General features: G+C 53.5%; 2 protein-coding genes, 1 long non-coding RNA gene and 1 other non-coding gene across 13 annotated transcripts; 1 reads left to right on the top strand and 3 right to left on the bottom strand.

Annotated features, from left to right (window-relative positions):
* The first annotated feature begins 48,808 nt into the window (after positions 1-48,808).
* Positions 48,809-212,113, top strand: TSPAN18 (tetraspanin 18). Of its 8 annotated transcripts, none has more exons than XM_045194127.2 (12): positions 48,809-49,078; positions 80,749-80,825; positions 158,953-159,084; positions 189,763-189,846; positions 190,100-190,228; positions 194,002-194,074; positions 196,452-196,646; positions 203,559-203,633; positions 204,770-204,868; positions 205,415-205,597; positions 209,400-209,483; positions 211,217-212,113. In XM_045194127.2, the coding sequence occupies exons 6-12, from the start codon at positions 194,012-194,014 to the stop codon at positions 211,262-211,264; spliced, it is 747 nt and encodes a 248-aa protein (XP_045050062.1). In that variant the 5' UTR covers positions 48,809-49,078; positions 80,749-80,825; positions 158,953-159,084; positions 189,763-189,846; positions 190,100-190,228; positions 194,002-194,011; the 3' UTR covers positions 211,265-212,113. The 8 variants fall into 8 exon arrangements, with proteins under 8 accessions (XP_045050062.1, XP_071077511.1, XP_045050058.1 ...); XM_071221410.1 differs by lacking the exon at positions 190,100-190,228 and adding an exon at positions 80,050-80,103; XM_045194123.2 differs by lacking the exon at positions 190,100-190,228 and adding an exon at positions 51,075-51,140.
* A 1,972-nt stretch (positions 212,114-214,085) lies between these two features.
* TP53I11 (tumor protein p53 inducible protein 11) lies at positions 214,086-231,212 on the bottom strand. Of its 3 annotated transcripts, none has more exons than XM_053924591.2 (9): positions 230,960-231,212; positions 230,238-230,386; positions 220,714-220,797; positions 219,787-219,949; positions 219,097-219,155; positions 218,813-218,861; positions 218,333-218,429; positions 216,816-216,917; positions 214,086-216,379 (listed from the first exon to the last, which is right to left on the bottom strand). In XM_053924591.2, the coding sequence occupies exons 4-9, from the start codon at positions 219,913-219,915 to the stop codon at positions 216,246-216,248; spliced, it is 570 nt and encodes a 189-aa protein (XP_053780566.1). In that variant the 5' UTR covers positions 219,916-219,949; positions 220,714-220,797; positions 230,238-230,386; positions 230,960-231,212; the 3' UTR covers positions 214,086-216,245. The 3 variants fall into 3 exon arrangements, with proteins under 3 accessions (XP_053780566.1, XP_053780565.1, XP_053780567.1); XM_053924590.2 differs by having other exon boundaries at positions 220,718-220,797; positions 230,960-231,205; XM_053924592.2 differs by lacking the exon at positions 230,238-230,386 and having other exon boundaries at positions 220,718-220,797; positions 230,960-231,205.
* A 21,074-nt stretch (positions 231,213-252,286) lies between these two features.
* LOC112303497 (U6 spliceosomal RNA) lies at positions 252,287-252,393 on the bottom strand. The gene has a single exon (XR_002974648.2). It is a non-coding gene; the product is annotated as a U6 spliceosomal RNA (small nuclear RNA).
* A 9,448-nt stretch (positions 252,394-261,841) lies between these two features.
* LOC123479561 (uncharacterized) lies at positions 261,842-267,700 on the bottom strand. The gene is made up of 3 exons (XR_006655209.2): positions 267,572-267,700; positions 264,179-264,297; positions 261,842-262,543 (listed from the first exon to the last, which is right to left on the bottom strand). It is a non-coding gene; the product is annotated as an uncharacterized lncRNA (long non-coding RNA).
* Between the last annotated feature and the right edge of the window lie 14,777 nt (positions 267,701-282,477).

Genomic DNA, 282,477 nt, shown 5'->3' with positions numbered 1-282,477 from the left:
CTTCAAAATAATTATACTGAGTGTAAGATGCCAGAGAAAACAGTGTACGTATTGTACAGTTCCATTTTATAAAATCCTAGAAAATGCAAGCAAACGCATGGAGACACAAAGCCGATCGGGAAGTAGTCGCCTGGAGGGAAGGTGAGGGAAGGGGCCCGAGGAAACGTCTGAAGGATGGTAGGTCTGCTCTATCACTGAAGCAGCCAGGGCTTCACAAGTGTGGAAGAAACTCGAAAGGCCCGTGTTCGTGCTGCCCGTCACCGCCAGACCCAATAAGCAGAGACAGGGGTTGAATCTTTATGGCCACCTCATTCGGCTGGCCGGCAATCTGAGAAGACAGTGGGTTATGTAGGTAACATACCGTCTTACATTCCATTTCAAACTGACCTTTTTTACAAGGAGGAGAAAAGTGTAGGTAAGGGGTTTGGAATTCGGGGAAAAGGTTAATCAGATAAAGAGCGGCAGCATTCTTTCATCTGTTGACCGGTGATTATCTGGTCCAGGGTGGCAGGCGGCTCACCCTGGAGCACAATGGCTCAGATACCGTCCCCACTGCTTGCTTTCCTCCCAAAGCTCAAAGGTGGAACTGCTCGTGGTCTCCTGCAGTCAGGGTGGGTCATACTTCCGTTCCTGCAGCCATAGCTTTTTACGTGCATTAATTACAAAGCTTATGGACTATTACCCAACACTAAAATGTTCCAGCTCTTGAGTCCCCCATCATATACATATGTCAAAGTCATTAAATTGTATGCTTTGTATACATAAAGTTAATTTGTCAATTATACATAGATTAAGCTGCTAAGATAATCAGAAGGCTTTATGAGCTTTCTCCAAATGCATATTAAAAATTATGGGGCACAAATAAACTCTTAGAGAAAAACTTAAAAACCGGCACAAGAAGACAATGCTGCGAAATGGCGCCCTCTACAGTTGGGCACGCGGGCCCCCCAAGAGACACCGAATCCAAAGTTTCAGACCCTCCGCAGTTGAAACATCAGGCTCAGGCAGCTGGCCGGACCAAGTGCTACCCAACGGTCAGGTCTCAGATCGTTCCAGTCTCGCACAAAACACTCCAGAGACCAGAACCGAGAAGATAATCCCCAGCTCGTTTTTATGAGTGAAACCCTGATTGCCAAGCCCGACACAGCACGGTGGAGAAGGGATGGATCCCACTCGTGGACATAGGGACAAAGCTCTGGGCGACATGGCAGCAAACAGGATCTCCCAGTGAATAAAAATGACGACGCATCAGGACATGTTCAGTGTGTCCCAGGAAGGCCAAGTCGCTCTGACTTTGCACAGTGGCCGGTGTAATTCCCCACATCAGACACGGCAAAGGGCACAAGGTGTGTAACAATCTCGACAGATGCAGAAAAAGAGCGCAGTGCATTCCAACACCCACTCATGAAAAGGTCTTAGAAACCTGGGGAGAGAAGACATTTTATTTTTAGCCTAATAAGTAGTATTTTTTTGGAGCTCACGTTATAAAGCCTGAGAAATGGTTGAAAACTTTAAAATTGGGCATATGGTAAAGATGCCTCTTCTAGTCAATATTGTATTGGAAGATCCAGCCAACACAGTAAGAAGAAAATAAGAATAAATAAAAAATGTTAAAGCTTAAAGGATATAAATATTGGAAAGAAATAAAAAAAACCCTTTGTAAATGGGGATGGACCACCCAAAGGAATTCACAGTTGCAGTATTCGGATTAACAAAGAATTTAGCAAGGTTGCTGGGTACAAAGTTGACAGAGAAAAATCCATTATGTTTCTATGCCCCAGTACAAACAATTAGCAAACATAAAGAATAAAAATGACAGTGTTTAAGTAGTTGCCTCATCTGTGAAGTGTGCGGGGCAGCGCCTGCCTCCCCATGTCTGTGTGAGGGTTAATGAGGTGGGTGAGTGCCAGCAAGGACAAAGCTCCTAAGTTAGTACAGGTCAGTTCCTCTTGCTCCTCCCGCAAGGCACTGGCTGAGGCACCTTCTGGGGACCACACCGCAGGACTCAGTCACATCTTGGTCTCCAGAGCTGCAGGATGGCAGCCGCGACCCTCACCCAAATATCTATCATATAAGGCAGAAAATGACCAGTGCCGCAGGATACAAGGTACCACAGTGTCAGAGGATGGAGGGAGACATGCTCCATCTGGAAACACTTTACTGGGGGCCTCGGAAGCAGGCAGAATTTAGATCCTCAGAGAGGAGCGATAGCAGCAGAGACCAATGAGGTGGGAATGCAGGGAAGGGAGAGGGCTTGTGTTGGCTGCGGCCAACACCTGTGGTGTCTCCCCTCCCACGTTCTCTCCTGTGCTTGCCTCTGAGCTCCACCCAGCCCTGGTGGCGCCCCCAGGGCTGGTGGCCCTCTGGCCTCTGAGGTTTAGGGAGAGGTCTCCTGTCTGTGGAAGGAGATCTCTGCAAGGGTTTTACCGCAGGGACCCAGGTGGCCTTGCGCCAGGCCTGAGTGCTGACGGGGGACTTTGGAAGGAAGAGGAAAGAGGGCCTGGATGTTTGAACAGCTGGGCTGGATTGCTGGCTGCCATCCCCGCCCCTGCTTCCGGGCTTGGAAGCCCCTTCCTACCTGGGGTCGGCCTGTGGAGCGGGCAGGTCCCGGAGCTCTCTGGCGGGAGGGCATTTTCTGCCCTCAGACAGGCAGATTGTTGAGGGGAAGTGTGTGTGTGCTTTCCTGAGTGGGTTTCTGGGTAGAACGTGTGGGCGCACCAGTAGAATTCTGCAGGTAGGTTCCACCGATGCCTGGGCTGGAGACCCAGCCCCCACCAAACACAGAGACACAGAAACCCTCACAAGTCACAGATAACTTGGATTCGTACAAAGGATAGCTTCTGGACAGAGGACACAGGAGATACTGTGTTTCCTCTAGGAGACCGGCCAGGGAGGTGGCGCTGAGGCCTGGAAGTTGTGGGGAGCCCCCAGCCCCAAATCCAGTCGTCTCACCCAGAGACGCCAGCCTGAGTCCTTCGCATGGCTGAACGGCCTATTACCAGCCACGTCTCCTGGGCCCAGTCCTGGCACATTTCTTTGAACAGTGCCACTGTCACCTTGCCTGTCCTTCAAGGAGTGTGTCCTGAGGACCAGGCATCTTCATGGACGGCCACTCTGCAGCCACCTGTCAGTGAAATGCGCCCTGAGCTCTCTCCCGTGTGACGTGCTGACCCCGAGAAGTTTTGTTCAGGACATCCGACTTGCCCACACAAACCAAACCCCCACTCCGAGCATCTCCTGCTCTGAGTCAGGAGACAGGAGAGGCTTTTGGTGAGAGACCTCAGATGAGATGATGTGAGGCTCTCCGGGAAATCTCAGAGATGGTTCACTCAAACCCTCTTGGGCCCGGAGCAAGCATCAGGGTCTTAAGAAGTTCCTGACAGAGAGTGACATACACCCACCCCCACTGAGGGGCAGGCTCTGAAGGGATGCACATTAAAGCTCAGATCCTGACCACCCCACTCCCGTGCTGTGTCACCTCGCTGAGCCTCAGTTTTTCCATCTGTAAAAGGGACATAGTGACTCCTACCCTCAGGGTTATTGTGAAGATCAGTGAGACATAAAAGGCTTATTACATAAGAGGTTTGCTGAACATTCTTTCCCTTCTGTGCCCCCACCTTGCCCCCAGCTCAGTGGGGGGTGAGGGGCAGTTTTTGAAATCCCTGTGGTAGGCCCTGGCCTGAGAGCTGGGTTTCCCAGCCTCTGGGCAGATGGTGTTCCTGACACTAGTTTTCCAGGGCTTTCTAGCTCTGTAGCTGCATGCAGCCTGCGGGGTGGGGGAGGGGTGGCCGCAGGGCTGGGGGAGAGTCTGCTCACCTTGCCTTTCTCCACCCTGGACCAAAGTGGGAGGAGGCTCCACAGAGAGGAAGCCAGCCTGGCTCTGGCTGGGCACCTGCCAGAGGGGCAAGAGCCTCTGGGTAGAAAACTGCTTGGAGGCTGTGAAAGAGGAGAGGCAGATTGGCATTTCCTGTTCCGGTCAAGTTTCTGGTTCCCCCTGAAAGACACTTAAACACCAGGCTCTTCTCCTTCTTTTCCTCCTCCTCACCTTTCCTCCTGCATCCAGACGTAGCGGCAACACTCTCCTCTGCCCACTCTGGGCAGGCCCTGGGCACAGGACTTGGTTAAGCTGGGGGTTCCTGACTCCTTCCTGCCCTCTCTGGGAAGGAGGCCACAGAGCGTGTCATCTCATCAAGGCACTTGGAGCCAGAGCCTGTGAGGCAAAGTCTCCTGGGGTGCTGAGTGAGCAGTGACGGGCAGGGGCTCCTGGTGAAGGTGGGGCCTCTCCCTTTAAGGAGTGGGAGTTGGTAGTCCTCTCTCCCCTGGAAGCTCTCATTTCTCCTCATTCCCGCTGACCCAGGAGGGCCCTCCCAGCCAGAGCCTGGTGCTCACACTGTGCCGTCACTGCCAGAGCGTGCTTGCGTGGCGCCAGGCACAGTCATTCATGCATCAACATCGGACAGCACGGGGTAAAGGCAAGAGCCACACTGCTGGAGTGGGGCTCAGCTTGGCCTGTGTCCCAAGCTGTGAAACTCGGGACAAGTTAGTAAGCCTCTGAGACTCTGTTGTCTCATCTGCCAAACAGCCATGAAAGTATTCGGCTTGTGAACCGAGAGCTAAGGTGTGGGGGGGCCTGGCCCAGAAGAGCACTGAGGAAAGCGGCCCCATTGTCACGGTCATTTTCTCAGCTGCCTTCCTAGGTGTAGTGATCCCTGGGACCTGAGGAGCACTGCATTGCGGTTGCCAACGGTGCGTGTCCTGGGCCGGCCGTGAGTGTCCTGGGCCGGCCGTGCTGTGGTCCAGGGGACATCGGACGGACTGCTGTTAACTTGGCTCACCTACTGGCCGACAAGGGGCCTTGCAGATTCCCTCTCACTTGTCTGAGGTTCCTGTCCTGTCGGCCCAGCTGGTGGGAGAGGGGGCCTCAAAGCCCACCCACTCTCCCCCCCCCCATGCCCAGCCTAGCTGCCCAGGTGTAGTGCAGGGGACAGAGGGACAAAGGGACTAATGTCACTGCAAGCCTTCCATGGACCAGACAAGTGCTTTATGACATGTCCCCCATGAAGCCTGTGATGGGACTATTATCACACCTATCTCACAGATGAAAACTGAGCCCCAGCTCCAGCCTCTCTCCTGTCCCCAAAGGCCCCACTACCACTTCCCTCTCGGTCCCTCCAAAGCCAGGGCAGGGGCGGGGGCTGTCTTGATAGCTCTGGGACTATCTGTCTTGATAGTCCCAGGGGTCCCACTGCTTGTGCAGCCCTGACCATAGGCTTACTGGTTGTGAAGTTTTGGGAAATTGTCTCATCTTCCTGAGCTTCATTTCCCACTGCAAACAGGGACAGCAATGGCACTCGCCCCTGGGGGGTGTGGATTCGGTGAGATGGTGCCCGTCAAGTCTCAGCCCCTAGGGCAGGGGTAGCACCTGCCGCACACTTGCTCTTATTACTTGATTCCCAGATTCTCTTCCTCCCTTCCCAGACTCCTCTGTGGCCTGGACGGGGCTAGTCTAAGACAGGGAAGGCAAGGGAGGGGGGCGTTGGGTGCAGTCTGATCAAACCTGGGCTCCCCAAGTTCAGTGACTACCCACCCCACAAAGACACTAGACCCCTTCCAGCCTCTTTCCCATGTGGAGGGAGAGGTAATGCCAGGCGGGGCTGGGCGAAAGCGGGAGCTGTTTGGCCATTACAGAGGCAATGGCTTGTTGGTTCTCAGCTTGCCAACAACAGGTGTCCGTGTTCAGCTGATGAGAAATCATTTTCATAGCACCCTGGTTATAAAGCTGGTTTAACTGCATTTATTGCTCACCCATTGTGCAGGTGTTGGGCTTTGGAGGGGAGGGGGCTGGGAGAGGGGCCAAGGGGACTCAGACTGTAGGTCCCTGCTTAAGGAGCTCAGAGGGAGGAGACACGCACCTCTTTCACTCAACCTATCTTCAAGCAAGGCAGAGAATGTGGTATGTGTAAAGGGGGTGTAAATACAGTTTTGTGGGAAGTGATTAACTCACTGAAGTCAGTAGAGGTGGAGGCAATCTTGGAAGACCTCCTGGGAGGCATTTTTGGAAATGCACATTGGCAAGTAGATAGGATTTCTTCTGGTGGAGAAGATTAGGGGACTCTGGGCTGGGGGCAGAAGTGACAGTAAACAAATCAGCCTTGAAGTGTGGGCTGTATATGGTGGAATACAGGACTGACTGGAGGAGAGACATACAGTGAAACCAGAAAAGACACAACACAGTTGATTCCCAAAGTGGAGCAGATGGTAGGCCAAGATGCATTCAGATCTCCTTCCTGTGCCAGGACCTCTGAGCCCAGTTCCTCGGTCACCACTCGGGGATAAGTCACTTCTTCCTGAGAGCACTGCCAGGAGGAAAATAGAGAGAGGCCCCCAGCTCCCCGTAAGTACTCACGAGAGTGGGGTCCTTCTAATGTTTCCTTTCTGTCCACCTGCTTCCCAAGCACAAGAGCAGTTTCCACTGCAGACCTGGCAGAATTGGAGTTTGTGGTCGACTTAACCCTCACTGTAGTGAAAGCTCTGGAAGGCAGGGTGCCATTATGTCCAGTCAGCAAACATTAATCGAGATATGGTGCAGCACATGGGCCCCCTGAGGAGACATACTGGTAGTGCCTGAGTCATTGAGAGTTCTCAATAAGTGGATGGAAACATGGAGAGATGTAAGGACGGAAGGAGGGATGAAGGGGGATGGAGACAGGTGGAGGGGCGATGTAGGGACAGCTGGTTGACTAGATGAAGGATAAAGGGGTGGCGGAATGTAGAGGGAGAAAGGAGGGAGGGAGGGATTAGAGATGGGCAGAGGAATGGAGAGGTAAATGGATGGATGAAGAGATGAAAGGATAGGCAGTGGATGGAGGAATGGAAGGGTGAAGAGATTGAAAGAATAGAGATGGGTGGGTGGATGGATGGATGGATGGATGGGGAGATGGATGTGTGATGGGATGGAGGGAGAAAGGGAAAGATGAATTATTGGCTGGATGAAGGGATAAAGGGGTGGAGGGTAGGGTGGAGGGAAGAAGGGAAGGATGGAGGGATAAAGAAATGGATGGTTGGAAAGATGGAAATGTCAGGAGGGAACGGAGGAATGAGGGGATCAAAAGACAGAGGAAGGAATGGAGAGAGAGAAAGAGAGAGAGATGAAGGGAGGGAAGGATAGAAGAAGAGAGGGGGGAGAGAGGAATAAATGGAAAGATGTATGTATGTATTATGTATGTATGGATGGATGGATGAATGGACAGATGGACACTGGGGTGGAGAGATGGGTGAAAAGACAGAGGTCTGGTCATCCTCTAAGGAGCTCACTTTTACCTGTCCCCGCAGCTCCCGGCAGGGTGTGTGTCTGATTTCTGGTTGATTTCAGGGTATGTGTGTTTATTTCACTGAAAGCAATGCACGTGGACATTCCTTGGAAAGTTTGGGGGCCCTGCAAATGCTAAACCATCCCATGTTAATCCCTCCTGGGCCAGGAGGGGAGGTCCTTTGATGAAGACCAAGAGAAGAGAGGCAGGGGACTCTGCAGGGGGAAGAGGAGGAGGAGAGGCCAGTTCCACTGTTCAGTGTAAACTTCCCACCCTGGTGGCATATGGGGAACATGTGGCACCCCCTCCTGGCAGCAGAGAATCATGATGCCAAGAATGCTGGCAGCCATGGGCACAGAGCGTTCCCAAAGTGAACTGCTGGCAGTGGGCAGGAGGCTGGAGCCGGGCTCTGGGGTGGGCCCCAAAGGGCCGATGCAAACCTGAGAGTAGGTGGGTTCTATGCTCTGGTCCCCCAGGCTCAAGGAGCAGTCCTGCCACCAAGTGTCCAGCAAGATCCCAAGGGACCAGGCCCCCACCTGTCCAGGCCCTCCAAGGCCACCTAGTTCTGAGAAATCCCTGTTGTGGAAAGAGCCCCTGGGCTTGGAGATCACTCTGCCACTCACTTATCATGGGACCTCGAACCCGTGACTCCTTTCTGGGCCTCAGTTTCTGCATTGTTCCAAAAACCATCCTGCCCACTACAGCTAGTTGGTGTTGAGGAGCTGTTACCACCAAGTAAGAAAAACAAGCACCCGCACCTGGTGCCAGTTCCCCCAGTCTTGAAACCTGCAAAAGAGACATCAGGACGAGCCAGACCTGCCAGCCAGCTCAGCAGTTTCTCCCTGCCCCATTCCCCAGCTCTGCGAGGTCTCTCCCTCCCCGCGTCTTGGGAGACAGGGGGAGCTGCAGACAGGCAGGGCCCAGCCGGGCTCTCTGGTTTCCTGGATCTGAGAGTTTGAACTCATTTATTATTTAGCAAATATGTCTTACTCACGGACTAAGGGATGTGTAAAGCACCCCAGAGGGTACAGTGTGTGTGCGTGTCTGTGTGGGTGGGGGGGAGGCCCTGAGAAGAATCAAGCAGGGCCCCTGTGCTCTAAGGGGCCTGGCTCCAGCAGGTGTGTATGAGGGGGAGGCCAGTGCATTCACGGTCACAGTCACAGGACCGAATGTTGAGGGTGTTGGTAGAAGCTCCTGCTATGCACCAGGCTGAGATGCTGCCACCCTGGCCTTGATTTTCTCCATAGCACTTGCAAATATCTGACATTCTATATATTTTTCTTATTTCTTTATTATCTTTACCCATTAGATGCTCCACAAGGACAGAGATTTTTCATTGTTTTTGTTCCCTACAAATCCCCAGCACCCGGGATGGTGCCTGGCACCGAGGAGGTGCTCCATGAAGATTTGTTGAATGACTGAATGAGCAAATAAATGTAACGTTTCAGCTTTGAACTTGGATACCCCATAGTGTCTCTGTAAAGAGCTGTGTCCTGAATGGGGGAGTGAGGGGAAGGGTTGGAAGTGAGACTTGCCCTGAAGAGTGTTGGGGTCTGGCGGGCCATCAGGAAGGCCTCCAGCCCCATCAAGGATGACAGGGGCCCACCTGGGCAGAGCAGCTGGGGCAGGGCTCCAGGCTTCAGCCGGGGTTCCAGACACTCGGGATGTGGTTGCCCTCTAGCCCATTGCCTGGGGGTGAGGACAGGCCTCAGAGTACCCTTTGCCCAGGAGTGTGGGTCCCCAAAGGTGGGACAACCTGGGGAGGCTATCTGCCCTGTGCCCTTGGGCCTCCATGTGCTTCTATAGCCCCCGTGCTTAGGACTGTCCAGCACTTGCCCCACCCCCATTTCCACAGACTGCCTAGCTGTGGGTCTCCCCATTTCGTGAGGGCAGGGACCGGGGCTGATTGGTCATCGCTTGCCCAAGCCCTAGCGTGGAGTCCTGTCATAGGGACCCAGGGATATGTTGGAGGTGTAAGTGCAGGAAGAAAAGTCTTCCCCTGCTCCCCGCCCCCCACTAGAATGGCAGCCTCGCACCAGCCACCTCGTCTGGTCTAGCTGTCTGCCTCCTGCGTCCTGGCCACTTACTCACTTGATGGGCAGCCTCCAGGAAGCTCACAAAGGCCCATCTGTGAGCACAGACCCTGCATCTTCTCCCCTCCCTTTCGCCTCCCCATCCCCAGGGTTGCTCTCAGGCCCTCGACCTTTACCTCCCATTAAAATAAACATTCATTTACCGGGATTTCCTCCTCGTGCCTCCCCCTCCCAGGGCAGCCTCAACCCTGGTTTCCTGCCTCTGGGTTTCCTCTTAATTGTCCTTTTCCTTTTACTTACTGAGGAGGGGGTTGTGGCAAGGGGGGGGCGAAATACAGCTGGGCTAGTCCAGCTGTTTCCCCAGCAGCCTGGAGCTGCTTTGGAAACTAGGTGACAGCTAGCCCCCACCCACGCCCCCAGCTTCCCCTGGTGAGGATTAAGTTAATGGGCTGCCAAATGTTCCTGGGCCCTGGGCCACCTTCCTCCCTGCAGCCGGTGGAGTGGCGAGAACAGGAGAACGGGGGCGTCTGGCCAGGTCCAGCAAGGGCCTGACACATCGCAGAGCAGGGATCCTTGGGATTCCTTCCAGCTGTGCCCACACCGCCATGCCCGCCCTCGATCTTGTTTCTGCTGCAGCTTCCGTCTCCAGCGCTGCTCTGCTATGTGACCTGAGCAGACCTCCTAACCTCTCTGGTCTCCCATTATACCTTCTGGAAGTGGGGGCAATAACGAGGCTGAGAGTGTGTTGGACTTCCACCACAGGAAAGTCCCTTTGGACCCTGGGGTCCATCCATCAGCCTCTGTGTTCCGCATTGGTTCATTTAGCAAGTGTTTTCTGGCCTCAGAATGGGCCAGAGCAGGTGTTGGGGACACAGGGACACAGAAAGCACAGAAATACACACAGGGGTAAAGAGACAAAGAGATCTCAGTGTGATCGGGGCTCCGGACAGAAGGGACACCGTGGGCTGCGGACACAGAGGGGGCGTCTGCTCCTGGTGTCTGGAGATCAGGGGAGAGAGACCGAAGCCTGAGAGACAGTCAGCAGTGGCCAGTAGGAGAAAGTCCTCACCAGACCTAAAACCGCCCTGCCCGGTGGGCAGAGTTGCTCACCTTGCTTGGTCACACAGCTTGTCCCTGGCGGCCCGGGCTTTCTGGTCTTCATCTTGCCTGACGAGCTGCCCCTGTCACACCATCCATCAACTTCACGGGGGTCCTGATCCCTTGTAATAGGGTTCCCCTGAGAAATAGAACCAATAGGAGGTAACTTTGTAAAAATAATATGCATGCTTATTGTAAATATTAATTATAGAACATGGACCTGTAAATATGTAAAAAAAAAAAAAGAACCTCAAATCCTATTACCCAGAAGCACTGTTATTACCATTTGATCAATACAATTCCAGATGCCACTTCACGTATACATATGGATGGAAGGATGGATAGAGAGGTAATAGAAAAAATAGAGCTGTAATCATGTGGGATAGCAAATATCCTATTTTAAAATAAAAAGCACTGCATTTAATTTTACCTGACTTTAACAATAAAAGATAACAAATCAGTGGGGGAAAAGGAGCCAACCTAAGTAACTTTAAAAAGCCGTTTTGACTGGATTTCTAAAGCTGAGGTGGGAACACAGCATGCAGACCCCGTAGACTCAGGGGGTCGGCTCAGACACCCTAAAAGCACTGTACATGTACCCCAGGGCGGAGCAAATGAGTATATCTATTCCAGATTCTTAGAGTCAGGCTTTTCCCTGACTGAGAAAGAAGTTACAGAGAAGTAAAGGGAGAGGCTGGAACGAATGCTGTAACGATGGATCACAGCCGGAATGAAACTGTTTATTAGAATTTGTACACAGGTAGGTGCAGAAATAGAGTTATGTGTGTATGCATGTATTTCCTAGTTCTGCCTGCTGGGGAGACCTAGAAACGGTGACACCCCAGGAACAGCAAGCACACCCAGCACCTAGATTTTGGTCTCTACATACCATTCTCCTGTAATAAACAAACAAACAGAACCAGGACTCCCTGGAGAAACGGCTGATTCAAGGGCTGGGGGCTGACACAGAAAATGTGAGTCTGGAGCCTCTCGTGTGTGAAAGTAAGGAGGTGCTGAGCAAAGAAAAGGGTGTCAAAGGAAACAGAAGTTCTACAGCATCATAAGTTATTAGGGCATCGCAAACGGAAACAACAATGTGATATCACTACACGCCAACTGGAGAGGCCAAAGTCTAAAACACTTGGAACACCACACTGAGAGGAGGTGGAGCAGGGGAACTCTCATCCGTTGCTGCTGGAAATACGACGCATTGCCGCCACTTGGGAAGGCAGTTTGGCAGTTTCTCACCACGCCAAGCATCGCCTTACCAGCAGTTGTACTCTTCGGCATTCACCCGATCTATTTGAAAACTACATCCACCCTAAAACCTGCCCACAAATGTTTATGGCAGCTTTCTTCATAATTGCCAAAATGTGGAAACAACCAAGATGTTCCAATAGGTATATAGATAAGTGAATGGGCAAACGAACAGTGGAATGTTATTCAGCAACAAAAGGAAATGAGCCATCAAGCCAGAAGGAGAGATTCCGAAACTTTAAATGCATGCTGCTTCGTCAAAGAAGCCAATCTGAAAAGGCTCCATACCATGTGATTCCAATTACATGACATCCAGGGAGCGGCAAACGAAGGAGACAGTAAAAATACCCGTGGATGCCAGGGCTTGGTGCGAGAAAGGGATGAAGAGCTCGAGCCCAGGCGACTTTTAGGGCAGGGAAACTATTCTGTATGAAACAGTAATGACGGACACATGCCGTCATACATTTGTCAAAGCCCAGAGAATATACAACACAAGAGTGACCTCTGATGGGAACTATTGTCTTTAGTTAATAATAAATAATGTGTCGATATTGTCTCATCAGCTGTGATGAATGTACCACACTAATGCAAGATGTTAATAATAAAAGAAACTCTGTGTGTGTAGGGGGAGGTGACAGAGTATATGGGAACTCTGTGCTTTCTGTTCAGTTCTTCTGTGAACCTAAAACTGCTCTAAAATATGAAGTTGATTAAGTTAAAGAGAGACACTGGACCCAACCTGATACAGCTCCCAATGGCCAAGGCTAGAATAATTTGAGCAATAAAATATATGATAGAGTTGGTTATAACCCAAAGAATAAATATTCATGAGTTCATATTGAAATAAACAAGTAACCGACAAAGCAAATACATGGAGGAGAAGGGAAGAATCTTCCTTATGGAAAATTCCAATAAAAATGTAGAAGGAACGAGGCCAGTAGAAAATCACCATGAGAACATGAGAGTAATAATCACGGCAGGCAAGATCTTCTGATGAATGTCCCCAGAGTGTCACTCCTAAAATATTTATTAATTAATTACTGTGGTGGTTTTAATATATGTCCAAAAATTCTTTCATTCTCCTCCCACTGGGGGCGGGGGGGTGAATGCCTCTCCTGTTGAGTAAGGGCTGGGCTTAGTGACTCAGTTTTGTCAAACAGAGGATGGAAGGGGAAAAGCAGTTTCTCCTCACAGAGAAACCTGGCAGACCCCCCCTCAACCAAGTGGTCAAGGTCAATACCACCAGGAATATGTCATGTTGATATCATATATGCCCTGACATGACCTGAGAAGGACATTTTTACTTTTTTGTCATTCTTCCCCAAAATCAATGTGTAGTCTCAGTCTAGTCATGAGAAAACACCGGAGAAACTCAAATCGAAGGGCATTCTGCAAACCACCTGACCACCTGACCAGCACTCCTCAGGACTGTCAAGGCCATGAAAGACAAGGAAGGACTGGGAAACTGTCACAGATTGCAGGAGACCCAGGAGAACTGGCCCCTGACTGTAGCGTGCTATCCTGGGTCAGATCGTGAAACAGAAACGGAGAGGAGTGGGGAGCTGGTGCAATCCCAGTGCAGTTAGTAGTGTTGTACCCACGTTGGCGTTTTAGTTTAGACAAATGTGGCGTGGTTACGTAAGATGTTAACCTCAGGAGACATTAGGGAAAGAGTCTATGGGGAACGTTTTGCAACTTTTTTGTAAATCTAAAATTATTTCAAAATAAAAAGCTTAAAAATAAATTGGCAAATTGATGCCCTGGCCGGTGTGGCCCAGTTGGTTGGGCGCCATCCTGCCAGACATACGGTCACTGGTTTGGTTCCCAGCTGGGGCACGTGCCTGGGTGGCAGGTTCAGTCCCCACTCAGCTCGCATTCCAGAGGCAACATATCAGTGTTTCTGTCTTGCATTGACATTTCTCCCTCTTTCTCCCTCCCTTCCTCTCTCTCTAAAAATAAATAAGTAAAATCTTAAAATAAATAAATAGGTAAATTTAAGCAGAAGAAATGTCTAAATTTTAGATAAAATGCTTTTTTTTGCCACAACTGATATTAGTTCCCATCATCCCTTTAAAGTTAAGAAACATAATTGTGTAAAATATTAATTAGGAGATTGGGGCAATTGTTATTTTTAAAATGATGTATTCCAACTATATCCCAAATATCTAATATTTGCTGTGAAAAATGAAAAAATTAACATACTTACATTTCTTGCCATCTTTTTGCCTCCATCTTCCAATTCTTGTTAGACAATAATAATCAATACTATTGCATTAATAGTATTGTTTATTAATTATATTATATGTGTTAATGTATATTATTAATATATAATTGATAATATAGAAATATATTAATAATCAGTCGATTATACCTAATATTATTATTTTATTGTTGATGTTTACAACATTTACACTGCGTTCTACACTTTAAAGAGATTTTTACTTCTTTATTTAAATGGATTTGTTGTTTATCACCAATATGCTTACCCTGGCTCCTCCATTCTGAGCTATGTATTTTGATAAATCCCTTTATTGACTAGAGTTCATTGCCCGATAGTTTACGTGCTTCAAAGAAAAACTAAGAGGTCCTCACTCTCTAAATTCTTGGATTCCTGAGAATGTCTGTCTGTGGCCCTCTATTTGAAGGGAACATACCCGGCTTTAAATTCCCGGGGTCACAACTCCCACCCTTCAGGGCCTTGTGGAGCTGCCCACTGACCCTGGCACAGCACCGTCTGGAGAGAAGCCGGCCCAGTTTCCCCTGTTCATGTGACTCTAGATTTTTGCCCCGACGCACACAAGCTTCTGTCTTTAACCTTGGAGCTCAGTCGCTTCATTAGCATATCACACATGATGCTGATGGCCCTGGATCAATTTCGTATCTCCACATTCAAATCTTTATTTTGGGAAAGTTTTTTCCCATCATGTCTAAATATTTTTCATCATTGTTCCATTTGTTTTATTTTTCTCCTCAGGAACATTAATTGCAAAGCTGTTGTAGCTCTTTGGTCTGTCTTCCACATCATTTAGTATTCCCTATAACTATTTGTGATGGGCTGAGTTGTGACCCCCCAAAAGCTATATGGAAGTCCATACCTCAGAATGAGACTTTACTGGGAAATAGGGTTGTTGCAGATGTAATTAGTTAAGATGAGGTCATACTGGATTAAAATGAGCCCTTTATCCTATGAGAAGAGAGACACAGAGAGAAGAATGGGATGCTACAATGAAGACAGACGTGGGAGGGTTACAGCTGCGAGCGGAGAACCGCCAGCCCTCACCAGGAGCCAGGAGTGAGCCTGGGACAGGTTCTCCCTCGGAGCCCTCAGGGGAGCTCGCACTGCTAACACCTGGATTTCAGATTCCTAGTCTCCAGAACTGTAGGAGAATAAAACTCTGTTGTGTTCAACTGCCTGGTTCATGGTACTTTGTGACAGCAGCCCTAGGAAACTAATACACTGTTTTTATATGTTTGTTTTATGAAAATTAATAGGGAAGTCTCAACTAAAATTGGAGATGGGAAGGCCTGTAGAGGAAGCTCCCACGCCCTACTTCTCCATGTCAATGACACTAAAGGTAGACATTAATACTGACCCCAAAAGGAAGAGGCTCAATAAAAGACCCCAGCAGGAAGAGATGTACTTCGTACTCCCAAAACGGAAGGTGCAGCTACTTACTACTCCAGCAGGAGGAAGATTTTTCCCTTGCCCAGCAACAAGCCCAGCCAATCAAAACTCCACAGCTCAGCCAATGAGGAGCTACTGTCACCTGACCTCTTACTTTCCTCCAGTGAACTTTCATTTCCTCTGGCTAATCACTTGCTTGTCTCTACTTCTTTCTATGAAAGCCTTCCTTTGTGTATAACCCCTCAGAGTACCTCTCTGAGTGCTAGGTGAGATGCAGACCAATTATTAATTGTCTGGTTTCATAAAGCTGATTAGATTTTCAAATTCACTCAGTTAAATTTTATTAACAGCTTGTCCCTTTCCATCTACCTTTGTGTGTCTTTCTCCAGGTGTTTGCAATGTACCCTTCTCTGTTTTATATCTCATGTTTATTGAGGTTTTCCTCTTTTCAATGTGTCTTTTAATTTCTAAACGTCTTTATCTGTTGCTTTCATTTCTTTCCTGAGTGCTGCCAATTCTCTTCTGTCTGTTACTTTACAGCCTCTTTAAGGAACCCTTGACATCTCTTAGCTCATCCAGACAGGTCAGACTGCCTGCAATAGCTGAGTCCACAGAGAACTGTGTGCTTGAACTCGCCTTCTGTTTTTGTTTTTTAATAATTCCTCTTGTGATGGAAGCTCTTTTGCCTTTTACTTACGTTTCTCACCTTCATTTCCTCTTTATTTCCGTTGTGTTTTTTCAGTTCTGTGATGTTCTTTTGTGATTATCAATCATCTTGGAAAAGGCCAAGCATTTCTTGAAAGCTGGTGTTGAAAGGAGCAGAGTAGGTAACCTGGGGGAGTGCTCAGGGTGTGTGCGTTTGTGCTCTCTGATGCAGTCTTACTGCGTCCTTCCTTTTCTTTCCCTGGAGCTCATCTCCCCTCCCCATACTCCCCTCCCCATCCACCCCCTGCACCTCCCCCCACTCTGCTCCCAGTTTCAGCCCTAAGGCCTGAGGCTTCTGAGACTCTCTCCAAAGACCTCTAGGCTGCAGGACTCCAGTGTTGCAGCTTGCAACTTCTCCACCTCATCCAACAGGCTCCCCAGTGCTGGCAGGTGTTGGGTGCTGGTCAGGGAGAGAGCAAGTCAGCCAGCTCCCTCCCCACCCCCATACTGCCCTGTGGCACTGAACTGGGTGGTGGCCTAAACTCAGTCCAGACTCGCTGTTCCCTGGGCAGGCCTCTTCAATGTGCCCTGAGGAGGGACACCCACTTCCTCCGCAGGGCTCTGTCTTGTCTCTTATTTGAGATCATATTTTATAGCATTTAGTAGGTATATTTTCTGGTTTAATAGAAGATGGAAATTTTGCTCTTTTTTTTTTTCTCTCTCCTCCTAATCCATTGTTGTTTTCAGTGGGCTTTGGCTTCAAGGAGCAGAGTAAATAGGACTTTAATCTGCCATTTTAAACTCCTGCTTTCTTGGAAAACCCTTGGCTTCTAGGACCTGAAATATATACCTAATTTTCCTCTTTTCTTGCAGGTGACCCCCTGGCCTCCCTTACTCTGTCTCTCTCTATCAGGCCATGCAATGCAGACAGAGTGGAGGTGACTTGCAGAAGGCCACGCAGATGATAAGAGGTGGAGCCAGTGTTCCAACCCCAGGTGCTGTGGCTCCACCGCTAAGAGTGGAAGTGTTTGGGGCACAAGCTAAGATGTGCGCTGCCTCACCTATAGCTCCCAGGGAACCTATGCCATCCTTGCTCACCTCTCAGGACAGAGCCCAAGGGGTAGTAACCAGGGGCTTGCATGGGAGAGAGGGACTCATCCCACTTGCTTCTATTAGCTTCAGGGCCTGGGGGAGGTGGTGTATCAGCCTCCAGGAATCCTAGATATTGACTCACCTAGAGTATTACAGGGTTTGCTGTGAAAGGAATAGCTCTTTCCCAATATGTATAGGACAGTTTTCCCAAACTATACCTAGCCAGGATCCCTGTAAGAGGTGTCAGAGTGTCCTGACCTTCCTATCTGGTGCTGGTACTCAGCCAAGGAATCGAAAATGGGACCCAGGGGCAGGGAGGATGGGGACAAACCCCAGAGCCTGGCCCTGCATCTAAAACCCAACTCTGCCACCGATGGTCATGGGGCACCTTGGAAACCAATGCCTTCTCTTGCCTCTCTGTTCCTCCATCTGTCCAGTGGGTGGGGTGGCCTGAAGGATCCCTGAGTTTCTGCCAAGGTGGATGCTCCAGGATTCTGGGCCCTTCTCCAAGGGCTCTCCTGGGGGCTCACCCTGCTCCCCATTCCTCTTGTAATGTAGCTTAAGCAGCTGGGTGGGGATTATTCCTAGACTTCTCGAGGGTGTTTCTGAGAAGGCCTTTCAGGTTGTGAGGCTAGAGCCAGCTGGGCATTTGTTTCTGACACCCCCCGGGTCACCATGACTAGTCACTCTTCCTTGCCAGTGGAGGCGACACTCAGGGCTTCTCTTCCCAAGGAGTAACTTTAGGGTCAGTAAACTGGGAGGTCCGAAGGCTCTGACCATCGGAGGTCAAATCTGGCTGGCGTGCTAGATTTATGGAAGTCTATTCATTAGTACCCTGTTTTATGCTATTAAGTGCATATCTATTTATAGAGAAAAACTGGAGCGATATTCTAGAATCTTAGCAATGGAGGCTGCTGGGTGGTGGAATCGGGGATGGTTTTTGTTTTTCCCTCTGTACTTTCTTTACAATGAGCATGGTGGAAGGAACCTGGGCTGTGGGTCAGGACACCTGGGTTCTGGTCTCCTTTTGGCCCCTGACATGCTAGGCGACCTTGGGCAAGTCCCTTCCCCCTTTGGCCGTCTGCTTCCTCACATGTGGAATGAAAACTGCCCCCGGGCACTTCAAGGTCCCACCTGGATTGACTGCTCTCAGACTGGGGACAGGAAATGTGTTCTTGGGGATCCTTGCATCCTTTGAAATTTTTCAAAAAATATTTGCCTGCTTTCATTTTAATGAGAAACTCTCTTAAGAAATGAGTTTATACACATAAAATACTAGGAACTGTGTCTGGTACTCAGGGACCCCTCTGTACACGGGAGCTGTTCTTACGAAGGGAAATGCTGTTGCCGTTTACCAAGACGAAGCCTCTCTTCTGCCAGGACAGTTTACAATGAAGAGACACGTTCCTAGACTAACACCTCGGGTCTCGGGCCATTGTTTCCAAACCAGGGCCTGTGGACCTTAGAATTCCCCGCGACACATTTTCTCTCAGAAAAGGGGGTTACACATGAGTCAGGTTTGAATAAGAAACACAGGTTCGGAGGCCCCTGAGGAACAGCGAATGTGAGCTCTGGATACCCCTCACCTCTGCTTTCACAGCTTCCCCTCAGCTGGGGTGACTTGCTTTTTCCTGAGGCTGGCAGAGCCCATGGAAACACATGTACCTTTCCTGGGAAAATGAGGCCCTGGGGAGGTCTCCCGGCCCACTGGCTCACTCCAGCACCTGTGTTCCGAAACGTAGCCCTAATTGAAATCACATTAACATTATGATTCCATTACGGGGAACAAGAGGCTGGCTGCAGGAACGCGCCCCATGGGGCCTAATCAGCTGGACTGGATCATTTATAAAGGACTGTGCATCTGCTTGGAGCTCAGTGTTAAGTAAGGCAGACAGGGGCCTATTCATTATTAACAAGGCTGTATGCGTTTGGCCAGGCGAGAGCACAAAGCTGGCCGCAAGGGGCGTCTGACAAAGAAGCACTAAGGTGGAACCGCAACCCACCCTCAACCCCGTTGGCCTTGCCCATTGGTGGGGCCCGAAATGCCTCCACCCAGGTGGCGGTGTCTCCAATCCCTAAACTCTTGCCTGTGGCAACCCCTCCTACTGATGCGAGAGGCTAAGTAACTTGCCTGGGGTCCCATAACTAATGGTGGAGTCAGAATTTGAACCCAGGCAAGTCACACAGTCCAACCTTTGGCAGTTTGCTCCTCTCCTGGGCTATGCCCTTGACCACTCACGGTTCCAGCAAACTCCGATGCTTGAGGCTGTGACATCAAGGAAATAGCTCTGGGAATCAGGCGGGGACTGGGGATCAGAAAATGTGGTGGTGGGGTCAGCTTTACACCAGGCACTGTGCAGGTGCCACAACCGACAAGTAAATGGGAGCCCGTCCCTGCTCCAGAGGAGCTCAGAGCTATGCGGATGCTTCCTGCTCTCTGTGGGAACCCGTGCATGCGGCGCTGTGTATACTGATCTTACTGAATCCTTAACTACAACAAGCGGATCCTTAATTACAGTGTGATGCGTAAGAAGCACCAATGGGAGGTTAATAAACTGTATGTATCCCATTACAATATATACACATATAAGACTAAGTACTAAATTAATTAAATATTATATGTTATTTAGGATCACAGACTCTGGAATCCAACAGACCTCATTCTAATCCCGGATTTGTTACTTAAGCGTTGTGTTGACCCTGCTTATGGAATCCCCCCTCTCTGCATCACCCCCTGCCTGTCCCTTCTGCCTTGACTTGTCCTGGGTATGGGGAGTGGGGGTGAGGTGAAAGGACAAGCGATACTGACATCTCATAGTCTGTATGGTCAGCAAGCATGGCTTTGGAGCTGGGAAAGAAGGTGCGGTCAGTAGAGGGTGGTGGTTGAGAGTATGAGTTCTGAAGGTTCTGGAAGGTGCTGAAGAATGGACCTGGTCCCAGGTCATGGCTCTGTTCTAATGACTATGTAACCCTGGGCAAGTAACTGTATTAGGAACCTCAGTCTCCACACCTGTAAAATGGGACAATAGGAACACTTACCTTACAAAGACATTATGAGGATTAAATGAGACGATGGAGGTAAAGCACACAGCACATGATCTGAGACATAGTAAAAGTTAAAGAAACAAAACCCACATCAGCTGTCATTCATTTTAGCGAATATCCAAGGGTGGCAGGAGCGCACTGGGATCTCTGCCAGCTGTACGACCTTAGACAAGTCTTCCGGTCCGTCAGAGCTGGTAGAACGGGAGAGGTAAGGCCAGTCCTCTAGAACTGAGAGGCAGCAGCGGAGGTGGACACATTTTGTAAATGGCACCACCACACACAAATGTGCAATTCTCCTTCTTGAGCACTGAGCGTATACCAGGCCACGACTCATATGGGTAATGGGGTGAGACCTGGTCTCCCGTTCTCCAGGGGCACCCAGTCGGCTGGGGACGGCATTGTAGCAACTCAGACTGCCCTGTGTGTGCGTATGAGACCTCGGAAGTGCAGGCCCTCTGCGGGGGGGAGAGTGAGCCTACCCCTCCTGCCCACAGCATGCGGGGGCAGTCTATTCACAGGGCATGAGCACAACCTGTCGTGTGTCTTTATATTCAGCCTACGTTTTACCGTGTGTGTCTGTGTGTGTGTGAGAGAGAACATTTAAGTCCTAGTCTCTTAGCAAATGTCAATTATACCACATGGTATTATCCCCTACAGTCTCCACGTTTTACATTAGATCCCCTGACCTGGCTCACGTGTAACTGAGAGTTAGTACCCTTTACCAACCTCTCTCTATACCCCGCCCCCAGCCCCTGGCAACGACCTTCCTGCTCTGTTTCCATGAGTTTTCAATTCCAAATGTAAGTGCTACCGCGCAGCGTGCATCTCTGCCTGGCTTACTTCACTTAGCAAAATGCCCTCCAGGTTTATCCATGTTGTCACCAGTGACCGTATTTCCTCCTCTGTTAAGGCTGAATAATATTCCATTGTGACAGGACGTTTTTTGATCCGTTCACCCATCAGTGAACACTTGGGTTATTTCTGTGCCTTGGCCGTTGTGAATAGCGCTGCGGTGAATGCGAATGCACAGGTAACCCTTTGAGATAATGGTCTCGTTTCCTTTGGTTGTATGCCCAGGTGGGAAATGGCTAGATCTACTCTTAATTTTCTGAGAAACCTCCTTACCGTCTCCCATAGTGGCTGCACCAATTTATAGTCCCACCAGCAGTGTTTAATGGTTCTCTTTTCTTCACATTCTCCCCAGTATTTGCTATGTCTTGTCTTTTTGATAAAGGGCGTCCAAACAGCTGTGCGGTGATACCTCATAATGGTTTTGATTTGCATTTCCCTGATGAGTAGTGATGTTGATCACGTGCCTTCTCTCCACATTCAAGAAGGACAATTTGTTTCCTTTCCCTCCAAGGCGCTGAGGACCCCGATCTTGTCCAAGGAATAATTTTCCTTTTTAAGCGAAACCATCCTTTATTATGAGCCCTTTCTACTGTAAGGCCCTAAATCCCTTTAAAAAAAAAAAACTATTTATCTATTTTTAGAGAGAGGGGAAGGGAGGGAAAAATAGAGGAAGAGAAACATCAATGTGTGGTTGCCTTTTGTGCGCTTCCTTCCAGGGGCCTGGCCCGCAACCCAGGCATGTGCCCTAGCCTGAGAATTGAACTGGCGACTCTTCGGTTCACAGGCCCACGCTCAATCCACTGAGCCACACCAGCCAGGGCAGGCCCTAAATCCTTTACACACAACCATAACTGCTACACTGGGAGGAACTTGCAGATGGAGAAACTGGGGCTCAGAGAGGTGGAATGACTCGTCCCACTGCGGGTGGGTGGAGGCTGTCTGATGCCCAGGCTCCAGCTCACATTCACCAAGCTGAACCGACCAGGCCCCTCCCAACTCCGAGGAAACATTTCATGGCCATGAGAGGCATCTTCCCACGGCATTTCTCACTCTGATAATAAGACACCAAGGACTGGTGTCGTCGGTAGGGGTCCAGCTCACAACACTCCCCTCCCTGGTGCAGACCCCACCTTGTAGTAGTGACTTTGCGTTAGCTAATCTTTCGTCCCAATCTTCTCATGAAATAACAACAACAGCTATGTCCATCTGGTGCTCCCTGCAGGTCTGACACCATGCTTGTATCACTTGTATCCTCTCTCCCTTCCTCACAGAAGTTACACCTGCGTAGGAGGTGCCCGGTCGATGCGCATATCTTACAGGTGAGAATCAAGCTCGGAGGGGCTGAGTGGAGCTAGGCTGTGAGTCCAGGCACGCCGCCTTCCCCTGGAAGTTCAGCTCAGTTTCCCTAAACGTTCACTGGGCACTTCCTCTGCAGGTACTGTGTGTGCCACACTGCACACACTAGGTCCCACTGAATCCTCAAGATACCGCTGCAAGGTAGGCGCTACCAGTGAGGCTCTGCAAGATTAAATGATTTGCCCAGAAATACATAATTTAAGTGGCAGAGCTGGAGCTTGAACACACCTCTTTCTGAGGCCCAAACCGTGCCCTCCACCTCTCTTGCCTGAATAGGATGGGTTCCTGGTGACCTTTCTCATGCTGGGCTAGAGAGGAGGGGCTCCTGGAGGGGGGGGGAAGTGGCAAGGCAAAAGCAGCTCCCCAGGGAGGACAGAGGCAGGACTTCCTTTCAAAGCAGCCCATAGAGACCAGTGGTCTCCACCAAACTACCCCTGATTAAAAGTAGAGCCCATGAGTCTGCCTGGCTGCCCAGCAGCGGATCTGAGATCAGAAACCGTTTCCAGCAAGCCTGGGTCTTTTAAGTTATTTATCCATCTGCATTTTTCATCATTTGCCATTGATTTGCAAGGGCCCTTCCTGAGAGCCCTTCTGGTGCCCGCCTGGCAGGGAGCTGGCTCTTTGCCTCCCTCACCCCTGGGGTTCTCCCCTTTTCCTGTAAAGCAGCCTGGCACCAGTTGCCCGCTCAGTGGCCTCCCAGCCTGCAGCCTCCATTACCAGAAGTGCTCGGGCAGAGGGGCTTTTGTCCCCCTCCCCCACCCCACCCCTCCTATCACATGAGGGTTGCAGAAGTTCTAGGACAAGGGGATCTGAATGCAAATGCAATTCCTGCCCTCTCTCACACACATCTCCTGCCCTGGGCGGCCCACCTCTAGGGGCTGCTTCCCCCAGGCTGCCTCACTCTCGGCATGGTTGGCCTTAGGCAATGAGAGACCTGGCAGGAGACCAGATGTCCACAGAGGTTTTGGCTGCATCTCTCTCCAGTGGCAGCCAAGGTGGGTGGCCCCTGTCCCATCCCCTAGTCCTCGCTGGGCCTTCTCCTCCGATGCCTTTGAGCCCAGGGGAGCAGTGGCCTCCTGCTGTTGCTATTGCTGGACCATGGGCGCCTCAGCATCCAATGCTAGTTCCCTTAGCCCTGTCCACACCTTTATGAAGCCCCTTCATTAAGACATCCTCAAAATCTTAGCCGATACAACTCTTTCATTCCAAGACCCTGAGTGAGCCACAGGAACTCCTGGTTCCCAGAAACGGAAATCATGGACAGAAGTGAAAGCTCTCACCGTAACGCTGCCAAAAACCCAGGAGACAGACTCACGTTTATTCCTGGTTAGAGGACTATACACCTTAGGTGGAATGCCTTTTTCCTTCTCTTTCTCTATCTGATGGGTAAACAGTTGTTTTATCAAAACTCTTTCAACAGCTGCTTTGTCTTAAGAGGTCTGAGGCTGGATTTGCACCTCCTGGATCTGAGGGGCAGAACCCCTGATGGGAGAGTGGGTTGCGATCACAGAGCTCCTCACTGGGGTTGTAGGCTTTCCCTGTCCCCGGCCAGAGTATGACTTCAGGCAACTCCACCACAGACATCACAGAGTACCTGATTTGGCATGCTTTGTCTGCAAGTGATGAAAGACCAATGAAAACAGGTCGGATAGTGAGAAATGTATCTCACCTAGCAAGATGTCTAGAATGAGTACTGCTGACTTGGCAAATTCAGCAGCTCAAAGGAAGTAGGATTCTCAGTTGGCTTTTCAATTATCTTCTTGGCTTCTTCATGGTCACAGGATGGCTGCCACAGCTCTAGACATCACAGTAAGATGTAAAGCAGGAAGACAAGAGACCCTGTATTAGATAGGGCAGCTACTGTAACAAGACCCAAAATAGCAATGGATTAAACAAGGTAGAAATCTGTATTCCTGTCCCTTTATAGTCCAAGGCCAGTTCAGGGTTTACATGGCAATCCAGAGGTATTGCGAACTAAGCTTCTCTATCGTGTTGCTCTTATCTGCAAGGATGGAGATGGTTCATCATTTTGTAACTAGCCTAGTTATCAGAAAGGAAGAATGGAGGGAGGAGAGGACATGCCCCTCCTCTTACATACACAGCCATAGAAGTTTCTCATGTCATTTATAACATTGGTTATAACAGCTACATGGCCATACCTAGCTGCAAGGGAGGCTGGCAAATGAAGTCTTTGGCAGAATAGCCATCTGCACAGATAAAAACTTCCCCTACCTGGAAAAAAGGAAAACAAATACCTCGGACCCCAAGATATCTCTTCACAGACCCTATGTCTCCTTTCAATAATAAGGAAAACCTTCCTCAGCACCACCTGTTACCACCGTCAGACTCTTCCTTACATCTCTCTGGCCAAGGTTCATGCCAGGCCAGTTCCCTTCCTGTCTGCAAGGAAGCCTGGCTGGTATGCAGGAAGAGCCAGAATGTCTGCTGAGTCATCAACTCAAATTGTCTACCAAATGACCCAGCTGAAACCTGGAAAGCAGGTTTATTCTTGCATTATTTTTCCTCCTCCTCCTCCTCTCTCAACTCTTGTTCTTCTTGTGGCCAACAGCAGAAACTGGCTCTGCTTAGCCAGACCAACCCAGAGAAGGCCTGACACATAGGATGTGCTCAAACCTTGTCGTTATTTTACATGTCATTTGCAGTAAGGGTTCTATGACTAAAGGAATTTGAAATGATTGGGCTATTAGAACAGAGAGAGTCCAGGAGTCTGAAGCCTGTGTCCTTGTGCCAACTGGAAAACAGGCCCCTTTCACCTCACACCTGGGGACAGAGCCCCATGCCAGGGCGTGTGACAGGGTGGTCAGTCAGCCTGGTTTCCAGCCCCTTCCTGCCCCTGAGTTGGATGCCCTGTGCAATGCATTCGCTGCTCATCTTTCTGGGCCTCGGTTTCCTGTGTGGTTGGGTGGAAGTCACACAGTATCCTACTGGTCTGTCAGGGTGGTTGTGACCGTTGACGCATCAACAGTCACGTCAGGGTTTTGAACTCGCTGTGTCCTTGTGAAGAGGAGGTGGAATTGTGGCTATGGTGAGGTGACCAGCGGGGCGTAACGCATGATGACAGAGCAGGGGCTGGGGAGGGGACAAGCAGGATCCCTGGGAAGATCAGCTGGGAAGAGCACTTCCTGGTCCCAAGGAGAAGGTGGGTGCGGAGTTCATCTGCCACCTTACACCAGTCCTCACCCCAGGGCTGGCAGACCCCCATCAATTGACTGGGCCCCATGAGCCCCTCCTGCAGGGGGCTTCTAGATGCAGCCTTTGACCTCTCATCCTGTCCAGGCTCCCAGATGAAAGGGGCACAGGGAAGGGAACTGGGGATGTAACGGCTCCCCACTTCCACCAGCTCCAGGGCAGCCTCCACCTACCCTCTCTGAGATATTACGGAGAGCCCTTCTTCCTTCCTTTACCAACTGCAGCTTCAGCAACCGGATGGTGCCATCTGGGCACTTTCTAACTCTCTGGGTAGGTGCCTTCGACAGCCTAGTGAAGGATTTTTCAAACGTGCCTGCCCCCAAGAATCACCTGAGACACTTGCCAAAAATGCAGCTTCCAGAACCTTACTTCCCTTGCATTCTGATTTAGTGAATCAAAGTGGGAATCTGCATTTATCAGCCCCTCAAATTATTTGATGGACACTGAAGTCGGGGAGTCCCATAGCCATTGAGATGAAGGGGGTGGGTCATGGATCCCTTCTGACCGAGGTAGATGCTGTTGGACCTTGGGCAAATGACTTCACCTCTCTGTTCCATCTGAGACACAGTGGGGATGACATAGTATCTACCTAAGAGGGTCATTGTGAAACATGAGACCAAGCAGGAAAGCGGATGAGCCTGGTGAGCTGTAGCAGATTTATGTATTTATTATTTTTATTATTATTGGTATCATACCTAACCCCTGCCCACACTAGGACACTGTGTTACTTAAGTGAAGGGGGCAGGGGGACATAGGGCACCTGTACCAGCTCCTAGTCCCGCATTTTGTCCCCTCCTAGGGCCTCAGATGAGAGCTCAGCCCTGTCAGCCCTTAGAGTCTGTTAATGTCATTAGCTCTCCGGCCACAACCCCCTCCTGCCACACTCAACACCTCCCCTCCCCAGAGCTCCATTAGGCAGCCTGTCTGTTTCTCCCATCAGTGCTGCCCCACACGCTGCCCCCTGTGGGGTGGGGAGTAGTCAGTCCCACGTCAGGTGATGATGAGTGGGGAGCTGCACGGGGCTGGCTCCAGGCAGGGGAGGGGACAATGCGTAGGGGCAGAGAGTAGATGGGCGGGCAGGAACTCCTGCTCTTGGTGCAGGGCCGGCCACTGAGTACTGAACTCTCACCTGGGCTGTGTCGGGGTTGGGAGGAGGTTGCCTGAATGGAGAACAAGGTAGGGGGATATGATAAGTCCCCCATAAACCTCCTCCTCTTTTACCTCCGCCTGAGGGTGTGGGGTCCCCAACCCAGAAAGCAGATGCCTTTGAGGCTCCACAGCACACGTGGGGCCTGTGGAGGGGCCACCGGGCGCCTTTCACCTCTGATGGGGTTTCGACGGGAAGAGGGATGGCTAAGGGAGTCCTGACCCTGCTGCTGGGGCCCGTTCAGCCTCCCTGGACCTCGGCTTCCTCGTCTGTAAAATGCGGTCGCAGAGCCCCCCAGCCAGACTCCTGAGAGGATGAACTGCAACTTACGCGCTCCACTTTTGTGGTGCCTCCTCTTCACGCCTGCACCCTGCAAACCCTGTGAGCGGAAAACAAACACAAAATGGATTCACAACCCCCCACGAACGTCCTCGTTTTCCCTGAGCCTCTGGTCCTTGTCCGCACTCAGACATGAGGCTCACGGAGCGCCGTTACATCTGAGCCGGCGCTGCAGTCTGGACTCTTTTTTCCTACTTAACCTCATCAAATGATACAATGTTTTCTATTCAACCGCAGTATTTCATGTATTTCATTCAATCCAATAAAACTGAACACCCCCGTGCATGAGGCCCTGGATTGCCATCTTTAAGAACTTTAACTCGTTAAACTTGATAACTTCTTAGAAGGTGGGTACCTTTATTGTTCCCATTTTATGATGAGAATTGCTGTATGGGAGCAAAGGAATGAAAGAGATTGCCCAAGGCTCCCGTAGTGGGTGGTGGAGGTAGAATTTGAACCCGGAACCTGGGGCTGGCTGAGGCCAAAGCCTTGCTCTTGGCCTCCCATTTTGCCCTCATCAGAGCAGATGTGGTCCCCTCCCCCATCTCGGTGCTTTAAAGCGCTCGGAGACTGGGGTTTTTGAAAGCTACATGCAATGCCTTCGGACCTCACTATGGCTCTAAGGTAGGTCATAGCTGGCTGACTTTTGTTATTGCTATTACCGTTATGATTTTAGTGATTCTGAACTGTCCCCAAGGTCTGTATCTTTTCCCTATACTGGGACAGGCCCTTGGGTTCAGAATTTCCATGGCAGGTGAAAGATCAGTGTGAGGTGTCCTCTTTGCTCCCACCCTGTCCCGGGCCCGTGGAGGTTACAAGCCCTCTCCTGGGACAGCGGGAGAGAGGGGAGTCAGAACTCTCACCAGCACACAAACCACTGTTCCTTCTGTGCTGTTGGATGAAGACAAGGCGGAGGGCACGTGCCCGTCCGGGTCCTCAGCCTTCCGGCCTTCCACGGGACAGGGGCTAACAGCATGGGCAGAGCCAGACGGCCTGGGTTCAGATCCCAGCTTTTCCACTTGCTAGCTGTGCGACCTCGGGCGAGTCATTTGGCCTTGCCAGGCTTAGTCTCCCCACTTGTAAAATAAAGGTAACAGCAGGACTTCTCCCATAAAATAATTGCGCGGACTGAGTTCATGGCCAGTCAGGCCTAGGTACTTTTTAAGTGTTTGCCGTGGTCCATGGCCTGGTTCAAGGACATCACCCACTAAAGCCAAACAGCCCTTGGGGTGGGTGTCTCTGTTCCAGGAACAGAGGCCCCGCAGGTCTAACCCAGAAGAGCTGGTGCATGTCCGCTGTTTTGCAGAAGTCCCCAAGCCATCCGGAGGGTGCTCTGGCTTCGACCACATCTCACCGTCCAGCACTGTTTCTGATTCTGAACCAGACCTTCACCAAAGCCCATGGAGCCCAGTCACCCACTTTCCTAAGGCAGGGCTCCAGTCTCTTTCCTGCTTCTTGTCATCACCAGCACATGGTAGAAAGACGCCTGATTTGGACACAAGTTGTGGCCTCAGAGCAGACTTCCTGACACCCCTGTTGGTTCTCTTTCCTCTCCACATGCTGAGTCTAAGCATCCACAACAGAAAGCTTCTCCCAGTTCTGACCCCATGGGCTTCACTCTCACCCCTGCTCACAGCCTTCACTCTTACCCCACTCACTGCGCTCGCTGGAAAGACCAGACTTCCACGTCTTGCTTTTCTTGCCTCTATACCTGTCCTCATTCTTGGAGCTCCCTTCCACTTTTGTGTGTTTGACCCAATGCCTGCTTATCCTTCCAGACTTGCTCAGCTCAGGTATCACCTCCTTCTGCAAACCTTTCTTCAACTGCACTGAGAAGAGCTAGGCTCCAGATAGGCTCAGGATTCTGTTGATTGCCAGTGACAGAAATGCAGACCAAACTGGGTGAAGCAATAAAGAGAATCTTTGCTCATGGGAATGTCGGTATGGCACGGCACATAGGAAGTGTCAATATGTAGGGCTTCAGGCATAGTTGGATCCAGGTGTCATAATTATGTTCTCTCTATGTCTCACTTCTGTTTTCCTCTGGGTCAGGGAGTCTTGCCCTGAGGCCAGAGAGCCCCTGGCAGTTCTAGGCTGATCCCTTTTGCAGCTTCCCTTTTCTGAGTTAAGTTACAGAATTTTTGGTTTGTTTGCTTGTTTCCCTGTGTTAGACCTTGGGTCACAGAATTAGATTAATTATAATCCTTCCTGCATGACACCCTCTTGTTCATAATTGGTTTTCCTTAAATAAGCACTCAGGACCTGATCATCCAACAGAAGAATCAGAACATTTACCAAAACTTGCATCTACCTACTGCCTTCTACCCTATTTTCACTGTTAGCCTCCTCATCTGAGGAAGCCACATTCCTGCAACCTTGCTCAGGTCACATGACCATCCCTAAACCAATCACCATGGCCTGGGGGACAGAATGTGCCGATAGGCCAGGTCTGGATAATGTGACCACACCTGGGCTTTGGGAACTGAGGGCGAAGCTAGCCCCACTCAATGCATGGACAGACCGGGGGGTGATGGGTGGTTTCCCAAAGGTGAACCAAGGGGACCGATACCACTGGATGCCACAGACTCTGACACCATTGGGGTTCCAGTCCGCACTCTGCCAGGCATTAGTTGAGTCTTCTTGGGCAGAGTCCGCAGCTCTTCTTTGCCTCAGTTTCCTCATCTGGAAAAAGGGGGTAATATTACTTGCTGCTTGCTAGAGCTGTTGTGAAGACCGAACAGGTTCTCCATGAAGTACTTAGAATAACATCAGGGTGTGATTAGGGCTTCGTGGGTGTAGCTGGGACTACAACTGCTTGGCTATTAGCTGTCACCTTTTACAGTCACTTCTAGTTACAGTACCAAAACAGGCTGCAAGTGCCATTAAACCTTGCCGAGGTGCAGATAAAATCACTCGGACAGCACACGTTAGGGAATGGTCACTAATTTCCTCCCTTTTCGTGCAGGGTCATCAATAGATACTGCCTAAAACAGGTGAATGAAGAAAGCCAAAAGGCAAACTTGGAATGTTTGGGAAAACAGAGAATTCTCTTTTTTTTAAATCATTTTAACCATTGCAAATATTCCTTCCATGAGAGATAAAAAAGTTCTACAACAAAATTCAAAGGCAAATAAATAAAGGCATACTCACCAAACGAAAGCGGTTGCTCTGCATGTGCCATCTTGGAAAGTGTTCTCAAATTTATACTAAATTTGTTATTTAGTATAAAACAAATCACAGAATAATAGATTCAATATGATCTGGATTTGTAAAGGAAAACAATGAGTGGGTTGGGCATTCACACGTGGAGAAGGGCACGTACCAAATTATTGACAGTGCCAGCCTGCCTCTGCTTAGTAGGAAAGGGTGGATGGGACGGAGAGTCCACACTCCTGTTTCATTTGGAGTCCTTTCGACAGCGAGTATTACCTGTAAAGAGAGAATGGGTAAACGAAATACATCTGAAGCCCGTGTGGAGGTTTTCATTCCCAGCAGGACGCGGGGTGGTGCCCAGAACAACAGCCCACACCACTCCCTTGCTCCTGACCAGGCCTGGGCAGGAATCCCCGCCCACAGCCTGGGACTGCTGCAAAGGCCCCAGAAGGTGGGACAGTGGCCCTGATCCAACTCCAGCTGGGCCTTCCAATCCAGGTGGCCTCTGCTCAGGGGCTCCAAAGGAAGGGCTAACGTTAGTTATCTTGAGCAATTTCCTGACCCAGCAAGGAGCTGGCTGCCAGGATCAAGGAAGCCTTATGCTTCGCTGGGCCCACAGAAGGTTCTGGAACTGGAAGCAGACAGGCCCAGGCCGGCCCAAACAAGAGGTCACCTGTCAGCGGTTATAAGAGGGGCATATGTGGATGGTAGTGTGAGGGTAACGGGAGAGCCCCCTTTAACAGCATGTCTCCAGGTGTTCATTCATTCATTCGCCCATCGGGTGCATATTAAGCCCCTAAAAATAATGTCCGAATTCTTCCACGTTCATCAGGGCTCTGCACACCGGTTCTCAACCCTCTCACACCTTCTTTTTTTTATTAAACATACGTAATGTCCTCTTTAATACTCTGGAATGAACCCCATGGACACTGTAACTTGCCCACGCACATAATTTTTAAAAATATCCATACGTAATGCCCCAACTGTGGTATAAGGGAGCAGTAAAAAGAACCTCATGTAAAATAAAATCTGTCTGAGCATGTAGGTGCTCAGGCCCAGCTGCTCCCGGAGACAGAATGAAGTTGTCGGGAGTGCGTGGCCCCTGCACAGCCACCGTGAAGGTGACAGCTACAGATGTACCAGAACACGGGGCGCCGAGCGGAGACCAACAGCCTCACCACTCGGAATGGTGCACAGCTCTTGGCAGGTCCTGAATAAAACTAAATATAGACTTCTCTGGCTTTTGTCTTCAGTTCCACTCCTGGAAAATTCTGTGTATATTCAAACTGTGCAAAAATGCTTTATATTTATACGGAGAGCTGAGTTACAGCCTAGTCTCATAAACATCCCTTCTTCCTACATGATGTCCAGCAGCACATAGGACAGAGTGGATTATGGGACAATTCTCACTGGTCCGGACGGTCCCACTCTTTGCTCATCACCTGCTTCCCTCAGTCCACTGCCTCCTGAATACAGTGGTGCTCCCCACCTGCCCCTGACTTTGTGATAATCCAAAATGTCCCTGTCTATTTCCAAAACATCCCTGGGTGCAGTGCCACCCAATTAAACACATCCTTTAATCATCTCATCAAGCTGATGGAATAGGTACTAATATTATGCCCATTTTACACATGAGGAAACTGAGAGCACCTGGGTAGGAGTGGCTGAGCCGGGACCCTCCCCTGAGGTTATTTCAAGTCCACCCAGGTAGCTACACTGCCTTGTCTCTTGTCTGGTAGTCCTGGGCTGGGATCGGGGACCCAAATATGAAAAAGGCCTTCCTCCTGGGGACAGCAAGGACCTCTAGACCCCTCCCTACACAGCTTGGTGAGAACATGGACAGAGAAATGTGTGATGTGCAGCTGAGGGGCGATCACAGGTGATAAAGGTGGAGGAGCACTGGGGGAGCAGCATTCTGGGAGGGGGAGTGGCACGAGTAAAGGCATAGAGGACAGGGGAGCATAATATGCTCTTTGCAAGAAGCAAAGCATGGTGACAGGGACACAGCCCAGGGCAAGCAGGCTGTGATGTCACTGGGAAGCATCCAGGAGGGCTGAGGAGGCATGTGGTTTTAGTTGAGTAGGTAGTGGGGAGCCATGGGAGGTCTTAGAGCAGGGCAGCTACGGGAGAGTGCTGGTTGCAGAACAATCCCTGGGAGCAGGGAAGGGGGTGAACTACAGAGTGGGACCAGTGAGGAGGTTCTCAATAGTCCAGCCCGGTGGTGGGGGGGAACTCGATGACAGAACCATTTCAGAGGCTGGATTCTCAGCCCAGCAGCAGAGGGGCTGTGGGCCCGGGGAGCAGGAGCCGCAGGTGACCTGGGAAGCAGGCGAAAGCTGGAGGAGAAACAAGATCGAGTGGAAACTGAAGTCTGAACCGGGACACTTCGATTTCGGACTCTACCCCCATAGCGCCTCCCCACCTGCCGCTCCCTCCGCCTGGAGCAGTCTCCCCAGTTTTCACGTGGCCAGGCCTGTGAAATGTCTCCTTTGGCGTGCGGCTGTCTGACAACCCTGTCTGGAGTAGCCATCCCTGCTACCATTTCCTATTCTCGCGCTCTGCTAGTTCCCTGGTAACACGTGTCCCAGTTGGTAATTGGTCAATTGTTGTTGACTTGCTTGTTTTCTGTTCCCCAGAAGGCAGTGAGGATCTTCCTTATTCTGGGTCACTTCTGTATCTCCGGAGGCTAGCAATGCGCCTGGCACATAGTATGTGCTTGAAAATGTTTGTTGAATGAATAAATGACATACCAGAGCACCATCATGGGAGAAATGCCCAGGAACACTCAGACATGCCCCTGCTGCCAGAGAGCCACCATTTGGACCCTTTTCTTTGATGTCATCCCTGCTCTCTTGTCACCTCAAGATCCTCTGCTAGGAAGGGGTGTATCAGGCTCTTAGTGGAAGTCTGGGGTGGGAGTTGGGGTGGGGGGTCTCTGTGAGCCTTTCCCTCACTTGCTGCGAAAGGACAGTGGGAGGAGCTCCCTCCATCCCTGCTGTGTGTGGGGGGTGGGGAGGGGAGCCTGGCATCAGGAGCCTGGGTGTTTCCTGGAAGCCAGAGGCAGGATGCCAGAGGCCCGCTTTCCCAAGCAATTCCCAGGCCCGGGGGAGTGAGCATTAGACCTGAGCTCGGCAGGCCCGAGATGCACCTGCTACCCAGCCCCTGCCCAGCTCAAGACCCTTCTGGCCCAGTCGGCTTCCCTTTTCCTCCCCACAGAGCTCATGAAGGGACCATCTGCCTTAATGACAAAAGGGAACCATCTTCAGTAATGCTGTGACTTCCATTGTCCCCTTTAATTCTCTCACCGACCCTGGGAGATGGACACCGTCCCCAGCTCTCTTTCACAGAGGGGGAAACTGAGGCCAAGGGAGGCTGTGACTCACCCAAGCATGCAGACAAGGCAGAGGTAAAGCACATGCTCTCAGTCAGGCAGCAACACGCATCGTCATCACCATCCCAGCCCCAGGTTCGGGCATCCCACGCCTGGGTGCCCCGGACATCTGGACTCTTCACTGTGGGAGAGAGAGCTGGCCTGGTGGGGGCCCTCGGCCCTGAGCAGCGCTCTCTACCCTGGAGCCTCCGAGAGTCTCGCCCCAACTCTCACAAGGGAGGGTCTGCCTTTTTCTCCATATCTCCTTGGGCAGGAAACTCAGCCAGGAGGGAGATAAGGAGAAAAGAAAGGAGGGGGTGGCTTCTGTGGAGCCAGGGCACTACCTCCCACACATAAGGCAGAAGAATAGAAGGAAGTGGCCAGAGAGAGGCAAGTGTCTGTGTGGGTGGTGGAGGGGGGCAGGGGGGTATTAGCTATAAATAACCCTATCTCCAGGACTCCCAGGAGAGAGACAGAAAGCTGGGAGTGGGGGCAGTTGTCATTAGTGTGGCCTGGGTTTCAGATCAAAGGGCCAACAGGGGATAATGGCCTGACCCAGGACCCTCCCCCCGCCTCCTGCTCGAGGTAGCTGCTCTGACCTCACAGTCGGGGGAGCAGGTTGTACATTCTTACATCTTTCATGCATGCATCCGGGATCCACCCATCTACCTACCCATTCATTCAGTCACTTCTCCAACATTCGCTCACCCCTCCCATCCACCCATCCACTCATCCACCCAGCCTGCTTCCCTTCCTGCCTCTGAGCCTCCCATTGCTGTTCCTTCTCCCCACAGCACTCTCCCTTCCTACTTCACCTTGCTAACTTGTCCTTTAGGAGCTGATGGCCTCTTTGATTCTCTTGACCTTTCCCTATGGTGGCAATATGGCTGTCGTACTTGCAGCCCTAGGAGGTTGAAGACGGCCAAGGAGGTGGGGGTTGGGCACGATGTGGGGAGCCAACCAACAGCGTCTGCCACAAGACATTGACTAGCCAGAAGGTGATTAGAAAACTCTGGAACGCCTTCTATTTTTATTCTATCTCCCACCCCTTTTAAAAATCATGGAAGAGCCACCAAGTCCTGACTATTTTAACTCCATAATGTCCTGCCTGTCTATCCCTTGCTTGTCATCCCTTTTGTGTGCCCTTTGTCAGGACTAGGCCACACAATAGCCTCCTGAATGGTCTGTCAGGTTGCTGTCAGTCCCCCTCCCTTCATCCCGCACAGGTCACTGAGGCACCGTGCTGCGGCCGGGCCTGATCTGGGCCCAGGATATTCCGATGGACAAAGCAAACAAGGCCTGCTCTCACGGAACTCACAATCTCACCGGAGGAGAGGCACAGTAACCAGTAAGCATGGCAAAGAAGGACGTTGTCCAGATGTGGGGAGGTGCTTATACTACCGAAACACAGAGATCAGGGTTAGGGAGAGCAGAGGTAGTGGTACGATTTCAAATGGGGTGGCTGTTATGGGTTGAGTTGGGCCCCCTTAAACATGTTCGTTTGTTGAAGTCAGTGTCTCCCCATCCCCGAGGACATGGCCTCGTTGTAATCTGTCTGGTCAAAGGGAACATTTGGGCACAGACATATGCACAGGGACAACACCATGTGAAGAAGAAGCCAGAAATCTCCAAGCCAAGGATCACCAAAGGTTGCCAGCCAACCACCAGAAGCTAGAGGGGAGCATGGAAGAGATTCACCCCACAGCCCTCAGAAGGAACCACCCCTGGACTTCTGGCCTCTAGAACTGAGAGAGTGAAGTTTTGTTGTGTAAGACACGCTGTTTGCACCACCGTGTTACAGCAGCCTGGAAAACTAGTACAGGAATGAGGTAGGCCTCACGGAGGAGATGGCTTTGAAGGAAGACGAGACAGCAGTGAGGGTACCTGGGGGAAGAGCACACCAGGCAGAGGGAACAGCCAGGGCAAAGGCCTCGAGGCAAGCACTCGCCTGCAGCCTTTGAATTAGAGCAAGGAGGCCAGCGTGCAGGAGGTGTAGGGTGCAGAGTTGGAGGAGAGGAAATGCAAGAGGTGACGGGCCAGCGGGTAGTCGTGTAGGCACTCGGGCCATTGAATGTAGGCCTCGGCTTCTCCTCAGCATGCCACGGAGCCATCACGGGGTTTTGAGCTAGAAAATGGCATGACCTGACTTACATTTTAAGGGAATCACTCTGGCTGCTGCACAGGAAGGGCCTTGGGGTGGGGGAGGCAACGGGAGAGGAAAACGGAAAGTTAGGGACTTTACAATAGCCTGGGCTGGTGGTGGTGGAGGTGAAGAGAAGGGGTTGTATTCCAGGCACAGTCTGAAAGTTCAGCTAAGGGGGCTTCCTGACAGATCAGATGCAGGAGGTGAAGGAGATGAGTCAGGGATGACGTCAGGGTTTTTGGCCTGACCCCTGGGAGAATGAAGTTGCCATCGACTGGAGAGAGAAGGTCGTGGTTCTTCCTGCTTCTTACAGGTCTTAGGAGAAGGTGGGGAAGATCAAGAGTTCAGTTCTTGACATGTTAATTTTACAAGTTCAAACTCCTGTTCATCTTCAAAGCAGTTGCCAAAGTGATATTTCTTTTAAAAGGAAACAAATGAATGAAAAACAAGCAAAATCCCCAGCTGGCTAAAGCATGCGAAGTCCCAGCTCTTGGGCAGGGGTGGGAGGCCTTTAATAAAACCTGCCCGGGAGGGGGGGTAGGCTGGGCAAAGGAGGGCAAAGGGGAAAAAACTGGGACAACTGTAATATAATAACAATAAAAAAATTTTGAAAACCCTGCCCGAACGCATCTTCCCACTTCTTTTTCCTCAGCCCCTCTATGCTCCTTTATCCCTCCAGCCTCCAATGAGCCTCTTGCAACCTGTTCGTTCCTCAATTCCTTCCTTCACTCAGCGCTGGTGTAGCATGAGCTCTGCTCGACGCTGAACAAGGCTTCAGGGCCACAGCCCTCCTGGAGCTCGCTGTAGCTGCCTGAGCTATCCCATCCTCCCACGCCCCAGGACCTTTGCCTCACATCACAGTCACTCTCTTCCTCCTCCCCCACTACTCACCTTCTAAGGCCCAGTCATCAGCCTCTCCTCTGGAGCTCCTTTCTGATGCCCTAGACTCAAGGAGGTTGGCGGTTCACCCTCTGCCCTTACCATCTGTGGGGGCTTCTCAAAGGCAGGGGCCTGTCTTTACTCAGCCGTCTTCCTCCAAATGTTTGAGCGAGTAAGTCCTTGAATGATTGGACGGACGTTGAGAAGGATTCAGCAGCTTTGGTCTTGGTCTGACCCATCATTTGCTAATGGTGTCCTGGTCGGGAACCCAGCTGAGATGAGTTGGCCGTGGCTTTAACTTCTCTTTTCAAAGGAACTACCACAATGTCCTTTTGGTAACTAAAGGGCCTCTGAGAGAGCGGTGGTGGGCTCTCCAGGCTGAAGTCCCTTGGGGAGGAGAGAGAACTGTGGAGGGGGAACACAGGAGCCAGACAGGTATTTCTGGTCCCAGTTAGTTCAGGCCACTAGTGCCAGCCATCCCCTGTGGCCTCCGAAGAGAGCCGAGGTAACCATGGCAACCAGGCCCTGGAGCCAGGAGTGGAAGGGAGCCAGGCCCACGTAGAGGCCTGCAGGTCAGGCTGGGCTCCAGGGCCTCACTCTGTGCATTGGGGTGGAGGGGCAGGGGGAGATGAGGGGCCACCCCAGGGACCGGAGGGTGAACTGGCTGTGGGAAAGGGGGCACACGTTCAGGGTCGTGGGCCGACTAAGTGTCCTTGCGCTTCATACAGCACAGGACTCTCTGGACCCCAGCCTCATCTCTGAGAACCAGGAGCGGAAGGCAGAGCGAGAGTAAGGAGAAAGGCTCTGGTGAAAGGGAGGCAGAGATGCAGCGCGGGCGGGGCAGAGAGGGTCAGGTATCTATATAAAGTGCTGGCAGAGGCCAGAGAGAAAAACGATGACGCCGTGTCTGAGAGACCTACGGAGAGATGGATGCAGAGACAAAGGGAGAGCACTAATTCGAGATGTAGAATGAAAAAAAAAGGTAAGAGAGATAACAGGAGAAATAGATACAATGAGCAAGGAGGGAGAAGACAAATGGGCAGAGTCAGAACCAGCAAGGGGGGAACATGGAGAGAACGGAGGTGAAAGAGAGACCAGAAAGGGAAAAAAGAGAGAGAGGCAGGAAAAACAAGGAGGGCCAAAAGCAAGATAAAGAAAGAGGAGGGTCAGAAATAGAGAGATCAGCAGGAGAGGGGGAGGGAGGAAATGGAGGCGGAGAGAGGAAACAGGATCAGCTCAGCAGAGGGGCCAACTAAGGCCCAGTGGCGGCCCCCAGCCCTGCCCCACGCAGGACTTGAGACCCCTGCCAGGTGATGGACCCAGAGACAACCTCGTCTGCTCCAGGAAAGGTCACCAGGACTCTGTCCCCTCGCCTTCCCAGGAAAGCAGCCAGGCAGGGTGTCCACAGGCCCAGGTGTCCCTGGGTTGTTCGAAGGGACCACAAGGAGCAGCTGCAGTGGCTGCAGGCGCAGCGGCAGGCGCAGCGGCAGGCTGGCTGCCGGAAGGTTTCCTGGTGGCGGCTGCACCCCCAGGGTCCCCCATATGTCCTGTGCATATGTTTAGCAACCTGCCTCCAAACTAGGAGCTGTGTTTACACCCAGGGCGGATGACAGTCTATTGTTGCTGAAAGGAAGCTGGCAATGTTTTACATTTCAAGGTGGTGTGGTGCCACTTTTGCAGGTTGGGATTTCCAGGCAACCTGCAGTCCCTGCTTAATGGAAAAATAAAAGCTACTGTTTGCCTCCAAGAAATAAATTCTTCACAGATGTTGGTGGGACTCAATATACTTATATTTCCCCTGAAGACAAATGAGAACTATAGAACCCAGTATCTACTTTTGCTTTCACTGCCAGAAAGCTCAGGGCTGAATTGCAATGATTAAAGCATTTATAACCAGCGTCTAAACAGAGGATTCTGAACTTGAAGTGCATGGATGCCAAAGGCTTTCGAGAGCTCCTGAAATTGTATGCAAAACTATTGTCTTGGTCAGCTTGGGCTGCTATAGCAAAATGCCATAGACCTGGTGGCTTAAACGACAGACATTTATTTCTCACAGTCCTGAAGGCTGGAAAGTACAAGGTCAAGGTGCCAGCAGATTCAGGGCCTGGTGAGGGTCCTCTTTCCAGTTTGCGAAAGGCTGCTTTCTTGCTGTAGCCTCACATGATGAAGAGAGAAAGATCTGGTGTCTCTCTCCCTTCGTATAAGGGCACTGATCTCATCATGGGGGTTTCGCCCTTGTGACCTCACCTAACCCTCCCACCTCCCCACAGGCCCACCTCCTAATACCGTCACATCGGGGTTGGGTGTACTCAGAGCTGCATGCAGCCCTCTTAGAGCTCACCTGTTGTTCCCTTGAGTTCTCGTTACTTTATTTTGGGAGCAGTGGTTCTAGGGAACAGGCTATGGAAATTGGGGTACGTATTGTTCAGTGGGTTTTCATCTCTAATAAAGTGCTATTGCTCTCCTCGGCTGGGCCCCTTGGGAGGGGTGAAACGTCACCCATGATCCCTATAGGTTGGCCGTGGGGGTCTTTCTTTGTCTTGGAAAGTGTGGGCGGACTGGGGCCACTTCAGCGCTCACAGGGTCGCCTTGTGTTCCGTAAGTCCCAAAGGAGACAGCCTTCCCTGTGACCTGTGAAATGCCACGAGTGCAGGGGCCGCATGTGTCGGGTTCACTGTGCTGTGCCCAGTTGCTGGCACACAGGCGCTGCTCTAAATGTTGGCTAGATGAACAAAACCTCTAATATGAGGGATTGTGTCCCAGAATGCACACTGTCTCTGACAACAGGTGCTCCACAACACAGACGATCGGCCGGGTAAGATACGCTATGCTCTTTGATATTTTTTCCCTTTAGAGGATTTAATCTCCTAACTCTGTTTTGCTGAAGCTGATGTTTATTATTTGATTAGTTTCTTTAGTCACTAGACATGTACGGAGCCCCTGCCAGTCGCTGGGTGCTGTGAATTCAATACTGGACGAGGCCGTCCCAAAGAGCCTGGGCCGCGCACACTCAGCCATAGGCTACTGAGGTTTTTTTGTGTTGCGGTCCTCTGGGTGGGCCCAAGGTCTCATAGCAAAGGTCAGCTTCTTAAAAAATGGAGCCACTAAGCAGACATTCTCGGGGAGCTTTATGGAGTTAAGCCGTTTATGCTGGGGAAGCATTTCTAAAAATGGCACATGGGGCCTTTTATCCACCTTCTAATTGGCTCCTGCTCTTGGGTAACTGGGGGAATAAATAAGGCACAAGCCTACCTCTAGGTTTATTAGAGGTTTACATATTTGGAATAAAAAGGAAGGAACCAGGCAGGCAGTAGCAGAGAAGAAAAACCTGGGAAGAAGAGACACCGGAAGGAGAGAAGTGAGCAGCTGGACCAAGGGGCCTAGGCCCCGGCTCTGTGCCGGTCGGTGGGTGAACTTGGCTGCCCCTTACCCGCTGTGATCTGTAAGGCTCCTCATCTGTGAGGAAATTCGCTTGGGAAAATTGCTTTTGATGAGTGAACTACTCCCCTCCCTCTCTGCTGGGAGGCCTTATTTCCTGTCTACCTTCGAGAGCGTCCGCACATCCTCTGGTCAGAATGCTAGACGGGGGTCAGCAGGCATCGCTGTGGAAAACGAGAAGTCACGGGAAAGCTGATCACTGGCCACTGCTTGTTAACGAAGACTGAGATACACTCCGCGTTTTTTCGGTGGAAGGGTCCTGAGGGTCAGTTCACAGATTGGCACACAAACTAGCTGTTCCCATTAAATGAGTCAATCAAAGTGTGAACATTAATTTGAGTAAGTGCATCAGCCGCACTCTGAAAAATAAGAAGATGCCATTAGGCAGTGTGGATGTGTACCAGCTACACACACACACAGCACAGACATGCACACACGAAGTGTAGACACACATAGACACACATAAGCATGAACATGCACCATGCACACACACATACACGCACTGACACGCACCCTTACTCACAGACGCACACACGCACACTCAGGCAGAGGGTCAGCCATCACAGTTCCCTCCGTCTCCGAGGCCCGTGAGCTCCATGATGGGAGCTAGAATCCCAGAGCACGCGACAGGGTGCGCAGTGGTAAGTCATTCCCACTTAGCGGGAGGGGAGGCCGACACAACGGGTTAGCGCTCCCGGAGGCAGCGAGGTAAAGTGGTCGAGAGCTCCGGTCCAGGGGCCGGATCCCCGAGTCTGAATCCCAGCTCTGCCACTTAGCTCTGCAACATCTGTCAGCGTCCTCAGCCCTTCTGTGCCTCGACATCCCCGTCTGTGAGATGGGGATGATGATAGCAGTCACTACGCAGAGCGTTCTTAGAAGGGCACCGGGAACATGGCGAGTGCTCTGCAATAGGACTTAAGCGGGGAACCCGAGGAGCAGCAGAAGCCTCTGGAGTCCTCCGGGGTTGGCGCAGAGCACCTTCGTCAGTGAGAACCTGAGGGAGGTCCTCTCGTTTGAGCCTGGCCGCTGGGGCGTGTGTGTTTGGAATCGGGAGGCTAAGCGAGGGAGTGAAGAGAGAAAAGGTGTCTTAGATTCCCGGGGCTGCCACAACCAAGTACTTCAGACCAGATGGCTTAAACAGACAGAAACTTCTGGTCCCACGGTTCTGAAGGCTGGCAGTCTGTGATCAAGGTGTCGGTGGGGTCCCGTGCCTTCTGAGATTCTGGATAGAATCTCTCCTTGCCTCTTGCCAGCTTCTGATGGTGGCCAGAACCCTCTGCCTCCTTGTCCTTGCTGCTGCATGAGTCCAACCTCTGCCTCCGTCATCACATGGCTTTCTCTCCAAGTGTCTTCACAGTCTTCCCTCAGGTCTGTGTCTGCACTTCTTTTTTCTTTTCTTTAATGAAGATACCAGCCATATTGGATTAGGGCCCACCCTAATGATCTCATCTTAACTTGATCATCTACAGAGACACCATTTCCAAGTAAGGTCCTATTCCCATTTACTGGGGGTTAGGACCGCAACATCTTTTGGGGGAACACAATTCAACCCATAGCAGAGGTGGAGGGAAGGGAGGAAGAAAAGGTTGAAGAGAGCCAGGAAGCGGAAGCCAGCCCGTGCTGCCTAGGTAACAGGAGCAGGGCCTGTGACTGTGACAGCAGGTGCAGATGTCCTGGAGCCTGGAGATGGCCCAGGATGGATCCGGGATTCTTGGCCCCACTCTCTGCAGCCGACGGGCACTGCAGACCAACAGACTGACATCAAGTTCAATGCTCAGGAGGAAGACTAGCATTCTGGTCATCACGCCCCACACACCCCAGTGGCCTGCGAGCCCCGCACGACTCCTTGACGGTCACTGAGCTTCAAAGCAGGCGCCCCTTCCTGGCTGGAGGGAACCCATAGGCCAGGCACTTTTTCATCGTCTCAGAAGTCATGGCATTGCAGTCACAGTGTCTGGAGTTCTTCCTAGCTCTGCCCCCTGTCCTGCCCAGGGAGCCTTTCCACCTCCGACCCTCACTTTACTCACCTGTAAACTGGGGACAGTGCCAACAGCCACGGGGCTGTTGGGAAGAACTTACCGAGCAGTGTGAGTCCAGGCGGAGAATCTGCACTCTGGAGCTCACCTACCTGGGTTTCGGTTCCAGCTCCGCCACTCACCAGCCGAGTGGTCGGGGAGAGGTTACTTACACTCTCTGAGCCTCTGTTTTCCCTCTGGATGATGGGACAATAACAGACCCTTGCTTACAGGATTGTTGGGAGGAATAAAGAGAGGCACAGTGTTTAGTGAAGTGCTGGGATTTAGTAAAAAACCCAGTAAAGTTCTTGGCCGTGGCCGTTGTAGCTTCACCTCCCTCTAAGCACACGGTAGGCTGCCAACGCTTCGTGTGTCAGTGAGACTTTGTCTGCAGGAAAAGTGGGCACCACTGTCTCAAATACGTACGGTGTGCTTTCCGTAGGCACTTTGCGTGGTTATTGCAGTTCAGCATCCCAAACCCCAAGAGATGCTTACTATCTCCATTCTGCCAAGGAGGAAACTGGGCTTCAGGGAGGTCAAGTGACTCGCTCAGCGGCACAGTGGGCTGAGGTTGCAGCCCAAGGCTCATCTGCTCCGGACAAAATCCTCGACATTCTGATGTTGCCCAGAAGTTGATCTCAATCACCATTACTCCCACAGCTTGATTGTTAGTGACTCAGAGGACAAGTGTCTTCTGCTCAGGGTCAGAAGAGCCGTTGGCCACGAACCCACCTCTTGGATTTTCTGGGGCAACTCCTGGGTGTTGCCTGAGGCCCCTGCCTGACCAATACTGTGTTTTCGCCTTTCCAGTTCTTTCTCTTTGCGAGCTGTTTGCGTCAGAACGCAGAACACCAGGGACGTAGGCTCTGGGGTTGAGAGCAGAGGTGTGGGGAATAATAGTTAACACAGGAGAGACGTCCCCAGGAACAACTGAGGATCCCAGAGCAGAAACTGAGGCAGGAGGCTTGGTCAAAAGAACACTGATGTGGGAAGCAGGACCCAAACTCCCAGAACTCTGACGTCAATGTGCTAGCAGATCTTGGATAGGGTGTCCCTGCCCACTCCCAGCTTAACCTCGGTGTTTTCCTCTGTAAAATGGGAGAGCTGTTGTACAAGATGAGTCTTAAATTTAAAATCAACTGATGGCATTAGTCATTCCCCAGCAATCATTCGACTGAGTGAGGGCCAGGACCATGCCCATTCTTCTCTTACCCAGGTACGGAGCCAGCTCCTGGCCCACGGTGGTGCCCTCATAAGTATTTGTTGCGTGACTCAGCTGGACTGGGGGACCCTTAGGTTTCAAACTGGTAATCTCAGCAGCCCTCCATGGATGATCAAGGTGATTTAAACAAAGATTTACATTTGTTATGCCTGTTCTAATAAGACAAAAGCCCCTTTCTCAGGCCCCCTTTCCCAGAGCTGGCTCGGCCCCCAAGCATGACTGACCCTAATTGTTTTATGAGCCTTTATCCTCAGGACCAGAAAATTACTGGAGGCTCCTGAAGGCACAGAGGCTCTGGGAACCCACAAAACAGGACACACCAGGTTGGCCAGACGACGGGACCCTGCACCCAAAGATGACATCGAAACAAGCTGGAGCCCCACTGAAACATCTCACTGTACATCCACCCCATCACTGATAAAAACTCACAGCCCCGATCGCTCAGGGTTGGTGCTGGTGCATTTCTCCGCACCGAGCCCTTCTCTCCCTTGGGAAAGTAAAATAAAACCTTTACTCTCTGCACTTTCTTCTCTTTGTGATTCTTTCACAGCCCGCATCACTGACCACCCTAACACATTCTGGTTCTTAAAGCCCCTCTGCAGACATCAGCTCCTTCAATGCTTACAGCTGCCCTGTAGGGTCAAGTTTACCATCTCCTTCTACAGATGAGGAGGGGGGGCTCAGGGAAGTTAGGTCACTTGACCAAGGTCACAGAGCCAGAGAGTTCAATGCCAGGGTGGTCCCAGGACTCCCAACCCCTTCCCTGCCTGCCCCTCTCTCCCTCTCTCCTGGGCTCATGCTCCTGATGAGAGTGAAACCAGAAATGTTTGGACCTCAGTTCTTTATCTGCTGAGTGACTTCAGGCAGGTCTCTCTGAGTCTCTCTCTCTGTGAAACAAGCTTCCTAGCCATCCCTACCTAATGGAGTTGTTCGGAGGTTTAAGGGAGTTGCTGCTCTAAAGCCCTTATCACAGTGCCTGGCACATACAAACCCATTTCTCTCGTCAAAGATTAGGAGCCTAAAGCACAGAGAGGCGAAGTAACTCGCCCAAAGCAACACAGCAGGTGGACAGAGGAGCCAGGCTTAGGCCTAGGACGGGGTTTATGTAACCTCACAACCTGAGTTGCTCCTACCCCAGTAAGCACTTCATGAATGGTAGTTTTTAGTATTGTATTATTTACTGTCAGTTAATACAGAAAATAAAGGTGGACGATGAAAGTTCAGCAGTCACTCTACCCGGCAGCATCTATTCCCCGGGGCTCTGCTTGCTGGAAAGCCAGGCTACAAACACCCAGCGGAAGCAGGGCCCTGGGTGTCTCCTAGCACAGCCACCCAGAACCTACCTCTCTTCCTGCAGAGGGTTGGGAAGTATGTGAGCACCATCCCTTTCTTCCAGCTGCCAGCCAGCAGCATTCCTGGGGGTGGAGGAGGACCTTAGCAGGCAGGCCCTTGGGCCTTTCCCTGACAGCATGCAGAGAGGCTGGCCAGGCCTGTCAGTATCTCCTTGGGGGGCGGGGGGTGGGGAGAGAGATAGGCGTGGGGGATGCTTGCAACTGGCCCAGACCTTGGAGGGTCAAGACCATATCCTTCAAATCCCGCCAAGGACAGTCTTAGGATTTGCAAATCTATTTCTATGGAAATCATTGCAAAGATAAACAAATTCAATCACATTCAGCAGTACTTTTAATGAACTGTCATTTGGGGGGTGGGGTGGGAAATGATTGCAAATTACATATAAAAAGAGGTAATTCAGAAAAAAATCAGGGAGGCAGTGATTACATATTTAAAATGCAGACTGCCTTCGGAAAGCTAGGCTATGAGGTCGAGATGCCTCTTGGGGAAAAGGTCTGGCCGGTCTAGTGTCACCCAGCCAACAGTTCATGCACCAGGCTCGTCTTTATTGAGCATTTATTATGTGCCAGGACTGGCTGAAAGCTTTCTGCGAGACTCCCCCAGCCACCCAGTGCCAGAGGTGCAGTTAGGATCCCCATTTTAGAAATGGGTCACCCGAGGCTCAGAGGGTTTGAGTGGCTGGATCAAGGTAGGACATTTAGGAAGTGGCCCTCAACATCGCCCTTCTGAGCCAGGTTCTGGAGACTCAGAGATGAACGAGGCAGGGCCCTCATCCTTGAGAAGCTCACAGTCTTCTTAACGTAATCAGCTGTGCATTTATAAATGTTAGGAGCAAGAGGTCATCCCTTCCAGGGACTTTAAATTCTGTTTAGGCGAAGGGCACTTTCTCCCTGAAATCACCGGTGAGGCACCCTCATACAAAACAGATGTAGAGGTAACCTGAGTCTGGCTAAGCTGGGAGGGAGCTTTCCTCCCTCTCCTCCATCCTTGGGGGCCTGAGAGCAGGAACTGCCAGCCCAACTTGAAACCAAATGTCTCATTCTACAGATGGGGCCACTGAGGCCCAGAGAGGGGAGGGCATCGTCAAGATCTCCAGGATTGGAATGCTGGCCTGTGGACCCCTGGTGTGCGGCTCTTCACTCTGCATCAGTACCCCCAGGGTGCCAGTGTGTGGGTGCTCACCCCAGGCATCCTGTGCCCGGTGATGGGGGCACGGCCCAGGCTGCTCAGCACTGGCCACACCCTGGCGAGTTTGGGGCTTCCGGGACAATGCAAGGTTTCTCCCAGGTGCCTGAGAAAACAGAGCCTAAGAGCCCCTTGGAGGAAAGGTGAGAATTTCTAAAGAACCATTTCTACTAGACCCCCATACACCAGGGGAGTTGACTGGCCCAGCCCATGGCCTGGGAGCCACAGGCCCTCAGGTCAATGTCCAGTTCTCTGACCGTTTCTAGGATCCAGTCTGAGTTCCTTCCTCAGTTTCCCCACCTGGAAAATGAGGTGGCTGGATTCCACTGTATTGTCCACAAGGTTCATTCCAGAATGGGCAAATGGGGGGTCTGGAGCCTCGCAGGCCAGGCCACTTCTGGAGTTGTGACAACCTGGACTCCAGTCAGTCAACAGTGTGGCCTTGACACCAGCGTCACTCCCTCCTGAGGCCTGCTGACCCTGTTCCTGTCCCATCCGTCTTTTCCCTTTCCCGGTCCCTCCCTTCCTCATCCCCTCTCCTCGGTCTCCCAACAAGTCACCACCTTGCTTCCTTCCTTGCTTTCATCAGTGAATAGCAAAAGGGGTCCTGGAGGCCGTTTGTCCATACTCCTCACTGTACAGCTAGAGACACAGGCCAGAGAAGGGAGTGTGACTTCCCCAAGGTCACCCTGCAGGAGGGAGGCCTGCTCCCTGCAATAAGGGTCACCTTCTCTTGTCCAGGACTAAACTCTTGCGGTTTCTAACTTTTAACAAATATGACTTTTGGCCGAATACACTTAGAATCATGTTTCCCAGTTGCAGGCTATCAGAGGTCTTCAGGGAGATTTCAGGTCACGTGTCCCTGGTCCTTCAGAACCCTGATGGACCTCCCCAGGATTTGGGGGGCGGGGAGCCCCTTTCCAGCTCTTTCAGTGTGGGAGTCTTGGTTCATTGCTGTCTCTTTAACACCCTTCTAGCCCTTACTAATCTTCCTTTTCAGCAGAGAGTGGGCCCCAGCTCAGCACCTTCCTTAGGCAGTGGTCTCTTGTTGGAATTTTTAAAAAATTGTGGTTAAATATATGTTGTTAGAATTTAATAACACTTTTACTTTCATTGTATTTATTTTTATGGCTACCTTCTATTTATAGTAATGTGATGCTGGTTTTCCATTTATGGTAATGATATAACATTTCTTTGTAAAAACAAGCACATTTAAGTAAAACGATAACAATACAAGAGGTGATTTAAGGAAAGCTGTGAAGCAAATGTTTCTATCTGGTGTGCAGGCATGGCCAGAATCTCGAGGGTGGCAGGGGGATGGCTGAGGCCTGGGGGACTGGTACTTGGAACTGGAGCTGTGTTCCCGGCTGGATGTCTGAGCTGTCCAAATGGCCTGCTGGGTCCTCCCCCCCCCACTTCCTCCTGCATGCTTCCACCAATCCCCCAGACCCTCAAAACTCCTCCCTCCCTCCTGCTGCCTCTGGCCTCCACCTCCCAGGCCCCAGCACCCTCCTGCAGACTCACGCTTTTTTCCTCTTTAAATTTATGTGGCGCCTTGCGTCCAAGGAGGCCCACACAGATAGCCTCTTCCAGCAGCGTTCTATCCATGCAGGGCCTGTGGGGTTTCTCAGCTCAGAGGGTCAGCCTCTCCCCCAACCCTGTTTTGGCAGCTGAAGGGGTGAGTGTGGAGCCTGAGGCCCCATTAGCGTTTTCCTGGTCCTTGTGTTAGAGAACTTGCTCTATGAGAGATTTCTCTCCCTTAGGTGAAGCACTGCCCTCTCCGGGTCCCTTTAAAAACTGTGGGTCCCATTTTTCCCCCTCCCAGCCACATCTCTCTTAGCCCCTCCTCAATTTACTCAGTGACTCAGTGAGACAGCTGAAAGGACCAGACATCCTCGGAGTCCTCAGAGGGATGCATCCTTTTCCTGGAATGTGGGCAAGGGAAGGCAGCAACTTCCTGCCCCACGAAACTCTGCCCTGTGGCTAGACATCACTGATATTCACACCCAAGACTGGCAAAGGTTCAATCCTATCAGTCACTCACTTCTTAGTGTGAAACAGTTGACCGAGGGCCCTCCTGCAGAGCTTGTGTATGCTGGAATGTCTAGGGCCACCAAACACTGGGTAAGAAAGCTTCAGAAACAGGACTCGAATAAAAAAAGCAGCTGCCCAGGGAAGAGGAGTGGACACAGGAGCTGTTCTCATCCGGGGTTAGTAAACACTTTCACTTGGGCTGTTGGCTTTGATCTGCTCCCTTGCCCGTTTTGTCTGAGGCAAGCGGAGTGAGTAGCTGCCTTATGGAGGAGGTTCAGAGGTTAAATGTCTCAGTGAAGTCATGTGTCAGGGGCTGGGAGTGGGGGTGTGTGAGGCTGTGGCAGAAGTACAAAGATGAAAAGACAGTCCTGAGATTAGAGACTCAGATCTGGCCTCTAGCAATCAGGTCTTTTGCATCTAGTCTGGGGTCAGGCCCCTCCCTACCGCACCCCCTCCAGCGGCCTCTATTATCTGCCACAGTCTAACAGCAGCGCAGAGAGGGTGAGCCCCTCTGGCTTTCGGCAGGTACTCCAGGGTATCCGGGAGCCAAGGAGCAAGGTCCGGATGGAGGGGTCAACCCCCCCCCCCCAACCCTGCAGTCGGGTCTCGGAGACAGCGTAAAGTTTCCCTGGAATAAATCTCCAGAGGGCCAGCGTGCCACTCTGCCCACTTCCCCAACGGAAGTGGGCCCATAAGCAGAAGGGGGAGGCAGGCAGGGGGCGAAGGAAGAGCAGAAGGACAGAAGTTGGCCCCAATTCGCCCCAGAGCAAGGGCTGGATGCTGGACTGAAGGCGGAGACCAAGGCAGGGAGGAGGCGAGGGGCAGCCAGCGGGAGCAGACGTGCCTTGCAGGCGGCCGCCAAGGCAGGAGCGGCGGCGGCGACTGGAGACTGAAGGGGAGGAGGTTTGGGGAGGGGAGGGAGCAAGGGAGAGAGGGAGGGACGGAGCGGTGCTTGGGAGGTGGGGCCGGCGGGCGGGCTGGCGGACCGCTGCAGCTGCCGCCGGCATCTCCGGGGCTCCAGGCTACGGGGCGGACGCAACGTGGAGCGATCCACAGCGGAGCCGCGCGAGGCCGCCCGAGCCCCGGCCTCGAGCCCCGAGCTCCTAGCCCCGAGCCCCGAGCGAGCGCAGCCGCCGTCTCGCGCCAGCGGGTCCCCGAACACGCCGCCGCCAGGAAGGCAGCAGGCGCCCAGCAAGTTGCGAGGACGCCGATCTGCCCGGGGAAAGTTTCCCCCGCGGCTGGGAGTTGGCTTGAGGTCCGGCCGCTGCAGCTGAAAGGTAGGGGGTTCCGCACCTTCTTTTCACTCAGTGCGTCCCGCTGCTGCGCCAGGGGACTTGGAGACTCCACGCGCGCTCCCCCCGGGAAACTGTTGGGCTCGGTGGGTGGGGTGGGGGTGGAATTAAGGGGATCCCAAGACGGTCCCCGGGGAAGCTCTGGAACCAAGTTTTACTTAAACTGGCATGGGGAGGGGGCAGGGAAGACGTGCTCGCCTCTAATCCTGCTCCGAATCCGCCGACGGCTGGGGCTTCCCCGCCGACAGGTGCAGAGCCGATCGGCTCTGAGAGCTCTGGGTGGGTGAGTGAGGGGCGCCAGGAGAATGGCGGAGGGTGGCAGATGTGGTTACAAGGTTTGGGGTCTCGACGAGGGCTGCGCATAGAGGGAGGGTGTGCGCGCCCCGCCACTTTGTAAGAGAGCAGGTGGGGACTAGGGATTAGGAGCGAAAATCGGGGCTGGGCAGATTTCTGGGCCCAGCAGGGGCACTGAGTGCTTGCTGTCTTCGGGGTTCCTGGCAGCGGGGCGGGGCGGGGCTCCACCCTTTTCTTCGGGGACCCCTTGATCCCCCACACGGTGTGTGCGGTTTGGGAAAGCAGAGATTCCATGGAGTGCTCGGTGGATCCGAACGAAGCTCGGTTATGAGCAGATTAGGGGGTGTAGTGGGAGTCCGCTTGGAGGGCTGGCGGGCTCGGGTGGGTTCACGCCGGCTTTGGGACCCGGCTGGATGGAGGCGAGTTAGCTCCCGCCAGGGGGCGCCCTTCCCTGGCCCTTTCACCCAAAGGAAGGCCAGTCCTGGTTCCTTCTAGACAAATGTACCGGCAACCAGGACAGACAACCACAGACCCTCTCAGCACACGCGGGGCCCCGCCCTGAGGAGCACCCCGCCGCACAGGCGGGCTCGGGGAGAGGGTCGAGTGTGAGGCTGGGGTGCCTCAGTTGTAACTGCCCCGTGTGCTGGGGAGCTTGGCTGTGAGGGGGTGGTTTTTCCTGGGGAAGGGGGTGGTTGGCAGGGTGTCTTGGTGAAGAAAAAGTCACCGCCATAAAAATAAAAACGAGAGAAACTGTACACTAAGAGCAAACTCGTTTGGAGAAAATGAATGGGAGAATTAACTTTTTGAGGTTTCTTTGGAGCGAGAAACCCAAACCTCTGAATGCACCCTCTCTGCAGAAGTTGTACCTTTGTTCCCTGGGTCTGGCCAGCTGCCCACCTGCTTGCAGGTGGGCGAGGGTCCTCTGGCATACCACATTCCCTCCTATCCACATTCCCCTGGGGAAAATCAAGGGGGAGGCACAGGGTGGGGGGTGATGGGGGGCCCTTAACAACTTGAGCATCCGAGGCTCAAGTGATAATTTTCTCAGCAGTCAGCAAGAGCGCCCCTGACCCCCATCTGTGGTCTACAGGCCACGTTCACCCAGTCATTTCGCAGTCATTGGTGCAAACCTGTTCCGAGTGCCCTTGTCTGATCTCGGGGCCCCTGTGTGTCGTCTGTGTGTGCTGCTGAGGCCTTGGGAGGCAAGGCGACTGCTGGCATCTGGGAAGTGTCTATTTTGTCATGTGTGGTGCTGTTCGACATTGAAGGGACACCCAAGGGATTGTTGCCTCATCTTTCCAATTCCCCCCGTCTTCCCTCACCCCAAGTTAGTACAAGTGAGCCAGTTAAAGATGGTGGGAGTTTTCATCTTTCTCTTGGCTAGGAACTGTTGGGCAGTGCCCCTCCCGCGTTCCCTGAGTCCCCCGCAAAGGTGGTGGGAGTGGGGCAGGACCTGACAGAGAGGTGAGGTTCTTGCTTTCCGAGTAACCCGCCCCATGCTTTTGTTGGATGCTAGCAACATGCTGTAGGGCAGGCTGGCCATCAAGACAGATCAGCACGATTTTTATTTTGAGTAGAAGACGGGGAGAAGCGGAGAGACAGAGGAAAGGGTGGAGGAGCCGCTGTCTCTGGATGCATCCGTGGGGCTGGAAAACAAAAGGGTTTTCCTGTTTTGTTTTGTTTTTAGTGACTCTTATTTCTCTGAGGAGGGAAGCCTGCCTGGAACAGCCAGCCCTGCCCTTGGAACCTAGATGTTAGTACAGGGCCCAAAGGGCTGGCAGCTCCTGTGTCCCACCCACTCTCTCTGCACTGCCCCCCTACCCCCGTGCCCTGAAGAGGAAAGGGACTGAGCCCCTGGGACTGCTGACACCCCTGTTTGGACTTAGCATTATCACGTGTAGACGGTCTCACACTGCTCCTGGGCAAACTCCGAGAACTCGGGTTCAGCAAAATTTCAAGACTTGGTCCCTCTGTGTCCTTGTTGCCCTATCCCCAAATACATTCAAATGCTTGACCCTTGGCAGTATCGTTACGCAACCTGTGGTTGAAATGGAAGTGCCTCATTGGACGTTCCAAGGCACTTTCTAGGGGCAGAAGTTCATCAAGAGTTGGAGTTAGGACACCTTGGATTGATCCAAAAAGTGCCCCTCCCCCAATAAAAAAATTCCATATGAGCCTTGGAATAGCTCCGTGAGTGACTGAATGAGGTTTTAGTGGTCTGAGGGGTGGGTTGGAGGACAGGGTGCTGGGCAGGGACAGGCGTGCCAGGGGTATCAGAGCAGGGGCTTGTGGCAGGGATTTGTGGGAGGGGTCAGGAGGGGAGGAAGCCGGCATATTCGGAAGCCACCTCTTCTGGATCATCAGTGTGGCCTTGGATAAGTCACTTCCCCACTCATTCTTACACCTGCTTTCCCAGCCTGTGAAATGAGGGTGCTGGCCCAGGAGATCTGAGAGGCTTTGCAACTTAAAAGTCAGACAAGTCCAACCTTTTAGAGTGCTGGGCAGCCCGGCTCTGCCTTTGGTCCGGTGGAGGGCACCTCTCTGGTCTGCCCCACCACACACAGCGAAGTGAATGAGGCTCCTGGCCTCCATCAGGTTTCGGTAGAGGGGGTGCGGGTGGCTGCTGGGAGCCCCATATCTGAGGGCTCATACGCTGCTTTCCTCCTGATGGCTGTCAGGCACTCACTCTCTCCCCTCCCCTGGGAGGAGCAACTATTGGTGGCTGGCCTGTCCCTTTTAGGGAACCCTCTTTCCAGAGAGTTGTTCTTCTGGTCCATTTCATCAGCCGTTGGGAAGAAAATCAGGAACATTTGTTCACGCTCAGCTGGGACACAGCAAAGGGAGGGGCCTTGGAAACCAGCACTTTGGCAACCCCCTCATCCCCCCCAGGAGCAGATGATGGATTGAACGGGCATTTCTGCAACCTGATGCCATTGAGCAAACCTGCCAGCTTGGGCTCCTCCTGCCACACAGCCTGGCACCTTGGACCCGCCTCAGCGCTCCAATCAAGGGAGGGGGAGCTGATCATGAAAACTCTTATTAAAATGAGAGAGAGTGTGAGATGATGAGCCCTGAGTTTTGGCAACTGGCAAAGCAGCTCTTTCATCTTCTCACTTCTCTTAAGGTCCAACCCTGACCCCTTGTCCGCACCCCAGACGGCTGCTCTAATTAGTGACTTGAACAACTTGGAGATGAGTAGAAGCATGTTCGCTGGTGCTTGTGTGTGTGAGCGCTAAGAGGCAACAGGATGGGGTGGAAAGGCCTCGGCTCCAGGAGTCAGGAGGACCTGGGCTCTGGCCCCAATTCTGTTACAGATGGAGCTGTGTGACCTCGCGTGAGTCACTGCCCCTCCCTGAGCTTCAGTTTCCCTACTTCCGTAGAGGCAGCCTCGCGTGGGGGTCAGGCTGCCTGAGTTTGAATGTGGGCTTTCTCCTAGTTATTAGCACGGCAGCCCCAGGCTCTTCCATCTCTGGTGCCTCAGTTTCCTGGTAAAATGGGATCAATAATACCCCAACAGGTGGTAGTGAGTCGTCAGTGAGATGAACCATATAGAGCACTTAGCGCAGGGTCTGGCACGTGGTAAGTGCTCAGTTGATACCCATTGTCACTGTCATTGTCATCATTATTATTGTTACCGTGAAATGAGGGATCAACTTTGATCCTTCCCAGCTCTGAGCTCCTGGGGCATGGTGTGCGTGTGTATCTGCCATGGGGATGGAAGGCAGGGCTACATAAAATAAATTGCTTTTTTGTTTGTTTCCTTTCTTTCTGCTCCCGCTTCACCGAGGACTTCTGAGTTAAAATCTTGTGAGTATTCTCACGATAGCCTTATCCTCATGGCAGGAAGCCCAGTTTGACGTCACTGAAAATATCCCGGTTTCTGGCACTTGGGGGATGATATTTCATCAGCTCGTATTTGCCCATCCTTTCTCCTCCACCCTTTGTTTCCCGTCCTGAACCAGAGTACGAAGACCATATGTGCAGATAATGAGTTTAAGCTGATACACAGCCCCCAGATTCACCCAAAATAAAAGGCCGTCCTCCTGGAAGACACTTTGGACTTTGAAACATCCTGGCTCCTCTGCTATGTTGCATTATGTCTGGTCGGCCCTGCTTCTCTCTGTGTTCTGCCCCGGGTCTGTCGCAGGGACGTGGGCCGGGCCAGGTCTGCAGTCTGAGATTCCGGCCCCTGTGTCCTGGCTGGGACAGCCTCCCCTGGCTGCCCCTTGGCCTGGTTCCCCTCCAGCGGGGCTGGTTGAGCCACCTCAGTGATGGTCTTCATGGTGACAGACACTTTGAGGGTGCACGCTGTCGGCCGGCAGCTAGATAGTGCTGTCTCTCACCTGCACACTCCAGGCTGGCACAGAGACGGTCCCCACTCTACAGATCAGAAAGTGCAGCTCAGAAAACGCAAGAGAGTAAGTAGTGAGGCTGGGACGTGCTCCTAGGCTGATCTGATTCCCCATCCCGTGCTCTGAACTTCCACGTAATCTTTCCTCTTGTATCAAAACCTCCTGTGAGCCCCAAAGCCCCAGGGAAGATATCCCTAAGATTCAGTCAGGCCCCCTTCTTCCTGCCTTTGATCATCTTCCAGGCTCAGAATGCTTACAAAATTCCCTTTTTTCATCCTGCATTGATTGTTGAGCCATCCTGGGGACAGTGAGGGGTGGGAGGATTTTGTTTTGTGTGTGTGTGTGTGTGTGTGTGTGTGTGTGTGTTTTGGGGGCAAGACTGCTTCTAGGACGGGAATGATCTTATTAAGCAACAAGAGGTGGTAATTTAACGAGGGCGTGTGTTGGAGCCACAGATCTGCACTTGAATCTTATTTCTGCCACTTTCTGGCCACATGGCTTTGGTTTCCTCATCTGTGAAAATCAGAACATCACCAACGATGGTACTGTGAGGCTAAGTAACACTAGCTGCCACGGCACATGACCCCAGACTCTCTGCGGCTTGGCACTGCGGGTTTACTTCTCGCTCCCATGATTCCTGTGACGTGGATCTCTGCTCCACGTGGTCACTCAGGGATCCAGGCTGGTGGCCACTCCACCGTCTTTGGAGCTGCACCTCTGGATTACGCGGCATCCACAGTTACTGCAGAAGGGGAAGAGACACACGGCAAAGGCACACTTAGCATGCAGCTGCTTCAGCCAGGAGGTGACACACCCCACTCCAGCTCCAGCACATCGGTCGGAACTGTCACTGGGCCCCCAACCAGCTGCCGGCGAGGCTGAGAATGCAGTGGATGCTGGCCGAGCACTCGGTCCCTGCACCTACATTTCCTGAATAGAGGATTAATCGAGATGACACGTTTAAGTCTTCTGGCGTAGACCTGGTACACAGTCTTTAAAACATGGGAGCTTCCGCCCTGACCAGTGTGGCACAGGTGGTTGGGTGTTGTCCTGCAAAGTGAAAGGTCCCTGGTTTGATTCGGGTCAGGGCACATCATGCCTGGGTTGCAGGTACGAGAAGCAGCTGATGAATGTTTTTCTCACATCTATGTTTCTCTCCCTCTCCTCCCGCCCTTCCCCCTCTCTCTAAAAATAAATAAATAAATAAAAACATGGAAGCCTCCTTTCCCTAATAATCCCTGAGGTACCTTGCTCTTTATAGACACAGACTGCTCCATGGCAATGATCTTCGTGTACGTGGGCAGATGGTATAGGACCCATAGTACGCGGGAGGGAGGGTGTGCTCAGAGAGGTCAAGGGACCGGCAAGTGAATGAATACACAGCAGAGGCACTAAGCTGTGCCCTTGACCTTCAGCTCATGGCTCCTGTGGCTTTCTTTGGCTTAGTGAAATTTACTGCTCAGAGAACTTCTTCCAGAACTCTCTATAACCTTCTTTTGTCTTCTCCTGTCTCCTGTCTTCGCCTCCCCTGCCAGAATGGTGTAGAGCTTCTGTATTGATCTCATGCGTGAGCATGGGGCAGGGGAGACAGGGCTGGGGAGGCGAGGCTGCAGGGGCTATCTGGAAGCTGGGGAGAGGCGCGTGTCCTGAGGTGAGAGGAACCGTAGTTTTAGACACTCGTAGTGACAGCCACAGGAATTTGGGCCCCACACGCACTGCTTCGGGAACTGCTGTGCATTCAAGCTTTGGGGTCTCCCCCAAATGACACACAGGGTTACCTGTGTACCTGTCCCACCTGTGCAGCCCCGTGCTGGCCCTTGTGGGGTTGGGCTGGGAGGGAGAGGGGGCCTGATGAGGCTCTCCAGCCTTGTTTTTCTGCAGGCAGTAAGATGGCCAGACCTAGGTTCGAATCCTGACTCTTCTACTTAGCTCTTATTTGTCTCTCTGAGCCTCAGTGTTCTCCTCTGCAAAATGGGAAGAATATGGGAAAGCTGTAAAGCTAATCAAGTGCCTGGCACATAGTAGGTGTCAGCATGTTTGCATATCTTTCCTCTCCCTCTTGAGTAAGAAAGAAGACATGCTTTTGGCAAGGGCCCAGTGCTGAGGGGGAGGCCAGGAGCAGCCCAGCACAGCCACCATATAATGTTGGACGGAGAGGCACTGGGCTCCCATCCCCCGTGGCTCCAGGCTGAGCTCTCATGTTGAACTAATAAGCCTTCTATTTGAAATGGGAGAAGAATTTGGAGTTCTGGCCCTTGGACTTAGGCCCATCTTTTCATGTCTAATTACCGCTGTGGGCTCCGGGCCTGGGGGTACTGCGGAGAGAGGGCCCCTCCCGAGCTGCTGCCTCTCTGGCTGGCCAAGTGCTCCTCAGCCTCCCTGGGGGAGCGGCCCCACCGCCACGTGGTGCCTGACGCTGAGGGCTCCCTCCAGCAGGGCAGGCCCAGGGCGTTCATTGGTTGTGGGTTCTTGACGCCCAGAGGAATGAGGTGCTTCTCTAGCCAAAACATAAACACCCCTGGAATAAGGGAGATTAGCTGTCCCCCTGAAAGGACCCCACAGGAATAGCTGGTGGGCTGGAAACCAGAGCAGAGAGGTCTCCGGGGGAGGATGATTCCAAGGTGACCCACTGGCCCCCTGGGTATGGCAGACACTTGTTCCTGGGGACACTGCAGAGAGTGACCTTCCATTGCAGCTGCCACCAACATGCCAGGGAGGTGCTATTCACACCTGGCTTCTTTGAGAATCTCCGGAAGACATACAAGTCGATTGAGCCTGTACGGTGGCCACCGCAGGACCCCTTAAACACACCTCATTCACTCCTGCCCCCAGACCTTAGCTTCTTCAGCCCTCCCACCTCACACATGGGGGGCCAAGCTTTGGGCCAGCCCAGTAGCCCCAGGAGATGCGGTATTGTTTCCTCAGAGGGGCTGCAACAAAGCATCACAAACTGGGGGCTTCACACTGCACACACTTACTCTCTCACGGTTCTGGTGGCTAGAAGTCCAAAATAAGGCATCGGCCAGGCTCGAAGGGAGGATCCTTCCTCGCTTCTGGTGGCTCTTGGCAGTTCTTGGTGCTCCTTCATCTGCGGACGCACCAGTCGCTCCCCCTGCCGTCGCATGGTACCCCCGTGCTTGTCCTTCCTCTGCGGAGGACGTCAGTCCTACTGGATGAGGGCCCAGTGATCTCGTCCTTAGTTGGTCACATCTGCAAAGACCCCATGTCAAGGAGGTCATGTTCCCAGGTGCCAGGGGTTAGAACTTCAGCATACCTTTCTGGGGTTCACAATTCAACTCCTAACAGGTGGGTACTATTACTGCTCCATTTTATAGCCAAGAAAACCAACCCAAAGAGGTTGAGTAATTTGCCCAAGTTCATAGAACTACACAACTAGTAAATGATTGGTAAATTCGTCTCTGTTCATTTCAGTTTTCTTATCCATAAAGTAGGGATTTATACCCACCGCGTGGCCTAGCTATAAGCAGGAAAGGAGGGGACGTCTGCATTGAACACACTTTGCCCACAGCCGAACATTTGCCGGTTGCTGTGGCCTGTGGCCTGGAAAGGTGCTGGGTGTTCAGTCCGGGCTCGGGAAACAGCAGCGTATATGATGGTGACCAGTGCAAGGTAAAATGTTTTCTGGAAATAATGATCTGTAACGACTGCATGAAAAGCACCATTTACATTCTTTCAACGTGTCTTTCTGGAGTTGCCTGCTATTTCCATCTCCTCTCAAGTTGAGAATGTCTGGTTGAAATGCCTTGTTCTCGTTTGCCATTTATCCTGGGTTCACCTTTAGCCCTGGAAATCACTGGGACTTCTGCAAGTTAGGCTTCCCTCTCCAGGGGCAGCATCTGGGCATCTCTGCATAAGGAGGGGGCCCAGGAGGGCTTGTGGGGAGGGGGGCGGGGGAGGCTGAGGGTTCAGGCACGCAGCCTCATCTCCCTGCAGCGAAATCGGAAGAGGCACCTTGCCGCTGAGGATTAGGAGTGCAAATTCTGAACGCAACAGCCTGGGTTCAAATCCTGGTTCAGCCACATTTCTTGACCTTTGACGAATTTCTTCTCTGTGTCACCACTTCACCTCATAGGGTTTTATGAAGATAAAACAAGTTTAAAATGCATGAATCTTTCTCTTAGGATTGAATGTGGCACTTCAAAACTATGCGATGAATGTTAGAATTCTTCTTACTTTATTTATTATCTGTTTCCCTCAACAGGATGAGGGCAGAGACAGGTCTGTTTTGCTCTCCTTGGGAGCTGCCGGGTGGGGCTCAGTGCCTGGGTGGGTAGATGCTCAGTGAGTGAGTGAGTGATTGGATTCTTATTAATAGCTTCTGTGAAATCACATCCTTCCTTGCTATACAACAAAGTCTCTTCCTCCTGTCTGGGGATACCACTGGGAACCAACCGAGTGAGGAGCCCCGGGGCACCGTATAAACTCAGGGAAAGCAGTTACTTGTTGGGGTGGGGCAGCGCAGGGCTCCCCGTGAAGCGAAGTACAGGTAGAAGCTTAGAGGATGAGGAGGAGCTGGGGCAGGGGAGCTTGGAAGGTTGTGGTCACCGCAGGAGATGGGCTGTGTGGAGGCCTGGTGGGGGAGCCCCATTCGCAGCGTGGGGTTTTCCCACGACTTATGTGGGAACGGACGGACACAGCCCGCAGAGACTCTGCCCCACGCTCTGATACATAGAAGGGAGGCCGGCCCTTCTCCAGGGTTATTACCTAACAGGCGTACCTCACGCGAGCAGCCCAGGTCTATAAAATGCCAGCTGGATCCGAGGGTCCTCTTTCAGTCTACAGACAAGTGAATTCTCAGATTCCCATCGATCCCTACCGCCTTAAAAATAAAATTCAATTTACCAAAGTTCGACTCACACACTGAGGGAAAACATCTGTTGTGTGACGTGATCATGTTAGCTGCCTGGCAGGAAACCCTTCAGCGGGTCCTCTCTTTTTTGTTCAGAAGACTTTCCTGAAGCCTCTGCCCCCTCCCCATACAAGCCTGTTCCAGCCCACCTGCCTCTTTGCTTCTTTCTCTTGCCCCCCCCCCCCACAGAGGGATACTCTATATATTCTCCCCAACATTTCCTGCAATGCTTTTCCTCCCTCTTTAGCTACCCGACTCTTCATCCTTTAGATCTCAGTCCCTGCATCACCTCCTTCGGGAAGTCCTCCTTGACTCCCGAGTGGGCCAAATGCACACCTGTTGACTCCGATTGCTCTATCATCCCCTCCTTAATGGGTGGTTGTTGACTGCCTGTTTGATTATTTAATGTCCTTCTCCTCCCCTCTAGTGTAAGTCCCAGAGGGCAGGGACCCTGTCATTGCTCATCCCTGTACCCCAGGCACCGTGCTTAGTTGGTGTCTCCCTTCATTTTCTCCTCTGCAGCCCAGTCTCTTCCTTTCCAGGTTGTTGTGGGTGATGAGCACGGCTAACATGTATTGCTCACTTGCAGTGTGCCAGGCGCTTACAAGTCCGTCTTAACCAACAGGATGGCTCACAGTCCCAGCTCTACTGCTCCTCAGCTCCACAGCCTTGGGCCAAGCCCTCAGCCTCCCTGTGCCTCCTCTTCTCATCCATAGAAGGGGACTAGAAGTAATACCTAATTTATTGAGTTGTGAGGATGACATAAATAAATCCACGTCAAATGTATTTTCTCACAGTTTCGGAGGTTAGAAGTTCATGATCACGGTGCTAGCAGGTTTGGTTTCTTCTGAGGCCTCTCTCCTTGGCCTGCAGGTGGCTGCCTTCTGTCTGTGCCCTCACATGTTCGTCCTCCTGTGTTGCTCATCCCTGGTGTCTCCTGGGGGTCCAGGTCATCTCTTCTTGTGACACCATGGGCTAGATTAGATTTGGGCCCTCTCTAAAGCCTTATTTTAATTGAATTACGCCTTTAAAGGCCCTGTCTCCAAATACAGTTACATTTCAGAGGTTAGGGCTTTATCATATGAATTTTGGGGGAAACACAGTTCAGCCTATAGTGCCTTCTAATTTGGTACTACGGTTACTCTCATTTTATGGTTGAGGAAATGGGCACAGAGAGGTTAAGTCACTTGCCTAAGGTCACACAGCTGGTAGCAGATACAAATGCAAGTGGTCTGAACTCCGGAGCTACTCTTAAGCATTAGATGCTCTGTTTCCCGGCTTGCTCCTCTGTGGGACACCAGGGTCTTCCTCACTGGAGCCCGTTTGTGTCTTAACAGCCAGCATTGGGAGGAAATCAAGATCCAGGGGTCTCAGAGGCCTCTCACCTGGCCCCTTTCTCCCTTCCAGCCCTTAAACCGTTTCCCGCTTGTTCCGAGACAGCAAAGCAGCGCTCCTGGCTGCAGCGTTTACCCTGAGATCACGGATGAGAGTCCTGACCTTACCCACGAAATAGCTCACTTTTATTATTATTTTCACATCGCTCTAGTGCATCGACAGTCTTCGGAAACAAATGACATCCTTCTGTTTGTAGCATTCTGGTTTTAGTAATGGTGGCAAGCTGCACGTTTTTTTTCCTAAAAGGGAAATGGGTTAATCCCTTGTTCAGTGGCAGCTACCAAACCTCGGAGGGAACTGGGACCTACCTTCCTGCACCCGGCTGAGAGGAGGCCATGATGGGGTGGGAAGGAAGTTAGTGAGAGGGTCCCAGGAAGTGAGGGAGACTGCCCACCCCAGAGTTTTCTCCCTCTACAATGGGCATTTATTTATTTTCCAGTTCTCAGAAACTCTTTGGAAAGAATCATGTTTTTCTGGTGAAAGGTTTAGGAAGAAAATCATGAGAAAATATGGAAGGAGAACACAAGCATATGCAATGGACACTGTCAGTCCTCACCCAGTCTCCTCGCCCAGGACGGCCAGTGGCACGAGCTTCCCGTCTCTCTGGAGTTGTCCTCTCAGCAGACAAGCACCTGTGTAGAAAGCGCCCTTCATTTCGTGCACCCGGTGATGTTCCGTCCCTTCTCCTCTGCATCTTGCACGTTTTCACTTGTTCTGCGTTAGCACATACATTTCTGTCTTGTTTTGGTTGGTTGTCTCCAAGAGCAGACTGTGAGCAAAGATGTGGGTGCAAATAGTTTATATATGAGGTTGGTCCCAGAGAGGTGAGTGGGCTGGGAGGAAAGCCAAGCAAAGGTGCACTTTGAGCTGCCCCCCTCTGTGGGCAACTGGGGTTCCTCCCCTCCCATTAGGGACCCTCCCAGTGATGTGTGGAGTTCACCTCAGAGTCATCCCAGTGAGTGGTCACCAACTTCCACCTCTCATGAGCCGAGGGTTGCTCCTGGAGACATGGCATCTGAGTACTTCCAGCCTGCCTTCAGGCCACGAGGCAGAAGGGGGACTCGAATAGGGACTACCAGAACAGAACTCTTTCCTGAGGCTGCGGGGGGCCTCCAGGGTGGACCATGGGGTATGGGAAAGGCACAGCTCATGCATCTCTTACTTAGCACATCCTTTCACGATGGATGCCTCATATTCCTGCATGGGTAGCTTTGATGCTTTGTCTGATCCCTAGTGGTGGACTGGAACGCCTTTCTCATACACACCTCTTTCCTGATGCTCCACAACCTGTGGCGACCCCCTGTGTGCAGTGGCTAGCTGGATCAATGGCCATCTCCTCTCTCCCACAATTGCTTGGCCCTCTCCGGCCTCTTTCTGCCCCTGCCCACCTCTGCTTGGTCCTCACAGATGTCACTTTGACCCTTTCATATCATGGGGTCCAGGTGCCTGGACCAGGTGGGGTCTGTGAAAGAATCTTGGGGCCCTTTGCAGAGAATTTAGGAATGGGAGGCCAGCAGGTCACAACAGAGGGTGATTTCCACTTTCCCCCTACGTTGCCTGTGGGCAGATCAAAGGGCTTTCTGTTGTTGTTTTATTTTCCTTTCCAGTGGCTTCTTGCTGAGGAGGCAGGCAGCGGAGCCAAGGCAAACAGAGCGACCTCTGAGGCCGTTGCCTTCAAGTTGGGCAAGCCGTCTGACTGTGCTGCTGCGCTGGGGCCACAGCTGTGACCACAGGGGGGAGTTTCCCTGCCCTTCCCTCCTCTGAGCCCAGAGGCCAGATGGGAGCCCTGGGTGCCGACCTCAGAGCCTGCTGGGCCCCAGGAGGCCTGGGAATGTGGTAAAACCACGGAATTGGAGGAGTGACGGTGGAGGTGCCAAGAGAGCTGGATTGCAGCCTAGACCCATCCTGTAATTACTGTCCCCATTGTCCTCAACTGGAGAGATGGGCAGTGCACTGGACCAGGAGTCCAGAAAGTCAGAGTTTAGAGCCTGGTTGTGCTTCGGTTCAGACGAGTTCTCGTTTCTAAAGTAGACTCCTAACGTCTCATCTGCACACTGGGGTGCGAGGCTGCTCGTTCTCTGGGCGCCCTGACTCTAGCATTGTGCCTTCGAGTCTTCACCGGGGACTCTGACCAAACAGCTTTGAATTCCCTGGAGCAGAGTGCTTAGGAACGCTCAGGAAGCCCAGGCGTGGTTGTTGATGGAAATGGGGGATGCTGTTTAAATAAATTAAGAGCAAAGGAGGAAAATCCATCAGCATTATTTTCAATAGCTAGATGATATGCATAATATTTCCTCCCTTTCATTTGGTAATTTTTCTTTCTTGAAGTAGTTTTGAAGAAAGAAAGTGTTTGATGACTTGCTGCACAATGAGCTCAAATAAAAATATTCTTTTTCAAAGGCAGTTGGTTGCTATGTAATTGAATTTAAATAATGGGCAACTTTTGTTTCTAAGTAGCCCAACCAGTATTCAAACACTATTCTAACTAGTTGAGAGGTACGCATATGTTTGTGTGAGAGTGTAAAGAAGAAAAGATCTCACTGATGGAGTCTTTTTGGCAAAACAATAATAATTATAATATATTAAAGTTGAGTGCATACATTCGTGTGCATCTGCTAGTGAGAAATGTATGGGATTAAAATTAAATGCTCTTCCAGAAGGAAGAGATCCAAAGGCATCTGGAGAGTCCAAATGGGGTTAAGTGAGAATTTTGGTTTCTGAGTCTCTCAGATCTGGGTTCGAATTCTGGGTATGCCCCTCCCCAGCTGCATGGCATTTGGCAAATTTTTTATCCTGAGCCTCAGGTTCCCCATTTGGAAAAAAGGGACAGCAAAGGCTGGATCAAGTGTCGAGCCTTAGGCTGGGCGCGGAGTGACCGACCGTGGTGGCTCTCCTCCTTTCCCTTTCTCTCCAGCAGCGCAGCAGAACCGACACACATGTGTGCTAGGCCCATAGACACTAGTTCATCCGATGCCCAGTAATCCGATTGTGGTAAGATTTTTCAGTCCTCGTTTTATGGAAGGGGAACCTGCTCTCCTGAGATTATCAAATTCCATACATCACCCAGTTGGTGGAGGGCCACATGTGAAACTGGAAGTGTTTGTCTGAACCACAGAAAGGCCTGGCTTTTTCCATCCTAAGGGGCTTTTTGCTTCTGAGCTCTGTTGGATGCAGAAAGGGGCTCCTGGCGTTGCTTGGTGTAGGCAATCATTCATTCTTTTCTTCCATGTGTACTAGACTTTCCCTGAAGATTTCAGGCTGAGGGTGGTGCACCCAGAGGTGGTGTAACACTCCAGCCCAACACTGCATAATGGAGGCTTTCTGGGTCTTCAAGCCCCTGCGCGCATTCAGGCTGGGCCCTCTTGCCCACTCCTCTCACCTCCCAAGCTCCTCCCCAGCCTCAGACCCCCTCTGGGGACATGGAGAGTTTCTTTCTGTTGGTCTTCCCTACAGGTCCCCCTTGTGTGGTACCCTGGGCGCAGGCAAGCCAGGCAGCAGGGGCACCCTGGGCCACCCAGCCTGGCCTCCCGGGTCCCCTCCTGGGGACACGAGGCGGGGAGGGCAGGAGCCCAACTGCACAGAGGTCCCATTGACGCTGCCTCAAGCTGCCCCCTCATGCCTGCGACCTCCAAGGCCAGCAGGCCCTTCCTTAAAGCTCTTGAATTTGGACTTTTTAGTGTATGTCGTTGCATGGGACCCTCACCTCTGGGGGGGGGTGCGCTTCCCTGGCTGTGTGGGTGACTCAGGTGGTCCTCCTACTCTGCAGAGTGCTATGGAGGACAGGGCCTGCCTTGCGCTTAGTTAACCCTCTTTTCCTGCCATACAAGGTCTCCCTCTGCCAGAGGCCCTTTCTTACTGTTCCTGGTAAGAGTAGTAAGACTCCTGCTGTGGCCTAATGCCCCAAGACTAAAGTACGCCTTGGGACGTGGTGATTCCTTAGAAGCCATTGTTCTTGAGAGCGCTCCTGTGGGGCGTGGCAGGTGATCTCAGCTCACTTGTCTCTTCTATCAGTTAACAAGAGGCTGTGAACAGAGTTAGCACTTTTTCCCCCCAAAAGAACTCAGGAGCTGATGATGTACAAGTGTGTACACAGGTGCTCTTGTATGGGTTCTGCCTGCCTTCAGGTGTCACCGAGGGCTGTGTCTGAAATCAGTGCCATGTTGAAGGCCAGGGATGACTGTATCTATGGGGCGAGGAGCAACAGCGTGAGGTCAAGTTCAGTGTGAACGGATGGGCCAGTTCAGTGGGTAATGCGAAGAGAGCCAGGTGATGCAGTAGCTGGAGCTGGGGCCCGGGGTCTGGCGTTGTGGGTGAGTGCTGGCCCTGCCGCTTTCTGCTCTGTGTAATCTCGGACTGGTTAAGTATTCATGCCTCTTTTTCCCTCTGTGTGGAACCAGATAGCAGCCGTGCATGTGGGTGGGAGCCCGAGGTAACCAAGTGCACATGGGGTGCTGAGTGTAGCACCGGAGAGGCCCCTCTGGGGGGCAGCGCATGTGCCTCGCCGTGAACAAATGGCGTGTCCCCGACGTTGGGGGAGAAGGGTGAATAGACCTCGTGGGAATACCTGCGCTGGAGCTAGGAAGACCCCACGTTGAGTTGCACTTGGGTCCTTTTTCTGTTACATCAGTTCTGCCACCTCTGGGAGTAGCCAGAAGTCCCCCAAAGATGGGGGCCATTTCTGGAGTCCTGCCTTCCCTTCTGGAAGTGGAGGGGCATGCTGGGTGCCTTCCTCTGTCACCGTGGAAGCCCTGAAGCTCCACAGGATAAGGAGACTTTGGAAGTGAAGATAAAGTGGTCCAGAGGGAGGATATGCCCTCTAACAGTCTGAGGACCCAGTTTTGGGCACATTTCACTCCAAATTGCTTCAAAAGGCAGATTTGCAGATGTTAGGGACCCAAGTATCAGTGAGGGTGGAAGAAGAAGGAGTCATCTGGCCTGGCTGAAGAGAGGATGTCAGATGGCTTGGTTTTCACTTGCAGCAAAATGTATTGAGTTTTTCTGCAAATGGTAATAAAGACGGGAAGCGGTAAGACACCAGAGGCCTCCCTGCTGCTGCTGGAAACACCTGTAGGGCGGCGCCCCTCCCTGGGTCTGTGTGTATCGTCACTTCGGAAAAGGGTGATTTGCAGCCGTGTCAGACCACCGATCTCAGCTGCCTGAGGGGTACGTCTCTGACTTACAGCGGGGGGGTCAGCGAGAACGCCGTCTTATCTGCTCTTGGCTGTGGCCGAGAGCCCCAGCCTGCAGCCAGCCCAGGCACTGTCTCCACACTTTACTCTTAGTGGGGAGGAAGTGAAACGAATGTGATAGATTTGAGATGAGGTAGGTTACCATCATATTTCCGGCTTTTCCCATGGCTCCTGATTGGCTGTGAGAGTTCCCATAGAGTGGAGAGAAAGAGATCTGGATTAGAAATGGGGAGGTAGATTCATGTTCCAGTTTTGCTGTAGCCTTGCTGTGTGACCTTAGGCAAGGCACTGTCCCTCTCTAGGCTTGTTCACTGTCTATAAAACCAACCCCTGTGTGGCGAGAATGGCCCAGGGATGAGCAGCAGCTGCCCCCTCTAAGTGGGCTGTGCCTCTCTCCCGTTCTGCTTCCGGATCTCTGTTGGGGTTTGCATTTGGAACTCACGACAAAATGCTGCCCTCTGGGACTCCCACCCTGCATCAGAGGGAAGGGCCTTGAAGGTGAGTTAGGAGGAGCAAATGCCTCCTGGTCTTCCCAGCCAATCCTGATTCTGCCTAAACTTACTTTCTTGGTAACTTCAGATGAGTTATTTAGTCTCCCTGAGCCTCGGTTTACCCATTTGGAAAGTAAGAAGAGTAGCACCTACCTCAAAGGATTGTTTGGGGTTAGGACAAGACTATGATTAGAAAGTGCACAGCATGCCTGATGGCTGTGGGCGCTTGACAGAGCACAGCTAGCTGGCCAGGTGGTGTCCCCTCACGCCCATTGGGAGGGGAGTGGTTACTGAGGTGCAGCCACCTGGACCCAGTGGGCCTGCTGATGTTGGGGCGGGAGATGCTGATGTTGGGTTCTGCTGCTATTGGGATGGGGGATGGAAGTTCTCTGGGGCTCTGGCAGTGCCCTCCTCCCTGGCCCACCCCGTGCACCAGAGCGTGGCTTGCATGGAAAGGCATGGTTCCTCTGGCCTCTCAGGGCCAGGCGCCAGGTGGGGTGGTGACTACAGCTCCCAGCAGCTAATCCTGCTGGTCAGGACACCAGGCACTCCCACACAGGGGGGTTTCTGCTTTGCCTTGTGGGGCAGCTGGAGCTTGGGGACATGCTGTATTCCCTCCCAGCTCCTTGGTACCACTCTTCTCCAGTCTGTTCACAGCCAGGAGCAGCCCTGTCTCAAGGCAATGGTTTTCAGGTGCATGGTGTTCCCACTAGAAGCTTGTTGGTTGGATCTTTGCTGCCTTCCAGGTGTCCTCATCCCAGAAACCACTTAGGTGGGGAGGTGTAGGGACCAAGTGACTTCCTCTCTCCACACCTCAGTAGCCCTATCTGGAAAATGGGCACTAGTCATACCTGACTCATCGCTGCTGCTCAAGAATCCTAAATAAGATTGTGAATATTATTGTTGCTGCTGGTACTGGTTTGCAAAAGCAACTAGTGGGCTATTTGGGGTTGACTTTGGTGTAAAGGATGTGGTTTGAAATGCCTCTTTGTCTTAAAACAATCTGTTTTGATTTATTGAACTGTGGGAACTTGAAAATGGACCAAATGTTTTTCCTCCCCTTGTTCTCTCTCTCCAGCCCTCGGATTTCCTCTCACTCGGTCATTTACTTGCCCCACTCACACACATCTTGCTCACTCGTCCACCCTCTTGTTTGTTCACACTCATCTTCTCACTCAGTTTAAGTGCAGGTAGAACTTCAAATGGCCCAAATGTTTTTCCTTCTACCTCAGAGGCCCCCAGTCTCTCTTAACTACACACACTCAGATATATGTGCAAATTCACACTCACACTCCCCCTCCTCTTCCCATCTCCTCCACCCTGCCCCCACCCCAGCAGAGCCTGAGGTCCCGAGCCCTTTATCTCCTTTATCTCTTTTACTGACCTGTTCCATGGCTGTGCAGCGACACGGGCCAAATCACTTGACCTCCCTGGGCCTCAGTTTCCTCCTTGCCCCACAGAGGCCAAGCTATCGGTTTACATTCAGGGAGACGATCACTTTCCTATGCAGGCCCTCAGATGCTCAAGACAGGGTCCTTTCTGCATCTCAAATCTCCTGACTCTGCAAATGAGCGGATCGGATCTCATTAGGCAGACCGCATGCCAACCTGAAATTACTTTTTAGCCTTTTCCTGGTACTGAAGAGACATCATTTTATTTTGAGCTAGAAATTAACATGAGGTCAGGATAAAACAGAAAGTTCAAGAGGATGATTCACTCTTGACTTTAGAGAGACACAACACCAGTCTCAGCCGGTCTCATTCCTCTTCCTCCCGATGTCCCCGGCAGAGGTGACTAGGGACACTCTGGGCAGTGGTCGATTTGCCCCTGCCAGTGAGGGAGGGGTGGTGGGACTCAGGACAGAGACCCTACGTTTCCTGTCCCAGATCCACCAAAAGGATTCGTTTCGTGTTGTGTCCACCCTCAGCCTGCCCCAGGATGGAGAGGCTGGATTTACTCAGAACACACCCCCTGGGAACACACTGTCCTTGCAACGGCCCTGCAGGTGAAGTGCTGCTGTCACTCCCGTTTAGGGGTGGTGCACCTGGGACACGATGAGGCTGAGTGTGTCACAGTGTGTCAGTGGCAGGTCTGGGTCTGCAGCTGAGCAGTGGCCTCACTGGAGCTAAGCGTCCGACCGCCAAGTCCGGCTGTCCTCCTGAGTGGCCCAGGGATGCCAAGGTGGAGTGCAGAGACACAGGATCTCAAGGTGCGAGCCCGAGTTTTAACCCCGCTCTTTAACCCCCCTCTGCTACAAACTCATCGTGGACCTTGGGTGAGTGCCTTCCCCTTGCTGGGCCTTGGTCACCCATTGTAAAACGGAGGAGAGGGACCAGTGATCCCCGAGTCCCCTTCCAGCACGGTATTCTGTGGCTTCCTGGGGGGTTAGATTTTAGGCAGTCATTAAGAATCAGGCTGCTGGGCTTAAATCCTGACTTAGGAGCTGTGTGGCCTTGGGCAGGTTACCCAAGCCCTCAGATCCTGAGGTTCTCCATCTGCAAAACGGAGAGAAGATTAACCGCTATTAGGTCAGGTTGCCGTGAGGACTGAGAGGTACAGTATGTTACCCGTTACCCAGGACAATGTCAGAGCTCCGTGCGTGCTCGCTCTTACTGTGGCTTTATGATCTGTCATGGAAGACCCTTTCACTAGGGAGGGGAGCTTGCCACCTGGCATGGAAAGCCTCGTCCCGGAATTAGAGTGACATCGTACATGAGTTACCATGATGCCTTTGGATAAAAACCACTTGGCCACTGGAATGCCTGGGGCTTCTTAACCAACGTACCGTCTTGGGCATTCCAAATACAGAAGTGAAAAGGACTGGGATGACTTAGTCCAGTGGCATTCAACTTACCTATGGCCATAGAAGTCAAAGAAAGTTCAATGTGGAATAGCCAATATGGAATATAATGGAGCTTCCACATTGAAGCAGGATAGGGGGCTGCCCTGCCCACCTTGCCTCCACTTTGGTGTTTCCTGAGGAACCCATTTTCAGCATCACAGGCCAAGAGGTGATAGATAATGAAACTGAGGTCCCCCACGGGGCAGAAACTCCCCTAGGAATCAGAAGCAGAATCGTTTTCATTAGCAGCTGCATTGCCCATTTTTATAAGAGGGTCCTCTGTGTTTCTTTTGCCCATTGATCTCAATTACCTAGAGACGTGTCTTTCAATATTGACACTTACTTAGGGGCTGGCATTTCTGAATTATTCTCTCTCCTGCCTCCTCCCAGCCATAGGTAAAAGCTGGATGGATATTTATTGTTCAATCAAGGAAAATGGAGCTTTCTATTTGGAAGCTTTAGAAACACAGTATTTACCCAAGTAATTCTGCCTGAATCTGCAGGTGTTTGACCAAAATAAATAAATAAATTGGGGCCAGAATGAGCCCACAGATGGGGCGGTTTGCAGGGACTCTCAAGAGCCTGATTAAATGAGGCATCTCTCCCCACGTCCCACATTCCCCATCTTGCAGCTCCCCCGTTCGGATTTTGAGATCACGTGGTTTTCCTCCCTCAAAACCTAATTTCTACACAGACTTAGCCCATGGTAACCTGCCACTGGAAGTGCTTTAGTGATAATCAATCGGTGTGGCTCGCTGGTGAAGGCCCCACGCCTGCTGCATGTAAAATACCCCGGCGGCCAAAGCGAGATTGAGCCGGCAAAACATCCAGGCGTCATAGCACTGTGGGTCCCCCTGCCCATTTTAAAGGCCAGGTGCTGTGCCCCCCAACAGCTTGCTGACTTGCCCAAGGTCACGCAGTGATTTAGAGGCAGCGCTCTTGGCCTCTCGTGTTCCTAGGCCGGGGACCTTTCAAACACACCAAACCCTGTCTTTGCTGAAGCCAGTCTCCCCTTTGCTTTATGATCTAGGTAGTAAGCCAGTTCTGTAGTGCCTGTGTGGGCACAGAGAGAGATCAAGCGAACTACTGATTCAGTTCGAGGCTGGCTTCTAGAGTGCATAAGCAGATTTAGCCAGCAGCAGGTAGGGAGGTGTTCTGACCCGTTTGCCCAGCGCCCTTGCGCCTGTGTCCCAGTGCGATGAGAGGGTCAAGAATGGAGAAGACCCGGTCCCCGTCTGCAAGGGTGGAAGAGACACATGTGAATTCAATTCAAGGCTGGCGAGGCCTGCCCTTGGCTTCCCAGCACATTGTGTGCTTTGGGAGTGGGTGTGAACATGGCCTTCTGCAGGCCTGACCCTGGCAGCCCAGCAGATGTGTTTATTTCTTCCTGTTCTTCGTGGGAGGCCAGCCTCTGGCCGGGTGGTTGAGAAGGCGGCCTTGGGGCAGGGCTGCCTGGGGTACGCACCCCTGTCCTACTGCTCACACCTGTGATGTGAGGCTAACTCTCCGTGCTTCCGTTTCCTCAACGGTCCAGTGGGGCTGGGAATAGTGCCTTCCCATGGTGGGGGGAGGAGACCCCAGAGAGACAACCCACAGAAAGTGCTCAGCGCCCCGCCCCCCCAGAGAAGATTAGCAAGCACTTTGCATTAGCTATTACTTTGAGGAATTTTAGATGGAGGGGTTGAGATTGGAGGGGATGTTTCTCTATGTAAAAAGTACTATTTATCACCTTTTTTCCTGATTATAAAAGTCCCATGCATACATACGCCCGCTACCGAAAGACGCCCATTGGTAACGTTTTGCCGTATTCCTTCCCAGTTCCGCCTGTGCGTTGTGTGTGTGGTGTAATTGGGCATGTACTGTCAGAGTATCACTTTCAAAAAATTGTAAATCCCGTGACGTCTCGTAAATGTGAAATGAACGTGGGTCAAAGATCGATTCGGCTCATTAATGTGGGAGCCAGCAGGATGGCAGAGCTGTTCTCAGGAGAATCGGAGGAACGGTGGCCATTCGGGCAGTGGAGGGAGAACGCTGGGGTGGTGGCTGGATTGGATGCAAGGCAGGCCACCTTTGGATAAATTCTTACCCCTTGCGGTCATCTTTTCTACAAGACCTACAGATGCACATGTACCTGGACAAGAGTTAACACTTACATTCTTCTGGAATCCCCTGGACAGTTCAGGGGGGGGCTGCTAAACAACGGTCCACTGTGGTGTAGAAAAGACAGGCCTCCCCTTGCCTGATTTCCAGGTTTGGGGTCATTTTTCTCGACACTGTCTACATACACTTCCCGCTTATACACTAGAAAACGTGGCGCCCCTCCCCTTCCACGCTTAATAGTCCATCACAGTCATCTTCAAAGGGAAGTTTTAAAGGAGGACCCAGAATTCCCCAAAGGGTGTGACCTGCTCATAAACCCACCTTGACAGAGGTGCCCCCACCCCTCCTTGGGGTCCCAGGGCAGCTGCACTGGCTTCTGTCACCACCACGTTTTCTTATGACCACCGGTTTCCCTGTCTCTGTCTAGACTGAGTTTCTTGAAATCAGGGATTTGCTGAGCTGCACCCTCTCCCAGATTCTTCTCTCCCAAGCACCTAATAGGTGAGTCACTGCGGAGATGCTCACTCGGTGAGTGACCGCGGGTGTTAAGGGGAATGGCTTTTGTTGGTTACAGAGGGTGACCCTTGCTGGAAGGAACTGGCAGGACCCTCTCCTGGGTCCTTGTTGGAGTCAGAGACACTCCCAACCCCCACGCACTGTCACAGCCTTTGCATCACCCCACCCCGATCCTGCCATTTAACTGTGTCTGGAGGGCTCTCTACGCACACTCAGTCTAGAAAACCCACCTTGTCTCTTCTCTGTAGGTCTCATAAGACTGAGCTTTCTGAGCTCCTGACTTTTTTTCCTAATCAAGGTCTTAAAGGGGTAAAACTCCTTGGCCACCTCCAGCTGGGGAGGGAGAAGTGTGGCTGGAAGGATTAATGGCTTCACTATGAATTTTAAAGCTCTCTTGTTCCACGTGTTGGGAAAACCCATCAAAATGCTAATGCCTCTGCTGTCCTACCCCCTGCAGAACCTTTTCTGCATTAGAATATATTTACATGGACTTGAGCAGGGGAGAATCACCAAGAATTGGGGTGCAGCTCTCCCCATTCCACCACATCCCTGTGGATTGTAAAGTCTGAATTAATAGCCCCAGGTTGAGGAGGAAACTGTGGTTGGCCCTGGGCGTGGCTGCTTCACTCCGCTCTGGTTAGGAGTTCTCAGCTTTCAGCTTCCTTGCTAGCTGCAGGGTGGCCAGTTTGGAAACATCTCTATTACTATCACGTGGCTTTTTAATACAGTCATGTGTCACTTAATGACAGGGATACGTTCTGAGAAACGTGTTATTAGCTGATTTTGTCATCGTGTGAACAGCATAAAGTGCACTTACACACACTTACGTGGTACAGCCTACGACATGGCCAGGCTGTGAGGTGCAGCCTACTGCTCCTGGGCTATAAGCCTGTTCAGCATGTTACTGTGCTGAATATTGTAGCCAGCTACCACACAGTGTTAGGTATTTGTGTATCCAAGTAGAGAAAAGATACAGTCAAGTGTGATCTAAAAGATAGCAAATGGTATTACCTGGACACTTAGGACACTTACTAGGAAGGAGGCTTGTAGGACTTGAAGCTGCTGTGGGCAAGTCGGTGAGCGGCTGCGAAGGCTGAGGGCATTACTGCCCGCTCCTGTAGACTTCAGAAACACAGGACACTTAGGCTACAATGAATTTATACAACAACACGAAATTCTATCAAGCACAAGAGGAAATGATGCAATCAAGAGACGCGGTAAACACGAGATGTGTGAGGCTGCTGGTGTACACAGCACAGTGTTACGGTGAACTTCTTGTTTTTCGTAAAGAGAAAGGCACACTCTAAAATAATGATAAATATGAGGGAGGACCCCTCACCCCACCCAAAATACCAGAATTATCTTCTGGAGGGCGGGCCCCTTGTAATACAGACTTTCCCCACTAGGTGAGTGTTCTAGAAACCCATCTGTATCAGTGTACCAGCTGGCGTTGTTGTGAGAGGCTGTGTTCGGCTTCAGTGAATATTTTTTGAAGACTCTTTCAACACGTTTGCCCATTTATGATGGGTGATTTACGAGCACACCTGCCCACAACATGCTGAATAGCCAGTAGTTTTTGACCAAAAATGCCATGAGCCCCGTACCCCACCCTCCCTATGAAATCAGAAAAGCAGCTTGTGACTGCTGCCTGTGACTAGCAGAGACAGGGATTGAACCTTTATGGGCACTTTACTCAGATGGCCCACGATCTGAGAAGACAGTGGGTTGTGTACCCTCATGAACTGTCTTACCTTTCCTTTCAAGCCAGCCTTTTCATAAGGGGGCCAAGTGTACGGAGGGGATCTGGAATTCAAGGGAAGAAAGTATAGGTAAGGAATCTGGAATTCAGGAAAGAGGTTAATCAGATAACAGCTGCAGTCCGGCAGTTTCCCTGACGTCCTTTCCTCTGCTGACCGGTGATTTTCTATCTGGGCCCTGTGTCCTGTGTCCTGGGTGACTTTCTACATCTGTGTCCTGGGTGGTGGCGGGATTCTCTCCCTGGAACACAGTGGCTCAGGTCCCACCTCGATGGCTTATGGTCTCCTCTGGAGCACAAAGGTTGAATTGCTTGTGGCCTCTTAGAGTCAGGGTGGGCGGTACCTTCAGTTCCTAAAACGATAGCTTTTTACATGCATTAACTACTAAGCTTATTGACTATTACCTAAGACTAAAATATTCCAACACTTGAGTTGCCCCACATCTGGTCACACATCTTGCCCCAAGCAACTGACTTTGGTTTCCCTGACGAAAAAAGTCCCCAAAGGGAACCGCCTGGCTGCCGTGGAAGAGGTGCAACAGAATACAGAAGCACTAAAAGGCATCAAGACGGACGAGTTCAATAACTGTTTTGAGTGGGGGAAAAAGAAAGTCTCGATAGGTGTATTGCATCGAATGGAGAGTCCTTTGAAGGTGACTGACGTTTAAACATGCAAGAATAAATAGACAATTTTTTTTAAACTCCATTTTTGGGCGGGTCCCCCTTGTAGTACAGTAAATACATACACCGGCAGCCTAGCCGTCTGTTATCGTCATCCACATCACACGCTCTGCGTCCTGTACGTGCCGAGCTTTTCCACGACCGGCAGTGCAGCAGGTTTCTTAGAGCAGCAGCAACCCGGACACGAGGGGGACGCGATCCGCTGCGACCTGACGACAGGTCCGGCAGCTGCGACCTAAACAGCGATGTTGTGAAGGCTACGACCTCACTAGGCGACAGGAGTTTCGTGGCTCCGTTAGGACCTTATGGGACCGACATCCGTGCTTTGTCCCTGAGCACAAAACATCGTTAGGCAGCGCGTGACTGTCCTGCCTCTTTCAGAGGTGGAGGATCCTCGGAAGCGCGTCCTGTGTATGTGAGACCACACGGTGGGTCCATGCTGAGCTCAAGATCTGGGACGTGTGGAGGCAGAATTAGTATCAAAGCCAACCTCAGCGCTAGGACAGGCTCCACCTTTCCTGAACCAGGTGCCGGAAGCACTGGTTCTTCTCGTAGCCTATGAACCCCAGGCATCTTTGCATGTCAGCCCAGTGGCCTGGGAACCTCTTGGATTCATCCTTGGGAGGGTGAACTTGTGGGTTGGCCCAGTGCAGGCTGGACGCAGGTGAAGTGGCTCTGAGGGCTTTGGCTGAGCGCAAAACCATGGGCTCTGGTCCTCAGCCTGATTCAGCTCTGTGCCTGGGGCTGAGCCGCTCGCCCTCTGTGGGCCTCAGGCCCCTCCTTCGCTAGAGAGAAGAGGGCGCTGGCCAGGTGCTAGAAGAGTCTGTAGAAGAGGCATTTCTTCATGTCTTTTGTTTGTTTGTTCATTCAGATGACACTGTGGAGCAGGGGCGGGCAGGTTGGGCTCTACCTTCAGGGACGGGTCCCTTAAACCATCAGGTTCTAGGTCTGCTGGGCAGCCCCCCCCTTGTGGGAGGGAGCGAGCCTTACTTGGCAGATGTGGATGGCATCACTTGTGTTTTCTGTTTCCCTTTCTCCACCAACGATGCACCAGTGTTTAGTTACAGAAAAATGCTGCTGCTCTCTGTCCTCTTCTGCAAAATGGGAAGAGTGGTAATACTCCCCTCGCAGGGTGGGAGGGAAGAAAAGTGACGTGAGCTCCAGAGGATGCATAGGATGGACAGCCCATGTCTTTACCTCCTTCAGGCAACAAGAAAGCTCTTCCAGACAGGACAGAACAGGAGCAAATGCAGGGCAGAGCCCACTGGTGACAGGCTCCCAGAGGCTGCCCGCTGTCCTTCCTGCTCAGCTGAGCACCTTGGCAGTGTCTGTCTCACACAGGTACTATTGAGGAGGGCACGAGAGACCCTGGCTAGCATGTGCTGCCTGCAGAAAAGCCCCAGACCTAATGGGAGGTGGGGAGGTGATTACTAATGACCGTTGCATTGAGAATAAACAGCTTCACGTGTTAACTTACGGGGTTGGTACATCCCCTCCACTCTAGCCCTTTCACCCTCCCCAGGCCACCAAGAGCTAATGGGCCCTGCTTGGGAGTTCCTTGTTCACTGGGACCCTTACTAGCTGTGCCAACACCCACAGGGTTCTGCTCAATTAAATGTGGGGAGCGGCTCTCCCTTTAGGCAGGAAAAATAAATCCTGATCTTTCCCAGGATGTCATGGCTCCCATCTCAGCCCCACAGTGACCTTGAGGCACAATTAGCAGGCCCGTTGAGGGACTCATTATGGGAACTGGATGATGGGGGCTGAGTGACAGGGTGGGGTGGCGCTGGGAAGACCCTCCCTCCCAGCGAGATAAGTGCAGGTGGAGAGAAGAGGCAGAGAAGGGACGTGGCTTCATTAGGAGCTGCTCCAGGGATAGTTGAGATGCAGGACACAGCAGGAACTCCTCCTGAACGCGCCTTGGCGTCTTTCCCTCTCCCCCACCCACATACCAACCCCCTGCGCTGCTAATTTAAAACAAAGCAAAACAAAGCCCTTGCTTTGCTTTGGAGCCATAAACTGCAGAGCTCTTATCTGTCAACAAGCCCGGAATCAGCTGGCAGTGCCTCAGCCTGGATCCTGTGGCCTGGCATTGGTATGGGGGAGGGGGGCCCACGGCTGTGCTGCCCCCAGGGTCTCACTGAGGATGCTGCCCCTTCTGGGGCACAAGATCAAGAGCCCTTGTGGTCACAGGGCTCGGAAGGATGGCATTTCCACCTGGGAACCAGGGAGAGGTGTAGAGTGGCTGGAGTTGAGGTGGGGGGTTGTAGAGGAGCTAGCCAGGAAAAGGCTCATCATTGGGCTGATCACCTCCCTTCATCCCTTCCTTGATGCGTCTTCCCGGAAGCCTTCCCAGCTCTCCTCCTCTGAAATCCTACTGACCTGGGATCTAGGATATCAAGAGACTCTAAACTAGTGGTCTTCAGTTTTATGTGGAAACTTAATATATAAAATAATCAGAAAGTCCAGCTGTTGTGAATTAAGTGTTAGCATATGTCTGGGGTGTAGATCCCATCTGTTCTTCGTGTAGATCCCTGAGGGAGGGAGGGAGGGATCTGAGAACTATAACTTGGAACCACTAATCATGGCCACCACCTTTGTTACAAAAAGTAGCAAGCAGATTCTATTTTATATAATTGCTCCTTCCTCTGTTTATCGTCTGCTTATTTTTTGCCCGGTACCGTGGGAACCACTTACAATCTGTTAGCTCATCTAATCCCCAGCTCAGGCCAGGAGGTCAGGACTCTAATTGTCCACACTGTGCAGATGAGTTCAGTTGGACCGCGGGGTCTGTGTATATTGCGAGGACCTGAAGGAGGGCCTAGAAAAATGGGCAACGAGGGATAAGATAATAAAAGTCCACACGTGTAGGCAAAGGGAGACCGGGAACCCGCTGAGGCAGGAGAGAGAGACATGGTACCCCACACTTATGGGCTCAGTCGTACAGCAAAGGAGAGAGCAGATGGAGGGGAATAGAGGCGACTGGCTGGCTGAGCATCCGGGAGCCTGTTACAACAAGCAGACGGGCAATGGTGAGGCTGATCGCAGGCAGGACGGGCAGGGGTGGGGGGGTTGGACAGTCAGGGCTGATCTGAGAGACATGGGATGGCAGAGAACCTTGGCGGGGAGAACTGGGAAGAGTCTTTGGTGTGGGTGTCAGTTACGCAGCGGTGCTCAGTTTGTGAAAATTCAGTGGGCTGCGCACTCACGGTGCTGTGTGTGTATGTTCTATTTTGACTTAAAAATGGAGTGGGAACCAGGAGGGTAGACATTTCAATCTCTCACCTGGGCCTCATCCAGGACCCTGAAGTGGCTCTCAGAATTTTTCTTACGACTTGAGAGCTGGTTTTCCTTACACGGTGCAGATTCGCTTTGTTTGGAAGACGAGGAGGAAAAAGATCTGAGTTTTGAGCCGGACTTTACAAAATGGGAGGACTTGGCCATTCACCACCACTGGTTAAGTTCTTACTATATTTCTGAGTGTAAGAAGTCCCACTTTACTTTTTAATATCTTAATGTCTCTGAAACCAGGATGTGTCATACAAACAGTGACCTGTCATAATTATTTCACTGGCAGTGTTTTCTTTCCTAGAAGTTCATAAAACATAGTCCAGAGACTTAGAGTCAAGAAATAGGGTATCGTAGGGCAGGCTCCCTGCTAGGCCCTGTGCATACATCCCTCGTGTGACCCTCACAACAGCTTAGAAGTTACCAGCCGCTGTCAGCCCTGCTTCCCAGACAAGAAGTGGAGGGACGGAGTAGGAAGGTCACCTGCTTGGGGTCACAGAACTAGTTAGGGGTGGCCTGGGGACTTCCACCTGTGCCACTTCAAACCTGGGGGATCTTACTCCAAAGCAGGAGCAAGTCTGGGACCTAGAGGGTGGTGGCCTTTCCTTTCCAGAGCCCGGGACGAGGCCAACAATGAACACCATCACTGGGCTCACTGTCTTTCATTGCTGCCTCTTGTTCCCCAGCACCAGTCCCTCCTCCTGGCCCTAAACCCTGGGATTCCGTCCTCCCTCCCCGGAGGGCTCTGGGTCCAACATCTGCCGTGACCTCCCTCCTCCGCAAAGAGGAGGGGGCTGGAATGAGATCGCAGGGAAAGGAGGGAAGAAATTCCAAGCCCAGCTGGTTTCTCTCACACAAAGCAGATTTGCTTAAATGGGAATTAGGATTAGTGCTGGATTTTGCCCCTCCTGGCAGACTGGTAATAAACTAATCTCTTCTCAAGCTGCGAGAAGGCAGAATTCCTCTGAAGACAGCAGACAGCTCCAGGCCCGGAGTGCAGAGCCTGGAAAGTAATTTTGTTATTGACGGGCCTACCTGTGCCGCCTGACGTGCAGCCCCCAGCTCCTTCCCCGTGTGGCTGCAGCCTTTCATTTCGTTAATGTGTGACATTCACCCAGGCTGCGTGGCTGACAGGCATGCTTGACATTAATACATGTTCCTCAAGGTCCCCAGAGCTCATAAAAGCTCATTATCAGTTCTGAGCCTATAAATGTAGTTGCGGGCCCAGGTGGGCCCGAGTTCCTCAGAGATGCCCCCGGGCAGTGAAGCCGGGCCATCTGCAGGAGCCAAGAAATCAACTCCTTTTGTCCAGGAGACTCGGTCCTCCCAGGCCACTGGGAGGTGACCAGAAAAGCCCTTCTGTAGACAGAACCCTGGATATTCTAATTTGCATCCAAGAAAAGGGGCTCCTTCTTCCCCTGCTGTGTGAGGGGAGGCGACTCGGCATTTGGGGAAGGCAGCCTGTCTGCGTCTATTCCGAGGTGGGGGATGCAGAGCCTCGGCCTAGCCGTCCCCTTTCAGGCTTTGGAAATGCATGGACTTTCCCACACGGAGCTGTGGGGACCATTGCAAGGGTGGAGTGGCTGGAGGCAGAAACAGCCCTCGTACCCACGGTGAAGAGGAAAATATATCGTGGTCCGCACCTACGGTGGGGCACTGTGCCGCTGTGAAAGAGACCCAGGAGGTCTGTGTCGTCTCTCAGTCGCGGGCAGCCATGATGTCTCTGGTCAGCGGTGTTGTAGGACATCTGGGGTAAGATCCCACTTGTGTAAAGTCGCACAGTCTACATGTGGGCTCATGCAGGCACATGTTCACACGTATGTGGTTACACTGAGATCTAGAAGGTCATGGTACACGGGTAAAGAAGCACTTTCAATTTGCAGTTAATGAAAATTATATGATATATATATGTATATGTAAAGTATCCAGCCATGTAATATGAAGAATAGAGACATTTATTAAGAGGATACAAGATATGAGAAATATTGTACATAGGATAATGATGCCTCTCTCCCCTTCAAAGTAGGCGCCTTGGGACCTCACACAGTTCTCCCAATCTCCACCAGCTGCCCCGTCGTTATTTTCCTGAATCTCACCGATGGTCTGAGATCTCTTCCCTTCCAAAGGTGACTTTAGTTTTTAGAAAAGCCAGAAGCTGCAGGGCACCAGATCTGGGCTGTAGGGGCCAAGTTGAGCATTCTCGGGTGTTCTGCTTGTTGCAGAACGTGGATCACTTGCAACAGATTCTCGACCGTCTTTGAAGGATTTGTGCCACACGTTCATTAGTGCTGCACTCATTGCGTCGTCCCCGAAAGACTTCTGAGTCGTCCATGGAAGAATGTGCAAGCTTAATGCAAAATCTGACGCAGATTCATTGCCCTACTTGCTCAGTCATTTTGAATACAATGGCCACACAGTACACATGCTCACTCAACGGCGTCTACTGCCCCCACTGACTAGTGCAGTGAAGTCATCACTGTTCACATATGCACATTCCAGTCCACGCTCCTTGGCTGCCAGGTCACATCAATGTCATGCGAACCATTCTCGTTATATTGACAGTGGCTGGACTTTTTCTGGACAGACCTCATATATATCCATATACACACACACAGGATACACACACACACACACACGTGTGTATATGTATCATGAATCCCCCTGATTGCAGCCTTAGTCGTGAGGTTCCCCTGCTGACACTGCCTGGGTAACTGAGCTGGAGAGAGAGGCGCAATCCTTTAGCCCAGCCCTGTTCCCCATCCGTTAGCAGGGTGGTCTGAGAACGTCCATGAGTGTGGTGCACCGACGCTGGGGTCCGCGCAGCACACCTTGGACTCATCGCTCCCCTGCTTGCCCTCTCTCGCTGTGGAGACGGCACGGGCACCAGCGAAACTTCCCAGGGACCTGAGTTCTGGTCCTGGCTCTGTCCCGTTTCAGCGGTAGGACCCTGGGCAAGTTATTTAATTCCTCCTGAGTTCACGGCCCTCACCCCTGAAGTGGTGATACTTTCTTACAGCAGTGGAGAGGGCGGCAGGCTTACCGTCGGACTCGTTTGAGGTGACCCGAAACGTGATTGGGACCTCCCCAGTGCGGCCTGCTCACCCAAGGGCAGAAGGAGTCGGGAGGGGGGTCGGCGAGCTTGGCTCTCCCTGTCTGCTCTAAGTTTTGCTTTTGTTTCTCAGCTGTGCCTGTGAGGACCCTGGTCCCCTGGGACTGGCCTAAACCCTGGCAGGCAGGTATGTGGCCTGGACATGGTGAATTCGATCCCTTGGTGACCTGCGGGCTCAGACTGACAGAGAGGAAGCGGGGGAGAGGTCGGACTTTGGCCTTTGCACTCTGGGGCTGAGTTGTGTTTTTCACCACCAAAGACCCCTCCTCTTATTTCTTATCTCTTCATGGATACCGGATCTTGAAAGTTTAGTTCTGCCCAAAGAGCCTGCATTCATTAGGCAATGATTAATTCTCTTCCACATTTTCAAAATTACTCAGAAAGCCTTTTCACCACCCAAGGAAAATGGAGCTCCCACACCGAGTTGGTAACATTCTAGCTAGAAGCAAAGAAGCCGGTGCAGTGCTGTGACTAGCATGCTCCACGTCATCACACAGATATGGCCCAGGCCCCAGGGCTGATTTTAGAATGAAAATATGTCCCAGTCCGCAGGCCCTGGGGACGCCATCCCGGGGGCCTGCGTGGGGCCGCGTGCTTAGCTCTGTCTTTCTGGCTGTGGAGGCCCTGCCCGGCTGCTGCACCTGCAGAGGTGGAAGGAGGGAGCGGACCCCTCCGGGAGTAGGTGCCCGTCCAGACTGGGCTGGCCCCTAGAAGCCCCACGCCCCACTAACCCATGCCTTCTTAAAATTGCTTCTCTCTCTCCTCCCTCTAGAGTTTCTCCTGAGGCCACCATCAGAAAGAGAAGAGAAGCTTGACATCCCCGAAAGGAAAAGATACCCGTTGCAAGAGGTATGATTTTGGCAACATGGTGGAGTGGCATCTCAACGGATTCCCATAAGAGGGTGTGATCTCCTCTCCACTCCCCGCCCTTCAAAGCCTCCCTTTCTGAGTGAGAGAGCTCTCAGCTCAAGTTGGGAAATGCAGAGCAGGTGAAGGGCGGCTTTACTCTTGTCCCTGCCCCCAGATGTTTGTTCAGGGGTGGGGAGCAAACGTTCAGGAGAGGCTGATGCTCAAGCAGGGTCTTACAAGGCCGGTCGCTGCCCCATGGAGGGGCTGCAGGTCGTGGCTGCTCCTGAGCCCATCCAGGAAGTGAGGGTCGAGGGCTTGGAGGGCTCAGAGGGATTGAGCCCTCCGAGGGAAAGCAGAGATCCTGCGGGCTCATGGAGGGCCTGGCCTCTGTGAGGACCCCTTCCAGGCCTCCCCTCCCCCATACCGACCACGGTCTTGGGATTGGGAGACGGAAGTACCTTCCTAAAGTGATTCATCCACCTCCTCATCCCAAGGCTCTTCTGGATAGAGTTCACATCCCGTGATGGAACTGAGAATGGAAAGGCGCTGGTAAACTTCTGGAGCTTCTTGGGCCGCCCTGATCCCAGGATGCGTGAAGGTCTGGAGGCCCCATGGAAGGCTGTGGAGAGGAGCCAGGACATTGCGCTTTGGCCTGGCCTGTGCCACCCATGTGCCTCCCGTGTCCTCATAAGCCATTTTATTCGTTGGTTCTCGTTTTCTTCTCTGTAAAGCGGGGCCGCTGTGCCTTGCATCTGCTTCAACCCTCACGTGTTCAGGTTCTCAGGTTCCAAGACCAGGGCTGAGCTAGCAGTGACAGGCACGGTGGGACAGCAGGGAGGCAGAGGTGGGGCTGGGGCTCGGGGAAGGCTGTGGGGGGCCATTGGAATGCTCCGAGGCGATTTGATTGCCAGTCTCAGGCAAAGGATGACGTAGACCCTCAGTGGATTGGCAGTAGGGTCTGAGGTGCAAGTGGAACTGGGTTCGAGTCCCTGCTAATCTGGAAAGTCAGAATAACCAACGCTGAGGGCTTCTCCATGCCAGACACTGTGCTAAGCACACTCCCTGCATCATCTCACCTGGTCCTCTCAACAGCCCCGTGATCTTGGCACTGTTATCAACACCGTCTTACAAAGGAGAAAACCGGGCCTTAGAGGAGCTGAGGGATTTACCCAAGGTCTCACAGCAGCGAGGAACACGACCGAGTGTGAAGCCCTCGCGTGAACTACCCTACAATTCTAATGTATTTTGCTTACCAGCTCTGTGACTTGAGGCTTAAAGTTAAAAACAAGTTTTTGTTTTCTTGATCTAAATTTTTTTTTAAACTTGGGGCTCTTCAACAAACTTCTGTGAGTCTTGGTTGTCTGATCTCTAAAATGGGTGCATAACGCCTACCCATGGGGTTGTTTGGGGGAGAAGAGGAGATGAGATGCAGAAAGCTCCCCACACTGTTCCTTCCCCCACACCCCCTGCGCCGGCTTCCCTACCCTTGGGGCTGCTGGGGGGTGGGGGGCAGTGAGCACACTGTAAAGCTGCCTGATGGCACTTGCAGTGTTGGCTCCTCTGGTGCCTGTGGTTGGGAAGCCTTCTGCCACTGCGCTCGTCACTGACCCGACAGTCCCCTGGTCTCCCAGCTCACCTTCTCACTTTCAGACTGCGTTGCCGGCTGGCCCGGGGCTTTCCAGCTGGAATCCAAGGCATAGTGGTTGGCTCCGACAGGCAGATAAGGCAGGGCCAGGCCAAATGGGCGGTGGCAGAGGAGTGACGAGGCCTGGGACCTTCACGGGCTTTCTCTCCCCCTCGATAGGGCCTGTGCCCTGCAGTTCCCCCACTCGGCCACCGGCCAGCCTGGGCCACAATCTTCACTGTAAGCCTCCTGGCAGCAGACGCACTGATCCCCACAGGAAACCGTTGCCTTATCACAAAGCCTGGATCTTGCGTGGTTTTCTTAATCAGGAGAAGGCTCTGAAGTGAGTCGGAAAAAGCTTAACTTCCCCAGGACCTTTCTGCTACGGAAGCTTCTCTAATCAGGAAGCCGTGGGCCTGTGTGAACAAAGGGGAAGAATCTCTTTAAGTACAGGGAAAAGAAGCAAGCGTACTATTGTTCTGGGGTTACCTTTAGGAGGGTGGCCGAGGGAGCAAAGTGATTTAGCCTTGTCCCTCTTGTGAGCCAAGAAACAGACCGATGTCGTAGAGTCATAGGAAAAGTACACAGATGACCATATGGCCACAGGCAGACAGGCCTGTGCAGTTGCAGGAACCCTCACCAACCCAAGGCTGGGGAGGCCGAGCCCCAGCTCTGCTTTGCAGCAGCTGCCTGACTCCAGGTGCGTGACTTGATCTCCCAGATCGTCAGTTTCTGGCAAATAGCATGCACCTCCCTGGGTGGCTAGGAGGGCGAGGGAACTGCCTGCAGGCATACCTGTTTGCTTGGAATGATGGCAGTCCGCTGGAATGAGGTGGCCTCCCAAGGTGACCTCCTAGAAGAGGCTGAGGGTGTTGAGATGTGAGAGCCGGGTGTTTGTGATCAAGCTGTGGGGTTACCCTGGAGACACATACCTCTTTCTGTGCCTGGTCTAAAAACAGTCTGAGTTTAGGCCTGGGTTGTGTCAGCTCTCTGTTCTGACACCCTGGGGCGTGGGGCCACCTCGGGTATGAGCAGTTCCTCCTTTATCTCATGGTTTACACTTGACCATGATGATCTCTACTGGACCCTTTCTGCAGATAATAGCTGATCTTCCCCACAACTCAGGAAGCAGGTATTAATCCAATTTTTATAGGTCAGGATGACTGGGGTTCAGAGAAGTTGTAAATTACTCTAGACTTCACCTCTAAAAAGTAGCGAGTTTAGGACACAAACACAGGGCTCCTGCCCTAACGACTGTGTTTGCCGTAGCGCCTCACGGCACCCACAGTGCTACAGCAGCACCCCGTGTGCACCCACCGTTGCATCCCACATCACCATGGCGTCTTCTGCCTATAGTGCCAATGACAGCACCTGCACTGTGGCCCCCTCCAGGGCCCACACAGGCACTCATGGTGTCCCTGAGGCACCCACAGGCTCAGCGTCACCCCATGGCACTCTTTGTAGTGCCCCAAGTGTCCACGGACATCCTGCATGCCCATAGTGACACTCCATTGCCCATGGTGGCGCTCTTCCCGTGCTCTCCAGCCAGCCTCACACGGGCTCTGGAGCTCAGGCAGAAAGGGAAGTCCCTGGTGTCTTATGTCCCAGCCAGCCCCCTGCCACAGGCTGAGCTAGGAAGTGCAGGCAGTAACTAGGAAGCACCGGATCTTCCTCCTGCTGCGATCCGACGGCGGGATCTTATTTAGGTCACTGACCCAGTGTGAGTCAATTTTTGTAGTTTATAGTGTGAGGTAGGGGTCCAGCAAAGTTTTTCTTTGGCACGTGGTCATCCAGTTGTCTCAGCGCCCCTTGTTGAAGGGACTGTTCTTTCCCCATGGAGCAGTCTTGGCACTCTTGTTGAAAATCAGTTGGCCGCAGATGTGCAGCTTAGTTTCTGAATTCTCAGTTCCATTCCATTGGTCTGTGTGCCAGTCTTGATGCCAGCACCATGCTGTGTTGACTGCTATAGCTCTATGGGTGACTTTGGGAGGAGCGTTAGTATATTTTAAAGCTCCCTGGGCTGAGCACTACTGGTGTTTAGAGGAGGACGGGGCACTGTTGGGTGGCCAGTTGAGAGCCTGCTGGAATGGTCCAGAGCAATGCAGGGAGAGAGGATGCAGCCCTGAAGCAAAGCGGCAATTGTGGTGGTGAAGCCCTTATGGAGATGAGAGAGGTGAGTGAGGGAGATGTCTTGATCCTCCCTGATTCTGGGAAGGCCTTGGGTCTGACAAAGGTGAGAACAGAGGCCCCTGGTCCAGGTTAGCTTGGTTAAACTCCTACCCACACCCGGCACGGTTCGGAGGAAGACCTGGGCCCCAGTCACAACTCTGCTCCACTGTGTGACCTAGGGCCAGTTGCTCCACCTCTCTAGCACCCTCATCGTCTCTGTAAGGTGGATCTGTGTTCTCCGCTGCTCATGCAAAAGGCTGGGTGAGTGTCAAATGAGTCAACTCCACAAAAGCTGAAGGGCTTAACGGCAACCGAATGCTTGGTAGACTCCTCAGCCCAAAGCTCTTGCCAGGTGGTTGTCAGTATCAGCCTAACCGCCCCCAGGGACTTGGGGCTCATGGCCTCCAGTGCAGCCTGGGCCACCTTGGGCTGGATCGGGCTGGCTCTGCTAGGTCCGAGTGTTTTCTTCCGTTGAACTGACATCTATTTTCTTGTACCCTCCCTATTCTTCCCCCAATTCTTCCATGTGGGGCTGCATCACCCCTTTTCCTCCAGGCTGTTCTCCTGCATCTCTACTCTGTACCTTCTCGTCTGCTGGCTGCAAGGCCATAGTCACCTCTACCTCCCTTTGAGGATGCAGGAGGGAGAGTATAGCTTTGGCATTAGATGGATTTCAGGGCTGTTTTGTGGCTAAGTATCAGCTTGGGCAAGAACTCAGCTTACTGTCCTGCTGGGTGAGGAGACTTATGGCAACTGCGGACTTATGGTCAAGATTGAGATGGTGGATGTCAGGCGCGTTGTCCACTCCCTGGGAAGGGGTCAGCAGTCCAGAAAGTGGTGGATGTAGCCGCCATCTGCACACCACCCTTCAGTTTTCTCTAGTTCTGACTGGGGGGGCGCACGCCCTGAGTGTAAGCCCGGGAAGGGGCAGCAGCCCCGGGCCTCATCACACTTCCTGCTTCCCCCTTGCCCTCTGGCTGGGACACGTATGCGAGAGGATGGGATGACAGGTTCTCACCACCCCAGTTTCCTGCTCACTCAGCCCAACTTCTGCCAGAACATTCTGGCCTCAGGCCAGCCTCACGTCCACGTGTGACTCACGGCAGCTCCCTGGTCCTTTTCTCCCTTCTTGGATATTTTCCATCCCCAACGTTTTCCTTCTTTTCTTTATCACGTTGTTTTAAATTTACCCAGGCAGCTTCTTCACAGTCCCACATACCCGTCAGTCCCTCACATGAAGCTAAGTCAGTGGGGTGTCCACTCAAAGAGGCCCCATCTCCTGGGCGTGGTTGGCCGTGAGAACAAGGCAAGGTGGGCCTGTGTTCTGTGTGCGGTGACTGCTCCTTGACATCATGGAGAGATAGTAAGTTTTCATTTTCCTCATCTAAACAGTGAGCAAAGTATTGCTTTTCTGTCTATGTAGCCAGCATTTGCTGAAAATACCCTTAAGAGGCTTTATTATTGTTTTTAATGATGACATATACCCACACTGTGAATCACAGCTCAACTTCCAAACAGCCACGGAGGGCAAAGGGGGATGGATAGGAGCCCCAGCTACAGAGGCTGGGTCAGCCCCAGAGAGGGGAAGTGACTTGTTCAAGGTCACACAGCTGTGCAGTGGGAGAGACGGGCCTCATCTGCGAGTCTTCTAGACTGGTGGTCACTCTGCCCACCCAGCTTCTCCTTCTATTACTTAGAAGTGTAAAATAATATACTTTAATTAATAGCACTGAAGCAAAGGAGGAAGTCCAAATCCACTGGCAATGCTGCTTTGTCAGCTATAGTAACTTGTTACCTGCCTAGAGCTGCCGACATGGGAAGAAATGACCAGAGCTGCTCCCTGTGCTTGGAGGTGTGCCAAGGGGTCTTCCTTTCTGGGGCCTGGGCGGGGCCATGTGGTGAAAGGTAGGCACCCTGGGATGGAGGAAGGAGACTGGGCTCTGGACTCTGAAGACCCTTTTTTAAATTGACTTATTTTGTAGAGCAGTTCTAGGTTCACAGCACCATTGAGGGGGACGTGCAGAGTCCTCATACTCTCCCCACCCCTACACACATAGGGCCACCCCCCCATCGACCTCCGCACCACAGCGGAACATACACGCCATCAGCAAACGTGCAGTGACACATCATTATCACCCAAAGCCCCTGGTTTACATTAGGGTCACTGTTGGTGGCGTGCCTTGTACGGGCTTTGACAAATGCAGAATGACATGTGTCCACCATCAGACTATCATGCAGCATAGTTTCACTGCCCTAAAAATCCTCTGTGCATTGCCAAGTCATTCTTCCCTCCCTCCCAGCCCTGGCGAGCACAGCTCTTCTTTCTGCCTTCATAGTTTTGCTTTTTCCAGGATGTCATATAGTTGGAATCACAGCATGTGTAGCCTTTTGGGATTGGCCCCTTTCACGTGGTGGTACCCACATGTAAGTCTCCTCTATCTTTTCATGCCTCCATAGCTCTTTTCGTTTTCCAGTTTTTTTTTTTCTTGTGGTAAAATGTACATAACAAAATGTAGTGTCTTAACCATTTTTGAGTGTACAGTTCAGTGGTATAAAGGGTGTCACATTGGCCTGCCCTGTCACCACTGTTCATCCCTAGAACTCTTTTTATGTTGTAAAACTAAAACTCTCCATGCATGAAACAGTAACCGCCCCCTGTTCCCCTCTTTTCCCAGCTCCTGGCAACCGCCAACATGCTTTCTGTCTCTGGGATTCTTATTACTCGAAGTACCTTATATAAGTGGAATCATACACTATTTTGGGGGGAGTGACCGATTTATTTCACTTAGCATGAAACCCTCGAGGTTCATCCATGTTGTAGCATATGTCAGAATGTCCTTCTTTTTAAGGCTGAATAATACTCACTGAATGTAGTCTCTATAGTGATGCAGTATGTAGAAACTACACGTTGCTTATCCATTCACCGTGGTGGACACTTGGGCTGCTCCGTGATTTAGCTATTGTGAGGAATGCCACTAAGCTCATTTCTTTTAAACACTGAACAATATTCCACTGTCTGGGTGTACCGTACTATGGTTTATTTATCCATTCACCTCCTGAAGGGCATCTGGGCTGCTTCCAAGTTTGGGCAATTATGAGTAAAGCTGCTGTAAATATCTGTGTGCTGAAGCCTTTTGCGTGGACATGTTTTCAACACATTCGGGTAAATAACCCAGAAGCACGATCGCTGGGTCATATAGTAAAATTATGCTTAATTTTGTGAGAAACTGCCCGTCTGTCTTCCAAAGTGGCTGGCCCCTGTTGCACTCCCAGCAGCAGTGGAAGGGAGCTCCTGCTGCCCCACCCGCTCCCCAGCGTTCGGTGTTGTCTGTGTTTGGCCCACTGTTGTCTGTGGGTCATCCTAGTAGCTGTCATTAGTGCTCTCATTATTGTTTTAATTTGACATTTCCTAATGACACACGGTGCTGAGCTCCTTCTTACATGCTTATTTTCTATCTGTGCATCCTTGGCCAGTGGTCTGTCTAGGTCTTTTGTCATTTTTTAATCAGTTCACTGACTTATGAGTTTGATGAGTTCTTGGTGTAGTTTCGATAACAATTCTTTACCTATATGTCTTTTGCAAATATTTCCCCTCTTAACAGTGTGTCTCACAGAGCAGAATTTTTAAAAATTCTAATGAAGATCAGCTCAATTATTGTTTTAATGGATTGTGCCTTTGGTGTTGTAGTTAAAAAGTTATTGCCATACCGAAAGTCACCTGGATTTTTCTTCTGTGTTGTCTTTTAGGAGTTTGAGAGTTTTGCATTTTACGTTTAGGTTTGCGATCCATTTGAGTTAATTTTTGTGAGGTTTGTGAGATCTCTGTCTAAATTCATTCTTTTGTATGTGAATGTCCACTGGTTCCAGCACAATTTGTCAAAAAGACAACGTCTTCTCCTTCACATTACCTTTCTCCTCCGTCACAGATCGGGTTGCTGTATTTCTGAGGGTCTGTCTCCGGGCTCTCTGTTTCGTTTCTGATCTTTGTCTCTGTTCTTTCCCTGGCCCCACACTGTCTTGATTACTGCAGCTTTATTCTAAGTCTTGACCTCAGGTAGCGACAGCCCTCCAGCTTTGTTGTTCTTCAGCATCGTGATGGCCCTTCTGGGTCTTTTGCCTCTCCACATACGTTTCAGAATTAGTCTGTCGGTATCTACAAAGCCACTTGCTGGGGTTTTGATTGAGATTGCATTGAATCTGTAGAACTTACGCGGAGAAGCTGACCTCTTGACAATATTGAGTCTTTCTATCTTATGTACGTGTAATATCTTCAATTATTTCGTTCTTTGATGTCTTCAGTTTCATCATAGTTTTGTAGCTTTCCTCATGCATAGTTTGTTGCATCTATACCTAAGTATTTTATTTCTGCTGGTGCTAGTGGCAATGGGATTGTGTTTTAAATTCAAATTTCACCTGTCCGTTGGTAGTATACAGGGAGGGAAACGATCGATCTTTACATATTAACATTGTTCTCTGCAACCTTGCTTTGCTGTAAATGTTTACTCGTTCCATGAGTTTTTTGCCATTCCGTTCAGATTTTCTACACAGACAATCAGGTCATCTGTGAACAACGAAATTTTTATTTCTTCCTTCCCAATTTATAAAAATAAAACCGTGTTTAAAAAAACCTTCCTCCTCAGTCTGTAATAACATTAAAAATCATGGTCTTACTATCGTGGCTGGGGACGCCCAGTACAATGTCGAAAAGCGGCGGTGGGAGGGGACACCCCGCCTTGTCTCTGGTCTTAGTGGGGGAGCGCCCAGTTTCTGGCCGCAAGCACGGGGCCGTCTGTGTGCTCTTCGCAGGTGTTCTTCACCGAGTGGGGGAGATCCCTCCACTCCTAGTTTTGCCAAGTTTTTAAAATCATGAGTGGGTGTTGGACTTCGCCAAGTGCTTTTTCTGCATCTATTGAGATGACCGTGTGATTTTTCTTCTTTAGCCTGTTGATATGATGGATTACCTAATTGATTTTTAAATGCTAAACCCGTCTTGGATACCTGGGATTCATTCCTTGGCTCTGGTCTATAATTCTTTTTATATATTGTTAGATTTGATTTGCTATTATTTTGTTGAGGATTTTTGTGTATATGTTAATGAGAGATATTGGTCTATAGTTTTCTTTATCTGTTTGGCATTAGGGTAATGCTAACCTCATAGGATGAGTTATTAAGTATTCGTTCTGCTCATATCTTCTGGAAGAGATTGTAGAAAACTGGTATAATTGCTTACTTAGGTATTTGGTAGAATTCACCAGTAAACCTAAATGGGCCTAATGCTTTCTGTTTCGAAATGTGATTAATTATTGATTCAATTTATTTTATAGATATAGGCCTATTCAGATTGTTTCTTCTTGTGTGAGTTTGGGAAGATTGTGTCTTTCAAGGAATTGATCTATTTTATCAAAGTTAATAATTTATGGGCATAGAATCATTCATAGTATTCTTTTGTTATCCTTTTAATGTTCATGGGAACTATAGTCACGTCCCCTCTTTCATTTCTGATATTTAGTAATTTGTGTCTTCTCTCTCTCTCTCTCTCTCTCTCTCTCTCTCTCTCTCTCTCTCTCTTTAGTTAGCCTGGTTAGAGGCCTTTTGGTTTTATGCATGTTTTCAGAGAACGAGCTTTAGGTTTTATGAATTTTCTCTATTGCTTTCCTGTCCTCTGAAGCCTGTGTTTTAACCATGGAACGATCGCTAGCTACGTGAGAGATCTGGAGGGGTAAACCTGAGCAGTCTCGGTGTCCCCGTCTGCAGAACGGGCGGTGGTAACGATACCTCGCCCAAAGTGAGTGAGTTAGAGGGCACATGTCAAATGTGAGTGCACAACCATTGATTTAATATATATTTGTTGAGCCCCTACTATGTATCAGGTTCCGCTCTGCATGCTGGGAATATCATAGTGACCGAAACAGCCAAGTCCCTGTCCTTGTGGAGCTTGTCTTCTAGTTGGGGAGAGAGAGACCAAACAAACCAAAGGCCAAGTAGTAGCAGGTGCAGGGAAGGACAGGGCATGTGTGACCCGGGGAGTCGCTATGTTGGGCAGGGGGCACTGGGAAGGCCTTCCTGATCAGGCGTCATCTGAGCAGAGAGCTGAAGGCAGTGAGGAGCGAGCCTTGACTCCACCTGAGGAAAGAGCCTTCCTGGTGGAGGGAACGGCAAGAGGCAGGACTGTTAGGTGGGCAGGCAGCTGGCATGTCGAAGGACCAGCCAGAAGGCCAGGGTGCCAGAGCGCAGGTGGTGTGGGAGGAGAGGAGGCCGGAAGGGGTCTGGCAGCCAGGTTGAGGACTTCGGGGTTTGACTTCATGTGCAGCGGGAAGTCGGTGCGTGAGGAAGAGACAGGATCAAATTTACGTTGTACCGAGATCACGCTGGCTGCTGTGTGGGGAACAGACTGGACGGGATGGGGAGACTGTGTGGAGACCGATGGTAGGATCCAAGGAAGAGGCAAGGTGCTTTGGAAGGACAGGAAGGTGGCGGAGGTGCTGAGGAGCCAAAACACTCAGCATTGATTTTGGAAGTATTGCTGACAGACTTCCTGCTGGGTGGGATGTGGTGGGAGAGGAAGAAAGGAGTCAAGGATGACCATGAATTTGTGCCTGAAATGGAAGAACCTGGGCGGGTCAGACCTTGTGCAGAGTGAGGGGAACATACTGAGTTCTGTTTGGGGCATTTTAAGTTGAGACATTTGTTAACTGTCCCCATGGAGGTGGCAAGAACGAGGATGGAGATACAAACCTGGAGTTCCGGTGTGAAGTCGGGACTGGAGAGAGAAATTTGGGAGCCATCAGCTTGTAGAGCTCATTGCAAACCCGAGGCCTGAATGAGATCTGCTGGGAATGGGTGTAGATGGAGAAGATGGTGGGGAGCTGTGGGATCTGGGAGTCCTGTGGAAGGTGCCCCCCTGAGGCTACCTGGAGCTACCTAGAGGGCGGCCCATCCAGGACACTGAGGCGAACAGAGATTATTTTCACAGTGCTCTGGGACCTATTTGAATGGCATGGGATGAGGAAGAGAAACCAGCTGCAAGAGCAAGCCCTAGGCTTAGCACCCACCTGGAAGGAGGGCACTGTTCAGCTGCCGGTGCCCGACGTAAGAAAGGACAGGTGCAGCAGGGGAAGACGGTTTCTTCATACCTCCTCAATGTAACAAAATTCTTTCCGGTAGTAACAATGAGCTAACACCGATTCCAATGTTGCCCGGGAAAGAAACGCAGACAGTACATTTTCTTTTAGTGAACTGCATAATATAGCCTGCCAGCTGACAAGCAAACACTACAGTACAAGGGGGGAAAGTAACAGGTTCCTACTTTTTATTATAGTAATGGATATTTTGAAAAAAGAAAATATACATGAAGCAAGTTCCGAAAGAGTGAACCCCACAAGTTCGGAGAGCGACTTGTGTAGGGGCGGCCGCAGTGGCAGGAATCCAGTTTCTGTTTCCGGTCCTTCCGGCCACTGAGCTGTCACAGCTTAGTTCAGATCTACTGCTCAAGTGCGAGAATATCAGGTGGCTTCAGGGCATCAGGTGGCACTGGAGACGTGAAGAGATTGCAGGGAGAGCTCCAGTGACCCTGAATCCTTGTTCTCGACACGGAGACGAACGTGTGCAGCAGAATGAGCCCGCGCTGGGGTCTGGCTGCACAAGCGGGTGTTCTTGGCACTAACTGCCATGTAAACTTGATGTTTATTAAAGGTTGAGTAATAACAATGTGTTCATTTGAAGCTTGCATACATTTTATTAAAACTCACTGGTGACTACTGCAATTATTAAGAACTTAGAGCAACAAAAGATTTTTTTTAACGGCAGAGTGTTTTATCGCTGACATTGTTTAGAACTGTCAACTTTTGTGGGCTTTTTGTTTGTTTTTTTAATTCTCTACAGGCAATCCATCCGCTGCCGCCTGCGCATTGCTCCCACCACCCCACCCGTGGCACGCCCGTAAGGAGATGTTTACAAGAGGGTCGTTGCCGGGGGTGGGGGTAGGCGGTGGAAGGTGCGCCACAGACCCTGGGGAGGAGACTCTGTGGCTGGTCCTGCAGTGTGAGCAGGTAGCGTCCAGGGGGACAGGTGCAGCAGGGCTTGTAAGGGTCCAGTATATGCTCAGATGGGACGCAGCACAGAGCCCGGTGTCCTGGGAGCCCCTGAGTCGGTGGGCATCTGGCTCCGGTTCCTGACAGCTCCAGTTATGAGTGCCATCTGACAGTTTGCCCTGGTGGATGGCACGCTGCGCCCCTCCTGGGGACACATCGAGCCCTCCTCAGTAAGATGCCAGCCCTCCCTCCTCTCTCTTTGCCTTTCAGACATGCGGCCCATGGAGGCAGCTGTTCTAATGAAAAAAATATCTCATAAATACCAGGAGATAAGGATCATGGGGTTTTGGTTTTTATTCCTGCCTGGACTCCCCAGAGAGCCTTTTTGGTAGGAAATGTCCCTTTGGAGCTGAGATTTTCTCCCGGACTTCAAAGACAGGGCTCTTAGGAACACATCTGTTTAACTGAACTTGAACCAAGAAGCACGTCCCCCAGCAGCAGGATGGGGCAGAGCAGGAGGGTGCAGAATCTGCTTTCTGTCTCCGGGGAAGCTCCCAGGCCTGCTCCGTGTCCTGCAGTGCATCCCCTTGCTGGGCAGTGGTTCTCTGTAAATGCAGAGGATGGGGGAGCAGGGGACCTCAGGCCAGAGGCTGGCTTTGTGCTGCCTGCTGTCCCCATAACACCCTGGTCCGTGACCACAGAGGCCTCCCCAGACACCAGAGGCAGCCTGGAGACCCAGGACAACAGGAGCTCCTCTGGCCTGGGAGGGCCCGTCACCCGCAGAGGTCACATTCCAATTGGAATTTCCCGACTCCTGGTATTTGTGCTGACTGGTCCTTCATTACTCTCCCTCCATCCCTTCCTCCCTCTCTCCATTCTTCCTCCCTCCCTTATTTCCCGAGTATCCATTGGGATACCAAGATTAAAATTTCCCAACCCTCGACTTCAGTGAGCTCAACATCTGATAGGATAACCTGATTCTCTCCGAGATAAGAACAGTTGAGAGCTTTGTGTACGTGTGGACACCGTGATTGTTAAGACAATGAAACAACATTACAGAGCTCAGAAAATAGAGGAAAAAGAAATGATCAGTCCCCTCTCAGGACAAGAGGCTCCCTTGTTTCCTGCTTTGTTCCCACTCGGGCGCACGTTCAACAGAGTTGCCTCTAGAAAGCCCATGCGGTTGGACTTCCTGCTTTTCTTTGCTCACCATCCCCACTGCCTCACAGCTGTGTGGGACCCCTTCCTGGGCAGCCCTGGGCCAGGGGCCTGCAGCTTGTTTCCATGGTCAGGTGCATGCCTCCTGGAAGTTAGTAAACTACAGGACACCCGGTGGAATCGGAACTTCATAAAGACAATGAGTAATTTTTTGTCTATGTCCCACGCAACGTCAGTCCCATGCACTCTTTGGGGCATGCACCAAAACGTCATTTGTTGTCTACCTGAAGTTTCAGCTTCCCTGAGCATCCTGGATTTTGACCGGAGATTCGGTGTCCAGAGCATCTTTTTCCTTGTGTATAGTCCACGCTGCTTCATTTTCAATGACAGAGAAAAGTGTTTTCTTCCCCATTTTGTGGGGAGCGCTCTCCCTAACTTGAGCTTCTCCCTTCTCTTGATCGTGCCTCCCTGACCACTCTGATCTCCTCTGCTCTGGGGCTCAGCACACTTGGGGGTCACAGGCTCCAGCCCCTACAGTCCCCTCTAAACACATCCCTTCCCCAGTCTCTCTCAGGGAGCTTCCAATGACTACAGATACTGGGTTTACTCCCTGTGGGGGGAGAAGCGGATAGTGGGAGGTGTGAATTAGCACTCCTGCTTGGGTCCCTCAAGCTGCTTTCTCCAAAGCCCATGCACGTCGGTGGCAGTGGTGGATCTAAGCAGAGTGTCCTTGGATCAGAAGGAGCGAAGGTTTGAGGGCACTGGTCCGGGCTGCACACCCACAGACACTTTCTCCCCGCCACCCCACATCTTTCTCTCCATCAGTGAACTTACTTTTCATTCTAAGGCAGTTCAGGGTAATAGAAATATAAAGCAAAGTGGCAGACAGTAAAAAAAAAAGTGATTGACTGGGGACTGGGAAGACAGCGTTGCCTTGTGGTTAAGTGGATTTTCTGTTTAACTGAGGGTTAAGTAGAAGACTCGTTTTGATTCAACCTCTGTTGTTGCAAATCTTTCTAAAATGTATTAGCCTGTTCCCTGGTTTTCCTAAGTGCACCATAATGACCATAATTGAATCTCTCTGCTGGCGGAGCATCCTGCGGTGCGGTGGGCGCAGTGTTGGAAACGTCAGCCCTCTAGGTGCAGCCAGCTCTCAGGCTTGAGAGCCTGCGGTGTAGGCATGTGCATTGCAGTGATCCTTCGTGTTCCCGCCATCTCCTTAGATCGTCCCGGTTCCCCTGGGCCGGGGCTCAAAAAGAGACCATTTCACAGGTGTGGAAACTGAGGTCCAGCGGGTGAAGAACTTGCCCCAAGTCACTCTCTGACTGGTGCAGGAGCTGGAGCTGAAGCCAGCAGAGGTGGCGGTGGTGTGCTGGCCCAGATTCCAATCCTGGCTCTCCCTTGCTGGCTGGAAGAAGACCATGAAGCTTTGTGAGCCTTGGTTTCTTCATCTGTGAGTCGGGCATCACAGCCTTTCTTCGCAGTGCTGTGCTGAGATTGAGTGAGGTAACGATGGGGGTGGGTTGCACACCAGGGCTTTCGTACAGTGAAAAGAAAAACGGCACACACCTCCTCTCTGCCCCAACAACATCAGACATACCCTGGTCCTGGGGCCCCGCTCCTTCCTGCTTTCTGCCTTCCCTCCTCCATACACTGGTGGTTTTGCATGCAGACCCCGGACCCAGAATGTCTGGGTTTGAATCCTGACTCTCTCCCCCACTCCCTGTGCAACTACATCTCTGGACCTCAGTTTTCCCCTCTACATGATGGGGATGATAACAGTAGCGTGCCTCCTAGGGATGCCTTGAGGACTTAAAGCCACAGAGCTCATCATGGGGCGAGTGTTTTGCACGGGTCTGCCATGGTCGCCCTAAGACTTGGTTAGCCAAGCTTTCCTGTGTGTGGCACGTGTCCTGAGCATGTCATAGGGCTGGGCTCAGGGCTTGAGCCCCTGTTGGTGCCCCCGGAGTTCGCATGGTCAGTCTGGAGGGAGAAAGACAACCCCCTCTATTCGAGCCTGCGTCCTGTCACTGTCTGGCTGATGCTGACCCTTCCTGAGGGGCTCAGGGAAGAACAGTGAGAGGACCCGTGGGCCCTGGTCACTGAATGGATGCCTTCTGCCCTGGCAGAGCCCCTTGCCCAGGGGACGCTGTTCTCAAATAGCCTCTCTGTCTGGGGCCGCCTGTGCTCCCTCTCCACATGGCATGTATTTCTAGTGTTTTAAGAAAGCATTTGTTTTTCTTCTTATCCAGGGACCCACTTGGAGCACCGAGGCCTGTCTGTGGGTGACCTCTGGGCCCACCAATGGGTGGTTGTGGTGGGGGTGCGAGGGCAGTTTGCCAAGCCAAACCCTGGCCAGCGAGGCCCCCTGTTCTGGCCTCTGGGCTGCTGGGTCAGCTACCCCCGGGGCCTCACAGGCAAATCTGCTTCAGCTCCTGAGTGACCTGCACTGACTTCTGCCAAGCCACCCCTGTGCTCTCCAGGTGACCCACTCCAGGACGCTCTCTGGGGCTCTTTGTGGGTAGTGGGTAGTTGCTGCAAAATAGTCACCATGTATTTTAGGACAGAAACAGCAGCCTGTGTGCAAAGCCCCAGAGTAGGCTGGTTTATTTGTGCGTTTCTTTTTAATGGGAAGACTGAGAGAATATTTGTGAATATTTACAGGCAAATTACTTCAGGGAGGAAATGAATTCATTCTCTCTCGCTGTTAACAGATCACGCTGTGGTTCCTGCCGCCTGCCTCCCACGTCCCTCTCTTTTCTTTCTTGCGACTCCCTGAAGTCTGCACCAGCTCCAGGAGGAGTGGGTGGGTAGGTGTGCCTGTGTAATGCACTATGCATTTATTGAGCACCTACTGGATTCCAAGGTCTGGTTCAGGCACTGGGGATACCAAACCACATCTGTTATCACGGGTCTCGCGCTGAAGGGACGTGTGGATGAAGAAGAGCACCGCTCTGTTGGAGGAACCCATTGCTCTGTCTGAGGTCCCAGGCCCTACCATGCCAAGGGAGCAACTGGTCTGGCCACTGTGGGCCTTTAGGGGCTTCAGGCAGAGGGGTCTGTCCTGGGGCCTGCCCCCGGATGACCACTGGGCCCTTCTCAGGGGGAGAAGCTTCCACCATGCCCTCTTTCCTTTTGCGTGTGCCTCCTCCCTTCTCCTCCCCAGCCTCAGGTTTCCTGTTGGCTGTGTCCTTAGTTTACCACAGGTCATGTGAAGTGAGACCAGCCCTTTACCCTCTGGAGTTTTGAAATGCAACTAGGGAGAGAATAGACATTTCAGAACTAGCTTCCTCAGGCCTGGCTGCCCTCAGATGCTAATAAGAAGCACTGGGCCCTTTTTGGCTCTGTGAGGGCCCCTCCTTCACTTGCCACAGGAAGGAAGGGGGGGGGGGTCAGACCAGCTGGGTCAGATCAAGAGGAGCAACCTTCCTTGGCTGACATTTGTCACCCTGCGAGCAGATGGAGCAGATCGTCATGGTCTTTTCGGACACAGACTGCTTTCAACTCTTCCTAACACACACATGCACTTGTTGCACACCGTGCCTTCATGCTCTCCTTGCACACGCCCATACCCACATTCCTATGCACACCTATGCACATGCCTGCACATACCTACTCACACTCCTGCACACTCAGCCCTGCTCCCACTTAACCCACACATCCTTCCCCATGCAGATTCCCCCACTCCAGACATGCGTCATGCCTACTCCTCCTCATTTCTCCTCTCCCCTCCCCCCCATGCTGCAGCCTGACTTTGGATGATCTTGCTTGTTTCTCAGCCCAGGACTCTGGATTGTCAGAGGCTGAGCCCATTAAGGGTTCTGGGGAGAGAGAAGATTGAATCAGAGAGTAATTCTGGACCCAGTGCAAATACCCTCTGAGGCCGTGCGCTTCCCTGACGCCTCCTGTGTCATACACCCACTCTTCCATTCGTCCACTCGTTCCTTCATTCCAGCACACATTGATAGCAGTGGCTCCAGGGAAAACATGGCCTGCGTCCTAACGGGGTTTACCTTCTTGCTGCAGTCCACCTACGTCCCATTTTCTTCATGGTTTGCGGTTTGTGAAGGAGAAAATGACGTTGGATCTTATATATTTTTGGAACCAGAAGCTCTGGAATCCAGTTCTGCCACTTGCTAGCTGTGTGGCCTTGGACATGTCATATCCTTCCCTGAGCCTCAGTTTTCTCATCTGTAAAATGGGGGTTCTGGTGCCTCTCTCCCAGGAAGAGCCCTGGGCCCTGTGGACAAGCAGCCATGACCCCCAACTTGGACACTTCTGTCGATCAACTAAACCCTCCTTAAAGCACAGGCAAGATGGGGGGAAATAAACTGCCTACAACCCACCAGCTGGCGGGGGCTGTCATGAGAGGTGGGGACATTGGTGAATAACATGTTTCTAAGTCTTGGTGGGTCTTTGAACCTGTCTGTGGAATACCTACTTTTCAACCATGGTTTCCTTTTTTCTGTCCCTTTAAGAGAAAGCAATTGAGAAAGGACTTGCTTATCATGCACATTAAGGAAATATGATGCTCTAGAGGTTTCTGCAAAGAGCAAGAGGAGTAGCCAGAAACTGGTGGCTTAGTTATCGAGTGGCTGCGCTGGAGGGCACCGGGCCAGTCCTGTCGTCTGTGGAGTAGAGATAGTGAAGCCTGTTGAAGGCTTGGAAAACCTCCCTGGCGTCTGCGCTGGGCCCTGCCAGAGGGCCCCAGTGGCCAGATTCCACCCAGTGGCCCTTCCACTTCTCACCTGGTCCCCCTCCCCCAGGGGAGGGGTGGTGCTTCTTGAGGCAGAGCCAGGTGTGGCTGCCAAGAGCCTGGGGCACTAAGAGAAGACTGAGTGCTGTTTTTTTTTTTCTTTAATTGGTCATCGGAAAATGTAATGACTAACTTCTAAAGACTCTCTCTTTCCCTCTCCCTCTCCTCTCTCTCTCTCTCTCTCTCCCTCTCTCTGTCACACACACACACACACACACACACACACACACGACTGTTAGCTCCTTGATGGATGGGACACTATCTTATCCGCATTTGTTGCTCCAGAGGCTGTAATAGCACACAGTAGGGCCAACAGATCTTTGCTGGATGATGAATGAATGGAACCTGGCAGCAGTGTGCCTGAGCCTGTCTGTCTACCACTTCTCTGGGCGTGCTTGCTACATAGCACTGTAGGGCCTTTTAAAATGCTGAGGTATGGTTTACATACAGATAACTCCCGTGTTCTGTACACTCTGACCTGTGTGCACCCGAGTAGTCCTCACTCCCAGCTTTCCCATCCACCCAGAAAGTTCCCGTGTGCCCCTCCCAGTCAGTCCTCCTTCACTCCCCAGGGGCAACCTCGGATCTGCTTTCCCTCACTGTACAGGAGCTTTGCCTCTTCTAGAACTTCCTGCAAATGGAGTCCTACAGTTACACTCTTGTATCTGGCTTCCCGTACTCAGTTTAATGTTTCTGAGATTCATCCATGTTGTTGCCTATACGGGTAGCTCATTACTTTTTTTTTTTTTTTGCTACATAGTATTCCGACATATTTATAAAAATAATTTGACCACCCATTCACCCGTTGATGGACATGTGGCTGTTTCCAATCGTGGGCTACTATGTAATCAAGCTGCTGTGAAGATTTGAGTTCAAGGCCTGTGTGGGACACACGCTTTCTTTTCTCCTGGGGAAATGCCTCGGAGTAAAATGAGTGCATCACAGGTTAGGTGTATGTTTAACTTACAAGCAACTGCCAGGCTGTTTTCCAAGATGGTTGTACCATTTCACACCTCCACCAGCTGTGTATGAGAATTCCACTTCTCCCACAACCTGGTTGATACTTGGTATGGTCGACTTTTTAATCTTCCAAATTCTATCACTGTGTCACATGAGCTCATTGCAGTTCTAGTACGCACTTTCCTGTGTGGCTGGTGAAGTTGGGCATGTTTTCATCGGCTTATTGTCATCTTGAATATCTTCATTTGTGAAATATCCTCTCAAGTCTTTTGCCCATTCTTTAAAATTGGATTGTCTGTCCTTTTACTATTGAGTTAAAGGATTCTTTAATTTTTGGAAGAAAACATAAGAGAATATCTTCACAACCCTGTAGTAGACAAAGATGTTTTTTAGACAGACCATTAAAAATAGTAACCATAAAAGTAAAATGTGATGAATTGGACTTCATCAAAATTTAAAACTTCTGCTCCTCAAAGACACTATTAAGAAAATGAACCGGAAGCCGCAGATTGGAATAAGGAAGTCACAACACATGTATGCAGACTACGCCACAACGGTTTCTGGGGGCTTGCCGGCACCGGGCACTTGCCCCGTCCTAGGAGGGCCCACGGCAGCCAGAGTGGTCTCTGTGGACCCCCCCCCCCGCCCGGTCACGGCCAGCCCCCATTAACCCCCGGCACTCACAGGATAAATCCCTTCATGCTCCACGTGGCCTCAAAGCCCTGCCCATCACCTCGCTGCCTGCCAGCGTGTGTGGCCCCCTTCTCTCTGTCCCCAGAGAGAAGCTCTTTCCCCTGAAGTGTCCTTCCCACAGGCTGCCCCTCTAGACCCCTTTTCCCGGCCGTTACTCAGCCATCTCACCTTGCCCTTCCGTGCGTCTGCACACAGGAGACTTCCTTGGATCCCAGAGGCACAGCCGGCCGGGGGCTTTGCAGGGCGGGAAGGGGCCCGGGCCCAGCCTGCATTGTTGGCTTAGGGAGAAGGATTGAGGTACAATTTAGAACCCCATCCTTTGCCTCAGTGCTGGCGCTGACCAGCTGGAGTGGACAGTGGTCATAGTGCTGCCGGCTCCCAGTGCCCCTCCAGGGCTGGATGTCCACCTTTTAGCTTCTGGGTGTCGGGAGGGGCTGGGAAGGTGGCGGGAAGGCTGGAGCTCAGAGCAGCACTGATTACCAACCCGCACCAACCCGCACAGGGCAGGGTTTGTCCTGGTGTGTGCGGCAGGCTCTCGGCCCCATCTATGTCAGCTTCTGTTTCTGGCTCACGGCCCCACTTTCCCCCCACTTTCCCTAAAGGCTTTTTGTTGTTGTCTTTACGACAGTCACGTCCACCCACGGCCTTTCCAGCAAGACCACACACTGTGAGCACCAGTTCGGGCGTTAACTGCCCAGCCTCTGCCCCTCGGACCTGTGGAGCCCCTCACCGTAAGCGCTCTGGGGACCCTGTGCCGTCCCCTCTCAAGTCTGACACGGTGTAATGAGCTGCTCTCACGGCGTTTTTTGTCCTCGCTCTGTCCCTGTCCCCCCCGGACAGCAGACTCTGCAAAGGCAGCCACCACTGCTGCCGCGCCCACCCAGGGCTGAGCCTGGCCCGCAGGGATTGCCTAATGAAGATGTGACCCATCAGGGAGGGTTCACGAACAGCCTCCCGGCAAGACAGACAACGCCAGGACGTGCTCCCATTTCCTCAGTCGGGAAACGGAGGCTTCCCGGAACTCGGTGGCTTGTTCAGGGTCTCACAGCTGGTAAGAGGCAGCCTTGTGAATGAACAGCAGGTCTGGTTTCTAGCGTTTTCTGCCTCAGGACAGCTGCCGTCCTTACTTCCAAGTGTAAAGCCAATAACGTGAGTGGTGAATGCTATAAAAATGTGGAGTGCTATATAAATAAAAGGTATCATTAAAAATATCTATGGTGAGTTTAATCATCCCTAACCATGGTAATGAGACAAAGCATTATTCTTAATATGGGCAAGGCTAGTGCTAAAATCCAGATGTTTCCTAGGGGCTTGATAAATTTCATGTGTGAATTCTTCTGTTAAATGTGGATGATTGCAAAATATATTTATAAAATAAATGTGGGGAATGAATCATAACAATACATTGAGCACACATGAGTACCCACCACCTAAACCCAGAAATACCAAAGGCCCCGTGTGCCCTGCCTGAGCCTGCCTTTGCCCATCGTAGGTTTTCCATTCATCCTCCTCCTGCTTCTTTTTTATGGTTTTTCCACATCCGTTACTTTAATATTTCCTCCTCACATACATATTCATCCAGCAAATGCTCGTAGAGCTTTACTGCCGTGGGTAGAGTTGCAGAGCTCCCAGCCCCAGCCCCGTAGCCCTGCAGTTGTTACAAGGGAAGGAAGATAGAGATTTTGTTTCCCTCCACCCCCCACAAAATTCTCCTCGTGGGATGTGCACCCCGCCCCCCACCGGCTCCCGGAGCCAATTTTCCCCCTCGAATGCCTCATTTGCGTTTTGGCCCCCACTGCAGCTCACTGTGAGTTTTTCCACAAAATATTTGTGGCTTTGGCAAGGTGGTTGATACCATTAATAGTGTTCGCTTTGTCTGGAGGTTCCCCCTCACCGGCCCCCCCCCACCCCCACCCCCGGTTCACTCTGTGTGCCTCAGGGTGTTGACTGGACCTGGCAAAGCACACCCTTGCCCCAGGGGCCTCTGACTCTCGCGGCCTGCTCAATAGGGGTGCCTGGGTGGCTGCGGCACTTGGATGGCCAAGGTCAGAGGGCAGGGGTGGCAGGCAGAGGACTGGTGGCACAGGGTTGTGAACACTGGCTATTTAATATTTGCGTGACCTTGGGCAAGCCACTTCACTCCTCACGCTCCCCGTCTGCAGGGTGTGTTCGCAATGGTGCCTGCCGCCTGGGGCGCCTGGGGCACTGTGCCTGTAGAGTCTGCGAAGCGCGCAGCACTGGGAGGCCCTGTCCAGTCAGCTGCTTTGATCAGGTGAGACGAGGGCACGAACGGGTGCCACCGTCAGGTCTTCACAGTGCGACAGAGGATGGGATTTGCTTGTGGTCCCCCTGGTAAATTTATCAGAGTAGCCTGGTGCCTCCTCTCTGTTCCAGGGGCTGCTCACCGGAGCCCTCCTCATGGGGAGGGGCTAGTGAGCTTCAGGGGCTGGGGCAGTGGGAGGCGCTGGCGGGGCCAGGGCCTCTGCGGTTCTGTGCTTCAAGCCTCGGCATTGGGTGAACGTTGATGGTAACCTCAGTCCCTTCCTGCCAGTTGCTTGTCATCTGTTACTCGTGGGGACAGTGGTTAGGGCCCTCCTTCCCTGGCCCCCTGGTGGGTCAAGGTTACATAGGGATCCAGTGTAGTGGCGTGGCTGGCTGTGGTCACTTGCCTGTTACCTGCATTTATATTTTTAACCCTTGCCCCATTTCCCTCCATCGCTGTTTGGGGAGATCCTAGGAATGCAAACCGTTTTACTGTTAGCCAGAGCAGGGCCTATTTAGGAAGGTGTATCTGCTGCTTGTGAGGGAGAGACAAGATGGGGAGGGGGGTCCAACAAAGATAGAACGGATTCTAAAGCTAAACCAATTGGGCAAAAATTTCAGCTCTTGACAAATGACGCAAGCAACCATTTTTGAGCACTTCCTGTGTGTTAAGCTAACATTGCCCGCACTGACTCAATTCTCACATCAACCCTATAATGTATCTGCTTTCAGGATTCCCATTTTACACATAAGGCAGCTGAGGCTGGGAAAACAGATTTAGCTCTCGCACAGTTAGTGAGGAACACAGTTGGGGTCCACAGCCAACCCTGTTGGACTCTAGAACCTGGAATTCTAGCCCCTTTTCTACCTGCGGTTTGGATCTTTCCACAGACATGGGTGGTGCAGGCTGGCAAAACCCACACAGTGAGGCTCCTGCGGCAGTTCTCTGTGCCAGCTGCTGGCCGCGGGAGGTCGATTCTCATCTTCTTAGTACAGGAAGGCAGGATGAGGGAGGCGGGGCTTAAAGGGTAGAAGCCAGGCTGCCTGCCTTTCTTAGCTTCCCTGTGCCTCAGTTTCCTCATCTGTAAAGTGGAAATAATAACCTGCTCTCTAATGAGAGTTAAAGGGTATAAAATATTTGCTGCCTGGCCAGGCCCTGAGCAAACACTGACTAGATATTGGAAGGTGTGAGTATAGCCTCTGTCCGGACAAAATCCGGGGATCAGGCTGACCGGCCCTCCCCGTAGTTTGGAACACTTTTGAGCTGATCGCTCATTGCCCGTCCTTTGCTGAGGCTACTCTCAGGCGCTCTCTGAAGCCTCCTGGGCTCACCTTCCTTGCCATTACCCCGCTGTGTGTCTGCCTTAAAGACCCTGATTGCAGCACAAGGCCGCCAGTCACACTGTGGACCTGCTAGGAGCCTGGCCACGGCCAGGGTCCGTTTCACCTACTCTCTTGGGCAGTTACCTTTAACGATCCTCATTTGCCAATGAAGAAAAGGCTGAGAAGCCGGAGTGTGTAAGCAGGAGCTGGCTGGGTGTGCCGTTTCTTACCTTTTCTGCTCTGTGACCAGTTGGCAGGCAGATGCTCACAGAGAGCCGGGAGCCAGGGGGCAGCCCGCACCCCAGGCCCCTGCTCCCCAGACAGCCGTGACTGTTCACACGCGTGCGCGACCTCAGCAGCTCCCGTAACAGCGCTGTCCCGTGGGACTGTCTCTGAGGACCGCAGTGTTCTGTGTGTGCGCTGTCCAGTGTGAGAGCTGCTTGCCACACCGAACACTGAAGTGTGACTAGTGTGAAGGAGGGGCTGCCGTTTTAGTTCCGTTTCATGTTTATTGATTTAAATAGCCACGTGTGACTAGTGGCTGCTCGGTTAGAAAGTGTGGGTTGGAGGAGGGCTTTCCTACCAACAAGTGTGTTTTACAAGAGCTGGTGGCGCCTCGCTGGTAGGTTTCTTTCTCTTGTACCTGGAGAAGCTGGCCGGGATGAAGGAGGTCACATGTCTGAGTTGACTTTACACTAACTCACTGCCCAGCGCTCCAAGGGGAGGAGAGAGCCAAGGGAGAGGAGAAATCCGTGCAGCTGGCTACCGTTGCCTTTCTGCCAGCAAGGCTGTGCAGGGCACCTGGGCACGCACTTGGAGCAAACCACAGGAGTACTGCAGCCATGCCTGGTGGAGGGCTCCCCTCCGCCGCCACCTCCCTTCCTATTAAAGCCACACGTGGCCTCCGGAGAGGGATGAGAACAGCAAAGGAAGAAAGATGTGCCGATGTTCCCTGTGCCGATGTTCCCTGTGCCGCAACCTTACAGCAACACCCCATGTCAGTCTCCGGATTTCATTCATCCAGGGAGAAGAGCATCGTGTGAATTCATCAATGACTTCTGTTCACAGTTTATGAATGTTTACACAAGACGGAGCTGGGATCATCAGAGAAGCTGAGGCTCTCACTTCCCAACAGAACTAAATGGCAGACCGGGGTGGGGAGGGGATTAAACAACCCACCGATGTCAAATCTCATAGGACTCTTCCTACCTTTAGCCAACAGCAGGATTAAATCGTCCAATTTGAAGCCTTTTGGAAGGAATATAGTTCTCTATTTGCATTTATTTTTGCTAAGAAAAAAGCTTTTTCTTAGGAACGCAATTTGTTCCTTTGTGAAGTTTGTATGTGCCCTAAGTTACTTAACCTCTGTGAGCCTCAGCCTCTTCACCTGACAAAGGTGGGCAATGACACCTTGCAGGGGGCTCGTAGGAATCTGGTGAGACAAAACACAGGACTGGCCTTGGCAAGCAGCGAAGCTCCGTTGGTCCTGGAGAGTGGCTGTGAAACGGCCCGGGGAGGCGTCTCTAGAGGAGGTTTCAGGCTTAGTGATGCTGATCCAGGAGCAAGCCAGGGGCTGACTGAGCACCGTAAACCCAGCACTGTGGGGTTTGTGGACTGGAAAGAGCAAAACACCCGGATCAGTAGGAAATGAGCGTTTACTTTGCAGAGTCTGTCAGCAAGATGCCGCAAGCATTGGAAAAGGAAAGCCAGTATTAGTTCATGTTTGAAATGTAGTCCTGCCCCCCTCCTCCCAATTCTCATCTGTGTGGGACCGCGCAGAGCTGAAAGACCCTCCCAGAGTCCTCAGCCCACCCTAGTGCTCCTTTAGGAGTGCTCGGGGGGTTGGGGGGTGCTGGCTAGTACCGTGGGGAGCAGCATCCCTCAGGGTCTCTGGGCCATCACAAGGACACTCACCACGTGGGTGTCCCCATCCTGCCCCTAAATCCAGACCGCAGACGTCATGGACTCACAGCCCTTGCCTGGTCGCGCAGGCCGAAGCTTCACTGCTGGGCTTTCTGCGGCTGGGACGGAGTCTGGCTGCTGCGCGTGTGTCTGTTCCTGTGTGCGCTTGCTCGGGGCTGCGGGAGAACAGAACAGGGGGTGGGATGGCAGCTGTCTAGGGAACCTGGAACCTGGTCAAGCTTAGCTAGATCCCCCCAAAAGGGACACCGTGCGGTTTGGAATGCTGTATCCTCTCTCTGAGCCTCTGCTTCCTCATCTGTAAAACGGGGCTGCTAATAGTCATCACGGGGTAGGGAACAGGTCTGCGAAGGCCCAGGGTACCATGGGTGCCAAAGAAACAGTAGCCAAACAGGATGACTTCCTGATGGTCCCCAAGTCAGCTTCCTATTGCGGTCCCTTTAGGAAGTGGCATTTTTGTGTCTGAGCTAGGAATTTTCCTTCTGTCAGGGTCCCCCCATTGTTGAGTGGCATCTAGCACAGGATCTCTTCTGAGATCCTTCTCCAGGCCCTCAGAAGATAAAGGCTACCCCGCGCCCCGTGGCAGGCCATCCAGCCGTCTGGAGTCCCAAGCCTGGTGTGAGCAGCGGTCTTGTGAATGCCTACATTCCCTGTGAGCTTTTGGAAAGTGGGCCTGAGGTGGCTTTCTCCCTTCCCTGTCCCCTCTCACCACTGAAGCATTTGACAAGGATGGCAGTTGGCACCAGTGGAGAAGAACCCCTGGGCTTGGCACTCTGCCGTGGCCAACTCCAGCCTGGGTCTGCGGTGTGCACAATGGGACCGATCTCTTTTGTCCCCTGTTCCTCCCAGCTTTGCAGGGAAAGAGGTCTGCCTGAAATGCATCTGCAAGAATTTTTATTCAAAGTTTGAACGAATTGGCTTATATATTTTATAAACAAGGACTTGTTGGGTCCCCTGAAAAGGATGGAGTGCTTCCATCCGGACCCCTAGTGTGGGGAGGCTGGAAGCCTCGGCAGTAATTACGGAGTGGGTGGGGGCGTCCTTCCGGTCTGAATAACCACTGCCCGTGCTGCCACCACCCCCCTTGTGGGCACTGAGCGGTGCTCAGAGGCGACCCAGTCCCCTCTTCCGTGGACCTTCTCCCCTCCTGGTCCCCACTGCACCCCCAGACACAGGAGAGCCAGTCACCAAGGTCTGGGCATCTGCTCGAGAGAGAGGACAGGCTCTGGGAGCAATGTGCAGGGTGTGGCACTGCTGGGGGGGTTCATTGTCATGGCCATGAGTCAGGCCCATGGCACAGGGCACCCTTGGTCCTCAGCAGTGCAGCCTTGGGCAAGTCCTGTAACCCAGGGAGCTTCATTGGTCGTAACAGCACCTGTATCAATGGACTGTGTCTCTGCTGTAATGAGGGGCAGGCGTTTTATTCATTCATTCAGAAATATTTGTTGAGCACAAAGGTCTTTCCTTGTGGACCTTACACTCTAGTGGGGGAGACAAACAACTAAATATATAGTTAATGTGAATTGACTTACATCTTATATAAATACTATGTATTTAATTGTATACATGTAATTAAACATACACTTATTATTGGCTCATGTGTAATATATGCATAACTACATATTTAAGGTAGTGAGCAATTCAATGAGCAATGAGGGGGAAGCTGGTAGAGAGGTCGGGGTGACATTTCAGCAGAGACTTGAGGAAGTGAGGGAATGAGCCCAGAATGCCTGTGACAAAGGGCTTCAGGCAGGGGATACAGCTGGCATCAAGGGCTCAGACTTTGGTGGGCTGGTGAGCCCCAGGCCTGGGGTGGAGTGATGGGGGGGTGGCGAGTGGAAGAAGGTGGGGCAGCAGTGAGGGGCCCTCACAGAGCGGTTGCGGGCCTTGCGAGGACTGTGGGGTTTGTCTGGCCGACTGCTTGGCCCAGAATAGGGGCTACCTAAGTGCTTTCATTCGCTCACTCAGTGCTCATTGGCCCTTCCTCAGTGACAGGCCCTGCGAGGGGCGTGAGGATGAGGAGGTGGAGACGCAGTGCCTGCCCTGGGCTGGCACAGTGGCTCGGGGCCACCAAGCACAGCTTCTCTGTGCTGGGGCTTTGGTGGGGCTGTGTGGGTAACATAGAGACGTTGAGGTCACCATGCCCCTCTGAGTCCTTTCATATGGTGGACTCACTGAGTCCTTCCAGCAGTGGCTGAGGACAAAGGAGGCTTCCCTCACAAGGAGATGCCTCAGCTAGCTCTGAGCAGATGAGCGGACCTCTTCCTGGGAAGCAGCCTGGGAAGGAGGGGCCAAGCAGGGTGCATGGGTGAATAGAAGGTGCCAAGGCCTGGAGGTCCAAGAGAGTGTGGCTCTGGGGAAGGGAGGTCCTTAAGTGCGGTTGGAAGTGCAGGGTTTGCAGGGGGACTGGGAAACCATGAGAGCAGGACCGGGTATGGGGACAGTTCCAGCATGTCCTACTGTGTGACCCCAGGCCAGGCTGTCCCAGGAGCAGAGCCTGAGAGGAGATTTCTGTGCAAGCAATTTGTCAAGGATCTGCTCCTGCGGGACTGGTGAGGGAGTAGGGAAGACAGGTAGGGAAGGGGACCCCTCAGGCACCGTCCTGCAGAAGGCAGATTCAGCTCCACCCCACGAGGGAGCCCAGAGCTTGTCCTCAACCCGGCTGCCCTATGCCCACACCTGTCAGTAATTGGCTCAGGGCCCCTGGCAGGGAAGTGGTGGCTCCCAGCACCTGCAGCTCTGTGAGGCAGGGCAGTTCCAGGGGTTCAGCTGTCTGCTGGAGAGCCACAGGTGCAGGTGTTAGAAGCAAGCACACAGGAGGCAGATGCATGCCACGTCTGTGGGTGAAGCCGAGGTGGCTCACCATCCCAGTTTGCCAGGGACCGAGGAGTTCCTGGGATGTGGGACTTTGGGTACTGAACCCGGATGATAGGTCACCCGGAGCGCCAGCAGTGCTCACCGCAGTGACCTTAGCTCCTTGAGTCTCAGTTTCCTCTTCTGTAAACTGGAGATTGAAGTAGGGCCAACGACATGCGGACATAGGTGGATTCATCACAAATAAGCCAAGCAGAGCCATTGCCCAGACTTGAAGCCGCTTGAAGAATGTTCTCTAAGGCTCCTCATCCCTTGCTGGCACAAAAGATGAGAGCCAGCATTTCCAAAGCCAGTGGTTTTCTCGGTTCTTCGCCCCCCACCACACTGTCCCCTCCCACCCTTCCTCAGCCATTTGACAATGGCCCATAGACTGAGGCCCCGAAGAGGAGGAAGCTGTGTCTTTAAGTGTTCCGAACAGCACTGAGATGTTATGACAGTGCATCTCACAAGGGATGCAGTTTCCACGGCAACCCCACACTAAGATAAGCAAGCCGCCTGTATTTTTTCTGAAAGGTTCAGGAACAGTGGGGGGAATTAGGCGATCTGTCAGCGGGTGGGACTTGAAAGCCAGAGCCACGTCCATTAATCCTTGAGCTCTGATTGCATTATCCGGGAATGAACGTGCACCATTAGAGCAGGGAGAAGCAGGGCCCCTTCCCCCTGCACCCCATCTTCTGGACTCATGGCAAGAGGAAGGGAGAGAAAGAGCCATGGTCAACTTTTGAGAAATTACAGCCCTCTCTCTAGTCTTTACCAGTTCTACGCCATCGAGTGTTTCCTAGTACCTGGGGAGTTAAAGCCCAAGCAGCCGGGGGCTCTGTGTGTGTGTGTGTGTGTGTGTGTGTGTGTGTGTGTGTGTAACTCAGGGTGGGGCTTAGTATTTAGGACTCAGGCTGTTCGCTTAGACAGACACAGGTTCAAGTTATGGCTCTTCAAGGGGCTGGGATATTGGACAAGCTGTTAACCTGTTGGAGCCTCCGTTTCTTCTTCTGTAACATGGGATATTAACAGTAGTACCTGTGTCAGGGGGTAAGGTGTGAGTATTTAATGAGAATGAATATAGGTACCAATGCTCAGCACTGGGGACACAGGTGCTCAATAAATCCTAGTTATTATCACTTGTTATTATTAACTGAATCAATGGGGGGAATGGGGCCACGTTTGTGGATGCACAAATGAAAGCTCATACTAGCTTTGGGCAGAAATTATCTAAGCCCACACGCCTAAGAGCTGCTGCCATATCTGCAGTTGGGACCCTCCCAGGGTCTTCCCATCACCCTTCCAGTCAGATTCAAGCTCCTCACCGTGGGCAGGCTCCTGCCAACCTCACCTGCATGAGCTTCCCCTTGCTCACTCTGTGCCAGCCACACTGGCCTCCCTGCGCTCCTTCCACACGCCGGGCCAGGCCCAGGACTCGCCTCACGCAAGCTGCTGCTCTGCTGAGGCTGCTGGTCTCCTCCGGTGAGAAGTGTCTGACATCGTCCAGCTGATGCTTTGCCCGGTCCTCCAGTCCTGATGTTTATGATGCCTGCCCGAGAGCCATTCTGCTGGAGTTCGAATCCAGTGTCCCATTGACCAGCCCAGTAAACGTGGGCCTGGTGATTCTCTAAACCTCAGCTTCCTCATCTGCAAAGTGGGCTTAATGAGAATCCTGCCACTACTCATTCATTCAAAATGCCACACAGTAGGATAGCGGCGTAGTAGGACACGAGGTAGGAGGCTGCTGCCATCATCCTACCGGTGATGGCGGTGGACCCCTGTGGCACGCAGGTGTGAAGATCGACAGGCACCGAACTTCCAGTAGGTTTACACGCCCCCTTACTTCTGCCACTTTTTGTTGTCTAGACCCCTGGGGCCTGAGACCCCCTTTTCTGCTATAGGAGCAGCATCAGTGTTTGCCTTCTGGGGATCTGATTAGTTTCCAGCTGGTTTGGGGCCTTAGGCGGTGTGGCTGTGGGATGCACCAACTCTTTTTTAGGGAGACACATGGGGCCACCTCCATGCCCTGAGCCCTTGCAGACTTGCTCCAAGGGCCTTCTGTGACTCTGGCGTGATCTGGGACCGGCTGAATGTAGCGTCGTAGCCCACAGACACGACCTGTCCCCTGCACTGCCCACCCCAGACCACAAGGCCGTGCATGGCTGCACACACACCTGGAAGTCCTTTTGAGTGTCCCTACCTCCGCAGTCCCTTCTCTCGCCCTTGCTGCACTGAGTGCACCGCACTCATTTGTCTCGGTGTCCAGGAGACCCTCTGCCCACGGTCATCAGCGTTTACAGAACAGCCCACTGAGAACTCCCAGGGTGTCAAGGAGGAGGGGAACATGGAGGCTCCTGGTTCTTGCTAACTTATTTTGAGGACTCTGTCATTGTAAATTACTTATGCTCATACTTCAGAGTTCACTGGCAAATGACGCGGAGGTGTGTGTTTTATGCCGTGGAGGAGCATGGAATAAAAGAGTGGTTTTCACCTTTTATTTTGCTGATTCGTGGAAATGGGTGTCAGGGTCCTCTGCCCCACTGACACCCTGTGGGTTCCTTCGCCATCACCAAAGAAGTGTTCTACCTTCACACCACGGAGATAGGAAGCAAGAACCCAGCGCTCCAGGCCAGGTGGGCAGGCCAAGCCAGTGTCCCTGTTTCAGGCTGGGCCTCTGCTGTTTGAACTTTACTGCCAGCCCCTCCGGGGTGTGTTCTGCTTACAGTGTCCACAGTGGAATCCAGAATGTCAGGGAAGGCAGGACGCTGGTGATGTCTCTCTCCCTTACTCCCCGCTGTGTGTGCACAAGGGAACTAGTGACCAGGGAAGAACAGGGATAGACTCAGTCACTTGGGAACAAGCAAACCCCAGGCCTGCTGATCCCAGGCCAGCGTGAGCTCACTCACCCCTCCTTTGTCTTCCCCATGCATTCTTGCCCTGGCCGGCAGATTAAAGCAACAACAGGGCATATGTCAGTATGCATATTCCTGGGTCTGCAGGGCTTTCTCAAGCCAACAGTCACTCTTGAGACACTGGCTTGGAAGGCGTGGTCAGGACTGGGCAGGGCTATGGCTGGGGAGGCTTCTTACATTATTGGCTTTGAGGGCACCAGGAGGATCTTCTGACCCGAAGTAGCATCCTCATCCTTGGCAGGTGTCACTGGACCTGAAATTCTACTACTAGATGAGCGTTGACCTCAGTATTCTTTCCAATGCGTGTATTCCTGGGAGCAGTTGCTCATTAAGGCCACGAGGAAGTCCCTAGTAATGAGCCCTCATGTCTGATTTCTTACCACCACCCAGCGAGGCAGGCAGGGCAAGGCTCACTCTGCCCATTTCACAGATGAGAACGAGAGGCTCCAAGAAGTTGACTCCTTCAAAGGCACACGGCCAGTGAGTTCACAAGCCAGACTGTGGGCAGTTGAGCCTCGGCTATGCCCTGAGGAGGGTGGGGAGTTAAGGAATATGAGAGGAGGGGCTGAGGAGCTGGGTGAGGGGCTCCTCATTTTGGCAGATTAGAAGGTCCATTCATTCATTCATTCATTCCCCACAGTCTACGCTGGTGGACTGGTTCTGGAGTAAAAGACTTCTTGGTAATCTGTTTCATGGACTGGCTGTGTGACCTTAGCTAAAATTAGGGGGATGAAACCAACCTCTCAGGGTTGATGTGACAGGTTTTGAAGTTACCTCCTGTGGGTAAAAGTGCCTCACCCAGCACTTGGCACAACACACGGTCTCAGCTACAACTTCCCCAGTGGGGCAGACTCCTGGCTCTTTGCCCAGGACCTGGAGCCTGGGTCTTGTCTTTGGGCCCACGGATCGTGCTCAGTGATCACACCCAGTGACGGCCCCCACCACTGTCTACTGAGCACTCTCCTTCATCCATCCGTTCAGCTCGTACTTCTGGAGCATCGAGTGCGGATAGGCACTATCCACGTGCAGAGACTGGAGCAATGTATAAGAAAACGCCCCGCCCTCATGGAGCTTCTTCCCTTCCAGTGCAAGGAGAGCGGAAAGAAGTGAGGAAGCAGACAAAATATAAAACTTTCCAGTGGAGGTGCTACTGTGAAGGAAACAGACAGGAAAATGTGGCAGTGACTGGTCGAGATGGGAGGAGTGGCTTGAAGGGGATGGTCAGGGAAGGCCTCGCTGAGGAGGTGGACAATTAGGCGGACTCCTGATATCTGTGTGAGGCTCCAGAGGAAGAGCATTGCAGGCGGAGGGACCAGTATGTGCAAAGGCCCGGGGGTGAGATCTACCAGGAATCCAGCATGTGGAGTGTAGCGAGTGGCAAAGTGAACTGTGTGTGAGTGGTGTGGTGAGGTAGGATTGTGGGGGCTTTGCAAGACAGAGCAAAGGGTTTGCTTTTAGTTTAGTGTGAGAGGAAGTGGTTAGACAGTTTTACACAAGGGAGTAGCGTGATCTAATTGTACTTAACTCTGTGGAGAAGACTGGTGGGGCAAGGGTGGGAGCGGGAGATCGGTGAGGAGGAAATGACCATGGCTCCCGGGCCGGAGATGGCGGGGACTGACCCAGGGCAGCATCAGTGAGAAATGCTGAGCAGAGGTTAGATTTCGGACATCCTTTAGGGTAGATCTGGTAGAACTTACTGATGGATATGAGGGATAAAGAGTGACTAACAGATTTTGAGCCTAAACATCTGGGAGAAGAGTCCTCCCGTTAACGGGAGTGGGGGAGAGGTAGACACACCTGCGGTGTCTCCCTGACGGAGACTGAAAGATTCTCACAGACGGTTCTGTGGCAGAGCCGTCATTCTACCGCCCTTGCGTCTGGTGCAGGGCCTGACCCGGTGAAGTTCTCAGGGATGGTGTGCAGAGTGCATGGGCTCACGAGAGCGAGGAGAGGGCTCAGGAAGGGACGAAAAGTGTGAGTAAATTAGAGGAAGAATTAATGATACTCCTGTGCCTAAGGTGGAATAGCATCCAGCCTTTCCCTGAGTGGGTGACACGGAACACAAACCCTCCCTCTAAATGACTGTACAGCAGAGTCTGGGAACCGGTGTGCATTCTACCTCCCTTCCTGGGATGCATATGGGGTCCCCAAAAGCCTCTGATGAGTCTTGCACAAAAGATCCTATTTAACTTGGGTTGAGCCAGTATTTTCCAGATTCTGGTGATCTATCTATTTACTTTTTAAAGTTTTTAATTTTTTTGCTGGTCCTCTTATCACGATCTGAACACACTTCCAGAAAGGCTCTTCAAGCCACCAGCCCCCCTCCCACCTGCTCAGTTGCTGGCTGTCACTGAGGAGGGTCAGAGGGGCAGAGTGCCCGCCCACACTTAACTCTTGGGAAATCTCTCTCTGTGGTTGAGGGTTATTCTGAAGACAGTGCCATTATTAGCATCAAAATGACGGCTAGCCCTCACTCAGTCCTCCTTCTGGGCCAGCCTCTGTTGTAAGCAGGGTCCCTGAGACTTTCACTGACAGCAGCCCTGGGACATGGGTACTGTCATCGACATCCTTCCTTTACAGATAAGGAAAGCAGGACTTGGAAGCATTAGGTGGCTTGCCCGAGTCACACAGCTAGGAAGTAGCAGAACCAGGGTGTGGTCACATGAAGGTTCCAGAGGAGCCCCTCTGCCCCCAGCCTAACCACTACTCTATCTTGCTAGGGGCCAGAGGCCCTCCCCCATCAGTCTGGGACCCTGGCCCAGCCAAACTGGGGCCTCCAATGTGGTATCTGAATAGCTAGCTGAAGTCTGAACTCCCCTGGGCTGCACCCCCCTCACCCCTGCCCTGCCCCAGCCATCCTGGAGCCAACGCTGAGCATCTCCGAAGTGTTCAGAATTGGAGAGTTTTAAACAGGAAACTGGTATAATTTTGGTCAGGAGCTCAAGCAAGAGGGAGAAGCTCTGCCAGGCACAGCCACATCCAAAAGAAATAGACGGAGAAGGTTTAGGGTTTCAAGTTTGTGCATTTAAGGGATATTAAGGCAAATAAAGGACTTTTATTCGGCCCTGTCCAGCCTCGGCCATCTCCTGCTTTTCCAGCCTGCCACACCCCTCCTCACTGAATGGAATGGGACCAGCCGACCAGGGGAGCCCAGCGCAGCGCAGCCCCACCCCCGCCCTGGCCTTTATGACTTGGCATTTGAGCCCCCTCCGCCCCCTCTCCCAGGCTCCGACCCAGCCAGCCTGTCCCCCACCTCACCCTTCCCTTCCCTCCGTTTTTGTTCTTGTGGGAGCTCCCCAGAGACTGGGCCACTTGTCGGGGGCAGCCAGTGCAGAGGAGACACAATGGAACCCTTGTGAAGCTGTAGGCCCCTCCTGCCCCTTCCCTAGGGTCCCTGTGGAACATTCCTCAGCCTTGCCCAAGACCTCCCTGAACCTTGTCCCCTGGAAAACCAGACTAAACTGGTCTGGCGGGGAGAGGGATTTTCTCGGACCCAGGAGCCCGTACCCTGCCCCCACTCCACTGCCCCTGCATGTCCACACCCACACCCACCACCCATTGGAACAACAGTGTCGGCCTCAGACCCGGCGGTTTTGTTAGGTCGCATTGCGTCCTTCCCTCAGGTCTCCCCGACCCATATTCAGTTCATTTTAATTCTGCAAACATCTACCAGCCCCTCAAGTGTGAGAGAATGACAGTGAACAAGCAAGGGCTTCTGCGTTGGCATCCTGGCATGGGAAGCGGGGAGTGGCCACCACCGCCAGGGGCGTGGTCAGGAGCAGCGTGTATTGAGTGTTTCTAAGTGCTGGCTATGATCTCTGCGGTCACGACAACCCCCTGAGGTGGCTGCTAGTATTCTTGCAGGAGAAGAAACCGAGGCAGGAGGAGGGTTGCTCCTTGCCCATGGTGACGGTCGACAGAGTATATGCACTGTGAGTGAAAGTCCAGTTATTGCGAGAGACTGGGGACCCGGGGCAGACAAGCCGCTGTGTCCATGAGAGCTGGCCACCCGGTCCAGGGCTTTTCCTGTCTGACCAGTGGGCTTGTATTTGTGCAGTGTTGGGACCCTTCGCTTAGAGTGCCTCTGAAACATCTCCTCGGGACACCTCTTCCTGGGCTGACCCGCAGGACTCTGGGTGACACCTGTCTGCAGAAGTTTCTGGTTGCCCCACCTGGGCCAGATATCTCCCAGGCCCCTTGTGGCCCCCCTCTCTGAAAGGGGTCTGCCCAGGATTGGGTGGAGTGGGCAATGACTTTTCAGGCTGTTTGTCAGATCATAAATCAGGGCTAATTGCAGAGTCCCCCCCCCCCCACCACCACCCCACAGAGGCGCAGTGTCTGCCCGGAAGGCTGTCTCCTGGGAACGGAGACTTTGGGAAGGCCACGATGGCGGTCTGCCACGCAGGGACCCCTCCCTGGCTGCGGGCTGCGGGGGCCTGACCCACGGTCCCAGGCCACACTGCCGGTGTAGGGCGGTGCCAGTACCAAACCTCAGATCTTCTGAGCCCCAGTCTGCTGCCTTTTAAACTGCATGTGCTTACTTACTTGTTTCAAAATAGCATCAGAACAAGAATGGCAGCATCGCGGCAGCGGAGGGGTTGGTACGTGGGGTTCATTGGGGTATCCTGTCTGTGCGGATGTTAGAACATTCCCGAAATCACCCATTAAAGCCGTAAACTAAACGTTACCTTCTCTGAATGAAAATATTAGATTCTTTCTCCACTACGGCGCCTTTTTGCTTCCTCTGCCAAACTGAGGATAACTGGCAGTTTTTTAATGATTTGTCTGTTTCCGTCTGTCTCAGTGGAGCGAGCTCCTGCATCGGTTGTATTGGCTCAGCTTAGTCTCCTGGTGTCCCTGTGCCTGCTAGCACAGAGCCGGGCATGTGGAAGGAATAAAGTAGCATGCACGCGGCATCTGGAGAAACCTCGTCAGCTCTGGGGAGCCGCGGGGCACGTGACAGAAAATGAACCACGCCTGCGAGAGCCAGGCACCCCAGGGCAGTGGGTAAGAGTGTGGGAGATGGAGGAGACCATCCGGTTGGACACCCACTCCAGTCTCCCTCCTGTTTCTTCACCTGTGGAACGGTGATCATGATGGTTCTGCTATCAGAGCCCTGGTCATCCACGCAGGTGCGCCTGGCTTCCACGCAGGTGGGTGGTCTTCTCGCTCCATCCAGGTCCACCAGCTACCCACCCAGGGGCCTGGGAGTGTCGGTTAATCTGCCTGGACCTTTTCAGCTGCCTTCACAAAGCAGGGTTATTGGTGCCTTGTTTATGTAAAGGAAGGGGCAGGCTCTGGGCCTTGGGCTTTGGGGAAGCCCTGCTTTCCTCTGCACAGGTTTTGTTTTTGGCTCAGATCTGGCTGCAAAGTGTCCCACTATGTTTCCCAAAGTTCCAAGTCCCAGGTCCACCCCCCATCTCCATGAATAAAGGAGACGTTCAGCTGAAGTAGTCCCTGGCCAGGGCAGGAAAGACGTGCAAGGTGTTGAGTGATCCTGGATTCTGAGCGGGCAATGCCTCTCGAAGATGCGTTCCAGGGGCCACCAGTGCCTGGGACATCCGCTTTGTCCACCACCCCAGGAATGGGAGTCCAGATTGGAGGCTGGCTAGGTGTCTTACTGCCACACCCTGAGGGCTGCTGCTTGGCCCCCTGCAGACCTGATGTGACGTTTCATGGGGGAAAGGGCCCTCTCTGTGCCGGGGGCGAGGTCTGGGGGCGCCCGTCAGACCCGTGCTCTCCCTCGGCTTCCCAGGGCGTGGCGGGCTGCAGAGAGCCTGGTCGGGCGGGCCCTCTCCTGTGGCAGCGGGACTTGCTGAGGGTGCATGGAGCCCTTTATGGGCAGGTCTTCTTAATGGGGTCATCTGAGTGCTTCAGAGATGAGCTCCCACCTTCAATCCTGCTTTATACATGAGGAAACTGAGGCACATAAAGGTGGAGTCACTGCCCAGGTTACACCACTACGAAGAAGTAAAATGGGATTCAAACCCAAGCCAGGGCCCATCTCTAGACTTGAGAAACTTAATTCATCCTTCGCACCCAGTCAAATGTTGGACAAATCCCCACCCTCCCTTTTCTACTTAAACTCCCTCATCAGGAACGGGGAGAGTCCCTCACCAGGCGCTGAAGGCAGTAGAGGGTGTGGAGGAGCACTGGTGTCGGGCAGACCCCCGATGTCTTCCCATGAAAGGGAACAGCAATCACGAAGTCTCTGAGGTGTGCTCAGGGACCCAGAGAAGCAAAGCTGGGGATGGCTGGGTGGGTAGGGCGAGCCTTGGGAGACAAAGGGAGAGGGGTGGGGTGGGGGCTGCAGGCCTTTGAAGAGTTTGGACTTTCTTCTAAGTGCCATTAGAAGCCTTCCAAGGGTTTTAAGCAGAGGAGCTCTGGGTTCTCATTTGCATTTTAAGTAAATCTCTGGCCGCTGCCTGGAGAATGGATTACAGGAGCCAAATCAGGAGCTGAGGGACCAGCAGCAAAGAGATGGAAGTCAGGGCTGCCCCCCAGGCAGGGCGATGGGGTGTGCGCATCACATACAAGCATGTGCCCCCTTCTGGACTCAAGAACCCAGAGGGGAGGTGGGTGGGGCCTGTGGGTGGGGGGACCCCAGCATCTAGCCGGGAGATAGAGAACCTCAGTGTGTCCAGACTGGTCCCAAAGCCAGTGAGAGAGAAGAGGAAACAGTGAAAGAAAATGACACAGAGGGCTTCACTGGGGAAACCCTCTCCTGAACCCAGGGAGTTCATCATTGCTGTCGTTCGTGTTATTTTAATGTTATTATTTAAACATTACTCAAGAATAAATAAACAATATTTTAAATGTTATTACTTTAACGTTGAGCTGCATGGTAAGCTGGGACACCCCCCCAGCCCCCCTCAATGGTAGGGGACAGTGGTGGATGGAGACAGTGTATGGGGAGAGGATGGTGGAGGTAATTTTATTTACCTCCTGTCAATTCCATACTCGATGTTTTCCAGGCCCTACCAGGTGTGAAAAGGTATAGTGCCTGGCAATAGAAAAGCTTGATATGTTTTTGTGGATGGAAGAGAGGGAGGAAGGGAGCAAAGGAGGAAGGGAGGAAGGCAAAGAGGGAGGGAGGGCGGGGAGGCCTAGTTCGTCTCAGTTCAGCCCTGAGTCTAGCTAGCCCTCTGAAGCCCCTCAGCTAACATTTGTGGACCAGTGTGCAGTGGAAGAGTGATTCTTTGCAGGCTAAGCTTTCAAAGCTCCCCTCTGCTGGCTGTCATGCTTGCAATGGTATGTTTATCTTTAAGGTTTGGATCTAAATTTTTCTTTCAAGTCCAAAGGCATTTACAATCCCCAGCCTAAAACAACAGTAGACTGCATTTCTGAGGAGGTCTGAGGGCTGGGGAGAAGATAGAGGAGAAAGCATGAGAACCCTTCCACCCCTCCCCCGCCTTATGGTTTCTGGGATGGAGGTTAGAGCTACAAAAACAGTGTGGGGTGTGTAAGGGGGGTGAGCTGTGAGCCACGAGCCGGCCCCCAGGGGCACCTGGGAGAGACTTGGGGAGACACCAGTGTATGGAGAAATAATGGAGCTTCTCCTGGTCAGCTGCGCCAAGCAGCGAAGCTGCGGCCGGCCATCCTTGGGGGTGCTGGGAGTGCTTGTCTGACTGACAGCTTGGAAGTGTGAGTGGTTCCTCCTGATCGCAGCAGACCGAAGCAGCCGGGGACATCCACCCCGAAGAAACCGTGCTGGTCACCATTTCTCATAAAGGTCGGTCTGACCGTTGCCTGGGTGGGACTCCTTGGCAGAATTGAAGCCAGCTCTAAGGGGGGCCGCAGAGGTACACCTCTGCCCAGAAAACCAGTGAAAACACGCAGAGACCTTGCTAATAACAGGTGGCATTTCTGGCCACTGTCACAGCTCTTTGTGTTGCAGAAGTTGGGGGCGGGTGCAGAAAGCTGCTCCCACTGAGGCAAATATCATCTGAGGATTTTCTTCCATGTTCACATAAGTGAGGGCAGGTTGGTGTGTAGGGCCTGGAGGCCAACCTGTGTTCTGGCTGCCGGTTGCTAGCAAGTGACTTTTTCTTGGGGAGAGCTCAGGACCCAGGCTGCAAGCCTGAGTCCAGTCCTAGTTATGAGATGAACTAGTCGCGGGGTCTCACCTCAGTTGCCTGGTCTCTCCAGGCCTCCCGTATTTGTCTTCTGTACCAGTTTCCCAGGGCTGCTGTGACAAATGACCATAAACAGAGTGCCTTAAAACAAAAGAAATGTGATCTCACATGTCTGGAAGCTAGAATTAGGGAATCAGGTGCCAGCGAGGGCCACGCTCACTCCTGCCTGCTCCTCCAGCTCCCGGCGTGGCTGGCGGCCCTTGGGGCTCCTTGGTCACTGCGTCTCTGCACAGCCGTCTTCCTTCCGTGGGTCTGTCTTTCTGTAGAGGAGACTCTCCTCTAACAAGGATGCAATCATGGGCTCTAATGTCTCTAAACCAGTACAACCTCGTCCTCACTACATCTGCAGAGACCCTTTTTCCAAATAAGGCCGTGTTCTGAGGTTCCGATGGACAAGGAGTTTGGGGCGTGGGCACTATTCAATCCAGTGTACCTTGCGCCTTTAAAATGTCATTGTGCTTTATGAAGTTCAACACGTGTAGTTCCTAACAATGATTAAGTGCCTGTGGGGTGCGGCATGTCGGGTGCCGCCTCCTTCGTCACAACCCACATCACTGAACTTGTGCGTGGCTTGTTCAGGGGGTCGGGGCGTCCAAGAAGCCAGGGTCTTCCCCTAGAAACTGAAGTGCAGCACCTGTGGTGTCTGCATGGACAGCCTCACCCTTGATTGGCCGTCTAAAGAAAATTGTCCGCGCTATCCTTGTTATGACACTTGTGCCGCTACAAAAACCTGTCTAACTTGCCTCGGGACTGGAAGAACACTCTAATTCCACAGACTCTCAATCCAACACTTTTTGGAACATTGGCTGAATAATCAAGGAAGCCCTTGGCAGATTGAAATCAAACATAACTTTGGGTGGCTGGTTCCTTCGCCACTTCCAGAGCAGGGAGGAAGTACGTCGGCAGTCAGCATCACGTGTCACGTCCGAAGATTTTAGCTGGGACTCTCGGGAACTCGGACACTTCTCATTTAAATGGTTATACACTTACCTGAGTGAGTATTTAATAAGGTATATTTAACACATCAATCCCATGGTTTCCTAGATAACATAAGACAAGGTTAAGTGTAAAAACTGAGTAGGTTTTAAGTCATTTGAAAAACAGGATTCAGTGAAGAACAGCACAGGGGGAATAAGGATCAGGAGTGAAAGTGGCATGCGGTGGCTGTGGATGTAGCAGACGTGGTGAGGGGGTTATGGTTTGGGGACACTGGCTGAGTGGATTTGAGAGTCTGGCCATTTATACCTGCGTTTGAATCTTAGCTGCATTGCTTACTGGCCGGGGAACCTCAGGAAGCTCAGTTGGTACCTTGGAGCAGCAGCTTCCCCTTCTGTAAAGTGGGGGTGGTGGGAGCCCCTGCGGCACAGAGGGGATCGTTCCTGTGGAGTGTGGAGCTCAGCACAGAGGGAGAGCCGATGTAGGCTCAGTGTGGCTGTCAAAGCGGAGATATCTGTGGGACCCAGCCTGCAAGGCAGACCCAGACTCCAGAGGGGGCGCTGTGGGGCTCGCTGGGTTTCAGGGCTCTGAGCTGGAGGAGTCCCCTGCAATGCTTGACCCTGGGGAGTGTCTGGGAAGCAGCCTCCTGCAAGTTTGAGGCTGGAGTGGGGTGAGGAGAAGATACTGTTTTAGCAACTCAGGGGGCTTTGGTGTTTTGTTGTTATTGTCGTGTGTTTGCTTTTAAGCTCTTACTATGTGCCAGGTACTGCGATAAATTTTTACTACTCCTGCAACAACCCCCCCGAGAAAAGTGCTATTATTCCCATTTTACAGATGGGGGCACTGAGGCTCAGAGAATTGAAGTACCCTGACCAAGGTCTTATAGCTAGAAGATGTGGAGGGAGGATTAGAAACCTCCACTGTCTTGCTCCATCCAGCACCTTGCTGCTACCACCCTAGGGACTGGTGTCTCTGAACCTGGGTCCAGAGAACAGCTGTAATGACAGCCAGACTTCGTGCAGGCAAGGAGACAGGAAATTGCCCAGAAAATCCCGCATCTCTGTGTACATAAGGAAGGATTCCCGAGGTCAAGGCATCCCGCAGGCTGATACTCTTCACCTGTCTTTCTAGGACGGAGACACCGGGGTTTATCACCTGATCTTTGACTTTCACATTTTCCTGGCAGCCTGGGAGCCAGTGATATGGTCCCGAGGCAGCCTCTGGAGACCACAGGGGTGGAGGGCGAGGGATGCAGTCTCATGGGATTAAAAAGCAATTTGAACATGAAATTACTCCCCGGGGCCTGGCAGCTACACAGGGAGAGGGGTATAATTTGACGTTTCTTGGAAATTGATATTTGCATTTCCCAGTGGACCTGGGTTTGTGGATAGCCTTCTGGGTTATGTTTCCCTCGCCGTGGTTAGTGGTGACTACTGATCGCCCGCATTCGTGCAGGGCTCGCATTTCTACACGGACTTTCGCTCGACACGGGGCCTGAGTTAGTGTGGCGTTTGGATTTATTGTGGTTCACTACGGGTCTTTCCTGAACTCTGTGCCTTAACTTCTTCCCGTGCTGAACCCTACACCGGCAGAGACCATGGTCATAATAAAAGCTAGTGCTAGTCATACATCAACGGCCCGGTGTCAGGCCCCGCCGAGCCCTTCACGTGGCCTCGATTATTTGACCCGCAGCGCAGCCCTTCGAGGCAGGTACAGTTAGCCTCACTTTACAAATGAGGAACAGAGAATGAGGTGACTTGCCCAAGGTCACACAGCTCAGCTAGGGCAGAAGCAGGATGAGGACCAGAGTCTGCCTTAACAAACACTGTGCCACCCTGAGCTGCCTGTGAGTCCCTTGGACACACGGCCCAGCATTCCCTGAGCAGACATCCGTCACTGAGTTCATAATACTGGAGAGTACTCGTTTATTTCCCTATTTCCCTCCACTGTGAGTGAGTTCTTTGAAGCTGGGGCATGGGCTTATTCAGTTCTTCTTCCCCAGGACCCAGCATGGCACTTGGCACATGGAGAAAGTTCAATGATGTTGTTTTTGTAACAAAAGGATTTGAATTTGAAGTTCACTTTAAGGGAAATTTACATCAGTGGTGCCAAGAAATCAGGAAGAAGCTATTTGAGAAGCCAAGGGCGCTAGCTGGTGAGACGTGAGCAGAGAGACCCAGGTCTTTGCTCGATGCTGACCTGATGCAGAGGTGGGTTTGTGAACCTGGAGAGGGTTGGTGCTGGGTGTTTATCCTGAGATGCGCTGGGCAGAGTTTAGCCAGTTCTCTTGAGTCATCTAACTAGTATGGCAGTGTGATGTCACCGGTAGAGCAGCCTGGGCTCGAAACCTGGCTCTACCCATGATTCTCTGTAAATCTCAGCTTCCTGTTCTGTAAAATGCGTCTGTTATGCGGATTAAATGAGATAGACAGTGAAAATGCTCAGAACAGGAACTCGACCCTCAGTAAATGTTCACTTAATACATCACACATTTTCAAAATCATTTTCCCAAACAGCACCTACTGGACCCCACACAGCTTGGCGAGGCCCCATTCTGTACAGGAGGGGACCGAGGCAGGGAGAGCACACACGTGCCTGCTCAGGAGCCAGGGTCAGACATGGAGAGAGCGGGAGGAGGGCCAGGGCTGACTCGGTCACCGGCACTCTGCCCGCACCACCCTGCTGCCTTCGTACAGAGGAAAGCTCGGCCATTCCTTAACTTAAAAAAAATTATTGAATGAAATTCATGTAACTAAAATCAACCATTTGAAGTGAATAATTCAGTCCATTCACAGTGTTGTGCAACTGCTCCTCTAGTTCTAACCCTTGTCATCCTTCCAAAGTAACGCCCTCCCCCGGGGAAGCAGTCTCTCCCCGTTCTCCTCCTCCTCCAGTGCATCCGCTTTCTTTCTCGATGGATTTACCTATTCTGGATATTGCACATAAAGGGCATCCTGCAATAAGTAGCATCTTTCTCCTGGCTTCTTTTATTTAGCATAATGTTTTGGGGGTTCATTCATGCTGTGGAATGTGTCAGTACTTCGTTCTTTTTTATGGCTGAATAATGTGCCACTGTATGGACACATCATGATTTGGTTCTCCATCCATCTGTTGATGGACATTTGGGTTGTTTCCACCTTGTGCCTATTGTGAAGAGTACTGCCGTGAGCATGCGTGCACATTTGCTTGTTTGTGTACCTATTTTTTCAATTTGGGGGGTAGATATCACTTTTCTTAAATTTTAAAGCAATAGGCAAATGAGCCATTTCTTAAAAAAGATTTTATTTATTTATTTTTAGAGAGGACAAGAGAGGAAGAAAGAGAGGGAGAGAAACATCAATGTGTGGTTGCCCCTTGAGCACCCCCTGCTAGGGACCTTGCCTGCACCCCAGGGATTTGCCCTGACTGGGAATCAAACCCATGACCCTTTGGTTCACAGGCCAGCACTCAATCCACTGAGCCACACCAGCCAGGGCAGATGCATCATATTTTAAATGTTACTAAACCTGCAGGTATTTATAATTAAAGAATTTGTTTTATATCTGTCTCATGCCCCGAAATAGCAGACTTCTGGTTCTACAAATATAGTTTAAATCCCTCCACTTCCCTTGCGTGCACACACACACAGACTCACATGCATGCCCGTTCCTTCTCACACTGTAGCCACCGCTTTTCCCCTGGTTACTGTCCAACTGAGAGACCGTGTCTCTGTTGATGGCTATTGACATAATCCGGTGTTCGGGGACTTTCACTGCCTCCATTAGGCACTCAGCGCCACTCGGGGGATGTGAGAAAAGAGAGAGGGAGAGGAAGGCACACTCTGGAATTAGTCTTGGAAGCAGAATCAGAACTACAAGCGCAGTCAGTTCTAGTGATAAACTCCTAGATGTCATGTGCCATGTTTTATGTCTTTTTGAAAACATTTTCTGTAGCTCCCAGTGTAAAACTGGGGGCTCTGCAAACATTTGTTCAATGAGTTCATCACAGCACTATTTTGAGGTGCTGACAAGCTCCTCAATGAAGACAGCTGCTGTGGGTGAAATAAGGAACCCCCAGAAGGAGAATAAAGGGTTAGCTCACTGCCCAGGATGACAACTGTCGCAGTTAACCCCATGAATGAGCAGGGCCAGCAGTGTCATGTATGGCCATTGGCCTGTCTCCATGCTGCACCTGGGGGGACTCCACTCTCAGTGATTAATCAAAACAAGCCTCCCCGGTCTTTGCCAGGTAGGCCTTCAGGCTGGGGCAGCCTTACCCAGAGCTAAGAGCATGGACTTTGAAGATCTACGGGCCTGGGTTCAAATTCCAACGTGGCTACTTCCTGGCTGTGTGACCTAGGACAAGATCACTTAACCTCTCTGGGCCCCAGCTCCCTCATGAGGTTTCAGTAATCATGAAATGAGCTCGAGCTTATAATGCGCTTAGCGAGGCGCCTGGTGTGCATTAGGGGCTTAGTTCTGTGATTGTTGTTGCTATGTCCTTCCTTCCTTCCTCCAGGAGATGGGCCTTTTCTGTTTCTGATGTACACACCCACGCACACCCACACACGGGGCACACAAAAGGGCACAAATTGCTTATTTTGCTCCATGACAGAGACAAATCCTCTGTGTGTGTGAGAGTTAATTATTAAGTGACAGAGCACAGCTGTGTAACTCTCTGTGTAGCTCCCTCCCCCCCATGAGGCCTGCCCTTCAGATGCCCAACAGGTCCCTCACCTCGCAGGAGCTGCTGGCCCCCTCTGCTCAGCTCCCTAACTCCCACAGCGCAGCCCTGAGGGTTCTCCGCCTCCAAGCCCCAGATTTCCTCCAGCCCTGCCAAGTCTGTCCTGGCCTCAGCAGCCCAGGGCTTCCTTTTTCTGCAAGGCAGGAGCTCAGCCAGGCTGCTTTTGGAGACATGACCCCAAGCAGAGAAAGGCCAGCTGAATGCCTGTGGGCAGGCACCCAGGCTTTGTGTCTGGCCACAACTTGGGGACAGACACAAAGGAAGAGGCTGCGCTTAGAGCAGAGGCAGCCCTGATCCCAGTGTGGCCACACTGACCCCTGTGGAGTCACCGGCAACTGACAGACCCTCTCCGAGCCTCAGTTTCCACAAGGCAAAGTGGGCACCGTAGCACAAGCTTGCATTTGTGGGTTAAGATAATGGGCTAAAGTGCCTGGCACAGCCTCGGTGCGCAGCTCGCGGCGTTTGTGGGCAGTGCGAGTAAGTTGGAGACAGGCTGATGTTTCTCGGGTTCTGGACAGGTTGCCGAAGGGCTCTTGAAATTTCCACTTAGCAGGTGCTGCTGGGAGGAAGACCTAAGAACGGGCTTTGCGCCTTTCTTTGCTGTGTGACCTTGAATAAGACACTGGGTGTTTCTGAACGAGGCTGTAATGGGGGTGGCACAACCACTCCCCGCAGCAGAGCCCCAGACGCATGCATGGCAAATACGCCTCAAGGGCTGTTATTTATTTTATTTTATTTTGCACAAAACCTGCCTCGTAAGGAGTGTGTGGCCAGAGGACAGAGGACTGGCAGACCACCGTGCAGGGTCGCAGTGGGCTGGGCAGAGCCCTCCTGGGGCCGGCGGATCCATCAGCCCATCGCTGATGTCCCGGGAGGCGAGCACAACCAGACCTGGAGAGAAGTCGGGGCAACTCCCCTGATGCGGAAAGAGGAGTCCAGGGCACCGAGACCCTGGGAAAACGGGCCCTTGGAGATGGAGCCTTCAGAGGGCGTCAAACTTTATAGAGCTGCAAAACCACTTTTTCAAAGGAAGCCCCAAATAGAAAACAGACAAAAGCAAAGAAGGAGTCCCCAGGCGGTTTAATTCTTCATTGTGTGGTGGAAAGGGCCTCGTTGTTTGTGGCACGTCAGCAGAGCTCCAGGCGGAGGGTCCCCGACTTCATTTCCTTTACCAATAAAATTTTTTTCTAAAAAAAAATCAGGAGAGACATCTGCATCTGGTTGACAACCTCTTCCTGTTGCAGAATAAGGACGTTAAAAAAAGACAGCTACCCTCTCCCAGCACCATTATTGCAACAAAGAAAATTTGTCCCCTCCTCACACGAAATAGGAAGGACAGAGCTCTACGCGGAGGGTGGGGGGGGGTTGCTCAGCTTCATGAAAACTCTACCTAATCTTGCGTTCACTCATTTGCTTATTTAAAACCCGCTGCCGCCAAAGCAGCAGGTGGGAACCCCTTCAGGAGGTTTCCGGCCACACTTATCCCGGTGCCTCATCTTACAGATGTAGGAACTGAGTCCCTGAAAGCCGGAAGCTCATTCATTGAATGACACTTGAGAAGTGTCTGCCCAATGCCGCATGCCATGCCCGTGTTCGCCCCGGGGTTTCAGAGAGAAATTCTGTCCGGGGGGCCTGGATCCCACGGGGATCCATTCGTCAGTAGCTCACTAGCCCCTGTAGTAGACCCGCTACATGGAAAAATGACTGGACACGGCCTGCAGGACAGAGCCTGATGGGCTTCAAAATCTGAGGGCAGACAGATAAAAGAAAAACTAAATAACGCAAATAAATAAGATGCTTTTACAGAGTGAAAGCGATGCGAGGATGTAAGACAGGGTAACGTGAGAGAGCGACAGTGAGGCCTGGTCCATGTCCCTTTGAGGAAGTGGTATTTGTGTGAGGACCTGAGCCATCAGAAGAACCTGGCCATGCAAAGGGCTGGCAGAAAACATTACAGACAGAGGAAATGGCAAGAGCCAAGGTTTTGAAGTGGAAATGGGTGTCGTGTGAGGGAGCAGCACCAGGAAGGTTCCAGAGTGGCAGCTGGTGGTGGTGAGTGAGGAGGGGTGAGGGGAGGGGCAAGAGCAAGCACAGAGGCTTGAGCTACCGGCCCTCAGGGAGAAAGTCCAGGCCCTGAGAGCTCAGTAGGCGCTTGGCAGGCGTGCAGCTGGGGCGCCAGAGGCCTCCCCCTGGAGGTCTGCCCTCCCCCTGGAGGTCTGCCCTCCTGTACTCCGGCCTGTGATGTGGAGTGGGCACTCCTGCGGGGCTGCTGGCCTGACACATGATCCGGTACGGGGTTGGGTGAACTGGGGCCTGAGAGCATCTTTCCCATCATCTCAGTGTCTTCTCAACCCATCTCTGATCTAAAACCAAGGGACCGAATAAACCTGTCCCCATCCCCAGAAGATGACTGAGACTGAAGAGGCCAGAGGTCTCATTCCACAGCACCACTACTGGCTGGCCCTCTGGCTTTGAGGGGCGCCCTCTGAGTTCGGGCAGGGGTCTGTGGGCCTGCCCAGCTGAGGCGGCACCTCCCACTCCTGCGTGCGTGCGTGCGTGTGTGTGTGTGTGTGTGTGTGTGTGTGTGTGTGTGTGTAAAGGGGGATCTGGGTGTTTGTGGACTGACGAAATGCACTGAATAAATATTCCTTGAGCACCTACTCGATGCTGGGTGTTGTTCTAGGCCCTGCAGATGCCATGGTGATAAATACATGCCTTAGATAAACCCGGGTTGTAGGGAGTACACTAAAGGCAATTAAAGGAGACAGTGGAGCAGAACAATGGGGCTGAGGGGTGGAGCCACTTCAGATCATGTGACCAGGGAAGACTCCTTTAAGGAAAGGCAGTGGAGAGTGGAGCTTGAGAGCCCACCAGCCAGGGGGCATTAGGAGGCAGAGGGGCTAGCAAAGGCACCAAGGTAGGAACAACACTGCAGGTTCCAGGGACATAAGGAAGGCTAGATGGCTGGAGCAGAGAAAACCGGGGAGGGAGGGTACAGCAGAAAATGGAGGGTCTTGCCAAGCTGCACAAGTCAGGGCCTAAGGGGACAGGGAAGACCAGTCCCTTCCTCTCCCCTAGGGTGTTCAGAAAACAAAATCCACATCGGGGTGACAAAAGCTGGCGAGGTAAAGAAAGCACCAGAATCTAGAGACCTGAGTTACTGTCGTGCCTTCCTGTGGGACTGGGGCAAGTCTGCTGACCACTCTGGGCTTCTCCTCTGTAAAACAAGACCGTTAGTCTAGACTAGGAAGATAAATAGGTTTTCCCATTAGTGCCGATTCAGACCAGTGACGGTGTCTGCCAGGACACTGGGCTGAGAGGATGCTGAGGTCCCTTGCGGGTTGATCATCAAAGATGCTGAAACCGATTGGTGATATCTGCCACAGGTGAGAATCAAAGGCAGTTGCACATATGCCACCTGCTTGCCATTCCTGGATCACATGACTAAAGACCACATTGGACATGTCTGTGCTCCTTCCTGTCTTCAACATCTGTATGTCCCCTCTGGTTCACCAGAATGGAGTGCAGTGGGCGCCCCTGGCACAGACTAACCTCAGAGCATAATCAGAGCTGACATGTTACACTGCCCTAGAGTTTACGCCGGCCCAGTGCTCATGACTCATGAGGTCCTCATAGCAACCATGGGGGTGGGGCTTTAAGTCTTCTCTGCACTCCAGGTGTTGGGTTTTGAGGCCTGGAGAGCCTACTTCTGGCCATGAAGCGGGCAAGGGGCAGAACCAGACCTGGAACCCATCTCACTGCAAAGCCCAAGTTCTTCCTGCCGGGACAGCTGCCAGCTCCGGGGAGGCGTGGAGACTGCCCTAGCAGAGTGCTGACTTCTCCTGTCCCTTCCTGTTCCCCTGGAGCCTGCCATCTCCAGCGAATCCTCTCTCCCGCTGCAAGTGCGTGTAGGTTCACTGCAAGGATGTGGATCCCAAGCTGCCCACTGTCCAGGAGCAGGAGGTAGGCTGGCCCAGCAGGAGCCTGGCAGCTCTCCCTTCCGACTGCTGTTTGCTTTCCCTCTTTCCCCACTTCACCTCAGTCTGCCCCTGAAAGGGTGCACAAGAGGGAGATAAAGCAGAGAGCCCAGGCCCAGGCCAGGGTGACCTTTAGGGCAAGGGATCCTGTGTCTGGCTAGGCTCTGTTATAGCGCTGTGGTTATTGGTCCAGGCAGTCTGACGGGGCTACCCTAGTGAAGGCCCCCTCTCCGAAGTGTGAGACCTGAGGGGCAGGTGCTTGGGCCTGCTTGCTTAGTCCTTGGTGAGCATGCTAAGCCAGTGTGCTGGAGCGGTTGCTGAGGGCATGCCCTGGGGGCTGCCTTGGGTGTCAGCCCTGATGAGCTTGAGCAGGTCACATAGCCTTTCTTTCTCATAGTAAAATGGGATTTATGCTGCCACCAAAATAATGCCACATAGCAAAACCCCCCAAATCTCTGTGGCTTAAAGCAACATTTATCTTCAAGGGCTATGGGGTGGACTGCCACTGGGCTGGGCTGGCCCGGACTCCAGGTCCAGGTGCAGATTGGGTTGGAGTCTGCTCCCTGGGCCTCTTGTCCGTCTTGCACCAGCAGCTGCTGGGGCCTCGATTCAGCTCTGTGCATTTATTCTGGGACGGTAGCTACTCAGACATGTTCTTCTCACAACAGTTGACCAGAGCACAAGAGGGCCCCCCTAGGGACATGCAGGAACATCCATGCCTTCGCTCTGACATCTCATTGATCAAAGCCAGCCTCATGGTCAGGCCCAAGGTCAAAGGGTGGGTGGTCACTGCCCATATGAGGTCTTGGCAAGGGTAAGGATGGGTAGTTCTGTTACGGGGAGGGAGTACTTGGGATCTAACTCAGGCTATCCCCGAGGTGCAGAAGGACTCGTATAGCAACCACTGCTCATACTCACAGAGCAATACCACGTGCCAGGTGCAAAGCAAAGTGCGTCAGGGGCAGCCCCCATGAGGTGGCCGTTCCCCACCCCATCTGCTCCACAGTTGGGGAAGTGAGGCCCTGGAAGCTGAAGTCCAGGCCACCTGACCGTGGGTCCAAACCCTTAGCCACTGTGGCCCAGGACAGTGTGGTGTTGCTTACATACAGCCCGACGGTGGTCCCCAGAGGTACCTGCCCTTATTCCTACTTTGTAGCTGGGGTGCCTGAGGCCAGAGAGGAGAGTCCCATAGCTGAGCCCACCCATCCGGAAAGCTGGCAGGTCAGGTCTGTCCGCAGACCTCTGATCCTTTCCACGCTGAGTGCTAAGATCTGTTCTTTTTGGCCTTAAACATTTATTAGGCGAGGGGGGAAGGGAGCATCAGCCTGTGAGTCCGGATGTCCACATTTTGCCTCTGCTGGATGGTGATGTGGGCAAGTCCTCGTTGTTTAACTTGGCCCTGCAGAACTGACGGTGAGCGACAGGAAAGCCCGTTTCCTCCGGAGCCGTGCCAGTGCCGCCCTGCCTGTGCAGGGGACGCTATTTCTATATATCCTTCCCTCCTGGGCCCTGACCCTGACCTTCTGCCGCCCCCAGCTCAGAGGCCAGGGAGAGCTTGGGGCCCCTGAGGCCAGAGGATTTCCTGGCTCCGCTGGACCAGGGAACACTCATCAGGGCCCCCACTCCAGCTCCTCGCCTGGGTTCTGTTTCCAGCTGATCAGGAGGACAGGCGGGGAGAGTGGCACAGGCTTTGGTGAGGGGTGGCTGGCCTAGTGTCCCATGTTTGTCCTCCTGCTTCTCTCCTGAAAAGCAAGAGAGGAGGCCAGCGCTGGCTTCACTCCTGGCAGAGCTGGAGCGCCCGCTCCCCGTTGCCATCCCACTGCCTTACCTGCCTCCCGCTGATGCCCCAGGGCTCAGAAACGCAGCAGCCAACATCTGCCTCTTACCCTTGCAGGGGGAGGGAGGAGGAATGAGCTGTTATTTATCTCTCGACCTTCTTTCGTGTGCCAGATACTATGTAGCAATAGTTATTATACTGATATTATAATAGGTAAAATCACATATATAAAACCACATATTTTCTAAGTGTCCTAGAATGGCCTATACGAAAACTCGAAGAACCCCCAGCTGGGGCTCAAGAGGCCTGGGCCTGAGCCTTGGCCCTGTTGCCAAAAGCCCACAGCCTGACTTCCCTGAGCCTCCACCTCCCCATTTGCTAGGTGATCTCGTGCACCACTCCCAAGCCCGGCATTCCAGAGCCCGGCCTGATAGGCCCGTCTTGAGCAAACGCTGTGGGCCCTTGACTGTCTGAACAAGGAACATCGCCTTCTTAGATTGAGGTTTCATGGATTGTGTAGCATATTCACTGGTATCTAAGCCATCGATGTTTCTGGTTTCTAGATATGAATCTGGTTCTGAGGATGGAGTCAGCTTGTTCTGAACCTCCTTCCTTCCACGTTGCCTTGAGACAGGCCCTTGAATGGGTTGGGCCCGTCTTGCCAGTGGCGGGGGGCCTGGACAGGATACCCTTCTGCTTCCCGCAGGCTCCTGTTATGTGCTTTTGTGTAGGAATTTGCACCCTGACGAGCCTCTTTGTGCTAATTAGAGACCCGAGAGGAGCAGGTAATTATAAGGATGGGGTTGGGGTATCTTGACTTCTGCAGGGTGGGGGTGGGGACTGCAGAGACTGTTGCATTTAATGCCAATCACAGGGGCCCACGGAACCTGACTCTGTGTGTGCGAGTGTGTGTGTGTGTGTGTCTTTAAAACTGCTAATTGCCAGGGTGAAAATATTTTCACAGTTTGCTCTCCAGGAGAGCGTTATTACTGAGCACACTGGCAGCCTCCTTGAAGTCAACCGGCCACAGTCAACATGGAAATCCTAATTAATAGACGCTCACGCTGCTCTTGGGCATGGTAGTGGAAGTAATTATCATGATTTAATTGACTTTTCTCCCCTCTGTTATGCACTCTGCTTTTTCCATTTTCTTGATCTGAGAAGGGGTTTTTTTGAAACCTCTTTTCTCTCCCTCTCCCCCCCCCCCCCCGCTTTTATACAGACTGTCTCTCACACCAATGCTCTGTTTACCAAATCCTATCACAGTAAATATTGTGACAGCACAGATCTCTATATTACAGGAGTGTCCACAGCCCGAGCCAATGGCTGACTTGTTGGGAGCATATTGGTTCTGTAAGGGTGCAGTCAGACCCTGTGAGGTATCTGGCAAGGAGGCAGGGAATCGATTTGCCCAGAGGTTCTGGTTTCCACAGGCTCCTTAGGACTACAGGGGACAGAGGGCCACCTGCACTGGTGCCACTCAAGGCCTGTTGCTGTCAAGATACACTCAGGGCTCAAGGAAATCCAAGGGACAAAAATGGGGGCATCTCTGAGCTTCTGGAACCCGAAAACCATCTGAAGAAATCTCTCCGTGGTCAGGCTCTCTCAGGATGGCTTATTGCTGGCTCTGCTTTGACGAGCGTGTTCTGCTAATTTATCTGGACCTTAACCATCTGGTGAGTGGACGCTGAGCCCTCGTAGGTTTCAGTTCCATTCCCCACACCAACTGGCTGTGCCTTCTGAGCCTCCCTGTGCAAGTCTGAATGCCTTCCACCCCAGGCCATACCTTACACTCTAAAGGTCAAGGGGTTGGCTGCCCTGAACGAGCACAGATGTCCTCCCTGGATCAATCAGCTGTGGCCAGTAGGCAGGGGATCATGCAGTCCACTGTCTACTCCTCAGGAGCTGTGGACGAAGCCTCTTGTAGACAGATGAGACTGTGGGTGGTAGCAACATAGCACTGGGGAACTAGCCTGCTAGGGTTCAAATCCCGGTTCAGCCACTTGCCCTGCATCCTTGGGCAGATTACTTAAAACTTCTGCCCCTTGATATTCTCATCTGGAAAACAATAGCACCTGCTTTGTAGGGCTGTTGCGAAAGATAAATGACTCAGTCTTGTCACACACCACATAAGCACTCAACAAAATGTGAGCTTATCACCAGGGCCAGGTGGACACGTGAGGCCACTTCCGATGTCTGATAAGCAAGTAAGAATATCCTAGAGTTACAGACAATGAGGACGCAAGGAGCCCGAGCAGCCACCTAATTTAACCCTTTCGTTGTACACAAGGGGAGCCTGAAGCACAGAGAGGGGATGTAACCTTTTTTAAGGTCAAATGGTTTAGACTAATATGATATTGAACTATTTTGCATGCAGCTAAACTTAAGACCAAGGCATGCCTTAGGTCCCATTGGGGATTACTGAGAGCAGTTGGCTTTGAATTAGACATTACAGATAATAAAATAAGGTAGAAGAGAAGATGAACTTGGAATTCTTATTTCTTTTCTTTGTCCCCATATGGGAATTCTGAGGTAGGCTCATAATGAGGTTTTAACCTTTTAAAGAACATCATTTTCATTGATCATCTTCTCCAGATGATTCCTGTCTGTTGAGTCAGTGAGCAAGATGTCACCAATCAGCTGTGATTTATTTTATTTTTTTCCTCTTTTTTTAAATTGTATTTTCCCCCACTACTTGTCAGCTGTTATTTTAGATACTTAGCTTCTCCGAGCCTCCGTTTCCTTCTCAGGAGTAGGGACTGTTTCTTCTTGCCTCCTCTTCCTCTCCTTGAACACTGTTTGGCACACAGTAGATGTCCACAGAAATTTCTAAAAATGAGCCGAATGATCCCTCGAGATAGTAGTGAGGGTCAGAAGGAGTCAGTGGCATTGACAGGCCATGTGGACAGCTGTGCCCTTGAACGGTGAGGCCATGAGATACAGGAGCTGGCGTTCCGAGGAGTCCGATGCTCCAAGCCATGACTGTAATGGAGAAAAGATGACCTTTGCTGGGTCCGTTTCTTTCGGGATGTTTGCGGAGGGAGGCCAGACTGGAGGGGTTGAGAAGTGAGTGGAAGCTGTAGAAATGGAACCAGAGGGGCAGACAACTCCTTTGAGAAGTCTGGCTGAGGAGGGCAGGAAAGAGACAGGGTCACCACTGTGCATGTGGTGGCAGCAAAGCGATGTAGACACAGGAGAACCTTTACGTGTTGATGAGACGGGGCCAGGTAGAGGAGGTGCTCTGTAAATGTTTCCTGAATTCACGAAGTTCTATCGGAGGTCTCAGCGTTGCCAGGATCTTTCCCAGCATCCCCAAGAGTGGCTGTGGGTGAGGTGGTCGGTAATAATTGAGAGCCCAAGACTAGTGTGTGGGTCAAGGCAGTGCCGTGTGCTGTGCGTGCTAAATTCTGATCTCCCCAGCTTAACCCAGTGCACATTTATTTCTCACTCAGCAACAGTTCAGTGAAAGTGGGGGCAGCTTTCCACACCCCTAGTTCCTTCCCTCTTCAATATGTGGCTTCTAAGGTTACCATGGAAGGAGAAAGATAAGGTACCGAGGGCTCATCCACTACCTCATCACATTAGTCTGGAAGTACCCACATCACTCCCACTCCCATTGGTGGAAACATATCACATGGTCACATATGTGCACAGGAGGCTGGGACATGTAGTTCCTGGCTGGGCAGCCCCTTCCCAGCAACAACTCTTCACTCTGGAAGTGGAGGGAGTATGAGTGCTGGGGAGCAGCCGCCCTCCTCTGCACTGGAATTCCAACCCCTTTCAGTGTCGGAAGAGCACTGCGCAGCAGCCTGAGGAGACACAGTCTAGCTCTGGAAAATGTCAGACCCCAAATAAAGACGAAGACCCTGCTCCTGAGGGCTAAGGAGAGAGAAGTCATTCACCTGAGCCTCCGTTTTCCCAGCTGCATAATATTAAGTGTTGCCCGACCCGTTTAGGAGATTAAAAGAATGGGGTTGGCACAAGCAGTGGAGCTGAGCTCAAGTACTCACTCTTTCACCCACTAGCTGTGTGACATCGGGCAGCTTTCTGATCTTTCTGAGTCTTTGTAAAAACCCTCCCTGAGTCACGTGAGGATTAGCCGAATGAATGGGAGCTGTTGCTGTGAGCATCCCCGTATCCCCGTCAACTCTCCCTTGGTCGCATCCTCAGAAATGAAAGGTCTTGATGTAGGTTTAAGACCAAAGTGAACAGAGTTGATATTGCTGTGAGGTATTTTTGTCGTCAGCACTTTACATCACTCTCTGAAACAGACAAGCTCTTTGGAGTCGAGTAGCTGGAGGAGGGAGAAGAAGAGAAGGAGAAAGAAGCTGTCCACTTGGAGTTGGGTTTTTCTGTCCCGCTCACACGGGCACACCAGGATCCACGGGGATTGTTTTTTCGGAGAACAGATACTGGAGTTCTGCTCTGTGGCCAGCTGCCGTAAATCAGTTAAAGCACATGGCTTGGTCTTGGCCACCCCACCCCCCAGCTCCAGCACTCACAGGCCCATGCTGGGTTCTGTGCGTGTGTGTGCTGTTAATGTTGAGATAATTATTCCATTTCAAAAGTCTTCCCTCATTGTTAAGACCTGCCTCGCAGTCACCGTTGGGGGTTTGGAGCTAAAGCCTTTGAGTTTTGAGCTCCACTGAGTTCTAAGAAATCTCTAGGCTCCCCGTGCTTTTGCATCTTCCCTCCAAGGTTTTCCCCTCTGCCAGGGAGGGGGGCGCTGACACCTCTCATTTCATGCCCCTCCTAACTGACATAGTTTAGCATTCCACGTTGCTGGTCCTGGGCATGCACTTAGAATGGTAATTTGTTGCCTTCCTTCTCTTTGGGGGCCTCTGATTACCAGTCGTCTGGGTTGGGGGCAGGGAGAGGGGATGTGGTGGCCTCAAAGCCTCTCAGGAAACAAAGCCATGAGGGGGAGGGTACCTGGGACAGATTTAAAAGGAATGTGTCCCCAGGAGGGGAACGGCTATTCTGCTGTACCTTGCATCTTGGGGCAGCCAGGGCCACTCTGTGACCTGCAAACAAAGCTGGGCCCTTGGCCTGGGGCTGTGGGAAGCCAGGCAGGACAATGGGAGGAAGGAGAAAGCGTGGAGATAAAGCCCTGGGCCCAAGGATCTGTGCCTGGGATTCTTGAGGCCCAGCTCCTCATACCCCAGCCAAGAGGAGGCTTCAGCATAAACATGGGCTGGGTTTCCTGCACTCACAGGGCCCGTGCCCATTTTTTTATTGCGCTGTTATGGTTGAGATAATTATTCCATTTCAGGAGAGGCTTGTGCAAGGACAGACATGTCTGATGCTTCCACAGGGACACTGCTATCATCCATTCATTCAGGCCACCGACATTTATTGGCTCGGCCTGGCCTGGTGCTGGGAATAGAAAGAAAATCTGCCCACCCCGCTTCTCAACAAACCCTTCTGCAGTCCTGGACACAGATTGCAAACAGACTCTCCCAGTTCAGGGTGACCGGAAAAACAGTGTTGTGTGTGCAAGGTTTAGAAGCCTGGCTAAGGACGGGGAGGTTGACGACCTTTTGGGGGATTGGTCAGGCAGGGCCCAGGGCTGGGAGGCCAGGCGTGTTCTAGATGCTCCTTGAATATCAAAAGTGGTCCAAGAGTTCCCTGTGTTTTTCTTTTTAAAACAATCTCTACTGACTCAAAGGACTCAGAGGCCATCGGGTAGGGGGGCTGACATTTATCCAGCACCTTCCATGTGCGGGGAACTGTTGTTTTTAGCTTTTACGGATAACCAGTGATCCTTTAATCCTCAGGACCCCTATGGGGAAGGGCAGACTTTCATCCCCATTTTACAGATGAGGGGACTGAGGCCCATCCCGGTTAAGTAACTGGCCCAGTTCACATCCCTGGGAAGTGGGCAGCTGGGTGGGAGCCCGGGTCTGCGTGACTGCAGTGCCCTCTCAGGTTCTCAGGCACCGGGCTGGACCTCTCCTAGTACAAGTCGGGTCTTGCCTGATGTGCCGTGCTCCAGTGGAGTGGAATCCCCTGCTGTGGGGGCCTGCTGATGGACTTGAGTGGGGAAAGGACTCGGGGTCTGGCTGTCCTGTTTAAGGTCTCTGGGTCCGCATTTGAGCCTGATAGAAATGTGTGGGGGAGGGTGGTCTGGGTTCCCACATCACCTGGGGCCTGTGTGCTCTGAGAAAGCCGTTGTTTCACGGAGTCTCCAACTTCCCCAGTGTACACGACAGAGCGCCTGCTGGGCTTGATTTTGTCTCAGTATGTTAGAGTTGGGTACTTGCTCACACATCCTGTAGCACAGGTCACGTCAGGCAAGGGGGCCTCAGAAACCCCGGGGTGTGCTGTTGCTCTGCCTGCCTAGCTCTGGGGTCTTGTGTCAGGGGCTTCTCTCCTCTCTGCCTCCCTGTCCATCCTTTACTGAACGAGGATAAAATCGACCTTAACAGACTGGAGGAAAGATGGCGTGGGATGGGGGCTATAAAACCCTTTTTGCACCACAGAGTTTGGAAGATAAAGTAGAGAAAAAGGGCTTTCCTGGAACAGGGAAAGCTAAAAGGCAGATTGCACCCCTCAGTCCATGAGCAGGCATCTTCAGATCGCCCGCGCATCTGCTGCCTGGCATACCACGCGTATGAGCCTCCAAGCATGCCGGGTGCCAGCCCTGTGCCCAGGGCTTTACACATCTCATCTGCTCTCACTTTCTGGAGATGAGGAAACAGGCACAGGGTGGTGAAGCAACTTGCCCAAGGTCACACAGCTAGTAGGTGGTAGAGCCAGGATTCAAAACCCCAAAGCCAGGGTTCTTCCTGCCATGAGTCTGCCTCTCCCTGTCCATGTGGGCTGTGGCCAGACGCACGCAGGGGCTTGTGCCCTGAGCAGAACCTGAATCGGCCATAGTGCAGGGAGTTGCTCTGGGAGTTTAGGGAAAGGGCGTGGTTTCATTCTCTGGATAATGTCATTTCTCCTGTGTTCCTGTTTCCCCCCCAACCCCCCATTAACCTTTATGACCTTGTGCCCAGCTGGCCACAGCCTTACTTGGTTGGGAGGTTCTTTCTACCACCCATGAGGAGACTTGGATTCTTGGGTGCCTCCCATTGTGGCTGGACCAGGAGCCTTCAGTTCTCCAGGGCCCTGACTGGGTGACCAGCCCCTCTGGGCTGGGCTGGAGCTGTGGGTGGAGCCAGCCAGCTCTGCCACTATAGTCCTGTCCCAGGTCACTGCTTCCACTCACCTTTCCAGTGCACTTGATGGTTTCCCAGACTGGCTCCTATAATCTGACCTTGGGTCTATCCTGTGACCCCCAGGCTCTGGGGTTGCTTTTTCAGGTTCCTGATGGTCCATAACACACGACAGGCATCCCCGTGTGGGAAGCCCAGAGACAGACCAAGACCATTGCCAAAAGATTTGAGGGCTCAGGAGGGGCCTCACCCTTGGAGGGCTCCTGTCTTGAATGGCTTCTGATGGCAACTCATGTTGAGGGGCAGAGGTGGGACAGAGCGGGAGAAAGAAGGAAGCAGTGACTTCGCATGTGAGAACCAGCTGTGGGCTCTGCTCTGAGACTGAAACCATGTGACTCTGGAAGTCCCTTACCTGCCCCCGGGCCTCAGTCTCCTCATCTGTGAAATGGAGACATGGAGTGGGACAACTGAATTAGATATAAATATCTCTACCTTCTCCGCTCTGAATCCCCAGAAGTCAGGGGATGGGGCTCCTTGAAGAAAAGTAACGGGGGAAAGAACTGAGGCAAAAACTAGGCCTGTACTCTGGGGATGTGAGATAAAATAATCAGGAAACAGCAAGGAAAGAGAATTTATGATGCATCAGTTTACTCTGCTGTCTGTCGCCGCCTCTGTCACCTGGCCACAATGCCAACATCTAGAAAGAATGGGTTCCTGACATCCTGGCTCTGTTTCCATCCCCATCCCGGACCCCTCTCCCCTCAGCTTGTGTCCCACGCCATTCCGTCCCAATTTCTGCTCCTCCTTCCTTGGCCATAGCTTCCCCCCTTCCTCGCCTCCCCTGCCCCCCTGGGGTCTTCACTCTGCATGTTCCTGCTGGAGCAAAGGAGGAGGTTCAGCTTTGTCGTCTTTGTTTATCTCTATCACTGTCTCAGCCTGAGCTCAGGCTAAAATTATCCACCTTTCAAAACATGGTCTGTCCAGCCACATGTGGTTTAGAATATCACCCAAGGGGCCCTTTCCCACGTTTCGATGCACTACAGAAGGTACCTTTCTGGTTAGGAGACTCACGTGTGTGCTTGAGAGAAGGTGTGCGAGGTACACCTGGAGACGGGCACGTGAGAAAAGGGCAGAGTGCAATCCTGTCAAAGCAGATGGCAAAGAGGTGGGAGCCCCATGCCTGCCTGCCATGGGCTGGCCGGAGGGTCTTTGGCAATGCTGATTTCTTGGGGACCCAGGTTCCACAGCTGTCGAGGGATGAGGTCCTCAAAGCCTTCGTAGGGCTTCATGGGTGCATCCAAAATGCCATGCTGAGGCGGGGCCCCGGATAGCCCGGCTACATTGAGTTGACAAACATGAGTTTGCTTCCATAGGGGGAGATTCCTGAATTTCTGGGAAACTCCAGACCCGCATGGTCAGGGGCTGGATTTCCCACCATCTCCTTACTGATGTCACAGCTTCCCGCCCCCTCCATCCAGTTCCCTTTCTTCAGCCTGACTGCAGTGAATGGGGCCTCAGTCTACGCCAGGTCCAAAGCCATTACCAGGGAATCTCCTGGACTCTCTCCTTCATCCCCCCACATCCAGCCCATCCCAGGTCCCATTCAGTCTGCTTCCCAAATCACGCAAGAATCCACCCCCTTCTCTCCATCAGCTCCCTCACGATCTCCTATCCGGACAACTGGTCTCCCCATCTCCTCTCAGGCCCTTCCCGCTAACCCAGTGTCTCTATGAAATTTTTAAAGATAGGTTTATGTTTTAACTTATAGGCTTTATTTTTTAGAGCAGTTTTATGTTTACAAAAGATTTGATTAGAAAGCAGAGTTCTCAAACACTTCCCTGCCAACACACACGGTTTCCCCTATTATTTACATTGTGTATTATTGTGGAACATTTGTTACAGTTGGTGAGCCAGTATGGATAGGTTATTACTAATTAAAGTCCATAGTCTACGTTAGGTTTCCGTCTTCGTGTCCTGCACTTTGTGGGTCTTGACAAATGTGAACTGACTGCGTCCGTTGTTACTGTTTAGTACCGAATAGTTTCCCTGGCCTGAAATGCCCTGTGCGCTGCCTGTTTATCGCTCCTTCACCCTCTCAGCCTCGGTGACCATGGCTCTTTTTACCGTCTCCATCGTTTAGCCTTTTTCAGAATGTTCTATAGTTACAGTCAGTGTGCAGCCTTTTCTGACTGGTCTCTTTGACTAAGCAACGTACACTTCAGGTTCGTGCCTGTCTCTTTGTGGCTTGGTGACTCGTTTCCTTTTATTGCTGAATAGTATTCCATTGCATGAATGACCACGTTTGTTTATTCCATCTGTGAGTCCTGTTGAAGGACATTGCCGTGGGTCCCAGCTTTTTGGTAACAGTGATCCTGAATAAGCTGCTCCCGACACTCACGCGCAGGTCTTTGTGCGGAAGCACGCGCTTGGCTCATTTCGGTCAGCACCCGCGATCACGAGTGCCGGATCGTACAGTAAGAGTGTGTTCAGTTTTGGAAGAACTGACAACTGTCTTCCACAGTGACTGCATTTCTACCGGCCATGAATGGGGGTCCCTATTGCTCCACATCCTTGCCAGCACTTGGAATTGCTGTGTTTTTTCGGATTTTGATAAATTTGAATTTGGGGGGTTTTCATATGTCTGCAGCAGCATCTCATTGCTGTTTTATAGCCCAGACATTTTGCAAAAGGCAGTTTGGATGAACCATACCTCTCCCGGCATTCTGTGTTCCCACCGCTCTTAGAAAAATACCCCCACCCCTCTGATGGTCCGCTTCTGCCCCGCTGGCCGGGTCACATCACCCCCTCCCCCTGCCCACCCTGCGCCATCCACACCGGCCTCATTTCAGTTCCTAGATCAGTGCCAGCCCTGTCCTGCCTGCCTGGGGGCTGGGCACAGGCTGTGCCCTCTGGTTAGAGCACTTGTCCAGCCCTCTCTGCACCTGGCAGGTCCCTCGCATTCCTCAGTGTCCAGCTCAAACACACCTCCTTGGGGAGCCCTTCTTCTTCTCTCTCATTCTACAGTATTTATTGCTTTCATGGCACATATTTCAAACTGGGTTCATAGATTTATTTGCTGGATTATTTATTTAAAATAGCCTGAGAGTGCCCTGGGGGCCGAGACCACGTCAGGGTGTTCGCCATCACACCCTGTGTACTGCACTGCACTCGGCATCAAGGCGTCCCTCAGTATGTATTTGCCAGTTAGAGAATGAGCGGTTGGGTTGGTTGAGCTGAACAGGAAAGGGAAGGGAAAGTACTTACTGCGCATCAATTAGGTACCAGCTATAGTCTGGCCACATTCATGTTCATTGTCTCCTTCGATTTTAGGAGGGAGGATCATCTGTACAGGTGAAAAACTAAGGAAGAGGGGGCTTAGACTAGAGATCACTCAGATTCCTATGGGGCCAGGCAGCTAACGCGAATAGTGAGCAGGCCGAGTGACAAACCAACAAACCTGCAGCCCAGGCTTGATGGTAACAAGCATTACCCATGACTCTATTGTCTGGGAGACATCAGGGAGCAGTGGGGAGTGTGATAAACTTTAACACATATCTCATCTAAAGAGAGAAGCCACTTTTTAGCTCCAGTATTTTCATAACTTCTGAAATGTAAAAAAAAAAAGTTAAAAACTGAGGTTTTTAAAAGAGATATTTCCTAACTGTTAAATATTGCCAACTCAATATTTAAAATTGCTCACAATTTTAAAGTATTTAAAATGCCGCTGTGCTGTGGCTGTATGAGGCCAGTGGAGGTATGGTCCATCAGCCACCGGCTTCAACTCTGGCTTAGAGGACAGAAAGCAGAAAAGCAGGGGAGGTCTTTCCCACCTTCCCACAGATTGGGCGGGAATCCCAATCTGTCCCGCCCCATCAGACCTGCTGGAAGGCTCTCTCCTGTGCTAAGAACTGACGAAACATGATGTGTCTCGGAGCTCTGGACTCACACTGAAGACATGGTCCAAAGGAAAGATCTCAGGACTTCGTGGTTCACTAGAGTTGACAAGCATTTGTTACATTCCAAGGCCCTTGACCCAAGGACTTGGCTTTGAGACAAGCAGGCCCACAGATTCAGACCTGGACATCATTGTGCTTACATGCGTATCCCATCGACCACTTCTTGGTCCTGTTGGGAAAGTGCGGGCAGTCAGAGAGTCTCGACCGTTCATTTACTCACCCACTCATTCACAAATGTGCACCGACATCCACTGAGCGCTGGGCAGTGTTCTCCGTGCTGGGGAAATGGTGAGTGAAGTCTCTGCCCTCGTGAAGCCTGACTTCAGGGAGTGACTGGAGGGGTGGGGAGCTGCCCAAGACAGTCTGGTCCAGGAAGTCTTCTTGGAGGAGGTGATGTCTGAGCAGAGACCTGAATGAAATGAGGGAGTGAGCTGAGTGAAAATTCAGGACAAGAGATTCTAAGCAGAGAGGAGCCAAATTACCTGCAATGGAGCAGCTTGGGGTGTTCAAGGCCATTGATCCAAGAGGGTAGGGGGGAGGAAAGTGGAAAGAAACAGTCACTCCCCTTCCTGAGTTTGGCGGATGCCAGCCGCCCAGCAGGGAGGCAGGACTGGGAGCGGACAGGCCAAGCTGTGGAGCAGAGAAGGTGCTTGCACCTCTGGCCTCAGTGCAGATGCTGGATTTGATACGCACCTCACCTGGGCCTTGATTTCTTCCTCTCAACATGGACCCTCTGGGTCTCTGCAATCTGGGGACACGCAGGGGAATAGACACCCCCCACCCCCCATTCCTGATCATCGGCAATTAAGTGCTCACTCCCACCTGGAAGAGTAGGCTGCTTTGCCTGTCAGCCACCCAGGGAGAGCCCACTGGTAAATAACAGGCAGGTGGGCACGGCTTCCCTTTGAAACGGGCTTTATAGTGGCAGCCAGGAGATGATTAATTACTACTGCCCCCTCTGCCCAGCCACGTGCGGCCCAGGGATCAGCTATGCTTCCAAGGCTTAGCCCAGGCAGGAGCCCTGAGGTTGCTAGGAGCAAAGAGGGGGCTTTTTATAATTCTTTTCTCTCCCTTTCAAAAGGACCCTTGGGGGTCGGGGGCATTGGGACACTGAACATTAGCCCCTTTCCTGCTTGTACCCCTCGGGCTCCATGGGTTTCTTCTCCAGGAAGGGAAGCAGCAGCCCCAGGGAAAGGCCCAGCAGTTGGGTTTCAGATCACACTGTGTGTGTGTGTGTGTGTGTGTGTGTCTGAACTGGCAAATGATGAATCCTTTGTTTTTCTGCTTTGATGAAACCCAAGGCCCCACAAGGAGTTTTCACCCATCGTCCTTCAGTAAATGCATCTCCCCAGCACTCCTTCCTCCCTTTTCTCGTGTCTCCAAGGAGTTGGGAGCCATACAGAGAGGCTAGGCACGCAGGATTGGTGTCAGGCTGGTGAGGGTTCAAATCCCACGTGGCTGCTTACTCATTCTGTAACTGGGGCATATCGTTGAACTTCTGGCCTCGGTTTCCTCATCTGAAAAATGGGAATAATCATAGCTCTCACCTCCATCTCTTTCCCTCCCTTGGAGTCTCCTTGTGTGGCTTTGCGTTTCTCTCTGTCTCCCCTGCCCATCTCGTCTCAAATCCAAACCCCTCTGCTGTCTTCTCCTCTCATCTAGCCTGCCTCCCTCTCTCTGTCCTCTCTCCCCATCCCCTGGAGTCTCAGCCCCAGGGGTGTCTCTCTGCCAGCTCTTCATCACCACCACCACCTACCTGCCTTCTCTCTGCCCCCTTCATCTTGTCTAATTACTTGCTGGAGCCAAGATTGGCACCACCAGGACTAAGCATGCAACAGGAAGTTGGGGGGCAGTGACAGAGTGATGGGCATGGGGGAGGTGTTCAGGGGCCATGTAGGACTCAGGGGCACGTTGGCCAGCAGGGAGCAGCCAAAGGGCAGGGCGAGCCAGTGACTGTCTGTCTAGGGAGGCTGAAGTGAGCGGGATTTGTTGATTTCTGGGGCCCAGAGCAGACTCCTGTCCTGGGTGCATGCTCGCTCCCAGGTGCCAGCTCAGTGGTGGCCCATCCTCAGCCCCCTCAGAGCAGTGACCGGAGCATAGCCAGGACCCCTGCAGCATGCACAGCTACCACAGGTGAACCTAGGCTTTGCTCCACAGGACACAGAGGGGCTACCTTCTCCAGGTCCTTCACAGGGAGAAAACCTGGAGCAAGGTTACTTGAGGCTCAGTTTATCCACCTATAAAATGGGGCTGGTAATGATGCAGAAGTCATTTCTGGGAGCTGAAGGAGGCTGCTTGCAGAGGGCATTCTGCAGTCTCTGGCACACAGGAGGGCTCCATGAGGACTTGCCAGTGCTGTCACCTGGGAGTCGGGGGGGGGGGGGGGCGCGAGAGGCAGACTTGGCTGTCCTTGCCCGTTTCAGCTGGCCACGTGTCTTCCCCCCGCTTTAGGGAGAGCTGGGATTATAATAGCTAGATGTCATAAGACACCACAAGATGAAGCAACACTTGCACGGTGCTTTAGAAGGAATAAAACCCTTTTCATAGGTGATCTCCCTGAGTGCTCCCAACAGCCCTGGGGTGAGTGAATGATTCATCTTGCTTTGCAAAGGAGAAAACTGGAGTTCAAAGGAGTGAATCAACATGTGCACCCAAGGGCACCCAGCTCTGAGCTGGGATGGAGCAGGATTCCAGGGCGGGCTGGCTCCACAAGGTGCTCTTTCCACTCCTTGGCTGCCTCCCAGAGGGGCAGGCACAGACTCCGATGGGCAAAGCAATCTTGGGCTCAGTTTCAATTTCAACATCCGTGCAGCTGCATGCTGCTTGCCCGTGTGCAGAGCATGCCCCGTTAATGATCTTGAGTGACAATGACACAGCCTGCAGTTCGGGCGGGAGGCCGTGGCCCCACTTCACAGATGAGGAAAGCAGAGCCTGGAGCAGGGAGTCCAGGCAGCACGACTGTCTTTTAGTAGATGGCGAGGCCAGGAGCGGCTGGCTGATTTTCATAAAGTCACAGAGGGAGAGCGAGCAAGACGAGGGGCTTGCCAGATGAGGAGAAAGCAGAGAGAACTGCTAACCTGAGCACAAGCTCCCGAATTCCAGCACTAGAACCCGAGAATCATTCTCCGGGGCTGGTAGACCTCAGAGATGGTTCGAACCAAACAGTTCTCCACTCTAGTAACTTTTAAAACTTCTGTTTAGGAATAACATATATATGGTAAAGGGCATCCATCTCTAGCGTACAGCTCAATGATTTTTTTACACCCCGAGTAACCAATCAAAATACAGAACATTCCCGTCCATCAGGCCAGAAGGCTCTCGGTGCCCATCCCTGTCAACGCTCTCCTCCCATCCCCATCGCCACCCCGCCACCCCCGCTAACTGTTCTGGCGTCTGCCACCATCAAGCTGTTCTTGTAGCTTGAGCTTCATGTAAATGGAATTCAACAGCGTGAACTCCTCCAGGTCTGGCTTCTTTAGCTCAACAGAATGGTTTCATGGCCCATCATCCATGTCGCCGTGTACAGCCGTAGTTTGTTCTTTTCTACGGCTGGGTAATGCTCCATCGCATGGATACATGTGACAACGCATCCACTCTTCCATGGCTGGACACTGGGTCGTTTCCCTTTTTGGGCGCTTATGAATGAAGCTGCATCACGCGTTCCGGCCCACATCTTCGGTGGGCATACGCAGGCACCGCTCTTGGCTATGTGTCACTGGGAGTAGAAACGCCGAGTTGCTGTAGCATAGGCAAAGGTTTAGCTTGAGCAGACACTGCCCGAGGGAATGGTTGTCCCGTTGGTCAGTCCTGACAGCCGTGTGTGAAAGTTGTTGTTGCTCCCCTGGCTCACTCACACTTGGCATCATTCGTCTGCTCAGTTTCAGGCAACTGATGGCTCTGTAGTGATGCTTCATTGTGGTTTTTATTTGCATTTCCCTGCTGAGTAATGATGCGGAACCCCTTATTATGGGTTTATTGGCTATTTAGATATCTTCTTGTGGGAAGTGTACCCTTTTGGCCCAATTTTAAACACAATTGATTTTTGTTGTTGTTGTTTTCTTACTGATTTGTAGGAGTTCTTTATATATACTGGATTTGAGTCGTTTGTCATTCACAGATATTGCAAATACTTCTCCCAGTCTGTGGTTTGCTTTTTCAGTGTCTTCATCGTGTTCAAAGATAGATAGTTTGAGAGGAAAGAGAATAAACATTTATTGATGCTTAACGCTCGTCACCCCTCAGCATGGTGGACACTGTCACCCTCTGTCTCTCCACACCCCCTCCCCACCTGACAATAAGGGGTTTAAGGAAGTCACCCAAGATCTCCAAGTTGGCAAGCAGCTGGGCTGGTTTCTAGTCCCAAAGCTCCCCCTTCCTGCTTTGAGTGTCAGTAGGAGAGGAGGTTCCCAGGCCCCTGCTCCCTGCCCCCTTAGCCACCATCGACAGCTGCAGAGGTGTGTGATAGGGGAAGTTTCTGTCTCTTTGCCTTCCCTGGAGTGAGAGCTTCCTAATTATCCGCCTTGTTTTGTTTGAAGTGAATTTCTTGGCATCATCAGCTACATTCCATTGCCGATTCAAAAGGGCTTCCAAAAGTGTATTGAAAAGGTTGGCACTGGCTGGTGTTTGGGATTATTCTTAATGCCAATATCTTACATGTATATAATTCCTTTGATTTATAAAGTGTCTTCCTAATTGTTGTCTTAATGCATATTCATTAGCTTCAGCCAATGAAGTAATTAAGCAGGGCAACCATTGTTAGAGAGATCACGTCCTGCAGATTTTTCCCGAGGGCTGACCCAGCACAGCGCAGGGGGACACAGTTGAATGAGTCCTGTGCTTGGACATTCGAAGTCCAGTAAGATGTATGTCTCAGGTCAACATCCAATGCAAGGGTGCAGTAATAGAGACTCATTTGTCGTTCAGTGAGTTTTTACTATGTGGCAGGTACCATGTCCAGTGGACATTGCAGAGAACAAACCAGAAACCAGATACAGTCCTCATGGAGGTGGCAGAGGTGGAGAAATTGCAGTGGGAGCATGGCACCTTGCCCTGGAAGAGATGGGAAGCTCCACGTAGGAGGCAACATGTGAATTGGGTCTTGAAGGATGAATAGGAGTTCATTAGATTGGGGGAGAAGTGCATGGCATTCCAAACCAGAGAACCCCATGGACAAAAGCCCGGATCTGTGACATACCTTAGGTCACATGGCCAGGAAATGGGTGAGTCTTCTGCTTCTCAGCCCTGTGTTCTTCTACCCTCCATGCTATCTCCCTTGACACCCCCAGGGCACATAGACCACAGAGAAGTGGGTGAATTAGCGCGGCCTGTGGCATTTCCACCCAGTGGCTAAGCCATCACTGATGCCAGACCCAGGGGCAGTTCACCAAAGCAGCACTAGCTGTCCTGGGTGTGTCTCATGTAATAACCAGAATACATTATCAGCTTAGGGATTCTGGGACTTTCCCAGACTCCTACTGGCCTTCCTGAGCCTTAGTTATCGCATCTGTGAAGTGGGAATAATAATAACAATAATCGCGGCATTGATGGAAATTTCTCTTAGTGCCAGGCACTGTGCTGAGCGCTTTGCACACAGTATCTCCCTTAATCCCCACAACAGCCCTGTGAGGTATGGGTCTTCCTATTATCCTACTTGACAGATGGTAAAACTGAGGATCAGAGGGGTTACACAACTTCTCCAGCCTTTCACAGAGCCAGGAAGTGGCAGAACCTGAATCACTTCCCACTGAAGCTAATAGGTCTTCCCTCTCCCACCTCTGTCCCCACCCCCAACATACATCTCCGGTGTTCAGTGGGTGTCTGCTTCCTGAATGTCCATGTCCCTGGCAGCTGGGATCTGGGGGGTAGGTCTGTGATTTGACAGGGGAAAGCATGTGGTAGGGCCCCATCTCCTGAGAGGCCAGAACTTCCGATGTTTCCTGACCTGCGGAGTCTGGCAGTAGAGGTGCGTCATACAGCAAAACTCCACGACTCGGCTGGGGCCTGGCTGGTCCAAGGAGCCCCAGACATTCCACAGAAACAGCCGTCCCTGGGTGTGTGTGGGGCCAACACCGCTGAGAGGAAATGGAGTTGCATTTGTTATAAACTCTGAACCAAGTCAGGCTTCCTGCTCAGCAGGAAAACAGGTAGGAAAGTGTCCCCTTGTCAGGGGTTTTGTCTCTGCTTCCATTCCGCAAGCATTTGAGCAGTTCTGCTGGGGGTAGGCTTGTGCTGAGAGGCAGAGCGGAGTCAGCAGTATCCAGTCCTAGCCCATTAACAGCCACCATTAATTGAGCGCTTACTGCATGCCAAGCACAGAACTGAGGACTCTGAAGACATTTATATTATTTAACCCTCAGAAGGACCCTGGGAGTGTGATTATTCCCTCGGGCTAGTGGGGGCGGAGGGAAGCCCTGTGCAGAGCTAAGTCTGGCCGAGGAAGAAGGGGGAGCTTGCTGTGTGTGTAGAGGGGTGGGCACAGGGGTGTGGGCTCCGGGGTGGAGAGAACACCAAGGAGATCAGGGGACAGGGTGGCTTCTAACCAAGGCCCTTGAAGAGGGGTAGAGTGGTGACAGAAGAAATGAGGACAGTGGGCCTTCCCAGCAGAGGCAAAGGCTTAGAGGTGGGAAGGCACAGAGTAGGCACCGGAGGACAAAGGCCGAGGGCACGCCCCCCAGGCAGCCGGCCCTGTGCAAATCTGGGCTCCCTCCCTCACCAGCTCTTTGCTCCTCGGTGAGTTCCATGGCCGCCCTGCCAGCTCCTCCATGCTTTTTATACAAGTCAAGGTGAAAGTCACATAACATTCAATGAGCCATTTTAAAGTGAACACTTCAATGGCATTTACAGTGTTGTGTAACCACCACTTGTACCTTGTTCCAGAACATTTGTATCACCCTAAAGAAGACCCCATGCCCACTGAGACCCCTCAGCCCTAGCCTCGGGCAACTGCTTTTTTGCTTTCTGTCTGTATCAGTTTACCTACTCCAGAGATTCCGCATGAGTGGAGTTATGCAATATGTGGCCTTTTGTGTCTGGCTCATGGTGTGCAGTCACCCGTATTATAGTATGTATTACAGTATTCCGCTTTCCGGCTGAATAATATTCCATGTATGGACATAGCACATTTACCTGTTTCTCCATTCAAAGGCTGATGGGCATTTGGGCTGTTCCCACCTTTTGGCTTCTGTGAGCGGTGCTGCTGTGAGCATGCGTGTGCAGTGTCTCTACTCCCAGTCTCCAGTTCTTTGGGGTCTGTACCTAGGAGTGGAACTGCAGTGCTAGGGCGGTGCTGTGTAGAACTTGTTGAGGATACATCACTTCTTTGAACTTCAGTTTCTACATCTGTAGAATGGGTGCCAACAAGAGCTTCCCCATGTGGGGTGGATGGGAAAGGATTCCCGGATTAAATGAAGTGCGATGCCCAGGGGAGCGAATGCTCCAGGTGCATTAGGGAGAGGCCAGGTTGAAGAGGGCTGATGGTTGTGGGAAGGAAAGATGAGGGGACAGGGCTCCCCAGTGCCTGGCTGGACTCAGCTCTGCCCCTGAGCAGAGGGCTCTGTCTGTAAGACGTGGGCCAGAGTGAGCAGGTGGCTGGTGCCCTGAGAACCAGGCCCCCTTCCTGGATTTGGATCCAGGGAGACTGGCTCCCCACCCCATGGGGCAGCCCTCATCCTTGGGGAAGCCCCCATTGACTGGCAGTGTACTTGTCCCCCATTTCCTGCTTGCCCCCCTCTCTCCTACCTTTCTGAGCAAGCCTGCTGGGGGAGCCGTTCAGGCTGGACAAGGAGCAGGGATTCCGAAACCAAATGAACAGGTAGAAATTCGCATTCTCTGCCTGTTACTCATCTGGCTAAGCTGCACAGTCTGTGACATAACAGGAATTGGGATTTGGGAAGGAGCCAGCATCATCTGAGTGGGAGAGAGCCTCAGGCTTTTGATGTGGGGAGAGGCCAGAGTGGCACCAGGTGAATCCCACCAACATTCTTCTTTCAAATTTGCCTCCCCCAGTCTGGTCGGAGCCACCTGGCCCAGGAGTTGCAGTAGGTGGCAGAGAGGGACAGTGAGCTTTTTCCAGGGATGACCCTGACAACTGAGCTTCCCCCACCCTGTCTCTGTGGCTGTGTTCAGGGCCCCTTTGGTGGTGGGAGGCAGACGCTGGGGCCCGGTGGTCGGGCAGAATAGAGTTCCCATCCAGCTGTGACCATGTAAGAGTTGCAAGTGACCTTGGGCAGATTATAATCTCTCGGAGCCTCAGCTTCTTCATCTACAAAAAGGGAGGTCACAAACCCTCCTGGCTGGGTTGCGGTATTCGGTGAGATCAGGAGGGAAAGCGAGTTGTCATAAGCCCTTAATATGAGACGGGAGAGTGGCCATGGTCAAGGCCACAGTCAGTCCAAGTTTCAGGTTTGACGCCTGCCATGCATTGAGGCCCGTGATGGCAGGACCCGTGCCTGTCTCCTTTCTGAGCCCCCTGTGACTTTGGTCAGGTTCCCTAACAGCAGACCCTGAGCGGAGATGGCTGTACAAGGGAATTACTGAGGGAGGACTCTCGGGAGAGGAACCTAAGCAACCATGGAGTCCAAGGGCAGCCTGGCCTCAGCCGGATCCCACCGGGAGCTCTGAAGTATGAAGGGCATCATGGAGTTTGCGCCCATCATATTCTTTCTGTCAGCGCTGCAGCCTTGCATGGAGTGGGGGTAGGGGTACGTGGCCTCCCAGGCATCTCTGGATGACAAGGCTCCAAATCACCAGGAGCCAGTGGTCCCCCCAGAGAAGGTGCAGGTGGAGCCTTTTGCAGCCAGTGCTACTGAGGTTGGGCGGGGGGGGCGGGGGGAGGGTGTACCATCCAGGCAAGGAGTGAGGGTGCAGCACCCCCAATCCCTTACTTTAGAACCAGGAAGAAAACAGCGTCTGTGGCACCTGATAGACCTAGGTGTGAAGTCCCTAGGTGCGCGCCACTTACTGGAATCAGTGACCTCCCAGGGTCTCCATTTAACAACCCCTCCTGCATAGGGTCCGTGTGAAGATGCATCAGATGCCATGTGGACAGCCGCTTCCTTGGGCCTGGCACACAGTAGGCCCTCAGCACCTGCTGGGTGGGGGTGGAGTCAGGCTTCCTGCTTTCACCATCCGAGTCAGCATGGAGACCATCCCAAGAGGAGGTCTCCCCTTTCTGGCCTGGCCCTGGTGAGCTCCTTCGCTCCACAGGCAGGAGGCAGACTGTGTGATCCCAAACAGCCCCTGTCCCCAGGGCCGAGAGTGAGGAGAAGGCCACTGTTTCTGGCTCCCTTCTTCCAGGAATGAGAAACGCAGCCAGAGCCTTTAGCACTGGGGTCAGCCGAGGCCTGGGGTTTCCCCACAGGGGTTTGTCCCAAGGGATTGACTTATTTCCATTGTTATTTTGTAAGGCTACATGGGTACACCCTGCTTGTAAAAAAAATGACACATTTCAGGTGAGATTTTAACTCCTAATGCCTGGCTCCTTTCCCCACTGTTCGTCCGGAGGACCAATGTCGTCAAAAAATAAAACGGTGTAAATTTAAAGGTCTAATTCATGAATTGGGAGGCGTCCCATCTCGCAGATAGATAGGAGCTCCCAGGAGCTGTGCCAAACAGAAGGCTTCTATAGGCAGAGGGGGTGGGAAAATGAAATTTCCGGCAAAGAGCGCACAGTTCCAGGCTTAGATCACCCTCCTTTGTGGGTGCTGACCAGGAAATTCCAGTCTGACCCGGTTAAGATTACATTCCTGGGAGAGCCTGAAACTGTAATTAGGTTAGCTATTAAGTCTTGGTTCGCTGACGTGGGCTTAGCACAAGTGACTCCATTTTGGGCCTGTCATCTCTTTTTTTTTAACGATGTCAACACTTCAGAGCAGTGTCTGAGTGGGGCTGGGTTGTGGTTGGGAAAGGCCCCCTTCAGGGCTGGGGCTGCCAGGGGTCCCAGTGAGGACCAGGATGAAGGTAAGCCACTTCCCAGGGTCCCTGCCCCGCTGAGGTTAGCACTGAGAGTAGAGTGAGCTGCCTGGCAGGGTTTCCCCAGGATGTGAATGGAGCTATCATTGTAATGCTAATAATAGCTTCCACTTACTGAGGCTTACTCAGAGCAGAAACGTGCTGGGCAGGCTCCTGTGTCTTCTCATTTTACTCTGCAAATGAGAAACATCATTTGCAGAGTAAATTCATCATTATCCTCATTCTACAGAGGAGGAAACTGAGGCTCAGAGAAGTTCCCAGAAGATGTCCAAAGTCACATTATGGTGGGCATCTAAATTCACCTGCACCCACCAGTGAGGCAAGGTGCAGGAGACCCCAGGCCTTGGCCCAGTCGGCATCTGGCTGGTTTCTCCAAAGCACAGGTCGTTTCATCCCTGGGACTCCGGCTCTGTGGATTCCCTCTCACCTCCCCTCTACCCATCTGTGGGGACTGAGCCCCTTCCTTTCACTCGAGGGTTGAAGGTTATTGAACACCTCTGTCACATTTTAAAGAAGAGAAAGCAGGAGCCCAGAGAGGGCACATGACCTGCCCAGGGCACACAGCGAAGCTGTCCCAGAGCAAAGGTTTCCGGCCTCTGGGTCAGCTCTCCCAGCCATTTGACACTATGGCTTTAACCCAACCCAGACTTTGCCGTGTGTGCGTGCACACGTGCACGTGTGTACGGGGGGGGAGGGAGTGTGTGCCTATGTGTGAGTGAAGAGCCAAATCCAGGAGGGGTGGGGCGGGGGCACAGAGGCCCGTGGGGAGAGGAAGGAAGCTTCTGTCCTCTGCTGCCTTCATCAGAGTCCGTCCACGTGTGGCTCACGCTATCTGATGTCTTGGTAACTGAAGGAGTTGATTCTACTCAGAAGCAGCCGCCTTGGCCCCGCTTGTGCGAATGTGTGTGCACCACGCACATACGCATGCAACCTTCACCCTTGCTCAGTGTGTGCTCTCTCGGCAGTCTATCACCATGCCACTCGCATGTGCCTCTCGAGCAGACCACACATCTGAGGGCCCTTATTATATGGTCTCTTTGCTTAGCTAGACTTGTGGTCACTATGTCCTAAAAGATTGACTGTTTGTAAATGCAGTTGGGTTTAGGTGAGGTGCTTGTCAGGGGAAGGGGGAGGAAACCAAGAGATGATCTGGAAATGAACAATGAAGGATAAACCCTGAGTTCCAGGATGAAGACCAAGTCCATGGAGACATGCAGGCTTATGAAATGCTCCAGGACATCTGAGCTTGGTGGGCATGGAGGCCTCTAAAATCTAGCAAGATGCCCAGTCGTTCACTCATCCATCCATCAGAAACTGAAGTGCTGAAGCTTCAGCGATGAATGTGGAATCTGGGGCAGCAGTGACCTTCCAAGGCCTAAAACACCAGAGTGGGAGGTCCCTGCTGCGCAGGTGGTAGGGAGCTACCTCAGGCTGGTGAGCAGCAGAGTGGCGTGGGCCACAGCCCACTCCTGCAGGCCTGTCTGCCCACCTGGAGGAAGATGCAGTGGGGGCAGGGGTGGGCTACAGGAACAGTGTGTGGAGCCTGTGGCTGTGCAGAAGAACATGAAGGCTCGGGTTAGGGAAGGTGGCGAAAGTGGCAGGTAGAGGGGAGGGGCCCACGTAAGGAGAGGTTTCCAGGTAGGTGTGACTGAGCTGTTGGGGGAAGGGGGAGAAAGAGAGAGTGGAACCCAAAATCCTGAACATTTGGGAGACTCTGACTGGAAGGATTCCTGGAGGGGCCATTTCTGGTTAAATAATAATAGTAGTTGTGATAGGTATGACTGAAGCCTTACTCTGAGCTAGGCACTGTGCTAAGGACTTTATGCATTCTCTTACATGCAGTACTCACAAGAAACCCCTAAGGTAATTACTGTCATCTCCATTCTATACATGGGGAAACTGAGGCATGGTTAACTTGACATAGAGCACACAGCCAGGAACCAGTAGAGTTAGGTTTCAACTCCAGGCAGCTGCTGGAGCTTCCCGGCATAACCCCTGCCTCTCTGTGACTGGCCTGCAGGACGCCAGCTTTATTTCCAGATAGGATCTGCTTTTCCAAGCTGGAGAGCTGAGAAGAGAGGTCAGGACGATTTAGGGTTCACATTAAAACCAAGGTGAGTGCAGAAGCAGCACCTTTGGGAGGAGGCCGGCAGCCCACCTGGACTCCCTATTCTGGGCAGTGGGGATATCAGCCCAGAAGATTAATGAGAGAGCAGGGGGGAGAGGAAAGGAAGGAAGAAAAATTGCTGCCCATTATACCTGTCCTTTGGCAAGGCCTGGTAATTAGCAAACACTCAGCAGTAAAATATTTCATTTTGGTGTAATTGCAAAGTAATTATGTGGTATGGGTTGTGTATTAATCGTGTTGATTAATAACACTCAGGTAGTAATTAAACATCTGCTTCATAATCGTGTGCAGGCTGAAGCTTAACATGCATGCACTCACACATACGTGCCCACGCCACATGTGAGGCTCCTTGGTCCCTGCGGTGCTCATTCGTGTGTGCCTGTGCGAGACAGAGAGAGGAGGGAGAGAGAGAGAGCAAGAGCAAGCCTGGCTGAGTTGAGACCCCCTCTTCCCCACCATACATTGAGGCCTTTCTCTCCCCACCATCCCCTGGGACACAGGGAGGAAATGAGCTGGCCCTGGGGCAGTGCCACCCTGAAGCCTCTCTCAGAACAAACTCTGCCCCCGAGTATATGTCCTTCCCAGCTGAGCTGCCTGGTTCCGTGGGTTGGCTAGGGGTTCAAGGGCTCCTCCATGCGTGACAGCATGCTGGAGTGTCTTAGAACTCCCTGTGCTCTCAGCGTTAGACCTTTGGCTTCTAGGGTCCTTTCCTGGGCAGGTTCATTTTTCCTAGCAGGTGGGGAGAAAGCCACTGTAGGAGCCACCTGTGCTGAGGCCCCTGTAATACCCCTGAGGCCTGGATTTAACGATCTGATCCCAGAGGCTGCAGGGACCTGAGCAGGACCCAACCGCCCTGCGAGCCAGGAGCCCTTGTTCTGGCTTGGATTCTACCCCACTCGCTCGTGTTGGTCCGGTTGCTCTCCTTCCCTGCCCCTCAGGTTCCGGGTCTATCAAACAAAGAAAACTGAGTGAGTTTAGAGGCCTCCAAGGGCCTTTCCAGGTCTGCTGTACTCGGATTCTAATTTGGTTTGTACTAATTAGGAATCGGAGACAATTTAAATTCAATACATCCGATCCTTCGTGAGTAAACAATCAGAAATAATTCCTTCCTTTATGACTTCTCAAAGACTCACTCATGAGCAATGAGAACCCAAGCTAAAATCAATAGCTTTTATTTTGCAGACAGAGAAATGGCAGAATCCCCGAGCTGCTGGGCATTGCAATTCATTCTTGTATTTTAAATTTTTATGTTTATGTTCATGGACTGCCATTAGACAATACGGATATATCCTGAAGGTTGATTTTTTACATTAACTTAACTCATTTTACTTATTAGTTCACATTTATAGCTCGGGTTTAATAAGCACACAGTGCAAAAGTCATAAAACAGTCCTTTTTTTAGCCATATTTTAAAATCAAGACTCTTCTCTGAGTCATCCCAGGTTTATTTGCTCATAACTTGTTTCTCCTGTGATTTGAGGCCCAGTGTTGCCAATTCCAGCCAGTCATTTGACTTTGAGCTTCAGTGTACCTCATTTGTAACAGGGAAAGGCACCACTAATTAATAAAAGTAATAGATGCTTAAATTTCAGAAAGCAAGCATCCAGCAAGCAATCTCTTACTGTGTTCCGAGTGCTGCTCATCAAGGATCTGGTTGAATCCTACATCCTATGAAGTGGTTCTATTTATTTATCTTTCACTTTATAGGGAAGGAAACTGAGGCCCAGAGAGGTTGAACAACCTGCCCGACGCCACACAGTTGGTGGCAGTGGCAGAGCTGGGAGGCAAACCCAACATGTCTCAGTCCAGTAGCCCCCTTTCCTCGTACGTGTGTCCCTTCCCCCACCCTCCCGGCACCCCTCCGTTGCGTCTTTCCTGCCCACCAGAGCACAAGACCCTTCCCATCTCCCTCTCACTTTCGCTCTCTCATCATCTGTTTCCACTCGCCCGGGCCGCCTCCTTTTCGTCTACCTGGAGAATACCTCTGCTCTCTGACCTCCAGTGAGTGGCTCCCCGTGGCTTGTGGATGAAGTTTGTCATCCTTAGCCTGGCATTCAAGGACCTTAACCATCCAGCCCCTGCCTTCCCTTCCTGCCTCATTTCCTAGTCTGCCCCAACAGGCAGCCTTAGCTCATGGTTCTGAATACTCACCCCACACTTGGGTACCCCCATGCCTTTGCTCACCCTGGTCCCTTTGCCCACAGGGCCCTGCTCTCCTTTCTATACATTCAAATCTGCCCCCTCCTCCAGGAAGCCTTCCCTGGGGCTCAAGAAGGAAGGGACCCTTCTGTCCTCTGAACTCAGAACCAGGTGGTGAGCCCTCCTTAGCCTCCTTGAACGATGAAAACAAGGTCATTGTCTTCTCCATAACAGTGAGCTCCTTTGAAGGTGCACTCTGTGCCTCCCTCATCCCTGGCACCTTCCGAGTCCCAGGAGCACAGCAGATGTTCGGTTTGCACTCACCGAAATGAGCGAGTGCTCTTGTTGCTCGTGATCTACAAGACACGGAACTCATGGGTCCTCTCTGTGGCACTCGGGGCCAGCCCCATGCCAGCTCCCGGAGAGACTGGTCTGGGTTTTATCAGCTTTCAGTGTAAAGCGCTGACCACAGGGTCTTTCCATCTCATTTCCCACTCTGCCCGAGGCCCCACTCGGGTGTCTCTGTGCCTTTGCTTGCCCTGGCCCCCTGCCCCCAGCACCCTCCTCTCATTTCCCTATACACATGCCTGCCCACCACTCCAGGGAGCCTTCATGTGCCTGCTGGGTCCCCAGTGCTGTTGCCATAAGGAAATCAGAGGAGGGGAGCCTCATGTTGGCGCCTCTGCCTGTGAGTTATCAGAGCCCTGGGTTTCAGACCTGACCCTGAGAGACAGGCGGTGGGTCCAGCACTCCCTTTCACAGATGGAGAACCAAGTCCCCACAGAGAAGAGGATGTGCCCGAGTGCTCACAATAAGTTCGTTTGAGGTGGGACTGGAACCCCGGACTTCTGTCCGTGGATCCCATGGACAGCTCCTCCTGAGAGAGAAGGTCCCCCACCCCCAGCCATGGGTCTGTTCATAGGGTGGGTGGTCTGTTTCTCTTAGTGGGTTGGAGGGAGCATGAACTGGAGTGTAGATGAAAGATGGAGGATGGGGGTCCCCCAGATGAGCCTCTTCACCAAGTGTGCGTGAGGCGGGGGCCCAGAGAGGCCGGCCCACACGTCATGTGGATGGGGCTGGAGCAGCACCACAGGTGGCCACAGTTAGCCTGCTGCTAACACGGTCCTCGCTGTCACCTCTTTCCTGCAGCCAGTTATTTATTTCTTCTTCATGCCCCTTTGGAAGAAGTAGAGAGTGCCACCCCTCCTAGGGATTTGTGTCGTGTGTGTCCCCCCCACCCACCCCAGTTCCCACGAGCTGGCTGTGCTGGCTGCTGGCTGGTGTGACATTGGTGCTCACCAGCTTGCAGAGTGCTAATGACATTTGCATTTTGCTGGCTGGTGAGATGTGGGCTGGGGTGTGGGGTCCCGTGGGCAGGTGGTGAGTTTGCAGCCCAGAGGGAGAAGCAGCTGTGCTGCGTGGGGGCCCTCACTGGCCTGTGAGAGGCAGAGGAGGGGGCAGAGCTGGGATCGGAGGGGACAAATAATGGCAGAATTGAGAGATTTTTGTCTAAAGATGTGCCAGGGACAAAAAGCAACCCCAGTCCAGTGCCCCGCCCCGCCTCAGGCTCTCACAATGTCCTCTCCCGCATCACCTCCCTGACATTTATTGAGCGCTTGCTGTGTGCCAAATGCTCTGCTATGGCTTCGGACTTAGAAAGTCATTTTAACTCCCTGCAGCTCTTAAGGAGAGATGCTATCGTTATCCCTGTTTCACAGACCAGGAGACGGACACCCTGAGAGGACACCTCGTTATCTAGGCCCCACTTCTGGAAAGGGGGCGCCTCAGCACGTGGCGAGGTCCACCTGCCCCCAGAGCCCGTGCTCTGACCACTGTGAGCATTGCCCCCCACATCTCGCCCGGCTTGAACACAGCCAGGAAACCATTCTCTGCTCGGGCCGGTCCAGCATCACCTGACAGGCATGCAGCAGAGCCTGGCTGTGCGCCCTTGGCTGCCCCAGGGCTGCAAGGCTGATAGCTACAAAAGAGGGGGCATCCCTAGAGAGAGCACCCAGCCATGAATCAGGGGAGACCCCGGGCTTAGTCCTCACTCGGCCACCAAATTGCTGAGTGACTTTGGACAAGTCCCTGCCCCTTCCTGGGTGTCATTCTCCTCATTGGTAACATGAAGCCACTGGTCTGGCCCGATGGAGCATTCCGAGAATGCTTTTGTACATGAGAAAGGAGTTTTCCTCCAATGTACTTGAACTCTCCCGGAGTTCCCACCCACTCACTCAGACACATAAAGTTGTTTTATATCAAAGCAAACCGTGAACACTTGCCGAGCGTCTCCACTTGCAAAGTGCACGGTGCTAGACACAGTGGGCGTGATGCTTACGTGTTTTTTGGGGACCTACACACACAGGCATATGCATACCTTTGCATCTTAGAATTGTCTGGCTTCCCAGTCCTGATACATAACTCCAGGCTTCTGCATCTTTGCCTCATCACACTGCTTCCTCGGGGCCCAGAGAGCATTTCAAGCAAAAACAAGAGACCTCAGGCAGCATGAGCGGCAACATCTCTGCCAACTAGGCAGTCACGGCTGGCTCTGTTGGTCTCTGACAGGTGAGCATCTCCTGGACAGCCCTGAGCTTGCAGCGGAAACAGCTTCTACATTGTCGTCAAAGCAACTTGAACCCTTGGTATCTGGCTTGTAGAAACGTGGGCACAGTCCTTTTCCAGACGCCAGCCACCCAGGTAAGGGAGTTCAGGCTCGTTCAGCACGGGGGTTCTGCTGCTTTTGTTGTTGTTGTGGCTAATAGTAACTGTCAGCGGGGCACCCTGTTATTCTTTACCTCAGGGCCCTGTTTTGGTCCCTTCAGTAGCAGGGGGCCCAGTGGCTAAGGCTCTGAAGTCCAACAGACTGGGGTTCGAATCCTGGAATCAGCCATTGCTAGGAGTGTGGCCTGGAGCCCTTTCTGTGTGTCTGCTTCCTCATCAGCCAAGGAAGCAACAGCACCCACCTTTTGGGTTTGGGGTAAAGATAAAATAAGGTACTACATGCAAAAGGCTTAGAACAGGATGGACACGTAATAAGCTCAGAACCCAATAAAGGTTAGCCGTTCCTGAGAGTATGCCTGCACCACGACAATTCAGAATTAGTTTATTTTCACATTGATGGAGTGGAGTCCACATTCGCATAGAACGTGGACTTCGAGAGGGCAGGGGTTTGTCTGTCTGAGTTGAATCCCCAGATCCCAGGTTGGACTGTGGGTTCAGTTGTGTGTGACAAAAATCCAAAATAACAGTTCCTCCAACCAAAGGTTGCTTTTTTCTAAGTAAATTCTGAGCTAAGGGGGGTCTTCTGCATGAAACATTAGAGGCCAAGTTTCCTCGTGTTCTGGGACACCACCCTCTCTTGTCCACGATGGCCCACGGGAGCCTCTCCTTTCCACTCGGCAAGAAGGGGAAGTCAGAAGAGGAGAGGTACCCCGGGCTCTGAGAGAATTACACGCCACCTCCGCTCACACGCCCTCGGCCAGAGTGCAGATACATGGCACGCCTGGTCGCGGGGTGGGGGGCTGGAGATTAGTCTTTATTCTGGGTGGCCATCTGACCAGGGACAATTGTATTTCAATGGAAGAAGAGGAAAATGGGTTGGGGGGACCCACCACCTTGCCAGATAAGATAGTTTACCCCCCTTTTTCTTTTCATCCTCCCTGCCTTCTTCCACTCCTTGCCCACCACTGATCATTTCACTGCTTCCATAGTTTTGCCTTTTCCAGAATGTCACATAATTGAAATCATACAGTATGTGGCCTTCTCATATTGGCCTCTTTCACTTAACAACATGCATTTAAAGTGCCTCCGTGTCTTTTCACGGCTTGGTAGCTCATTCCTTTTTACTGCTGAATAATACTCCATTGGCTGGACCACAGTCTGTTTTTCCATTCACTTACTGACGGACATCTGGGTTCCAATTTTGGGTGATTATGAATCAAGCTTCTATAAACATTCATGTGCAAGTTGTGTGCAGCCATAAGTTTTTGACCAGTTGGGTAAACAGCTGGGAGCATGATTGATAAATTGTATAGTGAGCGTATATTTAGCCTTTTAAGAAACTGCCAAGCTGTCTTCCAAAGCGGTTGCACCATTTTGCATTCCTACCGGCGATGAGTAAGAATTCCTATTGCTCCACATCCTCGTCAGAGATCGACACTGTCAATGCCGTGGCTCTTTGTCCTTCTGCTAGATGTGTAGTGGCATGATCTTCCTTTTACAGTTGAAGATTATGAAACTCAGAGAGGGCAGCTTGCCTAAGGTGGTCGAGCAGGTGAGAGATCCAGGGACTTTTCTGGGCCTGCTTGGCCCCTGAGCTCAGTATCCTCCTGCTGCACTGGAGCCTCTGCCCGTGGCAGGTCTCTCTGAGACCTCGGACCAATGCCCTGGGGTGACTCTGTCTCCCCGAGCTCAGCAGTGGCTGGATTCCAGAGCCTTGTTCATTGTTTAGTGCCTGTCTTTCCCAGCAGGACCGAAGGTCGATGAGGCAGGACAATGGGGACTGGGGGGCAGAGTGAGTGGATCTGAGCCAAACTGGGAGGGGTCAGACAGCTGGGAAGGCTGGGGCACAGGAGTGCCCAGCAGGCTGCCAGCCTGTGCCCAGTCCTTGGGTCTGAGGGGCAGACTGGAACTGCTGCCCAGGTCAGCAAGAACCAATGACAGTCCAGAAGTGAAGGCTGATTGCAGGGGAGACCCAGTGGTAAGAGGCAGTAAAGGCAGAACTGCGATCAGATGCTGACTGAGTTGGGAGTCAATACTCAACTCAGATTTGATTAAGCAAGACAGGCAATTTGTTAGCTTTTTACATATTGGCAATTTGAAGTCTGTTTATTGGTATCCAAGGCAGGGTTGAATCCAAGGCTCGAATGATGTTCATATGTGTGCCCTCTGCTTCCCTCCTTGTGGGCTTCAGTCCCTGGCAGGCACTCCCTATGTGGCTGTGGGGCAGTGACTAGCAGCTCCAAACTGACATCCAGCTCATTTCAAAATCCAGTGGAAGGAGAGCTTATCTTTCTCAGGAGTTATTAAAAAAAAGTCCCAGAGTTGAAGCTTATTGGCTGTCCTGAGTCACATGACCACCTATGACCAATCACTGAGACCAGAGAGAATATGCTGATTGGTCAGACTAGGTGATTGTTGGGTGATGGGGTGGTGAGGGGGTATGTGTTGTGAGTGGGGGGAGTGAGCCTGAAAGTACTAGAGGGCTGGTAGCCCAAAGGGAAAAACCAGGTGTTATTTTCAGAAGAAGGAGAAAGGAATGCCGGGCAGACAAAACAACAGATGCTCCCTCTTGGTGCCAGAGCAGGAGGTGGGGAACAGGGAGCTAGCAGGAGGGCTGACTTGTCCCAAACAGGTCCTTCCTGTGCTCACAGCACCAAGGGTGGCCTCTGACAGGCACACCTCGGTTTCAGTGGATCTGGTATCTGAAAGCCTGATTTGCACGTTCACTCACATTGGCGCGCGCGCACACACACACACACACACACACACTCGCTGTGTCCGCAGGTGGTGCTTCACTTTTCCAAAGGATTGTCCCCTGAAGTCCTGCCCACATTGAGTCTGCTCTCTGGCAGCCACCCGGATATCTCAACCACGTCGTATCTGGCTGCCCTGGGTTCCCCTCTACATGCTTCAAGGACCTTTTCCTTCTCTTCAGCCCCATTCCCACCGCACCCCTCCCCCTCATGGCTGGGGAAAGTTTCCTGAGCTGCTCGAGCATTTATTTGCCTTCATCCGCCTTCTAGAAGACCCAGCCTGTGACAGTCCCCTTCTTAGAGGAGCAACCACAGCCCTCCCCGCCCCCCCAGCCACCACCTTCCCGAGGCCTCTGAGACAGAGGAGGAAAGGGAGGAGGCAGTCACTGACTGAGCAGCAGCCCCATCTCCGAGGGGCTGCAGGGGCCTGCACGGGGTTCCAGGGCACGGGCAGGCAGGCCAGCCTGGCAGCCCCAGCTGACGTCCACCACAGCAGCGCTGTTATGCATTTAGGGTGCAGTGTATGATTTCATTTGAAAAAAGATCTCTGCGGGGAAAAAAGATGGAAAACCACAGTTTATGCTTCTGCCTCCCAGGCAACTGTGGCCGAGTACTTTTTTAGATACATCCTTTGCTTGATTTTGGTCAACCACAAACCTCCTGGCCCTTCATCAGTCTCTCTCTCTCTCTCTCTCTCAGCCTCCCTTGCCTGTGGATTCTGCAGCTCTGACTCACCAGGCAGACAACTCAGTGTTCAGCATCACCCTGCCTTATATGGTGTGCTCAGTGCTCCTGGGGCAATGAGTGTTCATTCATTTGTTTCTTCAGCCAGTGGCTGTTCTATTCTTCTGTGCCAGGAGACACTGTTTCATTTGCTGGGGATCGAGAGGGAGCAAAGCTGAAAGGTCCCCACCCTCAGGGGTCCCTGCCTTCTCTGGGAGACCCACTAAGGGCAGAACCCTTCCTCTGCGTGTGTGTCTTGTCCCCAGCCAGTGTCTTTGGTGCGGAACCACAGCCAGACTTGGTGGACGCTTTTAAAGCCCCCAGTGTGACTGGCGCTGCAGAGACCACCACTAGACCACGGTGGCCCCTTCTAGACCACTAGGATGACGTGGTCCTCACTCTCTAGGATTTAAGTTTAAAACACAGCTTGTGATGGGTCCTGGAGAGGGAGGGAAGGCCACAGTTGCAGATCTGGATGCAAACCTGGTGAGGGGTGTGCCTAAGTAAGCAAAGACTCGGGCAACCTCTGCTCCCATTTTCCATTTATTCAGCAGCACCTCGGAGATCAGCGCTGGGAGGCCCCTTAGAGGGCTCCTGACTTGTTTTGCGGGGACAGACATGAGAGTACATCCTTGTCATCTGAGGCAGGGAATGAGAGCGCCTGGAGTAGACATGTAAAGGAAGGCTTGGGGGTTCCTGGACCAGATCGAGAAGTCGTTTCTGGGTGGTGATGGTGGTAGAACAGGGAATGTAGTGCCCTTGAGCTGGGCTTTGAAACTGGGTGGGACATGGGACAGGCGAGGGTGCAGGGAAGGGTGACATGGAGGAAGAAACAGAACAAAGGCCTGGAGCTGGGACCATGGGGCTTAAAAGCCTGCCTGGCAGGAAGTGAGATACACACAGTCGGCTTCTTCCCTGCAGGCCTCCAGGCTTGGACATGCAGGCCGGTGGCCATCTTCACGGTTGCCTTAAAGGACAGCCTGGGTTTGGAGTTGAGTAGCTCTCCCATTTTCTGTTTCCCCCCTTTATCCCCAGGAAAGGGAATTTTGGAGGGACCCTTAAGAAACAGTGCCACCCAGGGACTGGGAGTAGTCAATCCTCCCATATCTGAGTTTCTTCCCAGAACTGAGAAACCTCACTCTGCAGCTGCACAAGCAGCACACCTGGAGGCTCCCCCTGGGCTGGAAGTCCGAAGGCTTGGATTCTTGCCCCAGCCCTGCGACCCATGTCCTCAGCCTCCCTGCCCAGTAGTTTGTCATTTGTAAGAGAAGGGGCAAGTCCCCTTCCAGCTTTAAACTTTTTATTCCAAGTCAGCCCTGGGCTTGGATCCCAGCTCTGATGGTAGCACGACCTTGGGTCTTTGAGCCTCCGTGTTCTCCTCTATAAATTGGGGGTGGCGATACTACGTGCCTCACGGGCCTGGTGTGAGTAGTAAGATTAAATGAGATACAGTGCTTAATAGCGTGTCTGCCAGAAGGTCGGTACTTTGTGATGATGCTGATGCTAATGGTGCCGTGTTTTATTTTCAACTCTGTAACTCTGTGGGAGGAGCCCTCAGAGTCATGGGTGCGTGCACCTGTAGGGCAGTATGAGTCCACGTCCGCGAAAACGTGGTGATGGGGCTAGCTCAGGGGTGTCAAACTCATTTTCACTGGGCACCCCATCAGCCTCGTGGTTGCCTTCAAAGGGCCAAAATAATTTTAGGACTGTATAAATGTAACTCCTCCTTAACTGTTAAGGAGTTGAAATCACATTCAGCCCTTTGAAGGCATGGTCAGCGAGGCTGATGAGGTCCCTGGTGGAAATGAGTTTGACACCCCTGGGCTAGAGAGTCATGCCCCTCCCATCTCCAAATGTGGGTAGAGCTGCCTACCTCAAAATCACATTTATTCCTTCATTCTTCAGGTATGTATTCAGCACTAGCTTTGTGCCTGGCCCTGCTGGAGGCACATGAGAGCCTGTTTGGGGTGAGGGGCACCCAAGCCACCTACTCTCAGCAGCTCAGGCAGCACTTTGAGGCACCTTCTGCCCTCCAGCTGGCCCACCACCACCACTGGCCACAGCATCTCAAGCCAAGCACCCGGTGTGCTCAGGTCTGCAGTCTGGAGCCCTGGGGAGAAGTCCCTCCCCTGACTCTGATGGCTTCTGGAGCTTTGCATAACCCATCTCTTCCCATCTTGGGGCTAAGATTCCTGTGAAATGCCAGAGAATCCACCACAATGAACTGGTCTGGCCTTGTACCTGGACAGTCTGAAGAGATGGGTGGAATTTCCTGGTTCAGCATTATGCAAACTAAGGCATTTTGGAGAGGAAGGATGGCTTGCCACTGGGCATGGATTATAGGGCTATGTTTCATTCTCGCCTCCTTTAATGCCTGTTTGGATCCTGAATTGCAGGGAGTTTTGCATATTTCTGGAGGACACAAAACCTGCAGATTAGAAGGTGCTGAGGGGTCCACTCTGCCTTGGGCTCACCTGGTACTTCCCTGGTGGCTGCAAACATCTCACCCTCTGTATTCGCCAGCGTCCAGCCCGGAGTCAGGCACTTGGGGGGCTTTGATCAGTGGTTGGTGAGCAGATGGACAGATGGCTGGATTACAGTGGATTCACTGTAACACATGCTTCTAACCTTGGTCCAAGCTTCCAAGGCGGTTGGAGACACTAGGTTCTGGGTGTATTTTCCAGGGACAATTTGATTTTGGCTCCTGTGCAGCATCAGTAGCTTTCAAGTCACGAAGCGGATGCACAACGAATGGCTTCGAGCTTGTCCCTTCCTCATTTCAGTTGCAGGAGGCAGTGTGGAGTGGGCCCTGACCTAAGGGTGAGATCCTGCCGTCAGATGTGAGAATTCAGACCCCAGCTCCAAGTCTGGGTGACCTTGGCCATGTGATTGAGTCTCTCTTAAATTCTATTTTCTCATCTAGAAAATGATAGCGCTAATAGCAGCCAACTCGTAAGGGCTCTGATGAGCGTTGGATTAAATAATGGCGTTAAAACAAGCAGCACGTGGTAAACACTCAGGAAAGGGTGATGATGGTGTGTTTAATGACCCCCTTAAGCTATTTGTTGAATAAACTTCTCTCTTCCAGACATATTTTTGCAGGCTGCTTTGCATTTTTAAGACAAAAATCATTTTTTAAAGTTGTTATTACAGAAGTAAAACATGCTCCTTAAAAATTCAAATGATCCAGAAGGATTTAAATTAAAAAGCAAATGCAACCCTCCTGCCTCCTATCCCCACGGCCAGCTCTCTCCTTCCCTTTCCCCAGCAACATTCCCAAGTCAGGAACTTTTCTCCTTTTTTTTTTTTAATTCCTAAGGGAAGGAGACAGGTACACATTTAGGAGGGGACAGGGACCAGGTAGCTGTTATGTTGAATTGCCATCCAGGCCAGAAGTCCTGAGGCTGGTGTCTCGGCGGTCCCATTGGCTCCAGGGGCAGCCTGTGTCCTAGAGTCCTGGGGAGGAGCGTGAGGCGTGCCACATTCGGGCCAGGCCTGGAGGGACAGGCTGGCAGAACTGTGTCTGGCCCCACGCCTGGGCCCCTTCTTCTGTCAGAGCTCCAGGGCACAGTTCAGCCCAGGCTGCCACGGTCCTGGCGGGGTCATCACTCACTTCCACACCTGTACCCTGTGCCGCCACACTCCTTCCCCATCAGGAAGAGGCCAGGGCCTACCTAGCACACCGCCGGGCCCAGTGCATCGCCGGCGCTAATGGGCTTGGGGCAGGTTTGAGTTTTACCAACACGAGAGTGCAGAATGTGCCGTCTGCCTATCTTCCTCTAGACCCGACTTGCTCTGTGGCTGAGCCCTCTCTGCCCATTTGAAGGACATTCCATCCCAGTCACATTGGGGCGAGGCTTGCCCCCTAGGGTTGTGTAGAGGTCCGACAGTGTGGGCTTTGCCAAGCTCTCCAGGGCAAGCTGATGCAGGCTCAAGTGTAGCATCCCTGATGGCGACAGGCAGGTGGCAGGCCTACTGGACTGTGATGCTGTGGCACATGGAAGGGGTGCCGGGGCCCTGCTGGGGGAGGGGGAGGTGCTGGGGGCCATGAATGACTGAGATGTGACTTGGGGGAGGGGAGTGGATTCCTAGCAGTGGGATTAGCACATGCAAAGTCCCTGGGGCATGAAAGAGCAGGCGCATCCCAGGAGCTACCCTGTGCTGCTGGGGTGGCGGGAGAAGAGGGCATGAGGAAGGGAGGGGAGAAGCAATAGGCCTCCTGTGCTCTGAGTTCGGGTTGCTCCCCAGAAGTGCTTCGGAGCCTTGAAAGGGTTTATGCAGACGGATGAGGTGGGAAGATCCGTGCCCTGGGCAGATGGTGGGGAGGGTGGAGCTTGAGGTTCCTGGATGGCAGCAGGTGACAGGCTGTCTTCTGGAGGGCAGGGCTGAACCTGCAATGGATGGGGAGAAGGAGGCAGGGTGGAGCTGGGACACCCCAGGATATGGAGTGAGCATTTCCTCAGGGGAGCCGAGCCAACTGAGTACTGGAACCCAAGGGACCATCTCTGTCCCTCTCTGTCCCTCTGTCTCAGTGCCTCGGAAGCATTCTGTAACTGTCCTGAACTATAACTGTTACAGAGCAAGGGCAGGGGTGGTTCCTTCACGATAAATTATTACAGAAAGGATTCCGCCTTTCTGTCTCTGGAGGTTCCTTCCCCCACGCCTCCACCTGCTAGGTTCGCAATGCCCGCCCCCAGAGGAAGGACGTCTCTCAATGCCAGAGACTGGTGAAAAGGAAAGGAATTGTTTATTTAAAAGTTACACAGACTTAGAGTAATGGCCTAATGTCTTCAATGAGATACTAAAGTCCTCTAGAATACCCACAGATGCACAGTCCTTCCCTCTCCCTGTGCCCAGTCCGGGGTACCGTGTCTCAGGAAAAGATGTAGAAGTCCGTGATTCAGGCTCCCGGCACCATCCGCTGTGTGGCTGCTGCAATCTCCAGTTAATCCAAAGCCGTGTGGCACCTTCTCATGGCCCACCAGCAAGAGTCCTCTCTCCCCTTTCTCTATGGCTGCAAAGTCTCTCCTGCTGCCTAAGCCGCGTGGCAAGAAGAAGCACTCCAAAACCTCGTGGTCCTCTTCCTTTCCCTCAGAATCGCGGGGTCTCTTTTCCCCACTTCAGAACCACATGGACCTCTATCTATCTACTTGCTTCAGAGCCTCGTGGTTCTCCCATTTACTTCAGAGCCACGTGGTCTCTTCTTCTCTCCTAAAACCTTGTGGTCCTCCCCACTACTTTGAAGCCGTGTGGTCTCTCTTCTTTCCTAAAACCTTGTGGTCCTCCCCACTACTTTGAAGCCGTGTGGTCTCTCTTCTTTCTATGGCTGCCGGGCCTAGGTTTAAATCCCAGTGCCCATCTTCCTTTGCAGCCCCATTTCCGACTCCTCCTACAGTCAGCTACACCTGCCAGCATCCCTGTATTCTTCCAGCTTTACTGGGCTGCCATAGTAAGTCTGGGCAGGTGTGGCCCCATGGCATGGAGCCAATCATCTCCACGCTCTCACACAGGCCCTGTAACCAGGGGGAGTTACTTCCCAGTCCCATCCTGGGTGGAATTTGGTCCCATCCCCCTGGCTCAAAGCATGGCCACAGCTACTTAACACATCCATGAAACCAGTTAAAGGTTATAGATATGTTAAATGACTGTGCCAGGGGTTAGCTGCAAAGCTCTTGCTACCCAAAACAACTCTGAATGGCCCTGTTCCATGTGTCCCATCCCCCTTGGCTCAGGCCTGTGGGGGTGAAGACATCCTACATACATTTTTCTAATATTTCCTGGACACCCTGAGTCCTGGACCCCATTACAAATCCCTTCTTGGGGCCCTCCTCTTGGCTGCACCCTGCTTCATAACTGGTGTCTGTGTTCACACCTTCCGCCCCAAGTCTCCATGTATTGTCCCTGGGGTGGAGGAGACCTAGCTACCATGTGCACGGCTGGGCTCTTGACCTGGAGTGGAGGCACCAAGAAATGCGAGAGCAAATCTGGACCCCTCTGAGGGTGCGGTTAGGTGGAATTTGGGAGGATGCAGGAGGGACCCAGGTGGATGACCGTGTGGGTCAGGAGGGGAGCCCCGTGGAGAGGAGGTAGCTGAGGCAGCCCCTAGCCCAGACCAGTCCAGCCCCCTCGTCAGAGGCCCAGCTTCCCTCGCTGCCTTCCCAGGGCCAGGCAGGCACATGAAATACAGCCGGGGCCTCTCCCAGGACTGGGGCTCTTGTTTGGGAAGGGGCCTCCTATGAACTCATCCTGTGGTAAGTCCAGGGCTGAGAGGAGGGAGATTGCAAACCACAGCCAGGATGCTGAGCCCTTGGAGAGGCCAGCATTGGGGAAAGGGAGGGTAGGGCACTCCCTTAGGGTGGAGGGTGGGGCAGATTATGAAACAGGCCACTGGCTAGAGGGCCAGGCTGGTCCCCATTTGACTGGCTGGGCAGCTGCTTTGGGTTGGCAGCTCCTGTTTCTTCTGCACCCACTCCCGGGGCTAGTTTGGGCTAAAGTGGACTTGCTTGGAGCCCTGTGATGCCAGCCCTGGCCTAGCCCATGTTCACTCAAGTATCACGTTAGCCCCAAGCAGCAGTCGGCATTGATTTGCGGTGGGCTCAGAGCAGCTGCGGTTCCCACTGAGGAGGTGGCAGCTAGGCCCTGCCCACTAGGTCCCCTCCCTCAGGAGAGCTCAGGCCTTCTGCTTTACTCTGAGTGTAGATTTAACTCCCACGGAAAATAATCAGCAAGGATGTGTGGCCTCATAGACTAACTGGACTGGGAGGGGTTTCAAAGTCATCTGTTTTCACTCCTTGAGAAGTCCTCATTGAGCCTCTGCTTATATACCTCTTGTGACAAGGAGCTCACAACCAACTGAGAGCAACGTTCAGACTGCTCTGAAAGTTATTCTCCTGCTTTGCACAGGCCCTGGGCTTGTTTCTTATCCCTGCCACCTACTATGTGGCCTCAGGCAAGTGACTTACCTTCCAGAGCTCTGGTCTCCTTTTGTCTAAAATGGGTTTCATAAGTACCTGCCTTTCACTGTGGAGAGGTTTAAGTCAGACATCTTTACAACAGTGAGCAGTTTAAACCTCCCCAGTGCATCACTCCGGGGCCCAGACAAGTCTTCTCTGCTGATCTCCAGGTGCCACGCCAGTCATATCACCAGGATAAATGCCCATCCCTCCCTGGCACACAGTAGCTGCTAAGTACGAGACTGGTTTCCTTGTCTCACCCCTCAAGCGGACCCACCAGTGCCACGGAGACAAAGCCAGACCAGGTCCTTGCCTTTTGTCCTCACCCCCCGACCCCATACCACAAGATGCCCTGAGCCGCCACCCAGCCCTGCTCTCCGGAGGCTTCCGGGAGACCCAGCTTCCTGCAGGCCTCCTCCCTCATGCTGCACTATCCCCGGGCTCCTCACGCTGCTGCAGAACCCCACCTCCTCACATCTCCCAGAACCCCACCTCCTCACACCACCCAGGCTTTGCATCAGGTTTTTAAAGAGGTCAGCTGGTGGGTTTGCCCCCCTTCCTCCCATCTTATGGGGCGAGAAATAACAAGGAAGTGCCGTGTGAAACCCCAGGTGGAGACGGAGTTGTGGAGGCTGGCGGTGACCGCAGGGCAGCCTGCCACTGCCACCACGGGGTGTGGCCGTCACTCTCAACCATGGGCTTGGCCCCTCTGGACTCCTACTTCGTTGGCGATTGTGCTTTTCTGGTGATGTTCTTTTTTTCTTTTTAAACAGCTTTAAGGAGGGAGAATTTATGCACCATAAAATTTGCTTGTTTTAAGGGTTTGCTTCAATGATGTGTGGTAAATTTACAGTCGTGCAACCACCCCTACAACCCACTTTTAGAATATTTCCATGACCCCCAAAAGAAATCTGGTACCTATTTGTCATCAGTCCCTGTTCCCACCCCCGGCCTTAGGCAACCACCAATCTCCTCTCTGTCTCTATAGATTTTGCCTTTTCTGGATGTTTCATGTGAATGGATGCATGTGTGTGGACTCCCGTTTTTTCCACCCTGGTGGGGGCCGGACGACTTCACTCAGTGGTATGCCCGTCCTCCCACCGCCAGCCGCAGCCGTCAGGAGCTTTCTTAGAGCTGGAAAAACTCGCGGAGACCCTGAGTGCAGTCTTTACTTCAGTGCAAGCAGTGAAGTGCAGGCTTGTACCCTATCGCGCACCAGGACCCTCTGACATCCACTTTAATACACGCAGTGCCGCGCAGCTCCCCGTCCCCAGGAGACTAAGGAAATCCCCGTGTGCTGACCACATGCAACGTGCCAGGATCGCTGATGTCATTTGATCTCTGGCTCCATCCTCTGCGACGTAATCATTTTACAGCTGAGGAGACGTCAGCTCCGAGGGGTTGAAGCGTCACCCGAAGCCACACAGGAGGGTTTGTTAGGCAGAAAGTCTCACTCTGAGGCATTCCGCCGGCTCTGGCATCACAGCGGGGGTTCTCCATTGCTTAGAGACCCTGGGAGCAGCCTGGAACCCAAGGCAACTGGCAGTTCTGGGTTGGTTCAGGGTACTTCATGGTGGCCCGGAATTTTTTCCAGTCCCCAAGGGTCCCATGCCTTGTACACTATGACAGCGCAGGGGTCTGGACTCCCCCAGGAGGACTGCAGCAGCTCCTGAGGGTTCAACCTGGACCTTGTGGACCCTAGCGGTTCTGTGCAGCCCCAGGGACTGTAGGGCAGCTCCAGAGCCCCAGGGTCCTGCTTTTTATGGCTGCAGAAAGAGGACCATGCTAATTCATGGTGGACAAACCCCTTGACGGGGAAAAGGAAGCCGCACGGAAGAGAGACTGTGCCGGGAGGTGTGCGTACAAGGCTTATGCAGTAGGGAAGTCCAAGGAGATACGGCTGGAAGCCTCCTCCCTCCGGGGTCCGGGGAACTGAGGACTCTGGACTCCTTAGGATTTATTTCCTTCTGGAAGGCAGAAAATTAACCACTGCAGGGAGGTCTGCGGGAAAGCTGTCCTGACTTGCAGGCCTGTGACTTGAAGAGGCCTGACACTGTGCCTGTTGCCTGGATACGAAGCACAATTCCGCAGGGCCTTTGGAGCAGGTGCCGCGCTTGGGCTGGGGCTGCTGCTGTCCACGAGGGGGCAGGCATGCCTCCCTCACAGACCTCCAGGGGCTCACATGGGTGGGGCCTTCCCTGTGGCATCACGGGGTTCATGCCAGCCCCACTGCTCCAGGCCAACTGAGAGACTCGTCTGGACCTTGGGTCCTGAACTTTCGGAATGGGGACGACACCACCACCCGTTTCACGGCAGGGTGGTGGGGGGTTGAGGTGCTCAGTGGGATGGGGGAGAGCCCTGTGTGGAAAGCCTGAGAACACATTCCCACTCTACATGGGAGCTGTGTGTTCCTGGGCAAACTCCATACCACGGAGCCTCAGCCTCCTCATCTGTAGGGAGGACGGGTCTAGCACCGTGGAGAACACACGGTGGTTTCTCAGCGAATGTTAGTTCCACCCCCAGCTCCCACACCCTTAACCAGGGATGGCAGCCAGGTACGGCAGCCAGATACACCGGCATGAGGAAGAGGGTGGTCCTCATGAGATGGGACCCATCAGGCCCCATAAACGTCAGCGATCTTTGCCTTTATCTTGGAGTGAAACCTTCCTTTCTACCCTGGGAAGAACCAATGCGATAGCTTGGCTAGCTTGGTCCGGCGCTGTGCTTAGAGTTTTACGTTTATGACCTCAGCCGTCCCTACCACACTGTGAGAGACTACTCTGGTGATCCCATTTTACAGACAAGCAAACTGAGGCACAGGGAAGGCAGTTAAGTTGTCCCAGGTCACAGGACTAGAACAGAGCTAGTTTGCCTTGACTGCAAAGCTTGGGCACTAATCACCTCTCTTCACAAGTATCCTTCTAGAAATTTCCAGGGGAGAAAGAGTAAAATGGTGAGGTGGGAACCAGCTGGAGAATTAGTTGGATGCTTGCCACCCGGCTGCGGGTACATCGCTTGCTCTTCGAGTGCCAGTCCGGCCCACCTGGCACTTCCCAGTTGGCAGCTGGGTGGAGAGGATATGAGACGGAGGGCAGGCAGGGGCTGGGTCTGACCCAGGATGGCCCCCTGGACCATTGGAGGGGCCCCACCCCTCAACAGCACGGAACCTGCTGGGACTGGACCCTCCCCTCTGGTGGGCCTTTTTTGAGAGAAACTGGGGAATGGGAGGTGGGGAGTGTTGGGGCCTCCAGTCTGAACAAGAACCATTCTGCCCACACGTTAAAGGAAGAGGCAGGAGGGAAGCCAACCTGGGAACTGGGAAAGGAGGAGGGGCCCAGCAGCCACTGACCCATTCTGCTTTTCCAGCCATGTGGGGCTCAGCATGAAATAGGGGGGCAGGACCCATTTTGCCACCCCCACTGCAGCTAGATTTGTCCCGGGGCAGGGGTGGCAGGCCCTGAGCAGAGCCAGGACCCCTGGAACCAGCCCCTGTGCCCCAGCCTTCCTGTGCCCTTGTGGGGCTCCCAGCACTGCATGGGGCTGGAAAGCCAGACCGCCAGCCCAGAGCCAACCTCTCTGATGCTCACGCCCCCAAGCAGAGCTCCAGGCCTGCAATTAGGAAAGTAGCGAAGCGCTTAACTTTCTCTGGCTATGGGCTTTTCAGTGGGAAAAATAATCTTGGTCTGGAGGGTAAAATAATATTTACTCTGCAATAATACTCTCTGGATAGGAGCAAGTCTAGGCCTTGGGGCTGTGGGGTAGGAGCAGCCAGGGGGTCTGCCAACTCCTGCCTGGTCCCTTCGGAAGTCTCTTCTCCCCTCCACGCCCCCTGGCCCTCAGCCAGGCTAGCTCCCCAGCTCATTTCACAACAGCGCTGACTCCCATTATACAAATGAGAACAAGAAGCTGTAACATTCAGTGTGTTATTACTGGTGGAGCGCTCGGCCTGGGCCATGAGCTCGTCCAATCTGTATAGTTGTCTTGGGAGTCAGGCTTATGCCCTCAAATAGATCCAGCTTCAAGTCCCAGCTCAGTAGCTTCTAGCTCTTGACCTTGGGGAAGTGGTTTCATTTCCTGTGAGCCTCGATTTTTCACCTGCGAAATGGGAGTGAGGATAGCTGCCCCATGCGTGTTGCGAAGGTGAGCCGTGGCGTACATAAAGCACCCACTCAGTGCCCTGGCTCCTAGTTGTGCCTAATAAATGGTAGGTTGTTTCATGAAAGACAAGGCTCAGATATGTGAAACAACAGCTATTCAGTGGCAAAGCTGAGATTGAGACCCTGGGGCAACGTGGCCCTGTGTGACCCAGGCCTCCAACTGACCGGCCAGGGAGGGGCCCAGGGCAGGACCTGGGTGGGCAGGGAGGCCCTGTCTGGCCCTCAGAGGCACAGCCGTTCAGACACAGCCTTGAGATCCAGAGGGCCGCGGGGAGGCCCCAGTGCCTCTGTCCCCACACCCCTTTGTGGAGAAACAACCCGGCCATTCTCTGCTCCTTGTCCCATGCCACAGTGATCTGTACCACTGGAGGCTGGGAGAAGAGCCCCCGGCTCACTCCAGGGGAAAACAAAGAGGGAGGTCAAAGCTGCTGGCAGCAGGGCAGGCTCCAGCTACGGAGAAGGAAGGGGGCGTTGGAGTCAAGTTGGGGGTGTCTGCGCCAAATCCCCACTCCCCCTCCCCCCCCACACACAGTGTAAAAGGACTCCTTCTGGGTTCTAGTGCAGACGTCACCACTGGTGACCCTGCTGTGCAGCCTGGGGAGGCCCTGCCCCTCTCTGGGCCCTGTCTGCCCATCTCCACTATGAGGGCATTGGAACTAAAGAGAAGGGGCCACTGCCTAGGCTGGAGAAATCAGGGAAGGCGTCGTGGCTGAGGAGGCGTCGGGCCAGGCTGTGAAGGGTGAAAAGAGGTTCTTCAGGCAGACAAAGGGAGAAGAGGTATTGCAGGTCCAGGGTGTGGCACCTGAGAAGACCTGGCAGCTTCCGAGCGTGGGGCTGAAATGGTCCTTTCACAGTGGCTTCAGCTGCCTCAGTGACACATGCTCTTTGTAGGAAAAACAACATAGAAATCACCTGAGTGTAGAGAGTAAAAGAACGTCGCCCACAGGCAGTTAGTTAATAGTTGGTACAATGTCAGTCCTCTGTAATATGATTAAGAAAATGTTGTTTAAGCCCCTAATATACAGAGCGTCTCAGATTCTGGGCAGACAGGAGAGAACAAAGAACTGTCTTCTGGAAGTGGAGCCAGGCCCGAGCCAGAGACAGACGGACAGCATTTCCTGGGGGTGGGGCAGACGCATGGGCAGACGCTGGGGGAAAGGGATAGCAGTGGGGCTGCCAGGGATGACAGAGGAAGAGTCTGCGTGAATGGGGCTTCTGGGAAGTCCCTGCGCCTGTCATCTGGCAGAAGTGGCCACCCTGCCGCCAGGCAGCCGAGGGGCCCCTGTAGTGGCTTAACTGTGGCTTCTTAAGACGTCTGGCAGCAGCGTGCTGCAGGCTGGGAAGGGCCCCAGGACACTGTGAAGCCACTGCTGTGATCTTGGCAGCTCTTTAAGTGTGGTTCCTCTTCGTGGGTGGGGCCTAAGGGCCAACGAGGGTGGGTGGCCCGGGGCTGGTGGCCTGTGCCAGGGCAGTGGGTCAGCATCAGCATCAGAGGGGACTGTCCACTCTTTGACCTCCAGGCCCTAGACACAGTTGAGGGTCTCTTTCTGAAGTCAATCCACAGCCTCCTTTGGCTCCTGCCTTGAACCAGCCCCTCACACCATCTCACCAGAGCCCTTCTCACCTTAATGAGGCGGGGGAAGCAGCTCACGGGGGAGCCCCAGCCCCCCCATCTGCCCTAGACTGTCATCCTGGTCATCTGGGGCCCCTGGGGAATGCCGGTGCCTTGGAGGGCTGGAGGAGTGTGAAGGTCACAGTGACCACCTGAACCATTATCACCTTAGCTATGAAAACAGGATGGGGTGTCCCATTTCCTTCACGGCCCCTGCAAGTCTGTTAACAGTAATTATGAAGTTATGGGGAATTCCCAGGCCTCCTAATTAGTGTTAATAGGGGCTGGGTGAGTTGGCCATGGGAAAATAGATGCCTTTGTTTCTGTTCTACAAATTAGACCACGGCACTCTGCCTTTACACGTGATACAGCCATGTTCCCGTCTCGCCGCCCTCCTCACGGCCTGAACCCCTGGGCCGTGCACGTGCCCCCTGACCACCCCGTTCCCTGGGTGCACACACAGCCACTAACACACATGCACACACACCCAGCAGCACAACAGACTTCAAGTCTTTGGGTCCTGGGTTAAGACATCACTTTGCAAAGCAAGCACCAAAACCAAACGGCATCTCAGCCACATTCCTGGCTCCCCTTGGCAATGTCATTAGTGGCCCTCCACTCCCATGCTGCACCCCACCCCAGAGACCCCGTGTACCCGCCTCCCCAAATTAGATTGTATTAACAAACCATCACATGTTCCAATTAGTGAGATGAATGAACCTGGCTGGGTGAGCAGGGTAATAACGCCCTCCTCTTCCCGCTAACAGGCAGGGGCTCACTCCCCCAGGAGGGAATGAGCCAAGTCCCCTCCCCGTCTCTCTGATGGAATAATGAGCTCTGAGTCTCTACCAAGCCTGTGGAAGCTCCCCACCCTCTGGGTCTGTGGCCATCCTGGAGGAGACTTCCTCCAGAGCAAGCAGGAGGGAGGGAGTGCAACTCACATTTATTGGGCAGTGTTGGCTGTTGGGCCTGTGCTCCGGTCTTCTGCCTTGGGGGGTGCTTTTTCAACCGACTTGTGAGTACCCATAGGGCCTGGGGCTCCTCGCTGAGCCAGGGGGTACACAAAGTCTCAGGAGTATCCTAATAGATCATCAGTTCTTAAAGATTTGGAATACCTTATTTTTATATTTAAACAACTGTAGACATATTTTGAAGTACAATGCAAAAAAAGAAAAAAGAAAATCTATATAATATAGGAGAGTCACAGGCAGGTTTGCTCCTTTCTTCTCTGGGCTGGGTCCCCAGATGTGCAGGGGCTGATGGGGTTCCTTCTGCTGCCACTGCAGGACCTGAGGAGGGACAGTTTGTGAGGTTCTAAGGCACAGCATAATGCTGTGTGATGTTGGACAAGCCACTAAACCTCTCTGATCTTCTGATCCCCTGCATGACAGGATGGTAGTGGTGATAACCCCTCCCCAGGGCCAGCGTCACAGGTAGGCAGCCTGGGCTGTCACACAGGGCCCTGTGCCTGGAAGGGCCCCACACTTGGTTTAATCCTCTACTATTGCCTGCTTGAAATTCTTAACAACTAAGTAAGAGAATCCCTCCTTTTTACTGGGCCCTGCAAATTATGTATATGGCCCTGCATCTTTCAATAAAGTTTTAGCAAGTTTTCAACAGAAATGTGTGAAAGAGGCCCACACAGATATTCCTTCCTCCCTCCCTTCCTTCTTCCCTTCGTTCCCAAGAGCCCACTGATCTCTGTGGCAGGCACTGTGCTAGATGCTGGGATTCATCAGTGAAGCAGCGAGACAAGGGAAGAGGAGAGAAGATAAGTAAGAGGAAGAAAACACTATTGGAGACGTGTCAACTACGAGGAAATGGACAGTAGCTGGAGAGGGGGGACTGTTTCAGGCTGGTGGGGGGTGGAGGTAAGGTGGTCAGGGAAGGTCTCCCCAAGGAATCTGATGAGAGACCTGAATGAAGGAGGGAAAATGCCATGTGGAATCTCTAAAGGAAAGACAGTCCCAGGCAGAAGGACCAGCATGTGCAAAGGGCCTGAGGCAGGAATGTGCTTACCATGTGGAAGACACCAGTGTGGCTCTAGCTAGCTAGAGTGGGGGGAGAGAGGAAGAGTGGGCAAGGATGAGCTCAGTGGTATGGCGGATGGGGCTTGTAAGCTGTTGTGCGGGTATGGCAGGAGTGACAGCGGGGAGAGGACTTCTTCAACCGGAGCTGGATGTTAGTGGTCCCTCATGGATAGTTGCCTGGAGGCCACAATGTCAGGGGGAGAAGGATGGGGGTGTCCCATTGTCCTCTGCACACTCAAGGGCATGTGGCAGCCCCAGGGTCCGGGCCTCTGAGGCTCCATCTCAGACAAGCTGCGCGGTCAAAGGCTAACCCAAAGGCACCCTGACCTCGCCTGCGCCAGAAGAGCCCTGCGACTGGCCAGTGTGACGCAGCTTCCTCCGGAAGCCTCTCGTCCCCTTCTTCCAAACAAAGTCCAAGATGTGAGGTGTGAATGCCAGGAGGCAGGACAGCTGGGGCAGCGGGGGCTGGAGGCTGCCCTCTGCTTGTGGACAAACAGAAAGCCTCACTCCCTGCTGGCAGCCCAAGTGCAGAGAGCCACAGCTTCTCTTCTTCTGCGCCACATACCCTGGGGGAGGGGCGTCACCGCCCTGAGACCCCACCTCCTCATCTGTAAGTGGAGAGATTGTTAGTGTTGATGTGAGGGTTAAATGAGAGGCAGATGAAGCACCTAGAACATCTCCTGAACATGGGAAATACTTCTCGAGACCTCTTGGGTGCAGGCGCCCAGCCCGAGGGTCAGCTCTGAGCCACAGGACCTGGCCCCAGAGCACCTGAGAAGCGAGCTGCAGAGTGAGCTCAACAGAATCTTAAGATCAAGCCAGCCCATGATGCCGACGACCTCAGAACCTGTGGTATGACTGGGGGTGGGTCCTTGGAGCCACCATCTCTATAGTGAAGTGGGTGGACTCAAGGGCCATGGTGCCCCCAAGCCTTGACATTCTCTGAGATGGGAAAGCAGTGGGCTCCTCCCTGAGGCCCACCCACCAGGACAGTGCCACTCCTCTGTGGGTGGGGGCAGCCCCTGCTTCACCTTGCCTTCCTTGAGGGCTGCCCAGAAAAGGAACTAGCCTGCAGGCCTGGGGCTCCTGCTTTCGCAGATGGGAGAGGGTCAATGTTGGGCACTTGTTAGGAGCCCAGACTGCCTGGGTTCAAATCCCAGCCCTGCCACTGCCTGGCTGACAGTGACTTGACTTCCGTGAGCCTCCGTTTTCATGATTAAAAATGGGCAAAATAATAGCATCTAACACACAGAGTTTGGGAGTCAGGGAGAGCCGCATCTGGCACTCACAGCTCTATAAAGTACGCTGCGTTCTGGTGAGCTGCTTCCACAGCTCTTTCTCAGGCCCCGGCTTCTCGCCCCAGCTTCCCTCTGAACCTCTGCTGCTGCCCCCAAAGGCCAGTCTGCCCAGTGCCCTCCCGGAGTGGTGGGGCAGTAGTGGCCTGGTGATAAGAACAAGGCATTCTGGGAAGAAAGGATTTCTTTGAGCCTCACTGGTGAAGCCAAGCAAAGGATCCTTAAATCCATATTTCAGAGGGAAAGAGGCCCTAAACTGGTGTGCAGTAACTGAGAGCCAGGCGAAAGCCTGGGGCTTTAGAATCCCCACAGGTCAGCTCCAGTCCTGACTCCGCTGCTCACAAGACCTTCAGGGGCTTAATCCTGGTCTCCTCCTCTGTGAACCAAGGATACGCATACCTCCCAAGGTTGTAGGAAAGCTTCAATGAGATAGATGTGAAAATGTGTATCCTCCCCCCACCCCAGAGCCCTGCAAGGCAAGCAGACACGGGGCCTGTGCTGTTCTCAGCGCCCCCGTATTCCATTCACCCCCACTGACCGGGGAGCGTCGCCTGCCCTAGGGCGCCCAGCTAGGAGAGGGCTGACACCTTCAGTCACTTAGGAAGTGAGGTCCAGGGTCTCTGTCAGGTTTCTCTCTTACTGGAACACCTACCTTGGAAAGTCCGATCTGATGTCACTGCATATGACTCGTTCCCCATAGAATCTCTTCTCCAACAGCATTTGCTATGCAGAACCACACCCAGGAGGGGCTGTCGTTCACTTTAGCCCTGCTGCGTGGGTCTGCCTGGATGTGACCCAGATCTGCACAAGAGGTCAGGGCCCTGGTGGCTGAGAAGTCACCTTACAGGGGCTCAGAGGTGCTTGTTCGAGGTCACACAGCGCCTCAGGATGGGGTCTGACTGGAGCCCAGAACAACCATGTTCTAAAGCCTGCTCCACACCCCCGCCCCTCCCCAACCCGAGTCCCTGGAAATCCTGACCTTGCCCCATGAACTTGCTGAGCCTTTCCCTTGCTTAATGAATTACTGGGCAGCCAGGGGGAAATGAAACACCTGCCAGGCTCTTCCTTTTCCCAGCAAGGAGGCTCCCCAGGACCCCTGTTCTCAGCAGGGCCCCGACAGTCCTGACGTCGCCTTGGGCAAGCCAGCTTTGTACAGCGGTTCACACATGCAGAGCTTCTAAATTAAATGTGAGCACTGCCTGCTGGGGGTCATAGGCCCAGGGCAGGGATTTATGTCCAGGCCTCTGAATGAGGTGTGCCTTAAGAGAAGTGTTCCAGCTGACGTAAGCAGGTAGCTTTCCACCTCTCCGGGAAACCGTCAGTGTGTGTGTGTGTGTGTGTGTGTGTGTGTGTGTGAGCTCATGCACATGTACACATGCACATGTGGGCATTTGGAGAAGGGAAGGAGAGTGGACAGAGGCAGAGAGGCGAGACTCTGAAATGGAGAGGCAGAAGGACAGCCGGGCACACAGGACCCAAGGCAGAGAGAGGGGGACTTGGTCCAGTCCCAAAGCTACCTGGATGACCATGTATCCTACACTCGAACCCAGATCCCCAGATCCAAGGGCATTACATTTTATCTTCCTCGGGAACTGAGGAAAGGTACCAATCAGACTGATTTGGGTCTGGCCTGAAGCCTCCTTCCCAGCCCTGTTCTCAGCACCCCCAACCTGCCACACAGGGGACACCAGGTCGTTGGCACCTTTACCGTCTGTGCTCTGCAAGGCCACTTAAGTGCGCGGGAGGGGTGCGTGGGCTTCCCTGCTGTGCTGGCGTAGCCCGAGCACCCTGAGGTGCGGTGTGCGGAGGGAGCCACCGTCCCTCCACCGCCAGAGTGTACGGAGTTTCTGCAGGGCCTTCCTAAGTCCCGACCTCTCTCCTTCGCAGACATTTCTTAGCTCTGGATGCTACAGACTGAGCTGTATATGCGTTTTTTAAACGATGAGGTCTGCTCATCAAATATTCAGACAACCATTTCCACGACTAACAGGACAATACCTGAATTCTTTCCGCCCACGAATGGAGCCAGTGACGCCCAAATGTTGGCTCAGCGCTGGCACTGGGAGCCGTGAAGCCGTGGCTCAGGGTAGAGGGCAGACAAGCAGCAGGTGTGGCTGGCTTCCAGATGATTCTGTGGTGAGACGCAGAGGCCAAGGCCACCCAGGTAGCAAGTGGGAAAGACAATTGCACCTGGTCGCTCTGACACCTTTGGTCACTCTGACACCTTCGGTCACTCTGCTTGCCACCTCCCCGCAGAAGCTCAGGGAGGGCCAGGATCATGCTCAACATCACACGATTGGTTAGTGGCAGAGCAAGGACGAGACCCTGAATCCCCCTCCCCCATTCCCACCACAACACTCTTTTCTAGTGGTTCTCCTGCTTCTGGAGAGGTTCAGCCCACCAACCCTGGGACATCTTTGATATCCTCTGAGCCCAGATGTTGCAGCTAACCGCCTAGGTTCAAATACCAGCTTAATAGCTGTGTGTCTCTGGGCAAGTTGCTTTACTTCTCTGTGCCTTGTTTTCCTTGTCTGTAAAATGGGCATCATAATTGTACCCACTTCATAGATTGTTGTGAATTTGAGTTAATAGACGCAAAGTGTCTAGGACTACTTGGCACATAGTAAGCCCTCTAAGTGTTAACTCTCATCACTGCAAACATCACCATCCACCTCCCCTCCCAGATCCTGCCACAAGGTCCACCAGCCTCCCTGCCCCTTGTCATTGCCATCAGACCTCAGCAGAACGGAGACGAGGCCTTCCCAGGCACAACTGGCTAATCAAAGGGCACATCCTTGGCTTATAATATGCTCGGCATCAGTCGTCAGTCATCTCTCATCCATGAGAGCCTCAGAGAGGGGAACAAGGCCTGCAGCAAGCAGGCCAAAAAGGGCTGCCCAGACACACTGCCATGTGCCAGACATGGCAGTGGCCGTGGCCGAAGGGTCAGCCTTCTCCACCCCCCAGCAACCCTTGTGCAGCAGAGCCCTGCTCCCAAGAGTTCTTGGCAAGGAGGCAATCCATGGGGGCTTCCTCCTGGGTCCTGAAAGGGCAGTGGGGTCAGGCCCCAGCCCCAGGGGGTGACCAGCTCCAGCTCCCCTGGTTCATTCAGCCCCCTGGGTCGGACAGCTCTACCCCATGCTGGTCAGACCCTCGCATGCCCCACTTAGCGCTCTTAGCCAGGCCTCACCAGCTCCCACGAGGCAGGGCCAGGGCCCCTCTTCCTACAGTTTGAGTTAGCCTTTCACCCAGGATGTTTTCATTGCCGAGGGCACTGCCCATCATCCACGAGGGCCTGCTTTGACCCCCACGGCAACCCTGTTCCATCTTTGGCCCTGTGTTTGCAGTGAAGCTGGTGAGACACAGAGAGGTGCTGGGACTTGGCAGAAGCTGCACAGCCTGAACACAGGGCTGGGACCCAGCCATGTGCGTGCTCAGCTCCGTAGTCTCTCTCGTTCTTCGCCCCCGCACGACCAGGGAGAACACATTCACTTCTAATCCTCTACTTTAGCCCACAGTGAGTCCCTAAATATTCCTTAAGGTCAGGGATTTGCAAGCTTTTTTGTAAATGAAGTTGTATTGGCCCACAGCCATGTCCATTCATTTATGTGCAGTCAGTGGCTGCTTTCTCCAACAAAGCAGAGTTGAGTCGTTGTGACAGAAACCATGCAGCCACAAAGCCTAAAATATTTACTATCTAGCCCGTAATGAAAAAAGAGTTCCTAACCCTGCTATAGATGAGTGCTTGGCACATCCTCTCATGTCCTCTTCAAGTTCATGTCCCTTCTCTTGGCCCCTCCACTCCTGCCCATCATCACCAGCCCAGGGGAAGAGCAGGGGCAGGGCGGGGAGAGGGGAGATGTCTATTCCATTGTACAGATGCAGAAACCAAGACCTGGAGAAGCTTTATTTCTTCATATTATTATTTATTATTATTTTGTCAAAAGGCAGTAGAAATCTTTTCAAGCTCGGTAAGACCAATACTTGCTCATCCCTGAAGCTCCCGGTGGGATTGCCCGCCCCCTTCCCGGCTGGAATAACGCTGTTTGGTGGGATTGGTGAGCCGGCTTCTGTGGAGGAGTAGAGCGGCTCCTTGTTCCCCTTTGCCTGAGACCCAGACCTGTCTCCATCCAAGCCCAGCCTCTTCCCTGCCCCCACCCCTGACCTGCATCTTTTTAGGGCTCCTAGAAGCAGCTGGGTGATGTTTTACGGGGAGGAAAGACAGCAGGGCTCTCTGACTCCTTCCTGTCCATCTACTCAAGCCCCGGCCCCCTTTGATTAATTTTCTTCTAGACTTTTCTCAAGCCAGGCAGAGCGCTCTGCATGGTCTCTGCTTTTTAGTTTTTTACCCTCCATAACTTAAGCTTTAAATACCTGTATTCATCCCTCCCTAATTCAGACCAGGTGACCAGAATCAATTGCGGTTGCCCTGGGAAGACCTGGTGTCTCTGATATTTATTGCCGAGCAAATGTAACCATGAACATGAGCCTGCAGGGTCGGGGGGTCAGGGGGGTGGGCTTGATTTCTGCTCCAATGACAGTTCCTGGGCCCTGGGTGTTTCAGGGGGAAGCCTTGCCATTCTGCCCCCCACATAGGAAACCTACTATCTCTGGTGGTGAAGCTTCAGGATAGCCCAGGATCACCCCACTCTGAGAGGCCACCCCTCCATGCTGCATGCAGGCATCACTCAGGCAGGAAGGTAGTGAGGCAGGACCAGTAGTGAGGTCCCCTCACTAAACACAGGCAGGCTGAGATCCAAGCAAGTTCATTGGGGAGAGGAGCAGACAAAGTGAAATTGATAGGACATTGACAGCAGCCTGGTGTCATTGAAGGAGCTGAGAAATCAGCAGCAGAATCAGGGCACAACAGCTGGGTTGAAGCCCGCCTCGGACAGTAGCTGTGCCATCTCAGGCAAGTTCCTTAATGTCTCTGGGCCTCGCTCCCCATATATATAACCCTTTCTGCCCTGCTTGCCTTGCTGGATCGCTGTGAGGATCAAGCAAGAGCATAAAAATAAAAGGGCTTTGGGAGCTGTAAAGCCTCAGAGTACTGATGGAAAGAGCCGTGTTGTGAGTAATGTGACGCAGAGGGAATTTGATTAGATGCAGGAGGAACTTCCCTACTTAAGGAGGAGACGTCAGAATGGGGTGGTACCCGTGTGCGAGGCTGTATCCGTCTGTCTGCTTCTGTACTCATGTATCTCTGTGTATATGTCTGTACATGTCGATGAGCATGTAACTGTCTGTCTGTCTGTGTCTGTACTGCTGTCATATGGGTTTCTGGGTATGGGCCTTGGTGTAGAGCGAGTCACTGAAGCCAGACCTTGAGGTGACTCATCTTTATTGCCTCTTGTTGGAAGACTTCCCTCTTGCCGTCCTATCCAACTTGGGAGGACAAAGCACCAGGGTAGAAAAGGACTTTAAATTTGACTGATTGATGAATTTGGTATTGTTAACACCTTTCTAAATTTGGGCTAAGAAGAGCTAAGAGGGAGAGCGCCAGCTCTGGAGCAGATAGCTCTGGAGTGGACTGCTGAGGCCTGACCCTGGACACCCATGCTTACCTCCGTGTGCTGCTTCCCCTCTCGAGGCCTCGGTTTCCACATCTGTAGCTTGGGGGCAACACAGTCTACCTCCCAAGATTGTTGTGAGGGTTTAGTGGATTAGCCCTTAGCCCAGCGTCAGGCCTGTAGAAAGGAATTCCTACCTGCTGGCCATTGTTGTTAGTAGCTACAAGCATTGTTTCTGGCCGTGACTCCTGACACATGTAGCAGAAAGAGCACTGACTTTGCAGCCACAATGCCTTGAGTTCAAGCTTGCCATTCAGTGGCTGTGTGGCCTTGGGCAAGTCACTTCATCCCTCTGACCCCAGTTTTCTCAGCTGTAAACTGGAAATAGTAATAGGCCTGCCATCCTCTATGATCTGATCTCACAGGATAAGTACAGCCACAGAAGCCAGGAGCCCTGGGCACCCTTTTCTGCATGGTGGGGACGTGGGGTGGGGGCTGCTCTGGCAGGAGTTCCCAGGCTCGCTCACCTCCTCGCTCCAGCTCAGACCTGTGACCTTTCCCACCCAGTTCTCAGGCCCCCCTGTAATACCCGTGAAGCCATTAAATATTTAAATCCAGGCTGTGTAGCAGCCAAGTTACCCCAGCAACAACCCTGAATATTTTGGGATGGATTACCAAGGTTTTCAAAGGGCCTCTTGCAGCTCCAGGCCCAGAGCTCGTTTGCTTGAGGGAGGGCAGGCCGGGCTCCTGCTCCACACCAAGGCCTGGAGACGCAGTCGTCTGTGGGAAACAGGCACAGGGCTCGAGGCACAGAGAAGGTTGGACTTCACCGAGTTTTCAGAATCTGCACTCGATCCCGGAACTCATGTCTGCCAGTTCCTTCTCTTCACCACTTGCTTGTGCCCGGTGGGCACATTGCCTAATAGGCGGTCAGCCAGCAGGTTCCCTGGCACTTAGCAGCAGTGCGCCTTCTGGGGTCTGACCCCCGGGGCTGCTCCTTCCCAGCTGGGCCTCCATGGGTCGCTTACTCACGGGCTCTGAGCCTCAATAACCCGGGGATCATTCGCCCTTTGCAGATGACACTGGAACCGTGTTCAGCGTGGTTCCTGGCCCACATGGAGCAGGAGCAGGTACTATATTGATAATAATCTGTCCAATACCCCCTTGTGCCCTCAGGGGACTCAGAGGAAGTGGGAGGCATAGCCCTGGCCACCAAAGGCTGGTGGGGAGGGTCTGGCAGCAATGACACATTCAGAGGACACATCCCTCCCCACCCAGATCTCGGGAGGCTGAGTTGGCCTCCTTTCCCGTAGCCCAATGCCTCTGCCATCTCCTAGGACCCGAGCATTCCCGCCACTGTCCAGGAGGATTTCCCAGGCAGGCCCACCTGCCCCTGCCCTCCCAGGGCCCTGGGAGCCCTGTGAGCTCTGTGGTACTTGGAGTATCTGCTTATATCCTTCTTACGCCTGCCTTTCCCCAGGCCCCCAGGTTGGCAGTCAGTGAAGCTTCCCTGGAGGGCTCGGCAGGGACAGAGGGCGGCGCAGAGTCAGCCTCAGGAGGCGGGAGGGTGTCCTCCCTTGACCTCCTGGCCCCTCCCAGCCCTGGAACTCAGCCCCTCTTCCTGCTTCAGCTGCGCTTCACTGTTGGACACCACACTGGTCTCGGACTCATGTTCCGAGACCAAACCCTGTTCCTGACACACACAGTGACCTTTACTCTTCTTGCTCACACCCAAGTTCAAATTGCCTGGGTTGCCTTGCCTTCAGCATGTAGGTCGTGGCAAGTAGTAAAAGGCTCTGCAAGAGGATGCAAAACCTTGGTGCCCAGCGGCCTTGGCAATAGGGCCGTCTCAGTTCAAAGGCAGGAGCACAAACTCATTGCCGGTGTTGGGGATGAGCACTTTGTGTGGCTCGGGTCCAGCCCAGGTCCATGTGGGTGTGGGAGCCATGGACTGTGGTCACTTTGGGGATCGGCAGGCCCAAAGGCCCCGAGGCCACACCTCTGAAGGACAGCCAGGGCTGAAGGATGAGGAATCCTGCTTTGTCCCAGCGGTTCCTCCAACCTACTGTGTTACGTCAGGCCAGAAATTTTATATCTCTGAGCCTCCGTTTCCTCACCAGTGAAGCAGCAGCGCCCGGCCCCTGGGTGGTTGGGCAGATTCGGTGAAGTAATGTATGTAAAGTGCTTTCAGAAGTCACGGTAAATTAAGGTGGCAGTCTTAGTTGCTTGTCTTGAGCGGTGAGAAAAGCAGCAGGCTTAAAATCAGGAGCTCCTGGCTCCAGCCCTGCTCTGTGACTTTGGGCAAGACCCCACCACTCTCTGGGCATCGGCATCCCCAATTTGGAAAGAAGGCATTGGAGGGATCCCTCACTAAGGCACTTTCTTCTTTGACGATTCTCTGATAGAAACAGCCCGAGGGAGTTCTGGGTGGGGCAGAGGAAAGGGCTTGTGGCAGGGGCTGAGCGCCCAAGTCCCAGCTCAGTCGGGGTAGACCAGACATGTCCTTCCAGACACTGCGGTGCTGTCTGCCTGCTGGAGGTTCGTGAATTAGCATGTCTAGGGACCAGAGGAGGCTGTCGTTAGGATCCCACTGCACCCAACGCAGGTTGCCTCCTTGTACTGTTACCCCTCAAGGTGCCACTCCCGGGAGCCTAATTAGATTCTATCCCCCACTCAGCTGTGTCCACGGTCCCCTCGTTCGTGCCATTGCCAGGCATGCTGGGATTTAGGGCCAACTGCTTGTTTACCAGACCGTCTGTCTCTGGGACGAGGCCCAGCACGGGAGGGAGGGGAGACTATACGCTGGCACAGCCAGAGATCAACTAAGTCCTTCCCCCTCGTCTTTGAACCTGATGGCAAGATCACTGCTATTCTGACCAGCCTCCCCCACCCCATCCCGATGAAGGAAAATGAGAGTCTCAGGGCCAGGCTAACCTGGGAGTCAGTTCTGACTCCCAGACCTTTCTAGCCTATTGGGGACTTACCCCAGTTTTGCCATGTATAATGCACATTTTTTTGCCCAAATTTTTGAGGGAAAAATAAGGATGCACGTTATACACGGGAATTAGCACTGAAACGTGGGTGCGCATTATATACAGCAAAATACGGTAGTTTCCTCACCTGTGAAAGGGAACAAAGCTAATATCTATTTTGCAGAGCTTTTTGGAAGATCAATTAAGATAGTTACAGGTAACCGCCCTTGGTACAATGCATTCTCATTGGGGCCCACTGAATGAGTGCTGGTCCTGCCCTACCCTTCCCACACACAGGCCTCCCCAGCTTCCAGTCTCCCCTCCGGCACTTCTTTCTCTCTCTCTGGGCATGCCCAGAGCACTTGGTTGATGTGGCTGTTAACACTCCTCTCCAAGTACCAGGTTATTGATCTCACCAGACCTGAGTGAGTCCTTGGTCTCCGTGCCTTGGACCAAGCCCAGGGCTGGCACTAGTAGGCGTCTGGCACACACAGGAAGGAAGGAACTGGATGTGCAGCCGCTAAAGTGCTTTCACCTCCATCATCTTCACGTCTCTCAGTGACCCTGGGAGTTAGACCGAGAATCCCCATGGCAGAGATGAGGAAACATAGGCTCAGGAGCTGGAGAGGGTGGCCTAGGCCTCCTAGCTTGTCAGGGCAGAGCCCCTGATGGTTGGAGCCCAGGTTTTCCGAGGTCAGGCTGGTCCTGCACCACAGTGCCCTCTCCTGGCAGGGTTGTGTACAGCACATTTCTCACTCTACAGCAGCCCAGAGGTACATTTACTTCCTCTGAGGGGGGCTTCCCTCATCGCTCATGCCCAATGCCTCCTTTTCTCTCTCTCCAGAAAGCATGCCCAGGGGCTCGGGGCAGTGAAAGTAAAAGGAGTGATTTATGAATTGAGCTGTTCTCCTTAATCAGAGAACCCCCCCAGGGCCCGCTCTGTACAGATGGGATTGAGACGCCATCTGGGGCAGTGGGAGGGGCAAGATTAATAAAGCTGTCTGGCCCTCGCAGAGGCCTGCAGAGGAGAACCCTGAGGCGCTGCCTGACCTCGCCTGTCTCTGCCCCTGTCTGGGCCTCAGGGCTCCCATCTGTTGAGGGATGGCAGGATCGGGTCACCCCCCAGAGGCCTCTAGCTGGCACCAGGGAGGATGCTAGCTGGCTCCCTGGGACTCTGCCTTTCTGCCCGACTCAGGACAGAGCAGTACTGGGTTGGAGACTTTAGGGACCAACACATAACACTCACTCCCTCTGGTGTCCTGTCCCCAGTATCATGTCCACAGACTAGTGTTTTATCGGGAGCTCTGCTTTGGAGTCCAGCACACTTGGGCCTGAATCGCGGTTGTGTCTCACTAACCATGGGCATGAAGTCACAGTCTCTGAGCCTCGGTTTCCTCATCTGCAAAAGGAGGTAACACACCCACCTCCTGGGTGAGGATTATACAAGAGGATACAGGAGACTTTCTTAGCATGGCCTGGTGCATGGTAAATGTTGTTGTTAGCTTCTTACCACAAAACCGCAAGAATTAACTTGAATTTCGGGCCACTTAATGGGGAGATGTTTCTCTCCATCCCGAGTAAGCCGTGTGTCCATGCTTCTCTCCCACGCTCACCTCCGTTGATGACTGGTGAATGTGGCTGGAGCATCCACGTATTCTCAATCTGTGGTGATGCTGGTAATAATGGCTGTCCATGGCAACTGTGCTTTTCAGACTCCCAAGTGCTTTCACATTATATCACTTCATTTTATGTGTTTCGCATCATGAATTTCTATAACTACCTTTGGCTTCAAAACTGAGCTTCACAGCTTTCAAAGGAGAACCTATATCTCAGGGAGGATAGCGACTTTCTGAAGGTCTCCAGGGGTGGGGCCACAGCAGGCGCTGTCCGGGCTGTGCGGAAGTGCGGTGATGGAGTGAGCGTGGAATGACGTGAATGGGAAAAAGGAATCTGAACCGGCACCTGAGACCCAGCAACCCTCTGCTTCCTCCGTACTGTAGCCCAAGCTCCCCCGGCCTCAGATTTCTCCTGGAACTTGTCCTCCAGCCCAGTGTGTGAGCAGGACCCGGCTGTGGAGTTCCCCAGAAGTGCAGTAGAACAGGACTCTCTACCCGGGCCCATTTGGCTGCTGCAGCCAGACCTTCATTCCCCACTGCTGGGAGCTGACTCTCCAAAGGGCCCTTTGGGCAAATCCTTACGAAAAACTAAGGAACTGTTTCCAACACCAAATTTCTCTTTCCTTATGTGGAGGCAGGGTTCCTGGGGAGGGGATTTGATGTGAGGGCCCCGCTGGCTTCAGGTGACATCCAGGTGTATGGGCCACCCACACCCATTGCCTCCTCCCAGTTCGTCAGCCACATGCAGCAAGGAAGCTGTGCCAGAGACTGCAAGTCCTTTGAAGGTGCAGTTCCCCATGCGGCCCCAGCAAGGGCGCCTAGAGCTGCCGTCTGGGCAGAGGCGGGCACCCCACGCAGGCCTCCCCCGCTGGGTGGCCCAGGTGCGGAGGGCTTTTCGTTTGCCCTAATGGGCCCAGATTAGCAGGGCACTTGCCCTGCGTTTGTGTCCGGAGGGTGGATTTTCATAAACAGCGTCATGAATGTGGCTGTTCTTTAATGACTTCCTATGGTAATCGAATATTTTCTCTTATAGGACAAGCTGGGCCAATAAAAGAAATACACAGCAGCCCCTCTGACCGGGAGACTCCGTCCTGCTTACGCCCAAAGAACCGCCCAGGTGACAAGTCAGCAGTTGCCTCCCCCTCACTGTGCGGCCTCTGCCCCACCCTGACACAGCCATCTCTCCCCCCAGTGCTGTCTGTCCGTCTGTCTCTTCCTGTGTCACTTCTTGCTGTCTGTTTCTCTCTCCCTGTCTTTGTCCATCTGTCTCTCTCTCTGACTTGCCTTTGTCTATTCCTCTGATTTGCTAACCCTCTTTTTTCTTCTATTTGCTCCTTTCCCACCATTCATTCATTCATTCGTCCGTTCAGATGTATTAATTGAGGACCCCCCATGTGCCGAGCACAGCTCTAGACACTGGGAATATGGCAGTACACAAACAGGCCCCGCCTTCACGAAGCGTGCATCCGAACAGAGGAAGACCTGTGCTACCAGATTAAGTAAGGAAGACCTTGAGTTTGTAGTGTTCCCGTGGGCACTGGCCTGGGCTTCCAGAAACAAGGCTCCCGTTTCGTTCAGATCCCTCGCTCACTGGTTTGGCCACTTGGCCAAACCCCCTTGCCCTTCCTCAGCCTCAGTTTGCTCGTTTCTAAAGTGAGGGTGTTGGGCCGGATCAGTGGTGCCCTGACTTTGATGACCAAGGACTTCGGTCACTGGAGTGCGGATGACACAAGTTACACGAGGGCTGGGCTCTAAATTGGCACCCACACTGACGGATGTCAGACCAAGTTCCCCATAAATCCCCCTAAAGCTCTTAAACACCTGGTTTTGTGATATAAGAAAATAGTCGGTTGCGTCTGGGGGGAAAAACATCCATCTGCAAGCCCAGAGGCCTCGTGTGCTCAGGTGCGGGGACACTGTGACAGGCACAGGAGCCTTGAGACCATGGGACCCACAGCAGCAGGGGCAGGGCTCCCCCCGCTGCCCACCCTGGGGCTGACGCCCACTCGGAAGGGCAGCTGGGACACAGCACTAACTTTCCCTCCTGCACACGTTCCAGTTGCATGTGGGGAGTTGAATTCACACAGAGTCAAGTTCGCCTACGATGCTGACCCCTACATTTCATCCCTCTGAGCCCCAAGATTTAGAGGGTTTTCTTACCGAACAGCCCTGCCTTTACTAAGTCACTTATTAAGTATGTGCTAAAGTTTCTCCTTAGTTTTTGTACTGCAAAGTCATACATACCTGGTGGCCAGAGCTTCTGAATAACTCGAGAAACAGGGCCCCCACCCTGGGGTGGCTGAATTGCTCTAAAACCCAAGACACTTGCCTGGCCAGTGGTAAGGGGGTGGTTTCTGAGATATTTGATATCCTGGAAATAGGTTAGGATATGCTTGGTCTCCGGGAACCCAGTCTGAGGACAAATGCACACACATTCTCCCCACTCAGAAATCCTCGGCACCACAGTCCTCACCTCTCCTGACACAGAACTGCAGCGAAGGTGTCTGGTCGGTGTCTGGAAGGGCAGGTAGAGGAGCTGCTTGGGGCTGGGCAGCAGGGAGGAAAGAGGGAACAGAGCCGCCACCTGTCAGGCACGGTGGGACGAGCTCTACAGGTGTTATCATTTAATCCCAGTCCATACAATTTGCCGAGGAGGCCTGCATTCTTGGCCCCATTCCGCAGATGTGAAAGCAAAGGCCCAGAGAGGTCATGTGATTTGTCCTGGGAGGTGGGGGCGCCAGGTCCGGTCTGACTCTGCAGCCCCCTCCCACACTGAAACTCTCCCTTTGAGGTCCCTGTGGGCCCCCTAGAAAGAAGGGATCTCACTGGGCCTTTCGCCCCTGGTCCCAGGGAGGGCGTGCCACTCCCATGTAGCAGAGAGGCCCCCCGTCTCCTTTATAAGTGCCTTTTGAACATCTTTTTTGAGAAAAAACTAAGCCCTTGAGCTTATGGTCTCAGATGTCTTCTCAGCCCCCTTTCCAGAGACTGTCCCTGTCCCCACTCTCTTAAGAGGTAAATGAGGGAACTGTGGGGTGATGCTAACATCCAAAAGGCTCTGTGGGTGGGTGGGGCTAAGAGCCAGATCCAAGTAGCGATTGGAGAGTCCATATGTCTGTCACTCTTATCTGGCCATTTGGCTGTAGAGGTGCGTCCACATGACCAGAAGCCCCTTGTGGGGAGTGGAGCAGGCAGACATTGGTCTTTTGACCACCCTGGCAGTAGATAATGGCCCAAGAGGCTCTTTCCCCTGGACAGTGGGAAATAAATTGGTATAGGAGGTGGGAAGATAGGCCTGAATTTTGGACAATGGATGAATGGGGCAAGGAATTAGCATTCACTGAAAATGGTAAGAATTGTGGCTCCAAAATAAGACAGACCTGGGTTCAAATGCTACCTTAGGCATTTCCATGCTGTTTTGCCCCAGATAAGTGATTCCACCCCTCTGAGCCTCATTTGTCTCACCTGAAAAATGACATTACCTGTATCTCGGAGCTTAATGAGGACAGACATAGTGCATGTTTCTTGGCACTTAGTAGGAACTCCGGCTGTGCCAGCCGTCACTCTCTGTTGCTCTTATTGGCTACCATGTGCCAAGTTCTGTGCTCAGTATTTTCCACGCATTGTCAGGAAGGTGTTATTTTTACACTAATTTTAAAGACAAGGAAACTCAGGTGCAGGCAGTTGCCCCAGGCCAGCAGCTGAGCTGCCAGATCTGGGATGTGATGCACTGTCAGGCACAAAGCCCCCTTTCTAGTCGCCCACCCGGCCCTGGGGCTGGGACCCAGGTCCCCGTCTCCGTCTACCTTCCAGCTCACATCATCTGTTTTCCTGCCTGCCTCACTTTTGAGGTTGTCGGAGGCTCTTCCCAGGGGCCACGTCTCCTTTTATTGCACTTGTCTGGGAGTCCCGCGCTCCACAAGCCTCCCCTTCAATGTAGTCTCTAATGAATGTGGGGCATAGTAAATACAGGGAGCCCGTTTATGAGCTGGCATATTTATTATGCCCCTTAATTGCTAAATTGCCAGAGCCCACTGAAAACTGGATCCTACTTTGGAGAGCAGCTTTGCCTGGGTGGGCAGAGTGGAGGGACTCCAGAGCCCGGCCTCCTGCAGACTGCTCAGCATCTCACTGAGGCTGAGGCTGCCTCCAAAGGCCTGTCTACAGCTGAGCCTGACGGAGGAAGAGCCTGGGCTTGGGATGGTGGTCAAGTTCTTTAACACCTGATGGGCACTAGCATGGGCCAAGCAGAAGAGACACTAGCCAGACAGCAGGCCAGCCGTTCCCCTCAGTCCCCACTGAGTCTCCGCCCTTCCACTGGCTGCCGGGAGGACGGGCCTGGAAGAGGGACGAGGGCAGGTCCTCCTGGCCCCACCCATCTCCTCTCTAGGGCTGTCATGAAGAAAGTGTGAAAACATTGAATATTGAATATGAATATGTCTTGTGCACCTTGAGGTCTGACTCGTAATAGCAGATGTTTTCTGCTCCTCCCGGGGATGGGGAAGGGCTGCATTTCATCGGCCTCAAGCCCCAGCGCCTGGCTTCTGGGTGATGTGAATAAATGTTGGCTGAATGGAATCGTACTCACTGACTCACTGGGCTCCGGAGGGAGGTGGCACTCTGGAGGTAGGGCGTGGGAGGGACTGGCCCCAGCTGGGAGCCCTCACCTCTTCTCCCTGCCACACCCTTCCTCACCGGGCATTCCTGCGGGCTGGAGGCAGTGCACGGCGGTGAGAAGTGTGTCAGGCCTGGGTCCTATCCTGATTTGTGACCTTGGCGGGTCTCTCAAGGCTCTGAGTCTCAGTCGCTCATCTGCCAAACAGAAGGCTCACTTCAGCAGTCAAGTAATATCATCGGGTAGCATCGCTGAGCCCTTGCCACATGCCGGGGTCATGCTAAGCATCTTACTACGTCATTTCAATTTATCCTCACAGCGCTGCTTGGGAGGAAGGTTCTGTTTTTAATTTCCATTTTCAAGTTAGAGAGAACAAGATTCAGAGAGGTAGAGTAATTTGCCCAAGGCCACACAGCAAATGAATGGTAGACAGGAGCTTAAACTCAGGCATGCTTGTTCCCAAGTTCTCACGCCTAACTGGCTCCACGGAGCAAAGTGCCTTCCCTGGAAGAGGAAGTTGTTATGAGCTTCCCTCTTCCCCCTCCCACTACGAGGGCAGGCTGGGACCCCACCCCCCACCATGGAGGAGACAGAGGAGCAGGGGTTCCTTCTGGGTGGGGTCCCCCTGTGGGAGGACTGAGGAGCCTTGCTGTTTTGTAGGTGGAGCACCATGGAAGGCGACTGTCTGAGCTGCATGAAGTATCTGATGTTTGTTTTCAATTTCTTCATATTTGTAAGTATTCCTGGAACACGCCTGGGGGCTCCTTAGGCCTCTGCCAAGTGGGCAGAACTGACTGCTGCTTGGAAATAGTCACAATGGGCAGTGTCCCGGGGTGGGAACAGGGGCCAGTGCAAGAAGCAGATCTACCTGCCCAGCCAGGGTCTTCTGGGTGGGGGGCCCCCAGCAGTGCCCACCCCACTCCAAGTAGCCCACCGTCCTAGGAGAGACATTTCACAAGGACCCGGGTTGGTCCAGCTCCTCTGACAAAGGGTGAGGGCCTCAGTCCCACTACTGTCTTGGGATATGACCCCTGGCAGGGACCGGGGGAAGGGAGGAGACAGGGTGACCAGAGGGCAGCAGCGGGCACCCCACCTAGCCCCAACCCCAGAGCATTACAGACGGCAGAGCTGCGGCGGGGGACCTGAGGGAATGAGAAACCTCTCTGGGACTAGGAGACCTGGGTTCAAAGCCAAGCTTTGCGTTTTACCAGCTATGTGATTTGAAACACGCTTCACCTCTCTGAACCTCAGAGTCTTCATCCCTCCATCACCTACCTCAGCAGGTGTTTTTGTTTTGTTTTTTTAATTAAGCAAGATCAGGAAGTGCCTGCAACCTGTCAGCACCCAGTAGCTGAGCTCCATCCCCACCCAACCTGTGGATTCCCTCCGCAAGGGACAGAGGGCTCGGGTGGCCAGCCCAGGGTGCTGCCGCACAGCCCGCCGAGGGCGAGAGCAGTGGCCTTCCATAGGACAGAGCCACACTCCTGGCGTCTTGAGTCCCTAAAGGCTTTCCTGACCCTACCTGAACTTTTACCCTCGGTGCAGCCTGGACCTGGATGAATAAACGCCCATTAATGTCCTCCAGGGCAGGGTCACTCTGAAGAAGAGACTGACTGTCTCCATCTGTCTTCTATACATCTCAGCCACTGTCCTGGACCACACCCCATCCCCCACCCCCACCCCCAGGCCCATAATTCCGAAGAGCAGGGAGCCCAACAGACTTGAATTCTAGACCCAACTTCCAAGCTAGTAACCTCAGGCAAGTCCCCACCCAAAAGGGGGCAGGGCCACCTGGGCAGCTCAGTCTGTGCGCAGGCCCTCCCTGTGTGCAGCCCTCAGCACACAGTTGTGACCCCAAAACCTCCAGCAGCCATGGGGAGGGGCACAGGCTTCACTGGAGGTTGTTAAGGACACCAGTGACAGAGGGCAAAATTGTAGCCTCTGTCATTGGCCATCTCTGTTGGTTTTCCCTTTCTCCCCCACTGCTGGGTCCCTTGGGCCTCTCTACCCTGCCCCAGCTGTACCTAAAATACGATTTTTTGCCCCAAACTGCGCAGCTCTTCCCCACAGCTTCCAGTCCCCACTCAGGCAAGCCAGAGCTCAGCAGTTTGCTCTTAGCCACCATCTGCCGTTCCTCCCACCACACTGGGATCCCGAACACTTTACAGCCTTCAAAACCCAACAATGCCAAACTGGCTCGCCTGCATCGGATCCGCTTCCAGTTCTTATCTGTGCCCGGGACAAAGGGAAGAGCTATTTACCAAAACCCACTCAGTACACTCACACCCATCCTGTCCTTTCCTCCTCAGGGCCACCTTGGGAGGTGGGGATTTGGGTCTTTTTTTTAACCACAAGGAAGCTAAAAAGTTCAGAGAGGTTAAGCCATTTACGAGAGGTCACACAGCTGATAAGTAACACAGCCCTTTCTCTCTGAGATGAGTAAGGCCCAGGAGATGGGCCATACAGATGAGGACATAAACGTGGAAACTTTCGAGGTGCAGATTTGAGAGTGGAGTGCCCAACCTGACGGAGAGCTCCTGTTGGGGACTGAGGGGTTGGTTTGTCTGCCTTACTGTCCCTGGCAGGGTGCTGGCACAGTGTCAGTGCCTGTGCCTGTCATGGAGCTTGGGGAGTGTCCTTGGAGCTGGAGTCAGGGAGGCCAGGGATTCAGCCTGGGTTCTGCCCCCAAATTGCCATGTGGCCCTCAGCAGGTCATTGGCCCCCTGTGGGGCTCAGTGTGGCATCTGAGGGTTGGACTAGGCGACCTCGTGATCCTGCAGCTCTGACATGTAAGGAGAGTCTAAACGTGGCCAGTAAACTCCACGTGATATGGTTCCCGGCGGGCCGATGGGGGCCTGGGTCAGACAGAGGCTGGGTTCGGAGGATGCGAGCTGCTGTTAAGGCCAGTGAGTAGGAAGACTTTCGGCAATGGCAGGCGGTGCGGGGACATGGGCTCCTGCAGCACGCGGAGTCTCCACCTGGCTCACCGGGCTCACGGCCTCTGCTGGGGCCTGGTGCGGGGGTGCGTGGGGGAGGGGGTAGAGGATCTAATGTCTCACCTCTGTGTCTGCCCCTTTCTTCTCCTCCCTGCTGCCTGGGCCTCTGAGCAGCTGGGTGGAGCCTGTCTGCTGGGCCTCGGCATCTGGGTCATAGTGGACCCCACGGGCTTCCGAGAGATCGTGGCTGCCAACCCCTTGCTCATCACGGGCGCCTACATCCTCCTGGCCATGGGGGGCCTGCTTTTTCTGCTCGGCTTCCTGGGCTGCTGCGGGGCCATCCGGGAGAACAAATGTCTGCTGCTGTTTGTGAGTACTGCCATCCCCCACCCCACCCGTGGGCACCCCATGGTGGGAGGTGGAGCCCCTGGGCCTACATTGCAGGGGAGACACACTGAGGTCTGAGCCCAGGCGGGAGGGCCACCAACATTTCCCATTTGTACTTGCAGCCCCAGCTTCCAGAGCCTGCTCTCTGTGTCAGGCCCAAGCCTGCTGCGTGGGCAGGCTACCCCTGGGTGGGGAGTGGCCTGGCCTCTGGGTCTGAACAGCCAGGCTTCTCCAGGGCACGGTCAGCTGAGAACGGTGACCGTGATGCCGTTCTACTTGCTTGCTTTTAAGAACTCAGATCTATAATTCCTGATGAAAGAGCTAAGATAGCTAGCTATTGGATAAACTGTCCACCTTTTGCTTTTCCAGTCTAAAACAGAACCGATATGACTCTGAAGGTCCTTTATTCATTAGATGAGTAGTTCTTGAACAGCTACTATGGTCCCCATAGTTCACTGGGTGCTGAAGATGCATCAGGGGCCAGGAGTGGCCGTCCCCTCCCTCATGGACAAGCAGGCCTGCTGTGAGTGTGCGCCCCTTCTGTCCCCTGATTAATGATATGACTCCCATCTACTGTCTTAGCTTCTCTGAGCCTCCATGTCTTTGATCGTTAAGCAGGGAGCCACACTCAGCAGGAGGTGGGAGCAAGCAAGACAAGGGGTACATGTCCCGTTTCTCTGGTCTGTTGTATTTCCCGTGAGCTGTGGTCCTTTGGGCTCCTGCTGACCCCCCTGGCCTGGATGGATAGGTCTTCTTCCCCTGTGGGGTCCTGTGGGCCCCCAGGGCTAGGAGAACTTGTGAGTTGAGCCCAGAGCTGCTGTGGGTTAAGGTAATAGCAGCCCTGTGGAGAGAACACAGGGAGCAGCCCTGCCTGAGAGAAGTGTGTGAGTGGACGGGTGAGTGGGTAGGTGGGGAGTTAAGCAACAGGAAGGTCTGGGCTGTTCATCGGCAGGACTTACCTGCAAGGCTTCTGTCTGCTCAGGCCCACGAGCCAGCACCCAGCCCTTCGGGAGGCAGAGAGCAGCACAGTGCCTCCTCCCGAGATTAGAGCACACCGGATGGCCCTGATTCGTGTCATAGTGCAGTGTCCACACCACAGAGAGAAATGAAATCAGTCGTGAAGTGTGTAACACAGAGCCTTGGATCTCTGGCCCTCAGCAGCATGGAGTTGCAAACTTTCCATTGGGAAACAAAGAAACATGTGGGCGCCCCCTGGTGGAAATCTCTCTGCAGTGTCAGATGGTGCAGGGGAAGAAATCTGGGCTTCCCAGATTTCTGGGAAGAAATCTGGGAGCCCCAGGGGACTTTAAAAGGGGAGTGGTATGGATTCTCAGGACACACTGAACTTCCCCCCCTCCCCCGGGCCCCCCACACCTCAAACCCCAGGGCTCATCCATTGTTAATGGGCTCATCTCTGAAGCCAAGACAGGAAGCCAGGCTGGGGCTCTGGGCTGGGGAGGCAGCGAGCTAAGTGGCTGCCTCCAAGCTTGCCAGCTGGACGAGGACATCGCGCTCCTCAGTGCTTAGGAGGAGACCGAGGCCCAGGATGAGGTTCACCCCAGGTCCCCCAAGAGAGTCAGGTCCTGGCGTGGCCACGTCCAGCCCACCAAACCTTCAAGTAGCCCCTTCCCACCCTTTTGCTGCCTTTTTTTCCTCCTTTTTTTCTCTCTTCAGTCTCATCTCCCCGTTGCTCCCTTTCTTTGCTTGCTCTTTCTCTGCCTCCGTCTCTCTATCGCGCTGTCTTTGCCCTTCTCCTCGCCTCTTGATCTCTATTCCTGCTGAATGCTCCTTGCCTCTCTGTGCAGTTCCTGCCTCTTTCTCTTTATTTCCCCCATGTTTCCTTCTTTCCCCTCCTCACTCCCTCTCCTCCCTCCTTCCCTCCCTCCCTCCCCAATTCTCCCCTCCCCTTTCTTATATACCCAGCACAGACAAGCTTGAGGTCACAGTGCAGGTCAAAGGCAGGGGACCCTGGGCCCAGACCAGCTCTCTCTCCAACCAGGGCTGGTGCAGGGGCTCCTTCCCTGGCATGGGCTCAAGTGGTTCAAAATTCACATGAAATTGTGTGTGAAATATTACGTCAGGGCCTGCGTGTGTGTGGCCACACATGTGGGCTGTGTGGGTGCTTGTGTATATTGTGTGCACAAGCCTGTTTCTGGGGAGAGACACTGCAGCTTCCAGAAGGTTTTCAAAAAGACTCATGACCTAAAAAATAAGAAGAACCACTTCCTCTTCTAACCTGGACCTGGCCGTGTGGGGGTTCCAGTGGAAGAGGGGCACCGTGTCTCCCCCCTGGTAGATGCTGGGGTCCTCAGGGAAGCCTGAGACCCCTTCCTAGCCTGCCGGGAGGGAGGGGCCAAGAAGGAGCACCCTAGCCTCCTTAGGAACCCCTCCTCAAAGGCCTGCAGGAGAAGGGGTTCTGGGGTGGGGGTTAACTGAGCCTCCCTCCCCATGCTCTGAAGCTGACACCCACAGGGTCCCGGTGACACTTAGCCCAAGGACAACAAGCTGAATGACCACATCACCTAAGGATCGATTTTTCTAGAGATACATTTTTCAAACACTCCTGTTGATGGATTTTATAGCATTTTCACATACAATAGGACAATTCCAGCCTGTAACTGACACTTTATGGCAACCCTTGTCCCTGGTGGCTCACCTCGGAGTAGTTCAAGGAATTTTTTTGGCCCAGTTATTTGACTCAAGTTTTTAAAAAACATTTTGTAACAAAAGGCATGCAAAATTGGAAATGAGAACAGCAAAAAAAGATGAGTATATTTAAAAGAGATCAATGAGCTGAATGGCACATGAGATATGTAAATTTGGTAAATATTTATTAGAAATGAGGGCTGAAAGCAGATGTGCCTGTAGGCAGATGGGTTAGAGGAGTCTGGAAATGCTCCCCAGTAGGCAAAATAGCAGTTGCCGCCCCTTTGTTCACTTTCCCATCCTCTGCAAAGCGTTGTAAATTTGATGCTCAGGAAGTACTGGCAAATGTGCCCCTGGGCAGATGGACTGATGTTAGATGAACCCACGGCAAACAAACCCTGGGAAGGCCCAGATTAGGGCAAGCCCTGTGGCTGGGCCAGGGGCAGCCCCTCCGAATGACCAGTGGTAACCCTGTTAAGCAGGAGGAAGTAATTCCAGGCTGGAGAAAGTGAGTGGGCAGAGGTGGCGTTGCTGTGATGTTGAACCACAGCCTGGCACTTCCTTCAGGTGACTCACACTCACACACACTCAAGTCCCCCCTTGGTCCCCATGCTTGGGGAAACCCTGCTCTGGGCGGGAGCAATGGCGAGGCAGTTTGTAGACCCCCTCTGTCCGGGGAGCCCCACTTTCCCCGCTGACGAGTTACCAAGTTCATTCTTTAATTTTATCTCGTGAATTTAATTTCTTGAATCACGGCACTCGGCTCAATGTACACTTCATAAGGATGGGGACTAGATCTGCCTTGTGTCTGTAGCCAGTGCCTGGCACAGTGCCTGACACAGAGTGGGGGCTCGGTAACCAGCCCTGGAATGAAGGGATGGAGAGAAGGCTGTGTCGGACATGTGGGTAGCAGCGTTGGCTCTGGAGGAGGAAAGCCTGGCTCTGATCCCCGCGCTGCCACTTCTGGCTTTGTGATCTGGGGCTGGTTACTTAACCTCTCTGAACCTCAGATTCCTTCTACATAAAAGGAAGGTAATAACACCTCCTTCCCATTCTTTGCTTTGCTCTGTTCCTGGCACATGCAAACACTTGATAAATGGGAAGCTAAAGGGACTGGGGTTGATCCGGGAGAGACCCTGCAGGCCATTGGAAAGTCGTAAGACTGGAGACTCTCATGGGTTTCAGGATAACTTGGTGTTAAAAGGCCGTGTTCTGGGATTGGAATTCCCATGCTTCTCCCAGGTGGACCGCCTACCTGCTGTGCCCTGCTACCTCTCTCAGGGTCCCAATTTTCGCATCAGTAAAACGGGGTGTTGATGATAACAGCAGCGGCATCTCCAGGTGGCCAAGAAGGTTTGATGAAGCGGTCCACGGGAGGGCCGCAGTGCCTGGGTAGCAAGCACTCAGTAGACGGCAGCACTTGGCTTCAGGAAGGCCACGCTCCCTCCTGGTTCAGAGCCACCCTCTGAGTTGCTCCCGCCTCCACCAGCCCTGTGCGCCGGGCTCCGCCTGCATCGGCTCACTGCAGCCGTGCTAAGTCATCCTGCGAGGCGCACACGTTCCCAGAGCAATGAGCGCACAGAGTACACAAGGCTGGAGCTCGGTCTCATCCATAGTTTATAACTGTCTAAGCCACGTCGATCAATAGCGAGAGCCAGCTGAGTCACGTCACCGAGGATGGAGACCATTTCTGAGGCCGCTGTCTGCCAGCCTGAGGACTGCCAGCAACTCCACCGAGAGGGCACAGGGCAGGGAAGGGCTCCCGTGGAAACAACCCGATGACCATCCATCACTAGCCAAATGGAAGTGCCAGGAGCCCTGCCAGGGGCCTCCATCACTGTCGGGGGAGGAGAGGCCACAGAAGTGGAGAGAACATCACTCAGCCCCAGGGCCAACCCGTGCATGGGGAGGGGCCCTGGGGCTGAGTGATGTGCTCAGGGGGAGGGGGTGTTGGAATGGACTGCAGGTGTATGGCCAGGCGCCCAGGAGGCGCTCTGTCACAGTCCGCTCTGGTTGGGGAACTCTGCCCAACCCGGGGCTCAGCCCAAGGTCACCCTGCACAGCCGACCCCAGCAAGGCTGACCTGTCGGAAGCAGACCCCTCAGAAAGTTCAGCAGACTTGCTGATGCGGTAGTCCTGAAGCGCACTCCTCAGAGAGACGAGGCAGCATGGCGCTATGAAGGGGCTGGGGTAAGGCAGAAGGCTTGGCTCTGGAGTTCCGGAGCTGCCCGCCTTTGGAGCGGTCCTTTCCTCCCCCAGCTTGGGACCAGTGTCGGGCTCCAGTGCTGAAGAAGCCTCTTTGAGGCCAGAGCCTGTGCTGCAGCAGCTTCAACCTGGAGAGACTCCTGTGGCCAAAGATGACAGTTTGGGACCAGGAGTGACAGATCCTTGCCTTGTACTGGCTGACCTGTGTAAGCCAGGGGTGGCTCTGGTGTTTGGACATTTAAAAGAAACAAAACCAAACCCTTTGACAGGTCTAGGAGATGTCTTCATGCCCACGTCCACAGTGGGTCATTTTGAAACCCATTCCGATGGTCTCCCCAAAGGTGGTCTGTAGCCCGGGCAATTTGGAGGGACCCCGGGACAGACCTCTATGGGGACAGCAGCCATTCACACTGAAAGTCAGGGAGGGAACACGATGGGGCTCTTCCTGAGGTGAGGAACAAGAGACAGAAACTTTCTTCTGACCGGGAGAAGTAGGATGCAGGAGAGAGACACGGAGGATGTCATCATCCAAGTGTCACTGGAGCGGGGCGTGGGGGCTCACGGAGTCCCCGGCACCTGAGCTGGTTTCCGAGCTCCATCTAGTCTTGTTAGAGCCTTGATGACCAGCTTAGCTCAGCCTCTCTTGTGACATGAAGGACACTGTCATACCCATTACTTCACTATTCCTCACGTGGCCCCGGAACTGGCTGTTACATTCTCACCGACAAGGAAATGGAGGCTAGACGGGGTTTTAGCCTCCGTTTGTGTGATTGTCCCAAGTCACACAAAGCCAGGCAAGGTGGCAGGGGTGTCCTGACACTAAGCCCAGGACCCTTTGCTCCCTTCTGAGCTGGGCAGATCCAGTGTGGCCTGGTGGCTCTGGGGACCATGACCCAAGGGAGCAGGTCTCGGGCAGCTGGCCAGGGCAGCTGGCCAGGGCGGCTGGGAGGGAGGGCGTATGAGAACCTGTCTGTGTGCACTGGGGACTCAGTCCTCTGCTGGTGGTCTCGGGTGGGGTGACGACTCTGAGACTGCCTCAGACTGTCTGTGCCGAAGGCACCCGCCGTGCTAAGGCACCGCCATTTCCTCTTTCTTCTGCCAATGGCTCTCATGCAAATCAATGCCCGTGACAAACCGGGCCTGAGATGTAGCAGACAGCAAGGCCATGACGGCGACTCTGTCCCCGCTGGCTTCATTGCCTCATCTGATAGCCACGCACCGATCGATGTCTGTGCCGTCTGGGCATGGGGAAAGGCTTGCTGAATTACAGCCTCTGTGCTTACATCAGGCACCCCGTGGGGGCCCAGCAGCTGCAATGAGGACATCTCTGTGGGGCACTGTGATGGGGGGCGGGGAGCCAGGAAAGGCTTCTCAACGAAGAGCGGCTGGGGCTGAACCTGCTCTGGAAGACGAGGCGCCTGTGGGTGAGGAAGGAAGTGGCCTTCCCAGCAGAGGAGGCCCTGAGACCAGGGTCATCGTGGGGGACTTGGGGAGCATCAGGAAATGCAGTGGCAGGGGGGCAGAGGGGCTTTGTTAGATTTCTAACTCCAAGCTCCTGGTTTCTACATTTCGATGGACACACCACCTTCCCTCCAATCTTGCTCCATTACTGTGGCTGAAGACCAGTATCGCCTTCTCACCTCCCGTGGGGAGCAGAGGCTGCAGCAGGGAAAGGGGGCCCTGTGGTGGGGGGCCGGGAAGGGAAGCCAGGATTCCCATAGCTGGGACCAGCGATGGCCATCTCCTCCAGGCCTGCCAGGCCGGGTTGTCCAGATGAGGCCTCGGCTGAGGGCTGCCGTGTGCACAGAAGGCTTGTTTGGTTTGTTTACTTTTTCTACATTTGCGTTACAACCTCGTTGGCCCCCAAGACGGAGGGCTGGCACGCTCATTATGAAAGGTGCCTGGTTTACTGCAGCGAAGTCCTTGGTTTTACAAAATGGGCAGGCTGCGTCAATTGGGTAACAGACAGAAGGGGGCGTCCGTGAGCGATGCCTCCCTTGCCGCCTGCCCCCGGGACTCACGAGTCCGCCCCTCTCTTTGCAGTTCTTCCTGTTCATCCTGATCATCTTCTTGGCAGAGCTCTCGGCTGCCATCCTGGCCTTCATCTTCAGGGAAAACGTACGTACCGGGCCCCACGCACGCCGGCTCCCTGCCAGTCAGTCCCACCCTCGAAGGGTCTCCCAGAGTCACCAGCCCCTCATCTAGCACTTTCAGCCCAAACCGTGACCCAACGAGCCTCTTCCTTATGAGGGCTTTTCCTGAAGGTTAGCATCTGGGCACCCGTCAGGGTCTCACTCCTCCAACATCTAGTGCCATCACACACCTGATTCTGGAATCTTCCGTCCCACACCTGCCAGGTGAGGGCACAGCACTAGTCATTGGACACTCCGAGGGTAGTCAGGGAGGCTGTCCCCTGGGCCCTGGAATGTGTGATGAGCAGCTGAGGCCCTGGCCCGTATCCAGTGTGGGCCACTTGTCCCCACAAGCCATCTTATTTCAGGGGCTCCAGCCACCTGTGCCACCAATCTCCCTCCTGAGTCTAGGAGAGCCGGGCACCAGCCAAAGGTGGCCTGGAAACAAAGTGGGGGAGAAGGAGGGGGCAGGAGACACAAGCTGGCCCTGGGTGGTGAGCAGATGAGCTGTCGTTGCCCAGGGGGGAAGAGGAGGCAGCAGCCTGTACGCAAGGAAAGGTGCCCAGAAGGCCCCCCTCTGCGGGGCCCCACCCAGGGCCCCACCCTCTCACTGCAGCCAGAGGAGGATGGTGAGACCTCTGGAGACAGTTTTGAGGTAGGAGCAGCTTCCAGGGACATCTCTGGAAACTAGATGTGCAGAGACTACCTGCTCCATACCGAGGTTTCTCCAGGGCCTGGGGCCCGGGGCATCTGCTTCGCTCTGTCTGCGGCCCAGCTCAGGGTGGCAGGAGGGCCAACCCCCACCTTGTGTTAGCCCTCTGCCTGAGAGGAGCTGCCTGCAAGTGAGGTTCCCAGCATGCCCTGGCCTCGGGGTTGCCCGGGTGGGTGTGTAGACTTTTCACGTGAGTGACCCCACAACGGGGGCAGGCCACAGGCTCTGAGGTGGGGTTAAGGGACCCGCCCCAAGCTTAGGAGAATGCCTGGAGCCTGGAGCCTGGAACCGGGGCCCTGAGGCCTCTCCTCCCTTCCCCCAAAGCTGACAGGTGGAGAGGCCAGGGAGGGGCAGGGGCAACACCAAGCTGCCGGGTGGGGGTCTCAGTCCCCTTCTTCCTCTGCCCCCAGCTCACCCGTGAGTTCTTCACCAAGGAGCTCACCAAGCATTATCAGGGCAACAACGACACAGACGTCTTCTCTGCCACCTGGAACTCGGTCATGATCACAGTGAGTGACAGCCCCCATACCCAGAAGGCTATGGGCTTTCAGAGCCACGATGCCCAGGGTTGCAGGTGTCTGGCCCCCAGAGCCCCTTCTGCTCACATGCCCGGGATTGACCAGGGTGCTGGCCCCCAAGCCCAGACCCGCCTGGGAATCACACACACACACAGACAGCGTCCCGGCAGCCCCTGCCCCTTGAACACAGTCCACGCTCCGGATGAAACCTGTTTGCCACCCTTGACTTGAATCGAGCAGCTGTCGCCATCAATGATAGTAATCATAGCGACTATTGGTTGAGTGCTAAGGCCTCGTGAAGTAGGTATTGTTACCACTGTCCCCATTTTACAGATGAGGACACCGGAGGCTCAGAGAAGCTGAGTGACTTGCCCAGGGTCACACAGGTGGAGTAGGGGCGGGGAGCCAGCCCACACCCGGGTCTGATCTCCGTCCCACCATGCTTCCCCACTGTGGCCTCGAGAGAGGCTGGCTGTCCATCTCTGTCCCGCGGGGCCAGCTCCCGCCCACCACACTCTCCCTTTGCTCTCCTCCTAGTTTGGTTGCTGTGGGGTCAACGGGCCTGAGGACTTCAAGTTTGCATCAGTTTTCCGACTCCTGACTTTGGATAGTGACGAGGTACCCGAGGCCTGCTGCCGGAGAGACCCCCAGACTCGGGACGGGGTCCTGCTGAGCAGGGAGGAATGCCTCCTGGGAAGGGACTTGTTCCTAAACAAGCAGGTACAGGCCCTGCTGTCCCAGGCAGGGGCACGTGGGTGGCCAGAGCTGGGGGGTGGCAGCATTGTCCCGGGGAGGCTGAAGGCCCTCTGGGATCCCATGGGACTGTTGGCCGTGATGTGGGACTGAATAGAGGCCAATGAAACCTCACCCAGCCCCCAGAGCCGACCAAAGGGGGAAAGGACGAAGGTGGCAGACGGCTCTGAGATGGTACAGGCCCGAGGAGTGGGCATCTTGGCTGGGGCTAAAAGGTGAATAGTTTTCCAGTGGCCCAGGCAGAACATAGGTTGGGAGCCAGAACTAGAATCACAAAGTGGGGGCCCCTCCTCTATTTTGGGGGGCAGCTCACATTGCCATATGGGGGTACCTCCTGGCCCCAAGGGAACAAAGTCAGGGAAGCTCCTAGACTTTCTGCTTCTCTTGCAACCCTAGGACTTCACCTCAGTTCCAGAAGAATCCCTTTCCCTTCCTGTGTGGACACAAGGTCCCCCAGTGACCAGCCTCCCACCCCTCAGTGTGTGTATGAGACCCGGGGGGTAGGCAGAATGAGGGCGGACTGAACCCTTTTCCCATGCCTCTCGCTGGATTAGGTCTTTAATGAGAATCTCATGGGAGAGTTCCAGATGCAAGGGACCCCACCGTGGGCAGGAGACAGGATCCATCCCTGTGGGACTACTGGTTTAGTTAGAGGACGCAGGTGATAAACAAGCAGCAAACAAGCCGAAAGCAATCATTTCACATGGCAACAATTACCGTGAAGGAAATAAAACCAGACGATGGTCCAGGAGGGACGGGGGTAGAGAGCTCAAGGCAGGCCTCTTAGAGTCCCACGGGAGGGGACAGTTGAGCTGCGGCCTGACACTGGCCATCTGGTGAGTCTCTTGCCAGCCTCAGCTTTGTCTCACAAACTCAGCACCGCCATCCCCTGCACCTGGCTGTATCATGTCAAAGGGTACGAAGGCCCCCAGAGCCAAGTTCCTCTGCCCCACACAGACCTGCCCCCCTGCACAGAGGGGGAGAGACATCAAGAACGAGACCAGGGCCCGGGGATCAGGTCGCTGAGGAATTGGGGAGGGTAGGCCACCCTCGGGGTTGGGTCTTGGCTGTGAGGAGAGGCTGCAGGACGTGGAGGCAGTTCCCAGCTGTGACGTCAGCCTGGCCAGGGCACACTCTCTGGACCGCAGATCCCCTCTACAGTGGCAGAGACTGCTGGTCGTTCCCACATTCCATTCACCCTTCTTCCTTGGAAAGAAGGGCTTTCTAGGACCTACGACTACCAGGCAAAGGCTGCCCTTCCCAGCCTCCCTTGCAACTAGGCCATGTGACCAACTTCTGGCCAAAGGGAGGTAGGCAGATGTAATTTGTGCAACTGAGTCACATCCTTCAGAGAAAGCAGTGTGCCCACCCCTCCTCTCCCCCTGGCTGGAATGCAGCTGTGGTGACAGCCATCTCTGACCTTGCAGAGGAGGGTGGCCCCCTAGGATGTCAGAGTATCAGGAGAGGAGAGGAGGCCGCCGACCACTCCCCGGACCAGAGCTGCCACCGCAGCTCGGGATTTGATGTGAAAGACGAATGAGCATCTCAGTTGCTCAAGGAGCTGCTGTTCGGAATGCCTAGCACGCACAGCTGAATGTGTCCTAAGGCCCCTGTGAATGTTCTGGGAGGCTTTTCCTGGGCCCTGGTCCTCAGGGCCTCATCCCCACATGCTCCCCATTCTGATTCAAACTCTGTAACGATGCCTCCTTCCATCCCCTTCCATCATCTCCTGTGGCTGTAATGTTGGAAGCTCACCAGAGAGGCCCCTGCCCAGCTGTTTAGTTCTTTGGGATGACTCTTCCTTGGGAGGGTCCCTAGACTGACTTCTGGGGCTCCATTTCCGAGACACTCACACCCCTCTGAGCATTCTCCCCTTTTAAAAGCCTCTGCCAAGGGATTAGCTTTTTTTTTTTTCTTCTCCAAAACCCACTTCCCTAAAGCCCAGGATACATTTCTGACTTGGCCTGGTGTCCCATCGTAGTCTCATTGAAGCCCCATCATAGGCCAGCAACATGTTTGTTTGCAAGAACTGAAATCCCAACTAAAGGGGCTGAAGCAAATGCCTTTGTGTTTCACGCATGGCAAGGATTCTAGAACACGGTGGCTTCTCACATTGTATCAGTGGCTCTGTCATGTCAGTCAAGGCTCTGTCATGCCAGCCAAGGCTTTGTCATGTCAGTCCAGGCCTGGTATCTGTGATCTTTGTGGTCTTTCCTTGTGTTTACCACTTCTTGATGGTAAAACGGCTGCCATGGCTCCAGACATCTCACCCACGTTCAAGGTGGGAAAAGGGGAAAGGGTGATACCAGCTCCTTTCCCAGAAACCTCTAGGTGACTTCTGCTTAGGTTTTACTAGCTAGGACTTGGTCATATAGCCACCAGGAGCCAAGGCAAAGGGCACTTATCTGTGGGTGCTGAGTTAGGCCAACAGCCCTGTTTGCCATTGAACTTCAATGAAGAGAAATCAGGAAATCTGAAAAATAGATAATCCATGCTTAATACTTGGACTCCCCCATAAATATGATACGAACCCATGTGGCAGCTTCTCCAGCACATTCCTCAGCCTTCCCTGGGTCAAGACAGTCACCCAGGAGAGTCAGGAGTGTGCTCTTCTTCTGGAAACACATCAGGGGGCTCTCCTAATAGATGGTGACCTTGCTAGACCTTGACTCTGGGCCAGGATGGTGACCACCAATAGGACACCATCCATATTCTCCATTTGTCCAGGTGATCTTGAGTCGTTGTTTCTCTGCCTTATCCCCACTGCTCCCCATCTGCTTCATAGCGGGTTGTGAGTGTGGGTGCTGCTGTGTCTCTTCGCAAAACAAAGTGCTACACCCTCATCCTCCTAGGAAGGGAGAGCAGTGCAGCCAGAGAGCAAGAGCAGCGCAGCCAGAGAGCAAGAGCAGCATGTGCAAAGGCCCTGGGGTGGGCGGGGGGAGGGGAGCCTGGTGTGTTCCAGGAACCAAGAGAAGGCCAATAGGGCTGGAGCACAGTGAATAGGGCAAAGCGAGCTCAAGGTGATGGCATCAGCAGGCTCACTGTGAGGGTGCTGGAAGAGCAATGGAAACCCATACCCAGTTCTGCCTGGGGGAGGGGGGACCTGGCCATGATGGCGTTCTTGCTGCTCAGTGGCCAGGGATCAGAGGTGAGCCTGAGTGGGCAGGAGGGAGCTTTACACTAGGCTCCAGCAAAGTTCCTGACAGGGTGGACACCCCCAAAGCATTGGTGGCATCATCCTTCCCATTCCCCCTGCCCTCCCTGTTCCTCCCCGAGGGTTCTCAGTATCTCAGACCTCCATTGGCCAGCCCGGTCAGCTTGGATCAATCCAGGGACCCAAAGGGTCTTGGGTGCCAGAGCCAGATAGAGGGAAGGCGAGTAGTTAAGGCGCTGGCACACCGCCCTCAGCAGAGGAGGACACAGGCGTGTCTTCTCTCCGCTGGACAAGGTGCCCTGGGTGAGGCATTTCAAAGCCAACTTCACACTCAGGAAGGATTTACGGTTTCTCCTGTCCCTTGTGGGTGGGTGTGTGGGGAGAGAGACCCGGAAACACAGGGGCCAAACCCCCACAAGCGACTCTGTGCTCAGACACTTTCCACCAGCCAGGATGCGCTTAGAGGGGCTCCGGGAGGGCGGACAGGCCTACAGTGTTGGAGCCCGGCTCCGTGCCAACCACGCTGCCTGAGCTCTGGGGCCGCGTGCCAGTTCCCCGGCCCCCTGACCCCAGACTTTCCCTCGGTCTGTGGCTTCACCTCGTCCTTTCCCCCAGGGCTGTTACACGGTGATCCTCAACGCCTTCGAAACCTACGTCTACCTTGCCGGAGCCCTCGCCATCGGGGTGCTGGCCATCGAGGTGAGTGAAGGCCCCACTTCTGTGGCTCCCCAGAAGCAGGGCACACACACCAGACCCCCATGGCCTGCAATCCCTGGCCCACCTCCATCTCAGGACCCGTGGGTCCCCCACTGCAGACGCTCTGGGGTAGCAAGCCCAGCTGAGTCCGTCTGCTTGGGTCACTGGGCTCTGGACGTGTCTGAGCAAGTCTCTGGGTAGTGGGGTCCTGACAGCTCCAGCTACTCCCCTGTCTTCCTCCCACCGCCACCTCCAATCCTCTCCCATCCACATCCCCCCGTACCCCACCGCCACCCAAGGTCTACAGCCAACTCTTGAACAAAGGATCAGAACAGCTGCCTTGAGGAAGGGCGGCTGCCTGTGCTTCCAGGCCAGGCCCTTTCCCTTTGATGTGTTCAGGGCTTGTGCGGCCTGGTTAATCTCACGAGGACTTTCTTAGCCCCTTTTCCCTGGAGGTCCCCACAGCTCACAGGGAAAGCAGCTGCAGACCCTTGCAGACACCAACAGAGGGCGCTTTAGCCACAGGGTGGAGCTGCCCCCCTTCTCTCTCTCTCTCCCCATCTCAACCCCACTGCCAGCTGCCCAGGGAAGTTAGCCCGGCAGCATTGCCCACACCCAATCACCTCTGGCCCTCAGGGAAATGACGCCAGGCAGCCTCCCCCTCCCACCTTGCAGGGCTGCCTCCCACCTGGCACCATACCTGGTGTGGCCTTGTTCAGCTTACCGAGCCCTGAAGCCCCACTTAGGGCAGTTTGTGGAGACCGTCAGGGATGGGGGAGGGGAAGGGTCATTTATTCATTCACTCCTTCAGCTACTCTGCAAGCACAGACTGAGCCCCTACTAGGTGCCGGCACTGTTCAAGGTGACCCTGTCCTCACAAGGGAGGTGACAGTGAACAAGAAATGGATAAACCTGCACCTGGCTTGGGGAGGCTGCAGGCACCTGTCCAGTGCAGGAAGAGTGTAGGCTTTTAGAGCCAGATTCCTGGGCCCTGATGGCCACTGTCCCTCCTAGAGATTTGTCCATGAGCCTCTGGTCTGGGGACTGCTCCTTGAGCTGCCTGCAAGAAGAGCTCTGGCCATGGGGATGTCAGCCAGCCCGGGCAGAGGGGCGTGGCCAAGTGGTCTGTGCCCGCCCCCAGCCCTCAGAGCCTTTGTTCCTGCCCTGGGAAGGGCTGTCTTCCCTTGCCCGTCAGTAACTATCCCGGGGACTTGTCACTGAGCATCTGCTACAGAACAGGCACCGTTACGTCACTAGCTGAGCGCCTCACACTTCAATCTCACAGCCTTCCTGTGCACTGGAAGGGGGAGGGTGCAGGGTAGGAGCGTGGACTCTGGGGTCAGGATGCCTGCGCTCCAACCCTAGCTCCCCCACTTGCAGCTGTGTGACCTTAGGCAGGTTACAGGACCTCTCTGTGCTTCACCCTCTGGTCTGTGAGGTTTCTGAGCAAGCACTTAGAACTGTACCTGGCCTGCAGTTAGCTTTGGAGACACTCTGGTTCGGCACAAGGTTGTTGCTGGCGAGTAAGGAAGCTGGATTTAAGCTCTCGTCTCTGGGTTTCCAAAGCCCCCTTCTCCACCTGGCTGCAAGGCATGAATGGGCCTGGGGAGAATCAGGAAGCCCTGCAGCAGGAGCGTGCTGAGAGGGATGGGCCAGCCCCCTTCCTGCTGCAGGGCGGGCAGCCCCTAAGCCCCTGTGGGCCCAGCCTAACGGGCTGACTCCTACTTTCTGTGCAGCTCTTCGCCATGATCTTCGCCATGTGCCTCTTCCGAGGCATCCAGTAGAGGGCGTGGCCTGAAGCCTGAAGACTCACCCTGCCCACCAACTGCCCTACACCCCATGCCCTCCCCTCCCCCACACCCCTCCCCCTTGGGTCCCGGGGAGGAGGTGAGGCCACCGTGAGTGAGCAGCCAGGAGAAGGGGCAGGGGGAAATAGCTATTTTTTTAACAAAACAAAATGACAAAAAATATGAACTGATGTACCCCGCCTGGATTCGGGGGTGGGGGCCACGGGCTGTCCACCCAGGGTGCAGTCTGTACCAGAGACCAAAGGAACACCAGTGCCAGGTCCCCTCCTCGGCCCAGCAGGACTCTGGCAGCCCTGGGCCTGGGTTGTCTCCTCACAGCTTCAGAACTTGGTGCCAAGAAAGTGAGTATTTAGGCAACGAGGCAAAAGCAAATCTTGGAGAAAGGTCCCCCAGCCCAGGAGCCCCAAGGAACCTTGGTCACCACATCCTTGAGAACGCAGAACATACTCGCAATCCAGTCTCAGCCACAGTCACACTGCACACGCACGACATTCCGAACGAGCACTGGGTCGTCTCCAGGCTGCCTGTCACTCCACCCGGGGCTGTCGGTCCAGCAGACCTGATGCTCACACCGTTCCCTGGCTCCATGGTCTCCCCAGGAGAGACTGGGCAGGCTGGCCAGGACCAGCCTCTTCCCAGTTCCACAGCTAAGAAAACCCTGGACTGTCCCCCGTCCTCCCTCCCACTTCCCCACACTTCTCAGCCACCAGGAACACACAGGTACATACACCAGAGTCCCTTTTCCACACTGCCCATCTCTCCTTCTAAGCCCCTCCCCTCCCCTGTTCACCAACTCCCTGGCTCCCAGGGCTGGAAGGACCACCCCCCTCCAGAGATCAACTGGTTCTCTCCTCACCTAGAACCGAGCCCTGGGTATCTCCTGTAAGATCCCTGCCACGACATCACCACCCTCTTCTTGCACACCTCCGGGGACGGGGAGTTTACTACCTCCCAGGACAGCATTCTGCCTTTGGGCTGTAGGCTTGAGCATCAGCTCAATACACGAGCGAGACTTCTGTTTTTCTGCAGTTCCGTCCAAGGCAGAGCCCTTGCTCCCTAAGTGTCAGGGGCCACACGTGTCCCCTGGTCCCCTTGTCTCCAGGCTAAAGAACTCGAGGGTGTCTTATCAGTCCGTCCGGCCGTGACATGGTCTCCTGTCCCATCACTGTCCACAGCACATTTCTGAGGGCACCTGCAGGCTCAGGCAGGAAGAGGCTTCCCCACAGACTCTCTTACCCGCACAGCGCCCACAAATCAGCCCACATCACACAGGCCTCAAACTCTAGACCGGTATTGGCACCTGGATTACAAGAGGCCTCCACCCTGATCAGTGGGGAGCGGCTGGCGGGGACTGTGCAGAGGATCCGAGGTTTGCGCAGGGCCCGGAGGAAGAGGCAGTATAATCCCAGTTACACTGTGTCTGCTACACCTGAAGCTTGATTAGTGCTGCCTGCCGTGGGCATGGGGGGTGTGGTACACTGCACCCCACTGTCTCTCTTCAGGGTCTGGGGCAAGGCCCTGTGCCAGCTTCCAGGACCCCTCCTGCCTTCCAGCCACAGGGAGAGAGCTGTGGTCTAGAGCCCAGTGCTCCCCTGCTCTGCCACCTGCCCCCTTCTGAGGTGCAGCTGGAGTCCTGTGCCTGCTGCAAAGATTGGGTTAGATCTCCCACCTCTCCCTTTCCACCCCCCCCACCCGTTCCCAGCAACTGGGTCTTCCCAAATTGTCCCTGGAACAGCCTGCCCCGGCGATTCCATGATGCCACAAGCTCCCTAGAAACTAAGCACCCCGGGGTCAAGGGGCCTCACAGCTGGTACCCCAGCCTAGCCTGAGAAGGGCCTGGGGCCTGCCCTTCAAGTTCCACCAGCTTCCTAGGAAAACCCAAATGGCTGGTTTGACAAAAAAAAAAAAGAAGTCAAACTTGGCAGCTGTGTAGCTTGAGTCTAGGGGTGGCCCAAGAGAATGTGGGACCTTGGAGGTAAAAAGTGCTGGCGTGGCACCACCGCCCCTCCAGCCTCTTCCCCTCCACCTGCCCCGGGCCCCATGGGAGCTAGAAGAGGAGGTCATGGAGAACCATTCGGCTGAGGGGCTCACAGGGTGAGCATGAGACTGTCCTTTCAGGGCTTTCCAGAAAGGTGCCAAGGAACGCGGAGCCTGGCCCTGCTGACCCCCTGGTCCCTGGCCACACTCTCAAGCTGGGAAGGGAAAGCAGGGCACCTGCCCAGTGGACAGCACTTGCGACGTCACCGGTGGGTGGCCATTCTGAGGCACAGGGGCCTGGAAGAGCCCTGTCCCAATCTAAGGAGCCTGTCGGGTTCCAGCCTGGCTGGGCTGGTCCAGGTAGAGCCCCCCGGGGACAGGTGCAGGGGGCGGTTGTCAGCTAAGGGGGTGGGCGGGTAGGAGTGTCTCTGCAGCTTCTTATGACCCGATAGCAGGGCCAGGGCCAGACAAGACCTCACACTGAGTCAGGAACCCGCCCTGTTCCTCCCTGCTCCAAAAACCAGTGCCTCTGGGAGGAGGGGGACATCTCAGGGGCTGGGGCCCACCCCTAGGCCCCCTTGCCCCTCTCCTATCCATGCCCAAGGGGCCCGGGCAGGATCCGCCAAACTAGCTGAGGCCCCAGCACCCTAAGAAGCCCTCTTCCCCTACCCCGTGGGCCCTACGTTGAAAGTCTATTTTGAAAATTGTAAATGTTCCTTGCAGTAGATAGCAGAGCTAATTTATCACGTTTATTTCCCGTGAGCCCCCCTTTTATATTATATATCGAGAGTTTTTGTAATATAAAACAGGACACCCACACTGATGGTTTTGCACTGGTTTTTGTGACTGTTTCTTACAAAAAGAAAAAAGGAACAAAGAATAAATAGTGGCCGTGAAGAAAAGTGGTCTTGATTTGGGGGTGGGATGGGTGGGGGAAGGAGCTTGGCCAAGAGGTTACTGGGCTCTGGTGGCAAAGGGGACCCGGGGGAACTGGGAAGGGGCATTCTGGGTCTTCCCAAACCTTTAGGATTGCAGCTGGGCCCACTCCAGGCCTTCATCACCATCTCCCAACCAACAAGGACTCCTTAACAACACCCCCCCGCCCCGCCCCTGCCTGGGATGTTTAACCAGGCATCACGGAATTACATGAACACCGCCCGGTGCCACAGCCCAGGCAGCGCCATCGCCACGGGCCCTCCCTGTGCCCCAGCTGAGTGAACCGGCTTGGCCAGCGCAGCCCCAGCAGGCGCCCAACACAGCCCGCACTTCCCCTTCCCTGCTTGCCTGCGGAGGGCTCTGCCTGCCGCACCCAGCTGCTACCAGGACAGACCACCCATCACCTGTGTAGGGACCAGCCAGGCTTTAAAGGGCACAGGTCAGATGGAGGATGTGGCCTTGGTCATGGCAGACTTCCCCAAGTCAGTGGTGGGCTCCCAACCTGCCCAGGGCTCTCCCTGGGGACAGGCACAAACTTTAGTGGCGAGAGGGGTGCCAGGAAAGAGCAGGCCTGTCCTTAGTGTCGAGGTCCCCCTCTGCTTGGCCATGGCCACCAGCAGCGTAGCCTTAGGCCCCTGACCCACTGGGCCTCTCTCCTCAGCTGTGCTGGACACTGGGCATGTGGTTGCGGGGACGGCCGGGCACAGGGGAGGGCTGTGCGAGGTTCCCAGACACAGGCCTAGCTGGCAGTAGCCAGAGCTGGGCTGCACTGAAGGACCATCCACCTTGCCCCCAAACACACTCTTTTCCAACAGAGGGAGCCTGGGGCCTGGGCTGCTTCTCTCCACGCCTGTCCCCAGGACACAGGGCTACCATCCACGGTGACCACACTTGTCTCCTGGAGGGAAGGCGAGCATGGAGAGGGAGGAGGGGATACGGGGTTCACACAGGCCGCTGGGTCTGCAGGGGGTCTTCAGCTCCGAGGGAGCCAGGTGTCAGCCTTCTCCAGGGTGTCAGGGTTGGGGGGGAGGGGACATGAGAGGAGGTGGCCTCCTGAAATATTTATTTGCCCTGCTGGGTTTGAAGGGCACCCAGTCCTATCCCACCAGACCCTGGGAGCAGCATCCTGGGGAAGGGGCAAAGAGAGGTGAGGGGCTAAGCCAGGTGAGCATCAGACCCTGGCAGGCATGGCCAAGGGACAGAGAAACGCCACTACTTTCCTTTCTTCCTCATCTCCAAACCCCGCCCCTTTCAGGTGGCCTCCATCTGGGGTTCCCTGTGTGTCCGTGTCAGGGCCACTGGTAGCCTCTGATCCCAGGCTAGTTGGGGGAAGGGAGCTCCTAGGGGCCTCCAGGAGCTGGGGTGAAGGCAGAGCAGCCCCGAGCAAAGCCCCGGGAGAGGCCGTGGTGACCGGGACAAGGCTCTACTGCACATGGCCCACCTCACAGGAAGGCTGGAGGGCGAGTGCCAGCTCAGAGACAGCCACCTCTGCCCACCAGTCAGCCTGCGGCTGGGCTGCGGGGAGGGCAGGTGTGGGAGTTTGGAAGTGGAGAGGGGCCCCCACATGTGTGGAGGGCCCACAACAAGGAGTAGGGACACAAGGTCAAGTTCTTGGGTTTTCCAGGCATAGATAGAAGCCAAGTTCAGCTGCTTGGGCACTAGATTGGCTAGGGGGGAAGGGGAAGGACAAGGAGGCAGCCCATAGCCTCTCTCAAAAAAAAGAAGGGCCTCCGGGCAGAAGGGGCAGGGGCCTCGCCCCAGCCCTGATGCAGGCTCTTTCCATCAGTGTCTGTCCAGGGAACCCACAGGCCAAGAGGCCCCCAAAAAGGAGGCGTCACCATGTGGGGCAAAGAGCAGGGGTGCAGAGGCCCTGTGCCCCCCAAACCTGAAGGCCCAGATCACGGCACGCGGGGAGGGCCCAGGAGGAAGGGACAGTGGCCACTCCTGTCTACCTGGGCAGGGCAGAGACTGTCCTGCTTTCCATGAACCGAAGGGGAACCGAGGCCCAGGGCTGCCCTGCCCCGGGGCCTGGCCCAGCGGTCAGCTAGACTTTCTTGGGTTTTCGGCCAACTTGGTAATAGTAGTAAACGCTGATGGCAACAAAAAGGAGGCGGCTGGCCAGGAGCAGCAGAATCCCCAGGGACATGAGGCCCGTCTCGGCCAGCGTGGCAGTGACCACTGTGGGAGAAAGGCCAAGAAGGGACAGGGGTCAGTGCAGGGAGGCACCCTCACCCCGCCCCGGGACGGCCTGCTGACCCAGGAGCCCTGCGGTCCTGCCAGCCACCTGACCCCACAGACGCGTCTGTGCTGATACCCCCACATGGGGTGAGCGGGGGCGACACCGGCGTGCACTGTCACACCTGTGCTGGGGTTTGGGAGGCTGCAGGGGGCGGGGGGCTGTGGAAATGCCCGTGTGTGTTCAGAAGACGCAGGTGTCAGGTGTGCGAGCACAGGTGTGCAGACACAGGTTAACACAGCCACACGGGGCCCTCCCCTCAGACAGGTTCCCATCACTTCCTAGAAACCCGAGTGGCAGCAGCTGGAAGATGAGGGCCAAGCTGCCCTGCCCGCAGCCCACCTTCAGCCTCCCCTCACCGCCCACCTCAGGACTCACCCAAGAACTGGACCCCGAAGTAACAGGCTTCGGTGAGCAGAGTCCACCGGATGATAACCTTCTCAGCCGTGTACAGGGCGTTCCACATGATCAGGGAGATGCCTGGGTGGGGAAAAGAAGGGGTTGGGGCAGGAGAGCCTGACCCACCCACCCCTTTGGGGCAGGGGCGAGGGGCCTGGTCCTTGTCCCCTTGGCCCTACCTGGCAAGGGAGCCAGGACCCTGTGTATCGACATCTGCCCCCATGCATTTCCTCAACTTTAAACCCCCGTCCCTCCCCTGTCCCATTCCCTCCAGGCTCAACTCTGCTGTGTCAGCCGGTAAGTTCGTTCCCACTCATGCAATGTCCCACACACCGTGGGACACTGGGCAAGTCACATCTCCTTATCAGGACTGTCTTTTCACCTGTAAAACGGGAGACCTGAGCTCCAGGTACCCTACACCCCTTGGGCTCTGCTCCAGGGTGATGGGTTGATGGGAGTGAAGGAGTTCATGGGTCACCTGGTCCTACAATCACACTTGTTTTTCAAATGGACACCTGAGCCCATTGAGGAATCTTGCCGAGAAATTCCCGAGGGGCAGGTGGGCAGACCATATTTCCAGGGGAAGAACCACCTACTTGGCCTCGACCAGGCCAAGCTCACCCAGGCTCTTCTGGCTCTGAACACCAGATATGTACTCACTTTATTTCAACAAACCTAACCCCATAACCCTAGCTCCCCAGCTGTGTGGGTGAAGTGCCTGAACCTGCGCCAACCCCCACCACCCCCTCCCCGGAGGTACTGGAGCTGGCCCGTGCGAGCTGGCCCGTGCGGGCTGAGGGGCGTGCAAACAGCACAAGACTGGGGAGACTGTGTGTGTGAAGGCACGGAGACTTTCTGAAATGAGGATGGGCATCCCGAGCTGTGGCTGGGTGTGGGGGAGGCAGGTTTGGGAAGGCCGACTGGATCCACCCCCACACTGACCCTGAATGCCAGGGGGTAGAGCTAGGACTTTAATCTGAAGGCAATAGGGAGCCATAGAATGTTTTGGAGAAGAAGAGGAACACTGACTATACTGGGTTTTACAGCTGTTACTACTCGGCTTCCTAACAAGCCCGTTGTGCGTGACTCAGACTGAAGAGGAAACAGATGTGGTTCAAATGAGAGGCCCAAGGGTGAGAGGGGTTTTGCAGGCACGGTGTTGACCCTGCCTGCTGCTCCAGTCCGTGAGGCCCTGGGAGCAGGGCCTTGGCCTCATTCATCTCCACACCCCAGTGCCCATGTGGTACACTTCGCCCAGCAAGTGCTCAGTTAAGTGCTTGTCCCAGAGGGCAGCCCAGACACAGCCCCAATCCACTGGATGCATTCTACCAGTGGCCACAAGATGGCAGCATGCACCCAGGAGAGAGAGATAGCTGAAGGGGGTTATCTGGGGCTAGGAGCCCAGGCACAGAGGAAGGCTCCCCATGTTCCCCTCAACCCCAGTTGGTCCCCCAGCTGCCATCACCTCCCCCGGAGTCCTCCCCAGCAATACTCACTGAGGAGGGCACCCCCGTAGAGGCGTATGGGGGTCTTGCTGGTCACCTGGGCTCCATCAAAGACCGCGTCATAGAGCTGGTCAGGGAAGGCAAGGGCCTGGGGACAGCAGATGGGAGGCTTAGGGTGGGGCGTCACTGTGGAAACCCCCTGGACATCTTCCTTCCCCCAGGAACAGGGCCAGGGTCCCTGGGGCAACCCGGGGTCAGGACCTCGACTGCCCCTCGCCCTCCACGGCAGGACAGAAGGTGCAGGGGTTGCCAGGGGCAAGGACTCAGGACCATGGCCAGGGGATCCAGGATGGGCCAGGGCACAGGTGGGATGAGTGTCGGGAGCCAGGACGTGGAGGCGGCCAGCGAGCCTTGACAGATGGGGCCTCAGCATGACAGCCATGCCAGTGGGGAGAGGCAGTGGGGACCCCAGGGCAGGGGAGGAGCCCCTGGTAGAGGCCCGGGGTCCCTGGGGGTGGGGTGGGGGCTCACCATGATGGCAATGCCGGAGAAGAGCACAGCTGAAACAAACTGCCAGACCCTGGGGAGGCAGCAGTAGGAAGGTCACAGCGGGCCCCTCGCTGCCACTCCCAGACCCCAGGGGACCCTTCCCTCTCCAGCCAGGATGTCCAGGGAGGGCTGGTTTGGTGGGGGAGGGGGGCGGGAGGGCAGGGGGAATGAGATGGGTTGGAATCAAGGGCAAGACCAGAAGCAGGGCCTGAGGCACCCCCTCCCCAGACCCCGGCTCCCCACCAACACTCACACGTAATGCTCACCTCAGTCCCAAAGGCTCCCGAACAGCAAACTTGATTTCATTGCCCAAAACCTGGCTGATCTGTAGACACAAAAGGGTCACAGGCAATGAAGCTGAGGCAGCGCTCAGCATGTCCAGCCCACTTAACCCCGTAGACCCCTGACCCTTGGTTGGCGTGCTCCAATACCCACCTGGGTACCTCTGCTTAGCCAAACCGCCACCCAGGCTGGAGGGGTCACATGGAGGCTACCCCTCACTGCTTCCCTGACACCAGGGTTAAGGGAAGCTGAAAATAAGGTGGCAAGGATGGAAGCCCAGGGGTCTGCCAGATGTGGGCTGGCAGCCTGGCCCTGCCACTTCCTGGTGTGGCCTTCGGCAAGTCACCTAACCTCTCTGAGCATTGTCTAGGCTCAGATGAGTTTCCTCGTCTATAAATGGGTTGATAACTGTATCTGCATCTTCCAGGGCAAGCAAGATTAAATAACGCTTATAAAACAGAGTTACAACAGCAGGCACATAGTCAGCGCTCAGTTCATTCCAGCGATCCGTTTTCGCTTTTGTTTTTATTCCCGACATCTCCCTTAGTTTGTAGAAAACTGAGCTAAGTCCTGGGGCTCCTACAGCTATGTGGGTCTCAGCTACTCTTCCCCAAAATGGGGGGCCAGACCTGCCCCCCGACCTGCGCTCGGAGGCGGCCCCAGGTGCGGCCCACCTTGGAGCGGTGCACCTCCCCGTCGTCGTCCTCCCCACCCACGCCGAGGATCTTGCGGGTCTTCAGGCGGCTCACGAGGTCCGTCTGGCTGTGCTTCTTCATGAGAGGAGGGGGCTGCTTGGCCGCCATGCTGTCCTGGAGCTCGGCCTCCTCCTCGGAAGGGCTGTAGGGAGACACGGCATCAGGCCATGGGTCGTACCCAGCTTCCAGACCTCCAGGGGTGGCTGGCCCCTCCGCCTAGGGCAGCAGGTGGGTCACAGGACGAGGAATCAGAAGCCCAAGCTCAGTACCCAGCTCCCTAATCACCCCGCAGCAATGAAAAAGGGGCACATCACTGCCCTTTTCCGACCTCAGCTTCCTCATTTGTAACATATGTGGGTGCAGGCGCTCCTAAGGTCCCTCCAGCTCAGCCCGCCTGCCTGGCCTAAGTGGACATGGCCCACTCCAGATGACCGGGCTGGATGGATGGAGCCTTACAGACAGCCTGAAGGACAGGGCCCAGGACAAGCATTGGACCGAGACCACACCCAGAGGTTCCTGGGGGATGGAGTAAGCCGGGGCTTGAGGTCAGCAGGCAAACGAGGTTTTAAAGAATGAAGGGCAAGTTCAAGTCAGGGTTCCAGAGCCAGGGCGCCAGACTCTCCCCTGAGCTTCTGCCCAAATGATCCCTGTGGCCTTGCAAGCCCTCCTCCCCTCCCCACTCATATCCCCCCGACAACCCCCTTCAAACCCACCAGGACAGAAGGAAGGGGAAGGGGCTGGCCACAGGAGCCAGCCGAGCCAGAGGAAGGATGGCCAGGGGTGTGGGCAGAGCTTCAGACTGTCCAGATCTGTCCCCTCCCTGCCCTCGGCACCCACCTCCAGCCTCAACTCTCCACAGCCCCCAGCCCTGGCCACCCCCCAGCTCCAGGTCCAGGTCTCAAGCACCTACTGTGTGCCAGGCACGGTGACAGGCAATGGGGATGCAGAGAGGAGCTGAATGTCCGACCTCGCCTTCAGGCAGCACAAAACCTGTGCAGGAGAGACAGGAGCATAAACCACGATGAGGCAAGGGCTTCCTGAAGCTGGCCCTGGGGTGGCAGTAGGCTCCGCTAACCAGAGCCACTCTGCCCTGCAACACGGATGCTGTTTACACCCGTTTCTCAGATGAGGAAGCCGAGTTCAATGAGGCTCAACAGAGAGGGGTCGATAACAGCAGCGCCAGCAGTGGGTGCCCCATATTCCACCGTCTAGTTCCCACCACGGCCGCCCTCTGGGGAGGCAGGAAAACCACCCCATTTCCAGACAAGGCTCAGAGGTCACCCGTCCTTGGGCAGGAACCTCACCAGGCCTCCAACCCGTCTCAGTGCCCTGTGGCCCCAGGTGAGTCTCCCCTCTCTGGGGCTGCCACAGGCAAAACACAGAAATGTCCCCAGGTCACCTCCGGTCTTCCAGCCCCCCAGTGCCAGAAAGCAAAATGAAGCACCCAGAAAATAAACATCACAACAGAGAGTCACACTCTGGGGTGTTTGGATAATGAGGCTTTAGACTTACAGACACTAGGCAGGAAGCACACCAGCTCGAGTTTGAAAATGAAAAAAATGCAAAATCAGTACGGGAGGTCTCCAGTGGGTTCAAGTCCAGGCCCGCCGGCCGTCCTAAGCTCCGGAGCCCGGTCACTCATCTGTCAAATGGGGATGGCTATGCTTCCCCCTCCCCCACACCCCTGGGGGCATGGGAGGTGGCTGGTGGTGACCAGAAGGCAGCTAAGTGCCCAGCACCAGTGGACGGGGAGGTGGCCAGCCCCACTGTGACAGCCACTTTAACTGCTCCTCGGGGACCTAGGGGCTGTCATGACACCTCAGCCACTTGCCACCACCTTCCTATGCATCCTGCTAGAACCTGTAATCAGATTGGCACCTTCCCCCCCAACTGCCAGGTGGGCCCGAGAGCCACTGCACGGCAGTATTCCAGGGGACGGACAGACAGACCGGTGTCATTGTGCAGTCACCGGCTGAGGAACACTGGTTTGATTCCAGACTTTGACGGCTGTGAACGAAGATGCTACGAACATCCATATACAGGTTATTGTGCAGCTCCCAGCTTTCCTTTCTCCGAGGTAAATACCCAGGAGTGGGGCGATGCTGAGTTACAGGTAACTCCACGCTGCACTCTCGGAGGAAGTGCCAAGCTGTTCCACAGCGGCGGCCCACGTGCATTACCCCGCAGTGCACGGGCATGCCATGGTTCAGCGTCCTCCCCAGCACCAGGCACGGTCAGTCTTCCAACAGCCCCCCGGGCTTGTTAGCCCTCCGTCCTGGAGCCTCAGTTTTCCCCACCCATGAAATGGAGCTGCACTTCCCACCTCCTACAGATTTAGGGGTGAAGAGAAGCTCGGTCACAGCGCACAGGGCAGCGCTTGCCCATCTAAAAGAAGAAACCGCATTCGGTGAGGATGTGCTGTGAGCCAGGCACAGGCATTGGGGGGGCCCTGCCCTGAAGCAGCTCACAGCCTAAGTGGGGCGGGGGGCGGCAGGGGTGCTGATCTGTCAGCCATCGAACACAGCAAGTTGCTTCCCCTCTGAGCCCCAGCGTTTTCATCTGTGAAATGGAAACCCTTAACTTCTCCCCTAAGGCTGGGCGAGGGAGAAACAAAATAACAGACAGGAAGTGCGACGTAAAGCGCCAGCTAACTGCAGGCCTGGCGGTTAGGAACTTAACTGCTTAAGTCAGACCCGGAGTTTAAACCCTGGACCCACCACTTCTTAGCTGCGTGCCCGAGGGCAAGCCAGTCTCTCTGTGCCTCAGTCTCCCCATCTGTAGCAGGAAAATAAAAGGGCCTGCCTTAAAGGGGTGCTGTGAGAATACAGATACAGCTGTGAAGTGCATGGGGCAGTGTGCCTGGCCCCTGGAAACAGCTCCAGAAATGGGTACTTAGACACTCCACACCCTCCTCCGTGTCCCCCCGTGCAGCCGTGGCTCTGGGAAGGAAGCTGGGGCAAACCAGGAGAAGGGCCTGCCTCGCATTTCCTAATATCTCCGCCCCATTGGGCAAAGAGCCCGGCCCTCAGTCCCTAGCATAAAGCTGACCCTCAAGCCAGAGCCCACAAGGCCTGGGCTGTGTCAGTGACCCCTGCTCAAGGGGTCAGCTGCCTTCCTCTGCCCAATGACCTCTCAATGCCCAGCTCCCCTCTGCAGCACAGGCCCGAACCATAAATCGAAGGCTGTGCGGTGTGGCAGTGCCAGCCTGCTGGGGCTGGTACAGAAAGGGGCTCCATCTGGCGTTGGCATCGTTCACAGGAGGGACAAGCTTTATCTGCAGGCATTGCCATCAGATCCTGGGCTGGTGGGACCCACTGCACACCCCCCACCCCAAGCCCAGCCCCAGCACCAAGCTCCCCACCAACAAAGGGCCCTGAGGCCTCCTAGGGAGAATGAAATCTTGAACTTGATCTCGAGGAAGTGGATCCCTTGCACCTGCCTCTGCAATTAACTGCTGGAGCACCGAGTTCTGTTCCTCCTTCACCTGCAGGACTGGGCCCTGCCCCAGATGGCAGGCGGGCAGCTGCAAACACTCCTACACACCCTTTAGCCTGTAAACGTGCCCCGCTCCAAAGGCAACCCCCCCCACACACACCCCCCCCTCAGATCTGCCCTTGAGCTTTCCTCCCCTTCAAGGCCACTCTATGTGCTTCTTTCAGGCTTGGCCCCATTTTAACCTAAGAGAGGACAGAGCGTACCTCCCTCCACTCCTCTCCCTGCACTCTGGCTGGACACTGGCTTGGGGACAGCCAGACCTGGGTTCGAATCCGGTTCTGCTCTTCCACCAGCTGCAGGGCTTTAGGCAAGTCCCCAGCCTCAATTTCTGCTCCTGAGCAATGGGGGCCCCGAGAACGCCCACCCTGCAGAGGTACTGGAGGATGAGCAGGCGAGGGGGTGCCTTGCCTGCGGCAGGCCTGGCCCACGCCCCCTCTACACCTCCCTTTCTTCATTCATTCAGCCGTGCACAGTGGAAAAAGCCTGCCCGGCAGGGCTGTCACGCTTCCTTTCCCAGATCTAGATGCTGTCTGAAGGGCCCCAGGGCTTCCCCAGATGCCTCTTCCCCCAGCCCAGCTAGGAGAAAAGGTGAGGAGGAGGGCTGCCCCTCCACTTACACGCTCCCTTGCGGGGGCCCTGCTAAGCAAGGGGGGAGAATGTGGCGTGCAGCTGCCCCCCGGACTCGGGTTCATGACCCTCTGCATTCTGCCCCTGGCCAGCTTCTTTGACCTCGATTCTTGATAAAGCTGGCAAGTCACTGTCCTTTTAATAGTTGTTTCCACTTCTGAACAACCACCCAGCCAGGAATCCCTCCCTGCCCTACAACCCCTACCCCACCCCCATGTCCCTTGTTCTTCAAGTCTCTACAGGGCCCTTGTCTGGGGGTCTTCCCAGGGCATGGCTTCCTCCTATGACTCTCGGGCTTCAGGGCCGGTGGCCACTGCCATTTCCTGCCCACACTCCCAGTCCTGTTCCGGGCAGCTGGCCTCCTGGAGACCTAGTGACCTAGAGGCAGGGCTGGGACCATGCCCATCTAGGAGTCTCCCTGCTGGGCCCTGGCACACAGTAGGCACTTTGTAAGCACAGACAAATGAGACGGGCTAAGGGAAGCAGGTCTCACTACCCACCCAGAACACTCAGGAACACACTCAGTTCCATGTGGCGGGACCCAAGGGCGGGCTCTGCTTCAAACACACAGGGCAGAAAGCTGAGGCCCAGAGCGGACAGGAACTGACCGGGCCACACATGAGCACAGGAGGGCAGGAAAGCAGCTTTGCAGTCAGGCAGGGCTGGGTTTGAATTTGGACTCTGGCTCCTGGGCTGATGGGCAGGTGGCCTTGAGCAAGGGGTTCACGGGGTGCTAAAGACTCCAGGAGAGGGTGCAGACACTCTCGGCAGAGGGCCTGGTATATGGGGTCCTGGGACAAGGTGGGGTTAGAGGACTGGGTGAGAATTCAGGGTGAAACCTCACCCCCACTGCCTCAGAAAGCCCCGGCAGCACTAGAGGGGAGTGCCAAGGGGTGGGGTGTCAACAGGGCCTGCGACAGTTCCCCGTAGTGAACTCAATATCTGTGACATATTAATGAGTAGGGGAGGGGCTGGGAGGCCTCAGCTGCCTAAGGTCTCACTCCTTGCAGGCCATGTCCCATCCCCCCCATCCCTTCAAGTTCTGTGACATTTGAGGCCAGGAAAAAACGGCCTCAAAGAGCTCTCAATGGCAGCAAGACAGAGGGGCCAGAACAGGGCAGAGGCCACGCAAAGCCCTCCCCCTACCAAACTGAATCAGGCAGGAAGAGGGCTCGGCGGATGACAGAGTGGGGGGGGGGGGGCGGTGCATGTACTTAATGATTGGTACATGTGGGCTCCGAACCTCGGTGCTTATCTTAATTACGCTGTGACCTCAGGAAAGTTTCTTAACCTTTCCCAGCCTCTATTTCCTCCCCTACGAAACCACACACTACTTAGCTTCCTGGGCTGGGACGAGGCACACAGAAAAGGCAGCGAGGGCCCGGCACCCGACCTGAGCTGCGTGAAAGGCAGCCATCTGTGAGATCGCGGGGCGGATGCCCAGGCCCTGCCCCCGAAGCAGAGCAGCTGGGCTGGGGCATCCTTCTGCCCGTCCTGCAGGACCCCTCCCAACCCCTGGAGCCTCTCCAGGAAGCCTGGTTTCCATAGAAACAGATGGACTGCAGAGCTGTCCCTGTCGTGGAACCTGGCAGGGGGAGGAGGAAGGGGCTTGGGGCCCAGAACACCCGCCAGCTTCTGAGCCACCCCAGGATTCAAGGGGGAGTCACTGCTGCTGAGCGTCATAGCCAAGAACCACTTCCTTTCCAAACAAGACCCTCTGCTGGAGGAGCAGCACACCTGTCCCTCCCCACCTGGCAAGGACAGCCAGCCCCAGGGGCATCCGCCCTGGGGCTGGAGGAGGGGGACACGCACAACCAGACCAGGAATTCCCTGAAATCCCCACCACAACCCTATGGGATGCCCCCATTTTACAGATGAGGAGACTAAGGCCAAAATGTCACCTGAGGCAAGTGCCAGGGCTGAAATCCAAGCCACGTTAACTGCGCTGTGACTGGACACGCTGAACAGAGCTGGGGTGCACATGTGCGTGGGTGGAGGGACTGGCTGGTAAGCCTGACCTCCAAAAAGAACTAAACTCTGAGCTGTCTTCCCCAGCTGCCCTGAAAGTCCCGGCCAGCCTCCGCACCCCTCCCTGGGTCCAGCCTCCCTCGGGTTAGAGTTCTGTGACTCCAGCAGGGCCTGGGAAGGGCCGCAGGGAGACCCATTGTCCTGTTATCACATTCGTGCAAAATAGCTGGAAACGGGCCTGGGACAGGGCAGTGCCAGGGGGTGGGAGGCAGTGAGGGCCATTCAGGGCCCATCCTGGGGTCCCTTCCTGAGGCAGCCTACCACCCCCTCGGACAAGACAGGGTCTGGACCCCCAGCCCAGAACCCACTACCTGGGCCCTCAGGCAGTGAATCTTGGGGAAGAGGACCTGTGTGTTTTGCATCTCAGCTATGCATTACTAGCCCTGTGCTTTGGGCAGATGACCCTCTCCATTCCTGTATCACAAATGGGGGTGACAAGGCCTGACTTACGAGGTTGTGGGTGGGTCAGAGCTAAACCAGGAAGTTACAGGACACAGGGAGGCTGGATGGATGCAGCCACATGACTGACATCATCACAGTGGCCTCTGGGTGCAGGTTCAGGGGGGAGGCCTCAGGGCCACTGCCTAAGGGTGGCAGCCGAGGCCAGGCTGCCGTGCGGCAGGGCTTCCTTGCTGCGTGCCCCCGAAGAGCGTAAACATTCTAGAGGCTGGGCCGGCCTTAGTCAGCCTGGTCTCTCAAGGCGCCGGTGAGCCAATGTCGGGCGGGGCTGCATCGTCCATCTCCGTCACTCCCACCCCCACCGTGGGCTCAGTGTCCACACTGCTGCAAAGGGCGAGGATGGCAGCACGGAACTGGCAGGGAGAGGAGGGGCACGATGCAGATCCTGTGGCAGCCATGAGCCCTGTTCCCGCGACAAAGCTCCGTAGTCAGGTAAGGGACTCCACGCCCCACTTGCACGGACCTCCAGGAACACGGGAGCTGGCTGCTGACGTGCATTCCAACCGAAGCTGGAAGGCTGGCGGGGGAGCCCTGAGTCACCAGGCTGAGAGACAAGTCAGCTGAGGCCACCAGCAGGTTCTGCCACAGGGCCGGACTCTGGGACTCAGTTTCCTCACCCTCCTGGTCGCCACATTCGTGGTGTGGCTCCCAAACCCCTCTGTCCCCTAGCCACACTCCAGCTGCCCGGCCCCAGGTCCCGCCACCTCTCTCGCTGTCTCCACCTCTTCATCAGTTCTTTCTTTTGAAGCGCCTAATTTCCAGAAAAGCAGAGGAAAGCCCAAACTTCCATCACAACAAATATCTCCAAAGCCTCAGAGACAAAAAATAAACACCGTGTGCTGTGCTGGAGAGTGGGGAGGGCAGTGTGGAGGGCCAGAGGGGACGTCCCTGGGGCCTCAGCCAGGGGTCTGAAGCTGCTGCTGTATACAAGGGGGCCTGCAGCCACCTGCCACCATGCAGGAGTCACTGAGAGGGTTTTCCTTGACCCTACTGTCACTCACAAAGGGCGGATCGCATGGAGAATTCCTGTCCTTTTCAGGCCAGGAATGGGCCAGTCTCCCCCTTGGCCCAAAGGCCACGTCAGGGGGCCCTCAAAGGCTGTTGGTGCTTCCAGATCCCATGGGACCATGGTCATCGGGACAGCCTGGCTTCCAGATCCCATGCGGCCAGAGCTCTTGTGAGAAGGCAGTGGACACATCTTCTCTCCCCCCCCCCACCCCTGCAGCTACTCAGGAACTCAGGAAGGGAGGGGGGATTTTCCTTGAAGGGACGCCACACCATTTTGAGACAACTTTTTCTGAGGCAAACGCCTTCTGGTGGGTTGGGGGAGGCAGGCAGGAGGGTTCCTATACTTTCCCCAGGACACTGATGGGTCAGAACCACAGTCCGGGACTGACCGTCGCCCCCAGGGTTTGGGGCTCCGGCCTAGCGGTTAAAGGAGGACGTCACAACTAAAACGCCTGCGCTTACCACTTCCAAGCTGCATGGCCCTGGGCCAGTGCCACCTCCTCTCTGAGCCTCCGTTTTTTCATCTGTCAAATGGTTGTAATGACACCTGCCTCCCCCAATGGAAAGATGCACAAAAAACACCTAGAAAAGTACCCGTTTCATAGTGAACGCTCCGTAACCATGTCTCTGTTGTTATTTTCAGACTAGGAGGCTCAATTCTCTGCTCCGGTTTCCCATGTGACCACACCAGCTCCAGAACAGGTACTCCCCCAGGGGCGGGGTAGTTAAAGGGGGTGGCCATGAGAAAGAAATGGCAAGGAAGAGAACTAGGGTCACTCTGGGTCAGCAGGAAGATGCTGCCCTGGGCGCACTGACCTAAGGTGGACAGGGACTGGCAACCGGCCGCAGAGATGTGGAGCCCCGAAGGGTGCTAGCCTGGCTGGCTCCTCTCTGTGTCCCTGGCCCTTGGGCAGGCCTGCCCCGGGAGGGGCACAACCAGTGCTGTGAATGAATGTTTGAGATGCAGGGTGAAAGGAAGTATTGTGGGCCCAGAGTCAGGACATCAAGCACCGCGCCTCGCCCCCGGACTGCATGTCCTGGAGTGATTTATATGCGGCTTCTGGCGTCACTTCCCTCATCTGTGAAATGGGGAGGTTCCAGCCTTCCCTCCCATCTCCTCCCCGCTGCCCCACTGCACCCCAGCCAGGCCTCCCATCTCCTCCTCACTCCACCCCAGCCACCCTGGCTCCAAACCAACGCTCCAGCACAGCAGACACAAGCCAGCCTCAGGGTCTTGGCACAGGCTGCTCTCGGCAGGACCTTCACTTCCCAAAGATATCCCCACAGCTCACTCCCTCAAAGCCTTATCTCAATAGTCACGTGCTCAGGGAGGCCTCCCTGACCACCCTACTTAAAATGGCAATCCCACTCCTTGCCTTAACACTCAACTCTGCCCCCTCACCTCCCAATACTCTATATAATGTGCTTATTGATTTCATCGGGTATTTGCCCCTCCCCCCTAAGTGTCAGCGCCATGAGGACAAGAATCTTTGTACTGTTTCCAGCTGTCTCCCAGTGTGTGGCACTGTGCTCAAACCATTTTTGGTATACAACTCCCATTTTGTTCAATGAGTGGAAGCATAGACATGTGTGGAATATAACTGCACTCCCTCTCCCACATCCACACCCCCCAGAGGGGCAGACTGCTTCTCCTGCAGAGGATGTGGGGGTAGCTATCATAAGATCTTGGGGGAGGGGAGGCAGCAGAACGTGGGCTTGGAGGAGCTGGAAGGGGCCCGGGAGCAGAGCCCAGCAGAGAACACCCTGGAGCAATGGACCCCAGCAGGTGCTGACAGCCAGATCTGGGCGAAGGGCTTTGGGCCTCAGCTCTCTGCTCCAAATTTGGAAGGACTGATTATGCTGACAGCATGTGGTCTGAAAAGGAGAAGCCAGGGCAGCTGGCTTCCAGGATGCTGGGGGCGGAGGGTACCTCAGGGACCAGACCGCCCATCTTTCAGATGGGATCACAGAGGCCTGGAGAATACGCAGTACCTTATTTCCTAACAACTCAACAAGGAAAAGCTTTCCTCCTCCCGGTCTGAGCGTGGAGCTTCGGCTAAGGAGCCAACAGTGCCCCCTCCTGTCTCTCCAACAGCGGCTCCGCCCCCAGAGTCCCTGGGATTGAAGGCTGCAGGATGAGAGGGTTTCGGCCCTCTATCCACAGGCCACCAGGGGCGGAGGTCCAAGGGGCCGCACGGTGGGGGTGCGCATCCCTGCAGCCCTGGGGCCTTCATCCCGCTGGATGGCCCCACCAGGAAAAGTTTGAGGGAATCAACCAGGAAGTGAGGAGCGGCGAGGCGGGCGGCCTTGGCTTTGGAGAAACCTGGAGATTTTCGGCCTCCGCCCCGCTCCTGCTCCCGCCCCCAGGGCTCCCGCTGAGAAATCCGCTCGCCGGGGGCCGCAAGGAGGCGGCGGGAGCCCGGCTCTGGTTGGGGGCGTGGAGAGTGGAGTGAGGGGACGCCAAGCGAGCGCCAAACCCCGCGGGGTGCGCCGGGGATGGGCGCGGCGTTCTGGAGGTTCCTCTACAGAACCCCAGCGTGGGTGTGAGTATTTTGCCAACGGCCGGAGACCCAGCCCACCCTGCGCCAAGCCAATAGCCCCACACTGCCCCCTTCCTGCAGAGCGCGCGACTTAGGGGAGAGTGGGAGCATCGGTCTCCACCTGTGTTCTACCCCGTCCCCAATAACTGGGGCTTAATAGGGGTTCCGTTTCTGCCAGCTCACCCCTACCCCCAGGCTCGAGACGGGGGTCTTTCCAGGCTTGCTCCTCCTCCCCTCCAATGTGTTCTTTATCTCCCAGCCTCAGCCACTCACCCACTTTTCTAAGACTCCAAGCGGGGAGCTCCGTGCTGTTGGGCGCCCCCAGGTCCTCTGGCCCAGTGCTCCCGCCCCAAGGACCCCTGAACCAGAAGGTTGCGCCAGACTTGTGGGCAGCGGGAACTCTGCCACCTCCTTCCGCGGCCCTGCGGGGGTGAAGAGGAAAGGACAGGCACTCGCAAGTTTTTGCCGCGCACTCTCAGGACTAGGGAACAATGGCGGGGGTAGGGATCGGGAGCACGGATGGAGGGGGAGGGGACCGAGAGCTGAGCGCCGGGTCAGAGCAGACCCCAGAGAGAGAAAAACTGCTTTTCGTTCCCTTTCTCTCTTGCTCGGATGCAGAGAGCGCGAGCCCAGGAGGGGGAGGCCGAGGGCGAAATAAACAGCCCAAGAGAGAGAAGACGGCGGAGGGACAAAGCCGGGGAGAGGGAAACCAAGTCAGAGGGGAAAGCAGCGAGCCGAGAGCGCAAAGGAGAAGAGGAACAGAAGGGCTGCGGAATGGCGCCTTGGAGAGCCCAGAAGGGGATCCCTCGGGCCCCCGCTGAATCCGCTGGTGCCAAAGCGTCCTGGGGCGCCCCGCTCGCGTGCAAGAGGTCCCCAGCGCTCCCTGCGGCCGCTGGAGCACAGCTCGGCTGCGCTGCGCTGAGCTGGAACCGGCTGGGTGGCGGCGGGAGGGGAAAGTGAGAGGCTCCGAAGCGGTGGTGGGGAGCAGAACTTACGTTCCTAGCGCATGCTGGCGCCGGCTGCGCGGAGCTGGCGTGCACGGGGACCTCGGGCGCTCACATCACGCCTACCGCGCCAGGCAGGGCAGGGCCGGGCTGGACTGTGCGCGGCACCCTGCGCGGCCGGGGTTTGCCCGAGTCTGGCGGCCCGAGCTGGTCCCTCCTCTCGGTGCCGCGCTGAAGCCAATGGCGCGCCGTCCCCTCCCACACACCGGGCTGCCTCGCCCCCAGGGTGGCCGCCGGGGCGGGCGGGAGAGAGGGGTTGTTGGGGACTGGGCTCCGGGCTCCCCAGCTGAGGCTTTCGTGAAAACCGCCGGCGGGGGGCGCACTCACGCCCTGAGCGAGGAGGCGCTTGGGAATCAAAATCGAGGGCGCTTGCCACCCAGTATGACTTTCTTGGCAAGTTTTGCAGACTGTGCCTTTTTTGTGAGACTATCAACACCCCCATAAGTTGGCAAACCACACTCTCTTAAATACCCTTGGGGTATTTCCTGGAGCCTAGGCCAGTAGCTAAAATAGAAGGGACTGCTTGGCTGGTAGATACTCAAGTGTGTAGTAACACAGTTACAATGGCCGCTGTCTGCTGAGAGCCGGTCAGTGCTAGGCACCCGTGCTCAAGGAGTTTCAATATTATTAACTCATTAGATTCCCACAACCAACCTATGAGGTCAGGGTGGTCAACCCATTGTACAGATGGCTGTCATTAATGTTTGATTTCATTTAACCTTCTGGCTTCCTACCTAGGCCCACCCTTCTCTCCCCCTGCTCTATGGGACTTTGCCAAATAATATGACACCACACGCGCACCTTCATCCCCCACCTGGCCTCAGCGATGCCGCCGTTAATTGCACTGTTGTGGACTAAGATCTTATCTGGAGCTCCTCATCTGTGGGGGGGGGGGGGTTTGCACAGTTGTCAAACTGTGGGGGTGGGGAGGGGGTAAGAATGGGGTCTGAGGGTCCTCAAGGCTCTTGGGAGCCTTCAAGCCTGAAGAATCAGGTTCCCGCCTCCCAGATTCTGGACTCATTTCAACCCCCTGTGACCAGTCATGGGCGCGATCCCACTCCCAACACCCCTCGTCCTCCTCAGAAAACACCTGCATCTCTTCCTCTTGTCTGATGGTCACAAATGGGGGTGGGAGGTGGAGGGAAGAGGAAGGCCTGGAGCCGCTCCTTGTCACAAGGCAAGTAGAGGGGGCCGAGAGGTGAGTGGTGCCCCGGGCATCTAGCTGGGTGGACATTTTGACTCCAGGTCTGAGTTCTGTCTGCACTAGTTCCTTGAAGATGAATCAGGCAGGCTCTGGAGCCAGACTGCTAGGTTCGAATCCAGGCCCAGCCTTTTGGTGACTGTGTGGCCTAAGGACACACACAGATAGCACCAGATGACACAGCTCACAGTATCAGACCAAGGGCTTGAGGGCTTCTACTCCGGCAGAAGGAAGACTACTTATTGCCACACCCCCACCCCAGCATCCACTTTCCCTAAAAGCATCCATTAGAAGCTCTTGTTCTCTTCCTTCCTAAAGTGATCCACGTCTAGTTCGGGAACATTCCTTAGACTGCCGGCCAGTCTGCCCATAACTTTTCTGAGTTGTTTCATCTTTACATTGAGCGTTAAAAAGTACACCTCACTGGGCTATTGTGTGGATTCAAACTGAGAGTCATAAAGCACCCCCCAAATCTACGCGAGAACAAGTTCTCGGGCATGGCGGAGGTGTGCTGTCATCAGTATTCATGATGCCGGAGAAGGGGCATGAACAGAGAGGGTGTGAGAAGCGGGTTAGGACCCTGGCTCTGCTCCGAACTAGCAATGTGACCCTCCCCTGCACCTGCAACGTAAAATATAAAACACCTGCCTCTCAGAGCTTGGGAGAGTCAAGTGAGGCCCATTAGATGGAAAAGGTTTGTACGCTGGAAGGCCAGTTCCTGTTATGATTATTGTTATTGTGATTCTCCTGACTGCGAAATGTTTCCCTCAAAGAGGGCAGAGAAGGGGGATGGAGCAGAAAGGCCAGCTGGGGGAGGGTCGCTTCCCTCCAGTCTCCACAAGAGCAGGGAGCAGGGGCGGCCACAGCTTTGTGCCAGGTGTGAGTGAGTGTGCCTGAGTGTCTGTGTGTGCCCGTGCAGGTGGGTGCTGGAAGATGGCACCGGCACAAGGAATGCCAGTGTCTGCAGCCAGAAATTACTTGTGGATTGTGAGTGCCCCCCAAGAAGAATACAAATGCTATTGCACTTCTAAGATGCTGGCAGCGGGCCTAGATTTTGGCCCCTGGGAGATGGAGGAAAGAGGCTGGGCGTGGTCTTAGGGCCAGGGTCTGCGGATAGGTCTCAACAGTGGTCCCCTTCGTGGGGATGATGGGCACATACAGGAAGAGGATGTTGCCAGAGGCCCTTGGGGTTGGAGCTGATGGACCTGGGTTCATATCCTAGTTATAGGCCATGGGCCGCTGCTTTCGTTTCTCAGAGCCTCGGTTCCCTGGTGTGTAAAATGGGGATATTAGGAGAGCCTAACTCCTAGAGCTCTTTGGGAGTTTAACTGAATGGATGCATGCAAATCAAGTAACAGGCACATAGTGAATTATTGTTGCTGATGTTATTAACAGGCAGCCCAGAAGGAGGGAGGGAGAGGGCCTCAGGAGGCACTCATGTTTTGTAAACTGTAAAAGGTGGCTGTGGGTTGTCAGGCCAGGGTGGTTGAAGAGGCCACAAGGAGCAGCATTTTGGTCCAGGACAAAAGGGCCACTGTCCCAGAGAGTGAAACAGAGAGGCTGGGCTTTCATCACTCCTGCCAGTTCCCCTCACTTCCTCTAGAGCTTCCTTCCCTGGGAGCCCGCGTGGTCATACCTCTGGGGCTTTCCTCTCCACCTGGTGATCCCAGGCTGAGCAAAGCTTTGGGGACCAGGAGAAGCAGCTGGGAGCTCAGGAACTCCGCGGCAGGCCTCCTTCCCTCCACCCCATCCCCTCCCCCCCCCAGGCTACTTTCCCTCCTGTGAGCTGTTCCTGCTGCTACTCCAGGACCTTGGAATGTCAAGCAGCTCCTCACCTAAGGCAGAGACATGGGGAGGGGGGGAGGGCACGTGAGGTTCAGCCTTTCCCAGAGGAAGGATGTGACAGCTCTAGAGCCAGAGGACCACAGTGAGCTTTGTTCTGCACCCAGCAGGGCCAAGGTCAAGGGAGCAGGTAAGAGCAGGACTTGGGAGTTAGACCACCCAGGGTTCAGGGTCAAAGTGCTAGTCCTCCCTCACTAGCTCTCTGACGTTAGGCAAGTTTCTCAGCCTCTCAGAGCCTCAGTTTCTTCATCTGTCAAATGGAAAGAAGGAAATTGGGTACTGTGAAGATGAAGTGAGACTCTGCATGGAAGTCCTGAGCTCAGGGCCTGGCTCACAGTAAGGGCTCAATAAATGTTCATTGACTCAATGAATGAACATGCAGAAACCGTAGTGGGTGGGGGTCGAGGGGGTGCATGTGGCTATCTGCAGGAAAGCCATCCTCCACCAGCTGGGGGTGGGGGGCATGTCTGAGGACCTTGTCACCTAGGCCCAGGACAGCCATGGCTCTGCTAGCATGAAAGGAGCAGCTTCCAAAACTCAGACAGGCTGGAGCGTGGATTGTTTCTTGTGGGCACAGTTGACGCTTCCGCGGGCCAAACAAGGGCCTCGGGCTGGGTGCTAGATTCAAAACAACCAGCGTCACCTGTGCCAACACATTCTAATTCATAAAACCACTTCGGAGGAGTGGTTCTCAAAGTGTGCTACAGGACGCGTGTTAGAAACGCAAAATCTCAGTCCCACTTCAGACCACGGGATCAGAAGCTCCGGAGGGAGGGAGGAAGGAGCTGGAGCAGCATTTGCATTTCCCGAAGCCCTCCAGGAGATTCTGATGGGAGCTAAAGTCTGAGGACCCTTGCTTTAGAGTTTGTGAAGCCGATTCCTAGTTGTAAACGGACACGTAGGTATTACTCAGCCCATCCTACAGTTAAGAGTAATGAGGTCGCTGTGCCCGACAGCATCACAGAGGTGGAAGCGGTGGGTCCACGGCCCACAGCTCTTGGTTCTGGGGTACTTTCGTTTGCGAGCTCAAGACCAGGCCGCTGACTCAGGTGGGGAAGGGGAGCGCTCTGAGCTGAGGCCTTGGGGTGGGGGGGGCTGCCTCCCACCCTGGAGAGGGGGCTTGCGTGTTTGTTTATTATTCCCTCAGATGTGCCCCAACCCTAATCTGCATAAGTAAAGCCCAGCCTGGCACGTTTGAGTGATCGGTTTATTAATACTTGCGGGCCGCTGCTGAGGCGGATTGCAATAACAAAGGCGGCTCCGCCACCGCTCACCGAGGCATCATTATGTAATTGCTCCGAGGAGGAGCGGAGAGCCCGGGCGCCAGAAGTCCTGAGCGCACTCAGCCGCGCGCTCCTGGCAGGCTCGGGAGGCGGGGAGGCTGCACTTCGTGGGGCCCGGGCTCCGAGCGCGGCGGCGGCGGGTGGAAGGAGCCCCTGCCCAGGAATCCTCACCTTCAGAACCCCGCGCTCTCCTCCCACGCCCAGAAGCAAAGAGGCCCAGTGAGGGCTTCCGCTCCCCCACTCCCTACCTCCCCTCCTTGCCCCACCCTCACTCTGATTTGGGGGAGAGTGAGAGAAAAAAAAACACTTTGGGCAACTTCCGGGGGGAGGGGGGCAAGAAAAGTGACTTGTGAATCTGAGGCCCAGAAAGGGCTGGGGTCGGAGGCTAAGAATTCCAGTCCCTCCACAGCCCATGTTTTTTACATCATACTCCCCAAGGGTCTTCATAACCACCTTGGATCAGTCGTGCCCCATTGGGGTCGGGGTGACGGGGTGGAAAGTACTGTGTGCAGCTCTGCATTCGGGGCGCAGGCAGCACTGCTGCTGGGACGCTGGTGTCCACTGAGCAGATGGTGTCCACTGAGCAGATTGTGTCAAGGACGTGGCCATGGCTGTTTGGGTGGGGGGTGGGGGGTGTCAGCACACCGGGCCCCATCCCCACACTGTGCCCCATGCCCAGACTCAGAGGCTCCTGTGCCTGGGGTTCCTGGCCTTTGCCCAGGTGGGCCCTGGATGGGGAATGCCCTTCTCCTAGCCACCAAGCAGTCTCATCTCTGAGAAGTCTTCCCAGCATTCCCTCCCCCCACCCCCCGCACACACACACCAGGAAGCCTTCAAGTCTGTCTCCTCCAGCTTCGGGAGCACCTGGTGACAGCACCTGCCACACTGCATTAGGTGAGCTATTGTCGTCTGCCTCCGTGAGGCCATGTGCTCCGTGTGTGACTCCTCTTCATGGAGCTGCCCTGCCCCTTAGCATAGGGTCTGGCACACAGTAGGCCTCTTCCAGCACTGGGTAAAATTGAGGTGAAGGCTGGCACACTCGGACAGATTTAAGGCTTGGTGACAGCCTTCAGAGCCTGGCTTCAGAACTCCACAGTCCTGCCAGTGGCTCTGCCAACTCCTAGCTCTGTGGCCGTGGCCATTTTTGTAGCCTCCTGGGCCTCTGTTTCCCCATTGTTAAGCAGGGACGATGGCAAACCCAGTCTCTTGCTGCTCTTTACTGAGCACTAACTATACGCTGCACCCAGCAGGCCAGCCCTGCAAAGGTAGATGCTGTTATTATCTCTATTTTGTAGATAAGTCACTCTCCTAAATCACCAGAAGATAAGGGACAGAGCCTGGATTCAAGCCCCGATCTCTCTGTCTTCCGCGTCTCCAATCTCCCTTTCCCAGCATCATTCTGAGGACCAGACCGCGAGCAGTCCAGGACCACCATACAGTGCGTGCTCAGTGCTGCCTGTGCCCTCCACCGTAAGGCTCCCAGGGCAGCTCTCCGTTTGCCTTTCAGACTTTCCCCCACCCCTACAACCCCAGGGCGTTCTGGGAGCCCTTCTGTGGAGGTGGGGCTGAAGGAGGGGGCTGCAGGAAGTGTTCTGGTTCCTGAGTATAATTGTTTCGTATCCTGATACCAAGGGAAGGGCATAGTGTGCATTTGCCAATGCAAGCATGTGGAGCTGCAGCTCCCTGCAAGTTGCCAATTGTTAAAATGTGTTTTCAGCCCAAAGCAGTAAACAGAAGCCCACTCTGCCTGGCTGCTCCCACAGTCCTGGAGTCGGGAAGGATGCTGACCCCAGCCAGGCCCACGGAAAGAGTAGGTGTCAGCAGGACGGAGTGCCGAGGCAGGGAGACAGTTGCTGTGAGTCTCCCCCCGGGCTCTGAGAACTTCCGAGGACTCTTCACCTCTCTCAGCCTCAGTTACACAGCTGAAAACAGGCCCATAACCAGTGCCCTGTGCACTTTACAGGGGAGAAAGGTGCTTTGTGAGGGCGACTGCTGTGGCTGTTGTGATCGACAGCAGAGTCCTGAGAGCGCCCAACCCTGTCTTGTCCCTTCTCTGCCTCTTCAACTCAGCGGCCTCCGTCTACCCTACATGCGCCTCGCCCTGACCCAAGCCACTCTCCTCTCTCCCCAGGGCTGCTGCCTTCCCTCCTAACTGGTCCCCAGGCTCTTAACTTTGCTTCCTCCAGGTACCTCTCCACACAGCAGTCCAAGGGAGCTTTGAAAAAGCTGATCAGAGATTATGAAACATACCTTCCCCTGTTGCTTAGAATTAAATCCAGAAGAAAAAGCCACCATAGCCAGCATGGGCCTGCCTTCTCCGGTCCCTTCCCCTCCATCCCTTTGGTCCAGCCACACCATATCTACCGTCCTAGTTCTATCCACTGAACTTGTTCCCGCCTCGGGCCCTTAGCACATGCTGTTCCCTCTCCCTGGAATGCTCTTCCCCTCAGGCCTTCACTGCCTCTCTCTCAGCGCTGGTGTCAGCTGAAAGGTCACCTTGGAGAGCCTTCCCAGACCACACACAGTCACATTGGACCCTGTCACTCACCAGCTTCACCGTGCCTCCCTGCCTTACAGCATGTCAGCATCTAAGATTTCCTTTAAATTAAAACCATTTTTTCATTTATTGATTTTAGAGAGAAAGGAAGGGGTGGGGGAGAGAGAGAAAGAAACATCGCTCCACTTATTTATGCATTTATTGATTGTTTCCTCTGTGCCCACTGACCGGGGTTTGAACCCACAGCCTTGGTGTATCGGGACGATGCGCCAAGCAACGAAGCTAGCCAGCCAGGGCCTCTTTTCAATTTTTAAATTTAGCTTGTTTATTTTATCTGCTTCTTCTGGAATATACCCTTTTTCAGAATACAAACTTCATTTGTCTCACTTACCTTCATTTGTGTCACCAGCACCTTCCTCTATTCCTATTACATAAACTATGTGTGAGAAAGAGAGAGAAAATGAGAAAAAGAACAAATACTACTAATAATAAGTGGCCATGGAGAGCAGAGCCTGGGCCCTACTGGGTCACAGAAGGGCCTGGCCTGTGTGGCAGTGGCAGCAGCCCAGGGGGAAAGGCCAGCACAGCTCTCCCACATCACTTGGCAAGGCTTCTACATTGTTCCGGCTAAAACGAGCGAAGGAAGGGATGCCTGCTTACATACACACCTGCGTACACACGGGAAATGAGTGGCGAGTGGACCCCACTGCTGCATCAGAGGAGCTTGCGATCCAGTGGAGGAGAAGACATCTGAGCAGACACTACCCCCAGCGGCACTCCTGTGCACCCCTCTGTCCTGAGTCTGGCCCTGTCCTGCGTGCCGTGTCCTCTGCTGGGACTTTCTTCCCCCACCATGCCACAGTCTTCAGCCGCCAACACTTGCCCATGCTTCTCTGATCTCAGCTCATTCACTCGGGGAACCTTTCCAAACCCCCCACCTGTACTCCTTGCACCCTAAACCAGGGTTGGACCCCACAGACCTCTGAGCGACCCCAGTAGCTCAGTGGTGGATTTGACAGCTGGGTTCTGAGTGCTCAGGGCTGGCTGAGAACCACTTCCAGGCAGACCTGGGCCAGTTCCTTGCTGTATCTTTGTGCCCAGCACAGTGGCAGCACCTGGTAGGTGTCGGAAAAGTGCGGGAAAAGTGTGGGGGTGGGAGGAGACTCAGAGCAGAAGTAGCCTCAGACGCCCCCTCCTACATGCTCACAGCTCCCTAGCCCAGGCATTAATCCCTGAGGCCCAAGAACCCTGGTAAGAGCCTCCCGTGGGTACATCTACCCTCTGAACTACCCCCACTCACCTGCTGTCGCCTCTGTCCTCACTCCTAGTTTCCCAGCCCCCAGCCCCCACCAAGCTCCAGCGCAGCCTGGGAGAGAGCGAGAAACCCCAGCCACCCTGGCCTTTCCTTGCCCAGCCCTCCCACCGCTCGTCTTTCTTTCTTTCCCGTCTGCTTTGTTCATACTCAGTCCCCTCCCCCAGCCTGGTGAATGCAAACTGAAAAGAAAAGGGGAAAAAAAAAGGCCCACACAGCAGAGTCAATGGTGAAAAATCACCAGTTTAAGGGGTAATCACTGCTGTAACGATTGCGGAAGCCCTGAGTCACTGCAGAAGATCAGGCTGGGGCTCTGGGGCTTCCAGGCTCCCTGAGTCGCGTCTCAGGGGTTGTTTCATGCCCAGGACCTCAGCGTCTCCACCTCTAAAGTGGGGAGATAATACCAGCCCAAGGGAGTCACAAAGTGTCACCGAAACCTCATGATTCCCCCTGGGGCTGCAATCAGAGCTTCCTGGGACCTGTTTTTCCAGCAGGGGGGGGCCATTGGGAGGAATGGAGGGGAGTGGGGGTGGGGGCTTCCCCAGAGGGGTTCATAGCTTTCGTGGCTTGGGAAAGGCTCCCTAGAAGCCTTAATTCAGCAGGGAAGGGTGAATGGGAGCCGTGCAAAGTGATGGGGTGCTGGAGAAATGTCATCTGGTCCCACACTCTGGCCTTACAGGTGGGGAAGCTGAGGCCCAAGAGGACTGGGGGGAACTGCTCAAAGCCACCCACCCATTAGCGGCAGAGCCCACATGAGGATACAGGTGCTTTGACTTCCGTTCCAGGGCCCTTTCTGTTGATGTCACACTAGTTCATAGTGACGGTAAGGACAGTGTGTTGAAAGCTCACCAACAGCCAGGTTCTGTGTTAAATGCTGTGTGTGCTGTTCCCTTTAGATAGTCCTGTTAGGCAGGGTCAGAATATTGGCCCTGTTTTACCTAAGTACGGGTCAGAGAGGTTAAAGGACTTGTTCAAGGGCACGCAGCACAGCTTTTTTAGCCCCTGAAGCCCCTCCTGGCTTCCCCACTCTCCAGCACCATCTAACACCAGTAGTCCCAGGAGGAGAGAGAGTAGCTCTGGGCCTCACTACCCCTCTCTGCTGTTTCTCTCCTTTCTAAAGAGGCTAGGGAGGGATGGGGAGGGCGCCTGGGCTTTCCCCAGGGTCAAGGAGAAAAGCACCATGCGCTTCGAGTCCTCCTCAACAACAAGTCAGCTTTACCAGGGCCCTCTGAGATGCTGGTGCCCCTGGTGAGTGCAGTCCGGCTTCTGGGGGAGAAAATTGGGTGGAAATGAGGGAGACGCCCGGGGAGGGAGCAGGCCCGGGGAGGAGAGGGCAGCTCTGGGGGCCAGCCAGCCCCTCACCCAGACCCCACATTTGCTGGGGCACCTGAGCTCTGAGAAGTGGGGATATTGCTCAGGCACCACATAAGAAGGGCCACCAAAAAAATGAGGGAAGGTGGTTTTAAAGAGTTTAGTGCAAAAAAACCTCATCAAAGCACTATTGTCATCCTGGGATTTCCTTACAGTTATTCTCCTGTTGTTTTGATGCAGGATCGCACTGGGGTGAGTGGAGAGACCATCTTCTTTCCAGGGGATGGGGCCTTGGAGTGTAATAACTGGGAGGATGGAGGAGTGGCGGCCTTGTTTGGGCCACCCTGCTCCCCCCTGGGGACCTGGCAGGGGGCTGTTGCCCAAAAGCCATTAACTACAAAGCCAAAGTATTCAGTACCAGGCCTGGCTTTGGCCAGACTCACTGTGTGAACTTTACTTGGTTTAACTGTGTGCCTTTTGGGGCTTCAATGCCTTCACCCTTCAAACGGGGATAGTTAGTCCTGCCCTGCCTAGGTCACAGGTGTTTAACTGCCATTTGGGCTAGAAATAAACAGAGACTGCGAGCTGATGGCAATGCCTGTGAGAACTTCTGGAAATCACCTGCAAAGTTTACCAAGAGTGCAGATTAATAGGGTCCTCTCCGGACCTCCTGGGTCAGAATCTGTGAGGGGGAGCCAGGGGATCTGCATTTCTAACCCCCTACCCCCACCCCAACCTACTGGTCTGGTGCCATCTGGGATCACAGCTGGGAGGCAGTGAACTCTCATCAGAAGCCGGGGACTCGGGGTCCAGTCTGGCTGATCCTCTGAGGAGCTGTGTGCACCCAGGAGCCTGGTCTGGTGGCATCTGAGGTTGTAGCCCTCAAGGTGCCCCTCTGAATGGTCAGGGGCAGGGCTGGCTGGGCAGTGGGAGGCAGAGAGGGCCTCAGGCTTGGCAACAGACTCCCAGTGAAGTAGGGGCCCAGGGCCTGGAATTGGTGCTGATCACTCCTGTAAAAGAAGGGCAGACCCCACTGCCCCCAAACCCAGCTGGGCCTCAAGGCTCCTGAGCTCTATGGAGAGCTGGCAGGTGGGCCATCTGCTCAGGCCTGGGCCAGGGAAGGGGGGTAGACTCAGGCACAACGCTGAATGGCCTCTCTGTTGGAGCCTAGGCAGAGGAACAGATGGCCTGAGGGCTGCTGGCTGGGGCTGGGGCAGACAGAGGCCAGGCCTGCCTCCTTCCTCTGCCAAGGCACAAAGTCCTCTCTTCCTGGGAGAGGAGCCCCCCACCCCCGCTGCCCTGTAGCCACTCTGCAACAGCGGTCAGGAAGAAGCAGGTTTAAGGGGTATTAGCAGGCCCAATCCCAAGCTGCCAATGGCCTGAGAAGTGGCCTGACAGCTTCCACCTCAGCTAGAGCAAGAAGGAGGTGGCCCAGCAGGGCAGGGAGGGGCTCTCAGGCCCCATGAGAGCCAGAGGAGCTCAGAATTCACGTGGTTCACCTGTCCCTCCAGTTTCACCTATGGGGAAACGGGCCTGAGAAGGGGCAGAGGGCTCACTGCAGGTCACTGACAGAGCTGGGGCTGGAGCCCTAGTGCCCTGATTCCTGGCTTGAAGCTCTTTCTATTACACCTGCTTCCCTCTAACAGCCTCCTCCCTCCCCTGCAAGGAGGCCCAGGCTGCCTGGGACCCAGCCCTGCCTCCCCTGCTGTGGCTCTGCTCCTGCCCCACCTCCTGCAAGTCCTTCAAGGCCCAAAGCAAGTCCCCACCTTTTAAGAACCTTCCAGCTCCTCCTTGGAGCCTGCTGTCCAGAATGGGACATGGTTGGCTTTGGGTTGTCACGGACAATCATTTCATTATAACTGAGACCCAAACAGGGAAGGACGTTTAGAAATGGTCCCCGGCACCTCCTACCCCACCTTTCCCCTGTGCTTCAGTTTTCTTTAAAATGGTCCTTTAAAGAGCTTCATGAAAAAGAGACTATCAAGGAATCTGGTAAAACAAGGGTCACTCTGCGTCCCTCTGGGTCCCTTTCTTGAAAGGAGGTATTTTCTCCTGCTTTCTCTCAAAGGTGTCCTAGAGGGTCAGATTTTATTTCTTTTCAGAGGCAGGCAGTGAGCAGAAGGCTGGGGGAGGGGGGAGGGGGAAGAACGGGGGTGATACCAGGGGAGGAGCCACACCTGTTGACAACTGGGTGAGGCTGGTGATTGTTCCTCCCCTGTGTGCCAGCTCGCCCGCCACAGGGGAGCCAGGTCAGCAGACTGCCTCACAACTGCTGTTGGGCCTGACCGGAAGGGGGCTGAGGGGCCAGGTGTGGCGAATGGGAGGGGGAGGGGAGGAGGCCCCTTGTACAGGAGGGATCGGGTATGACTCCAGGCTCCGGGGGTGAACTCAGAGCCGTCTCTGAGCCTCATCTGGGCCTCCTTGACCAGCCTGTGCGGACATCCCAGGAGGGTCCCCAAGAAGGTTCGATGAGCACAAACTCCAGTGCCCAGAGAAGGCGAAGTCAGGCCCCAGCCCTTGCCCCTCACGGAGGCCCAGCCCAGGCGACAGCACCCCTGCCCCTGACACCCACACACTTCCCGGGGCACCTCAGCTCACTTGGCCAAGAGAACCCCGCTTCACCCCTTCACCTGTGACCCTGGCAGGGCTCTCTGGCCTGGCCTGGCTTTGGGTCTTTAGGGACAGCCCTACCCCTCTCCGGCACTCCAGGTTCCCAGCCCTCAAAGGAGTGGAGTTGGACACCTCGTTCTTCATACCCTCTTCTGCCCCTGGGACACCACTCCAGGCTTCCTCTGAACACATGGGCCAGGGCCTGCCTGGGGTAAGGGGGGCTGGAGAGGTCCAAGGCCAGGGAGTGAGGAGGCCAGGTCCCGACACCCAGTAGCTTCTAGCGGAGACCAAAAGACAAGCCCAGTGCAGGAAAACATTTGTAGACGCTCTAAGACCTCATCCATTCTTCTGTTGCTCATTTATTTATTGAGAACCTGTACTACACCAGGAACACCCCGGGGTCTGGGCGCACAGCCGTGAAAGAAGCAGGCGCGCCTGCTCTCTGGTGGTCCCCAAGCTAATCTAGTGGCGGAGACAGTGGCAGATTTATGTAGTTACCAAATGTGATTGATGCCTTAAGGGTCATACAGGAGCCCTGAGAGAGAGAATAATGGGCAGGCGTGGTTGGGGGGGGGGGGGAGCTGTGGAGAGGCGGAGCCTGGCCTCTCTGAGAGGTGACATTGGAAGTGGGACCTGAAGGATGAGAGGGAGCCGCCACATGTTGTATTGGGTGGAGGTGTGAGACGGGGGCCAAGGGGCTCCAAGAGACCTTCATGACTGATGCAGTGTGAGGCAGGTGTGGGGGCAGGTGGCAGTGCAGAGGAGGTTCCAGAAGCAGCCAGACCCTTAGGACGCAAGGGTGGGGCAGTGACCTGATGGAATCCACATGTTCCACATTCTTACCAGCTCCTCTGGCTACTCTTTGCAACAATGAGTGGTTAGGAAGTGAAGGGGCCGTGAGGAGCCTGACACAGGGGTCTCCTAAGGAGGCTTATTTCTACGTCCGTTTTGTCCCCCTCAAAAAAGAAAGAGAGTTAAGTTGTACGATTATTTCTGGATCGACACTTTATGTCTGCTGTGGCTCCGGGAATAGCGGGGCTTGGACCCTACGGGGAAGCTGGGGCAGGGTCCTTTTCCTTCCTTTAAGCATTTTGAAGGACTTTTCTTTTCCTGTGAGAATAGGTCAGCAGATTTATAGATAAACCCTTCAACCGATTTTTCACCAAGTGGACAAAGGACTTGAAAAGAAATGAGAAAAAGAAGTGAAAAACGGTGAACATAACACAAACCCTGGAATCCAGAGCCGGACACAGTGTGGGCCCTTCCTCCCCCTGGTGTCACAGCGACAGCCACAGGCGAGGAAGAGACGATGACCCTGGAATTGGGTCGAATGAGAGCACGGCCCTTGAACTTCAAACACGAGTGAGAAAGCAATTTGCAAGAAGAGCTTATATCCACGATTAATGCTAATGAGCCTGACCACAAGTATAGATTTTTGCTTTGAGATTTTAGCTAATGATAGCATAAAACCATTCACAATTATTAAAACATTTTAAAATACTTTTATTTTAATCTACTTTAATTTTTCATTTATTTCTCTGCATGTTCAATAACATTCACAATACATTAGTGCAGTAGCGCGTGATTATTGTTTTCTGTAAGATTTTACTGATTTATTTCTCGAGAGAAGGGAAAGGAGGGAGGAAGAGAGGGAGAGAAGCACTAATGTGTGAGACATCAGTCAGTTGCCTCTTGCACACGCCCCCAGCTGGGGACCTGGCCCACAGCCCAGGCATGTGCCCTGACTGGGAATCAACCCGGTGACCTTTTGGTTCACAGGCCAGCACTCAATCCACTGAGCCACACCAGCCAGGGCTGATTATTGTTTATAAATGAGTAAATACATTGACTATGTGCGATCACACGCTGTTTTGCTGGGTTAAAGGGCATGAGCGCCCTGGTCTGTGATGAGAGGAGCCCAGGGTTCGGCCACCTAGGCTGTGCTGGCTTCCTGCAGGAGGTGACTGTCCAGGTAGTGCCAAGGGTCCCCTCAAACATCCCACCAGGCCTACTTGGTGGGCAGGGACCCTCTCCTGGGAATCTTCAGGTTCCATCAGCACCACACCACCCATCTAGCTCCTTCCATGACAACGACTAGCAGAAACACTTCCCCCAGCCCAGGCTCTGGTCTGGGAGGATTTTTTTTTTTAACTCCCCAAGTGAACCAGAAGTTCATTCCCTTAAAGGGTAAACGGCAGATCCTGGCAAGTCTTCCAGATTATTTATTCACTGGCCAGTAATAGAAGAGAACACTCATCCTGGCTGGAGAGGGGCACTTCTGTGCCTGCACACGAAGCCCTCCCTGGAGGCCTGGAGGCCTAGAGCCTGCCCCATGCCCGGTTTCCCACCAGCTACTTCTGCACAAAGGCCCACTTTTCTGGCCTGTGCTTATGAGGCATGACGTTTCTGGGTGTTTCTCTTTATAGCATTCTGGAAAGGTGCGGTAATGCTAGCCATGCACGCTGAGGGTCTGCTGTGTGCCAGGCTCGGGCCCTCCCCCCACATGGAGCCCAGCATCAGGCCGAGATGCCTCCCTCGTTGCTCTGGGATTTAAGATCCTCTGCAGGTGCTGTACTGTTGCCATCTACCCCCACCCTCACCCCATGCTGCGCACCCCCAAGGTCCAGCCACCCCTGGGGGAAGACGTGTCGGTGCCTGCTGCTGAGTTAGGCCAGACCTTCAACCCCAAGCTGCTCAAAGTCTTCTGGCTGGAGGCACAGAGCTACAGGTTTTGCTCATCCAGTCCCTCCCGACTCTCCTTTTCCCAAAAAGGTCTTTACAAACCCAGTTTCCTCGGATGCCCCCAGATGCCCAAGCTGGCCCCTCTGGCTGCCAGCTTCCCTTCTCCCCGTGGACCCCGTCACCGCGATCCCGCCGGAAACTCCCCAGAGCATGTTGCCACTCCTGTTCCCAGGCAGCAGTTTCCGTGAGTTCACATCACTGCACATTTATTAATAAAATGAGTAAAGTAACCACAGGCTTTGGCAGCTCCTGACGTTTGCCAGAGGCTCTCCGTATGCACCAGAGCGCGCCGGAGAGGAAGTCGGTGGGAATATGTCCCTGACTGTGGCAGGGACCATCCAGAATCCACAAGGGCTGATGGGACCCGCTGCTGTCTTGGCTCAGGGTGGCTTTTGGGAAAGGAAGCCATGACGGAGGTGGAGTAGCCCACACCCGGTTGCTGGGAGCACTTTGCTCGGGAGAGCCCTGCAGTGCTCCACCCTGGCCAGAGGTACAGGCCAGAACCCCTGGGCCCTCAGGAGCGGTAGAGAGCAGGGCAATGCCCACCCACCAGCGGACGTAACTTTTGTGCTAATATTGCTGGTTTAGGGTCCCACCTCAACATTCACATCCTGCCTCTGCCCCTTACTGGCTACAGGGCCTTTGCCAGCCTTTGCCAGATCGCCTAACCCAGCTCCCCAGTTCTAAATAACCCAGGCTGCGGTGCCCACTGCTAACGCCTCCTCGGGCCCATCCTAGAGGAGGACAATTGTTCCTTCCATTCAGGGTCATTGTGAAGATTAAACTGATGAACATATATAAATAATACCCAAATCACTAAGACTGCTGCTGTTTTGACTCATTGAATCCTCACAAACCCCTGTGAGATAGGCATGTTATTAAACCCATTTCACAGATGAGGAGGCCGAAGCACAGAGTATTAAAAAGTTTTCCCCGAGAATTTCACAGAGTATTTTCACAGAGTATTAATATGTTTCCCCGAGGCTGACAAATGGTAGTGGCTGGGATCTGTGTAACCTGCTTGGCATGGTGCCTGGAACACAACTGCTCATTAATTGATGGTTTGTTTAAAAGAAAAAAAAAAGGTGGGGGTGGAGCTCAGGCTGTGGCTCAGTCTTCCGGAGGGGAATATTGTCCCCGCCCTACCATCCAGAACATTCTTTCCTATCCCTGGTCCGCCCGACCAAAGGATATTCTTGCTGAAGTGCCCCACTGTCTAAACTGTAGCCAGAGCTGCTGCCTCTGTCCCATGACCTGCTCCAGGCCCCGAGGAGACTCTCAGAAGTGGAATCCAGCACCTGACCGTTTTACCCTGAAGCCTGTGGAGCTCTCTCACCAGTGGGAGGGGAAGTGCTTCATGATTTCTCAGCTCACGCCTGTGCATTCAAGTTCACAAGTGGTGCTTTCCTTAGACCGGTGCGTCATTTATGTTAGAAGAGTACATTTGACATGAGGGAGAGTTTCAGGGGGGAAGGAAGGAATGTGTGTGCTAAGCCAGGCACTGGGGTGGGACTGGGGTATATTGTCTTTTGTCTTTTCAGCTGACCCGTTCAGGATACCCCCTTCTCTGGTGACCCCTCCCAGCTGAGCCTCATGCTCAGCCAGTCCTGGCCCTGAGCTTCTTGCTTGGGATGGGAGCGGGGCAGGCCTCATTCACCAACCACAAGCCCCAGAACAGCCTCCAGTACAGAGCTGAGCATGCCCAGTATCAGCTCTGCCACTCCAGGCTGGCATCGGCAGGGGGCTTCACCTTTCTGTGCCTCAGTTTATAATTCTGTACAAGGATAATAATGCCATCTGCTTCCTAGTATTTTTTGTGAAGGTTAAATGAAAAAATAATGTTGTAAAGGGCTCTGCCCAGTGCCTGGACTATGGGAAGCTCTCAGTAAGTGATAGATAATGATAATGATAAGGATGAGAATATTATTAACTCCACTGATGGGATAAAGCTTTAGCTGATGACTTGCAGACTGCTTGAGACCTAGAGGCAGTTGTACATTTTTAAAAAATGTTCTCTGTGGGCATTTGGCTATAGTGGGGGTGAGAAGAGAAGGTGGGAGGCAGACACAGTGGTAGGTCCCTGGCTATGGCCACTGTTGGGAGGTTGGCCCAGCCTATGAGCCAAAGACCCTTCTGTCTACAGCAACTCCTCCCTCCCCATCCCCATGGGAGGGAGGGGCAGGACAGTTCTGCACACCACACCCTAACTATGGGTGATTAGACTCAGGCTGGACACGTGACCCAGTCTGGGCCAATCAGTTCTCTCTCCCAAACATTTGGATTTGAAGGAAAGGAGAGGGAAGGACACAGCTAGTTGGTCTCTCTGCATGGAGCCAGAAGAGGGCACACAGTTGCTCAGGGTCGCCATGGCCTCTGAGGAATGGAAGGCTGTGTTTGGCAAAGAGACAGAGGAACGCAGCCAGCTGTCAGGGAGGAGCCGAGATGAGGAGGGAGAGAAGAACCTGACGGCTCTCTGGCCAGCCCTAATCTCCCCCGGTCTGGCCCTTCTTGCCAGCTCAGGGTGAACATTCTGGAAGACACCATCTGAGCCTCTTAACGAAGTCCTCCCTTTTTGCTGAACCCAGCTTGAGTGGGTGTCTGTGACTCAAAACCTGAGAGCCCAGCCAATACAGCCTTACTTCCAACCAGGCCAGAAACACCTAAGTTGGGCTGCGCCCCTCCCGCCCCACCTCCCCAGGGCTCCTACCTCAGAGAGGAGGAGCCGAGATGGCACTGTAGTGCGGGAGCTGCTAAAGTCAGGGCTGCCCTCTGTCTGAGCAGGGGACGATGCCTAGAGCTCATGCTTGCCCTGATGTGTGTGGTCTTGAGCCATTTCTGGAAACTAGATTCCAAGACAGGGCCTCATTACAGATGCTTAATAATAACCTAACCACGTTCTGCATTCGTGCAGCTCTTTTGACGCGGTGTAGATTCCCAGGTCACCGCTCTGGGAAGCTTACCTGGATCTTCCCACCAGGCCAAACTGGTCTTCTCTGAACCTCAGATATCTGGTGAGGCTGTTACACTCTCAGAATAAGCAGGCCGCAGACAAGGGCAGAGCACATACTTCAGAGGGCGGGAAGTTGGGTTCGACTCCCAGCCCTACCCCCTGTCTCCATGTGTAATCCTGTGACACTGTGGACTGAAGAGCTCAGTACAAAGCCCGGCATTTAGTGAGATCTCAGAGGGCGGCTCTGTTACTAGTACTTTGATTAGAACCAGGCCCAGTTAGGCCCAAGCCCAGCCCGAGTCCCCACTTTTGCCAGGTTGTGTTTCTGCTTAAGACTCTAGTCATCCCGTGCTCATCTGACATGAGACCAGCTGGGGGGCCTGGGGCCCGGCTCGAGGACACACACTAGCTGAGCCTGAGCAGGGGACAGGTGGGGGAGGCGAGCCCAGCCTAGCTCCTGCTCTAACTGGGCAGTGGGTGTTTGGCTGAATTACAGGGGTTCGATGCCCAAAATTTCACATTCTCAGAATCATCTACCAAAGTGTCCCCAACTCAGGGTTCCAGTCTGTCCCCGGCAGGGCTCTGGCTTTGCTCAGGGAGCGTACACTCACGCTCCTTCGCAGCCCCGCTGCCCCTAGTTCCACCCCGGGCCTGATTTTCAGCATAGGGTACCGTGGCTGCAGGAGGGCCGGGGAGGATTTGGGGCTTCAAGGCACATCCAGAACTGACGCTTGATTGACCTGAGGCTGAAGCTTTCTTTCTTTGAAGCTTCCAGACCAGTTAACAGAGGCCAGCCAACCCCACGGCCCTTACAGTGCTCATTGCCCCGTGCCCGTCCAGCACCAGAGCTGCCAGATAACCTCAGGCTCCGCCTTCTACCCGCATCTTATCCCAACGCCCCACAGGTGACAGTCTTAGTAACGGATGCTCAGTGTGCCAGAGGTCACCCCCCCACCCTCCACTATAACAGAGTCCCCGCTGCATCTCACCAAGTGACCCAGCCCCACCTGCCACCCTGCAAGGTTGCTCTCACAGCCGTTCTAGTACTGACCCTTTTAACCCAGGGTCCCCTCAAAGCAGAACCCATTGTAAGAACGTGTGTGCAGGGAGTTTATTTTGGAGGTGACTCTAGTGAGCAGAAACAAGGGACAAATACTAGTGGGAAAAAAACCCCCACTATCCAGACAATCCAGCAGCGCATCATCAGGTCACTGCTGTGGGTGACTGAGTCCCAGTGCTGCTGGGACCTTCTGAGCCGTGTGTGGAAGGACCCTCGGGCTTGTCAGCCAGATGGCAGGCTGGCAGGAGCATTCCGCCATCAGTTCCCATGGCCCACGGGTTGAGGCTGGCCCAGTGGAAGCCAACTTTCCCCCACACGTCTCCGTGCTGAGTGCAAGCCCCAAGGCAGAAAAGGAAACACGCCTCGCGCTCACAGGAAGCGAGAGGCTGTCAGTGCAAAGCGAGACGGGGCCGCCTGGAGCTGTTTGTCACAGCACAGCTGGAGGCAGAGGAGTGGCTGAGCGCGCGGGAGGCTGTGAATACCGACTCTCAAGTCAGGCCGTCCGGGTTCAAATCCTTTGCTATGCTTCATTTTCCTCCACTTATAATAGGGAGAGTAGTAAGAGGAAAATACTTGATTGGGTCGTGAGGAGGTAAGTGAGAAAACCACACTGCCTGGCACTATATAAACCTTTCATAAGAGTGACTTCTAATACCCCCATTTTATGGTTGAGGAAACTGAGATGCAATTTCTAAGGGATGGAGAGAGGGGAGGACGAGGGAGAGAGAGACTTCATTTAGGATTAGCTCAAACCTCCAGGGAAACGTAGGTTTGTGACTCGCAGAAAGACCTGGTATTTTCAGTCTGAGTCCCTCACCCTCTCCACGTTTCTATGCCCACCTTCCCTCTCACATGAGGGGCCCCAGGAAGAGAAGCAGAAAGCTCTTTCTTCCCCTAAACATGCATCCATGCTTTCTTGCTCCTGCTAAAGGGTCCAGAGCTTCCTCATGATGTCATAACTAGTTGCTATGGAGACCAGGTTGCTGTGAATGTCAGCCTGGGTCCTTGAGGAGCACAGTGATTAGCATCCCAGCTGGGCCCAGGGCTAGAGGAAATGAGGCACCCCGGGAGGTCTCATAAACACCTCTCCCTGCGCCCCAAACACAGACCCACACAATGGAGCCACCAGCCACACACACACACATACCCCACACAGTCCCCTGGCCCACCCTGCTGGCCTGAGATCTGGCAACACATGTTTGGGGACTAACAACCCGGGCAGCCAGGAGCAGTGTGGCCGTAGTCAACATCAGCCATGCTCCCCTTCCACTCCCTCTGGGGGAGAGGTGCTGCTCACAGGTAGCAGTGGCATCCTGAGCATCTCCATAGCAACACTGAGGTCAGGCCTCACTGGGATGACCTCAGTCTAGGGCAACCAGCTTCAGGCTGGGCTGTCATCACCAACAGGAAGAATGGAAAAGCTATGAGGCATCTCTCCAGGAAAAAACCAGATCAGCCCTCTTAGGGTGAAGGCCCTGGCTGAGTCCCTCCCAGGCCTCCTCTGGCTGAAAGAAGGAGAAGGCCATGGCCAGAGGCTTGGTTTTCCACTGGGCACAGTTAGAGCCACAGGAAGTAGCTTTCTTGCCTCTGAAAACAGCAGACTGGCTCTGTCACCTGCTGGGCATAGGTCCTGGGCAAGGAGCTCTGACCCCCTGACACTGGGCATGGGAAATGTCTTCTGGAACGATGGGCAGAGGCAGGGGGAGCCCCTCTGGCTTTCTCTGGACTCCAGGAAGACCCTCCCTTGAGCCCTGGCTGGGCCCTGCCCCCTCCCAGGACAGCTTCTGGCTTCCCCTGCTGCTGGTTCACTGGCTGCCTGCCTGTCTGCCTCACCCTAGGCCAGGCTCTTCTCCCGTTCAGGTGCTGATTGAAGCATCTGCTTGTTTGGGAAGACTCTTTACGAGGGACCCTCACCTTTCTCTGCTAAACCGTCTAAGGAAATAGTTACTCTTCACCTTGACCCCAGAGCCGGGGCCCTTCATTGGGCCAATGGGCAGTCTGGGAAGCGGGGAGAGAAGCCACCAGTTGTCGTGGGTGCAAAGCCCGCCGCCACCCCTTTCTAGGAGTAAGGTCCTGGCACGTCCTGTCCCTGAGACTCTTGTTTGCTCAGGGTTGCTGTGAGGATTAAAGGGCCCCATCATCGTTCACACCCTTCTTCCCCTGCCTGGCCCCAGATGCCACCTCCTGTCTCAGGCCTTGCACCTGTTCTCTGCACATCTGTTGTGTCAACTGTTGCATCACCTGGGCCCCCGGAGGCGGTGGTTTTTCTACACTTTGCTTTTGCCGGCTCAGTGAATGTGCCTGTCTCGTCAGTCCCAACGCCTTTCCTCCTGTCCCTCCCAGAGAGGAGGGCCACCAAAGCCCATGGCCTGCTCTATGGTAGGGTCTGTGATGACCCTTTGCAGCCATGATTCTTTTAAAGATTTCGTTTATTTACTTTTTTAAACATTTAAAAAAATTATTTTATTGTTCAATTACAGTTGTCTGCATTTACCCTCCATCACTGCCCCCCAAATATGGAACACTTCACAAATTTGCATGTCGTTCTTGAGCAGGGGCCACGCTAATCTTCTCTGTATTGTTCCAATTTTAGTATATGTGCTGCCGAAGCGAGCACTAGAGATTTTATTTATTTATTCTTAGAAGGAAGGGAAGGGAGGGAGAAAGAGAGGGAGAGCAACATCAGTTGGCTGCCTCCTGCTCACGCCCCCAGCCAGGGACCAGGCAGGCAACCCAGGCATGTGCCCTGACCGGGAATCAAACTGGTGAACTTTTACTTTGTGGGGCAATATCCAACCCACTGAGCCACACTGGTCAGGGCACACAGCCGTTATTTATGGAATTCTCACCACAAACCTGTTGGAGAAGTAGCACTAGTCCCATTTCAGGGATTTGTTTTTTAATGGAGACTTACAGAAGTAAAATGATGTACCCAAGGTCACACAGTAACCACAGCTGCCACTTAGGAAGCACTTCCCTTTGTTGAGATGCGCACTAAAATATTTTGCCCTCATTATCTCAGTGTGGAGTATGGAAGTTAGTTAAAAGAGTGAACTCTACGGCCAGCCTTCCTGGGTTTGATTCCTGCCTCTTAAAAGCTGTGTGTAATATAATTATATGTTAATTTTATTTAATTTGTTTAAAAAGCCGTGCGACCTTGGGTAAGTTACTTAACCTTTCTGTGCCTCAGAGTCTTCATCTATAAAATAAGATAGTCACAGTGCTTCCCTCATCAGGTTCCTATTAGGATTAAATTAAGAATAAATAGTTTACAAAACCACTAGGAACGAAGTAAGTGCTATGTAAGTAATATTCACTGAAAATAAAAAGCAAGGCAGGGGAGGTAGGGCTGCGGGGTGAAGAAAGCCTCACGTCATTTTCAGGTAGATTACTCCTGTTGGTTGCACCATAAGGGGTAAACAGACTCAGAGAGGTCAGTGAATGTACCTGAGGTCACACAGGTTGTGCGTAGTGGGCTGAGATTTAACTCAGGGTCCTGGGACCCGAAGCTGTGCTGGTTCCACCCTGCTGCCAGTCCCCCCACTAGAGAGGACAGCAGAGATCCTACTCTAGGGCTAGACAAAATAAGGTCCATGGGGACTCAGAACCAGGAGGGAGGGCCACCTGCTGACCCAGGAATAACCCAGGAACTTGGCTGGGGCAGGAACACTCAGTGGCTAGTGGGGGAGGGAGAGGCACGGGGTCTGGCAGAAGCTGACCAGGACACTGGCATCCTAAGTTCCTGCTCTAGCTGAGTCCAAGAGAAGAACCTGTTATGAGTCGGCAAGGCTGCTGACAGAGCTGGGCTCTGCGCCACCTCCCAAAGCCCTGTACTTCTTGCCTAGATTAAGCTTGAGCCCTTGTAAATCCATGAATTGACTGCAGTTCCAGTGGCAAAGCTCTCAGAGTTAGGAGCTTCTGTGTTTGCTCATTTCCTCCTCAAGACGGCCTGGGAGAACGGAGGGATGCAGCTTCCTTCCGCCACTCCCGGACCCGCGCCCCAGCCCTGCCTCGCACCAGCTGGGTGACCTTGGACAAATCACTTCCCCTCTGTGATCTTCCTTTTCCTCCTCTGTGAAATGGGGCAATAACAGCATCTGAGCCTTTACTGCTGTTTTAGGAGGGTCCAGGGCCGTCACATTGTATAGTATGGATTCGCTTTCCACCGGGCGCAGAGCACGTTCCATCAATGCAGATACTATTTCTAACTCTGTGACCTCAGACGAGGAACGCGATGTACCTGGGCCTGTGTCACGGGTGAATGACGTGAAGCTGAGAGCACAGTGCCCGTGCAGGGCAGCAGTGGTCGTACGTGGAAGTCCCATCCCGCCTGCTCGATGCCCGTGAACCACAGCTGACCCTCAGTCAGCAGAGAGCATGCAGAAGAGTGTGTCTGCCCAGGACGGGCAGGTGTCTTTGTGGTTATCTTCGGGTGAAGAACCAGGGGCCCAAAAATGTCGTTGCTGCTTCCTCAGAGTCTCTTGGAACCAGAAACCAGGTCTCAAGCGATAATTATGGGGCAGCCAACCAGCAGGAATACCGGGTCCGGCAGAAGCAAGGCCTGCTGGAGTGTGGTTGGTTGGGTAATAATATGGGGGTAATAATGTATAATTTTAATTTGAACATTTCACCTAAAATGTCATATGGTGTGCTTGAGTTTCATATTGTTATGTTACAGAATTGCATGCTTATGATTTTGTGATAAAATATTTTGTAATAAAAAAGGGGCGTTATTTGCGCCGGCCCCTGTATAATCTGGTTTTTGCCTGTTCTTCCTGCAAAATCACTCAGAAATGATAACTAGTGTCTGCGCCGCTGAAGGGAACTAGGGAAAGGGGCTCAGGCCAAGCCCCAAGGGACTGTGCTGACCCCAGTGCCCTCCCGAGGCCAGCATGGCGGTGGCAGCAAGGCAGAGCAGCTAAGTGCGACCCCAAGGGAGTGATGAGACTCAGCAGGACGTCCCCACAACACACCTCCCTATTCTCACCTCTCAATGATATGCACACACACGCACCTGCACCCCTCACACTCGTGCCTGAAGATTGTCACGTGACTCCATCCCTGGTGCCCCCTCCATTCTCCAGTGTCACCCACACTGCAAGTCCTTGCAAGCTTCCTCTCCAAAGCACCCTGATGGCCGAGGAGAGCAAAGACCTCCCTAGGGTGGTCTGAGGCCTCAGCGTGAAGTAGCCTCCTGGGAGTACAGCCTCCACAGGTGAAAATGTGGGCTGAGCTTCACCTGCATCATCTCCTTTAATCTCAAGGCCAGGAAATGCCTTTGCAGCCTTGTGTTTGAGTGTAAAACTTCATGACCATTTTAGCCCTTGACAAAGCTGAGCTTCTTTTAATTTGAAACCAGACTGAGGCATTGGTAGCCATCGGAGTTCCCTTCAGGGATCAAGCCCAGTGAGGTGTCTTGGTTGGGGAGAAGGGCAGTGGGGGTGGTGGCGGCAATGGGGGGAGACATTCAAGCAACAGAAGTCTATACAAGGGGAATGTGGAGTGTGTGAGAAGTGGGGAACCAGGGAGCATGTAGGGGGCAGGATCTAAGAGAGAAGAGATTGAAGCAAGTGAGGCTGGGGGCTGCTTCCAGAAGGAGGAGGTGGAGAGGACAAGAGAGAAAGAAGGAAGCCCCCAAAGCAGCAATGTCAGCGGGGTCGTGGAGGGAAAGGAGATACACGCACTGTGTGATGAGCACTCCCTGCAGAGGCCTCGGATACCTGCAGAGAACTTCACGGTGCCTCTGCGTGCCTGGGTGCTGGTCCCCTGGGCACAGTTCCTTGAGCTTCCATGGGGCTGGAGCCCTCCAGTCTCTGTTTCCCACTAGACGGTGACAGTCCCGGCGGAGGGAGGGATGTGTGCCTTCACCCCTGAGCCCCACCGCAGCCCAGAGCCGGGTCGTCAGCATCTTTGACAGGGCTGGGACTCTGACATCAACCTGTGCTTGGCTGAACTCCATATGGGTGGCTTTGGAGGGTTTTACTCTTTGTTTTCTAGGTTGGTTTTATTTAACAAGGAGGTAGCTCAGGTTCAAACCCAACCCTCACCTGTCCCATGAAAATGCATTGGCCCCAGCCCCTTTGGTTGGCCAGCTGAGGTCCTGGGATCACTGGAGGTGATGGGGGGCTTCTGATCTGGCCATTGAGAAGGGGAGGTGGCCAAATGGAGCCCCCTTCTCTCGGCAGTCCAACTCCAGGCTGCCCAGTGAGTCCGGGGCATTTGAGCCCCGGAAGGGGAGACAATGGACCCTGCAGCCCAGGTGTGTCTAGTCCAGGAAGATAGTAAAAGCCGCCACAGCTGATGCTTCCAGTACCAGAGGCACCAGGTTGAGATTCTGGAAGCTGCTTTTCTCCATTTGGGCAGGAATGCACCCACGCAAACACAGAGTCAAGGGCGTGGGAGAGGTGTTTGCAGGCCATTGCCAGGGGCCTCCTCCTCCTGGACGGGGCTGCTGCGTCAGACTGTTCTTTGGGCAGAAGAGGCAGGTAGCAGCCCTGAGGGCCCCAGAGGTTGGCAGACTTTCAGAGATGGCAGACCATGTGCCCCCAGGAGCTTTGGGAAGCATCTGTGGGAAGCACAGCATCCTGACAGCATCCTTGGCCCAGCTCCAGGATTAGCTGGAGTCACAGGATTAGCTGATAGAGGGCAGGGAGCAAGGCAGGGGAAGGCTGGCCTTGGGTGGGGAGAGAAGAGAATAGAAGGGGTGTGTCTGAGACCAGAGCTGGAGGCCTGACAAGCCCCTGAGACAGTAGAGAGAGAGGGTTTGCAGGGTCCATGCTCCTCACAAAATCAACTCCACCCAACCGGCTTGAGCCTAATCACCAATGCACTGGGGCTCTGGGAGACTGTGGATGGAAGCCCTAGGGCTGTGGAGGTGTGTAGGGTGACCTTCCTCACTATAGGGGCCGGGATACTCCAACAATAAAGCAGGTATTGTTTGCACCGAGCACTCACAAGGTGCAAAGTGCTGGCTACACCCTTAGCATAGGCAATAATACGGCACTCACTGTGTGCTGGGCGCTATTCTGAGCAATTCACTTGTATTCACTCATGCAGGCCTCACTAACCCAGGGAGGGAATGGAGGCACAGAGAGGTTAAGTGACTAGTCCAGGGTCACCCAGGATAGGGGCTCCAGAGACCATATTCCTGACCCCCAGGGCAGCCTCTTAGGATGCCGAGTCATTCTTCGTTATTACTGTGTGCCAGATAAAATAGTCCCCCTTATTTGCGGGGTTACATTCTTCAAAGACCCTCTGCAGATGCCTGAAATCCCACATGGTATAGAACCCCGTGTACACTACGTTTTCTCCTGTGCATACATACCTCTGATAAAGTTTCGTTTATAAGTTAGGCCATTTCACAGTAGATTTGTTCTTACTATAGATCTTAGCAACTTCAGAGTACAGTGTTTTTTTCTTTCCTTCTTAAATCAATAACTTTCACCTTTTCACATAAAAGAGGCACTTTAGGGCTTCTCTCTGGCATATCCAAATTGTCAGCCTCACTACTCTTGCACTTTGGGGCCATTTAAGTAAAATAACAGTCACTTGACCAAAAGCGCTGCTACACTGGGCCATCAGTCTGGTAACTGAGGTGGCTTCCAGGTGACTAATGGGCAGGGAGCGATACCGCGTGGAGACGCTGGACAGGGGGATGATTCACACCCCTGGCAGGACGCAGCGGGATGGCGAGAGACCTAATCACACTTCTCAGGATGGGGCTCACGATTTAAAACTTATTCATTATTTCTGGAATTTTCCATTTAACAAATTCAGACCGTGATTGACTGCGGGTAACTGAAACCACAGAAAGCAAAACCACAGATAAGCGAGGACTGCGGTATAATTACCTCCATTTCATAGATGAAACTGAGGCTCAGAGAGATGGATGGAGCGGAGAACTATGCCCCACCAGGCCAGGCTCGGTCCTGGCCACGTTCCCGCCTGTTACTCCTTCCGTCCTTCCTGCCCACGACCACACGAGGTGGAGGTTACTTATGGAGGAGAGAATGAGGTGGGACAAGGGTAAATCAATAGCCAGGATTTGCCCCAAAGTCAATGCAAAGTCTATGCAGTTTTCAATAGTTTTCACGGCCTCAGGGGACCACAACTTCCACACCCACATTTCAGGGCCCATCAGGTCCTTCAGACCTCCCCCGACCCCGTCCCATTTCAGGGACCCAGGCTGGGGCCAGAAGGGAGGTATGGCGGCCCTTTTCCTGCACCCAGCTCATGGCACCCAACCATCTCTGCCCGCAGGAAAGGCAGGTGTTTATTCTGTTTCCCAAGGGCTGGAGAGAGGCTTGGGGAGAGGACTGTGAGAGGTGGTGGCATCCATGGAATAAAAGCCCATCTGTGGTGTCTGGATGCAGACGCTGGTTGAACCCCAGGTGGCCCTGAGCTGGTCAGAATGAGAACTGACATCCTGCCTGCCCTGGGGCATGATGGCCAGGACTGGGTGGAGAAGCCCCTGGCACACCACTCCTCAGGGCAGCTCCCCTGAGACTCGGTTTCAGTGGAAACCAATCAATGGATGCATTAAGGACATGCTCCCAAGGGAACTGGAGGGGGGGGGAACAGGGCAGAGCAGGGCAGGGCAGGGGTCCAGCCAGGGTGTCACACCTCGGTGCTTTCTGATACAGGTTTCACCTTGGAGTTGGTCAGACTCAAGGCGAGGCCCTCAGCCACTGGCTGAGGGTCACTCTGGCTTCCGGCTCTCCTCTCCTGAAGCCAGAGGTGCCACAGAAGCTGAGGGGTGAGGTGGGACGATCGGAATTGGCAAGAAGCCTCCAAGGGGATCGGAGATACCTGTGTGGCACACGGAAGGCGCTCATCTGGCAGGAGCAGTGACAACTTGTGCCACAGATTGGAACCAGGACCTTCAGCCTGGACGTCATGTGGCCACTGACCCTTGGCAGCCGTGTGGGTTTCCATTGCTTCCCTTACAAGTTGCCACTCACTTAGTGGCTTAAGACCACACTGATGTATTCTCTCACAGTTCTGGAGGTCTGAAGCCAAACATCAAGGTGTCAGCAGCTCTGAGTTCCTTCCAGAGGCTTCTAGAAACCACCCCTGCCTTCCTTGATTTGTGGTCCCTCCCCTGCATCAATCCTGCCTCTTGGCCCCATTGTCACCTCCCCCACTGTTCACTCCAATCCTCCTGCTCCCCCTTATAAGGACCCTATGACCACACTGGCCCTTCTCAGCTGACCCACAATACCCTCCCTGTCTCAAAGCCCTTAACCACAAAGTCCCTTTTTACCTAGAAGGTAACATACCAGCAGGTTCAGGGGATGAGAATGTGGACATTTTGGGGGGCCAGTGTTCAGGTGCCCATAGCAGGGGAATGATGAAGATGTGTGCCTCCCCCAAGACAGGTACAAAAGCCCTGTCCTGGCCTCAGGGTAACAACTCCACGTGCTATCCACGCTCCACGGCTCCCTGCCCAGACCAGACCTCAGCTGAGCCCGTGGCTCTGCCTGCCTTCTTCCAAAGCCTGTCCTGTTTCCTTTTCTCCCCCCAGGTTTCTCCCAGTAAGTCACTTGCACGAGAATTCTTGTCTCAGGCTCTGCTTCTAGAGAATCTGGCCCAAGTGCCTGGGTCCCATTACCCCCATTTTACAGATAAGGAAACTGGGGTGCAGAGAGGATGGCTATAACGTGCTCAAAGTCACATAGTGTGAGTCAATGGCAGCAGAGCTGGACAGCGTCCCAGCCTCTGGCTTTCCGGTTCTGGGCTCACCTCCCTCACTGCTGAGCCCCCAGCTTGCTGGCGGGATTGTTGAAGGGCCTGTGAGGGGCTCTGCAGAAGATCAGAGAGCCTGCGGGCTCTAATTGCCTCCTCAGACAGCGCACCTCTCCCTGGGGACTGTCATAGCAGCAGAAGGGCCAACCCCCTGCTGGCCGGCGCCTTTTTCTTCCTGCCTCCTCTCAGTCCTTTGTTGGAGATGGACTTTGAAGAGCCTGCTGGCTGTTTTGCTTTGAATTTCCCCAGCAGCTCTTTTGCCCCAATTTCTGGCAGCGTGGCTTGGGGCGTTTGCAGGGATGGTGTGGGGAGGCTCTGAGGTAGGGGTGGAAGGGGAGGCTGGGGAGGGCAGACAGAGGCAGGCAGCCCCAGACCCCGGGCCCTCTTCAGGACACCAGGCCTTAGACTCCGTAGCAGCTGAGCGGAGCAAACTGGAGTCCTGTGCTGCTTATTCACTGAATTTGCTTCAATAAAACTGGTGCCAAACTGTGACTGTCTCTTGAACCCCCAGTGAGGTAAGTGTGATGGCTGAGTATGCCTCTGTGTACACTTGGGTGGGTGTGCGCATGCACGATGGGAAATGCCTACTCTTCCATCAGCCGAGGGAAGATGGAGACGGAGGACAGTGGGAGACGAGAAAATTTTTACTCTCGTCTCGCTGTCCTGGTCAGCCTCCTCATCAGTGCACTTCCTCCTGCAGGTCTGCTCCTTCCAGTTTGCTTCCTCCAGTCCCATCGCTTTGCACTAACTCCCCCACCTCCCTCTTTGCTTACTTTCTTGCCACTTCCTTCCATGCTCGAGAGACTTCTCGGCTTGCGTCCCCGCCCCCCCCCCATACAGTGACTCTGAGCCTTTGCCTGAGGTGCTGTGCCTTCTGAGCTTGCCACCATCAAGTCTGCAGCAGCCTCTCCTTTCTCCACCCCCCAACCCTGTACCTGGGAAGAATTAATGGTCCCCTTCTCTGCATTTGCACAGCCCTGTACCAGTCTCTGTCACAGCACTGACCGGGCTGGGGGACAGACGTTTTCATGTCTCCGGGATGCACCCTCAGATACCCTGGTTATTTCATTGGTTTGGGGTGCACACCATACACCTGGATGATTCTAACATGCCATCGAGGTGGAACTACAGGTATGTGACCCAGTAGAACTTTCCACACACCCCTTGCATTACTGCTGTGGCCAGACCTTCCTATAAAGTGCACTATGGATTTATTTATCTGTAGTCCATGCTTGCTAGGAGCTGAAGTGCTACATGAGAGCATTTGCCAGGGCCCAGGCACCATGCTGAGGGTTGTACTCATTTCGACTCATTACATCTCTATGACATGCCTGTGACATAGGTGCTCTAATTATTGGATCATCCTGATTTTCAGGAAATCAAGGCTCTGAATGTGAAGGGCTCCTCGCATTCACAGTGGTCAGAGGTACTCTCGGGCTCTGAATCCCAGCCGGACCCCTGAGTCTGCCCCACAGTTGGTATGGCTTTCTCCCCCTGCTACCCTCCTCATCCTCTGCCAGAGCACCGTGGGCATCGCATCCCTGCTTCGGAGCACTAGGCACTGCCACCATTTTCATTTATTTGGATCATTATTCAACTCCTACCCATCGGGTTCTGCCTGCCATCCCCCCAGACCTCCATGGGGGCCAGACTGTGTCTGCTCTTACTGCATTAGCACAGTGCCCAGCACATATTTGTAGGATGAGTGGATGGGTGGACAGATGAATGGATGAAAGAAGCCAGATACAAAATGCAAATTCCAGCTCCCCAGCCAGCCAGCCACGACAGTAGAGACAGAAGAACTGCTTTCAACTTCCCTGAGGGACAGGGCCAGCCACAAGAGCAACTTCTACTTCCTGGCCGTGCGACTCAGTCAGCAGTAGCCAGCCGTCCTTGCCCTGCTCCCCTCTCTCTCTGAGTGACTTTGCCCTTGGTGCTGGGCACAAGGCGGTCTCTGCAGATCCAAGGGAGATGAACTCTGGGAATGGGCTCAGGGGTGGACTTGCCCGTGAGTCCGCTCTCCTCACGTGGACCTGAGAGGCTACTGAGACTATGACGAGAAGACAGTAGAGAGACAGTGTGCAACATGGGACTGGAGAGTCAGTGGTCACACTGGGAGGTGCAGAGACTGGGGAGGTCAAAGGCAAAGGGCCTTGGGCCAGCTCTGTCTCTCTCCACCAGAAGTGGCAGCTTCACCCAGCCGCCTCCCACCAGGCCTACTCCTGAGCTCCAGCCGGCTTTAGAGGGCTCTCGACTGAGGCCTACAGATTTGAATCGGGGGCAAATTGCAATTTTATTCTTTGAAATGTAGCATTTCCTTCAAGTGTGTGCAGGCAGCAAACCCCAGTGATTAGCAGCAGCCATGACTCTGTCACTGAGAGAACTCCCAGGCATCACGTCACATGGTATGTGTGGCAGCGTCTTCAAATGTCATTTGTGCTTTCCAGTACTTTGAAATCATGTTGGTTATTAAACCCACCTCTGATTCAATGCATCGGCAACAAAGGCCGCATATTACTATATCGCAATTTTTGCTTTACTTTGATAATCATATTTTAACATAATTGGCTTCCTTTATAATTCCATGTATTTCACTTTATATAGAAAATTTCTATGAGAAAAGGCTGGTAGATTTCACCAAGCAGCCAGTGGGGCCCAGGGCATAGACAAGGTCATGACCTCCTGGTAGAACCTGCTTCTCTCCTACCTAAGTGGACGTGTCCCTTACTCTTATTGTCTCTGAGCCAGTTGTCAGGGGCCAGGCCTATGTCCCAGCGGTTAAGTTAAAAGGCAGCTTTGGGACCCTGAGTTTGTTTTGGGGGGTCTCTCTCAGCCCGTAGGGGTAAATGGGTGAAGGATTGTGACCCTACAGCAGGGGTCTTGGACCTTCCTTCCTCCTGGTCAGGACAGTAGCTCTGTTCTTGGATCCTCCCCGCAGCGCTCCTGAGCTCTGATTTCCTTGTCTGTCAAATGGGGACAGTCAGGCCCAGCTCACAGGCTGACACACGCTCCAATGAGGTTGCCTAGGGAAGAGCATGAAGAACCGCAAACTGTCATCCATCTGGGCTGGTGACAGAGCCACCTCTCACCCTCCCCAGCATGCAGGCAACCCACAAGCCAGCATCCCTGGAGCAGCAAGATGAGGCGAGGGTCACTGCTGGCCACCGGGGCCTCTGGGCTCCTGTGTTGCCAACACTCCAGCAGATGCTGAGAAGCCAGCTAGCCAGCTGCCCCTCGAAGCAGGTGCAGCTCGGTGCCCAGGCCCGCCTTGTGATCTTGCTGGAGCCTGGAGACAGTGCGCGCTGCGCAAACAGGGATCCTCACTGGCTAGGAGACAGCTGGCCCAGAAGGTCACAGCTGGCCTGGTTCAGCCTTCAGTTCCCACTCCTGTCACCTCCCATTGGCAGCTTCTGGCTGACACACGCCTGATCCCTCATCAGACAGATCACTGGGGTGGGGACAGCTAACTTGTTCATTCTTTAGACAGTCCTAGAAGGAAGGGAGTCGTCACACCCATTGCACAGATGGAGCAACAGGTGTGGGGAAGTGAGGCCGCCCTGGCGCCAGGGCTGGTTCCCCCAGCACTGCTCCAGATCAGGGGATTGCACACTCGAGTACGCATCAGGATCACCTGTTAAAGCACCTGCCACTGGACCCCACACCCAGAGCTTTCGACTCTGAAGGGCTAAGAACCACAGCACTAGGACCTGGCTGCTCGAAGCGGGGGGTCGGCCATGGCAGCAGCACCCACACCCGCACAGGTGCTGCTAATCACCGTGGTTTGTTGCCTGCACATACTTGAAGGAAATGCTACATCTCAAGGAATAAAATTGCAATTTCCCCCCCATTCAAATCTGTAGGCCTCAGTCGAAAGCCCTCTAAAGCTGGCTGGAGCTCAGGAGTAGGCCTGGTGGGAGGCGGCTGGGTGAAGCTGCCACTTCTGGTGGAGAGAGACAGAGCTGGCCCAAGGCCCTTTGCCTTTGACCTCCCCAGTCTCTGCACCTCCCAGCGTGACCACTGACTCTCCAGTCCCATGTTGCACACTGTCTCTCTACTGTCTTCTCATCATAGTCTCAGTAGCCTCTCAGGTCCACGTGAGGAGAGCGGACTCACGGGCAAGTCCACCCCTGAGCCCATTCCCAGAGTTCATCTCCCTTGGATCTGCAGAGACCGCCTTGTACCCAGCACCAAGGGCAAAGTCACCCAGAGAGAGAGGGGAGCAGGGCAAGGACGGCTGGCCACTGCTGACTGAGTCCCTCCTTGGAAAGCAGTCCTTTGCTGTTCACAGGACTCCCCTGCTAATGGTCTCATGTCTTTGTCACCACCAGGTAGTGAACCAGCACTGCCATCTCCGTTTTGTAACCGAGGCTCAGAGAGGTGGAGTGTTTGCCTGCGGTCTCACACCCGGAAGTAGAAGTTGCCATGATGGCTGGCCACTGTCGCTCAGAGAAGGAGAAAGCAGTTCTGTCTCTACAGCAGTAGCTGGCTGGCTGGCTGAGAAGCTGGAATTGGCATTTGCATCTGGCTTTTTTCAGCCACCCATCCACCCATCCGACAAACACGGGCCAGGCACTGTGCTGAGTGAGCCCGGTATGCAGGAAACGCAGGCACAGTCTGCCCACCCGCCCCACACAGACTCCCAGGGCCCGGCCACTCACTCAGAGTCCGCATTTCAGCAGAACGGCCAGGTGATCCGCCAGGTGATCCGCCAGCCCGCCACAGTGTACAAAGCTCTGCTCTCCACCACCTCAGGGACAAGAACCCTTCCCTCATGGAGCTTAGGTATCAGTGGGAGGGAGACAGACACAAACAAACAAATATAATGAGACCATCTCAGACAGCAATGCGCTCTTTGAAGGAAATAAAACAGGGGGGTGAGAAATGAGCCATTTTAGGAAGAGTGGCCGAGGAGGGTCTCTCTGAGCAGGGGACATTGGAGCTGAGACCTGAAGGAGGCGGAGGAGCCAGCCCTTTACTGATCAGGGGAGGGCATTCGCAGCACAGGCCCTCTGGCTGGCAGGCTGGCAAGATGTGCGCACTTAAGAAAGACAAAAAGGCACCACTGAGGCTGGGAGGGGGTCAGGGACCCTGGTTTAGGTAGTGGGGACTCAGGCATGGGGAGAGCCAGGCCCAGCCTCCAGGAGCTCAAAGAAGGAGGGGAGGTAGTATGAGCCCCAGTATTTTTTAAAAAGATTTTATTTATTTATTTATTTAATATTTAAATGTACACTTCATTGTATTGTTTCCATTACCATTTAGTCCCCTTATAACCCCCCAGATTTTATTTATTTACTTAGGGTTTTTTTAGACAGAGGGGTAGGGAGGGAGAAAGAGAGGGAGAGAAACATCAATATGTGGTTGCCTCTCACACACCCCCTACTGGGAAACTGGCCCACAGCCCAGGCATGTGCCTTGCCTGGGAATGGAACTGACGAGCCTTTGGTTTGCAGGCCAGCGCTCAGTCCACTGAGCCACACCAGCCAGGGCTGCACCGGTATTATGAATGAAGTAGAAAGGGCCAAGTCAGAGAGTGGCAGAGGTAAGGGGCTATGGCAGCGAGTGCTCCCTGAATGGTTACCCACGTGGTGCCAGATACTACGCTGTGATCTTTGTCACACACACACACACACACACACACACACACACACACACACTATCCACACAGCAACCGAGAGCAGAGAGCTGGACCCAGGCTGCCTTGCACAGGCCCATCTTGGCTGCTGCTAAGGCCTTGGGCCTATTCTTTCACTTTCCCATGGCTTGGTACTATCTTCATAGACTGGGGACAGTAAAAGCGCCAACCTTTGTAAAGCACGTCAAACCGTGCTGGGCGCCTAGCAGGTGCTGCTGTGCCAGCTGCTACCATTATTTTATCCTCTGAGCCTATGATGCTCTCAGGTAGCTGGACTGGCATCCCATTTTTCAGACAGCAACACTGAGGCTCAGAGAGGTCCACCAACTTGCCCAGTCAGGATCCCTGTCTGTCTGACGTGGATTTCAGAGGATGTAAAGTCATTCCTCGTGAGGACGGGCAGGCAAGGCTTGATGAAGAAGATGTCTGAGTCAGGGAATGTGGGGTGGGGAGATTCTGGTCATGTAGAGAAAGGATTAGGGTGAGGGTTGGGTGAGAGAGAGACAGAGTTTGTGGGGGAGGGAACAGAGTGAGCAAAGACACAGGAGAAGTGAGTTTTGGAAGCAAATGGCAGAACAAAGAATAACACCATTTGGCCTTGAACATGAAGACTGCTCAGGGAGAAATGTGGCTCAACCAGATGGAGGAGGGCAGAAGGGTGGGAGTTTTAGGATTGGTTTTGCAAGTCAAACCATAGAAGTTTCCACCCCAATCACCATATTCTGAGCCACTGGGCACCTGCAGACAAATGGCCATGCTCATCCCCATTTCAGAAGGCCTGGCCTTGGCCTCGGTCCTCAGCTGGGCCTGAAGCCCCATGTCCCGGACCCTGGTTACCTCCTGTAGCCAGACCTCACTTTCCAAGGCAGAGCCTTCCAGGAAGGGACTCGGGACGCAGCCTCAGGGCAAACCCAGAGGACAGGCAGTGCTGGCTGGTGGCCACAGCTGCGGGGCTCACGGTTCTCAGCCTGGCTGCCAGGGGCGGTGTTTTGCTCCCTGGCTAGCTGTCGAGGGAAGCCGGAGAGTGTTCTCTCCAGCCCTCGGCCAGCTGGAATGGGTGCTGCCAAGGACACTGGCCCTGCCTGGGGGACAGCTGGCCTGTGGGACCCGGGAAGAGCTGCATGTACAACTAGAGAAAGTCGGGAGGCTGCCCCCCAGGCCCAACGTGCAAAAAAGGCTGCCTATTTGCTGTGCGGCCTCTTGCAGGTCGCTTCCCCATCCTGGGTCTTGACTTCTCATCTGCAAACTAGGGGTGGTGGTGCTTTACGCTTTTTCTGATCTTTTATTTACTCGTAAATGTTTAACTAATTTGTGCACTCATTTACTTCCTAGGTTCACACTGGTCCTTGAGCTGCATGGAGACAGCCTGGCACATAGGAGGTGTTCAGCACACAGCTGTTGATCCACCGAGTGACTATTTGAAGATCAAATGAGAGAGTGTATGTAAAGGCGTGTGCAAAATACAAAATGCAGGTGCTGTGTACGGTGGTATTGACCTTGACCTCTCTGTGGCATGGCCCCAGTCTCAGCACGGGAGAGAATTGCCCCAGGTGGTCACAGGACAAGAAAACACAATAGGAATTATAAACACTGAAAGTGAAGGCAAAACTGATAAGAATTTGCTGACCACATGATTCTCTACCTTGAAAAATCCAAACAGCTCTGCTGGGGGGAGCCATGAGCAGCACCGGGAAGAAAGTTTGGTGAAAGAAATGGGTGGAAGAATCAGGTAAAAATTAATTGTTTCCCGATCTAGTCACCATACTTAACTCTGAAGTATCATTCGAAAAAGGATGTGCTCATAATAGTTATAAAAAGCTGAAAAACCTCTTAGGAATTTGCTTAACAAGCAGCCTTGCAAGTGCCTTAGAGAGAAATCTCCTAACACTTTACTGCAGAAAGAAAAAGATACCTAAGTAAATAGAGACACGTTTGTATTTCTAGACGGGAAGTCCGACAGGTAAAGATGTCAGTTCTCTCGCACGTAAGTCATACGTATAATGGAATTCCAGGGAAAAGAGCCGTGGGAACGTGAAGTTCAATTGGAACAGTAATTGTGTGAGATTAGCCAAGACATTTTTGGACAAGAATAAAAATGAAAAATGACAAGGAGATTTTTACCTTACTTGACACCAAAACATACCGTGACGTGACAGTAATTGCAACAGTGTGGGGTTTGCAGGGGCAAAAGCGGTTCAGTTCCGACCTTCTCCCTCCTAGCGGGAGGGCCTCGGCTTACATGCGTATTTTCGCTAAGTTCATTTCCATAACATAATAATGTTCCTAGAGTTCAGGAGGGGATTAAACAAGCTGAAGCATAAGTAGTACTTAGCATGATGCCTGGAGTAAACTCTCATTGGATGATATTATTTTACACAGTAAAAACAATAATAAATAAGTATATTTTAAATTGACTTACGAGCCCATGAAAAAAGCCAGGTGCGTTTTTCCATTACTGGTTGCTGGGATCTCAGTGGGATTTCCCAGCCTGAGCCGGGGCTGGGCGGGCTCCAAGCAGATGGGAGGTGGAACCATCTGCCCTCAGCTCACCTTCCAAGCGTTCTCAGGTTTCACTGTGGTTGTTTTTCCTGCAGTTCACAAGGCCATCCTCTCTGCCACCTTCTCAGGTCACATGGGATCAGGCGGCCAAGAGCTGCCCGAACTTCATCCTGTCGGGGCAGGGCCTCTGCCCTTTGTCTTTCTGTGCTCAGGAAGCACTCCCCCCACTGCCCCCCCAACATACCACACAAGGCAGAGCTGAGCCCAGTGCAGAGTGGGAACCCCTTCCACACCCCTCCCTCCCACCCGCCCCAGCCTTCAGCACTCCCTGGCTCCCAGCGGGGAGAGGACAATATTTTCCTAAATACAACCTGTACGTGATCTGGGTAGAAGCTCTGGGGGTGACCTTGCAGGGAGTGACACAGACAGCACGGTGAGATCCTCAGGCTGCTGTGAGCATTATCAGTGTCACACAGGTCCCCAGGGGATCTCATCACAACTGTCTCCTCTGATGGCGGAGAGGGCAGCACCTGGGGAACGGGCCGTGCTGGGCAGAACAAGGGTAGTTCTGATGGGGTATGGAAGGAGTAGGAAGAGGACTGCCTCGGGAGTCTCAAGGCCTGTGTTAGAGCCATCCAGCCTCTTAAAAGGTGAGGTAACTGCATGGGTGGGCTTGTCCCGCCAGGCTGTTCCCAAGAAAGGTAAGACCAGTGTTCAATTTGTCTGTGGTCCCCAGGGCCAGCAGACAGGTCCCAGCGCGCTGTAAGTCCTAGAGGCGCCCACTGCATCGGGAGCACGGGGGCCACGCAGACCTGGGCAGAGTAAAGCCCACACCACAGCTGACCTCTCAGAAGGTCGGAAGTGCACTGAGGGTCCCTGGGGCCTTGTGCCCACTAGCTGACACGCATCTGTGGGATCTTAGACACCAAAGGCATAACCACGGGCACCAGCAAGACAAGATTTAGAGAACGGCCAGGGCGAGGGCTCATGCAGTCGGGGTCAGTGTCCCTCTGTGACCTATCAAGGCAGGTGGGGGCTTTCTCTCAGTTCGAATTGGTTTGCCCCCCTCTAGGTAACCTGCCCCAACCCCACTTTCCCACCTCTGAAAATGGCACCACATCCTCCAAAGTCCTCAAGCTACAGAGGTAGAAGACATCAGATTTCTCCCCTTCCCCTCCTCACCCAGATCCATCCACAGCCAACCTTGTCAGCCCCACCCCCAGTTAAGATCTCAAGTCACACCCTTCCCTCCATCTCAGCCCTGAGACTGTAGCCCAGGCCACCCTGGCGCTGTGTGGGGCACAGAGCTCCTGCCTAACGCCACGAGGCTCCTGTTCCCAGGGAGACAAGCAACATTTTCTATCAGCAGCTGTATCAAGAATAATATTTTTGTCTTCTTTCTCACTGGTTTCAGAGCTCAGAGATGGAAGAAGGGAGACATGTATCAGTCGCCCTCAAAAATGTCAACATGAACACCCCAATGGCGGTTTCTAGGTCAAAGAATATTCTTACTCATAACTTCCTGTATTCCTCACTTCTGTGCAACATAAAGATTATTCTCATTATTCCCACTTCCTGAATTAAAAAATAAGACTTGAAATTGTAAAGTGACTTGCCCAAGGGCATGCGGAGTCAAGCATAGAATCCGAGTTTTACAAACTTTCACTAGCAGAGCTTTGGGCTTAAGCTTTGAATTCCTATTAAAATGCACTTCTTTTACCATACAGCTGCCATATAGTTCATATAGCAGTTTTGCGAGTTCTTGCAAGTGTAAAGGATAAGGACAGAGGAAGAAGGGGCGTTTGTTTGGTGGGGTTCATGGGGCCCTCCCCATGGAAGGAGCGAAGGAAGCAGGTGCTCTAGCGTTGGTGGAAGGGAGCTGGCCCGTGGGCTACAGCAGGTTTTGGGCTGAGACCCAGGGCACTAGTCCCACCTGGGGCTGCCAGAACAGTGGAGCGGAAGGAGAAGCAGCCTTCTGCCCATGCGGGTGGCTCCTCAACAGTAGAGGTGTCACAGCACTGCCACGAGAACGTACACTCAGGAAGTCTCCAGTTCACCGCCAGCTTTCAGAGAAGGAAGAGGCAGTGAGGCATGGGGAAGCTTGAAGGCTTGCATGGGGAAGATTTGCATGCCAAAATCTGATCCATCCATCCATCCATCTGATAATCTATGGTGCCCACTATGTCCCAGGCATCAGGCTGGCTCCTCACAGATTGTGATCTCAAGGTGCTTATGTTCTGTTTCTAGACACAAACGAGGCATACTATAATGTGATACAGGGAAGGATAGGGATGCTGGAAGAACACAGAAGGGGTGTCTAATCCCCATACCTGGAGACTCAAAGCAGGCTTCCAGGAGGAAGCAACATTTAACTTGACGCCTGGAGGGTGAGGTGAAACAACCAGATATAGTAGAGATGGCTGGTTGTCGCTCAAAATTCACATTCCCCTTCCATGGTGTAGATTTGTCATTGAAAGGGACTACCTCTTCCAGCCTCCCCTCCCCTTGCTGGTGTGGGCCCGTGATGAGATCTCGCGGGCAGAACGTGAGTGGAGGCTATGTGTGCCATTCCTGGGCTAAGGCTTCTAAGAAACAGGTGTGTCTTCCCAGGGTCTCCTTCCCCCACCTGGATGCAGACTCGGAAGGGGATGGCAGAGCCGCGGGGCAGAAGGAGGCCGATTCCCAAGTCTGGGTGGAGCAGAGCCACCCGCAGGGCAGGAACACCCACTTGGTACTGCTACAAGGACAGTAAATAAACTTCTGTTACCCTAAGCCATGCTGTTTAGAGTTCATTTGTTACAGCACCTACTGTTCTGTAAAAGGAAATAAGAGGATACACCCATGCAGAGAGAGGGGGGAAAGGGAGAAGAGCCCTTCAGAGGAAACCTTGAGAATATAAGTCTAGGGAGGGAGAGAGAGGAGAGTGATGCCCAGTGAGGCTGGGACGTAGACTGAGGCCAGGTCGGTCACGCTAAGCAGTTGGGACCCCATCCTAAGTACATGGAGTATAACCCAGACAGACAGCCCCAGGCATTCCCCTCTCTGCCCTCAGGCTCTGACACCGCGGGTAACTTGCTAAACGTCATCTGATCAGTGAAGCGCAGAGTTGGACTCAAGCCCAGGTCTTGCTGATTCCTTGTACCTAAACATTCAGCATTATGCTTTGAGCAGAATGTCGTACAACAGAGAAATTAGGATATTCCTCTCCCAAGAACTCTATGGGAGTCCTGTCCATGTGGACTCCCCCAATTTCCTGGGATGGTACTCCCTCCAAGAGTATGGTCCCTGGTACCAGCACACAGAATGGTCCGTACCCAGCCACGGCGGCTCCAGCATTTCTCAGCCTGGTGGGCTCTGCATCCCCAGACCAATCAGATGAAGGTTCTGCCTGGTCTGGCTAGTCCCACCTTCTGGGAGAACCCACAGAAGCCCATCACCCAGTGATTGAGGTTGGCCATGTGGATCAGCTCTCACCCTGTGGTCTGATCCTTGAATGGGACACAGGAGGTGGCAGAGTTTGCTCAGAGTTACTTGCATCTCTCTATGGTGCCCTGAGCTGAGTGAGCAATGTGTCAGGGTTGCAAGTAATGTCCAATTCTCCCACGTTCACATCCTCTGGAAAGCTAGAAGCAGACAGCACTGTGTTCCCCTGGGCTAGCTTTCACCGGGCAGGTCCTTGCTAACCCACTAGGCAGTGATATTTGATGTGGTCAGGAAAGGCTAGGGATTTGGCTAAGATGTCCCATTCCTCTGTTACCCACCACCAATATGCCTGTGCTTGTTTCTGAAACCAGAATGTTCTGGATCACCTTTCTCCAAGGCCTTCCTTGGTCTTGCAGAGGTGTCTCTGGTGCTCCTACAGAACATGAGGGTGGGTCCAGAAGCAGAGCTTCTTGTACCCTGCCCACCTCTTTCCCCAACCCCATCCAGAACAATTCTTTCATCATGCCTAACTTCCCTGCTAGGTAGCTTTAACGAAAGGATTTCGCTAAAACAAAAGTTTGAAAATACCTGGTCAAGTTCAGCCCTCTAATTTTTTAGATGGAGACCCTGAGGCTCAAAAAGGGACATACATTTTTTGAAAACATAGGCACAAAAGTTATAGAAAAAGGTCTGCTTGCTTATCTGTGTCTGTCATTGTCCATCCATTCCCCCACCTTCCATCCCTCCATCCACCATCCATCCATCCATCCATCTATCCATCCCTCACCCACCCATCCATCCACCTTCCATCCATCACCCACCCATCCATCCATCCACCCGTCCATCCACCATCCATCCACCTTCCATCCACCTTCCATCCATCCACCTACCCATTCATCCACCCGTGTAGTGGACATTCTGGATGTTCTGCTCTTCTCACCTTGCAGTCTGGGTAATTGCTTCTAAAGCTCTTGGTCTTCTTGGCATCATGTAATTGCAAGAACATGGGTTCTGCACAGATTTGGGCTCAAGCTATTTTTCTGTCACCTTCCAGGGACAAAGTTAATTTTAGTTTCCTCAGATGTAAAATGCAATCAGTACTTCCTACCCCCAGGTTGCAAGGTGGTGTGTACAACCCCTGATAGAAAGCCTACGTGATAGCAGGGCCTCAGTTCCCATGTGATGTCTGAAAGGCCCCCCAGTACTCCATGTTCAGGGGTGAGCAGGGAGGCCCTGGTCCGCTCCCCTCCAGAAGTGCTCAGGGCCACCAGGGAAGGAAGCCTCTTTGCTCTCCTTGCAGAAAGCTCAGCTGCGACCTAATTTTGGTCTGGCCAGAGCTGGCGTCTTCCTTTTCCCCTCATTGTCTTAGAGACTTCAAGTGAACTTGGTCAGAACTATTTCCGCAGGAATGACATTTTCTCCCCCAGCCCAGCACGTTGTGTGGGCCCCCCCACCCTCTCTCACACACTTCCTTGCCTGCCTCTTCTGAGGTCCCCCCACCCAGATGTCCCTGCAGCTCACTCCGTGGCTTCCTGTAGGTCATCCCATCAATTGTCACCTCCCAAGAGAGGCCATTCCTTATCCCCTCTCTGCTGCTTGCTCTCCCCTTAGCCTAACTTATTTTGAATTATGTATTTATTATTCCCTTTACAGGTTGTCTCATCCCAATAGGATGGAAACTTTTTTATTTAATTCATTGTTACTTCCTCAGTCTTGCCATATGGTTGGACTTACAAAAATTCATTGGGTGATTGAATTGGTGAGAAATTGAAAAATCTAAACTTTCTACCCTAAAATTCACCCTATCTGCTGAAACCACCCGCTCTCATGCCGCAGAGTGTCTTTGGCTATCTGGGTCAAGGGGGGGATGATACGGACAAAGTCCTGGGCAGGGCATTACAACACCCCCAGAGGGGCAGGACCGGAGGTCAAACTCACCTGCCTATTTGTGAGAACCTGCTTACGGATCATACCTGCCCCCAGAGCGGGCAGGGGAGGGACTGAACCCAGGAAGCTTGAGAAGCGAGGCTTGGAAGTCACGCAGATTTGGGTCCGAGTCCTGACTCTGCTACTTTCTAGAAACAGTCGCCTAGGGTCTCCGAGCCTCAGTGTCTTTCATGCAATGGGGCTAATGGTTCTTGCCTCATAGCATTGGCGATAACAAAAGCTACCCTTCGTTCACGTAGGACATGACAGCAAAGCTCATGATCCCCTGCAGCCAGAGCTTGTGCTCAGCTGTCGAGAATCTAGTGTCATTGCAAAGAGTGTGGCAGCAGACCGCTCGGTACAGGTCCCAGCTTTGCCCGCCTCCGAGCTGTGTGATCCTGAGTAACACAACCGCCTTTGTTTCCATCTAAAACATGTTAAAAATAAAACCGGCCATAGAGTGATTGATTAACTAAGCTAACGCATGCTCAAGTTGAGCACACTGCTTGGCACGTAACGAACCCTGAACAGGTATTAGTCATTCTTAGAGATATTAGCTATTTGGGTGGCGTATCACCAAGAAGCACGACCAGGACTTGAATTAGAGTCGACGTCTGTTGTGTTTTACCCAGGGCGCTAGTTTTCAGCCAGAGAGCTGGTTAACAAGGCAGATTGCAGACCCTGCCTCCAAGATGCCGACTCAGAAGCCCTGAGTTGGGGCCCAGGAACCTGCGTGGTGACAGGCATGATCGCCCTGAGGCTATTCTGACTCCCTGCCAGGACCCAGGCTCTGTGCAAAGATCAAGGTCAGGAGCGGTCAGGACCCTGATGACATCTGGTCACCAGCACACCTTCTCTCCATACTCTGCAGACCAGACAAAGAACAACTCTCCCCCATCCCTGATACATTTGGGTGGTTCTGGGAGCCCCATGCGACCAGGGCCACAGCTGTTAATGTGAGACTCAGCACAGTAGGGCTGAAGCCCTCAGCCCGGGGCTGATCTCTGTCTATTCTCACGAAGTGGCAGCTCGGGTCTGCTGTCACCCTCAGACACAAGGCTCTGAAGTTGGGTCATAGAATTGCCAGATTACGTTGTTAACGTCCTAGGCCTTGGAACTGTATGACATGGCCAGCGCTGCCACAGGTTTCATTCCCTGGGCCAGCTCAGGGTGACAGTGGCTGTTGGAGCCCTGTGTTGACAAGGATGCTGAGGCTGAATCAGGGCCAGTGGTTCTCAACCAGGGGCAACTTTGTCCCCCTGGGGACACTTCTAGATGTCAGGTCTCAGGTGGGCTGGAGTTAGGGCATTTAGGCGGTAGAGGCCAGAGATGCTGCTAGAGTCCTAAAGCACGTGGGACAGCCCTACTTCCACACCCCACCTTGTCTCCAGCCCAGAATGATTCTGTCCAAGTAGCAGAAGTGCCAAGGTAAGAAATTCCCTAGGTTCCGTGGGAAGGAGCGTCATGATTGGTGAGCAATGTCTGGCGGAGTGGGGGGAGGGGTAGTGAGAGCTCATGGGGGCTGCATTTACTGTGGGATGGAAAAGACAGTATGCACAGAGAAAAAATCATAAAGATGCATAAACATAATAAAAATAAAAACCCCAGGTCCAACGAGAGATAACAAGATAATGCATCCATGAAAAAAGAACACGATGCCATTAAAAAAGGAACAAAGAGGACAAGAAGAGCTCTTGGAAAAAAATACGGGAGCAGAAATATAAAACTCAACCAAAGACTTGGGAGATGAAGCTGAGGACATTTCTCAAGAATATGTAGTGAAATAAATCACTGAAAAGAGGAGATAAATGATAAGAAAATTACAGGCCTGGGACAGGAGCTCCAATACTCAAATCATAGGAGTTCTAGAAAGAGAAAGAGGCCCCAACTGGTGTGGCTCAGTGGGTTGGGCATCGTCCTGCAAAGCAAAAAGTCACTGGTTCAATTCCCAGTCAGGGCACATACCTGGGTTGTGGGTATGGTCCCCGATGGGGCGTGCATGGTAGGCAACCAATTGATGTTTCTCTCTCTTTTTTTCCCTCCCTTCCTCTCTTTCTAAAAATAAATAAATAAAATCTTAGCCAAAAAAAGGAAAAGAAAATGGTGGGGAGAAAATATCACTGAAATAGTTGAGGAAAATGACCCCAAAATGAAGGACATGCATCTCAAGATCAGAAGTAATCAGCACAGTGCACAGAGCCAGTTTCCATCAGGGAAGGTCAGTGGGAAATTTCAGGCTGTTGGCTGCACAGGGAAGAGTCGACAAACGTGCAGAGAAGTAAACACGGAATCAGCAAGGCTTTCAACGTCTCAACAGAAACTCAGGAAACGAGAAGACAAAGGAGCAACACCTTTACAATTCTGAAAAAAATTTCATGCCAATTTCATTCTATGTCAAGCCAAAAATATGAAGATATCCTAGACATGCAAAGTCTTGAGACACTTACCTCCCGCCTCCTCTTTCTCAGGAAACTTCTGAAGGATGCGCTCCAATAAAACGAGGGGGTGAACCATGAAACAGGAAGACTGGGGTTCAGGAAGCAGGACATCCAAGTCAGAAGAGAGGTGAAGGGATCCTTAGGCTGATGGGGGAGGGAGATCCCAGGACGCCAGCTGCAGAGGCCAAGTTCAGTTTGGAAATGCCAGAAGGTTCCAGGAGAGAACTCTTTCAAAATGATGAAACTGATGGAAAGTTGAATGTGAATGAAAGTCCCAAGAAAGCTTTGGACATTGGCGAAGAGTTTGAATTAAAATAATATTAGGGATCAGTGCACAGAAAACTAAGCAAACGAAGAACTCTTAACAGTTGTAACACTGAGCACCAGTCTCTCCAAATTATGGCGTGGCTCTTTGGGGAGGATGCGAGGGATGAGAGTGTGGGTCAGGGAGGGAAGGACAGAGATTTAAAATGGCCTCTCCTGTAGCAGGGAAGCAATGGGCAAGGCCTACCACTAAAAACATAGAACAATGCAAGCATGTCTGTAGCTGCAGGAGCTAAGCACAGATGGTCTGCTGAAGGAATTGAAAGAGGCTGTTTCTGGAGAAGAGGAAGTGGAGGGGAGCAGGCCTGGGAACTGTTGCTTGTCTTCACTAACCTCCTAACTCAGCTGACTCTAAACTGGGAGCTTGGGCAACTGTTACAATTGCGAGGTTGAAAACAATGCAGCTGGCGTGTGTGCAAAAACTGGCGCAATCTGAGTGAGGTCTGTATCTCAGCTAATAGCGTGCCCACATCAGTTTCCTGGCTTTGACAACGTGCTTTGGTTTCTTTACATATTATCACTAAGGGGACCTGGGTGCAGCATGAGAACTCTCAACTGTTTTTGCAACGTTTTGTGAGTCTGATTTCAAATTAAAAAGTTATATAAACAACAACAATGAACAGTTACAGCAGGAGAATATGCTGTCCCCAAAGCCACCCCTTGTAGAGGGAAGACACTCCCGGTCACCTCTGCCCAGGTCTGGGGTGGTGGGCCCCGGGGGCTCGGGTCTCTCAGGGACAGACATGCAGGTCCCATAGCCCAACTTTGAGAGGAATGGGGGTGAGCGATTAGGGGTGCAAGACGGGCTGACGGAAGAGGTGGCTGTGCCCGAGCTTCCGTGAAAGGCCAGTGTGGCCACTTTAAGAAGAGGCAGCATGCAGACTGAAGTGTTCTCCAGTAGTTTTGTGGGGAGTTGCAGAGGAAAAAACAAACATTAAACCGTAAACATGCCGCTGATGTTGTCCTTCTAAAAGGGAATAAGCGCCTGCCAGTAGCTGCTGGGAAATGAGTTGTAATCATGTGGCCAGAATGTGTCCGGTAAGAGCGGCCGTCCTGTTCAGCTGGCATTCTCCCCGGAAGGCTGCGGTTCTGCAGCTGTGGGTGGTGGGTGGGTGGGGGGCACGTGAGGGGCAAGAACCTGAGCAGCACCCGCCTGCTGAACCTTCTTGTCTGACCCTCAGGGGGCAGATGCAGAAATAGGGTTCGGGAGGCAGAGATATAGATTTGGAGTCAGACCGGTCTGTGTTTAAATATTAGCCTGGCCCCAAATCTGTGTGGCCTTGGGCACCTTCTGATCCTCATTTTCTTCACCTGAATGTGGACGTTTGGGGTGAAGCTTGGGAATCAGGGTCTATCAGGCCCTGGGCACGGTGCCCCAGCACACGTGTGGAGAACTGTGTCCCGGAGATGTTAAGCAGCTTGTCCAAGATCACACAGCAGGTCAGGGGCCACGCCAGAACGGGAACCCTGTTGGCATGGGTTTAAAGTGTGGCTCCACCAAGACCCAAATCCTTCCTAGTCTCTGACACTACACCGTGGTTCGATTGACCACTCACAGATCTTTGCTGAGCGCCCACCACGGGCCAGGCAGAGTCCTAGACACTGAAGTTGCAGCTGCGAATGAAATCAGCCTGTGCCTTCAAGAGGCTGGCATTCGGGTGGGGGAGGTGACAATAAACACAACCCTGAGGGATGTCAGGTATGAGAACGGTCAGCTGATGAGGCGCGTTGAGCGCGCTGCGTGTGCATTTCCAGAGGACGGCACCATCACGGTCCAGTCGAGGGACCTGAACAAGTATTGTACAGGGTTGGGGTGGTGGGGAGGGAGGACGGGAGCGGAGCAACACTGGGGTTTGGATTCCAGGATCCTGACTCCTGAAATGACTGAGAGGGACAAGGTCAGCCTTGGGGATTAGCTCTAAGTTGACCTTTGGCTGAGTAAGCTTGAGGCTTCGCTATAGATTGAATGTTGACTTCCCCTCAAAATTTGTGATGTTGAAAACTTAAGGTGAGGTTATTAGGAGGTGAAGCCTTTGGGAGGGGCTGGGGTCGTGCGGGCAGAGCCCTAGGAATGGGATTAGTGCTCCTACCAAAGAGGCCCCACGGAGCCGCCTGGCCCTTTTGCCACGCTGGGAGCACAGCGAGAAGTTGGCAGTCTGCACTCCAGAAGTTGGCTTTCACGGCAACCCAACCCCACTGGCGCCCTAACCTTGGATGTCTGGCCTCCAGAGCTGCGAGAAATGAATTTCTGTTGTTTGCAAGCCGCTTTGTCTATAGTATTTTGTTTTGGTAGCCCTAACTGACTAAGACAGCTCTAGAGGTCGCGAAACCAACTCCTCCTTCTTTCCATTCCCCAGGGGAATTGTGGGGCCTGAAAGACAATTCCTGAGGCGCCCATGGGTAGCGGCCCCGCGAGGTCCCTCCTTCTACTCGATGAGTTCTGGCCCAGGGAGGGGCACTGGACTAGGAGCGTAGCCCCCCATTCTCACTCACTGTGCCCCTCTCTGAGCCTCAATTTCCTCACTCAGACAATTTAGGAATTTGGAGTCAATGAAGATGATTTCTTAAGAGGACTTGCAGCTTCTACTCTTGCTGTCTTAGAGCCTAGCTGCCACATGAAGAAGCCCGAGCAAATCCCCTGGAGAGGCCGTGCGGAGGCAAACGGAAGCTGACAGCCCCAGCCAAACGCCAGCCATGCAAAGAGGCCCTCTGGGACTGGCCAGCTCTCAGCTCACCTTCCTTCTGACCTTTCCTCTTGCCTAAACACAGTTCAGCCAACACCACGTGAGCAGAGAGGCACCATCCTAGTTGAACCTTCCCCATTACCAAACCCTAAATCATAAACAATTAGGGTTGGTTGTTTGAAGCTACTGAGTTTTGGGGTGGCTCGTTTCACGGCAATAGATACACCTGTGTGTGCGTCCGTATCCTTGGCCAGGCTTTTCTTACTCTTCCTGCTTTCCTGATCACGACAGAGCAGTGTTGAGAGCATGCAGCAGTACCAAAGAGACATGGGTAAAAACCCCAATTCTCCTGCTTACTAGCTGGGTGACCATAGGCAGGTTTCTTAACCTCTCTGAACTTTGTTTTCCATCAGGAGGATGGAGATACTAATTGCATACGATGGGTGGCTATGGGTTATTGTGAGGTTGAAATGAAATAATAATACTCAGTGCCTGGAACATACCAAGTGTTCAATAAACTTATTAACTGCCAATAAATATTTATGAAACACCTACTACCTGTGGCACTGATCCTAGAATTACAGGGATGAATAAGACCGACAAGGGCTCCCACAGAGTGTATATTCACACAGGGGAACACAGAACGAATACACACAAAAATGAGACAATGTCAGGTGGTCGTACAAGCTCTGAAGCAGCATGTGACGGAGATGTGATGTGGAGGGAACCAGGGCAGGCCTCTCTGGGGAGGTGACCTCTAGGTGAGACCTAGCTGGTGAGAGGGAGCCAACCACTGAAATATGAGGAGAAAGGAGGTTCTAGCAATAGGGACCAGCACACACAAAGGCCCTGAGGAGGGGCCAGGGTGAGTGAGGCTTAGGAAGCCAGAGGGTCTGCCAGGAGGCCAGGGGGTCTGCAAGGTAGTGAGAGGAGCAAGGTGTGTGTGTGGTTTGAGTAGATGGGGCTGCTGTAGATCAACAGTAGATGATTGCTTTTGGTGTGATTGATATCAGTCCAGGTTAAAGGCCTGACCCAGAGCAAACGCTCAATTCATGCTGGATGAGTGGCTGATGAGCAAGGGTTCAGCCCGAAGCTGTGAAGTGTTTCCATGGAAACCCCTCCCCTCCCTGTTGATGACTAGAGAGGCTCCCCAAGGTCTCATATCCTCTGGTCCTGGCCCTGGGCTGATAATGCTTCCCAAGTCCCATGGAGGGGAGTCACTTCCTCTTCCTCTGCACCTCTCCCTGAACGCTGGCTGTTAGGGGGCAGCCTGTGCAGACACGGGGGCTCTTCCTGTGGTGCACACACTCACACACACAGACAATGCACAAGGGCTCAGGCGGCCCCAGGCCAGGCCTCGTAGTCCAGCCCATGTCAGAGCCAGGCCCAGGATGCACCTGGGACCCGTCTGGCCCTACAGTACAAAGCACGAATGTTGACGTGATGTGGCAGTGACCAGTCCACAGCCCTGGCCAAAGGAGCCGGCCTAAGACCTATTCTCAGCAGACTCGGTATAGCAATGAGTGTTTGCTCGGCTCCAGGGCCGAGGACTGCAGTCCTGCTCAGCCACTGAGGAGATGGGCCATGGAGGAGGGGCTAGACGGCCCTGGAAGGCCAAGGTTTCATTTAGGCCAATGTGTGTGTGCACATGTGCACACCCGCAGGCCCACAACCACCACACATGGTAAAATTAGGTTCAGATGTAGCGTGCTCTGATATGAGTAAGACAGAAACACAAGTCATTGCAATATACAGACACACAGACAGACATGAGAAGGACACACAGACATGCCACCCAGCAGCACACTCACCTATGAGGATGTCACACACACACGTGAAGTTCTGCAGGAGACAGACACACAGGCACTTCCACGCAGATACTCCTTACCACCAGGGCACGCACATGGCGACAGACACGCCCACTGAGGCTCCCGCCCTCCCCTCCCAGATAACTGGGCCAGAAAACAGACACACCTGCTCCCTGCCAAGCTATTACCCAGCAGCGGCGGGCAGAGGAATTAAGCCTTCACGGGAGGCTGGCATTTTCCTGGCAGCCCTGCTGCCCCTCGCTGCCGGAGTGGCCGCCAGCTCGAGTGGCCTTTGTGATGGACCCCAGGGGGCACTCAGCCCAGCCTCTCTTACCTTCCTCCCCCTCTGGCCCTATCATGACTCCCTCCCTTTCTGTCAAAAAGGATCCCTCTTGGGCTGATGGTGGGGAGGAAAATCTCCTGGGAGTTTGAGGCCTGAATCAACAGACATTTTCAGCTACAGATAGGAGTGGTGGATGCCCCCAGCCTAGCCCAAGGGCTAAACTTAGTTCCTCTGTCTGGAGGGGGACTCAGTTTCTCCTACTTGCCATCTTGCACTTGGTCTTCAGCTCGTGGATTTCTCTGCCACCCTGGCCTTCCCGCTTTTCTTCCAACACACCAAGCTCATGGCTGCCTCAGGGCCTTTGCACCTGCTCTCTTCTCTGAAAAGTCCCCCACCAGGTCTGTGCCTGGCTCCCTCCTTGTCGCCGTTCAGACCTCAGCTCACATGTCACCTCCTCAGAGAGGTCTGCCCTGATCTACTTAGTTAAAATATCTCCTCCAAGTGGGCCCCTCCGTTATTTTCTAACTCAGCACTTCTCAGTCCTGGCTGCTTGTTAGAATTGCCTGGGACATGAGGCAATTCTATGATGATTTTAAATAAATCATTCAATGCCAGGCCCTATGTAGACCAATTAGGTAAGAATCTCGGGGGTGTGGGTCCTGAGTGCTGGTGTCCTTAAAAAGTCCCCACCTTGGTCTGATGTGCAGTCCAGACTGAGGATTCTTGGCCCAGAGACTTCGCAGTTAGAAAGAGGAAAGGCTGCATTTTGTAGCCTCCTCGCCCCCTCCTCCTCATTGCTGCTGTTTATCGAGCACCTACTATGTGCCAGGCCTACAGTGGCTGCCGGCATGATGATCTCAGCACACACTCGTGCTGCGTTTATGATGTGCAAAGTGCCACTCAAAGGGCTCTGTGTGGGACAGTGCACTTCATCCCCTGATGATGTGGGAACTATCGCCGCTCCTGTGTCACACATGAGGGAACAGGCACAGAGAAAGAGAGTAACCTACCCAAAGTTTGCAGCTGGAAAATGGTATATCTGTGAACTTGACCCAAGCAGTGTGGTTCCAGAGCCTGGCTCTTAACCCCGACACCAAGCTGTCATTATGCTCTTTAGTCCTCAAGCCACCCATGACACAGCATTTTAAAGATGAGGAAACTGGCTCAGAGAGTCAGGAGACTTGACCAAAGTCACACGGTAGCGTTCAAACCTATGAGAGTCTGGAGTACAGATTACAGACACCTTTGTGACCCTCACGTCTTTATTCCCCTACGTCCCATAAATCAGCCTTAGGGGTGGCAAGCCAGCATGGGTCAGCCCAAGAGTTAATTTAATAATAGCGATATAACTGTCACAAACGTGGCAGCCATTGTCCTAAGTGCTTGGCATACCTTAGCTTATGTGACCCTCAAAGACACCTTCGTTTTACAGAGGAGGACGCAGACGCACAGAGAGTAAAGTAACTCACCCAAGATCACACAGTGGGTTAGCGCAGAGCTGAGACTTGAACTCAGAGAGGCTGGTTCCAGGGTCTACACTCTTAACCCATACAGCATACTCCCCTCGACTGCCTTGCTGAGTTAAGCTGCTTGAAACTCACTTTTCCCTCTATTACATGGACATATTAGTGCCTGCCTCATTTCGGGACAATGCTCAGGGAAGGCCCTAGCATAGGGACCTCGCACAGTAGGGGCTTGATCGGAGAGGTCATTGGACAGAGTAGACAGAGCCACAGCCTCGTCCTATAGCAACTAGCCTCACACATGGTAGGGACTGAACTAACACGGGACGTGGATGCAGGTGGTGGCATTTGCAGGCATCCAGCCTGCAGTCCCCCAGGGAGGTACAGGGCCCCAGCAGCCCCCGGGGCCCCGAGCTCAGCACAGGCACCTTCAAACGCCTAGAACCTGCTGCGTGCGTCACTGCTGACCTTCCATTA

The sequence above is a fragment of the Desmodus rotundus genome, chromosome 5 (assembly GCF_022682495.2).
Source record: "Desmodus rotundus isolate HL8 chromosome 5, HLdesRot8A.1, whole genome shotgun sequence".
Taxonomy (NCBI): Eukaryota; Metazoa; Chordata; class Mammalia; order Chiroptera; family Phyllostomidae; genus Desmodus; species Desmodus rotundus.
The sequence above is the reverse complement of the archived record's forward strand: the minus strand, read 5'-3'. Positions and strand labels throughout refer to the sequence as shown.

Excerpts from the sequence above, each read along its gene's own strand:
- TSPAN18 (XM_045194128.2), top strand. The coding sequence starts at position 194,012 with ATGGAAGGCGACTGTCTGAGCTGCATGAAGTATCTGATGTTTGTTTTC. Across the intron at positions 204,869-205,414 it reads GGAACTCGGTCATGATCACA|TTTGGTTGCTGTGGGGTCAA; the intron begins GTGAGTGACAGC and ends CTCTCCTCCTAG. Across the intron at positions 209,484-211,216 it reads TCGGGGTGCTGGCCATCGAG|CTCTTCGCCATGATCTTCGC; the intron begins GTGAGTGAAGGC and ends CTTTCTGTGCAG.
- TP53I11 (XM_053924591.2), bottom strand. The coding sequence starts at position 219,915 with ATGGCGGCCAAGCAGCCCCCTCCTCTCATGAAGAAGCACAGCCAGACG. Across the intron at positions 216,918-218,332 it reads CTACGGGGGTGCCCTCCTCA|GCATCTCCCTGATCATGTGG; the intron begins GTGAGTATTGCT and ends TTCCCCACCCAG. Across the intron at positions 216,380-216,815 it reads CTTCGGGGTCCAGTTCTTGG|TGGTCACTGCCACGCTGGCC; the intron begins GTGAGTCCTGAG and ends TTTCTCCCACAG.